The sequence below is a fragment of the Phyllopteryx taeniolatus genome, chromosome 13 (assembly GCF_024500385.1).
Source record: "Phyllopteryx taeniolatus isolate TA_2022b chromosome 13, UOR_Ptae_1.2, whole genome shotgun sequence".
Taxonomy (NCBI): Eukaryota; Metazoa; Chordata; class Actinopteri; order Syngnathiformes; family Syngnathidae; genus Phyllopteryx; species Phyllopteryx taeniolatus.
This window is the reverse complement of record NC_084514.1, coordinates 21,350,952-21,576,633: the sequence shown is the minus strand read 5'-3', so window position 1 is coordinate 21,576,633 and position 225,682 is coordinate 21,350,952. Positions and strand designations below refer to the sequence as shown.

Below are 225,682 nucleotides of genomic sequence, written 5' to 3'. Positions count from 1 at the left end.
TTGCACATTTTGTAATAAGCCTCTGCCTTCTTTTGGTTTCAACACCCTCTTTTAAATGCCAAACTAATAATAATTACATGCGACCAAGGACATGTAAAAACATGCAGAAACATGTACTATAAGTGGAGGCTTATTGCAAAAGGCGCATGAACGTGCAAAACGTGCCAGAACGTGCAAAAACGTGCAGGAACATTAAAAATGTGCAAGAAAACGTTTTTGCTCCAGAAAGTTCTTTGAAAACAGACACACAAACTTTTAGCTTAAGTATGTAGATGACCAACACTGAGATTGTGCAATGCGTGAAGCAACTACAACCAATTCTCCTGCTCAATTGAGAGCCCTTTGCTCTGTAATGCTAACACAAGGCTACATAAGTGATCCTCTTGCACTTTGGCAAAACCATAAAGAAGGAATGACAGAGGACATTTTGAACAGAGAAAGACTGAAGTATCCCTTCAAAGAGATTTCTTACACAGATCAAATGTTTAATGAAGCTTTGACCCTTCTTTCAGAAAAGATTATTGTACTAAGTGATAGGGACCTCTCATACTATGGATTGCCAGTCCCTTCAACACAATCCATAGAGAGGACAAATAAGGATATAATGAGAGAGACATTTGCAAAAAACTGTTGATGAGAATCTTGATAAGTTGGTTCCAGATCAAGCCAATGCCTTCAATAAGATCATGGAATGTGTACATGAAGGACATGGTGCTGTTATATTTCTTGATGCACCTGGTGGAACAGAGAAACCTTTTCTTATGAATCTTATTATGGCTAAAAGAAGATCAACTGGAGATATTGCCCTTGGAGTGGCCTCTTCTGGAATTGCTGCAACATTACTTGAAGGAGGACGGACAGCACATTCCACCTTTAAGCTACCACCTAATCTTACCGAGATGGAGTCACCAGTATGTGATGTAGACAGGCTCAGGATTAGCTCAGGTTCTTCAGCAGGCTAAACTGATTGTTTGGGATGAGTGCACAATGGCCCATAAGCTTGCCTTTCAGGCCCTTGAAGCCACCTTAAGAGATCTTTGTAAAACTGATGATATTTTTGGTGGCATTCTTCTGGTCATGGCAGGAGATTTCTGACAGACACTTCGTGTTGTTAAAAGAGGTACACTAGCGGATGAATTGAATGCATGTATAAAATCATCTTGTTTTTGGAACCGTGTGTCATTGAAAAGTTGTCATTGAAAACAAATATGAGGGTTTATCTCAGAGGAGACCAAAATGCTGGTACCTTTACTGAAAGTCTGCTTCAAATTGGAAATGGATCAGTTCCTTCTGACCCTTCTTGCATCATTGCTATTCCTGAGCAATGTGGAACAGTGGTTGATAACACTGACGACCTTGAACAATTTGTGTATCCAAATATTGAAGCTAATTACACTGTTGTAGAATGGTTATTTGAGAGAGCTATTTTTGCCACAACTAATGAGTATGTGAGAAAAATTAACTGTGTTATGCTGAGTAGAATTCCAGGAGAAGGAAAAACCTATACATCTATTGACACAATGGACAAAGAGGATTTTGCTTTAAAATATCCAACTGAGATTTTAAACTCTCTTACTCCATCTGGACTTCCTCAACATGCATTAGAAGTAAAACTGGTAGTCCCTATCATTCTTTTAAAAACTTAGATCCTCCAAGACTGTGCAACGGTTGTAAAGCAAATGTTGCCTTGAGTGCTTGAAGCTATTATAATCACAGGTCCTTCTAAAGGTGACACAGTATTTCTACCCTGAATACCATTTTATTATGATTTACCAGTTCAATTCAGAAGGCTTCAGTTTCCAATATGAATTTGTTTTGCAATGACAATCAACAAGTCACAAGGTCAGTCTCTGAATGTTGCTGGATTGGATTTGCATTCTCCATGTTTTTCTCATGGTCAGTTTTGTGTTGGCTTCTCAAGGGTTGGCAGATCTAATGATTTGGGTATACTGGCAGAGAATAAGATGACAAAAAATATTGTCTATCCTGAAGCATTGCAATAAAACCTTGAACTGTTTGATGTGTAAAATATTATTGCATTTGAACTATTCATGAGGTTTGGAGAATTGGGCTTTCCGCAGGAACTAGAGGGTTAAGGCGCTACCCTACTAGATCCTCAAGGTGTGTGTGTGTACTTGCTGCTTTTTGGAACTTTTAACATTACTAATCATACCAAATTTAATTTATCAAACTTGGACTAACACACTTGGATGAAACAACTGGAGATGAATGTATCGCAGCGTTTATACAGTAATCCCTGACATATTTCCTTTTCACTATTAAGGAATTCACTTATTTACATTTTTTTTTACCAATTCTCCATTATTCACTGAAAAACTCAGCTGTACTTTGGCACATTCGCATTTCACTATTTGGGAATTAAAGTCTTTGTTTTTTTTGGTTTTTTTTGAGGGGGGAGGGCTATCCTCACTTATTTGCTGAAAAACCCACCAGTGCTGTGGTCATGGCTAAGAAGTGTAAATGTTAAAGTAACAAGTGTAAATGTTAAAGCTGTTCAATATTTATGATCGCAATTCCTTATGGTGCTGTCAACTGTTGCCGCACACAAATAGAGGAGCAAAGGTTGTGATTGTGTCTCGAATGTCATTCACCACAATAAAAATGACAAGAAGAAGTTTGCCACTGCAATGTAGTTACCAGATAAGCTAACAATTAGCCTAGTTTGTTCTATTTCTTGTATTTTCCGGCAGTCTGGATGAACTATGACAGACATCCGGTTTCGAGACTCGTGATTTGTCAGTGGCGATATCATGATGTATGTGGTGTGCTAAACTGGTCATTTTTACATCACACACTATAAGAGCAGTAAGCACTGATTACTGGTTTTGTCCCCTCCACATCAAAGATTCTCACGTTTTAAAAATCTGTATATTTCCCGGCGGCACGATGAACGACTGGTTAGAGGGTCTGCGTCACAGTTCTGTGGACCGGGGTTCAATCCCCAGCCCCGCCTGCATGTCCTCCCGTGCCTGCGTGGGTTTTCTCCGGGCACTCCGGTTTCCTCCCACATCCCAAAAAACATGCGTGGTAGGTTGATTGAAGACTCTAAAATTGGCTGGCAACCAGTTCAGGGTGCGATTGGCTGGCAACCAGTTCAGGGTGTACCCCGCCTCCTGTCCGATGATAGCTGGGATAGGCCCCAGCACTCCTGCGACCCTAGTGAGGATAAGCGGCTCAGAAAATGGATGGATGGATGGATATTTCCCCCACGTAATACAACCAAAACGAAGATGTTCTGTTCACCAGACAAGTGAAACAATGATTAAAACAGCATAAATTGGCATTGTCTACCTTCCCACAACAATAGAAGTGTACAGTACATACTGTACTTAATGTGCAGAACTATAACGCTGTCCAAATCACTCTTCAACGCAGTAGTAGTTTCCCCTAAACTCTGAAATTGTCTGGTGTTGTATAATCATCTAAAACCCCAATTCCAATGAAGATGGGGCGTTGTGTTAAACATAAATAAAAACAGAATACAATGATTTGCAAATCATGTTCGACCTATATGTAATTGAATGCACTACAAAGACAAGATAATTAATGTTCAAACTGATAAACCTTATTGTATTTAGCAAATAATCATTAATTCAGAATTTTATGGCTGAAACACGTTCCAGAAAAGCTGGGATAGGGTCATGTTTACCACTGTGTTACATCATCTTTTCTTTTAACAACATTCAATAAATGTTTGGGAACTGAGGACACTAATTGTTGAAGCTTTGAAGGTGGAATTCCTTCCCATTCTTGCTTGATGTACAGCTTCAGCTGTTCAACAGTCCGGGTTCTCCGTTGTTGTATTTTACGCTTAATGCGCCACACATTTTCACTGGGAGACAGGTCTGGACTGCAGGCAGTCTAGTACCCGCACTCTTTTACTACGAAGCCACGCTGTTGTAACTCATCCAGAATGTGGTTTGGCATTGTCTTGCTGAAATAAGCAGGGGCGTCCATGAAAAAAGACGTTGCTTGGATGGCAGCATATGTTTCTCCAAAACCTATATGTACCTTTCAGCATTAATGATGCCGTCACAGATGTGTAATTTACCCATGACACTGGCACGAACACAGCCCCATACCATCACAGATGCTGGCTTTTGAACTTTGCGTCCATAACAGTCCGGATGGTTCTTTTCCTCTTTGGCCCGGAGGACACGACGTCCACAATTTCCAAACACAATTTGAAAGGTGGACTCGTCGGACCACAGAACACTTTTCCACTTTGCATCAGTCCATCTTAGATGAGCTCGGGCGCAGAAAAGCGTTTCTGGGTGTTGTTGATAAATGGCTTTTGCTTTGCATAGTAGAGTTTCAAGTTGCACTTATGGATGTAGCGCCGAACTGTATTTAGTGACATTGGTTTTCTGAAGTGTTCCTGATCCCATGTGGTGATATCCTTCACACATTGATGTCGGTTTTTGATGCAGTGCCGCCGGAGGGATCGAAGGCCACGGGCATTCAATGTTGGTTTTCGGCCTTGCCGCTTACATGCAGTGATTTCTCCAGATTCTCTGAGCCTTTTGATGATTTATGGACCATAAAATTCAAAGTTCATGATTATTTGCTAAAAACAATCACGTTTATCAGTTTGAACATTAAATATCTTGTCTTTGTAGTGTATTCAATTAAATATAGGTTGAACATGATTTGCAAACCATTGTATTCTGTTTTTATTTATGTTTAACACAACGTCACAACTTCATTGGAATCGGGGTTGTACAAGTTGCAGTCGACAATATTAACAATTATTTTTCAGACTGCTGGGTTCTGTCCACAAGCATTCCAGTGAAAGTAATGATCGAACTTGCAGTGGCCCTCCCAGAGGAAAAGTTTGCCGCATTTCTCATTTATTTCTCTCAGTGGAATCTTGATTCTTTTCTTCGAGATGACTCCATTGAACAAATGAGAATAACAGAACACGCAGATCCTTTGTCCAAAGTGTATTGACTTAAGACAATTAAGATCCAGCTCTTATCCCTCGTGATTTTTTTTCAGACAAGTAAACAGTGAGCAAAACAGAGAGCATTCCAACTACTGCAATTAGAATGGGGCTGAGACAAGAGGACACTATTTCTCAAGAGCTTATGAGGATTGACAAAATGGTTCCAAACTTACTTGTATATTGCTGCTCGGGTGAGTTCAGTTATTGGAGAAATAGGCTGGACAAAGAAGGGATCTTGTTTGGAAAATTCCATGCCCCATGGGAAGTCTTTGTAGGCCTGCAAAAGTTGTGTGGGTATCAAGAATGTTGCTGAAAAGTGATTCAGCTTCTATCTTTCTAATAATGTGTAACTATGTGCTCACAAGACTTTGAAAACTCATCAGACAGAAATCCCCAGTAGACAATAACTGGGCGAGATTTCTTCGAGTTCAGGTCTTCAACTTTCTTGTATTCTCACTGTCTCCAGCATTTATTTTTTTTATTTATGCGCCCCTATTGCCTGATATCTCTCCCTGCATGCCTGTACGTGTGTGATCTGGTTCGGAGTGTTGTGTCAACACAAATACACAACAGTGTATGTAGAATTTCCTATTCATGGGTTAATAAGATCGTGGATACAAGTGGCCGAAATGAGATAGGTGAGAAGCTCGGTCATCCAGGCGGGGGTCAGAGTATAGCCGCTGCTCCACCGCATCAAGAGGAGACTAACGAGGTTGGCTGTTTCAGATGCCCTCTGGACGCCTCCCTGGTGAGGTGTTCTGGGCAAAATCCATCGAGAGAAGGCCCGGGGAAGACCTGGGACACGCCTCTTGATTGGCTTGGGAATGTCTTGGTTATCCTCCTGGAATAGCTGGACGAAGTGGCTGAGGAGAGGGAAGTCTGGGCTTCTCCGCTTAGGTTGCTGCCCCATTGACTGGCTGATTGCAATCAGGGGCATCAGCTGGCAATCGAGACAGAGGAGGATATTAAGGGGACATATTTTGCCAAACCAACTTTTTCTCGTATTTGGGATGTACTATTGTCCCTATTGTGCCTCAGTAAGATGTGAAATAGGAATTAAAATCGTCCACGCATTCCCGACTACCAGATGTTTTTCTGCCGAGAGGCCTGAAATCAGGTCATTTGAATTTCTTGAGTTTATCTATGTCACTAGCAAAGAGCTCCGCCTTCCCTTTCCGCTCCAAGCCAGCGCTGTTAACATAACAAACAGGTGTGCTCTCACAAGTAGTGAGGGTTGGGTCTTCTAAATGGAGGCAACCAATCAGAGGATACGGGGTGGTCTTACCCAAATATGGACAAAGCGGATACAAAATTGGGTCAAACAGAAGTAGCTGTCAGAAGGGCATTTTCTGGAGACAAAGTGCGATTAATCATCCATCCATCCATTTTCTATACCGCTTCTCCTCACAAGGGTCACGGGCGTGCTGGAGCCTATCCCAGCTATCTTTGCGGCGGGAAGCGGGGTACACCCTGAAACGGTCGCCAGCCAATCGCAGGGCGCATAGAAACAAACAACCATTCGCACTCACATTCACACCTGTGATTAATCAGATTACAAAAATGAATAATTGATTGACGAACCTATATATATATATATATATATATAAACACACACACACAATGTGGAAGAAATAATGATCAAATAATTATCAAATAATTAGAGAATTATCAAATAATTATCAAATAATTATCAAATAATTATTTCATCCCTCACTGATTTTGATTTTACCCACTGACAAAGACATGAAGAGTGTATAATTTTAATGATAGGTGTATGTTAAGAGGGTGGACATTTCTTGGAGTTTGCACACATCTCGGGAGGAATTTTGGACCACTCCTCTTTGCAGATCCTCTCCAAAAACTTAAGGCTTCAAGGCTGTGCCTTGGCAACTCCAAGCTCCAGCTCCCCTCACAGATTTTTGATAGGATTTAGGTCTGGAGACTGGCTAGGCCACTCCATGACCTTAATGTGCTTCTTCTTTAGCCACTGTTTGGTTGCCTTGGCTGTGTGCTTTTGGTCATCATTGTGCTTGAAGACCCATCCACAACAAAGTTTTCTGGCTGAGAGAATGAAGTTGTCACCCAGGATTTCACGGTACAAGGCTCCATCCATATTTCCCTCCATGTGGTGAAGTTGAGCTGTGCCCTTCGCAGAGAAACACCCCCAAAGCATAATGCTTCCACTTCCATGCTTGACGGTGGGGATGGTGTTCTTGGGGTCATAGTCTGAATTCCTCTTCCTCAAACCACGGCGAGTCAAATTGATTCCAATGTCATGTGTGTGTGTTCCGGGTTTTGTCTTCCCCCCTGTTTCACACACACCTGCTCCTGTGAGCATCTTCACCACCTGTGCCTCGTTCACCTTAATTACCCCTCGTATTTAACCTCGTGTCTCATTCCCTCTCGTTGCCAGTTCGTTGTACCTTGTCGTCGCGTTCCAGCATTCCTTGTTTCCACGTCACAGACTCACAGTAAGACTTGACCCTGTTCCGATTATCGACCTTGACTCTTTGCCTCATGTTTTTGGATACTGTTGCCTTTCTTGGATTGCCTGCCTGTGTACCGACCTATGCCCGTCTATTAAACCTCTCTTTTTGGAAACTGTCCATTTGTTTTGGAATCGTGCATTTTTGGGTCCTATCCTCTGTTCCGTTCATGACATCCAAACAGCTCAATTATTTTTTTTTGTTTCACCTGACCACATCACCTTCTCCCAATCATTCTCTGAATCATTCAGGTGTTCATTGGCAAATTTCGGATGGGCCTCTACATGTGCCTTCTAGAGCAGTGGGATTTTACAGGCGCTTGCAGGATTTTGAATCCACTACGGCGTGGTGTGTTACCAATGTTTTTCCTGTTGACTATGGTACCAGCTGCCTTGAGATCATGAACGGGCTACTCCCATGTAATTCTGGGTTGATGCCTAACCTTTCTCACAATCATTGATACCCCACGAGGTGAAATGAGAGATTTTTACAGTTCTTCCATTTTCTAATCTTTGCACCAAGTTTGTCTCTTTTTCGCCCAGCCTCTTGCCTTGTACAAGTCTACAATCTTGTCCCTGATGGCCTTAGAAAGTTAGAAACAGCGCCACGGGAGCTGCAGATGGAACTGATTGATCGCCAATGTGATACTGTCTTAAAAGAGAAGTTCACCTCAAAGTGGATGAGTTAATGCTTCATTAAGCGCAGACAAATTTCCAAAAATCCAGAAGATGGCACAGAGGATGCTGGTGGTGTTTGGCTCTTCATACTCTGCGTGTGAACAGACTTTTAATGTGATGAACATCAACAAAACATCCTACAGATCCCAGCTGAACACCTCGGATGCTTTTCTGAGAATTACCACAACAAAACTAACACCAGACTTTGATGCACTTGCAAAAAAAAAAAAAGGTGCTCAACAAAACAACACTGTTCCCATTAAAAGTAAATCTAAGTGTTAACCCTACAATACCTTTTTGTTTGTTAGTTTCTTTCTTTATTTTTTATAAGTCCTGGCTTGGCCCACCTGTCAATTTTTAAGAGTCAATGTGGCCCCTGAGCCAAAAGGTTTGCTTAAATCAAAGACATTCTGATTGCACTTTGCAAAAGTGTCGCAGATTATTTGGATTTCTAGGAAAGTCAATTTGTACATTTGGATACTAGAGTTGCACGAGAGGCTTAGGAGGTTTATTCATGCGAGTATGCTAACTAATTATATTTGTGGCTTGGCAGAGGTTTTTCAAGGATATAATTTTACTGGCAGACACTTCTTGAACATTTAACAAAAGAGAACCACTACAGGTTTGTTGTTTGGAGAAAAAGAAATTCGCGCTCGGCATTCATCATTAATTGGATCCAAACTGAAACTCAGTTGCATTATTAGCTGCTATAACAAATCATTTTATAGTTATAGCTATTATTAATCTACTTGTGTTTTCCAATCAAGACCCTGAGCTCAGTTATTATAAAACAGCACAACCACATAGTAATCTTTTTCTAAACAAAGTGTCAAGCATGGCTGAAGTTATGTCTAATGAAGAAATGGAGAAACCTAAAAACTGTGTGCACATTTCTAAGCCTGTATTGATTGGCAGTAGACCCACAGGAGGCTCTGACCTTTTTGGACCATTTTTAAATTGTAAGACAATATAGAAAATACAGTATGTCTATCATGTTTCTGAATACAATGGCATTTGTAGCGTTAGATGCTGTAGCTACGTGTGAAAAAGTCAGTGTATCATTAATTCTACCTTTTCAAGTATTATAATGCTCACCTGTGCACTGTGTAGAACTGCACTGCAAGCTGTTTCTACCAGTTTGACATTGTCAGGTAGTTAAATATCATACTGTATTGCATTAACTACACTGCGGTGAAAATAAGCTGTTTCTTTATAAGGCAGTGGGAATGCAGATTGCAATTCCTTCCCTGTGACTGCTAAAATAACACTGGTCAACAACACATTTATGGTGTGAGATTATAATTTTTTTTAAACAGATTTAGCACAATTTCGATATGCTAAATCCAAATCACATTGGTTTTGCTCAATCAGGTCAACCTTTTGAACTATGGCCACATGCTTTTGTTTACATGTACAGGCATTCAAATAAATGGAGGTCGTAGCCCTGAATTTGGAACAATGATGACAGAACGTTCAATTTACGGGTACTTATTTTGATCATTTATCAGGACACAAACATGAACTCGTTTTGTCATTTAGGACCTCCATCGCCTTCTGGCCTAAAAACAAGCTGATCACATGTTACTCATGTCTCCCTTCCCCCGTCTGCTTCTCAGAGTAGAAAGTACCGACAACAATTTAATATAAACTTGAAACTTTGGAACAAATTCACCTCCATGTGAACTCTGGGGAAAAAAAAAGAGACGGGTAATGAATTACCAAAAAAAAAAACATAAAAAAAAAAGTTTTTCCTTCATCTTCCATGATTTGATACTTGAAAAAATAAAGTGATACATTAACAGTTAACATTCTTGAATAAAAGTTGACCTTACCTATGATGAGTGGCACGATAGGTGAGTTTGCAAAGTTGGACTCCTCCGGGATATATTTTTATTCTACTTGTGATTCTATTTTTACTGGCTACTTCATAAATTAAGTGCAATAAAACTGCGATGTTGGATTTTTATTATTTGGTTCCTGTGCATTACATACCAATTACCAGCAGAGCAGATTTCTTCTACCAGACATTTTTCGAACCATTCAAATAAAAATGACATGTCGCAGAGGGTGACGTCATGGTGACTGTCATGGGGTGACATTTTTGAATGAAAGGCAAAAAATGTTCAGAAAATATTATCACTCATAAAGTATCCTTTAAAGGTCCCATGTTTTGTCTATTTCGACCTCCATAGAGTGACCCTCTAACTTGTACTTAGAATAAAAGTGTCAATTTCATTTAAAAAACACTGGTTTTGTCATACGAATGTCTGGAAAAGGCCCCTTTGACAGCTACTTCTGTTTGACACAGTTTTGAATCCGCTTGTGAGAGCACACGTGTTTGTTATGTTGATAGCACTGTGAAAGTTTTCCTATTCAATTACTGAATGGGTTATCCAAGACCTTAAATCTCAAAAACATTGTTGTGGGACACTTCACAGAGTGACATTATATGAAGAAAACATTTCTAAGCTTTGTAGCGGCCTGGAAAAATGTTTTTTTGGGGGAAAAAACAAACTTTTGTGGTGTGGGAAGTATAAAGAATGACCAGTGCCATTCAGAAGGGGGGGGGCAAAAGGGGTGGTGGCCCCAGGTATCCAACTAATTGGAGGGCATTAAAACTGTTCGATCAGCAACACACCTTCACACACCACTGCGTATAACTATTATTTAATGCTACATTAACAAAAGTATGTTTTATTTCATAAGAGGTAACTCTTATGGGCCAATAATAAAAAAGAAACACTCCTTTACTTTCTACCTGCTTATACAGGTTACACATTTTTTTTACTGCGGTACACCTCACTGGACCAATAACAATCATCTTGGCACCCTGAGAATTAATAAAATGAGTATGACTCTCACTGGTGAGAGTCATAATCATAGTAATAATTCTAACTGGGGGTGCCATAAAGTGATGAGGATTTTAAGGGCCCATGCTTGATGGAAACCTAGAAAATTGTATTTTCGATATGTGGCGTGAAAGATTGTTTTTCACAGGGAACAGGAGAGTCTTGGAGCAGAGTTACTTTGGTGCGGACGATACTTCGAAGACCTCAATTCCCCATGGCAAGCCCCTCCCTCATTGCTTTTTGCATATGTGATTGTAGCCATTATCTTCAACTTTCACTGGAGCAGTTCGCAACTGAGCGTGAAGCAGCTGGAATGAAAATCAGCACCTCCAAAACTAATATTAGACAGAAAAGTTCCACTATGTTGAGCTCTCTTGAGGGAAGAATGAAGCAGGCGATGAGCAGGCGGATTGATGCAGCATCTGCAGTGGTATGGATCCTGCATTGGTCTCTTGTGAAGACAAACAGAGCATTATTACTTTTGTAAAGGCAGAGGAGTTGATACAAATTTTGAGTCGGATATCATTATTTTGTGCAAGTGCATTTTCAGGATGAATAGACACAGATTCCCACAGACACATACAGTATTTTCTTAGTGAAAGCTATCAAACTTTATTTGAAGATGAGACTAACTATTCCATTTTCACACCCTGTATGTGTAATAGTTCCTAGGCATTGAATATTTTTTTCCCACTTAATCTGCACAGGAGAATATCCAATATCAGTAAAAGGTGAACTATCCCTATGATAAAAAACAAACAAACAAAATGTTTCCATTCCATCTGTAGCTTCCCTGAATCCAACAAAAAAAAAAACGCTCCAAGCACAGGGGAGGACTCGCCACTGGCGACTGTGTTGTAGTTGAAAATTAAGCAGTACGACTTCGAATGTGAGGAGACTCCATTTACTAGTCATTATTCATTACCCTGTTAAGTAGCACGATGACATTAATTCTGTATAGCCTGAACCACTAAATAATTGAGAGACAACTAAAATTCCTCGAAACTGGTACCTTTATTGAGCCATCGGAACAAAACAAAAACAAAACAAAAAAAATCAATTCCCATAAATGACTTTGAATTCATGTAAAAAAATATGTTGCATGCAAGACAAGAATGTGACCTCACCCTGAGCTGTTACGCTGCCGTAAGTTCAGGCGTCGCAGAGGGAAACTCAACTGCTCTGTCTTCTCACAATGTGCTGCTTTGGCTCTCCTGCAACTGCCATCAAAAATTCAAACAAGCATGGCATAAAAGCCAAAAGTGGAACACGGCTGGTGGCGTGTGGGGACCCCACAGTGGAAGAGATGGGAGCTGTCAGACTCCAGTATTAATAAAGCCCTGCGGAAAGCAACAGCGGAGCAAGTATTCTCATAAAAACATGAAATTAGTAGTTGTCAACAATAAATGATAGGATAACACTTGTAGACGTAAACATAAGACACATTAGTGCCAGAAAACAAGGCTTTTATTTATCCGAATAAATGCGAGACATGTCCTAACAAGCTGAGCTGCCATTGAATGGAGTCAGGGGCGTCGCTAGGCCTATTTTACAGGGGCTGTAGACCCCCCAAATTATTTGGTAGTATGTGTTGATGGTGAACTTTTGTCTTAGCCCCCTTGAAACCGATGTTCAGCCCCCGCTAAAATACAATCTGATATCCCAAAATTTCACCAGTCAAAGATCAAATTCGGTGTTCGACTGGCTAGTACATCTGCCTCCAATTTCTGAGGACTTGGCTTCAAATATGGCCTCGCCTGTGTGGAGTTGGCATGTTTTCCCCATTCTTGCGTGGGTTTTTCCGGGTACTCCGGTTTCCTCCCACATTCCAAAAACATGCATCATAGTAATGAATTGAAGACTAAATTTCCAATAGGTGTGAATGTGAGTGTGAATGATTGTTTGTCTATATGTGTCCTGTGATTGGCTGGAGACCAGCTCAGGGTCTACCCCGCCCCTTACCCAGAGTTAGCTGAGGTAGATACCAGCATGCCCGCGACCCTAGTGAGGATAAGCGGTCCACAAAAAGGATAGCAAGCACACTGAATAAAATACCGGTACCACCCTGCAGGTACTGCTTTGTAAATTTCTGTGATATATTTTGGATTGTGTATGCTAGAAGCTTTCATGTCAAACTATCATGTGACCTAAGTGCCTAAGTGTGAGCTGTCTAATATTTCAGTGAATTAATTTGTTCCATGAGAACGTCAACAATATTAAGACAAAGCTCTCAGTCTGATTAATAAATTTCTACATCACTGGAAGCAAACAGTTAACACATTTGTTATTACGCCTCCAATTATGCTCTTTGTAAAGTCAGAGTACTAGTTACAGCTGTTGTATTGGATATCATATAGTGTATCTGGTCATAATGTTGTGGCTCATCGGGGTACTGTAAAAGTAACTAAAAACGGTAGTGGTTAACCACGTCTGAGCATACAGCAATGTAAAACAGCCAACAATGTGTCCAATACTGTCGTTTTGTGACATTAATTTCAATGCTGGCTTTTAAACCTTATGGCACTACAATGTTTCAATTACCAAATTGTATGCCTGGATCTGTGGACGTGAAAAAGTTTTTATTGCTAATCACAGATTTTGTGGACGTTTTACAGCTCAGAAGACAAATCAGTCAGTGCTTTCAATGTGAAGTGGAGGCTTTTTGTCGCCAAATCAAAGATAACCTTGTGGACAACATCAGGCTTTTTCATTGTTTTGTTTACCGGCTGTGACGTCTTTTATTACAAAAAAACAAAAAACAAAACAAAAAACTAATTAAAATTCAGTAACGGTACTAGTTATGGAATTGAGAGTATTTTAAAGATAAATGCAGGACATTTATATAAAATCCAGTGGCATTATTTTATTAAGTTAGGAAATCAACACATTTACGAAATTTCATTATATACACCAACTAAACAAAAACAAGCTTGACCCATCAAGCTAATTCATGTTACAAGATTTCCATTCCACATATCCATAAATAATCATAATAAGAGATTCATGATGTCCTCATGACAGATCATGCCCCAAATCTCCCAGTGTGCATTTGTTCACATCAAGGGGAAAAAAAAAATATATATATCGGAACTATTAAATACATCATAAAATACATAAAGTAAAGCATCATTTACCATGTGTTCCATGGGAAACAAAGAAAAGGCAATGTTTAAGAAATCATTTCTCATTAAATATTGGAAAGCCTTCAAAAAAAAGATTCAAGCGAGGTCATTTACAACATGTAAAAGAGGCAGGGTTGGAACCATTAAAGCAATCAAAGTATACTACGCTAATTGCTACTCTTTTCAAACTATACACATGATATCAATGCAAAAGCCTCAGTCAGAGCTGCTAGCGGTGGCGCACACCGCAGTAAACAGCCATGCTGAAATTCACAAGGCGGGCCAAGTAAAGATCAGTCGGAAAACAGTGTAAAAACAGCGATCCAGTGTTGGCGTTCGACGTTGCCCAGTAGTGTTGTACTGTCCTCAGCGCTAGTGCTCCTCCTTCTCTCTGCCTTTCTTGTCCTTCTCATCTTGTAGGGCGGTGCCCAGCTTCTTGATGAGCATTGACAGCACCTTGTCCAGCGGGTCCATCACGCCCCTCTGGAGCCACTTGGGAATTGTAGTCCTGGCGTGGTGGAAGCCCAGTTTTTGTAAGATGTAGTCCACTCCCACTGGATCAATCTTACGGCCTGTCCACGAAATGAGCCTGAAGACAGTGTTGTCAGTGTTTAGATTAGTAATTGAATACATTTGAATAATGTGCCAAGGTCAATTTTCAATACCATGCGTAAATTCAGTTAAAGAATTTGTTTTGGGAGTCATGCATCTCCACTGATTACAGTACAGTCGCATCCCCCCCCCCCCCTCCCAAAATTTGAATATCATAAAACGCTTAACTTTTGTCACTCACTCGTGTCACTCAGAAAGTGAACCCATATATTATTTTATTTTATACAGCGTGAAAAAATGTCACGCCTTTATTTCTTTCCAAATTGATAACTAGATAACGAAAATTCAATGTCTAAAGGAAAGCAAATTTCACAATAAGGACATTAAAAAAAGTATATTTGAAACAGAAATTTCAGCCTTCTGAAAAGTATGTTCATTTATATGCACTGCCCCCTGCTCCAGTGTGTTCCACTAACATGGGCATGTGTTCACTGTGATGGGTTAAATGCAGAGAACACATTTCGTGTGCATGCATGCATGTTCATGGCAATAAAAGGTGATTCTTCTTCTTCTTCTTCTGACTATTGTGCAGGTCTGATTTGCAACTAGAGGAAACGTTTGGTTGAGGTTATTCCTGCCAAAGGAGGCTCAACCCATTATTAAATTAAAGGTTAACCTACTTTTTACACCCAGCATTGTGACATTTGCATAGTGTGCAATAAAAACAACATGTAATTGCTTGAGTGGCATTAGTTTAAGTGTTTATTGTTGTGACTTGTATGAAGATTAGATCAAATTTTTGTGCGAATTTATTCAGTAATCCAGGTCCTTACAAAGGGTTCACATACCTTTTGTCACAACTGTATGTGACCACCACATGTAAGCAAAAACAGATGAAGCCCAGCTGACCTGAGAGTGGGCTCCAAGTGCCAGGTGTTGCACATGAACTCCCTCCAGTCCACTGTGGTGTAGTTGATGCTGTCGTCTTTGTCCTTGCCTGCGGAGGTGTCATCGTGCACGGCCGTGGGACTCTTCTGGCCTGGCCGAGCCGCAAACATCCGTGGGGCGAAAAGGGCTAAGGGCACAGTGAAGACGACGACAACTGTTCTTTTGCACTTTCACTGACCTAATGTTCTCTTCCAACAAACATTCTCTTTCTATGCTTTGCACGTGAATCGAAAACATTTTGGATGTGGTAAAGCGCCATTTACCGTTTTGCCTCAAAAGGCATGAACAGCTTTTCCACTCACCTTTTTTCTTTTCAGCTACATAATCAACATTCAATGCACATTGAAGTTAATTAATAGTGATGATAATTTGGCCTTGGAGACAAAGACAAACTGATCAAAACGTATACTAAGTTTCTCTTTCTAATGTCCCTGCTGTGTGAGAAAATAACACTTGGCTGCCCCATTTTCACATGTAACACGTGCACACCCCTATTAACGGGGAAATGTGTGCGGTGCTACATGTTGTTACCTAATGACTCGTTTTACTGAGGAGAAGACAACACCTTTTCGGAAACCATCGATAGGCAATTAGCACTCTTGATGAGTTTAATTTAGTTTGTTGACTCATGGATGTTGTGGATTTGACTGAGGAAACAAGAAGACCACAAACCTTTCTCTTTCTCTTTCAGGTAGGCAGACACCATGTCGTGAAGGAACATGATGAGCTCGGCGTCCATGGTCACACAGATGTGGTCTGTGAATTCTGTCACCACGCTACACTCTACCTTTGGTTTGCTGTTGGAATCTGGGAATATAAAAAAAAAAATAAAAAAAAAAAATATATATATATATATATATATCTGAAATTAGTCACATCGTCTTTCTTAGCAATGGATCTGACCTTTAACTTAAGTAGTAACAACACATCAGGTCACAAGAACGAATAGAGGGATCAAAACTGTGAAGCCTCTGTTCCGGCATTCTGGTTCACCTGCGATTTGCTCACATTTCGAAAAAATTATTTATAGTAATCTTGTCTGCCGCACACCAGGATTTGTTTGTGTGCATTCACGCCTGCACAAATGGTCTAGAGTCGAGACCAAGGAGGAAACAAACTCTGGTTCATTAAAAGCAGACCAAACGTGGCAGGTGTGAATACACCCTAAAAATAAGTCAACGACTATTAACATTAAAGGGATACCGCAAACCGTAAATGACATGGCCAGAAATATTGTATGCACACAATTGTTAGTATCAAGCTGTTGCTTTAATAAAAGTGTTCAAATATACCAACATGTGATTGATGGTACTTTTCATCCTTGTACTCGGTGTTCTTATAAACAATCATATAGTGCCTAAAATTCTCTCGAGACCTGAAGGGGTCACGTGTCAGAAAGATTATTTTTCCTGTGTGAAAAACCTTGTTCCCGTGCCACCTGGATGGTATGGTAATAAACACAAACATAAACCCTGCAAGTTTCATACGAAGTGCACGGAACACTTCCTAATTTAAAATTCAAAACAGGTATATATTTTATTGTCTGTGTAGATTCTCAGTCATTCAGGTCATGCACAAAAAAAAAATCAGTTGCGCACAAAATCACGGTTAAAAGAACAAAACCAACAAAACATGAATTTCACAAAAAATAAAAATTCAATTCAATGAAAATTTACGGTAAGTAAACAAAGTGTGTTCCTTTTCTTTATGTTATTTCTACAATCCTCAAAAAGGCTGAATTACTGTTACATGACATTATATTGTAATAGAAAATACTTGGAATACTAGAGTATTTTAAAAGTAAGTACTTTTGTACTTCACTATGCTTACCTGTAGTTGTAGCAGCTCGTGGTTTTGAGTCTCAACATAGACAAGGTCTCGCCACACGCCTGACCCAGGCTAAGGGATCCAATGAGTTCGTTCTGGACTTACTTTTGGGACGAGGCTCTACCTCTCTGAGGCTGAGATGGACAATACTGACAGACTAAAAATAATATGAATGTCTTATAGTAGAATGTAAAATGTACATGCGTATCCTTTTTGTCCGACTACTGAAGAGAGTTAGAAGCCGAGGCGAGAGTACAGGTAAGTCCAGGTCATACAGTGGGTACAGAAAGTATTCAGACCCTTTAGATTCTTCATTCTTTATATATTGCAGCCATTTGCTAAAATCATTTAAGTCCCCCCCCCCCCCCCCCCCCCTCATTAACGTACACACAGCACCCCATGTTGACAGAAAAAATGGAATTTTTGTAGATTTATTAAAAAAGAAAAACTGAAATATCACACAGCCATAAGTATTCAGACACTCATATTTAACTCGGGTGCTGTCCATTTCTTCTGATCATCCTTGAGATGGTTCTACACCTTCAATGGAGTCTAGCTGCGTTTGATTATACTCATTGGACTCGATTAGGAAAGCCACACACCTATCTATATAAGCTCACACTGCATGTCAGGGAGAGAATTGTGGCAAGACGCAGATCTGGCTATGGCTAAGGATACAAAACAATTTCTGCTGCACTTAAGGTTCCTAAGAGCACAGTGGCCTCCATAATCCTTAAATGGAAAACGTTTGGGACGACCAGAATCCTTCCTAGAGCAATCGGGGGAGGACAGCCTTGGTGGGAGAGGTAAAGAAGAACCCAAAGATCACTGTGGCTGAACTCCAGAGATGCAGTCGGGAGATGGGAGAAAGTTCTAGAAAGTCAACCATCACTGCAGCCCTCCAGCAGTCGGGGCTTTATGGCAGAGTGGCCCGACGGAAGCATCTCCTCAGTGCAAGACATGAAACCCACTGTAAGAACTGTAAATTTCAAGTTTAGGATGAAAGTATGTAAGAGTGCATGTGAGTGTGTCTCGGCAGAACAAGAGGTCATGAGATTTTACACATGTGGAGACCATTGTCTGAGCCCTCATACATAAGCTTCCTGAATTCCAAGGCCTGCACCCTTCCCCAACATACACAAGTAACAGCCAATATAAGTCGAAGTTACTTCAAAAACCTGCTAAGGCTACTTATGCCATTAACTATATTTTTAATGCATTATCAGCATCAATAGCATGTAGGTTAATACAGTACTTATAAATAGTCCATTTAGACTTAACCTAAGTGGGGCAGCCAGTCTCAGAACGAGGATAGGGCGATATGGTCAAAAAGTTGTATTATGGTAGGAGGCGAATTTTCCAGATGTTTTCTATGAAAAATAAATAAAATAAAACTCAATCAGTATTTAACAGTTTACCTTTAGTTTTCAACACAGACTGTAAAGCAACAAATGAGTGGTTAAATCCTCATATTTATTAATGCAATTAGTACACATATGCTGACTTACTATCATCCATTATTCGAGGTTTTTTTTTTTTCTCCACACCTGACCATTTAAAATCAGTATTTTATAATTGACAATTGCAAAAATAAGACTTCCATGTTTCCTGCATCTCCGGAGTATTAACAACACATCTGTTACATCACAGGCATTTAACAACAAATGCTAATTTTTTCATTTTAAGAAAAAAGATTTGTGGTATTAGGAATAATGCAATTATTACGCATTTGCTGACTTACTAACATCCACAATTGAAGTTTTTTATATTTCCACCTTGACTTTAAAAACAATATCGGTATTTTCTGCAGTCTATTGTTTATTGTTTTTGACATACATACAACTAATGTACATTGTGGATGTGCATGCTCAGCTGTAAGCCATTTACTGCATTCTTAAGTGTACAACAATGCTCGTAAACATTTAAAATATTAATAAAGTCTTTAGGCATCATAGTTTTCGGTGTATTTTTGGTTTAAGCTATCAATACATTGATGCCTTGAAAGATGAATGTTCTGACTTTGACATACGAACCGTTGTTAGAGCTATTTTACGGAATGACTTATGCCCAAAATTTTTTTTATATGACGACATGATGATGACAGTGATTACAACAACTAGTGGTTCGGCACATACTAAACAATTCTTTATTAAAAAAAAAAAAAAAAAAAGGCTTCAAGATTTTCATTATCACTCAGTTGAAGTTTACTGTGACACTAAACATAAAACAAGACAGAATTACATGAGTACTTAAAACAACTTAACAGCTTTGTCTTACGAAAGACGCTGAGGTTATTGCTGTCATAATAATTAACTTTTGAAGTACTTATTTGTAAAACTACTTTTTACTTCGATTTGAGTCATATTATCTTAAGTATCATCATCATCCTACATCAGTAGCCTACTTTTTTTTTTTTTTTGAATACTCAACCTATCTCTGCACATAGACATTCCATAAATTACGAGAAAACAGACAGGACATTATACACTACAGGCGACAAAGGGTAACTACTCGCGTTAAGGAGTAAAAAATCCAAGTCAGCAACTCAGCATCCCCGCCTATTACAAATCACACCACGAGCCACTATGATGATCCAACAGTTACAGTATTAATGTATAGTTTTATTTATTTATTTTATTTTACCATTTAGTTTATTTGTGAAGTTTAAAGAACCCTATGGTTTGAGTTGAGTTTGTAATTATTGTTGGGTTAATTATCATATACAACCCCCTTCCAGCTTTTATTTCGTGGTCTTTACATCCAGATGTTAAACTACTAAGGACGGAGCACCTTTTGTTTGAAGCCACCCACTTTTCAAGTGAGCAAAGGTATTGGAATGTGACTGATGGGCATTTCTAGTTGTTCAGGTGTTGCCTTTTAGATTGAGTGCTTAAAAATTAGATAGATCTTGTTTTTCGCTTTGGGTTTCACCTGTGAAAACTGTATTTGCTGTTAAGCAAACATGAAGACCAGAGAGCGGTCTATGGGAGAAAAGCAAACCATTTTGAAGCTGAGAGAAGAGGGAAAATTGATCAGTGCTATTGCACAAACATTGGGCATAGCCAATATGATTTAGAATGTCCTGGAAAAAAAAAAGAAATTACTGGTGTACTGAGCAACAGACATAGAACAGGTCGGCCAAGAGTATCAACAGTAGTTGATGACAGATACATTGTGAGAGCTGTGAAGAAACACCCAAAGACAACACACAGTGACATCACTGCCAACCTCCACAGGGCAGGGGTGAAGGTATCACAATCCACTATTCGAAGAAGACTTCAACATAAGAAATTTACAGGCCATACCACAAGATGCAAACCACCCATCAGCAAAAAGAATCGGAAGGCCAGATTGGAATTTGGAAAGTAGTACAGAGATGAGCCATAAAAGTTTTGGAACAAAGTTTTATGGACTGATGAGACCAAGATTAACCTCCACCAAAGTGATGGAAAGGCCAAAGTATGGAGAAAGAAAGGCTCTGTTTATGATACAAAACACACAAGCTCATCTGTGAAACATGGTGGAGGTAATGTCACGGCTTGGTCTTGCATGGCTGCTTCTGGAACAGGCTCACTATTCTTTATTGATGATGTAACTGATGGTAGCAGCAGAATGAATTCTGAAGTCGACAAAACAATTTTGTCTGGCAGTTTACAGAAAAATGCATCCAAACTAATCGGGGAAAAGCTTCATCATGCAACCTGACAATGTCCCAAAACACACTGACAACACAACAAAGGACTTCATCAGGGGGAAAAAGTGGAAGGTCTTAGTCTGGCCAAGTCAATCACTGGACCTTAAACAAAAAGAGCATGCATTTTGCCTCCTGAACAGGAGACTAAAGGGAGAACCCCCTAGAAACAAACAAGAACTGAAAGAGGCTGCAGTAATGGCCTGGAAAAGCATTTCAAATGAACAATGCAACAGTCAGGTGAAGTCAATGGGTCGCAGGCTTGATGCAGTTTTTGCAAGTAAGGGTTATGCCACCAAATATTAAATGTTATTCACTTTAAGGTAATTTAATAATGTCTGTTCCAATTCTTTTGCTCACTTGAAAAGTGGCTTCAAACAAAAGGTGCTCTGTCCTGACTTGTTTAACACATCTAGATGTAAATACCATGAAATAAAAGCTGGAATTCTGAACTTTTGCCTCATATTCATCGTTTGATCTGAAACCCAAATAACTTCAGTATACAACAAAAACAAAGGAATTGACATTGCCGTTCCAATACTTTTGAAGGGGACCGTATGTCAAAGGAAATTCAGAGGAAATATCGGAACTGTATCCTCATCACACAGCGTTGGGATGTTGAGTAAGTGAAAGCAATTCACCCTGCCATCCTGACGTGAGTTGTTGAAGCAATGTATTAGGTATCTTCATTCATCTGTCATGTTGAAATAATGTAGTGTTATATATCGTAATGTAGTGAGCGGAATAATTGCATCAGGAGTAATGTATATGAAATTGTGTAGATACACATTGAAAGTAATGCCTTTGGGGTTTTCCATTGTACTTCTAACAGACAGTCTGCTCTACTAAATTAAACGGCCTGATTAATTACAGTAGTTTTGAAAATGCACCCCACCTGACAGAGAAGGCTCATCAGGATCTTGTACATGGATGGACTTGAAGTCCAGTTGCATTCTGGGAAGGGCAAAGATGGTCTCAGTCTCGTGGTTGTAGCTGGAGTTGCTGCGGAAGCTGCTCAGCAGACTGGAGCTCTTGGCAGCAGCTCCACTTTCTGGGTTGTTGGCTTCCACATTCCTTAGCAAGTTCAACTCTGAAGAGAGTGATATATATATATATATAAAGTCAGAACTCCTTTGAGCTTAAGGTCAAGCTTTTCTAACACGGCTATTTTGCATTAGAGATAGCCTGCTTCAAGGAAGACTGAAAGTCTCTCTTTCTAGGGGGAATCATTACCATCAGCACTGTGTGAAGTAAAGCGTTGCAAAAATGTTAAAAGACTGCACTAAGATGCCGTATCGTTAGGTAATACTTCAGTTAAATTTACGTTCCTCGAATTGTTCAATGAATTCAACAATGTTAATGTTCAGTTACTGAATATACTGTATGTTGCTGTTTTTTTCCCCCATTTTATCACAGATCATTATCAAAAAACAACAAGTCACCTTCATTCCTCATGGCAGTGACATAGTTAAACCATTCTTTAACTGTGGCGACACCATGTGGAGGGTTTTCGTGCCTCCGCCGGGTTATCTTGGTTATGGTGGCCATCGGACTTTCCAGTGCACCACATGGTTTGGTCACCATTGTGTTATGACCGAGATGGAAGTCCAGTGTCTGCACAATGTATGTGGAATCATCCTTGGAACCTGTTTTAGAAAACAGATTATAGCACCACACAGCACTTTGCATAATAGAGGCAGGTGAAATGAATGCTTTCTCTCACCATCCTCCAATATTTTCTGTGCCTCTGTCCAGAAGGCGATATTGGGCTCTTCCAGGTGGAAGAGAGCCCACGACTTGGAGCGGAAGTTGGGCCCGTGGAAGCAGGCCAGGGTCATGTGATTGCCATGGAGGCTCATTGAGCCACCCAACTGCACAGCATCCTCAGGCAGAGGCATCTGGAAGAGGGATATGTGGCAACCTGCAATTACCTTCAGCACCCCGGGCCAGTGACGGTGATGTGCTGCATCCATGTCTGCATGAAAAAGAATTATGGGGCACAAAGTGAAGAGAAAATAGTTGATTATTATTAACACTCTTTTCTAGCCACTCTTTTTTTATTTGCTCTTAATTGAAAAAAGAAAAAAAACCAGACAGCACCTAATTGTATAACCACCTTTGTCAACGATTGTGTCTTCTCTACTACGCAGAACATGCTTGGCTTGGCTCAGTCCTCCTCGCTCCAGGTTATGGCAGTAATTTTTCCATTTCAAAATAGTAACACAGGAAACTGAAAATCATGCCGCATTGAACACCTCAGTCAGAACCCGCTGACAAACTAAGGAGAACACTATGGAATCAGAATTGTGCCAAAAAGATTAATTTTTTTAAATCGCAAACGCGATGACGATTTTGCACTTACGTTTTAGTTTTTTTACGCTTTCGTTGTTTTAGTTTTTTTCGCTGACTTTTGGCACAAACCTCTCAGGTGGGTGGGCTTTATGAGGAATGCGTCCTCATTGGCTAATTTGTTTTGAGTGACAGCTAATGCCTCCGGATGTGATTTTTTGTTTTGTTTGCGTTACACTGAGCAGCAGATTCAACGTTAAGAATGCAAGATTCGATTTTCGATCACCTTAACGAAGTGTATCTATCGTATAGGTTGTCAATGCTGTACTAGGAAGAAGTGATGTAACATTATGCTAGTAACATGTTTTCTAACACGTGCACAGCCACAGTTTATCAACAATTTAGCAGCTAAATATTGTTAGCTATATTGCTAACATCAGCTACCATACTGACTCGTCCGTGCGGTACACTATATGGCCATTGGCCACATTTCTTTATCATCTTATGATGATTACATTACTAAATAAAATTCGACACTTACAATCAGTACGTGTTAAAGACAGAATTAGCCTAAAAGGGAAGCACAAGCACATTGTAGAATTGGTAAATGTAGTGTAGTGTTCAAAAAATATTTTTGATTTGACCTATATCGGGATTAGGGGGTAGGGAACAAGTGCATGTTTCCGAACACAGCCAATGTTATGGTGATGAATGAGAATCTCCTCAACCAATGAATGATCAGCAGTGGTTTATAGCACACCTTATGGTTGCCCTCAGTTCCCTCTGGAATAAAACCTCTCCTTTCGGTTGCCAACAGCCACAAGTTGAAAAGAAAATACAGGCGAGTGTTCGAGTTAAGCTACATCTATCCAACTGTGCTGTGGAAAAGGTGCATATCTAAAAAAGGTTTTAGTGAATAATTGAAATGTGTTACTTATAAAACCCTTCTGGTGACCAGCAGGACTAAGCACGTGCTGAGTGTATAGCTTAGTACAGGCTAAAGGGCATACTTACACAGCTCTGCTGCTCCTTTCTCTACGTTGATGACTGGGGTTTTCGGAGGCAGGTAGGGGCCGGGTCCCCACGTGGAGAGGGCCCGCTTACTGGTGTCGAATTGCTGAGTGAAAAACTCCTGGAGCTTCATGCCGATCTTGATTAGGTCCGGTGTGGTAGACCGTGAAATTATCACTTGGAATATGTCCCACTGCAAGTCTCCATGGACAAAGATCTCACTGAATGGACGGGACGGAGGGAGGGTTTGTTACTACCGTGTTGTATTTAATCAAGTGCATAGCTGATTAGTTGGATTTTTACAATAAAACGTCATACCTTTTCTCAGATATGCTGGAATCAACACTGCACAGGTTGACCTTCCATTCATCTTGGAGCTGCAGGTCAGCATTGCTAAAAATCCCCATCAGGATGCTTGAGCCCATGTAATCAACCCGTGCCTCGGTGGACCCCATGGTGACCTGGATCTTATGACTTGGTTGCTGGTTTGGGTGCTCAGAGATGTGTGCTAGGAAACAATCAACCAATATAAAGTATTTTTTATCTTCCGGTAAAACTGGAAAAAAAATGGAAGTTTTAATTAAGAATATGTAGAGAGGTGCAGAAAAATGCTGAAAAAGAAAGTGTTAGAGTAAAACCTATTTGCTCAAATAGTCGCCCTGGGCTTCATTTGTAATTGCAGAGTGTACCAGGCATAGAGTGTGCTATTTGTACAAATTAATTTTTTATACAGCTGAATTTTTTTATTCCCCACACACTATACTGTACTATTAAAAAATAATGTCACTGTCAAGCGCAAACCTATTATATCAAAATTTTGTGAATTTCATATTTTTTCCACAAATACATACTTTTGGTTAGTCCCCAGATAGGTCTGTTATTTTTGCAAATTGTTGATCAACCTTAAGTGTGCGAAAATAGGTTTCTCTCTTTGACGATGCAATGTTAATGGCTCAACAAATTAGTTTTTTTTTGTTTTCCTGAAAAGTGACAGTTTTTGCCCAACCCTTGTGATATGTACAGTGGGTACGGAAAGTATTCAGACCCCTTAAATTTTTCACTCTTTGTTATATTGTAGCCATTTGCTAAAATAATTTAAGTTCATTTTCTTTCCTCATTAATGTACACACAGCACCCCATATTGACAGAAAAAAACTGAATTGTTGAGATTTTTGCAGATTCATTAAAAAAGAAAAACTGAAATATCACACAGCCATAAGTATTCATATGCTTTGCTGTGGCACTCATTCACTCAGAAGAGCCTTGGTGAAAGAGGTCAAGAAGAACCCAAAGATCACTGTGGCTGAGCTCCAGCGATCCAGTTGGGAGATGGGAGAAAGTTCTAGAAAGTCAGCCATCACTGCAGCCCTCCACCCTCCAACAAGACAATGACCCTAAGCACACAGCGAAAATAACGAACTGGAGAGGATCTGTAAGGGGGAATGGCAGATGATCCCCAAATCCAGGTGTGAAAAACTTGTTGCATCATTCCCCAAAAGACTAATGGCTGTATTAGCTCAAAAGGGGGCTACTACGAAATACTGAGCAAAGGGTCTGAATACTTTTGGCTGTGTGATCTTTCAGTTTTTCTTTTTTTAATAAATCTGCAAAAAATGTCAACAATTCCATTTTTTTCTGTCAATATGGGGTGCTGTGTGTACATTAATCAGGGAAAAAAATTAACTTAAATGATTCTAGCAAATGGCTCCAATATAACAGAGTGAAAAATTTAAGTGGGTCTGAATACTTTCTGTACCCACTGTATATTCGACTATAATATGCGAAGATAGCTGGGATAGGCTCCAGCATGCCCGCGACCCCAGTGAGGATAAGCGGACTGGAAAATGAATGAATATACATTTTAATAAACAGAGGAACACAATGATATATCCATCCATTTTCCATTCCGCTTATCCTCACTAGGGTCGCGGGTGTGCTGGCGTCTATCTCAGCTGACTGGGCGAGAGGCAGACCCTGAACTGGTCGCCAGCCAGTCATAGGGCACACTTAGACAAACAACCATTCGCACTCACATTCACACCTACGGGCAATTTAGAGTGTTCAAACAATTTAGCAGGGATATTTTGAGGATGTGGGCGGCAATCTAAGTACTCGGAGAAAACCAACGCAGGCAAAGGGAGAACATGCAAACGGCATACTGGCGAGGCGGGATTTGAAGCAGATGTGCCCACCGGTCGGCCACCGTGCTGCCCATGATGATCCAAAATATTATACATTGCATCACTGTAACACATACTGATTTAAGGAAATACTAGGATAATAATCGATTCATTGATTGAATTCTATTGATTGTATTGAATTGATTGTAGAGCAATCGTCCCATGAAGCAATTGATGAAAAATGGAGTGGATTAATTTTCTCCATAGACAGTCAAATACAGTACATTTAGTCAAATACCCATCCTTAGAAAAAAAAGTACTGAAGTTGAAATACACGTGTCATTATTTCACAAATGTGTAAATGCATATGAAGTACAACTAATTGCTGCACAACTGCAAAGTCAGTTGTTTTGACTCCTCCGCTACAGTTTATGCTTCAATGGAACAAGAGGTTCCTAATAAACTGTATAAAAAAACAGGAACGTGTTTTTTTGTTTACTTACAGACCATCTCTAGGGTGTTCACGTCTATATTGCCACCCACTACACCACCCTTGGAGTCGAGCTTGGAGCGTCCCAGGCCGACAGACATGCTGATCTCTCGGTCGCGGTTGCTACCCACAGACAGGCGGCCTTGGCTCTTCAGACCACTGGTCGTCCAGCTGCAGTGGGAATAATGCTTCTGAATAATGCACAAGCACTAACTATGAAACATAAATGACTGTCAGAGTGAGGAATGCACAGGTGAGTGAAAAGAAAAACGTCAACGTTGACAGTAACTGACACCTCAACATGTCACCTTGCTTGTCATAGAACAGCTTTGTTGCTATCATTTGTGGTTGTATGTATAGATACCCTTTGAATGTAAAAGTGGTGTGAAAAGGTCTTTGGCCCCTTCCTCCTTTCATATTTGTTTTGCATATTTGTAACACTTAAATGTTTCCCAATATCAGGCAAATGTTGATAAATAGGTAGTCAAAGACAACACAAGTAAACACAAAATGCAGTTTTTAATAAAGGTATTTCTTATTTAGCGAGAAAGAAAATAAAAAACTACATGGCTCTGTGTGAAAAAGTGATTGCCCCCTAAACCTAATAACTGGTTGGGCCACCCTTAGCAGCAACAACTGCAATCAAGCGTTGGCGATAACTTGCAATGCGTCTCTTACAGCGCTGTGGAGAAATTTTGGCCCACTCATCTTTGCAGAATTGTTGTAATTGGAGGGCGTCCGAGCATGAACCGCCTTTTTAAGGTCATGCCACAGCATTTCAAGAGAATTCAGGTCAGGACTTTGACTAGGCTACTACAAAGTCTTCATTTTGTTTTTCTTCCGCCATTCAGAGGTGGACTTGCTGATGTGTTTTGGATCAGTCCTGCTGCAGAACCCAATTTCGTTTCAGCTTGAGGTCACGAACAGCTGGCCGGACATTCTCCAAGATTTTTTGGTAGACAGCAGAATTCATGGTTCCATTTATCACATCGAGTCTTCCAGGTCTTATGGTGGAGTCATAAACATTGACCTTGACTGAGGCAAGTGAGGCCTGCAGTTCTTTAGATGTTCTACTGGGGTCTTTGATGAGTCGTTGCTGCGCTCTTGGGATAATTTTAGTTGGCCGGCCACTCCTGGGAAGGTTCACCATTGTTCTAGGTTTTCGCCATTTGTGGATAATGGCTCTCACTGTGGTTCGCTGGAGTCCCAAAGCTTTCGAAATGGCTTTATAACTTTTTTCACACTGATCGATCCAAATTACTTTCTCATTTGTTCCTCAATTTCTTTAGATCTCGACATGATGTCTAGCTTTTGAGAATCTTTTCAAGCAGGTCCTATTTTAAGTGATATCCTGAACGAGAACAGGTGTGGCAGTATCAGTATTATGTTTTAATCACTTTTTCACAGAGGGCCATGTAGGTTTTGGATTTTCTTTCTTCCTTAATAATAAAAAACATTTTAAAATGCATTTTGTGTTTACTTGTGTTGTCTTTGACGAATATTTAAAATAGTTTGATGATGGGAAACATTTAAGTGTGACAAACATGCAAAAAATAAATCAGGAAGGGGGCATTCACTTTTTCACACCACTGTACATTTAGACTTCTCCTGATGATGGCCTGAGTGGAGCAATCGGTTCAAAAAATAAATAAAACCCCCCAAAAAAATTAAATTTAGAAATTTAACCCTGCTGATCCAGTGTGTTATTCCTGTGACTATTCTGAGGAACTAAATAATTCTCAGGAGCAGGAGAGTTGACTTTGCTGACCTCCCAACTGAGGAACGAGAAGACCTGTATGTTTCTTAATTTTAGGATGACTGCTGAGCTCATCAGTGCTGCCGCAAATAGGAGGGCAGGTTTTTCAGAAATTCTGCCTTAACTCTAAACTTTGCCTCTGGTCAATGTCGCCATTGACTGCATCGTTACACAACCAGACACATTTTGGAACAAAGGCTTCTACAGAGAGTTCTCTTGCCATGTCTTGAACCACATAGTAGTAGTTCTGGCGTCTTTGATTCACTTTGTGGACAACAGGGTTGGGGAGTAACGGAACACAAGTAAAATAATTACTTAATTACAATGGTAAAAACTGTAGTCCGCTACAGATACAGGGAAAAAAAAGTAATGAGAATATACAGTGCCATGACAAAGTATTGGCCCACTTCTCAAATTCTTATATTTTTGCAGAGTTTCCCCACTTTAATCTCTAAGATCATCAAACAAATGTCAATATTAGACAAATATAACACGAATGAATGTGAAATGGTGTATTTAAATGGTGATTTCATTTATTAAGGAAAAAAACCTATTCAAAGTTACCTGGCCCCGTATGAAAAAGAAATGGCCCCCGAAACCTAATAGCTGGTTGGGCCATCCCTCAGCAGCAACAACTTAAATCAAGCATTTTCTATAACTGGTGATGAGTGTTTCACATATATGTGGAGATATTTTGGCTCACTCTTCCCTGCAGAATTGATTGAATTCAGCAAAAATTGAGGGTTTTTTGAGCATGAACGACCTTTTTAGGTCATGCCACTTCATTTCAATTGGATTCAAGTCAGAAGTTTGACGAGGCTATACCAAAACCTTGATTTATTTATATATATTTTTAAAGCCATTCTGAAGTTGACTTGTTGGTGTGTTTTGGATCATTATCCTGCTGCAGAACCATGCCATGGATGGCATTTTTGCCCAGACTCTCCCTTATTGTTGTGTCATTAACACTGACCTTAAGTGAGGCAAGGGAGGTCTGCAGTTCTTTAGAAGTTATCCTGAGTTCCTTTGTGGCCTCTTGGATGACTCATTGCTGCTCTCTTGAGATAATCTTTGTAGGCCGGCCACTCCTCGGAAGTTTCACCACTGTTCCATGTTTTCTCTATTTGAGGATAATGGCTCTCCCTATGGTTTGCTGGAATCCTAAAGCTTTATAAATGGCTTTTGTAACCCTTTCCAGACTGATAGATGTCGATTACTTTATTTCGCGACTGTTGTGGAATTCCGTCGGATCATGTCATTATGTTGCAAGATTTTTAGATCTTTTCGACTCTGTCGGTACAGAGTCTGTTTATGTGATTTCTTGATTGAACAGGTCTGGAGGTAATCGGGCTTGGGTGTGATCAGTGAAAATTAACCAAAAATTGTGATTAACCACAATTAATTCATGATTTAAGAAGGGGGAGTTAATTACTTTTTCACGCAGGGCCAGGTAATTTTGAAGTATTTTCCCCCCCTTAATAAATGAAATTACTATTTAAAAACAGCCTTTTAAGTTCACTTGGGTTATATTTGTCTGTTATTTATATATTTTTGATGATCTTAAAGTGGGAGAAACTATGCAAAATTATAAGAATTTGAGAGGGGGGCAATACGTTTTCACGGCACTGTAGGTACATTTAGTAAAAACTGGAATTACTTTGCAGGACTACAATTTTAATGCATTTTCTGACATATTTTTTTCACTTAGAACAGGAGAGATGGCGAGTGTATGTCAAATACACACATAACATGTGCCACAAGTCACAAGACAGCCCTGTGACTTGCTAGCATGGCCTATCGTGAAAAAAGTAATGCTTTTATTGGGTGGTATATCAAGCAGAAAAGAGGATCAGGTCTTCCACCTGTGAAATTGCTGTCATCATCCAGGCACTTGACTTCTTATTTTAAGAAAAACTACCTCTGAAATATACTGTATTTTGAGACTGTGTGTGGTGGTGATGATGTGTTGGGTTGGGAGGGTTTTGTTAATCATTATCTCTGGTCTGCCAGATTTAAGTTGGTGTCTGTGGACATGGTCAATATTACTACAGTTTAGGGCTGCATGATATTGGGGGAAAAAATGACATTGCAATTTCCCTTAACCGTGCGATACATACAGCGATGTAAATAAAAATACAGGATAACTGTAAATAAATATTCTTCTGACAGAATATTTAAGGAAGCAATCTTGCCTTTGTGCTTTTTTATTACAAAAAAGAAAAATCTTTGCAAAGACAGTAAAAGGTACAAGTCGTGATGAGTTGTTACCCCTTACTGAAGCCCAAGCAAACAATCACCTTCGTTATACAGAAGTGAGAGGGACAGAAATACACCCCTCACATTCCCACAACAGTCTCACACAATTAGCTTCTTCCAGCTGCACTCAAACTTATCTTTATGGGAATGGGTGCATCCAGAGGATGAGAAGAGAAGAGAAAAGAAAAAGAGGGAGTAGTCAAAACAATCTAGGACAGACATAACTACTGTGCTGACGAAGAGCTGTGGAACAACAAAACACGTAAAGGTTATACAAAACTAATATAAATATATATGCAACATAAATTTTCCAAATCACGTGAAAACCAGCAAAAAATTCTCTCTACCAAATGCATCCTCCAGGAATATATGAAGTACAATATTTTTCCGTTTTTATTGGCCAGTTCTGAATTTGAAGTTAGTTCATACTCTGTTGTGACATAATCCTTAACTTTGCTCCATCGCTTATTACATTTAACATTAACATCAGTATACAAATTAGATAATTGTAGCTGTATTTCCTAATTAATACAAGATGTACTAGCGGATCAACTCTTGTCGATGTTACGTGTGCTTCGCGGGTCTGGTCCCACAACCAGGGCCACGACCCGCAGCACCTCAACGCGAAAATACAAAAGACCAGTGCAACAAATACGACACTGGCTGATCTGATGAGCAAAAATGTTGCTTATACGTAAGAATATCAATAGAGGATTTCCGCTCCAGAGGTGGGTAGAGAACCCAAATATTGTACCTAAGAGTACTCTGTAAAAAGTAGTCCTCCAAAAAATTACTTGAGTAAAAAGTACATAGTGAAATAATTACTCAAGTACTCAGTAAATAGTGAGTAACTTCTGATTATTTTTTTTAACCACAGCATGAACATCTATAAAAATCCATCCATCCATCCATTCTCTACCGCTTATCCGGGTCGGGTCGCGGGGGCAGTAGCTTCAGCAGGGACGCCCAGACTACCCTCTCCCCAGCCACTTCATCCAGCTCTTCCGGGGGTATCCCGAGGCGTTCCCAGGCCAGCCGAAGGATGTAGTCTCTCCAGCGCATCCTGGGTCGTCCCCGGGGTCTCCTCCCGGTGGGACATGCCCGGAACACCTCACCAGGGAGGCGTCCAGGAGGCATCCGAATCAGATGCCCCAGCCACCTCATCTGGCTCCTCTCAATGCGGAGGAGTAGCGGCTCTACTCTGAGATCCTCCCGGATGACCGAGCTTCTCACCCTATCTCTAAGGGAGAGCCCGGACACCCTGCGGAGGAAACTCATTTCGGCCGCTTGTATCCGGGATCTTGTTCTTTCGGTCACGACCCACAGCTCATGACCATAGGTGAGGGTAGGAACGAAGATCGACCGGTAAATTGAGAGCTTCGCCTTTCGGCTTAGCTCTTTCTTTACCACAACGGACCGATACAAAGTCCGCATCACTGCAGACGCTGCACCGATCCGCCTGTCGATCTCCCGTTCCATTCTTCCCTCACTCGTGAACAAGACCCCAAGATACTTGAATTCCTCCACTTGGGGCAGGATCTCATCCCCGACCTGGAGATGGCATGCCACCCTTTCCCGACTGAGGACCATGGTCTCAGATTTGGAGGTGCTGATTCTCATCCCAGCCGCTTCACACTCGGCTGCGAACTGCTCCAATGAGAGTTGGAGGTCACGGCTTGATGAAGCCAACAGAACCACATCATCTGCAAAAAGCAGAGATGCAATACTGAGGCCACCAAACCGGACCCCCTCTACGCCTCGGCTGCGCCTAGAAATTCTGTCCATAAAAGTTATGAACAGAATCGGCGACAAAGGGCAGCCTTGGCGGAGTCCAACCCTCACCGGGAACGAGTTCGACTTACTGCCGGATATGCGGACCAAACTCTGACTCCGGTCGTACAGGGACCGAACAGCCCGTATCAGGGGGTTCGGTACCCCATACTCCCGAAGCACTCTCCACAGGACTCCCCGAGGGACACGGTCGAACGCCTTCTCCAAGTCCACAAAACACATGTAGACTGGTTGGGCGAACTCCCATGCACCCTCGAGGACCCTGCCGAGGGTGTAGAGCTGGTCCACTGTTCCACGGCCAGGACGAAAACCACACTGCTCCTCCTGAATCTGAGATTCGACTTCCCGACGGACCCTCCTCTCCAGCACCCCTGAATAGACCTTACCAGGGAGGCTGAGCAGTGTGATCCCCCTGTAGTTGGAACACACCCTCCGGTCCCCCTTCTTGAAAAGGGGGACCACCACCCCAGTCTGCCAATCCAGAGGCACTGTCCCCGATGTCCACGCGATGTTGCAGAGGCGTGTCAACCAGGACAGCCCCACAACATCCAGAGCCTTTAGGAACTCCGGGCGAATCTCATCCACCCCCGGGGCCCTGCCACCGAGGAGCTTTTTAACTACCTCGGTGACCTCAAACGATAGGAGAGCCCGCCTCAGAGAACCCACACTCTGCTTCCCCATGGGAAGGCGTGTCGGTGGAATTGAGGAGGTCTTCGAAGTATTCTCCCCACCGACTCACAACGTCCCGAGTCGAGGTCAGCAGCGCCCCATCCCCACTATACACAGTGTTGGTGGTGCACTGCTCTATAAAAATATTATTTTTTTTTTACAAAATGTGAATATGCAAATTCTGATGTTGCTGTGTGTGCGTGCATGTCAAAAGATTTGCAATTTACTGCACGGTGTTTTCTAAATTTATAAATGAGCTGAAATATCCACGTTTGAGAAGACAGTGCCTGACAAATACTACAATACATGAAAGCTGTTGTTTTCGTTCATCTAAATGTAAATAAGAGTAGCACGCCGTTGAGTTTCATGCTAATGACCACCTTCCCAACATGGCCGCCACGTAGGCACGACAATCAGCCGGGCTGGATTATCTAGTGTTAATACCTATGCCCAGGAAGCCCAATAGAAGATGTTGTGTGAGGTCATGTGACTTTCTTGTGTCGTTAGATTGGTGAACTAGACTTAAACGTCACTAAGCGCTTAAACTGGATTGGCGCAAACAGCGCCTGATGCGGAAGTCGAAGTCGTAGTCTCGCGCACAAAATAGTTGATAAATAAGGAATCATTGATAAATAAGAGTAGCGAGCGAAATTTACATCATTGTAACAAAAAGTAAAAGTACCGTTACTTCTTAGCGGCGGAAGTGTTTTTTCTTGTCTCGTCAACTCCTGTGACAGGCGGAACCTCAGGCCAATGCGCTCCCATTTTAGTCTGGCGTGGAGTAATGGTGACTGTGTGGAACGGATCTACAGTAGCCGCCAGTGTTCAAGGAGTACGAAACAGCCTATGACGTCAGCGTCGGCGACCTCCCCCCAGGGAAAACTCATCGGATCTATACCAGTCACGTAAATGGCCTATTTTGAGTTCAAAACGGCGAATTTCGCCGAAAGGCGACTGATTTGCATTTATGATTTTACCTCCTGAAGAGGACAGTGAAGTGAGAAACCTCCAGAAACAAACAAGAATTGAAAGAGGCTGCAGAAAAGGCCTGGAAAAGCATTTTAAATGAAGAATGCAACAGTCTGGTCAAGTCAATGGGTCGCAGGCTTGATGCAGTTATTGCAAGTAAGGGTTATTATGCAACCGAATATTAAATGTTATTCACTTTAAGTTAATTTAATAATGTCTGTTCCAATGCTTTTGCTCAATTGAAAAGTGGGTGCCTTCAAAAAAAGGTGCTCTGACCTGAGTTGCTAAACACATCTAGATGTAAATACCATGAAATAAAAGCTGAAATTCTGAACTTTTGTCTCATATTCATAATTTGATCTGAAACCCAATGTGTTCATTATACAACAAAAACAAAGGAATTGACCTTGCCGGTCCTTGGAGGGGAATGTATGTATTTAAATGCACTGTAGTATTGAGCAATAGTCCAGCCAGACATGAAGTAAAAATAATTTCTTTTCATGCCCAGTAATATTGTAGTCATGAGCACATATTTCTAATTTCTTTTGAATCAATGTTATTTTACACGTATGTTTTAACATATGCATTTGTATTTCTATATTTTTATGCATTTGTTTAAGAAAACATTGTTGTTTACACCTGAAATGTGTCCCTTAAATAATGTCATGGCTCTCCCCCCAAGTGTAATCTGTTGCGACATGCATTCATTTGTCACATTTTGAAGAGAGATAAAGTAAATGCAGACGTGTAATTGTTTCCCGTCTCATTAATAGTGATCATCCAAAAAAATAAGTACAATGCTGTGAGAAAGTATTGGCACTATTTTCAAATTCTTATATTTTTGCATAGTTTCCGCACTTTAAGATCATCAAACAAATGTAAATATTAGACAAATATAACCCAAGTGAACTTAAAATGCTGTTTTTAAATGGTGATTTTATTTATTAAGGGAAAAAAATTATTCAACATTACCTGGCCCTGTGTGAAAAAGTATTTACCCCTTTTGTTAAATCATTAATTAATTGTGGCTAATCACAACTTTTGGTTAATTTTAACTGCTCACACCGAAGCCTGATTACCTTTAGACCTGTTCAATCAAAAATCACTAAAACGGAACCTGTCTGACAAAATCAAGTCCAACAAAAGATGTAAAACACTGCAACAAAATAACACGATCCAAACAAATTCAAGAACAGTCAAGAAATACAGTAATTGACACAACAATAGGGAAGAGACTGGGCAAAAATGGCATTATGGCAAGGGCAAAACCACTGCTGACCAAAAAGAATAAAGGCTCATCTTACTTTTGCAAAAAAAACATCTGAATGATTCCCAAGACTTTTGGGAGAATATTATATGGACTGACGAGATGAAAGTTGAGCTTTGTGGACGGTGTGTCTCTTTACATCTGGCATAAATGTAGCACAGCATTTCAGAAAAAGATCATCCTACCAACAGTCAAACAGTCATGGTGCTGGTAGTGTGATGGTCTTGGTCTGCCTTGCTCCTTCAGGACCTGGACAACTTGCTGTGATTGATGGAACCATGAATTCTGCTCTTTAATAGAAAATCCTGAAGGAGACTGTTCAGCCATGAGTTTGTAACCTCAAGCTGAAGCCCACTTGGGTTGTGCAGCAGGAAAGATCCAAAACACACCAGCAAGTCAAGTTCTGAATGGCTTAAAAAAACAAAAATGTGATTTTGGAGTGGCCGAGTCAAATTCTGGACTTGAATCTGATTGAAATCCAGCGGCATGACTTTAACAAGGCCCTTCATGCTCGGTAAACCCTCCATTTTTGCTGAATTCAAACAATTCTGCAAGGAAGAGTGGACCAAAATATCTCCAGAGAGATGTGAAAGACTCATTGTCAGTTCTAGAAAATACTTGATTTCAGTTGTTGCTGTTGAGGATGGCCCAACCAGTTATTAGGTTTAGGGGGTGCTACTTTTTCACACAAGGCCAGGTAACTTTGAATACTTTTTTTTTTCCCTTAATAAATGAAATCACCATTTAAAAACAGCATTTTAAGTTAACTTGGGTTATATTCGTCTGCTATTGACATTTGTTTGATGATCTTAGACAAAGTGGGGAAACAATGCAAAAACATAAGAATTTGAAAAGGGACCCAATACTTTTACACAGCACTGTATATACTGGAACACTGGGATGCTCCGTGTGGGGTGTTTGATGGGTTATCATTTACCGTAACATTACCGCTCATCGTCTTAGCATGTCCAACCACATTCCACAGGGCCCTGCGATGTGACTATTGGGCACATGTACATTGCAATGACAATGCTCAAATGATATATTGTGCAGCCCTAGTACAGTTATGTTAATTAGTGTGGCTTTGAGATATATATCCATTAAATGAATAACTTCAAGATATGTGAAAGCATATTTATTGTTGGCTAAAGGATTTAATTAAGCATTTATAAGACAGAAAAGACCAGACAAATATATATCATGATATATTATATTGGTATTTAGTTTCTTCTGACTTTATTAGCATATTTGATATTAGATTAACCAAAAGAAACTGAAAGTAATGAATTTTGTTACTTTAATATTATGCCACTTGGATTACATTACTGACTACATTTTTTAACAGGTAACTAGTAACTGTATTGGAATACATTTTTAAAGTAACCCTCCCAATGATGGTGGAAAACCAAAACCTGCATGACTGATGATCAACGCTGACATATTGTAAGACTAAACTTAATAAGAGAAAGTAGAAGAGAGTGGGAGAGATATGCATCATTTCATGTAGACTTGGAGTACACTAATAATCTCTTCATTAAGAAGTGTAAAGAAACGTTAATATCTTACGTGTTGTTTCCCATGACGTTGCTCATGTTCATTTGGACCGTGAGTTGTTTCAAGTTGATGGCAAACACCACCAGTGTCTCCCACGGCGCCCCCTGCTGCCCTGCTGCTTTACCATTTTTACTAAATGAGGGGGTAGATGTTTTTGTCACTGAATCTGGGTGAGAATGTCAAAAGATAAGTAAGGTTAGTGGAGGATTGAACTATGTTGATGTAAGGCAGGGACTGGCAACTTCAATGGTTGTGAAAGCTGCATGGTTTAGCTATACCCCCAAGTGACTATAACATATTTGCCAGTGCTTGGTAATTTAACGTAATTGTGTCAAAATATTTCCCCGGGAGTGGTGACTTTTTTGGTGGTGGTGTTGACGATTCGCTACTCACAAATTATTCACTTAATCGCTCTTTTTTTTTAACACACCCTTCATTAACTGAAAAATTAACCTGTTTGCTGTTTTTATGCTGAGGATAAAACCGTGTCAAATATAAAAGTATTATTTTGGTGCCATCTTGTGGCATCTATAAGTAATTATAAAACTCTTTTAGGGGAGCGTCAATTACTTGCAGATTTTGGCAGCAGGCTTGGTCCATATTTTGCGAATAGCAGGGGAACACTGTACATGAAGATCAGCGGAAGGTGGCGAGTATGAGAAGCTGCGCCAAGTCTGCACCACACTTCGCCATACTCATACACCAGCGCAATCTGAAGGGGACCATAGCTCGGGAGATTACTTGAAAACAAGCGGGTGCCCCAAATTGGACCTGATTCACATGGCGTCGACCAACTTGGGAGCTGCCCATGCCTGATATAAGAGTTCAACAGTTTTATGGTACATTATATGTGCTCAAAGTCCTTTGGAGTTCCAGTGTGTGAGATCACCTCTTCTCGGTGCAGACGAATCTGACACACTTCTGCTTCGTCCGGGTGCAGGGGACTTAAGGTGGCCAAGGCCACCTGGGCTCATGTTGTTTCCAGGAGTGTGCTCAGAGAAAACGTTGGGGGACTGAGGCATGTGTGTCCCAGTGCTGCCGTCCCAGGTTCTCCAGTAGGCTTTGCGGCTAGACTCGGGGGACAGATGCTGAGTCATGTTTTCAGATGAGTCCGGGGTGGCAGGGCCAGAGGCTGAAGCAAGGTAAAGGTCAAGATGTGTTAAGTATAGAACAGCCTTGGAAATGTCATAATGTGGAAGATAATGTTGGCTGAAGGAAAGTCAGGATGGAATGCATTGTAATCTCATGCTATTCTTCTCAATTTTCAAATTCAGCGATTCACGTTTTTTTTCGCCACTGCAAAAATAGTTCACAAATTGTTTGAATTTCGTATATGGCATTTATTCCTATTGACCAATTTTCTTATGTGAACATAAATACAGATTTTACATAGTTGTTTGAGTCTTTAACAGTGTGCAGTACAGTATCTCCCCATATTTTTGTGCTCTTTCTTTAAGGCCCAAAGCTGTTGCCCAAACGTCATGTTCTTTCTAAGGCAAACCTAGATAAGCTCAAAGAAGGAAAAAATTGCTCTGCATAATGGCATGAACAAGAGTACGGTACAGACATCCATACTATTCTGCAAAGTCTTCAACACTACCATGGAGACGTATAAAAACCTGTTCATCATGACGAAGAAGACGCAGCGAGAGCAGCTGCCTATCACCAATTTCCTCAAGACCCATGAGAAAGCAGAATAAAAATATATGGCTCATCTCGAAGTATCTAAGGAAGAACAGGAGGAGATGTAGCATAATTTCTCGTGTATAATGCGGACCCATGTATAATACGCAGCCCCAAAGTTGACCTCAAAATTCTGGAACACCCTTCTACCCATGTAAAATGCATTTTTACAATGAATGACTTTACTTCTACCCATATGATCAAAACGAAGTATTATCTGTATTTTGTTAGTTTTTAAAAATAATTATTTGGAAGTTAAGCACTTTATTTGAACATGTAATACTTTATTTTTATTTACTTACTCTTATTTTGAAACTTCACAGCCCTACTTTTATTTAGTAAATGAGAAAACATTCAGTTGTGCTCATATGTTTGCCACATACAATTCTTTAAAGAAAAGATGAAAGGCCGGGCGAAACACATTTAATTTTATTTTAATGGGATTCAAATTAAACTTTCAAGCATTTCAGAAAAACATTATCATTAAATAAAACATAACGATAAAGAAATTAATGGTGGTTGTTGTTCAGTCATCAGTCGTATTTAAAAAAAACCAAAAAAACAATATTTCACAAATTGTGGCAGGGTATGTAAACTCATGAGCATGTACATATATGCAGTCATACGTACCCCTGTCATATTGGAATGGAAGTGTATGCTACACCTTTTTCATAACCTCTAGGTGGCGGTGGCATATTAGAATAAAGTTGTACACCTTTCTCATAACCTCTAGGTGGCGGTGGCATATTGGAATGACAGTGTACAGATTTTTGTTCATAACCTCTAGATGGCGGCATACATTTATAATATATATATATAACATTCCCCCCCCCTATACCTATGTATAATGCGCCCTATTGACTTGAACAAAATGTGCATTATACACGAGAAATTATGGTAACTCCTCTGCTTTGCTGCACATTTATGTCTTCATCATCATTCATTGGACTGTACGGCTAAATCATCATCGTTACAGCTGTGTGATATAAAAAATTGCATATCCTGAAGCAGGTAATTTTATATCCTGATAACGATATCTATCCTGATTTAGGTTTTTCTTAAATATTACATGAAATCAATGGCAATTTTTTGTGCTCTTTTTTCAGTTCATTTATAAAATACATACAGCATTTTATATAGACTACACTCCAATAAAATGGAAGAAAGATTAATAAAAATAAAATAAAACCAATATGCAGTGGCCAAAAAGGGTAAATACCATTAAAAATATCTGGTAGTATAACCACTTTTTAAGGAATGCAGTAAAGTGCAAAGAATTTAAATGAATGCAACACAGTGCTTCAAGTAACATTCAAGTATGTTTACCATTTATCCAGTAAAAGTGCTAACAAATGAACTTTTAGGCCTGACTGTGATGTCTAAATCTGAAGATTAGGGACACTAGGGCTGCCACGATCTGTTGACTACTCACGACCAAGTTGACGATCAAAATGGTCGACAATTAATTCAACAGTCGATGATTATTTTTTTTTAAAGCTTTGTTTTTCGATTCATTCTTCCCGCTTGCTCACTTGTTGTGTTCCTCTTCTGGCCGGTGGCATGACGCACATTCACAATATTTGATATCCGTGTCTTTCTAGTGATGCACATGCACAGTAGTAGTCATCTGGTGACGTACCCGCAAAAACCAAGGTTAACCGTTAGCATTAGCAACAGAGGGCTGAAGTTTGAAATATTCACCAAAGATGCGAAGCAAAACCTGCGAGACAGCACGTGCCTTTTATGGTAGCACGACGATGACACACGAGCACCTAAAAAGGAAGTACATTGTGGCTGATTCAATTTCTGATGAAGAAGGACCGTCATTTTGTTAAGCTGTGAGCTGCTATCTGGCTAGTGAGCTGCTAATATTAGCATCAACGGCTGTGAGCTACCTGCTTGAAGCTGTAAACGTTAACACCTTAAGGCTAACGATGAAAATTTGTGTTTGATACAACTTTATCATACTCTGTAGCTGGCCGGCTAGCGATGTGCCGAGCGCGCGGCCACTGGCCGGCAGTATGCCTTAAGATCAGGATGTCTCCTGTGCGTCCATAATATGGCCGAGGCGCTGCTGGAGAGGAGCGTTTCACTGTATTGCAATGCCCTCGCAAGTGGCCAAGGAGGTACCCAGTCGCGAATGTACTTTCAGTCGCTTTACGGAACTCGTGGCAACACAAGAACATCACAAACATCGGAGCTGCTGTCCGCCTAAACATGCGCTAATCTCGTCTTTTCCCCAGCTGACCTTTTGTTGTCGCTCACGTCACACTACTCACCCCTGCTCGCTCTCGTAAAGGCGTACACTCATAATTACATATACCATATGTACATAAAAAATAAATCATAACTTGTTCATTTCTCAATCCAATGTTATGAGGTTTACTTCTTTTTTCAATGTCAAATAATGTGCTATTAATACAGAACATCTGGAAAAAGAGCCCAAAACAATCTTGACAATGAAAGGTTATTTCCAGTTCACACACACACACTGGATCTATGATAGATATTGATATATCACACAGCTCTAATCATCATCATTTTGATCGTAACGGAACTTCTCATTAAAGTAATGCAATTAAGTTGAGAGAAATGTCAGCAATGTGTACATACGCTGCATTGTACGTGCCTAGCCGTAAGCAGTGTATTTTTAAGGGTATAGCAATGTTGTAAGATCTTTGTGTTTGAAATTACATGTATGTGTTTCTGGATCAGTTTGTGGAGTATTTTCAGTTTAAACTATTAATATAGGCAATCAATTAGCCTATCCCAGCTGACTCTGGCCAAGAGGCAGGGTATACCCTGAACTGGTCGCCAGCCAATCGCAGGGCACATATAGACAAAAAACCATTCACACCTACATTGACACCTACGGGCAATTTAGAGTCATCAATTACGATACATGTTTTCAGAATGTGGGAGGAAACCGGAATACCCGGAGAAAACCCACACAAGGACGGGGAGAACATCCAAACTCCACACAGGCGAGGCCGGATTTGAACCCGGGTCCTCAGAACTGTGAGGCACATGTGCTAACCAGTCTGTCATCGTGTAACCCATTACAAATTCACACAAGAAAATCTGTAGTGAATGGTTATTGTTTTATATATTTCAACTTCTAGTATGATTTCCCTAAACAAATTTTACAGCAGTTAAAAGAGTACAAACCTCCAGATGCAACCTCACCTCTCACCAACACGAACTAATCAAGGTACCTGGCAGATTGATGGTCTGGTCTCCAAGGAAGAGGCGTCTGGCAATACTTCGGCGGTACCAGGCTCTTGGGAAGGCCAGAATCTCACTCAATCGTCTCATGTCATACTTAAAGGAAGCGGAGCCAATATCACAAACGGCTGAAGAGAAAATATAACAATTAAAACATGTTTTAGTACAAAAAAACTACTTCCTTCTGGTAGGTGCGATTGAACACTGCATACCAAAACCACAAGACAACGTCTTTCCCCTTTCCATTAACTTTTGACTAGTATGATCAATGTGACAATCAAATTTAGATGATTCTGATCAGCTCTTGTGCAAATGAGCCAACAACGTACCTGAGATATTGATGAGGGTAGTGTCCATTTTACCACCTTTACCAGGAATGAAGCTTTCAATAAATGTCGGGCCTCCTGTACGCCTCATTCTTGATAAACTGACTTTTACGAACTCCAGGTTTATGCTCAAAGAGTCCTTTCTTCCTGTCACAGATGCTGGCTCCTCATCTACTGTACCTTCAGGACAAATAAATGTCGTTATGATGAACAATCAGGTCACAAGGTAATTTCTCCATAAGCTAAATGAATGAGAAAAATTAATGAGAGATAAAATTTGCCTGACACTGCATGCAACTAGTTTACCACATATCTCTCTGACAACATTCGTTTATATAAAAAAAATTTGCACCCTTCCTCCCCTTTCTTTGGTGTTCCTCTGTTCTTAGTCTTATTCTATTCATAATCAAAATCCTCCCTCTAGGCCATTTTTCAATAACACAACATTCATTTTCACGGCTGCACGGATAACACACAATATACTCATGCAAGCACAACACCTCAATCCTCCCATTCTAATGGCACCCATTCCACCCTTTCAAAACTAAATCTTTTCCCCTTCTCCACTATGTTATGGTCAGTGTGTCATTCTCGATAACACTTTCATTCAAGTCAAACAATAATTCCATCATTCTGTGTAGTTTAACCATCGCCTGTCCATTCCTCTCACCAAACAATACTGATATCCTTATTCAAAGACCAGGGTCCAAAATACTAAAAAAAATGTGTATAGCATTTATTATTAAATATATATTTTTTTAAAGCAAGCTGAGATTTGTGTAGCTATTCTTAAAAGCGCTGCTTTGCGCAGCAAGTTGAATAAAAGTTCCACTAAGTACTAAATCGATGCCTAGTTTTATCCTTTTCTACCCTAGATTCATAAAACACTTTACTTCATATACCGAGACATATTTTGACCTATTGAACAAGTAATGTTATGGTATAGAGAGAATTTCTGCCCTGTGGGAGAGCATAAATCATATTGTAGTAACCCTGCATATTGTTCATGAGTCTGTGGTTTCCGTTTGTACAGGGGGCCATTACGGTGGCAGCAAAGCTAATCTATTTATATAGCGCATTTTATACACAAGGTAACGCAATGTACTTTACATGATCAGAAGCATTTTAAATATAAATAGAAAAATAAAAGGAAGATTAAAAAAACATTTAAAAACATTAAAAAAAAATATTAAACAATTTACAGTGCAGGAAAGATCATTTTCAAGTGGTAATGTTCTAAAAAGCATGAGAAAAAAGTTTTTTACCTGGATTTAAAGACATTGACAGTTGGGGCTCACTTCAATTCTATTGGCAACTTATTGTGTACTGCTTGGCACATGCAAGCCTTCACTCTGGATATGTTCTTCAGCTGGTAAAAGGCTGTTTGATTTGATATGACTGTTGAAAGTCAGGTGGGAGTCTATCAATACACCAAGGTTCCAGACTTGGTTGGTGGTCTATACAGAGAGTGACTCCAGATATTTACTAACAACAATCCTCTTTTCTTTACTGCCAAAAACAATTCTCTCAATTGTGTTGTGGTTTAACTGAAGAAAGTTTTGACTCATCCAGTTATTTTTTAGACAGTGACACAACATGTAAATTGTACTATAGTCATCTGGAAACTCTGCTAGATCTGTTTGTCATCCGCATAGCTATGATACTCAATATTGAGGATCTGAAGAATTTGACCTAAGGGTAGCATATGCAGGCTGAACAGAAGGGGTCCAATAACTGACCCTTGAGGGACCCCATATGTCATTGCCATTTGATGAGAGTGAACATTTCCAATGGATGCATGGACGCTTGTATGGGAAACGAAGGAGATGGACATTGGCTACCGTGCTAGTTCTTGTTTTGGCGTGATTACAGCCCACAGTAATCTTTTTGAGCTCATTAAAGAGTTTTTTGATAGCTCCCTGCTTTTTCTGATTGCTTCTGCAATGCTATACTATGTTGGTGCAGAGGTGAAGTCAACAGTTTGATTGAATTGAAACATGCTAAATGTATGAAAAAGGTTTCTTTTTGTGCAATGTACTTCAGATGTCTTGCATTAAATTTATATTATAATATAAATAATAATAATAATAAAATAATAATATATAATTTATATTGTATTTATATTTCATGTATCCACTATTGCTACTGAAACAATGCAAATTTCCCCATCGTGGGACAAACTAAGGTTATCTTATATTACAAATATCAATTAATAATAATCCTTTTATTCTTGTCTTTTAACCTTGCCCTCGTTCTAAAGTGACATGTGCAGTCATGTACTAATTCATTTCCGGTTTAGATGGGATCCTGTGTGGCTGTGTCTTTACATTTTTAACTACAGAGATGGATTAATTTTCCTGTTATTTTGTTGTTCGAAGTTGGTTACTCACCGCGAAAATGTGGTTCCAGCCAGACCTATGTGACAAGTGTACTGTATCACCAGATCGCTTATTTCGGTGTTTGGCGTCTCTGTGTCATGATAGGTTATCAATTAGCACGGCTTTCCTGTCTTCCCCCTCATGATAACGATACTTGTAAGTGTAGTGTATTCGGTGCCATGGAGGAGATGATTAGTGACATATAATGCATTAAGACCGGACGCAAAGAGAACTTTCACCTCAGAGGCTCGGTAGTCAGGAGGTCGTAATAAAATAGCGTGCACTAAGCAGTCACCAGGAAAGCAGGGAGGTTGGGTGACTGTTCAATGTTGATGCATCCTTTTGTTTGTTTGTTTGTTTTTACAATATAGTGTCTATTTCATTGAATTCATTTTAGAAATTCGTACTCATTGTTACGGCCGGAATGAGTCAGTGTTCAGTAATTTCCATAACAAAATTTGGACGTTCCCTAATATTTGAGAGCTCTGCACCAATCAGCGATCGCCTTTCTGTTTACGTCTGCCTGCCACGCAGTTTTAATTTCCATTATCAATGCACGCTCTTTTTGTTGAGTTACAAGAAATAATTGGGTCAATCTTTGTTTTGAGAGCTTTTGACTGCTCAGAAAATTGGTTTTATTTACTGTAAACTTTAAAAACATGCATTACATATTTTAGCGAAGGATATTGAGGAATGTATCGGCAAATACCTCGTTTTACAACGCATTTTGCGATGTCTTGAATACTTGAACTCACTCGTTTACTGGAAAAAAATATCAATCAGAAAATTGCAATTGGTCCAAAACTGTGCCACTTACTTAACCTCAAGATGCCCTCACACCAGTCACATCACCCCTGCCCTACAGCTACTGACTACTTCAATGGGTGAAAATTACACCTTATGTATTAGGATCCTGCTCTTCACCTTCAAAACCATCAATAACCATGCCTCCCAATGTCTCACCAACCTCTTCTATCTTAACACACCCACCAACCTCCTCTGTCTTAACACCCCCCCCAGTTCTCTCAGGCCATACTCTTCAGTTCAATTTATCCTATCCCTACCTGTCTGATCACCATGTGGTCAAGAGTCTTCTGCCGCTCAACTCCGCACCTTTGGAACACTCTCCTTCATCACATTAGAAATTTAGACTCTCTCAATTAAATACACAAAACACAACTTTTTAACTTTTTTGGAGCTGGAGGAGTGGGGACAGTGCTTTGCTCAAGGGCACCTCAACAGTAGCCAGGAAGCAGACTAGCATCTCGCCAAGAACTAGTTGCCAATGTTTACATTTTGTCCGTAGCGGAAAATATAACGTGACCCACCGGTTGCAAAACCAAAGTCCTAACAGATGACCTACTTCCACTCCAAACAGACTTATCTGTTATAATTGGTTTGTTTATACTATAATAGGCGACACGGTGGCCGACTGGTTAGAGCGTCAGCCTCACAGTTCTGAGGTGCGGGGTTCAATCCCCGTCCCCGCCTGTGTGGAGTTTGCATGTTCTCCCCGTGCCTGCGTGGGTTTTCTCCAGGCACTCCGGTTTCCTCCCACATCCCAAAAACATGCATCAATTGGAGACTCTAAAATGCCCGTAGGTGTGAATGTGAGTGTGAATGGTTGTTTGTTTCTATGTGCCCTGCGATTGGCTGGCAACCAGTTCAGGGTGTACCCCGCCTCCTGCCCGATGACAGCTGGGATAGGCTCCAGCATGCCCGCGACCCTAGTGAGGAGAAGCGGCTCAGATAATGGATGGATGGATACTATAATAAATGTTACTTGTATATTGTTTATTTCTATTATTCTGGTTCTTGTGTTGTACACTACTTTGCTGTACTTTTATTCTTCATTTTGTAGTTTTCAAATGTTATATTGCTCTGATAACCCTCTAAGGTGACCTTGAGTGACTTGAGAGGCACCTATAATGAAATGTATCACATTATCATAATCATAATCATCATCATTATTACCTAATGGGCTTGGGCCTGGGGGCAGGCCTGTGACAGCAGATTTCTGTTTTCCGGCGCCATAAGGGTGGAAGACATAGAGCGAGAAGTCAGACATGCAGGCAGTGAAGCTGAGACCCGAAGAGTTACTTGGGCCCCCGGTGAGGTCTGACTGACTACTGCTGTGGCGGCTTCTGCTCAGAGGGCTCCCCAGTAATGGAGAGGCTAGAGGTAGGAAGAGAGCAGAAATAATGAAGATATTTTATATGGTTGCTATATGACACTGTGGTACTTTGACTTACGAATTTGCTCATTACTAGTTTTTGTTTTTCCAATTGAATTGCCATTAATCTGTTGAAGTCCCCATAAATCACCACCATGTTTTGTTGTTTGTTTTTAATTTTTTAAAAAGGAGCCCTGAATTATAGAAATGTCTGAAAGCGTATTGGTGAATGCATTACAGAACCTTAAATGCTCTATTTATTTATTCATTTATTTTTTTTACTTCACTTGTTTGCTTTGCAACACAAAGCAAAAAAGATTACTAAGCGACAGCTCATTACTCGAAAAACAGTTCTAAGTAAAAGTATCACTGTAGTCAAAATGGAATGTGATTAGAGTCTCAGACCTTTGGTAGGAGGTAGTTTGGGGATGTGCTGGCCAGGAGGAGTGGAGGAGGGTGGGTGCGACCCATCATTGGGATGAGCTCCAGTTGGGGTCTCTAATTCACCACGGTTAGAAGAGAAGACCAGGTCCAGTGACGGCAGTTTGAGCATACATTCAACTCTGGACATGGGCAGGCAGCTGAAGCGGATCTGAGAAGGCTGAAAACACAAACATTGAATATTAAATAGGAGAATATATTTTATATTTATTTCGATTTTAAATGTGGGGGGGGGGGAAATCTGTGAGTTCGCCTGTACCTGAACTCTGACATAGACGACCACATCCACAGGAAAAGAAGAATATGCTGATGCCGAAGAAGAAACTAGGGAGGTGGTCGATTCCTCGAGCTGGTCCACTGTTTCAAACTGACCCATGTCCTCTTCTTGGGCAGCCACAGCTGAAGGACCAGAAGAAAGAAGAGCGCAGACATAATGAACCTAATGTGTCCAATATGATCTGTAATGAGAGCACAGTGGCAACCAAATGAGTATGGAATCACACTCGGGGAAACAAACCTGAATAGCTCCGTTCCACTGGAGTGATAGGAATGGTTTCCAGTGCTTTTTCCAAGAAATCAAGAAGACAAGGGCTGATGACCATTTCCTCTGGCAGAGTCTGGAGGGCCACCCAGGCATATAGCTTGGCTGTTTTCACCCCTCCACTGCCTTTACCTTTGGCTGCTGGCACACATTGGAGTTAAATACATTACAAGTCAGTTCATGCATTTAAAGAAGAGAGGTCAACTTAACAGAAGTTGCCTCTTTCTTTCAAAATGCATGAGCCCATTTGATAAAAGGAGAGTGATGGATTAACGCCCTGAATCAAATAACTGCATCCAGCCGACGAAGAGGAACCACATGCAGATCTAAATCATCAAGTACAGAATGGCGTAGCAATTGAGTGTCAGAGGCTAGGGATGGCAGTAGGGCATGCAATTAAGAATGAGGGAACTCTCAATACCTGATGGGATAGGTGGGAGTGGGGGAGGTAAGAGCGAGTTAGTCTGGCTTTGGACAGCATTGGGAGGACCATTATCTTTCATACCATACAGCTTTGAATCTTTGGAAAGAGTACGTGGGAGGGAGGATCCACGCGAGGCGTTAGGGGATTCAGTCTTCAGGGTCTTGGAGTTATAGTGCAACTGGAATAGTGAAAAAGAGAGTTAATAATTCAAAATGTAAAATATTTTACAAACAGAATGAATTTTGAATTGCTGTGGGAGAATCTGACCTTTACGTCTACTCCCGGAATGTAGAAAACTGTGGTCTCAAGGTCATTCGATTTGGTCTGCAGTGAGGAGGGACATTTCTTTCCAGCGAGAAGATGGGTAGTGGATGTGTATGTGGGCTGCAATTTTTTCTTCTTTGGAGGAGACTCCTGGTCTAGACTCCTGACGCTGCGATCACAGCTCCTATAAAACGAAGAGGCTGGTCATATGAAACGTCAATTACTGTACCATATTCATTTTTTAAAATCTTAATTAAAGGAAAAGTTCCAGCGTGATTAATTTCATTGCACCTCCTAAATGAAATTTCTTCATGCTCAGGTTGCTGAGTACTCTGATGAAGAACACACTTCCCGCTGTCTATTTCAACACGCACATCCAGCTCAAAGTCGATGTTTCTTTCTGTTGTTGCGCTGCCGAAGCTCCGACTGGCAGGTGTGCTCGGCCAACGCTCACTGAACAACTGACTCACAGCAGAAAAGCCTGATGACTTCCTGTGAGAACCTTGGCTAAAATGAAAGACCAAATAAATGGTTGAAGAAAGGCAGAAACACGACACGAAAGCAGAAATGAAATTATTATGGCAAAAATGTTAAGCAATTCTGGCAAGTGAAATGCAAGACATTAATGCCAAGTAATGAACAGTAAAAGGGGGGGGACATACAAAGGCCTTCGATAGCTCAGGGGTCTCTCGCGTTCAAACTCATCCTCCTTTTCTGATTCTTCAGAGGAAGACGAGGACAGGTCATCTCGCGGGATGTCATCGTGCTGGAAGGGAATTGTGGGTGAGAGAAGAGCAGGGGTGCAAGGGGCACTGAATACTGAGCACTGGTCTCCGATTATGGATGAAGAATGAAGATGGCGCTGATCATGAGGATGGGATGGCTCATCAATGGTGACTGACAACAGGTCCATCTCTGACTCCTCAGGAAACTTCACAGAAGATCAGAAAGTCAGACTCAGTTGGGGACAGTTTACGTTGCACAAAGCGTTTCTTTCTTGGACACATCAGCTTAACTGCTGTGACGATGTAGTTGATGTCACAACTAGGAAGCAATCCTAGGATTTCGAGTTTTGCATCTATGAATCATTGATTTGCTAACTGAGCTAATACATAATTATACGCAATTTTAGTTAACTGATTAATGAATAGTAGCATGTTTGGATCCACCCTTTTCAAGGTAATGGTAACACTAGGAGTTGCTCCAAGGATATAATGTGGGTGTTGTCCTTTATTTATTTAGTTGTTTATTTTTAGTAGCACAGCAACGTGACAACTGAATTGGTGCTTGCTTGTTTAATAGTTCTTGAAAAGTGCAAAACCTGCTAAAATATTTTATCAAGGGGAGCACCAATATTAAGACTTATCTTCATACATTATCAGTAAGCAATGTTAACATTAGTATGACAGGACTTTACTTATCATTTACTCATATTGTTTAACTATCATTTACTTATTTGTCTTTCTCTCACTCCAAAAATTGACTCATAGCTGAGACATCAGTAATCAATGAGAACAATTGAAATCAGAATTGAAATTGACAAATGATACCCAAATCCTACAAGAAATGCACACCGCAAAGGAGATAGTGTTCTGTTACTTGGATGAACTATCCATCCATCCAGCCATCCATATGAGGCTGAATATTTAATTATTGTAGTTCAATATTTTGTACTTAACAGATGACATCCAAAGGCAGAACACTACCATCCCGCAACTGTTATGAGTGGTCATGTGCTTTCAGTAGAATGGAAGAGCAGAGACAGCATGAGAAAGGAGATGAAGATGGCATGACACCCCAACTGGAGAAGAGTCAAAACAATGGAAACAAGTAAAGTAACTGGTAAACGTGATTTTAATGCATTATGTAGCATGAAGATACCACTATGAACAGACTGAGCAATACTCTGGGCAAATTACTGACGAGAGATAGATCAACTGTTTTTGTCTGAAAATGCTAGATGCAGATGCTAATATTCTAATCAACTTTTAACTGTAAATTGTTTTAAATATCAAGAAAATATACAGCCTTACTGCACAACAGAAGGTAACAGTTAATACATTTAAGGAAGAATGTCAATGAGATACTGCAGCTTTTGCCCCCAGGTAATCACACTTTAGTGTTTTACTGTGATGCTGATGGCACCTATAATTTTTCGTAGGCTGTCTGCCTGAATATTTTTGGGTGTGAGAAAGGAGTAGTAAGTACAGTAATTTCTCATATATAATACGCTTTTGAGTATAATGCACACCCCCAAAATTGACTCCAAAAATCAGGAAAACCCTTCTTCCTATGTATAATGACTTTCTATCATTGATATATTTATATGCAATAAATGTTACTGGTGATCTCCTCCTAATTTGTTTTTCTAATTAGGTCTGATCAGTATTATTATTAATACTAAGGATTGCTTATTTTTTACCAATTCTATATTTCTGTGGCACACTCTAGTATTTCGCTTTAACACTGCGGCTTTACGGAGCTATTTTCCACCTCCTACGTGACCATTGATATGTCAGCTGGCTTTCACAATGTATTGAGAGGTCACGTTCCCAGATAACACATTCACTCCTGGTGCAATGCAATAAAAAAATAGGACAACAAAAGCTGCAGAGGGCGGATAACATGCATGAACTGTAATAACATTCACATTATTACAATTTACAGTATCAGGGGATTAGCTGACATATATAACAGCATTTTAACAACTACACAAGGCTAGGCACGCTGGGAAATCTTCTTATAGCGAGTTTGTATTGTTTGTTTTCACGACGACGACATTGTTGACGTCATCGTGGCGTCCTGGTGTCAAATGATTTCCCAGCATGCCTAGCGCCGTTGTATAGTTGTTAAAATGTTGTTTTAAGTCAGTTAGTTCCATAATCCCATAAATAGCTGTAATAATGTGAGTGTTGATCGAGCTTGTGTGTGTTTATTCCCCCTCTACAGCTTTTGTTGTGTCTTAACTATTTTTTATTATCTTGCACCAGGGGTTAACGTGTTACCTGGGCACATGAATTCTGTAGCTTTCAGTAGATTGTACAAGCCTCCAACTTGACAATGGGCATGTAGGAGTTGTAATATATCTCTATAAAGCCACAGAAATACATACTCTACATTAATACAAATCAAGCAATCAAAACTAAACTACTAAAGAACTAGTAAACTTTAGAAGAGTAATAATACTGCATTGTCAAAACATTACACAAGAGTCCGTTAATATTTACACAGAATAAAGGAATAGATGAATTATAACATTTTAAATGTGAACATAAATATGATTTAAACTGAAAGAAGATTTAAAACTAATTAATGACTTTTTTTAAACATCTACTCATATAGTCACTGTGAAGGAATTTTCTATCTTCTACTATACCTAGGTATAAATGTGCACTATTTATGATTGAAGACTTTTTTTCAGAAAATAAAATGCATTATAAATGGGAAATTACGATAGTAGTGGTTCATGTGCTGACCATGCATAATTATTCTCAGAAATCAGCCATTTATTAGTTTGTAGCAAAGCCAGTTACGATCTTTAAACAGTTCCAAGACAAGATGAAAATACGTTGACTTCATAATCTAAATTTGATCTTGCCTTTATTTTATTTTTTTTATTGTACAAGTATAATAATTTCTGCCTTTTTAAGAGTTTATCCATGTAAAACTAGGGACTAATTGGTATGCTGCACATTGACTGCAGAGCAGGGATTATACTTTGATTCATGAATAAATAAACATATCTCTGTTTGCTGCATGTAGTCACAACTAGCATGATAGCAAGTTATGCAAATCCACTCACACGGTTGTTCAAACATAATGTTTCTTAAATCCATCCTGATTGCTGAAGCCAGTATATCATCCTCAAGTCTGGATTTTAAAAATCCTAACTGCATCAACAAAGCAGTCACAAAGGAGAAGAGGAAACTAAATTATCGTGTTATTCAGTGAGGCTTTGTTATTTTATTTGTAAAAACTTAAATTTCAAAAGTATACCTTGAATACATCTCCTGGACTGACAGGTGCAATTGCAGACTCCAAACCCTGATTATTTAGATTCAATTGAATAGAAAAGTTAAAAAAAAATAAAAAAAAATAAAAAAGAGCTCATCCAAAATGTATAAAGAAAAATGTCTTGTGTGGGCTCAAGGGTTTAAAGGTGAATGTATACCATCATCATCATTATATAAAACCATTACATTATGTAAATTTTATGTGGTACTGACATAAACATGGGATTACATGGATCATGGGCACGCCCCAATGTAATTTACATTAAGTCATTGCTTTGAATGCCTCCTAACGACGGCTTATTGATGTCACTCCATATGCCTGCAGTTTTACAAAATGGCCATGTAATAATTCTGCTGTGAACCCAATGTGTACAATGGAGGCTTTCCTGATTGGCCATGACAAATTAAATAATGTGAATGAATATACAGTGCCACCAGAGAGTATTCACACCCCTTCACTTTTTCCACATTTTGCTATGTTACAGACCTATTCTAAAGCTGATTTGAGTATAGTTTTCCTTTCAAAAAAAAAATCTACATAAAATATCCCATAACGACAAAGTGTAAACATATTTCAGACAGTAGTGCAAATTTATTGAAAATGTAAACATTTAAACATAATAGGTACAAAAGTATTCACACACTTGGCTTAATATTTTGTTGAAGCACCTTTGGCAGCAATCACAAGCCTTCTTGGGTATGTCTCTACGAGCTTGGCACACCTGTTTTATAGCATTTTCTCCCATTCTTCTCTGCAGATCCTCTCAAGGTCAGTCAGGTTGGCTGGGGAGCTTCAGTGGACAGCCATTTTTACGTCTTTCCAGAGACGTTCGATTGGATTCAAGGCCGGGCTCTGGCAGGGCCACTCAAGGACATTCACAGGATGCTTCTGAAGCCACTCCTTTGTTATCTTGGCTGTGAGCTTTGGGTCATTGTCTTGTTGGAAGGTGAATTGACGCCCTAGTCTGAGTTCCAGAGCACTCTGGAGCAAGTTCTCTTGAATAATTTCTCTATATTTGGCAGCTGTCATCTTACCCTCTATGCGGACTAGTCGCACAGTTCCTGCAGCAGAAAACCAGCCCCACAGCATGATGCTGCCACCAACATGCTTCACAGTAGGGATGGTGTTAACCAGGTGATGAGCAGTGCCTCCTCTTCTCCAGATATGACATTTGCAATTCAGGCCAAAACGTTTCTATTTTGGTCTCCTCAGACCAGAGAATTTTCTTTCTGTAGGTCTGAGAATCCTTAAGGTGCCTTTTGGCCAACTCCAAGCGGGCTGCCATGTGCCTTTTAGTGAGAAGTGGCTTCCGTCTGGCCACACTACCATAAAGCCCTGAATGGTGGCGTGTGTTAGCAATGGTTGACCTTCTGGATGGTTCTATCTCCGCAAGGGAACATTGGAGCTCCACCTTAGTGACCATAGGGTTCTTGTTCACCTCTCTGACCAAGGCCCTTCTTCCCCGGTTACTCAGCTTGGTCGGACAGGCAGATCTAGGAAGGGTCCTGGTGGTTCCAAACTTCTTCCATTTCTGAATAATTGAGACAACAGTGCTTTTCAGGACCTTCAATGCTGATTAAATTATTTTGTAACCTTCCCCATATTTGTGCCGTGACACAATCTGGTCTTGGAGGTCTGCAGACAATTCCTTAGACTTCATTGGTTGGTTTCTGCTCTGATATGCACTGCCAACTATGAGACCTTTTATAGTCAGGTGTGTGACATTCCAAATGATGTTCAATCCACTGAATTTACCAGATGTGGACTCCATTCAAGTTGTAGAAGCATCTCAAGGATGATCAGTGTAAATCAGATGCCCTTGATCTTAAGTTTGAGTGTCACAGCAAAGGGTGTGAATACTTATGCACCTATTATGTTTGAATGTTTACATTTTTTTTATAAATTTACACAAATGTCTGAAAATATGTTTTTACTATGTCATTATGGGATATTTTATATATTATTTTATATATATATATTTTAAAGAAAACTATACTCAAATCAGCTTTCAAATAAATCTGTAACAGCAAAATGTGGAAAACATTAAGGGGTGTGAATACTTTCTTGTGGCACTGTACAACCTTAATGCACAGCCGAATAGATTTAACTAGAAAAAACAACACTTTGCTTTCACATTTTTAAATCACGTACTGTATAAGTACAAAATATATCTGACAAACCTACAGAATACTGAGGGTGTATAAAGGATGCAGCTTTGTTCTGTTTTGGGTATAGTATGGGCATAATGTAATGTTACCGGATCCTGGATGTTGAAAGTGACCCGTGGTCCAGGAGAGGATGCATCCACACGCACATCAGGGAAGTCCTCCACATCTCCTATTCTGGAACTGCAAACAGTAAAGCGGCATAAAAAGTTGATAATCCAGTATTATGCAACACTACAATATTTTTTCACAATACACTTTGGGCCTGATTTGCTAAAGTTTTGCACATGCAAAAACGGGTGCGATGTAGAAGCTGATCTACTAACTGGGAGAACCGAGGATTACGTCAAACGGGTATTTATTGCCACACACTTAATTTTATGTGTTATGGGAGAGGTGCAGTGGCCGTCTGGCCTGTCCAAATTAAGAAGTCGATCACTTCCTACATAAAAACTTAAGCGACCCTGTTAAAGAGCAATATCTAGGAAACCTCATAGCCCTGCCAGGAATTCCATCACCCACTGTTGATATTAACACCAAGGAGCGCACCTGGAAGGAAGTCTAGGAAGTGGTTGCCGCAGCTAGAACCAGATGAGCGCCAGGACCCAGACACAAAGCTCCTGAGAACCCTCTGAAAATTTCTGCATATGATTTGGTGCAGAGGAACTGTTGCTGACCAGTGGAGGAAGGCAGATGGGTTTTGGACACCCAGGGAAGATAATTCAACCACACTTGAGCAGTTCGGATCTATTTCACTTCTCAGTGTTAAGATACAGTGAGATTCTATACAGTGTTGTATCCAGAAGGTTGACAAGATTTTCTCCTTAATAACACCATCACACCTCGCTTCAAAAAGCTTGAGTCCCCAGGATACCTGGATGCCTAGAACACACCGGAGTTGTGCCACAACTGATGAGGCAAGCATGCGAGGAAAAGGGAGACCTTGTCGTGCTGTGGCTTGACCTTGCCAATGCATAAGGTCGATTCCCCACAAGTTGGTCGTGACAAGCTTGGCCAGACACCACGTACCGAGAAAGATCATGGCTCTCATCTTGAATTAGAATGGGAACTTCATGCTTAGAGTCACTTCTGGGGATGTTACATCAGATTGGCACTGGCTCGAGAAGGGGATCATAACTGGGTGTACTATCTCAGGGAGCCTCTTTGCCCTTGCCATGAATATGGTTGTTCAGAAAGTGGCATGCAGAGGCCCTGTGTTCAAGTCAGGCATACGGCAGCCCACAATCAGAGCCTTTATGGATGACCTCACTGTTACCACCACATCAGTGCCAGGTGGAAGATGTTTACTCACATGGTCTTGGAAGAGATCCATCCCTTGGGCAAGAATGGGCTTCAAACCAGCGAAATCCAGGGCCATGGTCCTGAAGAAGGGAAAGGTGGCAGAGAAGTTCCAGTTCCTGCTGGATGGCGCAGTAACCCCATCCATCACCAAGAAGCAAGTCAAGAGCCTTGGCAAGGTCTTTGACTGCATCCTCAGGGACACTGCAGCAATTCAAACCATGAAGGAGCTGGAAAGGTGGCTCTCAGATGTCAAGGCATGGATTTACCAATATGGTGTCTTACCTCTGCTGGTATACAAGGTAACCCTGTCAACAGTCAAGTCTCTGGAGAGGAAGATAACCAGCTGCCTTTGTAGATGGCTGGGGCTGACACAGAGCAGTGTAGCACATTATGGGAAGACCAACAAGCTGCAGCTCCCCTCCAGTAGCCCTGATGAAGATACCCTTCTCTCCCGGGACTCTAAAGTGGGATCAGCTGGCATCATGGTGCGAACAGGCAGGAGGTAGAGGGCTCAGGAAGGCCTGGAATTGGTGTAGTCTAGGCTGAGACACACAACTCTGGTAGACACAGTTGCAACAGGACCGGCTGGATTGGGATTCTCCCACCCAACCTAGTTACGCCGAAGGTTCAGGGTAAGGACAAACGCCAGCTAGTTCTTAAAGATGTGCGGGCAGGGGTTGAGGCTGAGCGAACCAGCAAGATGGTCGGCATGCCACAGCAAGGAGCATGGGCTCAGTGGGAGGGGTGCTGGACAGGAAAATGTTTTGGTCTGACATCTGGCAGGCAGAATCCCAGTGCATCAAGTTCTTGGTCCAAGTTATGTATGATGTTTTACCAAGCCAAGCTAACATCCACCTCTGGGGCATGAATGACTCTCCAACCCCCTCTGTGCTAGGAAATGCTCTCTTGAGCACATTCTGAGCAGCTGCCCGAAAGCCCTTGCAGAGGGCCGCAACAGGTGGAGGCATGACCATGTGCTGAAGCCAATTACCGAAGCCATCAATGCTGTGGCCAAGAACAACAACAAAGGTAACAGCAGAGCAAGAGGAACATGGCCTTTGTCAGGGCTGGAGAGAAGCTGCATTTACACCCAAAACCAATAGCCAGCTTCCTCACCTCAGCATTGTACTGGGAGTGGACATAGGAAGCCAACTCAAGTTTACAGACTATATAACATCAACATCATTGAGGCCGGATGTAGTGTTGTCATCATTTCTCTTTAAACATTTACATACATTTTTTGTGTAAATTTTATGTGCAATTCATTTCAGTATAATAATTATTTAAGTAATTTTGTATTTTCCCATATTTAAGCTGTCTAAGTACGATTAACGATTTCAGATACAAACAAGATCAGGATTACAGAATCTAGATTTGAAGTCTTTAAAAAGGCCGACAACCAGGATTCATCCCACTTGTATTTTTACCCATTCACGTGTTTAATTTTTATTCAGCTATTCTCCAAATTACCTTCAGCACGAGATTATGTTCTTAGTCACTTCTTTTGAACAAAATGCACTTGTGAGTTTATTTTAAAAGCAATGCAATTTAGCTTGGATTAAAGTGTCTGCTGAATGACTAATGAAGAAATGTTTCTGTAGCTCAAAATAACTTTCGGTCAGTCGGTCTGATTCGTCTGTCCGGTCCATCTGTCCATCCATCGATTTTGAGGCCCGACAAGGAACGGTCGGTCCAGTCCGTCCATCAATCCAATGATTTCGAAGCCCGACTAGGAACAGCTAATATCAATAGGCAGTTGGTGCTCAAAATGTCAGCACACTTTAAAAATGTATATGTACGGTAATATGTATAATAATATTCTAGACATGATTTATGTAAATGTTTATTAAATAGTAGTATGTTAATGTGTATATTTTATTTTACTGACTGCTTATAATCTTGTTTAAAATGTTTAATTCCTAATTATAACAATATACCATATCTAAACAAGTAGAAGCTTATAAAAATAAGACAATTATTTACTTTTAATAAATAGATTAAATTAATATGGAACACACTTGATGGACGCATGTAGAAGTAGTCCTCAACAACTCTTCCAGTTTCTCGTGAACCATTTGGAAAATTAATTGGAAAAAATCAGATAACTCCAGATCTTCTAACAGCAGATAAATGCACTGAATTGGATTATTTTAGTGAAAAAATACAATCCATCATTAAATATCAGCACAAATCAGCAAAATGATAAAATGTCCAGGAAAAACTCTTATTACCATGAATTTTATACAGTTGACCAAAAAACTGTTGAGAAAATGGTTCAGCAACTCAAACCATCAATGAGCTGAGCTTGACTTAATACAATCTGACTTTTTAAAAAGTAGTGCAAAGTCTGTGCTAGTTGATTTGGAGCAAATAATCAACTCCTTACTCCATCCAGTAAGGCGAGTTTCCTAAAGCTATTAAAGTAGCTGCCATTAAACCTCTTCTAAAACATAGAACGCTGGATGCTGCCATGTAAGCAAGCTATAGACCCATCTCAAATCAAGGGCAGCCTTGGCGGAGTCCAACCCTCACCCGAAACTAGTCCGACTTACTGCCGGCAATGCTGCCCAAACTCTAACACTGGTCGTACAGGGACCGAACAGCCCATATCAGGGGGTCCGGTACACCATACTCCCGAAGCACTCCCCACAGGACTCCCGGAGGGACACGGTCAAACGCCTTCTCCAAGTCCACAAAACACACGTAGATTGGTTGGGTGAACTCCAACGCACCCTCGAGGACCCTGCTGAGGGTGTAGAGCTGGTCCACTGTTCCACGGCCAGGACAAAAACCACACTGCTCCTCCGGAATCTCATCCACCCCCAGGGCCAGAGGAGCTTTTTAACCACCTCGTTGACTGCAACCCAAGAGATCGGAGAGCCCGCCTCAAAGTTTTTTGTGTTTTTAAATGCTTTTAATCATGTTATCTTGTTATTGGAGTTATCTTGTGTATGAAATACACTATGTAAATGAATTTGCTTTGCTTTATATGGTGGTTCACTTATTGCAGATCCAGTGCATTGCAGATATTTTTTTTGATGAGCAGTAAAGTGCAGTTAATCTTCTATAGATCTTTGGTTAAGTTTGCATTGCTGCCTATTTCACTATATTGTGGCAGCGATGACTCACATATGGACAAATAGGCTCTTTACTTTGCAGGAAAATAAACCTTACTGAGCAATCTCAACTCACACATTTGGTTGCTTAGTAATGTAGGAACATGCATGCCACTGGTTAACACACATGCCAAAGTGAGAGTTTCATGAAATAAATTCCACAAATACTAAACTAGCGTGATGTACAGTACAGCTAATGCACACACTAATAACAATATGGAACTGGTTGGGCCAACAATATGGAACAAATGCAAGTAAAGACCAATGTTTTGCTTGATTTTCTACAACCTGCAGTTAAAAAGAGCACCGCAAGGAATTTTGCAGCAGCAAGTAGCATGAAGCTTTGCGCTGCCTACAACGCCGAGGCAACCACTTTGAGGCACAGCAAATGCCCCGTCCTTGCTAAGTCCATATGGGTTGACTCAAGCAGAGCACTCCTGCCTTTTAAAGGCATGTGCTTGTGTAGTGTGGCTGGCGACCTCAAGTGGACAAATAAATAACTGCACCTCTAAAATATCACATTGACATTGAACTGCATATATGAAACTGTAAACATGCAGTAAATAATTGGTTGCTACTTGGCGGACTTCGTCTATTGTGAGGGTATTGTGGAACTTAACCCCCGTGATAAACGAGGGATTACTGTACATTGATTAATTATGCCCATCCCGTCTCATTTTATAATAATTTGATTGAAGACTTCTCTTGCTCTTCATTACCTCTGTCTGTCCATCCTTTTGAGAGGTGGTCGACCTGCTGCTGCAGAGATGCTTTTGGAACGGTTGTTGCTTGGTTTGTAGCCAAGACCCCACTTATCTTTTAGAGAGGCCGCCTGAAGGGGTGGGGGGTTAGAGGTGGGGTAATAAAGTCAGAAATACTTCTATCAAGGTATAAATGAGACATACACAATGTCATTCTTGAGGGGTGAATTTTTTATTAGTGAGGTGAGAGCTGCGGACAGAGTGTGGGTACAGATGAAAACTCACCCTCATACTGGAGCGACGCAGCTTCTTTCTGACATCTCTCCTGATGTCATTGACAGCCACAGACTCTAGCTGTTGATAACGCTGAATCTCCTGATTGATAGTGCCCTCACTTGCTCCCAATTTCCTAAGAATGCAGAGATTTCACTAAATTAAAGCTTTTGGAAGGGCATCTTTTACACATATAGTTTGTTCTGGTTGACTCACAAACTAAGTTTATGTCACACACGCCCTTTATCATTCTACCCAATGCTCAGATGTACAGTGTCTAGGGTGTGATCTTGATAAAGTGTAGAAGAACGACTCCTACTTGAGGTCGTCGATGACTTTGGCCTGTTCGTTTAACTCTCTGATGTCCACCACCCTCTTGGTAAACTTTCTGCCGCGCGCGTCAATCACCTGGTTCCCCATGACGAGCTGCCTTCTGGGATCAACTGCCTCCTGTTGGGACAATGGAATTTTACAAATGATAATGGCAGCAATTCAAACTGCAAACTCCCTTTGAATAAAAGTCCAGTCTGTGCCCAGTAGGTGCTTTAAATATGTGATTAAGGTATGTTATTAGTCTAGCTAAAATTTAATCAGGATTGAGTATATTTTGTGTTATATAATAAAGGTACCGCCACCATCACCACTCTACTCAAGGTAAAAGAGGGTGAAAAGTGAAGGATGATTTTCCCATGATTGATTTCCCAAGATTCTTACAAAGATTTATTTAATTTCACCCAGAATGAAATCTTAATAGAGGATGTCAGTAAGTGCAAATGCTAAGCAATGATACTTTGAAGCATGTTATACTACATTGCTCAGTATTTTCAGAATCCACAAGCCTCATTGGTCGACAGCAGGTGGCAGAAAGGTTGGCCATCTTGGAAGCGCTTTATTCAGCCCAAAGAAGAGTAAAACTATGGCTGGCTACATACACAAGCCCAGGAGAAAGGTCTTTGGGCCCTGGCACTGTCCGCTCGAAGGTGGGGAGAGGGACAGTTTAGGTAGTCGGCTGGAACAGATACACTCTGGGGTCTGGGACTGAGGCCCAGGATGTGGTTTACCAGGCGTTTCTTTAAAGTCAGCCGTGGGCTGAACTGGCTCTCTGGACTCTGCAGGGACATGGCAGGGACAAATGGATGGACAGGAAGAAGATTTGCCAAATAAGCTATGTTTAAGTTAATTGTGGTTATTTTTCTACAATGGTCCACATAAATAATGATATTTGGGAACTGTTTAGCAAAATTTTGATATTTTTCCATGTACTGTATGGCAACACCATACATCCAGTGCAAGTTATTTCTAGTAGGCAAGCATGGCCAATACAGTCATCACTATTCAGTTTTTTGGCATGGGCAAGGACACGTCAAAATCCATTAACCAATATTTTTCCAGAGTTCAATCGTTGTTACTTTGCCTTCATAAACCAAATGACGACAACCTTGTATAATGAGTGAAGCTTTGAGCTTATGATGGAATACCAAAGGCAAATATTTTGTAAACCAATTTTGATCGATACACCCAGGTCAAAATTGGGTGGCTAAATGTACCATTAAACTATTGAAAAGTAGGGCTGTCAAAATTAACTCGTTAACGTAAATGATCATTCACAAAAAATTATCGCATTAATCATATATTCACACTGATTAATCACACAATTTATTTTGACCGCACACCCTCCTTTACTTAGCTGCGGATGGAAACCTGAAAGGTTGCTATTAGGTCAGTGATCAGGTCAATGCTTACGCCAGCGCAAAGTTGAGTGACTCCAACTGGTGTGCTCGGGAGCAAATTTCGCTTCAAAAGTCACCCCGATGGCACTTAAGATAAAACAAAGGTCATTTGCATGTACTGCAGCACTGAAATTACATTTCATCGAAGCACATCAAGTTTGAAATACCATCTCTGTGTCTGAGACACACCCCCACCCCGCTAATTGCTCTACGGATTTTACTTTTTCCACTTCACACCCCAGACAACAGGACATCTGGAAAACATTCTACACCTGTGTGTACCAAAATCTCCCACAAGATGAAGCCAGAGTGAAGGTCAACAGATCATGCTGACATACAGTCTGTTTTCTACCCAGACATGCCAATACAGTCTTATGGCCTTTTGCTTGGAGAATGAATATTAGCGAGCATATGTGCACTAACAGCTTTCAGCAGCAATTTACATATATATTCAATTTATAACTAAATGTAACCAAGAGTTAGGACCCACAATCGTTAGTGCCCACAGGGTGAGATTGGATGATGAAGTGATGGGACCTTTTCATTGTACAGTGGGAGTCTACAATGAAATGTTGATTATTATACAGGTTGTTTCATGCTATATGTTTTCAATGTTATTTGATATCATGATAAGCTATGATATGTTATACATGTGCACTATTTTGTGAAGTTATTAGAGGCATGTGTTTTACGGGATGTTGTAGGAATTGATCACAATTGAGTTATCCTCCGGAGTTGAAGGAGTAAAATGAGAAGAACGGAGCAGTTGTCACTATGGCTGTATGCCCTGGAACAGATAGATATAGGGGGCAACTGTAGTCAAAACTGTAAGTCGTCTCCATGGCGACACAGGAAGATGTATCTATGAATAGCCTCCTAGAAAAGTTGGTGGAAGTCCAACAAAAATTAGCTTTACCAGGAAACTTCACCAACTTTACCAAAAGGACAAAACAGAGGTGAGCTGGCCCCACCCAGCCCTGTAACGCCTCTGCATCAGCTGTCCTATGAATTCAGAATTCACAAGTTTTTGGGGCTCTTTCGTTCCTGTCTGTTAGCAGCAACAGGATGCCGAGTAGAAGTATTGGCATTCTCATTCTATCGGTGTAAAACGCAAGCTGAAGAGTAGATGCAGCTTCTGAAGACAGCTTAAAAAACTTCTGAAAGGTTTAGCTCAATTCAAACAAATGATTACTGCAAAGCCTCAAGGATAAAGCCCAACAGCATCCATCCTTTAACCCTTTTATAATCCATGAATACATTTTTTAAAAAGAAGCTCGTCGAGGGGCTGGCCGATCTGATCAATCGAATATTTAATTTTAATTAGACTTATTTTTCTATGTTTTGGATTTTTCACAACTTGGGACTGTTTTTATGTCATCGAATGAGACTTTGAATGGAGCAGACTTTTTCCTTGGACTGATATTGTTTGGTTCATTTTGGTTTTCATCTCAAAGGATTGGAAATATTTTATCTCATTTATGAGTAGGCTTTACACAATCAGGATTTTTGGGGCCGATCACCGATCAGCAAGTTTAAAAAAAACGATAACCGATCACCGATCCGATCACAAGATGGAGCAATGTGTCTATTTACATGACTTGTTCATTTATTGTATATACTTGTGTACTGTATACTGAGTACTGTATCTTCAAATATATTCTCTAGCATTTTAGACAAAAGTTAAAACATCAATGACCTCTAGGGGGCATTCAAGGATTGGCCACTGACACAAGTTTAGGTCAAATCAGCATTACAACATGACAGAAATAATGCATGCTAACTTACTGTAATTACATTACTTTAACAAATACTGTTAATGACATGCTTACTCTAACTTTCTCACTGTCCCGGGTATATGGACGGGTGTTGCGTCCGTTTGACTTTTCCTTTGTTTCTTTCCCCCCCACGCTGCGTTGCTTGAATGCGGCATGCTCCTCCTGCAGCCGTGGCCCAAAGGTTAAGATCATCGCCTACCACCGTGGGGGACCTAGATTCAAGACCCCGACTGGACCTTCCACGGCGTACTTCAGTTGTGCACAGACTGCAAACAACTTACATGTTGTTTGAAAGCCGATCAGCATAAAATGCTAATAATCAGATCGGCGTAAAAGTCTACTTATGAGTGAGTAGATATTTCACAGGCAGTTCCTTTTTGTGATCTTTATTGTTTTTATTTTTATCATTTGAAGATTGTAAGCCCTTGCTATATTCTATTCACTAAAGCCTTTTTCTAATTATCGAAAAATGTCCCTTCCTTTTATTTTAAGAATAACAGTGCCGATGTTGGCAGACATAATAACACTCTACCAATGAAGCCTATAATCATTTTACTCCTATTCTTGAAAGGTTATTGCGGCTATAACATAAATAACGGGTCCTGGCTGTCGTATATTGACCGTCGAATCATCCATCCATTTTCTGAGCCGCTTCTCCTCACTAGGGTTGCGGGCGTGCTGGAGCCTACCCCAGCTATCATCAGGCAGGAGGCGGGGTACACCCTGAACTGGTTGCCAGCCAATCGCAGGGCACATAGGAACAAACAACCATTCGCACTCACAGTCACACCTACGGGCAATTTAGAGTCTCCAATTAATGCATGTTTTTGGGATTTGGGAGGAAACCGGAGTGCCCGGAGAAAACCCACGCAGGCACGGGGAGAACATGCAAACTCCACACAGGCGGGGCCAGGGATTGAACCCGGGTCCTCAGAACTGTGAGGCTGACGCTCTAACCAGTCGTCCACCGTGCCGCCACCGTCGAATCATCTTAGGTCAATACCAAGAGCAGCGTTTCAATAAGGAGTAGCTGTAAAGGAACGCGGTTGGAACGTCATCTGCAAAGATTACCCTGTCGAGGCGTGGGCTAATTTATGTGGGGCTGGCGTTTCATAGGAGGCTGTTAGAACCTAGGCAAATCTGTTGTCGTTATGAATTGTCAAAAATGTATAGTATTTTGTTTATTTTTTCCACTTTTGCTTAGATATGGAATCACGCATGCCACCAGCATGAATCCTCACTCCAATCGCTCTGCTTTCCTGCTCTGCTTGTTTCCACACACACTAAACGCACAAGTCGCTCAAAACCCTAACCCTAACCACCACCACACACCATATTATCGCCTTGTCACTGTTTGTTTCCTATGTTCAGTGTTTGCTCGTTACCCTTCTACGTACCCTGGCTTTGCAGGACTTAAATATAGCATCTCTATCACCCTCTCTAAATAACATTCGTCAACACAATACCAAAAAATCTCCCGAAAACTGTCAAAAAAACAAAGAATGCACAGTACCAAATCTATTTAAAATTATGATACACACTGTTCGACTGATCAAGTCTGATTCTCAATAAACCTCAATTATAATACTAAGAAACCAGAGCGGAATCTTAAAAACTCCACTGTGACACAGTAAAACTGTTCCGGCATAAAAGGGATACAGATTTTCCATTCTGCTCAACCTAACAGCCGATCAGGACAAAAAAACAACAACAAAAACAAACAAAACAAAAAAAAAGAACCTTGGCAAATCTTTCGCAACACCGGCTTAAGCAACCTCCCCTCACTGTTTATGGTCCATTGTGTAATATGCAAGGATTACGGGGATCTTTAACCTTATAAAACAGAGAGCGGGTCAGGACTCTCTTAGTACCATAGGTGCAGGGGAGCCTGGGGTAAAGGAGCTCTGACACACTTTAAATGCTCCATCTTTCTCTCTCTCGCTCTCCTCTTGCTAGACCCCCACCACCCCCTCTCTCTGCTACACCTGGAGCAGGAAGGCGGTATGTGTCTCGTCAGCAGCGATGTTGTTTTATAGTTAATTATCAAGTAAACTCCAACTGGGAGTGACAATGTAGAGCTTGACACCTCTTTTTTGAAGAATATTTACTAATTACATTAGCCAAAGTGCTGCTTTTTGTCAAGTGAGTGGAACCTCCTGCTGCTATACAGCACTCGTCTCTCAAGATTGGGCTTGGGGGTCAAAGCAAAAATTTGGCCAATCTAGGGCTCGTATCTCGAAAAACTCCTAAGTCGGGTCACTCGTATCTCGAGGCACCGGTGTATTTACATTTCATGTATCAAATTTGTGTTGTGCTTCGCAGTAAATCAGTTATATTTCTGCAAAAATATAACTTTTAAAAAATGTAATCAGTGATTCTATTAAAACATTTTGACGGAAGTGTGCTTTTGAATGAAATTAATTTCTTCATGTTTGTGTATGTCTGATAGCTAAGACAATTTTTACCATTTTTACCTTCTTCACTCACATCTATGATGTATTATAGATTTTCCTGCCATATTGTGATATTATTGTTGTCAAAATATTGCCATAATGTCCTACATTGAGATACAAGATTGGCTAGATTTAGCGGTGGGAATGGTAGAGCGACCGCTGCAGGGGGACACAAAAAGCAGACATTGACTCACCATGTGGATGGTTGGTGACATGGTGTCGACTTCATCTTCATCTGAAAGGTCCACCATGTTGACAGAGTTGAGGTCGGTGATATCTTCTACGTCTTCCTCTCCCGTCATAGATGTCAGCGTATTACCCAGGGCGTTGAGGCGCTTGCCAATGTTGGGGTCCATGTGAACGTCAATGCCACACATTTTCCAAAGCACATTCAGGGTCCAGGTACCAGCACTACTGCTCTCTAATTTGTCGAAAAGAAAATATGTGGGCAAGGACAAAATTAATAAAAAAAACTCAGGAACTTCTGTTCAGTCTTATTCTTATTGAAGAATTCTGCTGTCTGATCCATATTTCATTGACTACAACTTGCCAGCAGATGGTTGTCCCGTGGTCCTGGAACACACTTCATATGTGCCATCTGGGACTATACCTGAGTATACATTAAAGACAAATCATTATCCAGGCAAATATTTCAGAAAAGAACAGTTTGTATCATTTCTAGACAGCCACGTTTCTCAGCCACAGGAAATCAATCTTATCACTTACAAGCATTCATGACCAGGTCGCCTCGGATCTCAGGCTTCCAGTCATCCCAAGAGGTCTCAAAGCCCTCTGCAAACCGGATGCAGAAATTCTTGAAGTGGCCTTTACTAACCAAGGACTCAGAGGAGCAGGCGGTGATCAGTGTACTCTCAATAGTCAAGACCAGAGCTGAGCTGGTGTCAAAATCTATGCTGTGGTTTGCCTGGTAGTGTACCAAAGAGAGGGAAATGTGTTACACTTGGGCCTTAAAATTATAAACAAAAATATGTATATAGTGTACTTCCATATGTTAGGCAAATGAGTAGCCGAGAGTAGCAACTGTAACTGTAGGTAACACTTCACTCGCTTTATATCAGTCCTTTTGACTTAATTATTTTGAAAAGCTAGGGTGGAATGTTACCAAGATTTTTGTTTTTGACGTTTCTGTATATTTTGATGAAAAAAAATCCTATGCCCACATTACCTGAATTCCTGAATATATAATAAATATAGATATATGGATCATGATATTAATCTCTTTCTTTTCCTTTTATTCATCATAAGGGACAAATATATAAATAATCATTGGACAACTTGAGGAATCAATTGCAGGAATTCAGATAATTTCTCATATTTAACATGCAGTACATAAAAATCACATTCCATGTCAAAATGATTGGACTGGAAAGCAATCTAACATTGTAAGTATCTAAGCATTAAGTATTCTTAATTTGCATAACCTCTTCTTATTTAAGTACTGAGACCCACACTAATAACCATTCAGATTCCACCACCACTGTAATTAGTTATGCACAGCTTTCTGTATTTTACATATTTGAAATCACCAGCATTTTTTATCTGGTTAATTTTAACCAGAGAATAGCACTGCAAAGAATTGTTACTGTAATAAATTTTATCACAGTTTGTTGATCACAGTCACCACTGTATCCCAGCAACCCAGCAGAAGTGATGTACATATTGCAGGTTACTTTTCGTGCATTTTTATCCTGGGTTTTTGATGTGCATGGCCCAGATTCAGCGTTTGTGCCCTCCACAGCAGTTGCATGTCCTTTCTATGGAAACAAGTCACGAGATAATGACTATAGCTGCATCTCTCTCTCTCTCATATATATATATGTGTGTGTGTGTGTGTGTGTTAGTCCCCTCCACAAGTATTGGCAAGGGCAATTCTTTTGTTTTTGTTGCAGACTGAAGACATTTGGGTTTCAGATCAAAAGATGAATATAAGACAAAAGTTCAGAATTCCAGCTTTTATTTCATGGTGTTTACATCTATAAGTGTTAAACAACGAAGGACAGAGCACCTTTTGTTTGAAGCCACCTATTTTTCAAGTGAGAAAAATTATTGGTACATGACTGATGGGTGTTACAGGTTGCTTAGGTGTTGTCTAATGTTTAAGCAATCAATCTAAAAGGTAACACCTAAGCAACTAGAAACACCCATCAGTCCCGTTCCAATAATTTTTCTGACTTGAAAAATAGGTGGCTTCAAACAAAAGGTGCTCTGTCCCGAGGTGTTTAACAAATTTAGATCTTTACAACAAAAACAAAGGAATTGACTTGTGTTAAGCATAAATAAAAACATAATACAATGATTTGTAAATCATGTTCAACCTATATTTAATTGAATACACTACAAAGACAAGATATTTAATGTTCAAACTGATTAACTTGATTGTTTTTAGCAAATAATTATTAACTTTGAATTTTATGGATGCAACACGTTCCAAAAAAGCTGGGACAGGGTCATGTTTACCACTGTGTTACATCACCTTTTCTTTTAAAAACATTCAATAAACGTTTGGGAACTGAGGACACTAATTGTTGAAGCTTTGTAGGTGGAATTCTTTCCCATTCTTGCTTGATGTACAGCTTCAGCTGTTCAGCAGTCCGGGGTCTCCGTTGTCATATTTTACGCTTCATAATGCGCCACACATTTTTAATGGGAGACAGGTCTGGACTGCAGGCAGGCCAGTCGAGTACCCGCACTCTTTTACTACGAAGCCACGCTGTTGTAACACGTGCGGAATGTGGTTTGGCATTGTCTTGCTGAAATAAGCATGGGCTTCCATGAAAAAGACATTGCTTGGATGGCAGCACATGTTTCTCCAAAACCTTTATGTACCTTTCAGCATTAATGGTGCTTTCAAAGATGTGTAAGTTACCCATGCTATTGGCACTAACAGCCTCATACCATCACAGATGCTGGCTTTTGAACTTTGCATCCATAACAGTCCGGATGGTTCTTTTCCTCTTTGGCCCGGAGGACACGACTTCCACAATTTCCAAAAACAATTTGAAATGTGGACTCGTCGGACCACAGAACACTTTTCCACTCTGCATCAGTCCATCTTAGATGAGCTCGGGCCCAGAGAAGCCGGCGGCGTTTCTGGGTGTTGTTGATAAATGGCTTTTGCTTTGCATAGTTTCAAGTTGCACTTACGGATGTACCACCTCACTGTATTTACTGACATTGGTTTTCTGAAGTGTTCAGTGGTTATATCCTTTAGACATTAATGTTGGTTTTTGATGCAGTGCCGCCTGAGGGATCGAAGGTCACGGGCATTCAATGTTGGTTTTCGGCTTTGCGGCTTACATGCTGTGATTTCTCCAGATTCACTGAACACATATTATGGACTGTAGATGATGAAATCCCTAAATTCCTTGCAATTGTACGCTGAGGAACATTGTCCTTAAACTGTTAGACTATTTTATCACGCACTTGTTCACAAAGAGGTGAACCTCGCCCCATCTTTGCTTGTGAATGCCTGAGCAATTCAGGGAAGCTCCTTTTATACCCAATCATGGCACCTACCTGTTCCAATTAGCCTGTTCACCTGTGGGATGTTCCAAACAGGTGTTTGATTAGCATTCCTTAGCATTCCAGTCTTTTTTGGAACGTGTTGCTGCCATAAAATTCAATTTTAATGATTATTTATTGATTACAATTACAATAAAGTTTATCAGTTTCAACATTAACTATAGGTTGAACATGTTTTGCAAATCATTGTACTCTGTTTTTATTTATGTTTAACACACCGTCCCTACTTCATTGGAATTGGGGTTGTATATATATACACACACACACACACACACACATATATATATATATACACACACACACACACACACACATATATATATATATACACACACACACACACACATACATACATATATATGTATATATATATATAAACATAGATATATATACATATATATACAGTGGGTACGGAAAGTATTCAGACCCCCTTAAATTTTTCACTCTTTTTTATATTGCAGCCATTTGCTGAAATCATTTAAGTTAATTTTTTTCTTCATTAATGTATACAGAGCACCCCGTATTGACAGAAAAAAAAAACTGAATTGCTGGAAGATTTTTGCAGATTTATTAAAGAAAAACTAAAATATTACACAGCCAAAAGTATTCAGACCCATTGCTCAGTATTTAGTAGAAGCACCCTTTTGAGCTAATACAGCCATGAGTCTTTTTGGGAATGATGCAACAAGTTTTTCACACCTGGATTTGGGGATCCTCTGCCATTCCTCCTTGCAGATCCTCTCCAGTTCTGTCAGGTTGGATGGTGAATGTTGGTGGGCAGCCATTTTCAGGTCTTTCCAGAGAATCTCAATTGGGTTTAAGTCAGGGCTCTGGCTTTGCCATTCAAGAACAGTCACGGAGTTGTTCTGAAGCCACTCCTTCGGTATTTTAGCTGTGTGCTTAGCGTCATTGTCTTGTTGGAAGGTGAACCTTCGGCTCAGTCTGAGGTTATGAGCACTCTGGAGAAGGTTTTCGTCCAGGATATCCCTGTACTTGGCCACATTCATCTTTCCTTCGATGGCAACCAGTCTCCCTGTCCCTGCAGCTGAAAAACACCCCCTCAGCATGATGCTACCACCGCCATGCTTCACTGTTGGACTGTATTGGACAAGTGATGAGCAGTGCCTGGTTTTCTCCACACATGCCACTTAGAATTAAGGCCAACAATTTCTATCTTGGTCTAATCAGACCAGAGAATCTTATTTCTCACCATCTTGGAGACCTTCAGGTGTTTTTTTTAGCAAACTCCATGCGTGCTTTCATGTGTCTTGCACTGAGGAGAGGCTTCGGTCGGGCCACTCTGCCATAAAGCCCCAACTGGTGGATGGCTGCAGTGATGGTGTACTTTCTCGAACCTTCTCCCATCTCCCGACTGTATCCCTGGAGCTCCTTTGGGTTCTTCTTTACCTCTCTCACCAAGGCTATTCTCCCCTAATTGCTCAGTTTGGCCGGACTGCCAGCTCAGTATGTGTGGAGTAAACCAGGCACTGCTCATCACCTGTCCAATACAGTCCCAACAGTGAAGCGTGGTGGTGGAAGAATCATGCTGTGGGGGTGTTTTTCAGCTGCAGGGACAGGACGACTGGTTGCAATCGAAGGAAAGATGAATGCGGCCAAGTACAGCAATATACTGGACGAAAAACTTCTCCAGAATGCTCTGGACCTCAGAGTGGGCCGAAGTTTCACCTTCCAACAAGACAATGACGCTAAGCACACAGCGGCTTCAGAACAACTTCGCGACTGTTCTTGAATGGCCCAGCCAGAGCTCCGACTTAAACCCAATTGAGCATCCCTGGAAAGACCTGAAAATGGCTGTCCACCAATGTTCACCATCACACATGACAGAACTCGAGAAGATCTGTAAGGGGGTATGACAGATGATCCCCAAATCCAGGTGTAAAAAACTTGTTGCATCATTCCCAAAAAGACTCATGGCAGTATTAGCTCAAAAGGGTGCTTCTACTAAATACTGAGCAAAGGGTCTGAATACTTATGGTTGTGTGAGATTTCAGTATTTATTTTTTAATAAATCTGCAAACGTTTCAACAATTCCGTTTATTTCTGTCAATATGGGATGCTGTGTGTACATTAATGATTGTACAACTTAAATGATTGTACAACTTAAATGATTGTAGCAAATGGCTGCAATATAACAAAGAGTGAAAAAATGTAAGGTGGTCTGAATACTTTCCGTACCCACTGTATACACACAGTATATACTGTATCTTGTCTACAGGTATAGCAAAAACTGCTTGATACTTGAACAGCCAGTGTTTCCCGTAAAAAGCGCAGTAAAAATCAATTGTCATGACACTTTCCTCTACAAGTGAATAGACCTACTGATGCACAAATAAATTGCATATTTTTAAACAAAGAAAGCATTTCTCCTGATATAGTCCACATTTTGTGGATTAAAATTAATCCACACGATCCACAATCTTGGAGTTTCTTGGGGGTTATAACAGGCAATTTTGAATGGTATGTTTTAAAAGGAATCAGGATTTTTGTTGGTGAGTTTTGTCCAAATTACACATTTGGATGGAATTGAGATAAAATATGTGAGAAGTTGATGGTCTGGAGTTAAATCTTAAAAGTTTTTGCAACACACTAATGAACTGTAAATATGCTTGAATAGGTTTCGTTAGAGAACAAAGTTTCTCTTTAGATTTTGTTGAATGAAACCAGTTAAATACAGTATGTGTGGATATACTGTATGCAGAGCATACATGTATACATTTATGCGCATATTTTGTGTTTACTTTTGGCAGAGCTGTAAAATGAATATGGTATTAAAAAAGTTAACTTAAAGTCCTACAATTTACATCTGATTACCTGGGATGTGTTGGTGATGGGCAGGCATATACCCAGGTCATTGACGGTTAGTTGAAGAAAGAGTGTGCTGAAGGCCTGGGCTGATGTCTGTTGGATACCTGGTAGCTTGTCCACCACCTCTTTTGTGGCCACATGGATGTCCTTGTTGAGTGCCAAACGCTGTTCATTCCAGTTGTCATATGCTGCTTTGTAATTCAGCCAGAATAGCACAGCTGCAGGAGGACCCCAAATGGATAAACCCTTAAGCAATCTCCATCGATAGATGAAACAAAAGCGAAGAGATCAAATACATGGCAGAAGTTATTACTGAGCTCTATAAAATGTCAATAACATAGATAATTTTATACTTGAGACTATGTGAGTCCTGGGATGCACATCATAGAAACAATGAGTCCCAGCCCTGGAACAATGAGTCCCTACAACCTATCATCATGGAATACAGATACAGTAATCCTCCACTATATCACGGTTCTTGCATCGCGGTCCTGCTATAGGGCAGATTTTTATTACAGTTGTTACTCTATCTTTACTGTTTGTACAATATTTTTGTGTTATCCATTGATCTTGCTCTCTCTTAATATATTATGTGTTTATGCCTGCCAAGATAGCAATTTCTTTAAACAATATAATTTTTTAACAAGGGCTCCCAGTGGGAACTTCCTACTGAGAAGTACAAACAAAAATTACTCTGCCCATTCCATTTTAAGCACAATTTGTTCTGTGTGTAGTCAGTGATTACTGCCTGAGATGCGTATGTGATTGGCTGAAAGGGTGGCGGAACTCATGTGATTGGTCGGTACAGTTCATCACTACCGTAAAACCTGTAATATGCTGCGCCGCTTGAAATAGAAGCACCCTGTATGTCTTCAAACACAACCTTTATTTTTTGGCGATGGTGTGGATCCGTTTGGGACTGCTTCTGGGTCCGGATGCGGACCATGACTTTGTGACCTCTGCTTTAAACGATGTCGCCACAATCAAGCGAGCCAGAGCGAGCTGTTTAGCTCCTTAGAACCCTAGCTAGCTAGCTTGCGGGCTAGCGAATGGAATAAATTGGTAACATTCCCTAAAACGTCTCAGTTGTTTGCATGTACTGAGCCAAAACCGTTCCGCCAGTGGCTCGCTGCGCCGGGAGCGACATGCCAGGTGTTACCACAACAATGAAAATTTAACGAGTCTGCAAAAAAAGTTGTGTCCATTGTATTTATGGAACGATAACCCCCCCTACTGTTCTTCTGTTTGGCTAGCACCAAGACAGGACAACAGCAACAAACACACGCACACACACACAAGGCTCGAAATATTTTTTTTTCTTTGAGGAGCAGTTTTGCTACTCATTTCTTCATTTGAGGAGCAAGTTTATAATTTAGAGAAGCAATTTTTTGCACCTCAATTGGACAGGGACTCAAACCAAGGATTTTATGAAACAATCAAAACACTATGACACTATATTGGGGGTGTTGAATGTAGGGCTGCAGGAAATTAATATTTTAGTACTCGAATATCCTACTGAAAATTCTATCAAACAATCGATTATTTGGATAAACTATATTTTTGCTTGATTAAAGAGCAATTTTGTATACAAAATATAAATTAAGACCTTTCACCTAATAACGTACGACTAATTGGTTTCTTTTTTTATATAATCAACAGTTTTTATTTATTGAATTCACAATGTACAAAAGATAAGGCATCATTTATTTTTTTTTAAACGCATTTCAAGGCATTCTTTTTTATTTATTTTAAACGCATTAATAGCCTTTGTGCATCTTCATTTAAGCAGCTATTATTTTAACATTTTGTGACATATTAATACATTAGGTTCATGGCTGTGTATTTATCAGCTCAGACCAGCTGACTAGGAATAAGACAAATATTCTTCGTACTACTCCAAGTTTTAGAAGTGTTCAATTTGTTCAAATTAAAATTTGAGAGAAAAATATTTGCTTCATCTCCCTTCATCAAAACCCTTCTGTGTTTGAGTACATGACGATGATCCATTTTATTCTCATTCCTCTCTGGCCACATTTGCCACGTTTTGCACCTACTTGACTCAAAGGGTTTGCCACTTACAGATCATCAGATTGGCCATATGTCACACAGTGACTACACTGAGCAAAAAGGACACAATATGTACAGCTATGCTTGCCTTATACTGTTTTTGTCATGGTAAAATAAAACAAACAAGACATCCGACGGTACTCATAATTAAAAGAGACACTACGCAGCCCGCAGGGCTAACCTTATGCTAGTAAAGTAGACTGATGTTAAGCTCACTGATTTGCGCTATGTTAACTTCACCTCTGTTTCTCGGGTCTCGCGACGCAGCATCATACTCGGCAGAGAGAAAGGTCCGTGTTACAATGAACTGGTGCTCGCCTTGCATTTCACTATGAAATACTGCCACACTGTGGTCATTTGCCTTTTTTCTCTCTCTTATCAATTCGGCGTACTGTTGTGTTCCCGCTACTCAACTGAATAGCTTAATTTCCACGTTCACGCATCTGTGATGTAAGCGCGTTGTGTCACATACGACGCTGCCTGCTTCCGTCTTTGCGACCGTCTCCGAGGTAAAAATGATTTGCAGTTTTGCTTTTCAATGTGATTTTTGATGCACAAAATGCTAATTTTGACCCACAAACTGTGATGAGGGATCGCTTAATTTGAGCCTTGCACACATACGTATGTAACCAATGTTGTGTGATTGTGGATGCAGATTCACCATGTTTTACGTGTCCCTGATCATTTTTGTGCATCTGAGACGCAGGACGCACATCAAAGGTGATCCCTAACAACTCGAAGTTCACTAGAGTAAACCTAAATCATCTTATCCCATCTACTGAGACACACAAACATGATGTCATGAAGAGAAAAAGCAAGCAAGCAGACCTCTGTCAAATGCTACTGGCTGGGCGAAAACAATTGGCCTGTTGAGTGTGATGAGAACAGCCTCCTTGTCCGACGAGCCACTGATCTCCTCCTGGAGTGCATTACGCAGACCAATTCGGGTCCGAAAATATGCTACCTGGTGGAAGTCTGAGCCAGCCTCTTCATACACCTGTCACAGGAAAACGGGGTTAACCACTGCATCTCTTTAAAAAAATTCCTTGAGCAAATGGGACATTGATGGACCTATTCGTACCTGGTGCTTGACTATTTGACCAAGGGCCAGGTGGAGGTCAACTTGACATTTGCCAAAGAGTTTCAGGTAACTGCTGCTGCCACCAGGCTGAGTCTTACACTGGATCCTGTTGGATAGCTCTAGCTCAATCAAGCCAGTCTCAAAGCGCACTGCTCTCATTGATGGTGTGGTGGCGGTCATCTGGATTCCCTTTAAATTGGAATGTTTTGTTTAAAATTGGTTTTATGATTTTAGTATTTTGAATCATAATGTTTGGACTGTCATCATATAGACATACAATGAGTGGAAAGTACCTTGAACATGAGGCTTAGTGAATAAAGCAGGATTTTGGGCTTGTCTGCGTCTGTTGAGGTGTCATGCTCATTCCACAGTGGGATGGGTTGTTCAACCCCTGCAGCAATGAACACATGCAAGTCAAGATAAGTTTAGAATAATGACCACTGTAAAATATTGGGAAAGCCACCTGTATGTGACATTCAATATTTTATGATCAGAATACACTCTACTTCTTAAATGCTACAACAAAATCCAAGGTTGTGGAGGGAAAGACAAGATTTGTGACACCTTATATTTTGTGAAAATTATGATTACAGGGTGTGAAGCAGCAGCTGGAGGTCACTACTGTCAGAAGTTTAATAATGTAAAACAGACTGACTTCACTACTCTTAGAGGTAGGTGAGGCTTTACAGAAATTATTACAAACTAGTTACATTTACATCAGTTGAACAAATTCAAGTACTGTATGTGCGTGTCTATTTTACATTACCTGACACCTTCTGGATGACTTCATTGACCTCCTTCATAAAAACCTTCTGCAGGAAAACCAGGTGGTTTAGCAGATCAGTTGTCAGGTTATGTTCAAAAGAGCCAATCTACACAAGAGAGGAGAAAAGTGAGTGTTTGTTTGAGTTTCAGATGTGGTAAAGTCACCAACTACTCCATCTTAATTCCTTAATCCCTATGCTGGCACATAAAGATAATAATTGCATTAGAAATCATATCCCACCTCAGCCACACAGCGCAGGTAGTTGCCTTGGAGATAGTTCCCTTGCTTTGCAGGGAAGTCATCAGCACCCCAACCCTGGTCTGAGTGACTCTCATGGTCCTCCATGATGTACTCTCCAGACATAGTGACTGGAGGCAGGGTGAGGCTCGCTGATGGTGGCATGGTGGACATGTCCACTGGAGATACTTTTGATTGAAAGCATAGCTTGTGGTTTGGCAATTCAAAGGTGAAGCTGGTTTGAGCTCCTAAAGCAGGCACCAGGAAGGCACGTTACTTTGTGTTTTAAGTATTCTTAAAACCAATTAGCACTTGTAAAATTATCTAAATTTAATACACTTGGACCAAATGCCGGTTTGTGATGTTTTTCTACAAACCTGTCATGCCATGGCTTTTCATACGACCCATTTTGTACTCAGCTTTCAGCGAGGGCAGCAGGGCAGCACCGATGGTGATGCCATCCATCATGGCGCTGAACTTGAGGACGATGGGCTTCTTTTCAAGGCCTTCGGGAAGCTGGGGGAACTCATTGGCTTCAACAGGTGTCTGATTGATGCTGGATCCTTTGTCAGAGGGTTGTGGGGTGGGAGTGTCCTCCCTATTAGGAGCTTGACTGTAGAGGAAGAAACAACGTTGACTCAATCCATCAGTGTCTCAGTGAACTGAGTAAATATAATTAATGTCACATGAATGGATTGCATTAAAAATGAACATGCTGGAAAAACAATACTGCTTCTATACTATTGATTTAGTGCAGGTAAATGCAGTGTGATATTTTCATATTTCTCTAGATGTCAATCATCACTCCATAGAAGTTTAATAAGGACAGACACTTCACAAAATGCTGTTTTGATTTAGGAGTTTACTCTACTTTACTTAACACAACTGTATTGTTACTATACTTGATAAAGAAAGATATTTAATGAAACACAGATGCAGGAGAAAAATTTAACTGAACTGAACTTAATCCTGGCTGATGTGTTTCCTCTGCTTCAATTGTATATTTCCTACTGGAGACTACGCTACAACTTTTGCAGATTATTCCTGTTATTTGTATAATTTCCCATGAATCAACTCCCAACTCCCCAAATTTTGCAAATTAATAGACTTGAAAAAAGTCATGAGTTGACTAAGTAAGAGTCATTTGCCGTTCCTTTTGACCAGTGCCAATGTGCCCTGGGACAAGGACCTGACACCCATTATAGATTGTGTTTGCAGGTCATTTAATAAAATGATAAACTACTAGTACTTTGAAAACAGACCACACACTGGCAGCGGGAGAAGAAAGAGGCAACACAGTGTACACAATAATGAGCACTTCAAACAAATAAACATGAACATACACTATGTGTTGCATTTAGGACTGATGAAGGATCTTCTATATGGTTCCTAGTAAACATAATTTTTAATCGAGCAAGGCCCAATGGCAGACGTACACATTAGATGGCTGTCGGATGAGGTCAGCGATCTGTTTGGAAAGCTGATGGGAACTGCGGACCATCATGCTGTGTAAAGTGGCTGGGTGTTGTGGGATGTTGATCATGATGGCTCCCACTTTGAAGACAGCTGCATTATTAGTTTTCAGTCCACGCTGGGCGCTGTACAAGGCCTGAGACTTGGCGATGTTGCATTTAACCACGGTTCTGCAACGCAGAGAGAGAACTTTGATGATTAACAAGGCGGGTATGTAACCTGCTGCAGGTGACATGGAGATATGAGTGTAAGAACAACTAGAAGGCTTACTGAAGGACCATGCAGATTTAGGACATTGAGATATTGAGAATAATTATCAATTGTCACACTTTCACAGTTTCTACTTAATTATCATCTAACACAGAGAATCAACAGGTTATATTTATTTTCTATGATAGTTATTACCTACCCGCAATCCTAGTGAGGATAAGCGGCACGGAAAATGGTTGGATGGATGGGTTATTACAGTGGGGCAAAAAAGTATTTAGTCAGCCACCAATTGTGCAAGTTCTCCCACTTAAAAAGATGAGGAAGGCCTGTAATTTTCATCACAGGTATACCTCACCTATGAGAGACAAAATGAGAAGAAAAGAAAATCCAGAAAATAACATTGTCTGATTTAAAAAAAATTATGAGCAATTATGGTGGAAAATAAGTATTTCGTCACCTACAAACAAGCAAGATTTCTGGATCTCATAGACCTGTAACTTCTATAAGAGGCTCCTCTGTCCTCCACTTGTTACCTGTATTAATGGCACCTGTTTGAACTTGTTATCAGTATAAAAGACACATGTCCACAACCTCAAACAGTCACACTCCAAACTCCACTATGGCCAAGACCAAAGAGCTGTCAAAGGACACCAGAAACAAAATTGTAGACATGCACCAGTCTGGGAAAAATGAATGTGCAATAGTTAAGCAGCTTGGTGTGAAGAAATCAACTGTGGGAGCAATTATTAGAAAATGGAAGACATACAAGACCACTGATAATCTCCCTCGATCTGGTGCTCCACGCAAGATCTCACCCTGTGGGGTCTAAATGATCACAAGAACGGTGAGCTGGGACCAAAGTAACAAAGGCTACCATCAGTAACACACTACGCCGCCAGGGACTCAAATCCTGCAATGCCAGACGTGTCCCCCTGCTTAAGCCAGTACATGTCCAGGCCCGTCTGATGTTTGCTAGAGAGCATTTGGATGATCCAGAAGAGGAGTGGGAGAATGTCATTTGGTCAGATGAAACCAAAATAGAACTTTTTGGTAAAAACTCAACTTGTCGTGTTTGGAGGAGAATGCTGAGTTGCATCCAAAAAGCACCATACCTATTGGAGACATCATGCGTTGGGGCTGATTTTCTGCAAAGGGACCAGGACAATTGAGCCGTGTAAAGGAAAGAATGAATGGGGCCTTGTATCATGAGATTTTGAGTGAAAACCTCCTTCTATCAGCAAGGGAATTGAAGATGAAACGTGGCTGGGTCTTTCAGCATGACAGTGATTACAAACACACCGTCCGGGCAGCGAAGGAGTGGCTTCGTAAGAAGTATTTCTAGGTCCTGGAGTGGCCCAGCCAGTCTCCAGATCTCAACCCCTTAGAAAATCTTTGGACGAAGTTGAAAGTCTGTGTTGCCCAGCGATAGCCCCAAAACATCACTGCTCTCGAGGAGCTCTGCATGGAGGAATGGGCCAAAATATCAGCAAGTGTGTGTGAAAACCTTGTAATGCAGCCCTATGGGGGACACAAGTCAGTGCAAACTGTAGGCCGGTCCCAAGCCCGGATAAATGCAGAGGGTTGCGTCAGGAAGGGCATCCGGCTTAAAATCTTGCCAAACAAATATGAGCGTTCATCCAAAGTCGTGGCCCGGGTTAACAACGCCCGCCACCGGCGTCGTCAACCTGCGGGGCGCCGTTGGAAATTCAGCTACTGTGGGTCGAAGTCAAAGAAGAAGAAGAGGTGGAAAGCGGGTTCTTCAGCAGAAAGAGAAGAGGAAAGCACAGAGCCTAGAACTGAATGTGGGGACTTTGAATGTTGGGCCTATGACAGGAAAATCTCGGGAGTTGGTTGACATGATGATCAGGAGAAAGGTTGACATATTGTGTGTCCAGGAGACCAGGTGGAAAGGCAGTAAGGCTAGAAGTTTAGGGGCAGGGTTTAAATTATTTTACCATGGTGTAGATGGGAAGAGAAATGGAGTCGGGGTTATTTTAAAAGAAGAGTTGGCTAAGAATGTCTTGGAGGTGAAAAGAGTATCAGATCGAGTGATGAGGCTGAAATTTGAAATTGAGGGTGTTATGTGTAATGTGATTAGTGGCTATGCCCCACAGGTAGGATGTGACCTAGAGGTGAAAGAGAAATTCTGGAAGGAGCTAGACGAAGTAGTTCTGAGCATCCCAGACAGAGAGAGAGTCGTAATTGATTGTAATGGACATGTTGATGAATGTAATAGGGGTGATGAAGAAGTGATGGGTAAGTACGGCATCCAGGAAAGGAACTTGGAGGGACAGATGGTGGTAGACTTTGCAACAAGGATGCAAATGGCTGTAGTGAACACTTTTTTCCAGAAGAGGCACGAACATAGGGTGACCTACAAGAGCGGAGGTAGAAGCACGCAGGTGGATTACATCTTGTACAGACGATGTAATCTGAAGGAGGTTACCGACTGTAAGGTACTGGTAGGGGAGAGTGTGGCTAGACAGCATAGGATGGTGGTGTGTAAAATGACTCTGGTGGTGGGGAGGAAGATTAGCAAGACAAAGGCAGAGAAGAGAACCATGTGGTGGAAGCTGAGACAGGACGAGTGTTGTGCAGCTTTTCGGGAAGAGGTGAGACAGGCTCTCGGTGGACGGGAGGAGCTTCCAGAAGACTGGACCACTGCAGCCAAGGTAATCAGAGAGGCAGGCAGGAGAGTACTTGGTGTATCTTCTGGCAGGAAAGGAGAGAAGGAGACTTGGTGGTGGAACCTCACAGTACAGGAAATCATACAATGAAAATGGTTAGCTAAGAAGAAGTGGGACACTGAGAGGACCGAGGAGAGGCAAAAGGAATACATTGAGATGTGACACAGGGCAAAGGTAGAGGTGGCAAAGGCCAAACAAGAGGCATATGACGACATGTATGTCAGGTTGGACACTAAAGAAGGAGAAAAGGATCAATACAGCCTGGCCAGACAGAGGGATAGAGATGGGAAGGATGTGCAACAGGTTAGGGTGATTAAGGATAGAGATGAAAATATGTTGACTGGTGCCAGCAGTGTGCCAGCTAGATGGAAAGAATACTTCGAGGAGTTGATGAATGAGGAAAATGAGAGAGAAGGGAGAGTAGAAGAGGCAAGTGTGGTGGACCAGGAAGTGGCAATGATTAGTAAGGGGGAAGTTAGAAAGGCGTTAAAGAGGATGAAAAATGGAAAGGCAGTTGGTCCTGATGACATTCCTGTGGAGGTATGGAAGCATCGAGGAGAGGTGGCTGTGGAGTTTTTGACGAGCTTGTTCACTAGAATTCTTGTGCGTGAGAAGATGCCTGAGGATTGGAGGAAACGTGTACTGGTGGCCATTTTTAAGAACAAAGGTGATGTGCAGAGCCATGGCAACTATAGAGGAATAAAGTTGATGAGCCACACAATGAAGTTATGGGAAAGAGTAGTGGAGGCTAGACTCAGGACAGAAGTGAGTATTTGCGAGCAACAGTATGGTTTCATGCCTAGAAAGAGTACCACAGATGCATTATTTGCCTTGAGGATATTGATGGAAAAGTACAGAGAAGGTCAGAAGGAGCTACATTGTGTCTTTGTAGATCTAGAGAAAGATCCATGACAGAGTACCCAGAGAGGAACTGTGGTACTGCATGCGGAAGTCTGGAGTGCCAGAGAAGTATATTAGAATAGTACAGGGCATGTACGAGGGCAGCAGAACAGTGGTGAGGTGTGCTGTAGGTGTAACAGACAAATTTAAGGTGGAGGTGGGATGGCATCAGGGATCAGCCCTGAGCCCCTTCCTGTTTGCAGTGGTGATGGATAGGCTGACAGATGAGGTTAGACTGGAATCCCTGTGGACCATGATGTTTGGAGTTGAAATTGTGATCTACAGTGAAAGCAGGGAGCAGGTGGAGGAACAGTTAGAAAGATGGAGGCATGCACTGGAAAGCAGAGGAATGAAGATTAGCCGAAGTAAGACAGAATACATGTGCATGGATGAGAGGGGATGTGGGGGAAGAGTGAGGCTACAGGGAGGAGAGATAGCAAGGGTGGAGGACTTTAAATACTTGGGGTCAACTGTCCAGGGCAATGGTGAGTGTGGTCAGGAAGTGAAGAAATGGGTCCAAGCAGGTTGGAACGGGTGGGGGAAGGTGTCAGGTGTGTTATGTGACAGAAGAGTTTCTGCTAGGATGAAGGGCAAAGTTTATAAAACAGTGGTGAGGCCAGCCATGATGTACGGATTAGAGACAGTGGCACTGAAGAGACAACAGGAAGCAGAGCTGGAGGTGGCGGAAATGAAAATGTTGAGGTTCCCTTTCGGAGTGACCAGGTTGGATAAAATTAGAAATGAGCTCATCAGAGGGACAGCCATGATTCTATGTTTTGGAGTTTGGACACGTCCAGAGGAGAAATAGTGAGTATATTGGTAGAAGGATGATGAGGATGGAGCTGCCAGGCAAGAGAGCTAGAGGAAGACCAAAGAGAAGGTTGATGGATGTCGTGAGGGAAGACATGAGGGCAGTTGGTGTTCGAGAGGAGGATGCAGGAGATGGAAAAGGATGATGCGCTGTGACGACCCCTAAAGGGACAAGCCGAAACGAAAAGAAGAAGTTATTTTCCAACATAATTTGCTAATAAATTCTTTAAAAATCAGACAATGTGTTTTTCTGGATTTTTTTCTCTTCTCATTTTGTCTCTCATAGGTGAGGTTTACCTGTGATGAAAATTACAGGCCTCTCTCATCTTTTTAAGCAGGAGAACTTGCACAATTGGTGGCTGACTAAATATTGTTTTGTCCCACTGTTGCTAAAGTATTAAAGAGACATAAAAAAATTAGATTTGCATTGACATCTGACAGCAACTATTACATAATTTAGTTGGGTGGCAATTGTGAGAATGCACCGCCATCAATGGAAAACCTTTTTCCATTCAACACCAAATGTTTGGTCAATTATGAAGAGATAAATATTCTGCTGCTGACTCAATACCACGTTGCACCACTTTATTCTGTCTTCAAATGAAATGCATGATTATCAGCATATGGTCAGACAAAAAAAGGAACAAGATGGCAACAGGCCACTACCTTCAATGTCTAAAACCACTGGAAATGGCTTCATGCACGCACACGCACGCACACACACACACACACACGGAATAGACATGACAAACAAATGATGGAAATGCTTTTGGATTTGGAATAAAACAATGCAGGTGAACCCTAAAAAGCAGCAACAACATACAGAAACTCTTGTTTTGCTGTGCTGGTGGGAGATGTTGGGAAATCCTCCAGTCTATGCATGTAGTTGTAGGAGAAAGCAACAGAACAAAAACAAGAAAAGGGAGAGCAGAGGATAATGTAAAACAATTCTACACAATTAAGAGTATAATGCTTCAAATAGCTTCATTTTGGTTTTTTTTTTTACAAGCAAGTGCATGTGGCCGTATGACAGTTCAGTAGTTTAAGTAAAATGCGTAGGTCAACTGAGTCATCACATATGTTTAAGTTGTGACTTCAGTAAATCACTTAAAAAGAGTTTCCTACATACTGAAGTATATACTTCCATGGTATATATTAAATAAAAGACGCAACAATACTTGCATGATGTCTAGTGGTTTTGAAAAACACTGTACCATCTTCTCAGGCAATATTCCCACTATACTGAAACTATACTATGCCATATGATTGTATTAGCCTCTAATAATTACATTTATCACAGATATTCTAACGTATTTTATGTTCGATAGCAGTAATTGAAATCAAGAAAAAAAGACAGAATACCCTCTCCTGATTACCTAATTATGTGAATTATCAAAAGACTACAAAAATTCTCTGTTTGAGACATAATGACATTCAACTCAAAAAGACATTTCTTTGTGCAACGATGTGAGTGAAGGAACTTTTTACGTACTGAATGTCTGGTGTTATGCCCTCCAGCAGTACAATGTTTACTCCGCCTATATGAGCTGATGCACAGGTCTCAGTCATTTTCTGATGTAGGATATCTGCAAGAAAAAAAAAGGTTAGACGTAAACAGGAGGGGAAAAAAAACATATTGCATACCACCAGAAACAAACATTCGCCAGTCGAGAATAATTTTTCTTCTCTGCATCAAAATATGAACCAATCTTTCAGCACCGAATGTGCATGCACCAAACACTTAAGAGTGATTAAATGTGAACATTGATATTCGGAACAAATCTGATCATTCGCATTATGCGGAGGTGTATGCATTTCTTCTGAATGTTGTTTACTATTATCTCCTGCTTGAGACGTTATCTTCAGTTAAAACCTTAATTATACAATTAATTATTGTATTTGAAATGCGTTTAATGTCAGACTTTTTTTTATAACATTAGAATAGAAAACGTTTGCAAGAGATCTGGAATTTAAAAAAAAAAAAAGTAACTTTTTTTTATTCAGAGAATCACCTTTCATCTTCTCCTTGAGGGTAAAACTTCCATGTATCTTCTTGAGTTCTGCCTCCATGGTAAGTCCCCCAATGTCAGCCTCCAGGTGGGTGCGGTTAACCATGCCGATGCCAAACACTATGAGGGTGACATGCTGGGCCTCAGAATTCACCAGACTACGCCGCCTGCAGCCTGCAGCAGGGGGCCTGGTGGGTGTGGGTTCCTGCTGTTCGTTCTCAAAGATGACGTTACATTGGGGCTCTGATGGCCGACGCCCAGCTTCTGTGGAAAAGATGAGGGGTAGAAAACTAGTATTCCATCCGCAATTACAATGTACCACACCGGGTATCCTCTAATTGTTTGATACTATGTTTGTACTACAGAAGTTACTTGACAAAACAGCATGATTCCAGTAGTAAGGTCAGCCCTAATAATATCTATGATTTGGGGGGAAAAGATCAATTTCTTCAAGGACATGCCATTTTGGCCTACACTGAGCAATAGCTTTTTTATGATCCATATACAACTGTAATCTGTTCTCCAAATTTATTGTATTCCCTAAACTACCTTTCATGGATAACAATTAACAAGAGTCAAGTGATACTGGTTTATTAACTCATTAATCATGACGATATGAAAACAAACACAATAAACAACAATTAACTGGTACATGTAATTGTAAGCAAGTAGAACTGAATGAACTCTAGAGAACTAAAATAACATGATCATGTCTTAACTGAGATGGATTACAAAAACTGTCACAGCTGGAAGTTTAAGATTGTTTGAATAAAGTGAAGCATTGACATAGATATGACATATGACCTCAACTACCCGTAACATCATGGATATGTCACATACAGTATGTTTAAAATATATTTGGTACATGCGCTGCTTAAGATGCACAAAATACAATATTTTGTAGAAAAATCATGGGATGACAAAGACAAAATAATACACTGAGGTATTGGAAGTGTTAACAAACAAACAATTTCTTAACTTTTATAATATTATTATGACACTTAAGAATCATTAAGAGACCACAAATAGCAAAGCAAGATTCAGGAGGCATGTGAGGGAAAAAGTACTCTAAAACAAAGACTGAATCCAACAATGTGAATAATTGGTCAAGTAAGAGAGAAAAAATGCTGACTGACGATTCCCACCTGACAAGCAGTTCTCTGCAGAATTTTTCTCCAAGATTCCTGTGGGATCTGAGATGAGCGAGTAGAAGTTGAGCAACTTGTACATGTTCTGCCAACATTCTGCAGACGGCTCGCTCTGCTCTGACACTGTGATGGAGTCAGAGTCATCCATCTGGATTGCCGTGTGGTCCGCCACATCACGTGAGCCCTTTCTTGACACCTAAAAAGTAACAAAGAGATTCCACAAGATTAAACATATAATGATTTCACAATCTGCAGCTGCAAACAAAAACTTTGGCTGGTCTTCTTATTATTTAACTTATAACCCATTAACATACAGTGGATGTATGTATGTAAATGTTTTTTTTTTTTTAATTGCAAGACCTTCAAAAAGTGCATGGGCCTCTGATGACACTAAATTAGAGCGCCTGTGAAACGTGTGCATGATCTTTGATGCTTTATTAATCTACTAGCTCCCCCTTGTGTTTGTGTGCATACTTTAAACTCCATTTCTGTTCTCCATGTTCTCAACGAAAATGCAAGAAAATAAAAATAAATATTGAACTAGTTTAGCATAAATGCAGACATTTATGCAAGTATTGTATAACAAAATCATAATATATATTTTTTTTACATTTCTAAACATAAAACATAAATATAAAAAATAATAACTAACTTCACCACAGCATTAACACTGTACAGTATAGTTCAACGATTCGAAGAAGATACTAAGGCTCAAGTGTGACGTTGTCAGTGAGGTAGTCATTGAATAATATCTTTATTATTGTAGCTATAGTTTAGAATAGTATAGAACTGCACTGCATCATACTAAGAGCTGTCGTGTCTAATATTTTGGTACTAAATACATGTGGGGCCAACATAATACATCTCAGACAGTGTTAATCAAAATAAAAAAAATAGCTTTGCAAGTGTACCCAGTTTTGTGAGCGATGTGTCTTTAGCCCCTAAACACACAAAATCACAACACTTCTGTAGGGTGTAATAGCAGAAAAGGTTATCTACATGTGTATTTGGAATGAACATGAACTGCTTCTATAGATTACTCTGTCTTTTCAAAAGCCTATTCAAATCTTGACGAATTGTTACCTTTGAGGTGCGACGCTCTGAACGTCCAAGCGAACCACGTCCTCTGTGCTCCCTTCTTCCTAGTGTGTCCATGGCTGAGGGTGGTCCATTGAGTGGCAAACCCCCAGCAATCCCTGCCCCTCCACCACCTAACCCTCCAACCAAACCTCTTTTGCTCTTCAGGGTTTGTGTGGCACTGCGTGCCGTTCCATTGATGCTGCCCCGTGAGCTCCGACTAAAGTCGGACGACCTGAAGTGGCGGTATGGTCGGGTCTTGAATGTTGGGGTTGGTGAAGCAGAGCCTGCTGTGTAGCGGTTTAGCTTGATGTCTGTCTGAGTGGCTTTGATATCGTCGATCATGGTGCTAAACTGGTGAATAAGGCGCACTAGAGCCATGTCGACACGTTGGCTAATGGACTGGCAGGCTGTTGTGAAGTCACAGTGGAATGTGTTGTAGTGGCGGCGGGTGAGGTCGTGGAAGGACAGTGGGACTGCAGTGGAGCCTTGTGGCGCACTGGTTGACTTCTCCATCACGACTGCATTCAAGCTGAAAGTCTCAATAAGAAGCGCTGGCTTGAAATCAAGCGGTGGCAGGTTCACCAGGCCTTGTCTGGAGGTAGGAAGAATTGACAAGTTTTATATTAATTTCAGATATGCTGGAGCCTTGTGGCGCACTGGTTGACTTCTCCATCACGACTGCATTCAAGCTGAAAGTCTTAATAAGAACCGCTGGCTTCAACCCAAGCGGTGGCAGGTTCACCGTGCCTTGTCTAGAGGTCGGAAGAATTGACAAGTTTTATATTAATATCAGATATGCTGCACACCTTTGTCTGGATGTTGCTGCGTTTTTCAAGAGAATGACCGACTTACGGGTTTTTCGAAATGCGAGCCGTTGATCAGCCAAGCTTTTGCTTTGACTTGCGACCCCAAACTTGAAATATGAGTGCTCTACGGCGCAGGTGTCTCCACTCCACAAAAAGTTGTGGTTTGGCTGACATAATTAGTAAATATTCTTCAACAAGAAGCTTCAAGCTGTACATTGCTATTACCAGTTGGAATTTACTGTGAAACTAAACATAAAACAAACATAATTATATGTTGTATATTTTAAACAACAATTTTAATGGGATTCAAATTAAACGGTCAAGCATGTAAAGGGTATGAGCATAACTGTACATATATGCAGTCATATGTACCCCCCTGTCATATTGGAATGAAAGTGTAAGCTACCCTTTTTTTATAACCACTAGGTGGCGGTGGCAATTTGGAATGAAAGTGTACAGCTTTTTCATAACCACTAGATGGCGTCACACATTTATAAAATGTGAAGGTTTTTTCCATTTCCCCCTATATCCATCTATGATGTGCACTATTAACTTTTGACAATTTTTGGGAGGAAAAATGCGCATTATACACGGGAGATTACGGTACATATCTGTATGTGAAATACCTATGTATAAAGTGGAACGTGAACGTTGGTTCACGGCGTTTAAGTGAAAGCACGACTGAGTGTTCTGTGTGGATGCTGTGAGAGTTTACCAACTAAAGCATAGTTATTGAACCAAAGAAATATTTGACTGAAATGTTTGTACATAAAACTATTTATTTGTGAACAGAGGTTCCACTGTACTACTTCAGAAAATTTCTATATTAATTAGTAAATCAGATGGACTTTACCTCCTGGACCTTTTAGTTTTGCGCTCTTTGGAGGTGTCAGAGTCCACAATGTCTGCTCTCAGACACTCCAGGTTGCCAGAAAAAGACAGATGTTCTCCAAAATACATCTTGTAGCTCAGAGGAGCAGTGTCTTGGGCTTGGATGCCAGTGTAGTTCAGCAATGGCTTGAAAACAACCTAAGATGTAAAACATGCCAAGGAACTGAAATAAGCTATTGCCATTACAAAATACATGTATGAAATTATGTTCAACACTAATTCAATTTTGAACATTTTATATACACAAGGACAAAATTGTTGGTTACGCTGTTAATAAAAGAAAAAAAACCCACAATGGTGAATCAAATAATTTATAACTGATAAAAGTAATCCATCCATACATTTTCTGAGCCGCTTCTCCTCACTAGGGTCGCGGGCGTGCTGGAGCCTATCCCAGCTGTCATCGGGCAGGAGGTAGGGTACACCCTGAACTGGTTGCCAGCCAATCGCAGGGCACATACAAACAAACAACCATTCGCACTCACATTCACACCTACGGGCAATTTAGAGTCTCCAATTAATGCATGTTTTTGGGATGTGGGAGGAAACCGGAGTGCCCGGAGAAAACCCACACAGGCACGGGGAGAACATGCAAACTCCACACAGGCGGGACCGAGGGATTGAACCCGGGTCCTCAGAACTGTAATATTTTTTTAAATTACTGAAAATTGACCAAAGAAAATCAGACACTGCTTTTGGATATGTGGTTCAACAGAAACATTTTAAAGGCAGCACATTTATCTCCAGAATGCCTTGACACTGATAGTTTGGAGATTTCATTGTAAACCTGCACAGATTCAAGACATCCTGTGCCAGAAAAAGCAAAGTAGCCGCAGAACTTATCCGAGCATTCTCCGTGTTTCACAGTAGCAACAGTGTTCTTTTCTTGTTATGTGCCATTTTTTTGCGTCTGTAAGCAGTGTTGAAGTGCCTTGCCAAAAAGCTCCAGTTTTTTCTCATCTGTGTAAAGGGCACTCTCCCAGAAGCTTTGCGAGCAGTCAATATGCGTTTTTTTTAATGGTTTGCTTTCAAAGAGGTGTCCGCCTTGGTCGGCTCCCATGAAGTCCACTCAGCTCAAAGCCGGATGGTGGGATCTGATGTACCTTGATCTTGGAGTTCACCTTTAATTTCTGTAGAGTTTGTTCTGGGGTCTTTGGCTATGATTTGTTTTATCCGTCTCATTATATCACCTATTATCCTCTTGTGGCCACTTTCAGGGAGGTTGGCTATAGACCTGCGGACTTTAAACTTCTGAATAATATATACAACTGCACTCACAGGAACATGAAGTTGCTTGGAGATAGTCTTATGGCCTTTACCTTTAACATCCTTGTCTATAATTTCCTCTCTTATTTCCTAACAACTCTATCCTTTGCTTTATGTGGTTCATGTTCAGTGTGGTACACACCAAACGCACAGTGAGTACTTGTCACCCTTTAAATAGGCAAACTGACTGATTCCAAGTTTGAAGACACCTGTGATGCTAAGCAACGGACACAGCTTAGTTTAGCATGTCCCTATGGTCAAACAGTTTCCAATCCTTTCTAGGAGTACTATCACTTTTGTTTATTTTTTTAATGATTCAGTTGAACCACAATTCAAAAGCAATGTATGACTTTTATTGGTTAATTATGACTATTTTTTTCCATTATTATTATAACCTTTGATAGTTTCTAGTTATTTCAGTGACCATTGTGGGATTTTCCTTCTCTGACAGATTCAATGTGTGTATATGACTGAGCGAATGAATAAAACAGATAAATAAATCACCTGAGCATCAGCCAGTTGAACAGCAGCAGGACACAGGTTTCCCTCTTCAATATCAGCAATGTCATCCTGGCTGGTGCTATGCTGGGAATGCTGTGAGTGGGTCCCATCCAAGGTATTCTGATCACTGGACAACACTGTGTTGAAGTCCGATGCAGAAGGGATAGTTGGTAGGTTACACATGCCACCTAAAAATGTTGAGATTTATAGAATAGAACTAGGGAAATATTTTTTTTCTCACCAGTGTATACAGTATGAATAGAGCTAAAGATCAGTACTTATAATGTACTGTATAAGCATGTGGATAAAAACTACATATTGAAATAATGTTTGTTGTAACTGTATTACTCAAATGTCATTAAAACAACAATCAACCCTCCTTACATGTTTCCCATGTGGAAGTAAAAAAAAAAAAAAAATCTCTAGATTGGTCATCCAAACAATGCCCATTAATTTTCACAGTTGAACCTCCCTCACTGTTGATTTTCAAGCAAACAATGACCACATTTAAGATTCATCAAGTCCCCCCAAAGTCATGCCTGAACAAACTCAACTAATATTCAAATCAGAAATAGTTTTTTGTGGTTTACATACAATCGAACTGACCACTCATTTACTTCACAGGTTTTCTTGTGTTCTTTCTTTCTTTGTATCTATAATGGCTCATGGGTCAGCCCTCAGCAACATAAGGATCATGAGCCAAGGACCCTCAGAAAGGGTATGTGCTGTTTTTTTCCTATTACCAGCTCAAGACTAGCAATAAGTGCTTTGATGGCCAGGGTCCCGCAGCTCTGGAACACCTTGATTAAAGGTCTTGTCAGATAACAAAATCCTTAACTCACTTCTTAAAACCTAACATTGTATGTTATTATTAAATTAATAATCATATTTAAATGATAGATAAATAGTACGTAAATTGTATGACTCTGGCAACCATGTTACCTTATTTTTGGTCAAATTGTGTAAATTGCTCTGTTGACTGAGATCTGTCTTGGCAGAAAGTCCAGCCACTGCATGTATATACTAAATGCACCAAATTAGCCATACATCCATGCATTAATTTTCTATACCGCTTGTCCTCATTAGGCTTACAGGTAAGATGAGGTCTATCCCAGCGGATGATTGACAAGAGGTGGGGTACACCCCGGGGCTGGTTGCCAGCCAATCGCATGGCATGTATAGATAATTGTAAGAAGCATGTTTTTGTGATGTGGGAGGAAGTTGGAGTACCCAGCGAAAACCCACACAAGCAAGGGGAAAACAGTCAACTCCACAAAGGAGGGCCTGAGTGAAGATTCAAACAGAGAACCTCTCAACTGTGAGGCAGATGTGGTAACCACCATATACCCTACACCATGTTAACCAACCATCCATCCATTTTCTGAGCCGCTTCTCCTCACTAGGGTCGCGGGCGTGCTGGAGCCTATCCCAGCTGTCATCGGGCAGGAGGTGGGGTACACCCTGAACTGGTTGTCAGCCAATCGCAGGGCACATAGAAACAAATAACCATCCGCACTCACATTCACACCTACGGGCAATTTAGAGTCACCAATTAATGCATGTTTTTGGGATGTGGGAGGAAACCGGAGTGCCCGGAGAAAACCCCCGCAGGCACGGGGAGAACATGCAAACTCCACACAGGCGGCGCCGGGGATTGAACCTGGGTCCTCAGAACTGTGAGGCTGACGCTCTAACCAGTAGTCCACCGTGCCGCCTGTTAACCAACCATATTAAATAAAATGTGAGCAAGATTACATCAGTCATGGAAGCCACATACAGATTAAAAATGGTGCCAACATAAACTGGGAGTGGCAAATAATTGTGATACAGAATGCACAGTATTGTTGCTTATCTTCATTAAAACAGTTATTGCTGTTTTGCCTTTCTGAATGAAAAAAGTGTGACATCATTTGAACCTTGGCCATTTTCAAGAGCTTTCTGTCCAAATTTTGATCATTACTTATTGAATTCCTCATTCAGCTTGCATATTTTAATGCTTGAATTCCTCACCAATGTTTGTCTTACATGTGGGTGGTTGGATGTCTGTCTCTATGTGTAAACTATTGATTGACTGGTGGTCTGTCCAGGGTGAAGGTATGGAAGCTCTTATACGCCATATCTTTCTCGTTCTCCTAATGAAATAAAAAACTAGTTCTACGTTAAAGATCATCAATACTACCAATGCTAATAGGAACATGATGTACAGTATAACAGCTATAGCCTGTCTTGATGAATGACCACACAAGGGAATTTAAGTATTACCGTATTTTCACGACCATAAGGCGCACTTAAGTCTTAAATCTTCTCCAAAATGGACGGGGCGCCTTATAATCTGGTGCGCCTTATGTGTGCACCGAGTTGCAACATCTATAAATGTTGTTGTGTGATGAGCGCTCCGCTCGACTTTTATTTATTTATTTATTTATTTAGCATTTCCTGCCGACACGCTGCTTACGTAGAGGAAAAGCGGACGTGGCTGAGGACAGGGGAAGGACGCTAAAGCCACGCCTCCAGTAGGGATATAGCGCCGCGGTTTTTTATTTGATTTAATTATTTATTTTTTACCGCTTTACCGACTGGGAGCATTTCCAGGGTGTGCATTGTGCAAAACAACATCGGTTTGGCTAAGGACCCCCGAGCAGCCGCGAGAGAATTCAAGATCAACGAATCCATGGTTCGCAAGTGGAGGAAGCAGGAAAACGAGCTTCGCCAAGTTAAGAAGACGAAGCTGAGTTTCCGTGGAAAAAAAAGAAAGACAAAATGCGGAAACAAGGTGAGGTGGATGGATTAATGAGCAAAGAATAACTCGGGGCTTGCCATCATTCCGGGAGGCTTGACGAACCGCTGGTCATCGGTGTAAACAGGGCGTTCAAAGTGAACTTGCAAGCCGCGTGGAAGCGATGGATGACAGATGGCGGACACAGCTTTACTAAGACTGGGAGGCAGCGCCGGGCGAGTTACGCCACAATTTGTGAACGGATTGTGGATGCTTTGCTTAACATGTCTGCTTGCACTGTTGTTCGAGCTTTCGCACGGCAACGAGACTGACTCAAACCTGGCGTGTTTGATGGGAGAACTGGCCCAGCTGTTCATTTCGGATACAGAACATGAGGACTTTGATGGATTTGTGGATGAGGATTGATCAAAAAATTACGTGAGTACATTGTTAAATACTTCAATAAAGTAAAACTGAACTCAGTTTTGCTTCCACTGCCTTTTTAAAAACATTGTTTTAGCGTGCATGCATGCATGCTACCTTATGTTTTAAGCTAGCGTATGTTTTACCATGCCTGCGCCCAATAATACGGTGCGCCTTATGTGTGTTAAATGCAGAAATAGACCCCATAACTGAGACTGCACCTTTTAATACCTTATGGTTTAATACCTTATGCGCCTTATGGTTGTGAAAATACGGTACATGTATTTAAATTCCCATGAGTGGTGGCTACGTGACAAGATTTCTCAAAAATGACAGTCTGTAAAAATACAGAATCTGGTTGGACGGCCACTTCAACCTTTGTACAATGCATCAAGAATTTTTAAAATTACGTTTTTGTGTGGGGGGAAAAAACAAATTCTTTTTGGGGAACATTGGCTGACAACTTTTCAGTTAAAAATATTAATGGATAGCTCCTACAGGCCGAAATACCAAGGGGTTTCGCAAGTCAACGCATTAAAATTATCATAAGATTTCAATCGGTGTCTCTTGCCCTAGAATCTCGACTGAAGTACCGCAAATGGAAAAACTTTTTCATGAGAAGAGCAGTGTGAGGAGTAGTATTATGTCATGTACCTTAGTAATCAGTTGCTTTTTTCATCAATTTATTTGTGATGGAGAACTTTAGTCATTTGTCACCTTTTTTGTGATCCCAACCAGATATATAGTTAAATTTAAGCCACCTAACTTTGAAAACCAGCTTTAAGTTGCATGTGAACTAGACAAACTATGACTGTGCATGTGTTAAATCAGTTTTCATTGTTGGTACTGTACTTTGAGATAAGTCTCCTCCATACAGTAATCATAAAGGTAACAATGGCAACTATTTATTTAAGTTGTCACACAGGGATAATAATACTAACTTCTAGATAACTTATACACGGATTTAACTATTGTACCCAGGTCTCAAAACACAACTAGTTCACCAATGTCACCACAACACTGAGGGACAACCCCTAACCTCCTTCAGGACTGTTAACTCTTTGTAGTGGCTGGTACTGGTAGTGAACGGCTGGAGAATCCAGTGGGTCTAGAAAAACTGAAACATTTACATAAGGTTTAATTGAATTATTGTTTGAAATGCTCGGCATAATTTGTTAGTATTCCCTTTTTCCTATTCAAAGACAAAAAGATATGATTTCCCATTGAAAAGGAGGCAAGATTTGTGAGCATCTTATCTTACCTGTCTGGAGGCTATTGTGCTGGGAGCGGTTAACTGGGGAGTCCTGGACTGCAGCCCCACTCCTGTTACCCACAGCATTGGACATCCAGTTGTAAAAGCTAACGGAGGACGGCTCAGACAGTAGTGGGTGCTCTGTCAGCATCTCTGTCCCTGAAGCCCACAAAGAGGGTAGTTTGTCAAACCATATTTGATTATTCAAACATTTACATTAAATTGGCATACACCAACAATTAGAGTTTCTAATTTTGATATTTGTGACAAAGGGGTCTCTGTGGTGAAATATTATCTACATAGTAATTGTGCATCCTTTCTTTTACTTATCTACCATAACAACCTAAATAGTTCCTAATATGCCAACTATTTGACTATTTATGCATGGGTTAAGTATGCCTTTATTTTAATACCAAATACTGAATATTAAAACTTTCAATCAGACACCTGTACGAGTAAGGGAACCACTCTTGGCTGTTGTTGCAAAAGATGGTTCATTCCTCTGGGGCGTCCCCTCCAGCAGGTTGTGCAGACTGCGAAAGCTTCCTGTTAAATTGCTCAGGAGACTCTCTTTCCTGGGGCTGTCCTTGACTGGCAGGCCTCCACGGCTCACATGGGCTGGTGAGTCAGCGGCTGTGTCACCACTGGTGTAACTCAGAGACTGATATGGATGGGAGCCCTGGGCATGACAAATGTACATGTCGGGTTCACACTCAACCCATATATTAGTTGCATTTGATTTCCATCATGGGACAAAGGGATCAGGAGGGACCTTGATTTGAAACGGTCTTTCCCTCACTGTTCCCATAAAATTGAGTGATTGAATGGTCCTAAAACAATTTAGGGGGACGTAGGGGTTATTCACAAATCCCAATTTATTGATTAAATAACCAATGAAGAGATTTCTCTCAATACTTGTGTCCAATGTGTATTAACAATACAGACCGAATATGTTAATTTCTGAAATGATTTAAAAGTCTGTTATGATAAGTTACGACAAATCAAGAGCTGGTTTCCAAAACACTACAAACAAATTTTGATTATGCTGGGAAAATTGACATTTACCCAGACCAGCAAATTTTCAAACCATTAATTTTATCCTGGAAAAAAAATAATTGGCTCATTTTGAATATGTTCAATAAAAGATTATAGAGTTTGTGCAGAATGGCATACCAAGATATATATTATATTTTTTTTGGGTGGCCCCCCCGTTTTGGAAAACAGCCCTTTGTATGTGTTGTGATTCATCAAGATTTATCACGCTGGAGATACAGTACAGCACATAAGCAAACACAATAGCTGGATGTCACATGGTTGATTTTTACCTTTATTCGTAGTGCAGACTCGCTGTGCGTATGGGACTTGGAGAGTTTCCTCATGATCTCCACTCCACTGACAGGACCAGAGTTTCCCTCTTTTGGTGGCGGACGACTGCACGCTCCCTCTAGTAGCATGGTGTGTTCACTCACTGTGGCTTCACAAGGAGGACATCAAATAAGGAGGACTCCAAATGACTGATAGTAATAAAACCTGAGTTATCATTCAACTTTACATCAGGTCTTAAGTTATTACCGGCAATCAATTTTCTAGCAATAACTGAGCACTCACAGTTTGAGTTGATTTTTGATGATTAATGGGCTGGTGAAACAAAATATAATTGGCCTTTGGGAATTGATTTTTTTAGGTAATAAGAAAGCCCCCCCCCACCTGCATCATATTCAAATTCAGCTCCATCACCACTAGTGTCGCTTTGCAGTGCTGCACCATTGTCCAAACCTAGGATTGTCTCAGCCAGATTCTGATGAGGTTCCTTTGGTTTAGTAAGCTGATTGGGCCTAATCAGACCAATAGCTTTGAAGCCCTGAGTAACCACAATGAATTTCATCCACTGTCGGGCCAAAGCCACGAGACCCTTTTTAAGAGTCACTAAGGCTGGGACTCCGTCATTCTGCAATAAGAAGGAAGAGGAAAAAGATTGACACAAGAAATACAACGTTTGTTAGCAATAAAGGGCACTAAAAAGGAACTGTCGTTACCGAATAGTAAATAGTAACGTTTCTTATTGGAGCTGGCAAAGAAATGCATAGACCTTGTACTAACCATGGTAGCCTCCTCTATGACAGAATAATCTGCTTGTTGCAGATATCGGTGAAGGATGTTACAAAGCATGCATGAGGGATTCTCATGCAGGTAGTGGGCTCGCTTAGTCACTCGATTGTACTTGCTTCGGATCGGGATGTGGATGCTCTTTTTCTGCAATATGACAGAATTTAGTCGTTCAATGAAATGGATGTGACCTAATAGGCTTTGTGAGTCAATGATTAAACTACGGACCTCAAGAGCCTCTGTCATGATGCAGCCCATGACTGCACACACCCGAAGTGTACCCTCCATGTCCAGTTTGCGAAGAGAAGATTTGAGTTGGTCAATGGGAACCAACCAGGCTCCGATGGCTGGAGTGGCAGTGCTGAGCAGATTCAACTGCCTATAAACATGAACAAAGCAGTAGTATTTCTTGGTTTAATTTGGCGTGAATCAAAGACATGTAATGACAATTCAGAAGACATTGTCTTTGATCAAGTACGTATATTGGAAATTCCCATCAAAAAAGAAGTATGACCAGAGGGGAATGCCACAAAATGTTTGCTCATCGGTATTCTTGAAACATCAACAAACAACAACACAAGTATAATGCTCAACATTGAGAAGTTTTCTCATACAGTGGTTTAAAATTGATTAATGTTCCAGACTCTGCCAATGTAATAACTTCGTAGTAGCACTAAGAATGGTGCCAAACCTGCTGCAGATCATTGTAATAGTAATGCAACACATTTGGCTAATAGCCTCATTAAACAGTCTATGTCCACACTGCAGGGCTAAATGCGCAAATCCTTTTTGCTGATACTGTATCCGTTTTTTTGTGTGGTTGTAAACTATTATTTTAAGTATTGAAGAATATTAAGTAAGTACAACATTTGTGGGGCATTGCAAGAAAGCGATGTGATCATAATTAAGAGATGCAAGCTGAATTCAAACTGCGGACAAGTAAAAATATGTGCCACGTGTTACCCACAAGAACCATATCTGTGTTTTAGCAAGCCATTAATGAAATTCTGAAAAACTGTGAATGCATTGAGTCTAAATGTGGCTACTTGTGACATCATTACCTAGAGATGGCCTGTGAAGGTGATCGCACATTGGTGGGAGCAGCAAAACTAAACCAAATCTCGCAAATGGTCAGTTTCATGCTGCTGGAGTCAGGTGGTGGAGGCATTAGGGGAAGATCTTTCTTTAGGTCGTCTGACTCAACCCCTTCATCCTGCACATGAAGTTACAGCACATCATCAAGCAAATCTTCAATTACTCATTTCTGTGGCATTAGTATGGATTTCAGAGTCAAATGAAAGGCATTTCGACACGATCAATCAACAAATAATTCAATTGGGATAAAGGCTGTAGAACTGTATCTCAACATTTGACTCTAAAACTTTATTGTTTTGACATTGCAGGCATATGCAGGGGATATGTTTGACTGCATTTGCCAGCAACAATTTTGTATAACAGGACGTGTCACATGAATAAACTGCAGTTGGAAAAAAGGTTGCCTCATTTACTCACTCAAACAGCCACCATATGTCTTCTATATCTTGTTTGCAAAGCATATTAATGGGGACATTCTCCACTGTATAGATACTTAATGCATAGTGCTTAGAAAAAAAATTCAACATAAAAACAACCTTACAACCACATTGACAGTGACCATGATAAAACAACCCATAATTTCTGTATTTAACATACAGTCCCATGAGAAAGTATTCATCAGAATCAGAATCATCTTTATTTGCCAAGTATCTCCAAAAAACACACAAGGAATTTGTCTCCGGTAATTGGAGCCGCTCTAGTACGACAACAGACAGTCAATTGACAGAGAATACGTTTGAGACATAAAGACATTGAGAAAAACAGTCACTGAGCAATAAAGGGTTGCTAGTTATCTGGTAATGCCGGTACATTTTATATTTTTTGGAACAATTGTGCAAAAAGATGCAGAGTCCTCTAGCACTTAGAGCAGTTCGAATGACTAATATTGCAATAGTCCGGTGCAATGACCATTGTGCAAAGGCCGCCAAGACTTCAAGCGAGTAGGACGATAATGTGGGACAATGTTGATTGTGCAAATGTTGCAGATACTCCTCAGTCAGTGTGCAAATGGAGCAGATGCTACTCTGGCATGACTGGCCAGTATTGGTCAACAACAGATATGCAAATAGTGCAGCGTGGTGAGACTACTACAGTGAGTGCACGAGTAATATATAATTAGCCCGACAGAAATGTGACAACAAACTCAAGACAAAAAGACAAAAAATTGCCAGCCTGTTGCAATGGAATTGTAGGTTAGGTGTTTAAGAAGTTGATCGCAAGAGGGAAGAAGCTGTTGCAATGTCTGCTAGTTCTAGTTTGCATTGATCGGTAGCGCCTATCTGAGGGAAGGAGCTGGAAGAGGTGGTGACCGGGATGTGGAGGCTCCGAGAGGATTTTGCACGCACTTGTCTTAGTTCTGGCAGCGTGCAAGTCCTCAAGGGTGGGTAGGGGGGTACCGACAGTCCTTTCAGCAATTTTGATTGTCCGTTGCTGTCGGAGTTTGTCCTTTTTTGTAGCAGCACCAAACCAGACTCTGATGGAAGAACACAGAACTGATTCGATGACTGCTGTGTAGAACTGCCTCAGCAGCTCCTGTGGCAGGCCGTGCTTTCTCAGAAGCCGCAGGAAATACATCCTCTGCTGGGCCTTTTTGAGGACGGAGTGGGTGTTGATCGTCCACTTCAGGTCCTGAGAGACTGTAATTCCCAGGAACTTGAAGGTCTTGACGGTTGACACAAGGCAGCTGGACAGCGTGAGGGGCAGCTGTGGTGAAGGATGCCTCCTGAAGTCTACGATCATCTCTACAGTCTTGAGCGTGTTCAGCTCCAGGTTGTGTCGGCCGCACCACAGCTCCAGCCGCTCCACTTCCTGTCGATATGCAGACTCGTCACCGTCCTTGATGAGGCCAATGACAGTGGTGTCATCTGCAAACTTCAGGAGTTTGACAGGCGGGTGCGTTGAGGTGCAGTTGTTTGTGTAGAGAGAGAAGAGCAGCGGAGAGAGGACACAACCTTGGGGCGCCCCAGTGCTGATGCGGCATGTGGATGAGGTGGCCTCCCCCAGCCCAGGTGAGACACTGAGTTGGAGAAGTTTGGAGGAAAGCAGTTCAGGGATGATGGTGTTGAACGCTGAGCTGAAGTCCACGAACGAATTTGCACCGTTCTCAAATTCTAATACAACCCCAATTCCAATAAAATTGGGACATTGTGTTAAACAAATACAAACAGAATACAATGATTTGCAAATCATGTTCAACCTATATTTAATTGAATACACGACAAAGACAAGATATTTCATGTTCGAACTGATACATTTTATTGTTTTTTAGCAAATAATCATTAACTTTATGGCTGAAACACGTTCCAAAAAAGCTGGGACAGCGTCATGTTTACCACTGTGTTACATCACCTTTTATTTAAGCAACATTCAATAAACGTTTGGGAATTGAGGACACTAATTGTTGAAGCTTAGAAGGTGGAATTCTTTCCCATTATTGCTTGATGTACAGCTTCAGTTTATGACTCTGCTGTGCGTTCTCTCACCCTGGGAAAGTCACTCACTTCCTCATCACATGTTAAATGGACGCCTGAGACTCCCACTGCCTTAGAACACCTGAAGTGTGCTTTTCAGTCCTACCCCACTTTGGGCTTCCAGATTCATCCAAGCCATTTGTTCAGTTTGTGGACGAACGCCATGGCAACATGTGATTGGTGTTACTTCAGCGCCATGGTGACCGTCTCCGCCCAGTGGGATATTTCTCTCATTAACTTGATCTGGTGGCACGGGATCTATCTGCGTGCCTCCGCGCGGTGGAAGCCTGTGAACAGGCTGTACTTGGTACACGTGACTATGTGGGGTACGCCCCACTGACTTTGTATGTTCCCCACTGTGTAAATTCTCATTTTGCAGGAGCAACGCTCTTCACACTTGTCTGCTTCACGCTGGCTCCGATGCAGCACGGTGTTGTTGGGACTTCCTCACATAACGGTACAACGTTGCAGAACTCTCAACCCCGCCACTCTCATGCCACTCCCTAGTGAGGGGGAGCCACATTCTTGCATTTCCGAGTTACAATATTTATGTACACCTCGTGTTGACCTCTCTGACACGCCCTTGCAAAACCCAGATTTGGTCTCTTATGCAGATGGCTCTTCTTCACGTGACCCTGATACGGGTTCCTTCCTCACCACTCCCTTTTTATTATTCGTCGCAAGCGGCTGAGTTAGTTGGCACTCATAGAGGCTTGTTGTTTAGCGAAAGGAAAATCTGTTACAATCTACAGACTCCCGTTATGCCTTTGGCGTGGCCCATTACTTTGGCGCCCTCTGGCACCACCGCAAATTTTTTAAATCTGACGGCAACACTATTCTTCACCACGACAAGGTTGCAGCTCTTCTATGCCATTCTTCTACCTTCTGCCATCGCGGTCTGCAAATGTACAGCACACACCAACATGTCTGACCCTGTCTCTCAAGGGAATGCACGTGCAGATGCCGCCGCCAAGGCTGCATCGCGCCTAACTCCTCCATCATTCCACCTCTCCTCTTCCCTTTCCACTGCTCACTCACCCCCCTCCCTTACTCTCGTTGATCTTCACTCACTGTCAACTCCCGCTGAGCAGACTTTGTGGCGGCAGTGTGGGGCGACCTTTGATGACGGCATGTGGATGGGCCCTGATGGTAAGCCTTGTCTCCCTTAGTGTCTATTCTTTTGTTATGCTAAAATGACACATGGCTTAGATCATGTTTCAAAAGGGGGGATGGTTTCTGCAGTGCAAATTCAATGGTTTACGAAAGGGTTTTCCGCTTTTGCACCCAACCTTTGTAAATCTGCCTCATGTGCTCGTTTCAATTCTGGTAGACCACGCCCAATCACCCAACAGGCAGCGCACCCACCACCTACACGACCATTCCAACATGTAATGATGGACTTCATAGAATGAATACCCTGTGAAGGCAAGAAATACTGTCTAGTTATGGTAGACATGTTTTCAAAATTGATTGAAGTATTTCCAGCAAAACATGCATCTGCATCTACGGTGGCAAAATCATTATTGACTGAAATTATTCCCAGGGAATTCCTAAAAAAAATTCTTATGACAACGGCACGCACTTTGCAAACGAAGTTTTGACACAGCTTTCTGACAGGCTACAATTTGACCTCAAAACACATTGTCGTTACCATCCCCAGCCTGGCAGTGCAGAAGAAAAAGAAAATGGGATTCTAAAAGCTATATTAAATAAATGTTGTGAAGAGACAAAATTAAATTGGATTGTCTACCAATCATGTTGATGCATATGAGGATACATGTGCGTCCTAGGCACAATTTGTCCCCTTTTGAGATCCTCTTTGCAGGCCCTCCGAATGTTGGACTGCATCCTCTAGGCTTGCCAATGGACACACACCTTTGCGAGAACAACATGATCAGGTATTCCACGTCTTTGACTAACTTTCTCTCTGATGTCAGGAAACAAGTTCATTCAGCACTGCCAAGGGCGGCCGACGGACCCCTGCATGTCATCAAACCAAGTGATTTCGTGCTGATTAAAAACTTCCAGTGGAAAACGTGGAGACATCAGCGCTGGCTGGGGCCTTTCCAAGTAATTCTCGTAACCAACACTGCAGTGAAGGTCGCTGAATGAGCTACGCGGATTCACGCGTCACACTGCAAGAAGGTCCCGGTGCCTCCTATGGTTCCGACTCCTCCACTTCCCTCACCTTCTACGACGGATGACTGTAAAGGTCGGCCTAATGAGGCTAAGTAACCACCTCTAAGAAAGAGGATTCACTGTTAGCATACACTTTTAGCTACAATCAGTGCTAGTAACTGATTGCATGTTGATAAGTCATAGAGGAGCAGAAGATAGGTCATAAAAGCCGAGCAACTACCACTCATCTGTCTGAACTGACGCACACACCACACATACACACACGCGCACTTGCGTAACTCTGTAGAAGAAAAGACGACAACGATGACATCTTCTGGGGTTCTCCTTGGTGGATTGGCATTATTCGCCATGGTTATTGTGATTAAATTGTGCATTGATGCGCTCACTTTGACAGTTGACATAATTTTGTACCTTACGAGACGTGACAACTATGACGAGCTTCTTTAGTTACATACGATTGCACTACTTATGCTAATTTCACCTCCTACAGCATGAATGTCATATATATATATATATATATATATATATATATATATATGTCATATTTTGTTGGAGGTTATGGAACATATTTATGTCGCTAGATGGACAGAAGAGGCAGTTGAAGTGCATAAGTGTCACTGCAAGAATCACAGGTCTAATTCATCTTTCTAGACAATGTTGTTGTGACACCTCACAGAACACCACAACATGATATTAAAAATGAAATCCTGCTGGCTTACCTGATCGTCTGAGTCGGAATGTCCATTGACTTCAGAGGTGGGGCTAACAGTGTCTCGTGGTAAGTTGTCATCAGATACATCAGTGCTGTAACCACTCCCTGTCTGAGAACCTAGTGATCCATTAGACTTGGGGATTCCTGCTTTTCCACCAGTGTCAGAGGGGCCCATCATGCCAAATGCATTGTAAAGAATGGCTCCTGACTGGCGACCCCCTACAACAAGTGTTATATACAGTAAGTTACACACGCAATTGGAATTTTTTTTTAAATAAAATCTTTGGGGAGTTATGTTCCAAGAGGCTGTTTACCTTTGACTGTAAGGTTCTCAATACCACATTCAAACATGATCCAGCCCCATTTTTCAAGAGATGCAGCAGAATGGCTGAGGTCACCTGAGCTACCATGGATGTCTGTCTCATCTACTAGAGAAAAGTCGTCAATTTCCTCCAGGCCAAATAGCACTTTGGACTTCTCAATAGGTATGGCTGTGATGGCACAAGTGCCAATGTCTATGGGTGTGGAAAAAAATGAAGAGAACACAACAATCCATAGAAGAGCAATCTACCATTAAATACATTTAAAACAAAAGAACCAACCTGTGGAGTCAAGGCCTCTGAGCTGGCTGTGGATACGGTGGATGTTGAGCCTTGCTGCTATTTCTTTGCCTTTCTCAATGCCAGCGTTAGAACGTAATGAGCCAGATGACTGGGGCTGCATCTTAGTGGCAGCGGCGTACTTCTCTAACATAACAGAGGGTCGCCCATGTTCTGTGGTATTGGGGGTTTCTTCGACTATACCCCTGAAAAACAAATACAAAGTAATTTCTACCTTTACCAGGATAATAATGAAATGTTCAGGTGACACTGTCAGAGAGGTACTAATTTAACAGGTATTCATGTTTTTCATGATTGTAGTTGTGGTGTTGCGTAGAACTGTATTGCATCAAACTGAGAGCTGTTCTTCCATTTTTGACTCGTGACGAATTGAGGAAATATAAGTCATTATGATACATGTCTTATATTCACTGTTCATAACTTTTATTAATTTAATTAATCTGAGATTACAATGTCCCATCAACATTAATTTACAAACAATAGATACATTTTAACCTTACCTGAAGAAGTATTTTGCCTATCATTTGCATTATCATAATCTGTTGTGGAGTCTAATCTTCAGCCCCCAGAAGAGGGTAGACTAGTGACACACGCAGACATGTAAGGACACCTACTGACACGTGCACGCACGCACACACATTGAATAGTTAAGGCCTCACCTATTCATCTTGAACTGGGTGGCAATCCTGTCAAAGCACAGTGCCACAAGAGACACATGTGTGACACACTTACTGGAGCAGGATGGAAAACCCTCCTCTACAGAGGCCTGTAGGAGACAAAGGTTCACCTACAAGGAAAAATTAAGGATAAAACACTAAATATCAACAAACATGATATTGCACGCTGCTTGACAATCAATAAAATAGCTTACAGCATTTTAATCTACTAATTGACAAACACAAAGTTGGAAGAAAAAATGTGAACCCATTGTAATATCTGCATAAATTGGTCATAAAATTGGATGTAATCTTTATCTAAATAACAACAACAGACAAACACAGTCCACTTAAACTAATATCACACAAAAAAATTATATGTTATGTTTTTATTGAACACACCATGTAAATGTACAGGGTGGAAAAAGTAAGTGAACTGACTAATGACTTTCCCAAGAGCCAATCAGAGTCTGGAGTCCTCACATTACATACAATTAAGAACTGTTGAAAAAGAAAAAAAAAGTAACCTAAAAGCTTTGAAATTCACCAGTCCATGGGAAGACAGATTGCGAAAAACATTGCGACAGGTTCGAAGTTTGCGAGAGGATGTTCCACAGCTCACTGGGAAACTATTATTTGAATGGACACACAACACTATGGGCCGAATTTACTAAGATCCCAAATACTGCATATTGTATAGTGTTGTATAAATTGTGTGGTCACTCACTCTAATACAGTGATTCCCAAAAACGGTGCTGTAGCTGTGCCATGAGAGATCATCAGGGGAGGGGCAGGAAATGATCCGATTACATTGAATTTGTCAGATTTTTTAAAATGTTTTTAAGTACAAATAAATCTTTGTTCTTCTACTGATGCCAGTGGCCTATAATGAAAAGGCAATGCCTTTCTTTACATGAGATTTCAAAAGGTACAATAAACCTGTGTATCGCCCTATTGCCAGTCATACAACAGAATAATTCATAGCGTCCTGTGTGTATATCAGAATCAGAATCAGAATCAGAATCATCTTTATTTGCCAAGTATGTCCAAAACACACAAGGAATTTGTCTCCGGTAGTTGGAGCCTCTCTAGTACAACAGACAAGTCAATTTACAGAACACTTTGGAGACAAAGACATTGACAAAAAACAATTGTGCAAAAAGATGCAGCGTCCTCTAGCACTTAGAGCAGTTCGAATGACTAATATTGCAATAGTCCGGTGCAATGACCATTGTGCAAGGGGCGCTGAGACTTCAAGGAGTGTATGCGGTTTAAAGTGACGAGTAGTGCGATAATCTGGGACAATGTTGGTTGTGCAAATGTTACAGATACTCCTCAATCAGTGTGCAAATGGAGCAGATGCTACTCTGGCATGAGTGGCCAGTATATGCAAATACTGCAGCATGGCGAGACAACTACAGTGAGTGTACGAGTAATACATAATTGGCCCCACAGAAATGTGACAACGAACTCAAGTCAAAAAATTCCCAGCTTGTTGTAATGGAATTATATGTTAGGTGTTTAAGAAGTTGATCGCAAGAGGGAAGAAGCTGTTGGAATGTCTACTAGTTCTAGTTTGCATTGATCGGTAGCGCCTACCTGAGGGAAGGAGCTGGAAGAGCTGGTGACCGGGATGCGGAGGGTCCGAGAGGATTTTGCACGCCCTTGTCTTAGTTCTGGCAGCGTGCAAGTCCTCAAGGGTGGGTAGGGGGGTGCCGACAATCCTTTCAGCAGTTTTGATTGTCTGTTGCAGTCGGAGTTTGTCCTTTTTTGTAGCAGCACCAAACCAGACTGTGATGGAAGAACACAGGACTGATTCGATGACCGCTGTGTAGAACTGTCTCAGCAGCTCCGGTGGCAGGCCGTGCTTTCTCAGAAGCCGCAGGAAGTACATCCTCTGCTGGGCCTTTTTGAGGACGGAGTTGATGTTGGTCGCCCACTTCAGGTCCTGAGAGATTGTAATTCCCAGGAACTTGAAGGTCTCGACGGTTGACACAAGGCAGCTGGACAACGTGAGGGGCAGCTGTGGCGAAGGATGCCTCCTGAAGTCCACGATCATCTCTACAGTCTTGAGCGTGTTCAGCTCCAGGTTGTGTCGGCCACACCACAGCTCCAGCCGCTCCACTTCCTGTCGAAATGCAGACTCGTCACCGTCCTTGATGAGGCCGATGACAGTGGTGTCATCTGCAAACTTCAGGAGTTTGACAGTCAGGTTCGCTGAGGTGCAGTCGTTCGTGTAGAGAGAGAAGAGCAGCGGAGAGAGGACACAACCTTGGGGCGCCCCAGTGCTGATGCTGCGTGTGGATGAGGTGGCCTCCCCCAGCCTGACCTGCTGTGTCCTGCCCGTCAGAATGCTGTAAATCCACTGGCAGATGGCAGGTGAGATGCTGAGCTGGAGAAGCTTGGATGAAAGGAGTTCAGGGATGATAGTGTTGAACGCTGAACTGAAGTCCACGAACAGGATCCTCGCGCATGTCCCTGCACTGTCGAGGTGTTCTAGGATGAAGTGCAGTCCCATGTTGACTGCATTATCCGCAGACCTGTTCGCTTGGTAGGCAAACTGCAGGGGGTCCAGCAGGGGACCTGTGACACTCCTGAGGTGGTCCAGCACGAGACGTTCAAAGGACTTCATGACCACAGATGTCAAAGCGACAGGCCTGTAGTCATTCAGACCTGAGATTGCAGGTTTCTTGGGGACTGGAATGATGGTGGAGCGTTTGAAACAGGATGGAACTTTGCACAGTTCCAGAGATCTATTGAAGATCTCAGTGAAGACTGGAGCGAGCTGGTCCGCGCAGACTTTGAGGCAGGATGGGGACACATGGTCCGGGCCTGCCGCTTTGTTAATCTTTTGTTGTTTGAAGATGCGTCTCACATCCTGTTCATGGATGGTTAACGCAGAAGTCAGAGGTGTGGTTGTGGTCGCGGGTGCGGCCGGGTGGGTGTGTGGTGTGAAAGTGTCCTTTTCAAATCTGCAGTAGAATGTATTCAAGTCGTTGGCTAGTGTGCTACTGTTCTCAGCTTGGGGGCATCGTCGCTTGTAATTAGTCAGCGATTGGAATGCATGCCAGACTGATTTAGCGTCGTTTGCGCTAAACTGTTTTTCCAACTTTGCTACAGAGTTTCTCTTTGCAATGTTAATTTCTTTAGTCAGCTGGTTTCTAGCTCGATTATACAGGGCCCTGTCCCCGCTCTGATATGCGTCCTCCTTAGCTTGGCGAGGCTGCTTAAGTTTAGCAGTGAACCACGGCTTGTTGTTGTTGAATGTGCGAAATTATTTTGTTGGTACACAAACCTCTTCACAGAAACTGATATAGGATGTAACCGTGTCCGTATATTCATCCAGGCTGCCAGCTGAATTTTCAAAGACACTCCAGTCTGTGCAGTCTAAACAGCTTTGAAGTTCCATCTTGGCTTCATTTGTCCACTTTTTCACTGTTTTCACTGTAGGCTTCGCGCATTTAAGTTCTTGCCTGTACGTCGGTATTAAGTGAATTAAGCAGTGTGTTCAATTAAACGTTCTTGGATTTCACACAGAGTAAGGCAATTTGTGATTAAATAAAAACGAGATCATTTGTGTGTGTGTGTGTGTGTGTATCTATATATCTATAAATAGATAGACAGACAGACAGACAGACAGATAGATACACACACACACACACACGCGCGCAAAAACTGTGAACAGCCAGCCTCCTTAGCTATGAACTTTTGTGGCTTACCCATCCTATGGAGGGTATCAATGATGGTCTTCTGGTCAGTTGTCAAGTCTCCAGTCTTCCCCAAATTGAACCCAACTGAGACAATTTAACCAAACTGAAGCAATTTAATGACACCTGGGAAAACCTGTGCAGGTGCTTTGTGTTTAGTAGATGATTAGCGTGTGACACTCCGTTTATAGACTGCAAAAATTGGGCTGACTTCTTCATAGTATTCTAATTATCATGTATCCTGATTTTTTGGGTTTTATGAACTGGAAGCCCAAATTATGTAAAATAAACAAATACATACTTGAAATTGTTTAAATCGTGAGCCCTGTCTTTAATTTATGAACGTTTAACTTTTTGAATGGAATTATGGAAATAAATAAACTTTACATGGTATTCTATTTTTTTGGGTAGTCACACACACACACACACGTACAGTATACACATTCATGCATAAACATAAATATTAATTACTATGCTGATGGTTGCTGTTGATCAGATGATATTTTCCAAAATATTGTACCGTTCATAATTTTGGGTCATGAGGCTTACCTTAGGGATTGAGACATTTGCTTGGAGTCCCTTGATTTTCACATTATCTGGTTTGACAGACAGGTCAGTCTGGCCATGGGAGCTATTGAGGGAGCCATGGGTCGTGCCCTCTGTCTTGGAAAGCTTGTGCTCCTGTTTGATTGCTTGGCTCTGTGTAGATCCAAATTCACTACAATGATACTGCAGCCACTGGGCAGAACACTACATTCAATTTTGAAATTCAGCAGATGATAGAACCATATTTAAAGTACAGTAATTAGAAAAATCTTGATTTCTCTTTGTAGGCCTACAACCCCAATTCCAATGAAGTTGGGACGTTGTGTTAAACATAAATAAAAACAGAATACTATGATTTGCAAATCATATTCAACCTATATTTAATTGAATACACTATAAAGACAAGACATTTAATGTTCAAACTGATAAACTTGATTGTTTTTAGCAAATAATCATTAACTTAGAATTTTATGGCTGCAACACGTTCCAAAAAAGCTGGGACAGGTGGAGAAAAAAGACTGAGAAAGTTGAGGAATGCTAATCAAACACCTGTTTGGAACATCCCACAGGTAAACAGGCTAATTGGGAACAGGTGGGTGCCATGATTGGGTATAAAAGGAGCTTCGCTGAATTGAATTCACAAGCAAAGATGGGGCGAGGTTCACCTCTTTGTGAACAAGTGCGTGAGAAAATAGTCGAACAGTTTAAGGACAAGGTTCCTCAACGTACAATTGCAAGAAATTTAGGGATTTTATCATCTAGGGTCCATAATATTATCAAAAGGTTCAGAGAATCTGGAGAAATCACTGCATGTAAGCAGTAGTAGTGTAGTTTATCTGTTTGAACATTAAATATCTTGTCTTTGTAGTGTATTCAATTAAATATAGGTTGAACATAATTTGCAAATCATTGTATTCTGTTTTTATTTATGTTTAACACAATGTCCCAATTAGAGCTTCTGCCTCACAGTTCTGAGGAACGGGGTTCAATCCCCGGCCCCGCTTGTGTGGAGTTTGCATGTTCTCCCTGTGCCTGCGTGGGTTTTCTCTGGGCACTCTGGTTTCCTCCCACATCCCAAAAACACGCATGGTAGGTTAATTGAAGTCTATAAATTGCCCCTAGGTGTGAATGTGAGTGTGAATGGTTGTTTGTTTATGTGTGCCCTGCGATTGGCTGGCAACCAGTTCAGGGTGTACCCCGCCTCCTGCCCGATGATAGCTGGGATAGGGCTCCAGCACTCCCGCGACCCTTGTGAGGATAAGAGGCTCAGAAAATGGACGGATGGATGGATGGACAATGTCCCAACTTCATTGGAATTGGGGTTGCACTTTGTTTTACTTACAGATTCAGTAACTGTAGATTTACTGATCTGATAAGCCTCATTGAGAACCTTCCCATGCAGGTCATCTAGAATGGCTGCAGGATGACGGATACTGGCAAAGTGGACCATAGACTCTATGTACCTGAAACCAACAAAATACAAGAATGGGCTGTAGGATAGTAAGTCATTTCAAAAGAATTTCATTTTACAGCAGTAGTTCATAGCAATAAATACCTCGTCAGTAGCGATAGTGGCAACACCCCAAGCAATCTCAAGACGTCATCACAACTCACGGACCAATTGTTAAGTGGTTTTCAGAGGTAATGAGCAATGAAATATTGCCACTGGCGTGCACCGATGTCTTTTTGATCAGTTCCATTTTATTGAGACGATTTTCAAAACCATTATGAAAGACTGTTTGCTACCTGTCCAGGGATTCAGCTACGAGGGGTGTAAGCACGACATTGATGGCCCCCTTCACCTCCACTATGGCTGTGGTCCTGGTCTGAGCTAAAGGGTGCTCAAGAGACCAGTCATCCGTCGTTGCATCCTCATCAGTATTCTCCATAGCTCTCTTATCCAGGGGAGTATATGGCGTACTGGAGAAAAACAAAATATAAATTTTATTTTTTGGTACAAATAAAATCAGTGGATGTTACTGACGACACAAAGAGAAGGCTGCAGAATATTATATATACAAAACAAATATTAGTGGCTTAAATACCTGTTGTTATCACCCATGCGCTGAAGTCCTCTATCTAACAGTGAAGTGGCTGAGAGGCCGTGTTTTATCACCTGAAATAGTTTTCTCAGTATTAATATACTGGTGTATAGTGGTTGCACAAAGTACATTTTAATTACATTGAATTGACTATCCTGATAGGATAAAAAACAAAAACCTTAAAGCTTGGAACAGAGAGCTGGTCAAAGGAGGCTGAGCTTTCTTCACTTGTGGGCGTGTCAAGATCTAAGGGACGGTGTAGAGAAGATTTGGAGGTCCTCTTATTGGTGGGCTGCTTGACAGACCAATTGGACACCTTACAGAAAATAGAATGCACAGCACACATACACAACAGTTGGATCTTATTCCTTATATATCGATAATATGACATCACTTTTGTTGCTACAATGGGGAACCTTACATTGTAAACTAAACTAAACAGTCATTTAAATATGCATGATCATTTTACTTGCTTTGGTGAAAATGAAAGCCACAATGGAATGTTTTCACAGCGGACAGAACAGCAAAACAAGCCACAACACAATAAAGCAGGTAGTAGATGCTCAACATTAACACTCATTTAAAATAATTTATTTTTAATTAATCTTTTATTTGACTAGTTGTTTTAGAGGCAGGTTTTCAGTATTTTTATTTATTTATCTTTTGCTGCTCATCTATAGTTTATCAGAGGGACACCAAAGGTTAGATGTTTTGGAGGCAAAGTTAGAGAGAGCAGACTTCGATGGTTTGGACATGTCCAGAGGAGGGAGAGATAGTATTTTGGTAGAAGGATGATGAGGATGGGGCTGCCAGGCAAGAGAGCTCGAGCCAGACCTGAGAGAAGGTTAACAGATGTAGTGAGGAAAGACATGAGGGCGATTTGTGTGAGAGCGTAGGATGCAGAAGAAAGGCTTAACATGGAAAAGGATGACGCGCTGTGGTGACCCCTAACGAGACAAGCCGAAAGGAAAAGAAGATGATTTATCCATAGCAGGGGTACTAAAGAGTCAGACCCCGGCCCTATTTGTGTCCCCCATACTGGAGACTGGGCGTTCTCGTTGTATGGCCGCAAGCCACGCTTCATAGCTCAGTGCACAGACGAGCAGCCGATTGGTTGTGTATGTAAGGTCGAAGTGGCTGAGGGAGGCAGAACGTGCAACTCAGTTTTCAACTTGTATGTACCAGATTATAAATTCCATTCGGATGTGCAAAAATGACAGTTTTACATGACATTGATGAGTCAAAGTTACACGTATCGATTGTGAAGTAAGATATTTCCAGAGGTAGTATGCTTTGTCTTTCAGAATATTAACTGTGCAAATGTTGTGAACTTAACATTCATAGCGTTCTTGATGTCATTTGATTGTTGTTATTATTGGTTATTCTTTCTCACACTCGAAGTGTGATACCCCAATGTATAATTCCTTCTTTATTGTAGTTCTTTGTGTTTATATCTAAAAAGAAACTTGTTCTTGTCCCCCTCTTAATATACTTGTTTTGATTCATAACAGTTTTATTCAACTATTTATTTTAACTTGTGTAAAACTCAAACCGCCTGTGTGGAGTTTGCATGTTCTCCCCATGCCTGCGTGGTTTACTCCAGTTTCTGCCGACATCCCCAAAACATGCATGGCAGGTTAATTGAAGACTAAATTGTCCATAAGTGTGCATGTGAGTGCGAATGATTGTTTGTTTGTATGTGCCCTGCAATTGGCTGGTTACCAGATCAGGGTGTACCCTATCTCTTGCCCAGAGTCAGCTGGGATAGGGTCCAGCCCGCCCGCGATCCTACTGGGGATAAGCGTTACGGAAAATGGATGGATGGATAAAAATCTAAACTATATATATTTTTTTATTTCAGATCTTTGTTGTTTTAGGTGAAAATTATATGTTTTGAATATTACAGCACTATCGCCTGTGGCGTGACCAAACTCGATAAATGGACCTTCAACTCATTGAAAAAATTATTTGCAGACCTTGGAGATGTATATTTCAGTACCCCTGATTTATCGCAACTTTCCAGCCTCTTCTATGACCTTTTTATTAGGTGTTTGTTAAGGCTGAATGTGTACTTGGACCTGGAAGCTGAAAATAAATTCCCTGCACTGGGCACCATAAAGTTGTCCAAATCAGAATCTTAATGCGCAGTATAATCAGGATTTTGAGGAGGCATGACACAATTATGGGTGATGAACATTTCACCTGATAGTGGGCCAGGTAGTTCTGGTAGCATGCCATCACGTGGGGTTGTCTTGTTACTGGGCCAGGTTCTGCCGTCTTTTCGGCCTCCACCGAGCTCTCGTCCTCCATGGCCAGAGCAGATACAAAGGAGGCCTGGGATATGTGGCTTGGCAGAGGCTGGGAAGGCAGTGGGGGCAGCATTGGCGGCAGAGGCAGAGGACGGGGTTCAGTAATGATCTCCCCATTGAGGACATAAGTGAGAGGACCTTCAACACTGTGGTAGATGGAGCTCCGGCTAAGCAAGATGAAAAATATTTAAGCATAAAGTTAAGTTACAATGGTAAAACGTTTTATTTATTAAGTTGCATTACTGCCAAATTGTTATCAAGATTTCAATCTAATTAACTACAAATTTAATCAACTAATTAATGTGTGCTGTCATCACAGTCTCATCACATATGTAGCAGATAACACTTTGACTTTATCAATTTAAATGAAAGGCAAGCAGTCAAGTAGACTGAAAATGTGACAGGTGGAGCAACAGGTTGGCGGTTCTCCCTTCAGTTTCCTCTTCAGAAGGTAAAATGCATGTTCTATTGGGTTAAGGTCTGGTGATCGAGTTGGCCAGTCTTCCACTTTCCTTCCACCGTCCACTTTTTCCCCCTGATGAAGTCCTTTGTTATGTTGGCAGTCTGTTTTGGGTCGTCTTGTTGCATGATGAAGTGTTTCGTGATTAGTTTGGATGCATTTTTCTGTAAATTGCCGGACAAAATGGTTTTGTAGACTACATAATTCATTCTGCTGCTACCATCATGAGTTACATTATCAATAATGACTAGTGAGCCCATTCCAGAAGCAGCCATGCAAGCCCAGGCCACGACATTACCTCCACCATGTTTCACAGATGAGCTCGTGTGTTTTGGTTCATAAGCAGATCCTTTCTTTCTCCATAACTTGGCCTTTCCATCACTTTGGTAGAGGTTAATCTTGGTCTCATCAGTCCAGAAAACTTTGCTCCAAAACTTTTGTGGCTCATCTCTGTACTTCTATGCAAAATCCAAACTGGCCTTCCGATTCATTTTGCTGCTGAGTGGTTTGCATCTTGTGGTATGGCTTAGATATTTCTTCTCTCAAAGTCTCCTTCTAACCATGGATTGTGATATATTCACCCCTGCCTTGTGGAGGTTGGCTAACCCTTTTGTCTGGCAATTTACAGAAAAAGGCATCCAAACTAATCGGGAGAAGCTTCATCATGCAACAAGATAATAACCCAAAACAACAAAGGACTTCATCAGGGTGAAAAAGTGGAAGGTCTGAGACTGGCCAAGTCAATCACCGGACCTTAACCCAATAGAGCATGCATTTTACCTCCTGAAGAGGAGACTGAAGGGAGAAACCCCCAGAAACAAACAAGAACTGAATGAGGCTGCAGTAAAGGCCTGGAAATGCATTTCAAATGAAGAATGCAACAGTCTGGTGAAGTCAATGGGTCGCAGGCTTGATACAGTTATTGCAAGTAAGCGTTATTCCATCAAATATTAAATGTTATTCACTTTAAGTTCATTTAATCATTTCTGTTCCAATACCTTTGCTCACTTGGAAAGCGGGTGGTTTCAAACAAAAGGTGCTCTGTCCTGAGTTGTTTAACACACCTACATGTAAATACCATGAAATGAAAGCTGGAATTCTGAACGTTTGTCTCACATTCATCTTTTGATCTGAAACCCAAATGTCTTCACTATACAACAAAAACAAAGGAATTGACCTTGCCGTTCCAATAAATTTGGATTGAACTGGATGCAGTTTGGCGATTGAATGCAAAAGTAAATAAACGGCATATGGCTTGCAAAACGGGTGGATTTCAAATCGCTGGCAGTGTGATGTAGTTTTGTCAATTAGTATCCAAGTACCTGCCCACTTAGTGGTTGGTACCCATCAACTCCACTCAGCTGAACGTCAACACGGCATTTCCGCAACAGTCGATGAAATGGCAAACCTTGCATTCATTGTCACCAGCGATGATCATCATGGTACCGAACATAACCTCAAAAGATCTCTCTTTTATTTTGCACCCATGTCCCCTTTCAGATCACATTCCCTTTTAGTGGGCCAGCAATCCAACACTTGGTGAATTGTGCTTCAGAATCATAGTAATACATCAACGGACGCGACGTCCCATGAACACTTGGCTGGCTCGAGCTTTTCGGTAGGTTCAGTTCCAATGAATGGGAGCGGAGGACCTTTTAGTGGGCCAGCAATCCAACACTTGGTGAATTGTGCTTCACAATCATAGTAATACATCAACGGACGCGACGTCCCATGAACACTTGGCTGGCTCGAGCTTTTCGGTAGGTTCAGTTCCAATGAATGGGAGCGGAGGACCTGTCTAACATCAAAATGTCCCTCACTTTTAATTTTGACCCACATCCCCTTTCAGCTCACGTTCCCTATTAGCGGGCCAACAATCCAATGCTTGGTGAATTGTGCTTCACAACGACTGTAACGAGGGACTGGTTTCCCGCTGGCCACTGTGGGCACTCGTCACGGGCTGCCAGAGTTGCGCGACTAGAATGGTAAGTAGAACTGAGAAGAAAAAACAAAACAATGGAACCTGCCAGGGTGAATTGACGCACTAGCCGTGGCCTACAGCACATAAGCGCCGGATGCGAGCAAGCAGACGACCAGCTGAAGGGGACTGAAGTGGGAGGAGCATATCAATGTGGTGCAAATGAAACCACAATGTGTTACAATGCGATCAAACTCTTGCGAAGGGCCCGAGGCTGAACGTTGCATAAATGCTCAGCCGCCCCAACCTTCTTTGCAAAGCAGACGTCATGATATGGACCAATCAGAGGCAAGCTGTTTTCCATGTCTAAATTGGGGAAGACGAGCGATCCAATCCGCACAAAGCTCATTTGCAAGTCTTATAATAATGAGAAATCCGATCATCTCAAATGCCAGACGGAAAAGACCAATTAGCTTGAAAAAGGATATTTTGGGTAATTGCAACTAAAAATATCATGCAAACAAGATAAAAAGGACAACAAAGGTTACAAAAATTAAATTTAAAAAAAATTATTGAAGGGGACCTTGAAATATGTAATTTTAAGTGTCATCAATTCACATAAATTGCATTATTACCTCATTTCCCTGACAGCCTGTCACATCGATTTTGTCTGTACAATTGGCATCAATTAGCAATACAGCCGTAATATTAAATTCCCGTGTGAGCCCTTTTATTTATTTCTAATATTTTATGCTTTTTCACAACCAACATTGTCCCAGATTATCGCGCTACTCGTCACTTTAAACCGCATACACTCCTTGAAGTCTCGGCGCCCTTTACACAATGGTCATTGCACCGGACTATTGCAATATTAGTCATTCGAAATGCTCTAAGTGCTAGAGGACTCTGCATCTTTTGCACAATTGTCAAAAAAATAAATAAAAATGTACTGGCATTACCACATAACTATTAACCCTTTATTGCTCAGTGACTTTTTTTTGTCAAGGTCTTTATGTCTCAAAACTGTTCTCTGTCAATTGACTGTCTGTTGTCGTACTAGAGCGGCTCCAACTACCGGAGACAAATTCCTTGTGTGTTTTTTGGACATACTTGGCAAATAAAGATGATTCTGATTACACAGACTGCTGCAACAGCAGAAACATTGCTGCGTTGAATTGGTTATACTTACGATTACCGTACACTGATCAAAATATGAATAACTTTGTTTACACTGGAGGTAATAGAAAATGACAACATGTTCGGAAAAGAAAAGTGATGTCCAATTTTCACGGCCAACCTGCAGTTCATGTTGTGGCAGCTAATGGGTCATACATATTTACGCTCCAATCCGACATCCCTTCTCTCCAGATTGATCGACTCAAAGTAATGAATAACAGCTGTTAAGCAATGGACGGTTCAAAGTCTGCACTAAAAGGGGATTAAAACATAAAAGTGTCACTATCATGATTACAAAATAGACCAGCCAACAATTTATGTATGCTGTGAATTGTGTATTCAATATATTTAACAAGTATTATTGTCATGCAGATGGCACGGTGAGGACTGGTTAGCACATCTGCCTCACAGTTCTGAGTACCGGGATTCAAATCCCGGCCTCGCCTGTCTGGAGTTTGCATGTTCTCTCTGTGCCTCTGTGGCTTTTCTCCGGGCACTCCGGTTTCCTCCCACATCCCAAAAACATGCGTGGTAGGTTGATTGAAGACTCGAAAATTTAGAGTCTAAATTGCCCGTAGGTGTGAATGTGAGTGTGAATGGTTGTTTGCTTATGTGCCCTGCGATTGGCTGGCGACCAGTTCAGGGTGTACCCCGCCTCTCGCCACAAGATAGCTGGGATAGGGTCCAGCATGCCTGTGACCCAAGTGAGGATAAGCGGTCCAGAAAATGGATGGATGGATTATTGTCATGCAAGTAAGGATTGCTTGCCATTACGCAATGTTTTCCAATTTGAAGGTACTCAAACTGTGAGTTTATAAACTATAAAATCTGGGAATGTTTTTTACAGTCAAATGAAATTTAATAATTCAACTGCTCTGACAGGTGAAAATCTTTCTCATGTTACAATATGCTGTTTAGACACGATCAATATCCTGGCTCAATACTTAACCTTACTTTAAGTCTTTCCCTCTGTTCTAATGTCGTAATTGTCTAGGCTTCCTGAAAAGCACCACTGAAGCAAGTAGTCGAGTAGCTTGCATTACTTTTAATTATAGGATCGAGCTGACCTGTAGTTGTCCATGTAATAAGGAGGCTGTGGTGGTTGCTGCATCTGTTGCCTTCTCCTCTTTTTCCGCCCCGGGTACGTCCCTGGACCCTCATCAGCACTGCTGATCGGTTCAAACTCTTCAGCGGCAGAGAAGTAGGCTTCGCTGTCAGCAACCGACATGCTGGAGTCTGCGGATCGGTACTGATGGAAGGTGTTGGAGTCAGCTGAGGGTGTAAAGGGGAAGGAGCCATAGCTTCGACGTTGACGTGGTGAATCCAGGACGTTCTCGTCACTGCGGGAAACATCAACGCTGAACTGGACACCTCCAGACAGTACTGGGGGAGGCCTGTCATTGAAAACAGCAGCTGACAAGCTCTTGGTGCTGCCTAATCGACTAGAGTGTACTGAGGACTGGCGCTTGATGGGAGAGCAAAGGGGTGAGCGCACGGAGGTGCGTTCCTGGGAGTTGTTGGGTGAAATGGGTGAGCCCTCCGGAATATCACTGAACGTACTGTAAGAGTCACAGGCACAAGTGGCACATTTAAAGAAAACCAAAATAAATGTGTAAATCTGGAAATCACACTGCAGTGCTAAAATTGATCAAATATTATACCTTCTTTAAACACATATCACAATCAAAAGCATTCTCCATGCTACTCACTCAACAGGACTTTTGCCATTCACAAGAAACATGCGTTGTTCAACGCTTGGCGAGGGGGTTTCCCTTTCTCCAGCCAGCAGGGGCAAGGCCGCACTGCAGGAACTATTCTCCTCAGAGGAGGAGGCAGAGCTGTGAGACCGTTGGGGTACCTGGAGACTAAGGTGCTGCTGACCACGCCTCTCAGGCACTTCAGGAGGGAGGCAGGGTGAGTGTGTATCCGTTTTCAGCCCAACAACCCTTCCTGAAAAAAAAAAAACATTGATTTGCACGTAACTAGAAAACAAGGCCTATTACATATAGTGCTGATAAAAGGTTTACAGTATTTCTGAACGTATGGGAGCAGACATGAGTCTTCACGTATCACATTTAATGTTATCAATTCCTACCATCCACTTTGGGTGTTTCCTTGGTCATAATCCACTCTCCAGGCTGAAGCAAAGACTGCCCATAGCACATATCTGACTCAGTGCTAGAGGAAGAGAATGCAGACGAGGAGGAGGGTGTCATCTCTTCCAATTTGAAGAAGTCCAAACCCATATTGGTTCCTCCAAAAAACCTGCAGCCTCCAAGGCAGCCGCAGCGATTCCTGCTGCGCTTGTTTCGAATGCCAGCTTCTTCGGGCCACAGGAACCAGAGTCTTGAAAGAAGGATGAGGAAAACACATCAACTGCTAATCCATCTCAAAATAACAATAGCAATACTGCAATGTTGAAAGGCTGCAGTTGGCAGGCAAGCAGCAAATGACAGATTGTGTTTATGTACCTTTTGGTCTGTGTGTCATGTAGTTCCAGAAATTGCCTCTGGACTTCACATTTGGCTGAGTGGTCAGCAGCCAGGGCAATGTCTGCGGTGATGAGGTTCAGGTTGACTGAACCTGCCTCCAGCCAGACAGAGCGTCTCATCACTAGGGGCTGGCAGAGACTGAGTGGCTGACCTGGACCTTGCCCCTGCCCAGCTGGCAGCAGCCTGCTCGTCTCACTGTGCTGCTGTTGCTGCTCGATGTACTGTTGGATGTTTAGGTCTTGCACCACAGCGCTGATGCCCTCTCCCACTGCCTGGTTATGTAGGTTGCAGTTGGCCACACGTAAAATACCCGTCTGGGAAAAAGTAGGATATTTTACAATGACAGATGTTTGTAGTGGGTGGGTTATAAAAAAATATTGGGACACTACAACTTCTTCAAAATATAGTTTGTTCTTTCTATGCAAAGTAAATGGACAACTAATTTTAAAAATGTGTGACAGTGGAGAGCGCTCTGTGGTATATTTCAAATTTAATAGAATAATAAGTGAGGGGCTAAATACTTTGATGTTAGCAGCGCAGCCATGTTCAACAATAAACAGGTCCACTCCGTCCATGGCCAGTCGCGTCATGGTGTACTTGATCTCCTCCGAAGTTCGACAGTGACCCGGCAAGCAAGTTAGCTAAAACACAACAATATAATTTATGGTTTACAGTGGTTGTGGCAAAGACATACTAACTTTAAGGGTTAACACGCACAAGGAACTAGATAATTTGTTTGGGTGTATTACTATCATTGTTAAGCAGAATTCATCAAGCGTTGGATTATACGCCCACTACTCACAGGTCACAACCTCACAGAGGAGGGGACATGTCAAGTGGGTGAAGTAAAAGACAGGAGGATATTTTGTTGAGCTAAGAACGAGTGAGTGGTGTTTTGGATTCACTCACAAGTCCGCTTGAACAAAACAAATCCCGAATCATATATTGCGCAATCGACTCAAAACGAATCAAAGAATAACACAGCACGTATTTTATACTGACGAGCGGCAATGCTGTGAAGCCACATAACTTCCTTTGTTTAAGTCCTCCGCCATCTTGACTTAGCACGCATGTGCATATGTGCAGTTGTACAGTTAGTAACTGAAGTCGATCTCTCCCCCGAGATGATAATCTCCGTAGAACGAGGCATTCAACGGCCGTGCCCGAGGAGCTGCATGAACGTTCTTGGCAGACTGCGACTGGATAATTGGATAAAGTTATGTACGACTCATTCAACACATCGTGGCAGATGGACGAGAGCTAGCCAGCTACTGCTAACTAGCAGCTAAGCTAACTCCCTGGCATTTAAATAGGACCTGCATGACAAAGTGAAGTAGACCAAAAGATCCTCAAAAGCTAGACATCATACTGAGATCTAAAGAAATTCAGGAACAAATGAGAAAGAAAGTAATTGAGATCTATCAGTGTGGAAAAAGGTTATAAAGCCATTTCTAAAGCTTTGAGACTCCAGCCACAGAACCATTATCCACAAATTGCAAAACCATAGAACAATGGTGAACCTTCCAAGGAGTGGACGGCCGACCAAAATGACCCCAAGAGTACAGCGATGACTCATCCAAGAGGTCACAAACGACCCCACAACAACATTCAAAGAACTGCAGGCGTCACTTGCATCTGTTAAAGTCAGTGTTCCAAAACACAGTGATCCAAAACACATCAGCTTGTACAACACTGATCAGCTGAAGAACAACAAAATGAAGACTTTGGAGTGGCCTAGTCAAAGTTCTGACCTGAATCCTATTAAGATGCGTGACATGACCTTAAAAAGGCAGTTCATGCTTGAAAACCCTCCAATGTGGCTGAACTACAACAATTCTACAAAGATGAGTGGGCCACAATTCCTCCACAGCGCAGTAAGAGACGCATTGCAAGTTATCGCCAACGCTTGACTGCAGTTGTTGCTACTAAGGTTGGCCCAACCAGTTATTAGGTTTAGGGGCCAATCGCTTTTTCACACAGGGCCATATAGGTTTGGACTTTTTTTCTCCCTTAATAATTTAAAAGAAAAACATTTAAAAACTGCATTTTGTGTTTACTTGAGTTGTCTTTGACTAATATTTACATTTGTTTGATGACGAGGAAACGATAGGGGTCGCCACAGCGTGTCATCCTTTTCCATGTAAGCCTATCTCCTGCATCCTCCTCTCTAACAGCAACTGCCCTCATGTCTTCCCTCACTACATCCATCAACCTTCTCTTTGGTCTTCCTCTTATTCTCTTGCCTTGCAGCGCCATCCTCATCATCCATCTACAATATACTCACTCTCTCTCCTCTGGACGTGTCCAAACCATCGAAGTCTGCTCTCCCTAACTTTGTCTCCAAAACATCGAACCTTGGCTGTCCCTCTGATGAGCTTATTTAAACTTTTATCCAACCTGGTCACTCCTAGAGCGAACCTCAACATCTTAATTTCCGCCACCTCCAGCTCTGCTTCCTCCAATGTCTCTTCAGTGTCTCTAATCCGTACATTATGGCTGGCCTCACCACTGTTTTATAAACTTTGCCCTTCATCCTTGCAGAGATTCTTCTGTCACATAACACACCTGACACCTTCCTCCACCCTTTCTAACCTGCTTGGACCCATTTCTTCATTTCCTGACCACACTCACCATTGCTCTGGACTTTTGACCCCAAATATTTAAAGTCCTCCACCCTATCTCTTCTCCCTGTAGCCTCACTCATGCACATATATTCTGTCTTACTTCGGCTAATCTTCATTCCTCTCGTTTCCAGTGCACGCCTCCATCTTTCTAACTTCCTCCACCTGCTCCCTGCTTTCACTGCAGATCACAATGTCTGCGAACATCATGGTCCACGGGGATTCCAGTCTAACTTCATCTGTCAGCCTATCCATTACCACTGCAAACAGGAAGGGGCTCAGGGCTGTTCCCTGATGCAGTCCCACCTCCACCTCAAACTCCTCTATCACATGTACAGCACACCTCACCACTTTTCTGCTGCCCTCGTACATGTCCTGTATTATTCTAATATACTTCTCTGCCACTCCAGACTTCCGCATGCCGTACCACAGTTCCTCTCTGCGTACTCTGTTGTAGGCTTTCTCTAGATCCACAAAAACACAGTGTAGCTCCTTCTGACCTTCTCTGTAATTTTCCATCAACATCCTTAAGGCAAATAATGCATCTGTGGTACTCTTTCTAGGCATGAAACCATACTGTTGAGGAAACGACGAGGAAACAAGTGTGACAAACATTCAAAAAATTTTGAAATCAGGAATGGTGAGGGAAAATACTTTTTCACACCTCTGTAGATGTAAAAAACAAGGGCACAGACTAATTTTGACCTATGTTATGTATATAGAATTTTATTTTTATTCTGTTGGCACCTTTAAAAAAATATTACATCTGCACAAAAAGTATCATCCATATGACACAACTAGCTAATGTATAGAGTAAAGCTGGACAGGTGGAGAAGGACTGAGAAGAAAAAAAAAAAAAAAACACTAAATAGTCCACAAATTTTATGGAAAGCAAAATACCTTCGCGTCACAGATGCGCCGATCAACGCCGTGCTGGCAGATGATCGAGGGCTTTGGATGTTCGAGCTGGAACTCACGGGACATCACATGGAAAACGAAATACTCCCCCCACTCTATCAGACTGGCCACCTAAAAAAACAGAAAATGACAGATCACAATTACAAATTACATAAAATATTAACTCCAAGAACAAAAGTTTTTTTTTTTTTTTTTTTTTAAGAGTTGGAACTGACATCATATGTAACGCTTTTATAACACACAAGCCATCAGTCCACCATAGAAGAACTGGGTGGTGTTTTCTACTGCTGTGTGCTAATCTGCTCGTTACACACTTCAGTCTTCTTCTTCTTTTCCTTTCGGCTTGTCCCGTTAGGGGTCGCCATAGCGCGTCATCCTTTTCCATGAGAGCCTATCTCCTGCATCCTCCTCTCGAACACCAACTGCCATCATGTCTTCCCTCACGACATCCATCAACCTTCTCTTTGGTCTTCCTCTAGCTCTCTTGCCTGGCAGCTCCATCCTCATCATCCTTCTACCAATATACTCACTCTCTCTCCTCTGGACGTGTCGTTACACACTTCAGTAACAATTCAAAATAAAATCTGACTTAAATCATTATCTGTAAAGTTGAGAATGGTTTTCAGGGCTGGAAGTTAACTTTTCAGGCTAGTGCCCTAAAATGTTTGCTTGCCCGTGGCAAACTTGAGCTTGCTCTTTTCAGTCAAGTGCACCTAAATGTTTGATATAGCTCAAGCTTTGGTTTTATCACGGTATTAATTTCACAGCACGATAATTATTGCGGTATTGTGGGAAAGCTCACGGTATTGCAGGTAGCTTGACAGAACAGGTAGGACAAAGAGGTGAAAGCAGGAATACCGAAAAACCTCTCTTTTTCTTGCTCGCCGAGTCCTTCTCAATAGGCTTCAGTAGTTTCTGTGCGTTTCCCCACAGGTGAAAAAGACATCTTCACATCATATATTACTGGGCAATTCTATCCTCGTCCATCCAATGTTTACATTGATATACAGTACCCCGAAAACGCGAAAACTGTCCATTGAGATATTGTCTGTTCACTAATTTAACAGATTTCTTTGTCATTTTTTTGTTTGTTATAACATTAAAAATTGCTGCTATTCTAACTTACATTAAAAATAACTGCCAACTAACACTGATTTTTTTGCTTGAGTCCAAATATTCAAGTCAATTCAGAAAGGCAGTACCAATCTTAAAGACAACACAGGTTAAACAGCCAAGTAACAAATAAAATAATCATGGGACTCATACACATTTTCTTTTCCTCCGCTTAGTGATATTGTAAAATGATTTATTTTTCTGAAAAGCCTCTGTGATATGTTTCTATTTGAAATGTACTGTAGACATTATATTTTAAGAGAGGGAAGTATGTAAGATGATTTATTTTTGCAGTGATATGGAGTGGACCCCGGGTACTCCGGTTTAATTAAAAACTCTAATTTGCACGTAGGTGTGAATGTGAGTGTGAATGGTTGTTTGTTTAAATGTCCCCTGCGATTGGCTAGCGACCAGTTCAGGGTGTAACCCGCCTCTCACCCAGAGTCAGCTGGGATAGGCTCCAGCATGCCTGCGACCCTAGTGAGGATAAGCGGAACGGAAGATGGATGGATGGATGGATGCAGTGCCCCCATTTTATTATTTCATTTTTTAAACTAATGGAATGTAATCACAGAGGTATATATTTTAATGGGAGTTAGAATAATTTTTCCCTTACCCTTTCGACGCACTAGTACATCACTAAAGAGTGATACTGTTATAATATGCTAATATACTCGGCGGAGGAGAAGGTGCGGCTGCGGCGGCGACATGGCGATCTGAGTCACGGGGTTTCCCGGTGGCGGCACGACCCCAGACACCGGCTTCATGAAGCAAAGGTCCATGGCAACCAATCCCGGCCCATGGGTCTGTGTTTGCTGGGACAGAGGCTGGCATGAACAACAAGGCACCTCTATCTCATCCAGTCAATTGTGAAGCAACGCTCTGACGGAGTAGTCGTATGCCGGAGCAACTTGCAACACAAAAGGCTTCTTTATACTCGCACGGGCGGTGACCGCGCTGACGTCACTGCGGCTATCCTGGGCGCAGTTTGCCTTTATGGTCGAGCGCAACCCACGCGCGCAGTTTTGAAAACGTACTGCAGTTCACCTCCAAGTTGGGGGTGTCACTACGGCTGGTATTGGCTAGGATGCCACAGGGTGGAGTTTCCTCTGCATTTTTTGGCCATTTCCGGTAGCCGTTTTTACTTTCCTTTCCGTAACAAAGCAACAACAATAGCGACCGTGGAACAGTGTCTGCTAGAACAAATGGACCTAGATGACCAGATGATATGTTTAATTATGCTGCAAAATCGATCAAGAAGGCGGCGGCATAGGTGGTATGTGGAACCGAGAGGAACGCTGAGTACGTCATCACAGCATGTGACTAAAACAGACCAATCACGAGAGACGATGTCCGTAGCATTCTACGCGCAGCCACATTTTTTGCCATGTGCGTGTCAAGCTACGCAGTGGGGCCACGCGGTTCAATGTGTTGGTCACGTGATGCAATGCGGGCGCTGTCGGCCGCTCGAGCGCGGGAGTATAAAGAGGTCTTAACGCACTCCTTTCAAGTCGGCGGTCATGCAGGCCTGTCAGCCAATCAGTGTATTTCTTTAGACGTACACACATGGTCACATGGGTTACGCGTCCAATCGGGTGAGTTTACACTCAAATGAGGAAGTGAACCGCTCTAGCAGCCTGGCTAAGAGGCTTGGCTTGGTATAGATGGCACAAAACTACATTTTAAGCACAATGGCTCATTATTTTATGCTGAGACAAGGCCAGGGCGATAGAGGCACTAATTTTGCGATATTGTGAATATTGTATGTTTTGCTAGCTTGCCCGTGACTATTTCTGACTTGCCCCGGGTCAATCGGTAAACTTCGAGCCCTGGTTTTATGATGGCGACAGTTTGGAATGTGATATGAATTATTCCAAAACCACCACCTTCACAAAACGGATTATGGTCCAACTTCGAGGTACCACTGTATTTACAATATTGCCATTTGATTATCTAGGCAAGGCAACACAAGCCAGCTTTATTTATATAGCGTACTTCAAACACAATGTACCTTAATGTGGTTTAGATGATTAAAAATACAACAGCATTTAAAAATAAAGAACAATTAAAAACAAAGTACAGAGAGACAGTTAATTTATAATAGAACATACAGTGCAAATAAAAGATAAATAAACTCATTTTAAAGTGCTTTAATTGAGCTCAATATAAGCATGAGAAAAAAAATTTTTTTAACATGGATTTTAAAACACTCACACTTGAACAGAACATCTCCAGAACATCATATAAGAACACATACACACCTGTGGAACAGTCACTCTGCCAGTGAGACCCCCTGCCTGCATATCGATGAGCCAGGCGTATTCAAGGGTGTCACTTCCTACTGGCAGCCCCTGTGCAGAGAACATGGCATGTGCCCTCATCTGCAGGCCCGACAGGCTAAGGTGGCCATCCCTCAACACCCCGTCCACTATGGGACGCTGTGACGCAAGGAAGAAAAAAAAAAAAGACAAATAGTAATTTTCATCGATACAAGGTTAATCATATACAGAACATTATATTTAAAATGACATTCATCGGTGCTTTCCTAATAGTGAACCCTTAGTAACAGTGAAGACCTGCAACAAATGCCACAAGATGGTGGCAAAGCACTACTTTTGTTCCTCAACCCACTTCAACATAGTTCCTTGGCACCAAGATGCCACAAAATGGCGACAAAGCAATTGTTCAAAAGTCCACATTGTTGGTCCAATCTCAGCAAAAAATGAGTATTGGATTGGACTGGATCTAAAATCTCAGATTTTACCAGTCTTATATAAGCAGTCCATTCCATGCCAGGGTTAGCATTGCCTATTCACCACCTCGCCAATGGCTAATTGAAACAGGATGTGGCGAACCAAATATTGCCAGCGTTCGCCATGCTCCCAAGTCAAAATTGCCTGCGTCAAAAGCACTTTCTGATAAAAGTTAAACGTGAGCACGCTCATTCTACCGTGTGTGAACGGTTTTAGCGGTTTATTTTTTTCCACTTCGTGAAATGCGTCAATCGGCCATCCAGCCACTGCGGGCCAAGCAGTCAGGCTCACAATGCATGATTTTGCTTCTATTCATATGATCAATCATGAAGTATTATCAGTATTTAAGTAGGTATTAAGTAATAAGTATGTTGTTAGCTTTTTCAAATAATTATTCTGAAGTTAATTTTATTTGAACATTTAATACTTTATTTTTATTTACTTGCTCTTATTTTGAAATTCACAGCCCTACTTTTATTTAGTAAATGAGAACACACACACAGGTGAGCTCATATGTTTGATTACCCGGGGATAATTTGTAAGATGGGTACCATTCTTTAAAGAAAACATGAAGGGCCAGGCGAAACACAGTTTTATTTTAATGGGATTCAAATTGAACTGTCAAGCATTTCAGAAAAGCATTATTATCAAACAAAACATAACCATAAAGAAATTAACGATGGTTGTTGTTGTTCAGTCATCAGTCGTATTTTAAAAAAAAAAAAATATTTAAAAAATCTGCCAGGGTATGTAAACTTATGAGCACAACTGTACATATTATGCAGTCATACCCCTGTCATATTGGAATGAAAGTGTAGGCTACACCTTTTTCATAGCTTCTTGGTGGCGCTGGCATATTAGAATGAAAATGTACACCTTTCTCATAACCACTCGGTGGTGGTGGCATATTGAAATTAATGTGTACCGTTTTTTCATAACCTCAAGATGGCGGGATACATTTATAAAATGGAAACGTTTTTTTTCTTTTCCCCCTATACCTATGTATAATGCGCGATTTATGACTTTTTGGGGGCGGTACGCATTATACACGAGAAATTACAGTAGTTTTAATTGGGCCGATATTGTTGAAGCTTTTCGGCTTCCCTTGTCACCACATGAACATGTGATGTTGTGGCTAACTATACACAAGTGTGGCAAGGAGATTTTTATACTGTTTAGCCACATTAGCAGAGAGGTGTCATGACCCAGCACCAACCCTGCATGCTCTGCTCCAGCACTTCTATCCAGCAGTGCCCGGACGGCATGCAGAGCCCACGTGATCGCAACAAGTTGCTCAGGTGCTAGCATAGTACAACCCCAATTCCAATGAAGATGGGACGTTGTGTTAAACATAAATAAAGACAGAATACATCCATCCATCCATTTTCTGAGCCGCTTCTCCTCACTAGGGTCGCGGGTGTGCTGGAGCCTATCCCAGCTATCATCGGGCAGGAGGCGGGGTACACCCTGAACTGGTTGCCAGCCAATTGCAGGACACATAGGAACAAACAACCATTCGCACTCACAGTCATGCCTACGGGCAATTTAGAGTCTCCAATTCATGCATATTTTTGGGATGTGGGAGGAAACCGGAGTGCCCGGAGAAACCCCACGCAGGCACGGGGAGAACATGCAAACTCCACACAGGCGGGGCCGGGGATTGAACCCGGGTCCTCAGAACTGTGAGGCTGACGCTCTAACCAGTCGGCCACCGTGCCACAGAATACAATGATTTGCAAATCATGTTCAACCTATATCTAATTGAATACACTACAAAGACAAGATATTTAATGTTAAAACTGATAAACTTCATTGTTTTTAGCAAATTATCATTAACTTTTATGGCTGCGACACGTTCCAAAAAAGCTGGGACAGGGTCATGTTTACCACTGTATTTTCCTTTTGTTTTAACAACATTCAATAAATGTTTAGGAAGTGAGGACACTAATTGTTGAAGCTTTGTAGGTGGAATTCTTTCCCATTCTTGCTTGATGTACAGCTTTACCTGTTCAACAGTCCGGGGTCTCCGTTGTCGTATTTTATGCTTCATAATGCGCCACACGTTTTCAATGGAAGACAGGTCTGGACTGCAAGCAGGCCAGTCTAGTACCCGCACTCTTTACTACGAAGCCACGCTGTTGTAACACGTGCAGAATGTGGGTTGGCATTGTCTTGCTGAAATAAGCAGCGGCGTCCATGAAAAAGACGTGGCTTGGATGGCAGCATATGTTTCTCCAAAACCTGTATGTACCTTTCAGCATTTATTGTGCCTTCACAGCTGTGTAAGTTACCCATGCCATTGGCACTAACACAGCCCCATACCATCACAGATGCTGGCTTTTGAACTTTGCGTCTATAACAGTCCGGATGGTTCTTTTCCTCTTTGGCCCGGAGGACACGACACCCACAATTTACAAAAACAATTTGAAATGAGAACTCGTCGGACCACAGAACACTTTTCCACTTTGCATCAGTCCATTTTAGATGACCTCGGGCCCAGAGAAGCCGGCGGCGTTTCTGGGTGTTGTTGATAAATGGCTTTTGCTTTGCATAGTAGAGTTTCAAGTTGCACTTACGGATGTAGGGCCGATCTGTATTTACTGATATTGATTTTTTGAAGTGTTCCTGAGCCCATGTGGTGATATCGTTTACACATTGATGTCGGTTTTTGATACAGTGCCGCCTGAGGGATCGAAGGTCATGGGCATTCAATGTTGGTTTTCGGCCTTGCCGCTTACATGCAGTGATTTCTCCAGATTCTCTGAACGTTTTGATGATATTATGGACCATAGATGATGAGATCCCTAAATTCCTTGCAATTGTATGTTGAGGAACATTGTCCTTAATCTGTTCGACTATTTTCTCACGCACTTGTTCACAAAGAGGTGAACCTCGCTCCATCTTTGCTTGTGAATGACTGAGCAATTCATGGAAGCTCCTTTTATACCCAATCATGGAACCCACCTGTTCCCAATTAGCCTGTTCACCTGTGGGATGTTCCACGGGCATTCCTCAACTTTCTCAGTCTTTTTTGCCACCTGTCCCAGCTTTTTAGGAACATGTTGCAGCCATAAAATTCCAAGTTAATGATTATTTGCTAAAAACAATAAAGTTTAACAGTTTGAACATTAAATATATTGTATTTGTACTTTATTCAATTAAATATTGGTTGAACATGATTTTCAAATCATTGTACTCTGTTTTTATTTCTGTTTAACACAACGTCCAAATTTCATTTGAATTGGGGTTGTAGTAAGGAGTAAGAGTGAATGCTGCTTACTTAGTTTATTGAAACTCCAGTTGAAGTTCAGTGGAAAACAAAACTCACATAACAAAAAAATTCAACCTGTTAAATGTTCAAATACATCACAAACTTAATTTCTTTGTTTGTTTTTGTTCACAAAACTCGCTAGCTGAAAGCTAAAACACAATGAATAAAAGACACCATTGATGAACTAAGGACAAATTTAGCATCAAACTAAATTGAACTCGCGACACTGACAGTATATCTCAAAATAATGAATATTGGTACACAAACGCTGTATAAACACATACAAATGGGCATTATAACAATACTCTGGCATATACAGTGCCACCAGAAAGTATTCACACCCGTTCACTTTTTCCCCATTTTGCTATGTTACAGACTTATTCTAAAGCTGAATTGAGTATAGTTTTCTTTTCTTTTTTTTTTATCTATATAAAATAACCCAAAATGACAAAGTAAAAACATATTTTCAGACAGCTGTGCAAATTTATTGAAAATGTAAACATTTAAACATAATAGGTACAGAAGTATTCACAACCTTAATATTTTGTTGAAGCACCTTTGGCAGCAATCACAGCCTCAAGTCTTGACGAGCTTGGCACACCTGTTTTGAGGCATTTCTCTTCTCTGCAGATCCTCTCAAGGTCAGTCAGGTTGGATAAAGAGCTTCGGTGGACAGCCATTGTTAGGTCTTTCCAGAGATGTTCGATTGGATTCAAGTCCGGGCTCTGGCTGGGCCACTTAAGGACATCCCACAGGTTGCTCCTGAAGCCAGTTTTTATATTGGCTGTGAGCTTTGGGTCATTGTCGTGTTGGAAGGTGAATTGATGCCCGAGTCTGAATTCCAGAGCACTCTGGAGCAAGTTCTCGAAGAATTTCTCTCTATATCTGTCATCTTACCCTCTATCCGGACTTTCTGACTTGTCACCCAGTTCCTGCAGCAGAAAAACAGCCCCACAGCATGATGCTGCCACCACCATGCTTCAGGGTGGGGATGGTGTTAGCCAGGTGATGCCTCTTCTTCTCCAGATATGACGCTTGCAATTCAGGCCAAAAGGTTTTATTTTGGTTGCATAAGACCAGAGAATTTTGTTTCTGCAGGTCTGAGAGAAGTTTCCTTTTGGCAAACTCCAAGCGGGCTGCCATGTGCCTTTTCGTGAGAAGTGGTTTCTGTCTGGCCAATCGACCATAAAGGCCTGATTTGTGGAGTGCTTTAGCAAGGTTTGACCTTCTGGATGGTTCTCCTATCTCAGCAAGGGAACACTGGAGTTGACCTCAAAATTCTGAAAAACCCTTCAACATAATGCATGATTTTGCTTCTACCCATATGATCAAAACATTAACCATTATCTGTATTTTGTTAGGTTTTTCAAAGAATTATACTTAAGTTGTTTTCTCCGGGGACTCCGGTTTCGTCCCACATCCCAAAAACATGCATGGTAGGTTAATTGAAGACCCTAAATTGCCCGTAGTGAGTGCGACTGGTTGTTTGTTACTAGGTAACCTGCGATTGGCTGGCAACCAGTTCAGGGTGTACCCCGCCTCCTGCAGATGATGGCTGGGATAGGCTCCAGCACTCCCGCGACCCTTGTGAGGATATGCGGGTCAGAAAATGGATGGATGGATGGATGGATATACTCAAGTTAAGCACTTTATTTGAACACATAATTCTTTTTTATTTACTTGCTCTTATTTTGAAATTCACAGCCCTACTTTTATTCAGTAAATGAGAAAACACACAGTTGTGCACATATGTTAGATTACCCAGGTAGAATTTTTAAGATATGTACAACTCTTTAAAGAAAACATGCAGGACCAGGCGAAACACATTTATTTTTATTTTAATTGGATTCAAATTAATCTGTCAAGCATTTCAGAAAAGCATTATCATTAAATAAAACAAAATAAATTAATGATGGTTATATATAAATATTTAAATATTTTCTGAGCCGCTTCTCCTCACTAGGGTCGCAGGCGTTCTGGTGCCTATCCCAGCTATCATCGGGTAGGAGGCGGGGTACACCCTGAACTGGTTGCCAGCCAATCGCAGGGCACATCCAAGCAAACAACCATTCGCACTCACATTCACACCAACGGCAATTTATAGTCTCCAATTCATGCATGTTTTTTTGGGATGTGGGAGGAAACCGGAGTGTCCGGAGAAAACCCACGCAGGCACCGGGAGAACATGCAAACTCCACACAGGCGGGGCCGGGGATTATACCCCGGTCCTCAGAACTGTGAGGCTGACGCTCTGCCACCGTGCCGCCCCATATATATATATATATATAGACAAATTCTGCCTGGGTATGTAAACTTATGAGCACAACTGTACATATATGCAGTCATATGTACCCCTGTTATATTGGAATGAAAGTGTAGGCTACACCTTTTTCATTACCACTAGGTGCCATACTAGAATGAAAGTGTCCAACTTTTTCATAACCTCTAAGGGGCGGTGGCATATTGGAATGAAAGTGTACAGCTTTTTCATAACCTCTAGATGGCAGCATACATTTATAAAATGTGAAAGTCTTTTTCATTTTCTCCTATACCTATGTAAAATGCGCACTATTGACTGAAAATTCTTTGGGGGGAAAAATGTGCATTATACACGAGAAATTAGGGTACCGTATTCTCACAACCATTAGGCGCACTTAAAAGTCTTACATTTTCTCCAAAATGGACGGGGGCACCTTATAATGCGGCGCGCCTTATGTCTGCACCAAATTCCAACATCTATAAATGTTGTTGTGTGATGAGCGCTCCGCTTGACTTTTTTTTTTTTTAAGCATTTCCTGCCGACACGCTGCTTACACAGAGGAAAAGCGGGCGTGGCTGAGGACAGGGGAAGGGTGCGTGAAGTAGGACGCTAGAGCCACGCCCGCAGTAGATATATAGCGCCGGGGTGTTTTTTTTTTTTTTTTTTAACCGCTTGACTGACTGTGAGCCTTTCCGGGGTGTGCATTGTGCAAAACAACATCGGTTTGGCTAAGGACCCTGAAAATGTCACCTCCGAAGAGACACGCTTATGAAGCACAGTTTAAACTGCAAGCTATCAGTTACGCGGAGGAACATGAGAATCGAGCAGCCGCGAGAGAATTCAAGATCCACAAATCCATGGTTCGCAAGTGGAGGAAGCAGGAAAACGAGCTTCGCCAAGTCAAGAAGACTGAGACTGCGCCTTTTAATGCGGTGTGCCCTATGGTCGTGAAAATACGGTACTTTGATTTCTTACCTGGTAGTTGTCGCTGATAAAGATGTGAACAGGTGACAGCAGTAGCTGAAGCATAGTCTCCTTGTAACCTTTTTTCATTTCGAAACATAGCCGCTCCAAGAAGCCAGATGGACCTTCTGGCCCCTCATTGCTACAGTGCTGACGAAACCCATGAAGACAAACATAAGAAAGATTCTTAGATTTCCACTACAGATCGATCCAAAAAAAGACCTGTCTGAATAAAATGTTAAGCAAAACAAAAACGATACAAGGATGGCTTTACATTCTGGACAATTCCATCCATTATCACACGCTGTTCCTCTTATAGCATATATATTTTTTTAAATGTTGCTCTATCCTCTATTCTTTACTAAACTATTACATGTATAAATGACAGTCAATCTTACCATAGGCAGTCGACCATGGACTTTGTAGAGATTGATGAGTACAGTTATGTCCCAGGGCCGCAGGTCCAAGGGATGCATGTCTGACGTTTCCTTATGTCCATTATCTTCCATTCCCAGAGGGGACCAACCAAGGCCAGATGAGGAAGTGGACAAAACTGGACTTGAAACTGTCTCTTCAAAGTCTGTGTACATGTCATCTTCACCAAAATAATTTTCCTGAGAACACAGTAGAAGATTGGACCTTAGAAGGTTATTTGATAAGACTATGGGTTTTACTTCAGATTCTATGACACTGTTTTACACAGAATCTCGATAAAACGCAACAACAAAACATTTTTAACAAAGTCAAACTCCCAGACAATATAAAGGTATTTATACCTTGATGGAAATCAAAGCCCGAAGTAAAGGCCCATAGAGGATAATTTGAGAATCAGGAGACATTTCCATCTCCACATGAAGTCTGTCAGGGGGAAGCTCTGAGGGGTCGATTGGTATCCGGCCGTGGGCGTCTGAGGAAGAAGTGTAGTATGGGTGGGTGTGGTGTCCTGAAGTGTGTTCTGGAGGCCGTAAAGCTGACAGCATTGATTCCTCCATTTCAGACACTTCAGTTAGAAGATATATTAATAAATCACATAGGTTTTCAAAAGAATAAGAAATGTGTGGGACCATGCCAGAAAGCTTACATGACTGTTTGAGTTGCTCATCCGCTTTTTGGGGATAAATGGGATGCCATGTGTAATCAATGATGAGCAAGATGTTTGGTACACTCCAGCAGTCAACCCAACCAGCTCTGATGATGAGGAAACATATTCAGAACACTTCACAATGCCATGTTTAAAATTTGAAACATATGCTATGTTAAATCGTCAGATGACATAATTGATGAAAGCAGACCAGTTTAGCTATCACATAATAGTAATCTGAAAGTAGAAAGATGGTCTCTGATATTGTAACTCCTGTAAAAGTCTGAGCAGCTCTTTCAACTTGAAAACTTGAAATAGTGCAAAAACGTGAACATTTGTCATTGCAATTTATATCCCGATTTGCATAACCATAGCTGCATTTAATCTAATTCTAAAGAGTGGCTTTATTTATAAAACATTATTTTAAATGATTATTCTTTTCTGTTTTTTTTCGACATTTATCGACAATTGGGATTCCCAGACTTGGTTGCTTAAAAAAATAGGCCTCAGGCCTGAACTAAAAAGAATTAGCAGGTTCAATGTACCAACCCTGGCAGCTAGTTAGTGAGTCACACAAGAACAAATCGACAACAGATCTAAAACTGCAGTATTATGCAAATAACTAATGGCCATGGGGCACTTCTTTAAGAAAAAGACAGTACTAAAATAGATTGTAATTTAATTGAAAAAAATAATAATTTTAATAAAATCCAAAAGGGAGTATTTCAAATGCCCTCTGTTCCCTTTATATATATTTCCACTGCGATTGCCGTGAGTCAAGTAACTAGCCCTTTTCTTTGCAAGCATTTACACTTCTTTCCTACAACTCACTCTGCGTGGGTGATATTCCTCCATCGGGGCTTGGTGGGCTTAGGCGGCGGGGCACTTTGAGTTTCCCCTGGCATGAACATGTCTGGGGGCAGCTTGACATTCTGGTAATCTTTGGCAAGGGTGAGGAGGGGGTAGCGGCTGGGGTGGCACTCAGGCAGAGACAGTCGCATGTCTGTATCCTCCGCCTTGAAAGGTCAAGATGTACATGTACTTAGATCCACACAGTTGAAGCCAATCTCTTGGACATAAAATACATCTGAATCTAAAAATATTTTATGAATACTACAGGCTGTATTTTTACTGCCAGCGAAGATGAAAACTCCTTGCAATCGCTCACAAATTAAATTTTAGCAGACATACATTTAAATCATACCTTAAAAGAAGACTGACCTTTAAGCTGAAGCGGGTATGGCAGGTAGCTGGAACATACTCATTGAAAGGCAAAGTAAAGTCTATATTGAGCGTCTCACCACATGCTGCCAGATACACTGCAAAAAATAGATATTGTAAGGATTGGAGCAGTCTTACAGTACAACGTATCTTGACTGAAGAGTCAAAAGCACTGCCATGGTCCTTCATTCCAGTACAAAAGAGGATTCATGTCATAGATGGCGGTAGTGCAAATATTAAAGAAAAGATACAGCTAGTTACAACATTGCAATACCCCACACATAATTTTGCCACACTGGCACAATATAGTATGGTCACTATCAGGCAGTGAAGTTCAACACACTGGTCCTCTACCAATTAACGTTTTATTAATCATTAATTAATCTACCCGCATTTTGTTTTTTGAAACCATTTCTCAGCTATTTGCTGAAAAACTGAAAACTGAAAATTATTGGGCTTCTGGCATATGTTTAGATGCCTAAAGCCCTGACTAATGGGAAAGCAGAAATTGAAAGACGTGTGATCAAGAGATACATCTCGACTGTTCTGAGATCATTGTATGTTGGGGATAAGCTAAATTCAGCCTGGGTTGTTAAGCCATACAGTTATGGAGATTTTTTGGCACATGTGTATGCGTTTGCTCTACTGAGTGGCAATTAAAAAGCTCAAGCTTTGGGCGCCTGTGGTTCAGTTGGTGGAGCAGGTCGGTTTGAAACCCGGCTCAGACTGTCCGCTGTCCAAGTGTCCTTGGGCATATAATACACTGAACCCTAAATTGCCTCTAGGTTAGTATTGTAAATGAGAAATAGTTCTCAATTGCCTTACCTGGTAAAACAAAGGAATAAGCTTCGAAACACAGGAGGTCTAGTCATCGCTTGACAATTGCCATTTTCATGGTTTGCGAAGGCGAGATCCAGATGCACTTCTGCGGCAGTTTTTCAAAATCAAATCCTTTCTGAGCCATTTATTTTTAACGGTAATGCTGTAAGATATATATGTCAAACTCAGGCCCGCGGGCCGAATCCAACCCGCGATGTAATTATATTTGGCAAGCGAGACAATATCAAATGTGTATTAAAGCTGGCCCCCCGGTATATAGTGCATGCACCGCTAATACCACAAATCCAAGAATGCTTTGCTAGTGTGTTCCTTTTTAATAAATCTGCAAAAATTTCAACAATTACACTTTTTTTCTGTTAATATGGGGTGCTGTGTTCAATTTAATGAGGGAAAAAAATAAACTTAAATGATTTTAGCAAATGGCTGCAATATAAAAAAAGTTTAAGGGGGTCTGAATACATTCTGTGCCCACTGTATATACTTTGTGTGGCACACAACACACATAGAATCAAATCAAGTATGCAGGCATGCAAGGAGACATATCAGAGTGAGAGGGCATGCAAACATTGCTGCACCTACTTACTTACACACTTGAGCCTATTGTCATTGTGGGTGATTTCCTTCATGTTGGTTATCTTTGTTCCTTCCTTCTCGGCTAGCTGTAGATCATTAGTGCAATCCCTGAGAACGCTTACGAACTCAGCTCTCCCGATCATTCCCAGTTTCTTCGTCCCATTAGTTTAATGTCACTTTTTGTGTTTGGTTTTGCACTTACACTGCACTCACCGTTTTTACGCATCCAACATCACCCATATTGATAGCGCTGTTCAGCACACTCCAGTGCAGTGCTTTTTGTTTTGTACTTATTTTTTTTAGTAAAGAGTAGTTTTTGTAAACCAATCATTCTTTCCTGTTTTTTGTCACGACTCAGGAGCCAGGAGGTGACAAAATTGAGGGCCCATGTATGAATTATGAAAAATATAAATCTTTCTTACCATTCTCTTGTTGCTTGGTGGAACAGTCAATCCAGTTGTGCTGGTTTGCTGCCCAGATCATCTCAAATTGGTGAAAAAGCATCTTGAACGTCCAAGAATAAGGGACAAAGGAGTAGATGTCTGGGGCACTGTCACTCGCCCAGTCCTGAATCAAATCTGTTAAGTCAACAAAAAAATTGTTGCATAAATCCTCTCACATTTTTCACAATTTTAGGGCCCCTGCTTCTGATAAGACGCTGCTTTGTTTTTCTAACTTACCAGTGAAAAATATTTTCTGGGCATAGATGAAGTGGTAGGTGGCCTTGTACACCTCAATCTCACACTGCCAAGACTGGGGCATATTCCATACCCGGGGGTAGCTGGCAATCACATGGAACTGAAATTTCAGACGAAAAAGACATTTTATCTTTTCATATATGTTTAAATCGCATGTGTTTAACACCAAACTGGACATAAACATCTTTGAAGTAACTATTTTTCCCCAAAGAATTGCTGGAACTCCAGGTGCAGCAGCACTTGTGTAATTAGCTGCTACTTACAGCTAACATCTCAGCCTCAAGCAGAGTCCTGTACTGCATGCTGCTGGTGGTGTCAACATGAAGCAGCTGCCCTTTGATGGTGGGCGAGTAGCCTGAGGGAAGAGGCAAAAAGCAGTACCATCAGTTCTTTAAAATGATTGATGTGCTAACAGTTAACTACAGTTTTGCATAGTCTAATGCAACTAAACACATCTAAAATGCATAATTTACCTACAAAAATAAAGTCCTGAAACCTCTAAAGCTTAATGTACCTGAAGTAGAGCTGTAACAACGATACTGTATATCGTAGTGTGATATAAAAATGCGTACCATACGATCAAAAGAAATTGGGTTAGCTCTGTTTCTAGAATAATGCAATGCAGTGTCCGAGACGGTAACGCAAGAACAGTTGCTTTTCTCTCATTTCAAGTATGACATCGATTTACACTCAGTCCAACAGTTACGTAACGTAACAGTTGGATTAAGCGTGGGTTGATTGGTCATGCCTGAGACGCAAGGATGACGTCCTAAAGAGGTGACTATTATGTTACGCTGGTCAGTGGTCGGAGCATGAATGTATTGTACATTACACTACATTACAATGTACACAACAACAGTACTTATTCCTGAAAAACTGCTTGCACTACTGGATATTTTTAACTTTATTTTTCACTGAATATTTGGGCTTTATTGTACTTCTATTGTCACACTGATGGTGTAGCGGTACATTCGTCTGACTTTGGTGCAGGCAGTGTGGGTTCAGTTCCCACTCAGTGATGTTTGAATGTGAGTGTGAATAAAATAATGTCCGTGTCTATATGTGCCCCGTAACTGACTGGCGACCAGTTGTGGAGTCAGTCTTTCGCTTGAAGCCAGCTGGGATAGGCTCCAGCACCCCGTGGCCCTGAACAGGATGAGCAGTATTGAGAATGGATGGATGTATTTGCATTTATTAATTTTATTGTGTTTTCTATATAAAATGTTTTATAAATAAATTGAGAAAAGATACGAGAAATTGCCATGAAGTTCAAGTAATTTTTCAGGAAAAATACTATATCAGGATAAAGACCGTAATGGGGGATATAAAATTACCTACACATATCGGGATATAACATTTTGTCAATATCGCAGACACGCAACGGCGTGTGCGTCCGCGAGACTAATTTTTAACGCTTTTCCCTCATCTACTTTCATGTTTACGTTTTACTTTTACCTTGGTTTTATTTTACATTTTTGAGAGCGGAGTAACCACGTTTTCGAGGCTAATTGCTTTACACGCACCACTGTCAATCCCCGGCCCCGCCTGTGTGGAGTTTGCATGTTCTCCCCATGCCTGCGTGCGTTTTCTCCGGGCACTCCGGTTTCCTCCCACATCCCCAAAAAATGCCTGGTAGGTTAATTGACAACTCTAAATTGCTCGTAGGTGTGAATGTGAGTGCAGATGGTTGTTTGTTTGTATGTGCCCTGCAAATGGCTGGCGACCAGTTCAGGTGTACCCCGCCTCCTGCCCGATGATAGCTGGGATAGGCTCCAGCATGCCCGCGACCCTAGTGAGGAGAAGCGGCTTGGAAAATGGATGGATGGATGATTGATCTATTATGGACAGTACTTTGCTACAGCTGTGGTTATTTTCTTAAAATGCTCAATAAATAAAGGTGAGACAAGTTGAGTTGATGACAAGCCTCTACTCAGACAATTCATTGTTTTATTGATTTTCTTTTTTTTAACGTCTTTTTCCATTTTTGTAATGCGCTGTGAATTACCATCTATGAATTGTGTTTTCAAATAAATCTGCCTTGCTTTGCCATGAATTTGCTAAGAATGTCTTGGAGGTGAAAAGAGTATCAGATCGAGTGATGAGGCTGAAATTTGAAATTGAGGGTGTTATGTGTAATGTGATTAGTGGCTATGCCCCACAGGTAGGATGTGACCTAGAGGTGAAAGAGAAATTCTGGAAGGAGCTAGATGATGTAGTTCTGAGCATCCCAGACAGAGAGAGAGTCGTAATTGGTGCAGATTGTAATGGACATGTTGGTGAAGGTAATAAGGGTGATGAAGAAGTGATGGGTAAGTACGGTATCCAGGAAAGGAACTTGGAGGGACAGATGGTGGTAGACTTTGCAACAAGGATGCAAATGGCTGTAGTGAACACTTTTTTCCAGAAGAGGCACGAACATAGGGTGACCTACAAGAGCGGAGGTAGAAGCACACAGGTGGATTACATCTTGTGCAGACGATGTAATCTGAAGGAGGTTACCAACTGTAAGGTAGTGGTAGGGGAGAGTGTGGCTAGACAGCATAGGATGGTGGTGTGTAAGATGACTCTGGTGGTGGGGAGGAAAATTAGGAAGACAAAGGCAGAGAAGAGAACCATGTGGTGGAAGCTGAGACAGGACAAGTGTTGTGCAGCTTTTCGGGAAGAGGTGATACAGGCTCTCGGTGGACGGAAAGAGCTTCCAGAAGACTGGACCACTGCAGCCAAGGTGATCAGAGAAGCAGGCAGGAGAGTACTTGGTGTATCTTCTGGCAGAAAAGGAGAGAAGGAGACTTGGTGGTGGAACCTCACAGTACAGGAAATCATACAAGGAAAACGGTTAGCTAAGAAGAAGTGGGACACTGAGAGGACCGAGGAGAGGCGAAAGGAATACATTGAGATGCGACACAGGGCAAAGGTAGAGGTGGCAAAGGCAAAACAAGAGGCATATGATGACATGTATGGCAGGTTGGACACTAAAGAAGGAGAAAAGGATCTATACAGGCTGGCCAGACAGAGGGATAGAGATGGGAAGGATGTGCAGCAGGTTAGGGTGATTAAGGATAGAGATGGAAATATGTTGACTGGTGCCAGCAGTGTGCTAGGTAGATGGAAAGAATACTTCGAGGAGTTGATGAATGAGGAAAATGATAGAGAAGGGAGAGTAGAAGAGGCAAGTGTGGTGGACCAGGAAGTGGCAATGATTAGTAAGGGGGAAGTTAGAAAGGCATTAAAGAGAATGAAAAATGGAAAGGCAGTTGGTCCTGATGACATTCCTGTGGAGGTATGGAAGCATCTAGGAGAGGTGGCTGTGGAGTTTTTGACCAGCTTGTTCAATAGAATTCTAGTGCGTGAGAAGATGCCTGAGGAATGGAGGAAAAGTGTACTGGTGCCCATTTTTAAGAACAAAGGTGATGTGCAGAGCTGTGGCAACTATAGAGGAATAAAGTTGATGAGCCACACAATGAAGTTATGGGAAAGAGTAGTGGAGGCTAGACTCAGGACAGAAGTGAGTATTTGCGAGCAACAGTATGGTTTCATGCCTAGAAAGAGTACCACAGATGCATTATTTGCCTTGAGGATGTTGATGGAAAAGTACAGAGAAGGTCAGAAGGAGCTACATTGTGTCTTTGTAGATCTAGAGAAAGCCTATGACAGAGTACCCAGAGAGGAACTGTGGTACTGCATGCGGAAGTCTGGAGTGGCAGAGAAGTATGTTAGAATAATACAGGACATGTACGAGGGCAGCAGAACAGCGGTGAGGTGTGCTGTAGGTGTGACAGAAGAATTTAAGGTGGACGTGGGACTGCATCAGGGATCAGCCCTGAGCCCCTTCCTTTTTGCAGTGGTGATGGATAGGCTGACAGATGAGGTTAGACTGGAATCCCCGTGGACCATGATGTTTGCAGATGACATTGTGATCTGCAGTGAAAGCAGGGAGCAGCTGGAGGAACAGTTAGAAAGATGGAGGCATGCACTGGAAAGAAGAGGAATGAAGATTAGCCGAAGTAAAACAGAATATATGTGCATGAATGAGAGGGGTGGTGGGGGAAGAATGAGGCTACAGGGAGAAGAGATGGCAAAGGTAGAGGACTTTAAATACTTGGGGTCAACCGTCCAGAGCAATGGTGAGTGTGGTCAGGAAGTGAAGAAACGGGTCCAAGCAGGTTGGAACGGGTGGAGGAAGGTGTCAGGTGTGTTATGTGACAGAAGAGTCTCTGCTAGGATGAAGGGCAAAGTTTATAAAACAGTGGTGAGGCCAGCCATGATGTATGGATTAGAGACAGTGGCACTGAAGAGAAAACAGGAAGCAGAGCTGGAGGTGGCGGAAATGAAGATGTTGAGGTTCGCTCTCGGAGTGACCAGGTTGGATAAAATTAGAAATGAGCTCATCAGAGGGACAGCCAAGGTTCGATGTTTTGGAGACAAAGTTAGAGAGAGCAGACTTCAATGGTTTGGACACGTCCAGAGGAGAGAGAGTGAGTATATTGGTAGAAGGATGATGATGATGGAGCTGCCAGGCAAGAGAGCTAGAGGAAGACCAAAGAGAAGGTTGATGGATGTCGTGAGGGAAGACATGATGGCAGTTGGTGTTCGAGAGGAGGATGCAGGAGATAGGCTCTCATGGAAAAGGATGACGCGCTGTGGCGACCCCTAACGGGACAAGCCGAAAGGAAAAGAAGAAGCTTTGCCATGAATTTGACTCGCCATCAGCAATCCTCCCTTTCCAATTTCACAATACAAATCCCTCATATGAATCTTCAAATTGTGATAGTAGTTTTATTTGAGTTTACTTTAATCTAGTTTTAGACGGTGGACAACTGGTTAGCACATCTGCTTCACAGTTCTGAGGACCCGAGTTCAAATCCGGCCTCGCCTGTGTGGAGTTTGCATGTTCTCCCAGTGCCTGTGTGGGTTTTCTTTGGGTACTCCGGTTTGTCCCACATCCCAAAAACATGCATGGTAGGTTAATTGAAGACTTTAAATTGCCTGTAGGTGTGAATGATTGTATGTTTATATGTGCCCTGCGATAGGCGGGAAACCGGTGCCTCTCGCCCGCAGTTAGCGGGAAAGGTCCTGCATACCCGCGACCCTAGTGTGGATAAAAGGTGAAGAAAATTGATGGCTGGATGGTCTTATTTAAAAAACAACAACAAACATCTCTCTAGTATCACAGTTAATAATGTTAAAATTATATTTATTGTCTGATAATATGAGATAATAATAGGATAAAATATGACCTGCCCAATGTTGTACAGACTTGATATCATGGGCTATAGTATATCTTATATACACGAGCCCAGTCATGGTTCAGGCATTTTGGTAAAAAAGTCGTACCAGTCTCTGTGACGGTCATGGGGATGTTGACTTCCAGGTAAGAACCTGCACCTACATTCACATGGATGGCATTGGTTTCCTAGTAACAGGAAAGAAGACAGAATCAAACAGTGAGAGACATATACAGAGAACCAAATAATACATTTAATAAAGTGCTACAACATTAATATAAAAAATTATAGCACAGTTGCCCTGCGATTGGCTGGAGACCAGTTTAGGGGGTACCCCGCCTCTCGCCCAGAGTTAGGTACCAGCACAGCTGCGACCCTAGTGAGGATGAGCGGTATGGAAAATGGATGGCTGGATAGCACAGTGACACATAAAAGCCACGTTTCCACCAATCTTTATACTTTAGGTTGACGGGTATGATTCAAAACCGTAAAACCTACCAGTACTCTATTCCCACAGTGGCTGTTTGGTCAATGGAGGAAGCTGTGTCAGCCACAGAAATACTATGTCATCATAACAATAAAACAGCATGTGAGTCGTCAATTATTTCACAAGATCATCAAAATTCACAACCTACTGTCGATAAGGAACACAACACGGTGCAGTGCTCCATGCTAATATTTTTTTATGAACCAGAATAAAAGCTTGGAATGATGGAGGAAGATCAGGGGAAAAAGCAAGTACAAAGAAAGAACTCAAGAAAGTAGTATACCCTGTTTTTGGTAAAAAGCAGGTCAATTGTGGCATCAGCAATGATGTTCATACGGAGCTCGAAGGCCTGGATCTGCCTGGGTTGTCCTGGCAGGGCCATTTCAGTCACCTTCATGTCCTGATAGTCCGCTGGCAAAAAGAATTTCCATAGACAATCCCTGTAAAGTAAGTTTGAATGTGTTTACATACAAACCTGAACATGTCAAGCACACACCTTTTTTCAAAAGTTATAAGAAAGCTAAATGCTAAGTATGACTTCACAACATCATATTCTATTTTTCTAAAGTCTGTGTCGGGGTTTTCATGCATGCTCTTGTTCGTGCACCTCTGGCGATCTGCCCAGGGGCCGTAGTTGAAGTCAGTTCCTTTTCCACAGACTATGTCAAGACCCCAGCATGGAGGAAGGTCCTGTAGCTTATCATCCTCACTGGGTGTCTTAGCTTCCTCCCCACTCCCTTGTTCCACTGGTACCACACCTGCAGATACGGACACAAAAGTGGTTTATTAGCACCCTGAAAGAATGTATTTTAACAACCTGTAAACTATTCTACAGTATTCAGCTACCATGAAGAAAAACATAGCAAACAATGTTGAGAATGAAAAGAAGCTTTCCCATTGGTGCCTTCTACTGTGTAGCTTTCCTTTTGCTTAGTTTGCTAGTTATCATCGCTCTCTCAAGTTAATGTTGACAATATTCAGTATTGTGTGTGTATGTGCATTTCATACCAGGCTCATCTTGGTAGTAGTAGATGTCTACATCATTGGACTGCATGACCACAAAACCTTCGCCCATCAGTCTAGGGGGTCTACAAATAAATTCCAAAGACATTCCTAAATGTTTGTGACAAGTTTTTTCATATTGTTTCCATTTCCACAATGGTTTGAGTAAGTTTACCAAATACAGAGTAAGAGTAGCTAAATGTTGGCACAAAAACACTTCAAGAGTGTTTAAGGGCAATGACTTTATCTCACCTTATTGGACGCATTAAGCTTAAAAAATTCTGCAATTATAATAACTAAAATAACACTTTCTCTGGGTAACATGCCCTTACTCATCAGTCTGCATGCCAACATAACGTGGGCTAGGAACCAGCATGACTCGCACGTTCTCCAGTGAGCCTTTTACAATGTGCATGTACTGGTCCAGGTGGCTAGATGGAGGCTTGGTGGCATAGGTCAGGAAGGCATCCTCAAAGTTCAAGCACAGAGTCTGTGGGAGGTGATGATTCCCAAACGCCAGTCGACCCTTCAAAAGGAGGAAGCAAATATAGAAACACACATTAAGGGTCTTGCGAACCACACTTTTTTAACACACGAAAATGACTTTGTAATATCTGTCCATAACTGTATGAAAGTGATTTTCCAAGGGGGCTAATTTGTAAGGAACTCACCGTACTGATGTTAACTTTGACAACAGGAATGAGGGAGCGCCATGACGACGTGGGGTCTGTATTCTCTGCTTGAATGTTCACACTGCCAAAGAGCCATAAAAGACATTCAGTCCGGACTCTTGCCAGTCTTCCCAGTGCCTACATTCCTGGGAAGACTGCAATTTTCCTAATACGTGAAAATTATGTTCTTGCTTTCCTCACTCGAAACAGTACTTCACAGCGAGACAAAAGGGACTTTCGATCTCATAGGTTTGAAGAATTAATGACACTCCTAAAGCCAACCAATTCTTTCAAAAGATCATAATTAATTAATTATTTATCTAATTAACTAATTAAAGCAGCAGCTAGGTATAATTTGGGTTTGGTATGTTTTTTGCTCATTGCTCTAACAGTTTAAAATAATTCGACAGCGGTAAAAGGTAATTTCTTAAGTATTTTCAGAAAATTTTGGTCATGGATAAATACAGCACAAGCCATTGATAGTGTAGTGGTACAAAACCAGGGTTTGTTTGAATAAATATAACCTCTCTGGCGATACGCTATACTGCCGAAAGTATTTGCTCACCTGCCTTGTCTCACATACACTATATTGCCAAAAAGTAATTGCTCACCTGCCTTGACTCACATATTGTATGAACTTAAGTGACATCCCATTTCTAATCCATCGGGTTCCATATGACGCCGGTCCACCCTTTGCAGTTACAACAGCTTCAACTCTTCCGTGAACACTGTCCACAAGGTTTAGGAATGTGTTTTTGGGAATTTTTGACAATTCTTCCAGAAGTGCATTTGTGAGGTCACACACAGATGTTGGACAAGAAGGCCTAGCTCTCAGTTGCTGCTCTAATTCATCCCAAAGGTGTTCTATCGGGTTGAGGTCAGGACTCTGTGCAGGCCAGTCAAGTTCATCCACCACAGACTCTTGTCAGCCATGTCTTTATGGACCTTGCTTTGGGCACTGGGGCACAGTCATGTTGGAAGAGGAAGGGGCCAGTTCCAAACTGTTGGGAACATGGAATTGTCCAAAATATCTTGATCTGCAGAAGCATTCAGAGTTCCTTTCACTGGAACCAGCTCTTGAAAAACAACCCCACACCATAATCCCCCCTCCACCAAACTTTACACTTGGCACAATGCAGTCAGACAAGTACCTTTCGCCTGGCAACCGCCAAACCCAGACTCGTCCATCAGATTGCAAGATGGAGAAGCGGGATTCGTCACTCCAGAGAACGCATCTGGACTGCTCTACAATCCAGTGGCACAATTTACACCACTGCATCTGACACGTTGCATTGCACTTGGTGATGCATGGTTTGGATGCAGCTGCTTCGCCATGGAAACGCATTCCATGAAGCTCTCTACGCACTGTTCTTGAGCAAATCTGAAGGCCACATGAAGTTTGGAGGTCTGAAGCGATTGACTCGGCAGAAGGTTGGCGACCTCTTCGCACTAATATGTGGCACAGTATCTGCTGACCTCGCTCCGTCAGTTTTTGCGGCCTACTACATCATGGGTGAGTTGCTGTTGTTCCCAAACGCTTCCACATTAAGTCAACTGTGATATATACAGTGGGGCAAAAAAGTATTTAGTCACCCACCAATTTAGAAAATCACATTGATTTTTAAATAATTTAATTTGAAAATTGTGGTGGAAAATATAATTATTTGGTGACATACAAACAAGCAAGATTTCTGGCTCTCACAGACCTGTAACTTCTTCTTTAAGAGGCTCCTCTGTCTTCCACTCGTTACCTGTATTAATGGCACCTGTTTGAACTCATCAGCATACAAGACACGTGTCCACAATCTCACTGTGGCCAAGACCAAAGAGCTATCAAAGGAAACCAGAAACAAAATTGTAGACTTGCAACAGGCTATCTGCAATAGATAAGCAGCTTAGTATGAAGAAATCAACTATGGGAGCAATTATTAGAAAATGGAAGACATACAAGACCACTGATAATCTTGCTCGATCTGGGGCTCCATGAAAGATCTCCCCCCGTGGGGTCAAAATGATCACAAGAACAGTGAGCTAAAAATCCCAGAACTACACAGAGGGACCAAGGGAATCACCTGCAGAGAGCTGGGACCAAAGTAACAAACGCTACCATCAGTAACACACTATGCCGCCAGGGACTCAAATCTTGCAGTGCGAGACGTGTCCTCCTGTTTATGCCAGTACATGTCCAGGTCCGTTTGCTAGAGAGCATTTGGATGATCCAGAATAGGATTGGGAGAATGTCATGTCTCATAAAACCCCGACTGGCGGAGGGCTGCAGTGATGGTTGACTTTCTAGAACTTTCTCCCATCTGCCGACTGCATCTCCGGAGATCAGCCACAGTGAACTTTGGGTTCTTCTTTACCTCTCTCACCAAGGCTCTTCTCCCCCGATTGTTCAGTTTGGCCAGCTCTAGGAAGGGTTCTGGTTGTCTCAAACGTCTTCCATTTAAGGATTATGGAGGTCACTGTGCTATTAGGAACCTTAAGTGCAGCAGAATCTTTTTTGTAACTTTGGCCAGATCTGTGCCTTGCCACAATTCTGTCTCTGAGCTCTTCAGGCGTTTCCTTTGACCTCATGATTCTCATTTGCTCTGACATGCACTGTGAGCTGTAAGGTCTTATATAGACAGGTGTGTGACTTTCCTAATCAAGTCCAAACAGTATAGTTAAACACAGGTGGACTCCAAAGAAGGTGTAAAACCATCCCAAGGATGATAAGAAATGGACAGCACCTGAATTAAATATATGAGTGTCACAGCAAAGGGTCTGAATACTTATGGCTGTGTGATTTCAGTTTTATTTTTTAAATAAATCAGCAACAATTTCAACAATTCTGTCAATATGGGGTGCTGTGTGTACATTAATGAGGATAAAATGAACTTTAATGATTTCACAAATGGCTGAATATTAACTATGAGTGGAAATTTTAAGGAGGTCTGAATACTTTCCATACCCCCTGTATGATGTTGGTCTACCCTTTGCTGTAACAGCTTAAAATTTTGTGGAAAGGCTTTCAACAAGGTTTAGGAGTGAGTTTATGGGAATTTTTGAAGAAGCATATTTGTGAGGTCACACACTGATGTTGAAAGAGAAGCCCTGGGTCACTGTCCACTCGAAATCAACCCAATCGCGTTGAGGCCAGGACTCTGTGCAGGCCAGTCAAGTTCATCCATACCAAATTCTCATGTTCACTTCTTCAGGGATCTTGTTTTGTGCATAGGTGCACAGACATGTTGGAACAGGAAGGGGTAATCCCCAAACTGTTTGACTGTCCGAAATCTCTTGGTATGCTGAAGTATTCAGTAGTTCCTTTCACTGGGGCTCATTGGCTAATATTTTGGACAACTTTGTGGGGACAGTTTGGAGATGGTCCCTTCCTTTTCCAACATGACTGTGCATCAGTGCACAAATCAAGGTTCATAAAGACATGGATGAGAGAGTTTAATGTGGATTAACTTGACGGTCTTGTACAATCGTGACCTCAACCCTGTAAAAACCCTTTGCATTAATTTGAGCGGAGACTGAGAGTCAGGCCTTCTCGCCAGTATGTCCTCTAATGCGTTTCTTGAAATATGGCCATTAATTACCATAAAAACAATCCTAAACCTAGTAGAAAACTTTCCCTGAAGAGTTTAAGCTGCTACAACTGCAGAGGGTGGACCGGTGTGGTATTAAAGTCTATGGATTAAGAATGGGATGCAAGAATGGGATGTCACTTTTATTCAAGTCAAGGCGAGTGAATACGTTTGGCAATATAGTGGATGCAGAAGCATGCAAACTCTGTTGATTTATTAAGAACCAACTGGGTAAAAGTGATTGCACACGGCTTGGGCTCCGGTACCAGTCTTCTCAAGAGGGGGTGGACTCTCTTCCACTCTGGAGCCGAGCAGGTGTGGGCGTACTAATTGGACCCCCAACTCGGTGCCTGTACGTTGGGGTTCACACCCCAGTAGACGAGAGGGCAGCCTCCCTCAGCCTTTGGGTGTGGGGACAAAAATGACTTGACGGCTTCGAGGAAATTCTGGTCCACCATCTTCGTCTCAGGAGAGGGGAAGCAGTGCACCATCAACACTGTGTATAGTGAGCTGACCTCAACTCGGAACCCAGAGTTCTTAAAAGCTCTGGATGTTGTAGGGCTTACCTGGTTGACACCCATCTGTAACATCTCGGGGACAGTACCTCTGGATTGGTAGACTAGGGTGGTGGTCCCCTTTTTAAGAAGGGGGACCGCAGGGTGTGTTACAACTATGGGGGGAATCACACTCCTCAGCCTCCCTGGTAAGGTCTATTTAGGGGTTCTGGAGAGGAGGATCTGTAGAATTTGAATCTCAGATTCAGAAGGAGCAGTGTGGTTTTCGTTCTGTCTGTGGAACAGTAGACCAGCTCGACACCTCAGCAGGGTCCTCGAGGGTGCATGGGAATTCACCAAACTACTCTACATGTGTGCCTTAAAGAAGGCGTTTAACCATGACCCTTGGGGATTCCTATGGATGGCCCTCTGTGAGCATGGGGTACAGGGATTTTTCAGCTATCTGTTCTTGAGTATTTCTTTTTCTGCCACTTTTTACTTTTACTCCTTACGTTTTGAAAACAAATATCTGTACTTTCTCCTCACATTTTTAAAATGAGCTTGTTACTTTTAAAACGATTTAAAGTTAGCGACGATGCTAAGTAAAAAAAAATGCAGAACCTCAACCTTAAATTCGTCTGTCACACCTACAGCCCACCTCTCCACTGTTCTGCTGCCCTCGTACATGCCCTGTATTATTCTAACATACTTCTCTGCCACACTAGACTTCCGCATGCAGTACCAAAGTTCCTCTCTGGGTACTCTGTCATAGGCTTTCTCTAGATCTACAAAGACACAATGTAACTCCTTCTGACCTTTTCTGTACTTTTCCATCAACATCCTCAAGGCAAATAATGCATCTGTGGTACTGTTTCTAGGCATGAAACCATAATGTTGCTCGCAAATACTCACTTCTGTCCTGAGTCTAGCCTCAACTACTCTTTCCCATAACTTCATTGTGTGGCTCATCAACTTTATTCCTCTATAGTTCCCACAGCTCTGCAAATCACCCTTGTTCTTAAAAATGGGCACCAGCACACTTTTCCTCCATTCCTCAGGCATCTTCTCCCGCGCTAGAATTCTCTTGAACAAGCTGGTCAAAAACTCCAAAGGCACCTCTCCTAGATGCTTCCATGGAAGCTCCTCCTGTTCACCGAGAGCCTATCTCACCTCTTCCCGAAAAGCTGCACAACACTAGTCCTGTCTCAGCTTCCACCACATGGTTCTCTGCTCTGCCTTTATCTTCCTAATCTTCCTCCCCACCACCAGAGTCATCTTACACACCACCATCCTATGCTGTCTAGCCACACTCTCCCCTATCACAACCTTACAGTCGCTAACCTTCTTCAGATTGCATCGTCTGCACAAGATGCAATTCACCTGCATGCTTCTACCTCCGTTCCTGCCTCTTCTGGAAAAAAGTGTTCACTACAGCCATTTGCATCTTTTTTGCAAAGTCTACCACCAGCTGTCCCTCCAAGTTCCTTTCCTGGATGCCGTAGTTACCTTCTTCATCACCCCCGTTTCCTTCACCAACATGTCCATTAAAATCTGCACCAATCATGACTCTCTCTCTGTCTGGGATGCTCAGAACTACTTCGTCCAGCTCCTTCCAGAATTTCTCTTTCACCTCTGGGTCACATCCTACTTGTGGGGCATAGCCACTAATCACATTATACATAACATCCTCAATTTCAAGTTTCAGCCTAATCACTCGATCTGATACTCTTTTCACCTCCAAGACATTCTTAGCCAACTCTTCTTTTAAAATAACCCTGACTCCATTTCTCTCCCTATCTACACCATGGTAAAATAATTTAAACCCTGCCCCTAAACTTCTAACCTTACTGCCTTTCCACCTGGTCTCCTGGACACACAATATATCAACCTTTCTCCTAATCATCATGTCAACCAACTCCCGAGATTTTCCTGTCATAGTGCCAACATTCAAAGTCCCCACATTCAGTTCTAGGCTCTGTGCTTTCCTCTTCTCTTTCTGCCAAAGAACCCGCTTTCCACCTCTTCTTCTTCTTCGACTTTGACCCACAGTAGTTGAATTTCCAACGGCGCCATGCAGGTTGACGGCGCCGGTGGCGGACGTTGTTAACCCGGTTCACGACCGATCCGGTATGGAATTCTTTGGATGAACGCTCATATTTGTTTGGCAAAGTTTTAAGCCGGAGGCCCTTCCTGACGCAACCCTCTGCGTTTATCCGGGCTTGGGACCGGCCTTACAGTTTGCACTGGCTTCTGACCCCCATCGGGTTGCATTTTATTGACAATACAAAAGGTGCCAATTAATGGAACTGTTGCTGACTTGCTGCTCACACAATGATTGTGCATTGATTATAGAATACTGATTATGTTATGCGATGGAACAGTATGCAGAATTTCTTTCATGCTATTACGTGCTAAACACATGTTTTATCATCGACGTAAAAGGGCACTGGGCCTGTCCAGCAATTGTTAGTATATAATAAAGCCCTCTTGTGTATGGGAGCCAGATTTGCTATTGTCCTTACTTACAAACAAATTTATAATAAAAAAAACATTTAAGCTGTCATTATACAATTTGAAAATATTCGTGCTCAAATTATTATATTTTTTAATGAAAAAATTAATTTGTGAATTTTTTTCATAACTTCATCATAACTGAAGAAAGATGCCAAATAAAACCGTGACCTGTACACAAAAAATCTTGGTCAAGGCAGCAGACAGACATTAAAAAAAACTCTACCTTTATCCACAGGAAATTAGAGAGGGAAAACTCACACACTCACTCAGACATTGAACATTTAACGGCACTCTTTGGACAATTTTTGTGCAACAGACCGCTACCGCTTCGGGTCAACTCCAGTTCATTGTGTATGTGTTTTTTTGACATTATTGTCTTTATTTTATTATTCCTTTTATATTCATTATTTATAACATGTTTCTTTTTCTTATGCACGTTGCACTTTATGTCTCAAATTGCATTGTTTGCTTGTTTGTTAATTTGTTACTACTGACTCCGGGACATGCACAAGAATTCCAGTGTACCTATTTTAACTTGGACAAATAGCAATAAATGCTATTTTATTCTATTTAAAATAAAAATCTACCAAAAATAAAACATGCAATGCTATAATAGCACATCTTACCGTTCAAGCGTCTTGCTTCTTCCCTCCCCTCCACGGTCGTCATCTTTCTTGGGTGTGCTAAGTGTTGGGTCCAGGCCGAAAGTCTCTTGTAGACAAGCATAGAGGTCTGTCCGATTGTAGACATGAAACTCGAAACCGTTAACTGTCACGTAAAGCCTGGTCTCCGCCTTGGGGTCTGATGACACAACAGAGCTAAACATCAATACATAAAATCAGAAATGGTTTTGAATCTCAGTTTGGACCAAAATCTAAACTTAGGTCTTTCCTTGTGGAGTTTGCATGTTCTCCCCGTGCTTGCATGCAGTCTATCTTGGTTGCCCATCTTCCTTCCACAGTTCAAATACATGTATTGTATGTATTGTATGTTCGAGGTTCACTGAAGACTTTACCGTATTGTAGGTTTTAATGTGAATGTCAATGGTTCTCTGTCTCAGTGTGTAAGCCCTTTAATAGACTGGTCATCTTTCATAGTATACCCCACTTCTCTTAATTAGTAGGCTTTACACGATCAGGATTTTTGGGGCCGATCACCACCTTCCAAAAATCGATCACCGATCCGATCACAAGATGGAGCAATGTCTATTTAAATGACTTGTTCATTTACTGTATATACTTGTGTACTGTATATTGAGTATCTTGAAGTATTCTCTATTCAGGTCATGTATTCTAATCAGTCAGGTCAAACCAACATTACAACATGAGAGAAATAATAGCCGCTAACTTACTGGAATTAAATTACTCGAATGTAATTAAATTACTTCATACACACCAAAATTTTAGAGCATGATTCGACAGAACGCAGGCATGTTCACGTACAACCGTTAGTGTTAGCACTAGCTTGCTAGGCTACATAACGTTGTGTTGCCTGCTTGCGAGCGGTATCGTATTAAAAGTATGTGAATATACCGCAAGCAATCCTTGAATTAAAGTCCTCTCCCGAGCACCAGTGACCACCAGCACATGTTTTTCGCCATTTTGTTCTTATAATATACACGACGCGAGCCATTGTTGTTGTCGTCGCGTCGGGTGTAGCCGTTCGCGTTTGAGTTGATGAGATAAAGCCCAGTGATTGTAAAAGACGGGATGCTGCGGTATCGGAATACAAGATTTTATTGCTGTAGTATGACTTCGTGAAAGACCAAATTTGTCTGATCAGGGCATTTACGTGTTGTCTGTCCCACACCACCGACGTGTTTTTTTTTTTTTTTTTTTTTTTTTTTTTTTAAATCACTTTATTGGCGGTCAGATATTTACAGTACTACGTCAAAAGACATGCGACAAGGCTAAAAATAAACTAGCTTTTGGATTCAAATATACTGTACACGGACGCGGAGTAAACGTCTTTTGCGGAGCCGATCAATGACGTCATTGATTGCATCGGCGAATTATGACGTAAAAGCCCATCATCATAAAATGCTAATTATCGGTCGATACCAATCAAGCCGATCAGATCGGTGTAAAGTCTATTAATTAGTAATCAGGATTTGACCCCAGCTTCCCGGTGACCCTAAAAAGAGTAAGCGCTATAACAAAGGGTGGATTGCTGTAGTTTCATACCCCTTATAGCAACTGAAATAAAAAAATAAATTAAAAAAGTACATTGTCGATGACAACCACCACAGCTGGAATCAACCAAGGAAGCCTTTTCTTTACTTTCAAATAAGGAAAGACGGACATGAAAGTGATGAGCAATGTGTCAATTTCTTTCAAAGGCAAAATCCCAACCAAATGTGTGTGAATCATAGGAGGATCAATACACTTTGCTCACCATGCTGTTTTTGCTTGGGGTTATACATTTTCCACCAACGGAATATGAGGAACCCATCTTGTATCCTATCAAAGGAAAAAATAAAAAATGGATCACAGAAGATTATATTTAAAGATTACAGTGATCAGAGCATCACGGCAAGAGGCCGGATTTACCTGATAGACATGTCTTGGTTGATAAAGTAAACATCTCTGAACATGACCTTTCCTGACAGCACAGAGAAGGAGAAGGAGCCTATGGAGGAAGACGAGACAATTTCCGTGTTAGACACGGTGTTTAAGTAAGATTGTAAATTTTTATAACCACAAAAGAATAACACAGTTGATGACACTGAGCCCAAACACCAAATTTACCACTACAACTAATTAAACACTGAAAGATCATTAAGGAAAACTGTGGCTGTGAGATTTAAAACCTCTGTTATTGCAGATTTTCTTTATCTTAAATCTTTTTAACTTTTTAGATGTGAGGTCAGATAACTTTTTCATGCCAGAGAGGCAAAAGCTGCAAACTAAAACTACTACAAAATGGGATCATAAGCACAATGTGCGATGTTACTGATGTTTTTCCCTCATGTAGACAGGGCAAATCTGAGTGGAAGAGATTCCACGTCCAAATATTTGGCTCCTAAATTTGTACCTCAAACTGTACAATAACTAAGTGACACTGGAAAAGATGTACTATTGTGTTATATAAGAAAGCTTTATTTAATTGCATTTATGTTGAAAAACAGAAGTGGGTGAGCGTTACACAAGAGTAGCTTCAAACATTTAAACTGACAGTCAACAAAATATGCTCAACTCTAGCATGATTATCTCATTAGAAGACTTGTTTAGGTTAGAAATTATTTTTGGGATTTAAAAATCGTACAATTGTTTTAGTAGGTTTATCAAAGGAAACTATCTATGAGTGTAAAACGCAGGTTTATGATTTGCAGCAAACCCTTCACAATGTGGAGCAAAGCCCCTTTGGTATTTACAGCCTAATCATACACAAAGACAAAATAGTCAAACAAACATGTCTTATGACAAAGTCTCAAAACTAATAATGGCCATGATAAGCAAATTTATAAATAACAAATATAACATCTATGTTGCAAATTTAGAATTTGGTCAAGCTTAATATTATATGAATGACGCCATATTGTGTAGTTGCAACATGTTAAAGAATTTGATTCACAATTTCATAGAACTCTGCAGAAGGCAAACGTGATTCAAGCCCAACTAGCTGTCTGAACAGGCCTTTGTGAAAACAATAACCTCAAACTGGTTGTAGACATTTGCCAGAATGTGAAAAGGCTGCATTTGTATGTTTGTGTTGTTGCAAAAATATTTCTTATTAACTTTCACAATTTATAAATTCAGGACTTTTTTAATTGCCCCTGCTGACTTAAGAGTATATACAGCACTTTAATTGGTTTTAAGTTGTGTAGCAAAAAAGTAAAGGCTAAGGAAGGCATACAAAAAAATATTTATTCTATGTAAAGACACTCGAGCTGATTGTAGTTAACTATTGTCACTGAGAGAACCTGGCATGTCATTAATTATTTAGCAGACCAAGTAAATGCCTTGATCTCAAAGCGTGACAGCGATACTCCGCTGTATTTATCGCTACGTGACGCAGCTCCTGATAAACTCACCAATATGAATGTAGCCATCCTTGTAGAGTCTGTTGATGATCTGGGTGAGGATGAGGCCAATGTTTCGGGAGTTGTAATAAGTTAAATAGATGATCCATCCACAGGACAGAATGGTGGCTTAATGGCAAAACATAAGCAACTTACTGATTAGTTTAAAAGATATCATTAGTTTATAAAAATAAAAATATATGTACACATGTATGATATATAACAGTATCAGTTCAACCAATTTAAGCAATTGTTTAATAATACAGACAAAATGTAAACAAAAAGTAATAAAAGACTTAACTGAAATGTTAAATTCAGAGGCGTTTTACTACTTTACAACAAATATATATACAGTGGCTCGCAATGGATAGGAATCAAGTCGGACCACGAATAGAACATTTCTGCAATTAATTGACACTCCCCTAAAAGCGATTATATATGCATAATAATAATATAATAATAGTAATATAATATAATAATAGCTTAACCCTAAATATATTGCAGATTATGAGCCTGGGGTGGCCGGCGGGGTCTCTCCAATGGCCAATCAGTCAGTGTGAAGCCGGAGTGCGGCCATATAAGGAAAGTAAGGGGAGAAAGGGGGGGGGGATAATTGTGAGCCAGCACACTGACTGGCGAGGCCACTTTGAAGGCATCTCATTCTTGGGTATAATTCTGCCACACATGCCACACAGAAAAAAGAAAGGAGAAGGAGGAGGAAGAAGGTGGGAAAAAAAGGCATTAAGAGCCAGTGCGCGGACCCAGCTTTCGCCAGTGGTTCTGGATATGCCATGGAGAAAAAGAAGGGAGAGAAAGCAAGAGTAGATTAAACAAAAAGCGTTGAGACCCAGTGAATTGAGTGAGCTTTTGGCAAGTTCTCGCTTGTCTCTCCAATCCCGCTGACTGTCAAACACAGCTGCTGTTATATTTGTGATTGGATTAGCAAATATGTGTAAGATGAACAGCATTTTGCATTTCCGCCGCAGAAGTTTGGTTGAGCTGGCAACTAGTTTGTTTTTTGATGCGTTTACGGCCGATGTCTCAGTAAAAGAGACGCTACTATACAATTAGAGGTGGAACAATTAATCGATTAATCAACAACTAATTGATTATCAAATGACTCGACAACTATTTTGATAATCAATTAATAATTTACAGACAGTTTGACTTAAAATTGGCCAAATCTTTATGATTTCAGCCTCTCAACAATATACTCAATATTCTCCAATTTCTGTAGCCCTCCATGAAAGCAGACAGCAGAAATTTTACATTTGCAAGCATCTGCTTTTAGTTTGGAAAACAATGATCAATGAGCTAACATTTTATGGACCAAACTGAATCATAATCAATTTAGGTTATTTTCTACACTGCCAATTTGAAATAATGTCCGTTTTTTTTTTTTTTATTCAAGGGATGGAACGATCGATTAAAATAAATTATAATCGAGATATTAATCTATTCAATAATCGTTAGTTGCAACCTTAAATACGATAAATATCCAATACTGTAAACAAATGTTTTACCACAAAAACAAAAAAATAATCCATCCATCCATCCATTTTCTGAGCCGCTTCTCCTCACTAGGGTCGCGGGCATGCTGGAGCCTATCCCAGCTATCATCGGCCAGGAGGCAGGGTACACCCTGAACTGGTTGCCAGCCAATCGCAGGGCACATACAAACAAACAACCATTCACACTCACATGCACACCAGCGGGTAATTTAGAGTCGTCAATTAACCTAGCATGCATGTTTTTGGGATGTGGGAGGAAACCGGAGTGCCCGGAGAAAACCCACGCAGGCACGGGGAGAACATGCAAACTCCACATAGGCGGGGCCGGGGCTCGAACGCCGCTCCTCAGAACTGTGAGGCTGACGCTCTAACCAGTCGTTCACCGTGCCGCCATCAAAAAAATAATAATGTTCTGACTTTTTTGCTGTTACATAAAATCGCAAATAAGTGAGTTTTTCCATGAATAACGTGGGATACACCGTATATTAAATATATATATATATATATATCCACGAACAGGCGAAGCTGCACTGTAAACACAGTCCCCTCAAAAAGTATGAGAATGGCAAGGTCAATTTGCTTGTTTTTGTTGTATACTGAAGACATTTGGGTTTCAGATCAAAAGATGGTTATGAGACAAAAGTTCAGAATTCCAGCTTCTATTTCATGGTATTTACTTTGAGATGACTCAGGACAGAGCACAAAAACAAAGCCTTGCCGTTCCAATACTTTTGGAGGGGACTGTATGTGGGATATGCTGGATAGTTTTTCAAAGACTAAAAATAAACAATTACATTGCTAGTGACTCTAAACACAACATTCTGACTGAATATTCATATACAATGCATGCCCCCTCATCTATTCGCTAATAAACGTAACTATTTCCAAATCTCAGCGTGTTGTTGTGTCTTTTCTATAATGCTCTAAGATGCCACAAGAAGAGTTTTGTGATCATAGTTTGTTGTATATTTACAGCTTAAACTCATAACATAGGCAATTATAAACATTTTGGGAGGGGCATCAATTACTTGCGGTTTTTCCACTATTTGCGACAAGGCTCAGGCTTTTTTTAATTTATATTAGCCTTTCACCTAACATTAAAAGACAACTAATTCGTAAAATTTATATATATATATATATATATATATATAATTTTTTTATTTATTTTTAATCATCTGATTTTTACAGAGTGGTTGACTGGTTAGAGCGTCAGCCTCACAGTTCTGAGGACCGGGTTCAATCCCCGGTCCCGCCTGTGTGGAGTTTGCATGTTCTCCCACGTGCCTGCGTGGGTTTTCTCCGGGCACTCCGGTCTCCTCCCACATCCCAAAAACATGCATTAATTGGAGACTCTAAATTGCCCATAGGTGTGAATGTGAGTGTGAATGGTTGTTTGTTTGTATGTGCCCTGCAATTGGCTGGCAACCAGTTCAGGGTGTACCCCGCCTCCTGCCCGATGATAGCTGGGATAGGCTCCAGCACGCCCGCGACCTTAGTGAGGAGAAGCGGCTCAGAAAATGGATGGATGGATGGATGGATGGATGTTTACAGAATATAGGTCACAGAACAGAAATCACTTACCAACGAGGAGCCATATGAAGTTAGAGTTGTGCTTGGTGAGAAAGTCATCCAAATCCCCGAGGCTGGGGAAGGTACTTTCGTTGTTTTTGGAACCAAGCACATCCATGGCTACTGGCTGTTTCTTTGATGTCGACAACTATAAGAAAAGAAAAAACTGATACTCATAAAAAATAATAATAAATAAATAAATGAATAAAAATTCGTATTAACGTACAGATCAAGTGCAATACAGCTGTTGAGTTTTGCAATTGTGGATTTATTATTCAAATCATAACTAGTGTGAGGAAAAGGAATTAGAAATATAAATACTGGGGTAATTTACCAATGGGATTGTAAAATACACAAAACATAATTCACTTGTTAAATGCTGATTAGATGAAAGTAAGTATTTTTTACAATTATATACGTGCCCTGCGATTGGCTGGCGACCGGTTAAGGGTGTACCCCGCCTCCTGCCCGAAGATAGCTGGATGGGAAAAATAAAATTCTTTCCAGCAATTGGTACTTGGCTCTCTTCCCGTCCTGCTGTACTTGGTATCTGATTGGTCAGCTCTGACTAACGTCCGGGTGGGAAACTCTGTGGGCTCATCTAATTTCTCTTAACTGTAACGATCCCAGCTCCTCGAAACATTGAAAGCGATCTGGAAGTTGTTCTTATGCCGCCATATTAAGGAGCGTCTCAATTGCCTTAAAGGCACATCAGGGTGCAAGGGTCGAGCATCAAGGAAGTTCCAAGGGCTAGCATAAATCGAGGGACCGTTGATGTATCCTGAGGTCGAAAGTACCTCCTCGATGGTGACGTAAACGGAGCAAGACTTAAAATGAAATAGGTTAGCTTCTGTTTTTGTCAGACCTTGATTATTTTTGTTTGAATATATATATATACAGTATTTTGCTGAGTTCTATTTGGGGCAGTACTTGATCCCAAAATGACTTAATTACACTAGCTCATTCGTGGTTACTACAGCGAATAAACTAGGCTTTACACGATCAGCGAGTTTAAAAAAATTATAACCGATCACAAGATGGAGCAATGTGTCCATTTAAATGACTTCTTCATATACTTGTGTGCTGTATACTGAGTATCTTCAAAGTATTCGGGTCCAGTGATTCCCAACCAGTGTGCCATGGCAGATTAGTGTAACATGAGCTATCTTCAGGTGTGCCATGGGAAATTATAACATTTTACTTAACTGCTCAAAAAATTATTCATTTACAAGAAATAATGAATCTTTGTTCCTCTATTTATGCCAGTGAGGCATAGTGACAGACAGAACAAATAAATGCTCTTCTATTAGATGGCAGGAAGTACATACAGTAATTACTGTGTATCTACTTTTCGTGAAATTTTTTGTTTGTTGGTGTGGCGTCAGATTTTCCAAATGTATAATACGTGCCTTCGCTCCATAAAGGTTGGAAATCACTGCTCTGGTAAGGTCATGTATTCTTATCAGTCAGGTGAAACCAACATTACAACATGACAGAAATAATGGTTACTAACTTACTGTAATTGAATTACTTTATTGGAATGAAATTACTTCACACACACCGAAACCTTAGAGCATGATACGACATAACGCTGCATGTTTACGTACAACCGTTAGTGCTAGCACTAGCTTGCTAGGCTACATAACGTTTTGTTGCCTGCTCGCGAGCCGTATCGTATTAAAAGTATGTGAACATACCTCAAGCAATCCTTAAATAAACGTAATCTCCTGAGCACCGGTGACCACCACGTTTTTCCGCATTTTGTTCTTATAATACACGTCACGATGTCATCGCCATGGTAACGACTGTATCCGGTCACGTTTGAGTTGACAAGATAAAGCCCTGTAAAAGACAGGATGCGAAGATTATATTGCAGTAGTCTGACATAGTCCAATCGTGAAAGACAAAATTTGTCTTGTAGTCTGATCCAGGCATTACGTGTTGTCTCTCCCACACCGCTGACATGTTTTTGTTAAAAATAAGTTTATTGGCTGTCAGATATTTACAGTAGTACGCCAAAAGACATGCAACAAGGGTAATAATAAACTAGCTTTTGGATTCAAATATACTGTACACGATGGCGACATGGAGTAAATGTCTTTTGCGGAGCGGATCAGCGAATTATGACATTAAAGCCGATCAGCATAAAGCGCTAATTATCTGCTGATACCGATCAGATCGGTGTAAAGTCCAGAAGCAACCACTTATTTCTGTCATGTGTGTGTGTGTGTGTGTGTGTGTTCCGGGTTTTGTCTTCCCCCGTTTCACACACACCTGCTCCTGTGAGCATCTTCACCACCTGTGCCTCGTTCACCCTAATTACCCCTTGTATTTAACCTCGTGTCTCATTCCCTCTCGTTGCCAGTTCGTTGTACCTTGTCGTCGCGTTCCAGCATTCCTTGTTTCCACGTCATAGACTCACAGTAAGACTTGACCCTGTTCCGATTATCGACCTTGCCTCTTTGCCTCATGTTTTTGGATACTGTTGCCTTTCTTGGATTGCCTGCCTGTGTACCGACCTATGCCCGTCTATTAAACCTCTCTTTTTGGAAACTGTTTTGGAGTCGTGCATTTTTGGGTCCTATCCTCTGTTCCGTTCATGACAGAACGAACTGGCCATAACATGGACCCAGCAGACTCAGACCCGGTGCGCAAAGCCCTTCAAGCGCAGGGTCAAAGCAGGATGAGCAGATTGCTGCCCTCCACCTTCATCTAGAGCAGGGGTGGCCAACTAGTCAGAGACTAAGAGCCACTTTTTTTTCCTGTGTTACTGCAAAGAGCCACATACACGGGTACACATGAACATCATCTTTTAATCATGTATGCACGCATACACAGACCTCTGCTCAGCCAGATCTAATGAAAATAACCACACCAACATGATAATATCAGTAATTTTCAACAGTTAACATTGTGTGCACTGTCTCACACACACAAACTCTCAGTTCAAGCAAGTCCACAAACAATAATACAATAATTTTCAATAACATCTTTCTCTTACTATGCTGCTTAGTGAGACTTCTGGCATTCCTTATCTTGAACAATCCTCTTCAAATCTGGCTTGTATTCTGTTGTTGCCACTCTAAGCAATTCTTTCAAATGAGTGTCAGTCAGAAGAGATCGATGCTTTGATTTCACATGTTTCAGGGTAGAAAACACAGACTCGCAGACGTACGTTGACCCAAACATGGACAGTATCTTAAGCGCAGCTCGTTTGATGTTGGGGTATTTTTCAATTGGCACACTTTTCCAGAACTCAACGGTCCTTTCCCTTAAAACAGCTTTCAGTTGATCCTCCTCACAAAGGTCGATCATCTCCAACTCAGCCGCAGCCTCATCTGTGACGAGCGGGGCTTTCAAACAGTCTGGCTTCCAAGCCAGCTGATATGATGCAAGCGTTACGGTCTCTGAGTGTTGTAAAATTGCACCTGCTTTTCTGCCTTGCTTTTCAAAGCGACCAACTTGTTCTTGCGAAGTTCAGTCCCTTTTGGAAATTCCTGTTCGATGTTAGGGTGGAGTGAGCTGAAGTGACGCTGAAGATTTGAAGCTTTGAAATGCGCTAATGCTGCGTGACATATAAGGCAGATCGGCTTGCCATTACGTTTAACAAAAAAATCTAAACTCTCCCACTCTGGCAAAAACGTCCTGTGTTCTTCTTCATATTTTCGTTTGGCTGTGCTTTTTTTCCCTGCCATTTCAAGAGGTAACTTGACGGAAATTGTTTACAACACAAATGATGTCACACCAAAGATTCTCTCATCGCTCGTTTGACGTCACTCAAACAGGCTTACATGGTCAGTGTGCCATCTAGCTGTAGGGGGAGTGAATGACAGCGCCAGCCAAGCATTTTTGACGCATGTCATGTGACAGCTCCTGAAGAGCCGCATGAAACTAGTTAAAGAGCCGCATGAGGCTCGCGAGCCGCGGGTTGGCCAGGCCAGATCTAGAGAGACTGTCAAGGCATCAGGACAATATGATGAGACAGGTGGCCTCGCAGTTTGAACTTCTTATGAAATTTTTTCAAGAGGAGGAACCAGTTGGCACCACACCCAGTACCGCCACGGTATTTCCATGTGAAGTAGTCACCATGCAGCCACCTGCCACCTCCGCTGCTGTCTGCCCACAGCTCTCTCGACCGGAGAGGTTCTCTGGAAATTCTGGGAACATTAAGCCATTCATCACGCAGTGCGAACTCCACTTTGAACTGCAGGCAGCTGCCTTCCCCACCGAGCGGGCAAAAATCGCATTCGTCATTTCCCACCTGACTGGTCGTGCGGAGGCGTGGGCTACTGCTGAATGGAGCCGCGATTCCGCCGCGTGTCATTCATGGGCTTTTTTCGTAAAGACTATGGAGCAAATTTTTCAATTTTCCACTCCTGATCGTGAGGCAGCTCGCTCCCTTGTCACCATACAACAAGGCAAGCGCAGGGTGTCAGATTGCGCGATTGAGTTTCGCATTCTAGCAGCTGAGAGTCATTGGAATAATCGGGCGCTACTCGATGCCTTTTTTCAAGGACTATCCCTCGCCGTCAAGGATCATTTAGTCCCGCTAGACCTGCCGACCGACTTGGACACTCTCATTGCTCTCGCCGTAAAAATCGACAAGAGGCTTTTGGATCGCGAGCTAGATGGAGATCGGCGGAGGGCTGCGTCAACGCGCACTTGGAGGACGAGCCTCGGTGACTAGCCAAACCAAGGCAGATCCCCTGGTTCCGGTCTCAACCCACTGGCTAGCATCCCCACGGATGAACCCATGCAACTGGGAAGGTTCCGTCTCTCCCCTGAGGAACGTCAACGCCGGCTGAGGGAAGGGCAGTGCTTCTACTGCGGTCAGTTGGGTCATTCCGTGAGCAACTGTCACGTCAAAGTTGCCGGTGCCGGTAGCCAGGGCACGGGAGAGGTGAGTCTGAATTTCATTAAGGAAGACCCTACGCTTCTTCCTAAAGTGACACTATGCTCTCCTGATCAAGAAATTCATACACCTGTATTAATTGACTCTGGTTCTGATGCAAACTTACTCAACTCCATCCTTGTTAGACGTATGCACCTTAGAACCTTTGGAATAAAACGCCACCGCAACACCTATGCTGCAGACGGCAGTTTTATGGGCAAGATCACTCACCGCACCCAAACACTCACATTGACATTCCCTGATTCTCACTCGGAACGCATTAGTTTTCATGTTTTTGACGCCATGAATCATGACCTTATTTTAGGGAACCTATGGTTGAAATTACATAACCCCCACATTGACTGGTCCTCTGGGCAGGTTATGTCATGGGGCAGCAATTGCGCCCGGAACTGTTTCAAGCCGCCATGTGATGTTCAGGGTCATGTTTCTAAGGACAATCCACAGACCCCATCTGGGGATCCTGATTTATCTCAAGTGCCCACCTGTTATCAGGATATTAAAGATGTTTTTTCCAAGTCCAAGGCCAAATCCCTTCCACCCCACAGACCTTATGACTGTGCTGTTGACTTGCTGCCTGGAACCACACCCCCACGAGGGAGGTTGTTCTCTCTTTCAGGGCCGGAACACAAGGCCATGAAGGAGTACGTAGAAGAATCACTGGCAGCCGTGATCATTCGCCCATCTTCATCCCCTGCGGGAGCAGGATTTTTTTTTGTGGACAAGAAAGACAAGACCCTGCGACCCTGTATCGATTACCGGGGTCTCAACGAGATCACGGTAAAAAACAGGTACCCTCTTCCTCTCATCTCCACCGCCTTTGAGTTCCTGGAGGGAGCCAAGATTTTCACCAAACTGGACTTAAGAAATGCATATCATCTCGTCAGGATAAGGGAGGGGGATGAATGGAAAACAGCATTCAACACACCAACGGGACATTATGAATATTTGGTAATGCCTTTTGGGCTTACTAACGCTCCAGCTGTTTTCCAGAACCTTGTCAATGATGTCCTGCGTGACATGTTGAATGTTTATGTTTTTGTTTATTGAGATGACATTTTGATATTCTCCCCGGATGAGGAGACTCACATTATTCATGTCCGCTCTGTTTTGCAGCAGTTACTGCAGAATCAACTCTATGTCAAGGCAGAGAAATGTGAGTTCCACAAGGCGTCCGTTTCTTTTCTGGGTTTCGTCCTGCCTCAAGGTGAAGTCAAGATGGAAACCTTGCAAAGTCGATGCAGTTATTAATTGGCCTACTCACACGTCACGCAAAGATGTACAAAGGTTCTTAGGGTTCGCAAACTTCTACAGAAAATTCATCAGAAATTTCAGTTCTATAGCCTCTCCTTTGCATGATCTTACCTCGCCACACAAACCTTTTGTATGGAACCTGCTTTGTCAGGCAGCTTTTCAAAAACTTAAGTCGAGCTTTACCTCCGCTCCCATCCTTACTTTGCCAGATCTCAAACAGCAGTTTGTGGTAGAAGTCGATGCGTCTGATGCCGGAATAGGAGCAGTGCTCTCCCAGAAATCTCTCAAGGATGATAAGTTACATCCTTGTGCGTTTCTCTCCAAACAATTGACCCCAGCTGAGAAAAATTATGACATTGGTGACCGTGAACTGTTGGCAGTCAAGGTGGCTTTGATGGAGTGGAGGCACTGGCTAGAGGGGGCACAGACTCCGTTTTTAGTATGGACAGATCACAAGAACCTTGAATATATTAAAACTGCCAAAAGATTAAATGCGAGGCAGGCTAGATGGGCTCTGTTCTTCACTAGATTTAATTTTACGTTATCCTACCGACCTGGTTCTAAAAATGGTAAGCCAGATGCTTTGTCACGCATTTTCTCCGAAGAGAATTCTTTGTCCGACCCTAAGACTATTTTTCCTAAATCATGTTTCATTTCCGCTTTTGTTTGGGACATTGAAACTGCGGTTAAAGGGGCTCTGAAAGACACTCCTAGCCCTGAAGATTGCCCTGAGAACAGGCTTTATGTGGTTCCGACCTTAAGGGGAAGAGTCATCCACTGGGCTCACACGAACCGAACTGTATGTCACCAAGGCATTGCCAAGACGCAATCAGTGGTCGAACAGCGCTTTTGGTGGCCTAATGTTAGGAGGGATGTTATCGATTACGTCAATGCTTGCCAGGTATGTGCTGCTAACAAGCCCTCTCATCAACGTCCTTCTGGGGAGTTGCGACCCCTGCCAATACCACAACGTCCTTGGTCAGACATTTCCGTAGACTTTGTGACAGGATTACCGCCCTCTAAAGGCAATACCACCATTCTTACAGTTGTTGACAGGTTCTCTAAGATGGCACACTTCCTTGCACTTCCAAAACTCCCCTCAGCTAAAGACACTGGCGAGCTAATGATTAATCAGGTTTTTAAGTTCCATGGTTTCCCCAAGAATGTGGTGTCTGATAGGGGTCCCCAATTCATTTCGCAATTTTGGAAGAGTTTTGCAATCTCATAGGTGCTACCGTCAGTCTGTCATCTGGGTTTCATCCTGAAACCAACGGGCAAACCGAGAGGCTGAACCAGGACCTGGAGACGGGGCTCCGATGTCTCGCTTCACAGGAGCCGCGATCCTGGTCTCAGAAACTGGTTTGGGTCGAATTCTCCCACAATTCCCTCCCCTCTGCATCCACTGGTCTATCGCCTTTTCACGTTGTGCATGGTTACCAACCATCTCTGTTTCCTGCCATAGCCCCAGAATCCACAGTTCCAGCGGCATTAACCTTGGTGAGACGCTGCAGGAGGACCTGGGACCGAGCCCGCCAGATGCTGCTGCGCCAGGTACGGTCCTACAAAGCCGCTGCTGACCGTCGGAGGACACCGGCCCCGAACTACAAAGTGGGTCAGCGAGTTTGGCTCTCGACCAAACATATTCCACTCCGGGTAGAGTCCAAGAAGCTCGCTCCCAGGTTCGTTGGGCCCTTCCCCATCACAAAAATCATCAACCCTGTCACCGTGAAGCTGAGGCTCCCAAGGTCGATGCGGGTCCACCCTACTTTTCACGTCAGCCTACTCAAGCCAGCCCGGGAGTCCCCTCTGGTCCCCCCCCGGTTTGTGGATGGGGGCCCTGTCTTCTCTGTGAAGCGGCTGTTGTCGTCTCATCGGAGGGGCAGGGGGTTTCAAAATCTGGTGGACTGGGAGGGCTATGGGCCTGAGGAGCGTTCATGGGTACCGTCTGCGTTTATCGTGGATGATTCGCTCATTCGGGACTTCCACGTTGCGCATCTAGGGGCCCCAGGGCCGTCTGGGGCCGGCCGTTAAGGGGGGGGGGTACTGTCATGTGTGTGTGTGTGTGTTTGTGTTCCGGGTTTTGTCTTCCCCCCTGTTTCACACACACCTGCTCCTCTGAGCATCTTCACCACCTGTGCCTCGTTCACCCTAATTACCCCTTGTATTTAACCTCGTGTCTCATTCCCTCTCGTTGCCAGTTCGTTGTACCTTGTCGTCGCGTTCCAGCATTCCTTGTTTCCACGTCATAGACTCACAGTAAGACTTGACCCTGTTCCAATTATCGACCTTGCCTCTTTGCCTCATGTTTTTGGATACTGTTGCCTTTCTTGGATTGCCTGCCTGTGTACCGACCTATGCCTGTCTATTAAACCTCTCTTTTTGGAAACTTTCCAATTGTTTTGGAGTCGTGCATTTTTGGGTCCTATCCTCTGTTCCGTTCATGACAATTTCAAAGGATTGTATAGTAAATAGGCTGTCAATTTGTCAAATAAATTTGGGCGCATCAAGAAAATTCTGTTGGTTCTATACTTTTTTGCATTCAACGTAATACATGACCATCAAGTCAACATTTTATACATATTTACGAGTCACTACAAATATGTGCTGCACGTGAGAGGCGGGAGATGGGCTTGGGAAAGACCAATCACAATCCTCTTTGTATCTGCAAAGTTGTGAAGAGTAAAGGCCTTTTCACATTGCACTTGGCAAGGTGTGTGACGCCCTCAACATTCATTCTGTATGTGCTGAGAGGAGAGCAGCATGTTTTGAAGCGATGCACCGCTGAGCGTCAGACGCCCTATGCACGGACGCGAAGCATCCTCGGATAGAAAACTATTCTGAGGCAGTGACGTGGTGACGTCAGAAAGCACCTCCAATAGGAGAGGGGCTGGCGAAGTGATTTCTGAATGCTAGTTTGGCAGATCTGTACTGTAAATGGCAAGGGGGAAATGGAGGAAGGCATAATAATTGCGGTGTCCCACTATTCCGAACTTTGGGCCAACGGAAAAATTATATATTGAGACGTCTCTGCGGGAGGCTTTCAAACTCCATTTCAAAGCTCCCTGCTCAGCCTGAAATTGCCTCAAAGTGCTCTACCTGGAACTATAAAGCCCATGACAGTTTCAACTCAAAGATCCTGCCGTGAAATTAGTATGGGATATTTACATTTTTTTCTGCTGCGTCACCTCGTTCTCTCTAAAATAAAGTTAGGGCTTTGTTTTCCAACAATGACAAATACAGGTTGCAGTCCACTCAGTGAGGAAAGCCTCCCGACTTCCTTCTCGGCTGTTACGTCACCACTCCCAAATATGTGATGGCCGGACACCCGTTGCTGTCAATGTTGCGCTTTGATGCGGGGGCCTTCCACACTGGGCAAGTGCAGTGTGAAAAGTAGGCATGTCCCGATCCAACTTTTTTCACCTCCTATCCGGTACAGATATTGCACCCTTGAATTTTGGCTGATACAGATATCGGTCCGATCCGATATCAGCAATACTCCAATATACTTCACTTATTTTGTAGTATGGAATATTTGAAAAGGGTGGTTGACGTGATATTATTCAAACAGTAAACAATATTCAGCAACAGTAAGTACAAATATTACTACTGCTTTTGCGAAGGTTAGTGATAGAATTCAGGTTATATTGCCACCATAGAAAAGGAACATCTTTGTAGATTGTGGATCCCCTGTAATGTGTTTGACTTTTAAACATAGTATGTAAAACATTGGTTGTACAGTTAATAAAGGTTTTATGATTTAGACAGCTTGATTCGGATTATTCCAATTTTAACATTTTAATTGTTTTCTGTAGAAAAGATTGATTCAACGTATGAACATATCGGAGGTTGACAGAACAGATTGTGTTCGACCTTAAAGGTTCCATTGTATTGAAAAATGCATAGCGAATCTTATCACGTCGTCATAAAACAAACCTACAATAAGTCAGGTTAAACTAATTTGACCACATGTGAGTCACCACACAGGCTGTTTTAGGTTTTGTGTTTGTGGTTATTTTTGTTCCTACAAGAGGGATTAATTCACTTGTGACAAGGTATTGCTGGAGGGAGTTTACACATGTGCGTGCAAGCAAAACATTTTTGAAGTGAGTTCATTCAGCCATGCTTAGCGGTCAAAAGCTTGAGAACTGTTGCACACCAACACAAATCCCCAACTAATCCACCACACATTGTTTGGGGAAAAAAACAAAAATACCACCATTCGCTATTTTATGAGGAGGAAAATAGACATATCACTCAAATTTTTTTGATATGTGAGCAAAAAACAACTGTTCTTGAAAGCATCAAGTGTTATATACAGTAAAATGCTATCACGAGACAAAAAGTTGCCCGCCCCTAGTATAAATAGCGTAGAAAATAGCCTGTAGAAAAAGTGTCATAATATGCAACGTAAAACTGCATGATGACAGTTGCCCATTACATAAGCTACTACTTCTGAGTCTAATTAAAACTTAAGAGTTGTGATTCTCAAAGTGCGCCACACTTTTACGTGCATTACAGTTGAATCATTATTTGAGTACAGTTTTTATTTTTCGGGATTGTGTTAAAATAAAAGCTGCATTATGTTACAGTGGCTAAATATGAAACACACTTTTCAGAAATAAAACCTCTGCCTCGTTTTTTTTTTTATAAACACTTGGGTCTACTACGCTATTGTACTGTACTTTAATGTTGGTCAATGATTCTGGTGGTACTTGGACACCGAAGAATTTGTAATTTTTTTTTTTTAACGGTACTTGGTGTCAAAACTTTGAGAATCACTGCATGAGAGCACTGACTTGATAACTGAAATACGTCATTTTTATCTCAAAAAAATAACGGCGACTGCCTTGAAATGTGCTCAAGCAAGGTAATGAACAGTAACTTCCACACTGTTTACATCGTGAACATAAAGCCAGTCGAAACGCAAGACTGTATTCTAGTCAGACAGCTAATGCATTCTGCAAATGTTATTATGCGTTAACAGCGGTGTACTAAGCAATGCCTGGAACCAGGCTAAACTAATCCTAAATCTTGAGTAATTTCATCAGTACAGTGTTACTTTTAGGAGAGCTAGCTTGTAATGTTGGTCTACTTAAAATGAAACATTCTTCCAAAAGGCTGCTCAGAGTGACGTTTCCGGCCACCTGACGACTGGCATTTACAATTTAAGGATTATGTTCATAATAATAAAGCTAAAGCTAAAATTATAAAGTTAGCAATGTGGATAGCTAGTGCAAGCTAATGACAGCGGGCCGCACCCTGCAACTTCACCCAAAATAACAGATGAAAACTAGCCGCTTCACGACATTACAGTACCTCGATGCCCTCGGTAAAGGCTGTCGTTTCATGTTTGCTCCGGTCATCCAATGGTTTTTGTCATTTTCTTGTGTCAGCCATGGGGAGATTTTGCATCCTGTGTTGAATATTTACCTGGCTTACGGCCAGTCGACATGTCTTCCGGTTCTGACGACAGCAGCTACGAAAACGACCAATAGAAAAAAAAAATGACATGTCCCATTTTGACCAATGAAAGACCGACCTTGTCTACATAGTTGACGTACAGATTTTAGTACCAATCAAAACCAATGTCGTCTTGATCGCGGCGAGACTTTTGTTAAAACCGTCGGAAAAAAAAAAAACTTTTTTAAAGGGCATATGACAGTGTGAATACAGATTTGATCATTAATAAAAGTAAATAATTAAAATAATCGATTATTCACATATTTAAAACATGCCGTAAATGCAGATGCAAGTCAAATATTGACTTGACTATAAGGTTTAGATTTTTGTTTTAACAAAACATTCAATAATAAAATTTTCAAAATATGTTTTATGAACTATTGTTACATTAATTTTAATACGGTATGCAGAAACAATACCATGAGTGCATAACTCTTTGCATTACATACAAAGTATTGGTTTATTATGCACCCATCCATTTTCTGAACCACTTATGCTCATTAGACACATTAATAATTTTATATTAAATATAAACATTAAAATAGTGTACCAAATACTGTATTTAGGTAATAGAATATGTGCTGAAAAAGTCATCCATATCACGGGGCAGGAGTAGCGCAGTCTGTTAAAAACTGGAGCTTTGGTGTCAGAGGACATGGGTTCAAGTCCCACCATGGACAACAACAAAATGTGAGAAGTGGCAATTAGTTGTTGGAGAGATGCTTGCTGAGTATGGCATTGTCCCCTCTGCTCTTTGACTTTGAATCTCTCCTTGCATGCCTGCATGTGGGTGATCTGTTTCTCTGTGTGGTGTGCAACACAAAGTATACATTGGAGTGGGAACCCTTGAGGGACAAAAAATTATTCTAATTAAACAAAAATATATATATTCAACATAATAATATTTATACAGCATCACAGATTAAAGAAAGTGATCCACAGTTTGCCATAAGATGAACCTCTTGGGTGCATGTCTGTGTATTATAATAATTAAATGTGTATTTTTTTTTTTCAAGTAAAATTATCACAGTTTATTGACATTTGTGCTAATTAACTAACAATGGTTGGTCTCTATCTTCCGCTGGGTCAGAGATGTACTACACTTTGTCAGAATCAAAATCTCAGAAAAACTTTAAAACTGAGTTTCCAACCTTGAAAAGAAAAAAAAACTCATCAACCATTAACGTCTTGATATTTTCAAAGCCACGCTTGAAGAAAAAGATTAACTTCTTTATTACCATAACTTTATCACTCCTCTGGTTGTACAAACTAATCCTTCTTATGAGAAACGGGTTGTATCTGTGCAGAGGTACAAAACATCCCACGTAAACAAGGATTCTTATTATACTAAAAGCACTGTAACTTTTGGATTGTTCTCCCTTTGCTTATATTAAGAACTGCAAAGATATATTATTATTTAATTTCCCCTTATTGGATTAAAAAAAGCATCTATCTATTGAATATGAGATACAAAAATGTAGTCAAATTACCTTGTTCTGAACTTTAATGCAAACACGTTTTGATCCATCAACATAAATAATTAAGATATTGAAATCCGGTATTAACAAGAAAATGTGAGCATTTTGACCATGTACTTACAACACACATAAAGCAGATTTTACTGTATTGCAACTAATCACACCTTTATGATTCTTTTTAATAGATGTTTCTACTTGCATTAAAATAGCTAGCAATCAAGCCAACGTACTGCCAGTTCAGTGTTTTCCGAACTTTGAGTCAAGGCACATACAGTATTTTAAATTAGAGCAAATTTCATGGCCCACCACAAACTGCTATATTTGTAGAGCACCACAGCTATAACAAAGTGTTGATCATTAAGATCGGTCCTAAAATATAAAAGATCCTCCACTTTTATTCTGATAATAATAATAATCATCATCAGATACTCCCCTTGCCCAGTGTGAAAGGTCCCCGCGTCAAAGCGCAACGACGGCAACGAGGTAGAAGCCATCCCATAATGACGTACCAGCTTCGAAGGAAGTCAGGAGGCTTTCCCCCTTGAATGGACCGCCACTCGGCAATATGTATTTGTCATTGTTGGAAATGAAAGCCCTACTTTGCTTATTTTAGGGAGGTGGAGGAGGTGACGCAGGAGCAAAAAAAAAAAAAAAAAAAGGAATGGGAATATCCCATACTAATTTTACGGTAGCATCTCGGAATTAAACTCATTCGTGAGCTTTCTATTTTCCAGAAGAGCGCATTGAGGTGTATTTCAGGCTGAGCTAGGAGCTCTGAAATGGAGTTTGAAAGCCTCCTGCAGAGACATCTCGGTATAATATTTTAGTATTGGCCCAAAGTTCGGGATAGTGGGACACCACAATTATGGCGTGCTCCATTTCCCCCTTGCCGTTTACAGTACAACTCCATCAAAATAGCGCTCAGAAATCACTCCCCCAGCCTCTCTCCCATGGAGGAGCTTTTTGACGTAACCAAGTCAAAGCTCCAGAATAGGTTTTTCTAAAAAAAAAAAAAAATAATTATAATAAATAAATAAAGGGTGGAAAGTACAAGTAAAGCAGAAAGTTAAGATGCAGACACAAAAACAACAGCTGATATTCTCTCCCCAAAAATGTCACAGCTAAAATGCTGTAAATGCTAAAAAAGGGTGGGAAAGTACAAATAATGGAGAAAGTTAGCTGAGCTGTTCTAATAAAATGTCTTACTCACAGGTGCCTCTACCAAGTCCTACATCAAAAACCAAAACAACACAAAAATGTGGATACACAGGTTAATTATGTACCTTTGGCTATCTAGAGTAAGTGCATTTAATTGTTCTGCCCGTTACTATACATCGCTGGCATAGATAGTTAAACAAAGACTATTTGTTCTTAATAAATATTTTTCAGGCCAATGAAATGAAATTGGATAATTTTCTAAGGTACAGGTGATGATCTCTCATGGCACTCTAAGGTGAACTCATTGGCAATTTCTGGCCTGTGCATTATGTGCGGCTGCCCAAAAAAAACAAAATTGCTATGTGAAATGATTGTCTATTGTGTAATAGTGTCAATCATTGCCGTTTGTATGGGGAATTTGCACCCTCTTGTGAAGTTACCCACTGTAGAAGAGAGATAGATATCATACAAGGGCATCATAGTGATTTAGCATCAAGACAAGGCAATACTTGAAATATTTAACAATGTCATCCTTAACATAAGAATAGGATTTTAAAAAAGCCCCAATTATTGCAATAACGATCTCGTTTTTTTTCTGCATTTGTGCTTGCAAGATTTGTGTATTTAAAATGTTCTGCTTGTTTCCGAATTCTAAATACTCTTTGCTGTTGCTGTACTCTTGTCCATCCATCCATTTTCTACACCGCTTATCCTCACTAGGGTCGCGGGCGTGCTGGAACCTATCCCAGCTATCTTCAGGCGAGAGGCGGGGTACGCCACAGAGTGCCATTCAAGTTTTGTCACTGGTTGGGAATCATTGCTGTAGATAATAATACTGTTCTGTATGAGTCTTAGTGCCATGCCAGTGGCGCGCAAAGGGGGGAGGGGTGAACAGATCAGTGACCCCGGGCATCCAAACAGGTCAGAGTGGGCATTGTTGCCTGACGATTGTTTTTTATTAAGGGTGGGGTGGGGGGAACCTTTGGAAAAAAAAACACTGTATATATATTGTTCTTAATTAAAGCAACAATACATTAGATTCCTCAGATTATCTTTGAAAAAGGGGTTTAATTAGGTCTTGTAAAATGACACTGACTAGGAGCTTCTGTTATCACCTCATATACCCTTCCGTCACCACTAAAAATTACCCTCTCTGAGACATGCTGTGAAACAGTACAAACTCTAAGTCAATATGCATTACATGTACCCTACATATTCTTAATAATTGTGTTAACTGTGGAAATACAATGAAACTTATCAACACATATCTGAAAGAATGTTTGTTAGGGTGATTCAAACCACAAAGTAAATAAGGTTTATCCTAATAACAAATAGTTGCATTCTTGCTGAGAAAAAGAATAATGAGAGCAAATCCATGTCATGCACATTGAAGAGGGATTGTGACCAGTTCCATTTAGTGTTTTTGCCTTTATCTTTGATTAAATCGCCAGGCTTTGGGATTACACTAAACACTTTAATAATGTCAATGGATTTGTAACATCCACATTCAACGGACAGTCATTAATCATTTTAAACAAAAACATCTAATCTGTACACCAAAATTCGTTAAAGGCCAACTTTGATATTTGCTTCACACAGGGAATAAAATAGCAGATACTTTTAATAAATAGCATTTTAAATACACTTGCAACATCCTGGTTGGCAGCAAACTATTTCAACACCATAATCAAATACATGCATATTATCCATAGCCTATATAACAACATTTGTCTTTTCAAAACACATTATAAAATCAGATTAGGGAAATAAAATAAAAAGGCTCACAGAAACAGTTATGATTTGAAGTGAGTCCCTGTACAGAAGAGGACGCAAATGAAGGCTGAATGGGAACTGTTAGAATGGAAAGAAAGCATGCATGTATTCCTGTAACCCCCCCGAAAAACAGAACTTTCAAGACATTAAATGCAGAACGGAATCAAAAGTTCATGAGAACATCTCTTTCCTGCATGCTGGTATAGAATGGCTTTCCAAACACAAATGAGTGTAGTCCTGCTCTCAACTTCTCAGCAAAGGCCATGACAATGTTCAGATCTCCTTCCACCGTCAGATCTAGGTCGGTCTTTAAATTGCGCAAGGACCGGAAAGGCTTCTTCCCCTTTTGACTGTAAGGGGAGAAGTGGCAATGGTTAGAAACTTGTCACACACCGGTATTAAGCATATACTGTAGCTGGGCAGCAGGTGTACATGAGTTGCTATGTCACAATGACTTATGCATGCTGCCTCACAATGCAGTTAACATAAACAATCTTGCCACCTGTAAAATGACTTGACCTTACATTTCAGGCTCATGAACATGCTGCAAAAAAATGAAAATATCAATAAAAATGGTGCTTTTCAGTAAAAGTTAAAATAACAGTTCCGATAGAAATCCTAAGTTAAAATTGTCTTTGCTTTTAGGCCATTTTGTCATTTTGGGATATTTTCTTAGATTCTCAGGATAGACTGCAGGTGTTCATCAGTATTCATCACAGAAAACAGCTGCATTGATATGTGCTACCAGAGATACCGTTCAGGCCACATGAGCTCTGCGGGTAGCCTATCGTTCAAGGCAGCTGTTGTAATGCAGTTTGCGTGTTGTCGGTGCTTCATATCACGTCATTAAAAACTGCGGTGTGTGGGGGAATGTTTCCCAGCATCATTTGCTGTAGTTACAATGATCATGTTTGGCTGATATCATCGCTCTTTAACAGGGTTTGGAGGGTTACTTTAAAAATGTATTCCGATACAGTTAATAGTTAACTGTTTAAAAATGTAGTAATGTAATCCAAGTTCCACAATATTAAAATAATGTAACTTGATTACTTTTAATTACTTTTAGATTACTCTACCATCTTCTTCTTTTCCTTTCGGCTTGTCCCGTTAGGGGTCGCCACAGCGTGTCATCCTTTTCCATGAGAGCCTATCTCCTGCATCCTCCTCTCGAACACCAACTGCCATCATGTCTTCCCTCACGACATCCATCAACCTTCTCTTTGGTCTTCCTCTAGCTCTCTTGCCTGGCAGCTCCATCCTCATCATCCTTCTACCAATATACTCACTCTCTCTCCTCTGGACGTGTCCAAACCATTGAAGTCTGCTCTCTCTAACTTTGTCTCCAAAACATCGAACCTTGGCTGTCCCTCTGATGAGCTCATTTCTAATTTTATCCAACCTGGTCACTCCGAGAGCGAACCTCAACATCTTCATTTCCGCCACCTCCAGCTCTGCTTCCTGTTTTCTCTTCAGTGCCACTGTCTCTAATCCGTACATCATGGCTGGCCTCACCACTGTTTTATAAACTTTGCCCTTCATCCTAGCAGAGACTCTTCTGTCACATAACACACCTGACACCTTCCTCCACCCGTTCCAACCTGCTTGGACCCGTTTCTTCACTTCCTGACCACACTCACCATTGCTCTGGACGGTTGACCCCAAGTATTTAAAGTCCTCTACCCTTGCCATCTCTTCTCCCTGTAGCCTCATTCTTCCCCCACCACCCCTCTCATTCATGCACATATATTCTGTTTTACTTCGGCTAATCTTCATTCCTCTTCTTTCCAGTGCATGCCTCCATCTTTCTAACTGTTCCTCCAGCTGCTCCCTGCTTTCACTGCAGATCACAATGTCATCTGCAAACATCATGGTCCACGGGGATTCCAGTCTAACCTCATCTGTCAGCCTATCCATCACCACTGCAAAAAGGAAGGGGCTCAGGGCTGATCCCTGATGCAGTCCCACGTCCACCTTAAATTCTTCTGTCACACCGACAGCACACCTCACCGCTGTTCTGCTGCCCTCGTACATGTCCTGTATTATTCTAACATACTTCTCTGCCACTCCAGACTTCCGCATGCAGTACCACAGTTCCTCTCTTGGTACTCTGTCATAGGCTTTTTCTAGATCTACAAAGACACAATGTAGCTCCTTCTGACCTTCTCTGTACTTTTCCATCAACATCCTCAAGGCAAATAATGCATCTGTGGTACTCTTTCTAGGGATGAAACCATACTGTTGCTCGCAAATACTCACTTCTGTCCTGAGTCTAGCCTCCACTACTCTTTCTCATAACTTCATTGTGTGGCTCATCAACTTTATTCCTCTATAGTTGCCACAGCTCTGCACATCACCTTTGTTCTTAAAAATGGGCACCAGTACACTTTTCCTCCATTCCTCAGGCATCTTCTCACGCACTAGAATTCTATTGAACAAGCTGGTCAAAAACTCCACAGCCACCTCTCCTAGATGCTTCCATACCTCCACAGGAATGTCATCAGGACCAACTGCCTTTCCATTTTTCATTCTCTTTAATGCCTTTCTAACTTCCCCCTTACTAATCATTGCCACTTCCTGGTCCACCACACTTGCCTCTTCTACTCTCCCTTCTCTCTCATTTTCCTCATTCATCAACTCCTCGAAGTATTCTTTCCATCTACCTAGCACACTGCTGGCACCAGTCAACATATTTCCATCTCTATCCTTAATCACCCTAACCTGCTGCACATCCTTCCCATCTCTATCCCTCTGTCTGGCCAGCCTGTATAGATCCTTTTCTCCTTCTTTAGTGTCCAGCCTGCCATACATGTCATCATATGCCTCTTGTTTTGCCTTTGCCACCTCTACCTTTGCCCTGTGTCGCATCTCAATGTATTCCTTTCGCCTCTCCTCGGTCCTCTCAGTGTCCCACTTCTTCTTAGCTAACCGTTTTCCTTGTATGATTTCCTGTACTGTGAGGTTCCACCACCAAGTCTCCTTCTCCCCTTTCCTGCCAGAAGATACACCAAGTACTCTCCTGCCTGCTTCTCTGATCACCTTGGCTGCAGTGGTCCAGTCTTCTGGAAGCTCTTCCCGTCCACCGAGAGCCTGTATCACCTCTTCCCGAAAAGCTGCACAAAACTCGTCCTGTCTCAGCTTCCACCACATGGTTCTCTTCTCTGCCTTTGTCTTCCTAATTTTCCTCCCCACCACCAGAGTCATCTTACACACCACCATCCTATGCTGTCTAGCCACACTCTCCCCTACCACTACCTTACAGTTGGTAACCTCCGTCAGATTACATCGTCTGCACAAGATGTAATCCACCTGTGTGCTTCTACCTCCGCTCTTGTAGGTCACCCTATGTTCGTGCCTCTTCTGGAAAAAAGTGTTCACTACAGCCATTTGCATCCTTGTTGCAAAGTCTACCACCATCTGTCCCTCCAAGTTCCTTTCCTGGATACCGTACTTACCCATCACTTCTTCATCACCCTTATTACCTTCACCAACATGTCCATTACAATCTGCACCAATTACGACTCTCTCTCTGTCTGGGATGCTCAGAACTACATCATCTAGCTCCTTCCAGAATTTCTCTTTCACCTCTAGGTCACATCCTACCTGTGGGGCATAGCCACTAATCACATTACACATAACACCCTCAATTTCAAATTTCAGCCTCATCACTCGATCTGATACTCTTTTCACCTCCAAGACATTCTTAGCCAACTCTTCTTTTAAAATAACCCCGACTCCATTTCTCTTCCCATCTACACCATGGTAAAATAATTTAAACCCTGCCCCTAAACTTCTAGCCTTACTGCCTTTCCACCTGGTCTCCTGGACACACAATATATCAACCTTTCTCCTAATCATCATGTCAACCAACTCCCGAGATTTTCCTGTCATAGTCCCAACATTCAAAGTCCCCACATTCAGTTCTAGGCTCTGTGTTTTCCTCTTCTCTTTCTGCCGAAGAACCCGCTTTCCACCTCTTCTTCTTCTTCTCCTTTGACTTTGACTTCGACCCACAGTAGCTGGATTTCCAACAGCGCCCTGCAGGTTGACGGCGCCGGTGGCGGACGTTATTAACCCGGGCCACGACCGATCCGGTATGGAATTTAGATTACTCTACCATCAAATTTGCTAAAACAAAATAACGAAAGAAAATGGCAGCCATGTTTGGGACATCATGACGGTGAATGCATCTATAAGTACATTATTGACCACGGCTCTAGACGTGCCTACGTGGCGGCCATGTTTGGGAGGTCATGACGTTGAGTGCGCCTGCAACAACTGTCCGTGCAGAAACCTGGACAGTAAACAAATATGGTTCCAGGGAGTGCAAATATGCTTTTAATCATAATTATTATTGCTTCGAGGCAGAATTTTTGCGTTGACCAATTTTTGGGGTTGACGTAGCCGATTTTTTCCCCCCAGCACTAGTACACACCAGTGAAAGGCTAGCAAACTAAAAATATTTCAAATAATGCACATTGGATCACCACTATTCACAGGGATATGGACGGCGCAGGACTGCGGATTAGCGAAAATCCCAAGGATAATTGACACCCATTATAATTTTCCTTTTCTTTTTTTTAAACCCCTAAAAATGAAAAAAGAGGGGATAAACCGCTAATTAGCGTTTTGGGAAAAAATTTTGAAAAAAAAAATCCACAAACAGGTGAATGTCTGGGTGCCGAACTACGAGTAATCAGGGGTCCACTGTAATTCCCACTAATTCAACCAAAGGTGTATCTCATCATCAGAAATATGAAAATTGTTCTTGTGTTCACTTTTAACTGGATTTAAAGATTTTTTTTAAAGGGGTTGTACTCATTCATGTCAAGCACCGTAGATAGTTGCTTTTCCTGTCTCATAAAACAGTTTCAAATTTGTGGTTCAGAAAGTAATCATGGTAAGCAGAAGACCAAACATATTTTGTCCTTTACATGGAATACACTAATATTAAACTGGCTATTTTTCCTGCATTTAATCAAAAATGTATGACAGTATTCCCACTAAACTAAAGACCTAACTTCAACCTATGAGCCTTGGAGCCCTTAATCTTTGATTAAAGGGAGGTTCTATCTTACCACCTAAAGATTTATTTACTATTTGTTCACTTTTAAGTCAAGCAAAAACAGTTGCATAATCAGTAACAAATGAGCTAGATGAAAAGCGTGAAGCCGTGGGATCCAAAACAATCAGCAACGCCAGCATCAAAAGGATGATTTGAATTTAGTGAATTTAGCCTTTTATTTGGATTTTTGTGTTTTAGTGACACCATCTGCCACCACAAAAAAGTATCACTGATGGAGAAGAGGAGAAATATGATAAATTGCAAAGAATCAGAATGAACATGCAAAGCCTAGCAACTCAATACAATATCGTTATTATGAAAAGAAGAACAGACTGGACACTGGACAAGTGAGTTGTCTCCGTCAAATTACTGTAGCCACATCTCTCTTCAGTCTGCTCAGTAGAGTATGGGTAACTCAACTATAAGTTAAAAGTCGATATTGTTCATCTTGTCCTCCTCTATTTTTTATTTTTTTTTTTAGATTTATTTTTCTCAGACAAATGATTTTGCCAGTAAAAGAGAAAACTGAACAAAAGTAATCTCCAACCCTAAAAATTGACAATAATAAGAAAAAAAATTGAAAAATAGAATATACTGGAAATGTCAAATTCTGTGAAGAAGTGACTTTCATTCTCACTCCTACTGCATGTAATTAAATATATTAGTGAGTATATTGTTTTAAGATGTTATTAGTAACAGTGGTTAACTTCTAAAATAATGGTGAAAGTTGGACTCAAGAGCAGATTACTGTTGATTGGTGGCGCTGCTTGAAAAAAGTAACAATTCAATGAGTAACAAATAGAATTAGAATCTTCATTGTAATTGCATTGGTGCTAAAGTACACAAAGGTGATTCAGCTTCTTTATTTAGTCCAATGACTTCAACAACCAGAGGGAAAATTTAATGAACCAGAAGTGATTGCTGGCCTGTGGGAAGATCAGCCTTTGGTTGGAGAACACACAGGAGGGTGAGTTAAGCACAGATGGAGAGATGACTAGGGCACAATAGGGAGGGCAGTGTCAAACCACTGAGGAAAGTTCAACTAAAGAGATGGAAGACGGCGCCTCCTTTTCCCCAAAGGAACACCAATGTGATGAGAAATAGAAGCTCTTCGATTGCTTTGGAAGGCAGCGACTTGAAGGGTTTCACAGTTTGGATCTGGAGCAATCAAAAGTCAGCAGGTGACCTTATGATCAGGCATGAGGGTGTTTCAGTGATGATTGTAATCAATGAAAGCATTGCTCTTGGACTTTAAACAGCTTTGACACACTTTATTAAATTTTGCGTTAATACCACACCAAATACCCTGTAGAAAAAAAACCTCACTCAGTCATAAATCAACTCACTTCTAACTAACATTATTTACTGAATAAAATGTCCACAAGCGGGACTAGATTTTCACAAGTATACAGTGGAAAAAACAATTATTTGATCCTTCTTCGATTTTGTAATTTCACCCACTGACAAAGACATCAGGGGTCTATAATTATAATTGTAGGTTTATGTTAACAGTAAAAGAAAGAATATCTAAAACAAAATCCAGAAAATCACATTTAAAAAAAGATTAAAATGTCTTTGTATTTCATTGCGTGAAATAAATATTTGATCACCTACCAACAATAAAGAATTCTGGCTCTAATAGGCTAGTCCTCTCACTTTAAAAAAAGTAGTTGTTCCTCTTGTTTGGAGGAAGAGGAATTCAGACTAGGGATGTCCCGCTCCAACTTTTTCACTTCCGATCCGATACCGACATTGCCGCCTTGAGTTTTAGCCAATACTGATATCGGTCCGATCCGATTTCAGCAATAATCATACATAATTTTGTAGTATGGAATGTTAGGAAAGGCTTAATCAAGTGGTTTTACTCAAACAGAGAACAATAATTAGCAACAGTATGAGGAAAAACTGACCCATTTATTATTCACCAATGGGTTACATAAAGTAACTGCTGGACACGTCTTGACCTCTGAGGGGCAGTGTGGTGCATCCAATGAGATACACACTTACAGTAACAAAGGAAGTAGAAGAAACGATCGAATATTGTTAGTCGAACTCATTTTTCACAGAGCTTCAGGAATATATGCCAGAGAGTAGGGGCGTCCCAATCCAATCTTTGAGATTGGAAATCGATACGATGGCAGCAAACAAATCGCTAGCTCAACGCTAACACACAATGAATGAAAATCACCATTGACGAGCTAACGAAAATTACTATTGCACTTGAAGCATTTATATCTCTCAAAATAAATAATAATATAGGTACAGAAACACTGTATAACCACATGCAAACAGGCAATATAACAATACCGTATTTTCACGACCATAAGGCGCACTTAAAAGTCTTAAATTTTCTCCAAAATGGACGGGGCGCCTTATAATGCGGCGCGCCTTATGTGTGCGCCAAGTTCCAACATCTATAAATGTGTGATGAGCGCTCCGCTTGACTGACTAGGAGCATTTCCTGCCGACACGCTGTTTATACAGAGGAAAAGCGGACGTGGCTGAGGACAGCATGCAGATTTAAAGGGGGAAGGGCGCGCGTGAAGGAGGTATATAGCCACGCCCCCAGTAGGTATATAGCACCGGGGTGTGCATTGTGCAAAACAACATCGGTTTGGCTAAGGACCCCCGAAAATGGCATCTATGAAGAGCCACGCTTACGAAGCACAGTTTAAACTGCAAGCTGTCAATTGCGCGGAGGAATATGGGAATCGAGCAGCCGCGAGAGTATTCAAGATCAACGAATCCATATCACAGCCACTGTGAAAAAACAAATGCAGCAAATGAACTCGGAGCTTGCCATCATTCCGGGAGGCTTGACGAAGGAACTCCAACCGCTGGACATCGGTGTAAACAGGGCGTTCAAAGTAAAGTTGCGAGCGGCGTGGGAGCGATGGATGACAGATGGCAAACACAGCTTTACTAAGACTGGGAGGCAACGCCGGGTGAGTTACGCCACCATATGTGAATGGATTGTGGATGCCTGGGCTAAGGTATCTGCTGACTGTTGTCCGAGCTTTCGCGAAAGCCGGCATCATTGCTGAACAGCCCCCTGGCAACGAGACTGACTCTGACAATGACGAGAGGGAACCCAGCGTGTTTGTTGGAGAACTTGGCCAGCTGTTCATTTCGGATACAGAAGATGAGGACTTTGATGGATTTGTGGATGAGGATCGATAAAAAAAAAAACGTGAGTATATTGTTAAATTGGCGGCACGGTGGTCGACTGGTTAGAGCGTCTGCCTCACAGTTCTGAGGACCCGGGTTCAATCCCCGGCCCCGCCTGTGTGGAGTTTGCATGTTCTCCCCGTGCCTGCGTGGGTTTTCTCCGGGCACTCCGGTTTCCTCCCACATCCTCAAAAACATGCATTAATTGGGGACTCTAAATTGCCCGTAGGCATGACTGTGAGTGCGAATGGTTGTTTGGTTCTATGTGCCCTGCGATTGGCTGGCAACCAGTTCAGGGTGTACCCCGTCTCCTGCCCGATGACAGCTGGGATAGGCTCCAGCACGCCCGTGACCCTAGTGAGGAGAAGCGGCTCAGAAAATGGATGGATGGATATTGTTAAATACTTCAATAAAGTCCAACCAAACTCAGTTTTGCTCCCGCTACCTTTTTAAAAACCAGTTTTAGCATGCATGCATGGTACCGTATGTTTTAGCATGCCTGCGCCCAATAATACGGTGCACCTTATGTATGTGTTAAATACAGAAACAGACCCCGTAACTGAGACTGTGCCTTTTAATAAATATTAGGCTAACTTTAGCGGTTTGTAACAGATTTCAAAAGCAGGAAAAAGTGGTCTAAATTACACAGGAGGGGCGGAGGGGCCGTAACTACAGCAGCTGAAAAAGTATTTAACACGTCACGATTTTCCTCACCAAATATATTTCCAAAGGTCCTATTGACATAAACTTTTCACCAGATGCTGGGAAAAACCCAAGCAATCCATACATACAAAGAAAGTAGAACAAATAAGATCAGATATTGAGTTGTGTGTAATAATGCGATATGACACATGGAAAAATATTGAACACATGAGAAAGGGAGGTGCAAAAAGGCATGGAAAGTCATGACAATACTTAAAATCTGTCACTAATCAAACAGCAATCCAGCCCCTTGTCAGTGCAAATGAATATCAGCTGGTTCAGTCCTAATTGATGGCCTACAACAAGGTCTCATTGCTTAGGTGAGAATCAAGACACATCTCATGATAGGTAAGAGCAAAGAGCTGTCTCAAGACCATCGCAAACTAATTGTTGCAAAACATAACGATGGCATTGGTTACAGGCGCATACTTAAGCTTCTGAACGTTCCAGTGAGCACGGTTGGGACCATAACACGTAAGTGGAAAGCCAACCATACCACCATAAATTTGCCTCGATCAAGTGCTCATCGCAAGATTTCTGATAGAGGAGTGCAAAGAATAATTGAAGAATTGTCCAAGGGCCAAGGACCACCTTTGGAGAGCTTCAAAAAGACCTGGAATTAGCAGGTATTGTTGTCACAAGGAAAACAGTGAGTAATGCACTCCACCGCCATGGACTGTATGCACACTGATCACGCAAGACCCCAATTGCTGAAAAAGCATGTCAAAGCTTGTTTAAAGTTTGCTGAACAACATTTGGACAAGCCAGTTAAATACTGGGAAAACAGTCTGTTCTGATGAGAGCAAAACTGAACACTTTGGATGCCATAATGCACACCACGTTTTGAGGAGAAATGGCACTGCACATCACCCTAAAAACACCATACCAACAGTGAAGTTGGTGTGGGGCTGCTTTTCAGCAAATAGTACTGGTAAATTTCACATTATTGAAGGAAGGATGAATGGGCAAATGTACCAAAACATTCTTGACAAAAATCTGCTGCCATCTATGAGGATGATGAAAATGAAACGAGGGTGGATATTTCATCAGGATAATGATCCAAAACATATTGCCAAGGAAACTCGCAATTGGTTTCAAAGAAAAAAAAAGAAAAGCTGCAAGAATGGCGCAGCCAATCACCTGACTTGAATCCAATCGAAACTCAAGGTCCATAAAAGAAGCCTACGGAATCTTCAAGATTTGAAGACTGCTTGTGTGGAGGAACGGGCCAAAACCACACCGAGCAATGCATGCGACAAGTTTCTCCATACAGGAGGAGTCTTGAAGCTGTCATTGCAAACAAAGGCTATTATACAACATATTAAACAAATACCAGTTGACGTGTTCAATACCTTTTCCCTGTGTCATGTCACATTATTACACACAACTTAATTTCTGAGTTTATTTGTTCTACTTTCTTTGTATGTATGGATTACTTGGGTTGTTCCGAACATCTGATTAAATTTTCATGTCAATAGCACCTTTGGAAATATATTTTGTGAGAAAAATGGTGATGTGTTCAATACTTATTTCAGCCGCTGTATGTTTGCCTTCGGCCCCCAAATGACTAGCTAGCTACATCCAGTCCGGGTTCGAGCAAGTGTCGTCGAGCTCGGCATGACAACCAAGCTGTGATTAGCGGCTCATGGAATGATGAAGAAGGCAGCTAGTTAGCTACGAGAACTAATGTGAATTACAGAACACATTGACCATCGTACAGTATTGAGGTTATAAATATGAAGCTTCAATTCGGCGGCATCGGGTCTTGTCTTCCCCGCAACGTGCAAGGTGGCCGTTTGCCATTATGTGCCACGAGCTGAAAAGTGTTCAACTGAAGAGCGGCATCGCGGTGAAATCAGAAGGCGCATCCAATAAGAGAAGGGCTGGCGACCTGCCCCGCGGTGAAAACCAACTGCAGTGGGAAAAGGCCTTTACTTGTGTACATTGCTTACGTAATACAAGAACACTCAGTCGGGCACAGACCTTCGCCACGCCTGTGATTTGTAGGAGGTGCTAAAGTCCGTCATGGTCTTTCCATTATAATTCAGCCATTCGTTTTCTGTCCCGCTTATCCTCACTAGTGTTGCAGGTGAACTGAAGTCTATCCCAGCTAACTTTGGGCAAGCGGGGGTGTAAACCCTGAAATGGTTGCCCGTCGAGCTCAGAAATTCCTGGATATGGCATCAAAAGTTTTCTTCTTTGAAATGTGAAAGTTTTGCCTTAGTTTTACTGGTAACATAAATTCAAAAGGGTCCTCTGTCACATGTATGCACACAAATATTACTGAAAAACATACATGAGAATAAGGGCTTAAAATAAAGCGAGGCTGTGTTGTGAACTGTGGTGAATTGGAATATTATTGTTTATTGTGCTTTCAAAGTAAGGTCAGTGAAAAGTCAAATTCGAATCCTGCTATAGTGGTATAATTTTGGAAACTGGAAATTCGTAAATAACTCTTACGTTTCATCCTCGATGTACTTAAGCAGTGTGAGGGCCTTCCTGTGGAGAAGCAACAGGAACTGAGCCAAATAGGCACTCCGCAGGGAAAGGCCAGGCTTCAGCATGAATACCTAGGTATGACAGAATATCAAATTAAGCTTTTGTGGAGGAAACAGAAAAATCCACTTGCGGCAAGCATAATAAAGAAAAAGTATTTCAATTGTCAAAAAAAAAAAAGCATTTCATCATGGTGCAGAAGATGCGTTGTCAGACTTTGGAATGGATCTTCCTGTTTTGTATGTGTTTTGTATGGTTGAGCTCATACAAAGAACACCCTCTCAAATATGTCTACAGATGGATCCTTTCCACTTGAATGCAGTGTTATAAAATCAGATTCCTATTGAAACACAAAATAGGTCTTGCATGTGTTGGATGGTTTGAATTGTTGTGCGCTCTCTCTCATTTTATGGCTATGGAAGTAACTTGTTTTATATGAAAATGAAAAGCATAACTGTTTGGAAGAGGAAAGAGATGCAGCTTACACTGTGTCACACTGGTATGATCGTATTATTAACATAGTCAACCCACAAATTAGCATCCTGTTTACGTACCAGCCAAAACTGTGGTTTACTTTTTCAAGGCACACAGTGAAAAGGTGAACTGAATGTACTATATGCATGCAGCACTTTTGCGTTTGTATTAAGGTGGCACGTTAACCTCCGGTCGACATTTAAACGCGTTGTGACAACATAGGAAAACGTGTTAAACTCAAAGCCGAGTTGAAACTGAACACAGCGGCATCCCATTGTGTTGGCTGGAGGAGCTACATTATCTCGTCTTCGAAAAGTAAAAATTAGTGATGCCATATTGACCTCGAACCTAATGTCACACATTTATTATTTTTCAGATGGCGTCCCATTACCTTGTAAAATATTGACAGCGGAAACTGTTATGCCAGCTGACATTTCCACTGGAAATGCTTAACGTGTTGCCGTGCACCATGGTCCATTGTATAGCTTAGTATTTCTGTATTTACAATGTCGCTTACCTACATTTAGATTTACATCATGAGAAGATATACTTAGGAATGAAAAAAAATACACTCTCTCAGCTTGTGTGGGCTCTTCTCTGTCAAGTCTTTCTTTCCATAGTCTAAAAACATATATACAGTAAGTTAATTGAAGACTAAATTGCCTTCATGATGACATGGTGTTTGGTTCAAAGAGGCGCCTCTGAGACGGCAGCCTGTGACAAGAGCGCCGCTTCCTCCTTATATTTGTACTTCCTCCTCTTTTTTATCTTTTGCTTGTTTTGCTTAGTGCTGAACTGTTTTGAACTATTTACAGTGTTCAGTTGTGATATTTAGCAAAGAATATCAGCGCTTGCTGTTGTTGTGAATCCATAGGCCGTTTACAAAAGCGCCATTAACTTTCTCCTTTATTTAAACTTTCCAACCTGTCTTTTTGCATCGTGATAAAACTGTTTGCACTACGACAGCGTTTTAGCATTGATATGATTTATATACTGTGTTTTTAGCTTAGAATATCGTTTGTCTACCATGCTACAATCGCAAGCAGCTTCGCACCGACATGGAGCCGAGGAATGCATCTCAGAGGAGATTATGGAGAGGGATGAGAGCCGACGATGAATATAAGAGAAGCAAGACATGTGACATGGGACACGAGATTTGAACCATTCCTTGTGTATAGTGGAACCTTGATTTAACGGACCCAGAACCAACGGACTTAAGATTAAACTGACCGAATGTCAGTGTCTGGTTGAAACTAAAAACATTCCCTTGTAGCAGACAAAGTCTGTTAGTTCCAGAATTGGCCGCTGTTGTTTACTGGTGCAATCAATAGGCAGACTGGTAGTTCTGGCTTCCGGGAAAAGCTGCTGGTTGTCACAGATAAAGTGCTGCGAAAAAGTATTGGCTCCATTCTCAAATTCTTATATTTTTGCAGTTTCCCCACTTTAATGTTTAAGATCATCAAACAAATGTAAATATCAGACAAATATAACCCAAGTGAACTTAAAATGCTGTTTTTAAATGGAGATTTCATTTATTAAGGAAAATAATCTATTAAAAGTTACCTGGCCCTGTGTGAAAAGGTAATGGCCCCCTAAACCTAATAACTGGTAGGGCCATCCTCAGCAGCAACAACTGAAATCAAGCGTTTTCTATAACTGGTCATTAGTCTCTCACATCTCTGTTGAGATATTTTGACCCACTCTTCCGTGCAGAATTGTTTGAATTCAGCAAAAATGGACGGTTTTTGAGCTTGAACGACCTTTTTAAGGGGATGCCACTGCATTTCAATCCGATTCAAGTCTGGACCTTGTTTTTTTTGTTTTTTTTAAGCCATTCAGAAGTTGACTTGCTGGTGTGTTTTGGATCTTTGTCCTGCTGCACAATCCAAGTGGGCTTCAGCTTGAGGTTACAAACTGATGGCTGAACGACGACACTTTCACAGCAGTATTAGACCATGACAACAATGTTTAAAGGTAAGTTTACATTAACATTAACATCCGTTAACATTTTCAAGCTTTTTTATTTTTTTACATTTATTTACAATCATTTTGTACCGTACTGGGTGCTTTTAGGCCACGAAAATGGTGCTTCAAATTAACGGACAAACGGCTTTAACAGACAACCCCGCCCCCCTATTAGTCCGTTAAATCGAGATTTCACTGCGTGTATTAGTCACTAAGGGACGAACTAACAGCTGTCAGAAAACTGCAGTTGTTTGTTTAGCACTCTTGTTTTATAAACAAAAGTTCAGTTGTGAGATGAGCAACATCAGGCCAGTGTATACCCCACCACTGTATGAACAGAACAGGTTTATTAAGCAGTTCAGAAAATGGATGGGTGAACCTAATATTAAGATCAAAAGCTTAAAAGAAACTTACCTCATCTATAAATGACTTCACCAAAGTATCTTTATGCATAACATCTTGAAATATATTCCTATGAACAAAGAGGTATACTGTATTGCTGTTTTGTCATGACAGACAAATGTTTCTCAAACACTATAGCATAAATCAGATTAAAGACGCAGATAAATGACGAACTTACAGGTCAGGTGTAAAAGTGTCATCGGTTGGGATGACAGTGTCAGGAGGTATGTCCTCTTCGGTGTCAGTCTTCCAAAGTGTATTAAGCTCAGACCGCATATAGCCACGTTGGTTGTAAGTATGCTCGTGACACGGCGGCATTTGCTTGACTGTGTTGATGTCGACGTCGATGTGTGTGGTCGGATAAGGCGAGTAGAGAACCTGGCGGAAGGGCAGTACAAAGCTACCAGTGGAGTCCTGGAAAAAGGAAAGGAATGACTGGCGACACACCCACACTGATTTGCCAACGTTATTTTACTTAAACTCGTAAGTCAAAAAAAAAAAAGTAAATGAACAGTTGAACACATTACAGTTTAATCAGAATAATACCATACATCCATCCATTTTCCATATCGCTTATCTTCACTACTAGGGTCGCGGGCGTGCTGGAGCCTATCCCAGCTATCTTCGGGCGAGATGCGGGATACACCCTGAACTGGTCACCAGCCAATTGCAGGGCACATAAACAGAGAACCATTCGCGCTCACATTCGCACCTACAGGCAATTTAGAGTCTTCAATCAACCTACCATGCATGTTACTGGGATGTGGGAGGAAACCGGAGTACCCGGAGAAAACCCATGCAGGCACGGGGAGAACATGCAAACTCCAAACGCCGGATTTGAACCCGGATCCTCAGAACTGTGAGGCAAATGTGATAACCAATTGTGTCGTTCCGCCAGAATAATACCAACAGATTAAACAAATATTTCAAAGAATTGATTGGGTCTCGCGTAAACAAAACCAAAATAAACAGTAAAACAGGGGGCAAAAATATGTCTGCAAAATAAGATTAAAATTGTTTTTTGCTGTTATCAGCCCCGCCGGGGAAAACGTACATGACTGTGCCGCCTTGGGTATGACAGTGAGCCCTAAGTTTCGCCCAGTGGGCAGTGCCTTGCATGGCTGCCCATGGGTGTGTGAATGGGTGAATATGAGGCTTTGTAAAGCGCTGTGGACGACTGGTTAGAGCGTCAGCCTCACAGTTCTGAGGACCGGGGTTCATCCCCGGCCCCGCCTGTGTGGAGTTTGCATTTTCTCCCCGTGCCTGTGTGGGTTTTCTCGGGGCACTCCGGTTTCCTCCCACATCCCAAAAACATGCATTAATTGGAGACTCTAAATTGCCCATAGGTGTGAATGTGAGTGCGAATGGTTGTTTGTTTGTATGTATGTGCCCTGCGATTGGCTGGCAACGAGTTCAGGGTGTACCGCGCCTCCTGCCCGATGATAGCTTGGATAGGCTCCAGCACACCCGCGACCCTAGTGAGGAGAAGCGGCTCAGAAAATGGATGGATGGATAAAGCGCTCTGGGCACTGTGATGGTGTAGATAAACCACTATATAGAAGGTACAAGGTGTTATTGTCAATTCTTCAATATGTGTAACACATACAGAGGATTAAAACGGTACTCAAAGACCCGTAGTGCTACAAAATACAGTACAAATAATAACAATATAAAAAGCTCAATAAAACTATGGTCTATACAGTATAAAAAGTATTAATTGAATGTGCAACTATCAAACATCAATTTTACAATGCATGATTTTGCTTCTATCCATATGATCAAAACGAAGTATTATCTGTATTTTGTTAGTTTTTTCAAATATTTATTCGGAAGTAATAATTGTAGAATGAAAGTATTAATTGAATGTGCAACTATCGAAGATCAGGTGACCTGTGCAACATAGTCAAGGTCAGAGAACCAAGGCAAATAAGGCGTGTATAATGCGCATCCATGAATAATAATGCAATTTTACAGTGCATGATTTTGCTTCTATTCATATGATCAAAACATGAAGTATTATCTGTATTTTGTTAGTTTTTTTAAATGATTATTCGGATGTTAAGCACTTTATTTGAACAGGTAATACTTTCTTTTTATTTACGTGCTCTTATTTTGAAATTCACAGCCTTACTTTTATTTAGTAAATGAGAAAACACACAGGTGTGCTCATTCTGTACCCAGGCAGAATTTGAAAGATGTGTTCAATTCTTTGATGAAAATATGTAGGGCAAGGCGAAACATTTAATTTTATTTTAATGGATACAAATTACAACCCCAATTCCAATGAAGCTGGGACATTGTGTTAGACATAAATAAAAAACAGATTACAATGATTTGCAAATCATGTTCGACCTATATTTAATTGAATACACTATAGATATATATATATAAGATATTTAATGTTCAAACTGATGAACGTGATTGTTTTTAGCAAATAATCATTAACTTAGAATTTTATGGTTACAACACGTTCCAAAAAAGCTGGGACAGGTGGCAAAAAAGACTGAGAAAGTTGAGGAATGCTCATCAAACACCTATTTGGAATATCCAACAGGTGAACAGGCTAATTGGGAACAGGTGGGTGCCATGATTGGGTATAAAAGGAGCTTCCCTGAATTGCTCAGTCATTCACAAGCAAAGAGTTTCACCTCTTTGTGAACAAGTGAGTGAGAAAATAGTCGAACAGTTTAAGGACAATGTCCCTCAACATACAATTGAAAGGAATTTAGGGATTTCATAATCTACGGTCCATAATATGATCAAAAGGTTCAGAGAATCTGGAGAAATCACTGCATGTAAGCGGCTAGGCCGAAAACCAACATTGAATGCCTGTGACCTTCGATCCCTCAGGCGGCACTGCATCAAAAACCGACATCAATGTGTAAAGGATATCACCACATGGACTTAGGGACACTTCAGAAAACCAATGTCAGTAAATACAGTTCGGTGCTACATCCATAAGTGCAACTTGAAACTCTACTATGCAAAGCAAAAGACATGTTTCAACAACACCCAGAAACGCCGCCGGCTTCTTTATCTAACATGGACTGATGAAAAGTGGAAAAGTGTTCTGTGGTCCAACGAGTCCACATTTCAAGTTGTTTCTGGAAATTGTGGACATTGTGTCCTCCGGGGGAAGAGGAAAAGAACCATTCGGACTGTTATGGATGCAAAGTTCAAAAGCCAGCATCTGTGATGGTATGGGGCTGTGTTAGTGCCAATGGCATGGGTAACGTACACATCTGTGTAGGCACCATTAATGCTGAAAGGTACATACAGGTTTTGGAGAAACATATGCTACCATCCAAGCAATGTCTTTTTCATGGACGCCCCTGCTTATTTCAGCAACACAATGCCAAACCACATTCTGCACGTGTTACAACAGCGTGGCTTCGTAGTAAAAGAGTGCGGGTACTAGACTGCCTGCAGTCCAGACCTGTCTCCCAGTGAAAATGTGTGGCGTATTATGAAGCGTAAAATACGACAACGGAGACCCCGGACTGTTGAACAGCTGAAGCTGTAGATCAAGCAAGAATGGGAAAGAATTCCACCTACAAAGCTTCAACAATTAGTATCCTCAGTTCCCAAACGTTTATTGAATGTTGTTAAAAGAAAAGGTGACGTAAGACAGTGGTAAACATGACCTTGTCCCAGCTTTTTTGGAACGTGTCGCAGCCATAAAATTCTCAGTTAATGATTATTTGCCAAAAACAATAAAGTTGATCAGTTTCAACATTAAATATCTTGTCTTTGTAGTGTATTCAAATAAATATAGGTCAAACATGATTTGCAAATCATTGTATTCTGTTTTTATTTATGTTTAACACAACGTCCCAACTTCATTGGAATGGGGGTTGTAAACTGTCAAGCATTTCGGAAAAGCATGATCATCAAACAAAACATAACGATAAAGAAATGAATGATGGTTGTTGTTCCGTCATCAGTCGTATTAAAAAAAACAATATTTCACAAATTCTACCACGGTATGTAAACTTATAAGCACAACTGTACATACTGTATATGCAGTCATACGTACCCCTGTTATATTGCAATGAAAGTGTAGGCTACACCTTTTTCCTAACCTCTAGGTGGCGGTGGCATATTGGAATGAAAGTGTACAGCATTTTCATAACCTCTAGATGGCGGTATACATTTATAAAATGTGAAAGTTTTTTCTATTTTCCCCTATACCTATGTATAATGCACACTATTGACTTGATAATTTTTGGGGGGAAAAAATGCGCATTATACACGATAAATTACGCTATATAAATTAGATGACAAAACCCCAATGCTGCTAAAGTGGCTGGTGCGATCCTGAGTCTAGTGTATGTGTGTGTGTGTGTGAGTGAGTGAGTGAGTGAGTGTGTGTGCATGTGCGTGGGGCGTCAGAGTTCGGAGTTCAGGTGGGCAGAGGACAGAAGAGGTCGAGGGGGCAAAACGGGCAGAGAGTCCAGATTCCTGACAGCCTGATGAACAAAGCTGTCTGAGTCAACTCGTCCTGGCCTGCAGATTCTGCAGTCTACTCCCTGATGGCAACAGACTAAAGAGGCTGTGTGACGGATAGGTAGCATCCCCCGCTATGCGGAGGGCTTTGTGGGTGAGGCGGGTGATGTAAATGTCCTGCAGGGAGGGAAGAGAGGTTCCACTGATCTTCTCAGCTGCCCTCACTACCCCATGGATTCTTGTGGCAGGATATGGTGCCGGCTCCGTACCACACAGTGATGCAATTGGTCAAGATGCTCTTTATGGTCCCTCTGTAAAACGAGCACATGATGAGGGTAGAGGCTCTGACCCTTCTCAGCTTGCGCAGGACGTAGACACACTGGTTAGCTTTTTTGGCCAGTGATGAGGTGTTGCTGGTCCAGATGAGGTCCTCGGTGATGTGCACTCCCAGGAACTTGGTGCTGCGCACTCTCTCCACTGCAACACCATAAATGCTCAGGGGATCATGCTGGGAGTGTGCTCTCCTGAAGTCCACAACAATCTCCTTGGTTTTCTCCACATTTAGGGGGAGATTGTTGTCCGTGCACCACCCGGCCAGGCGGCTCACCTCACTCCTGCAGTTTGTCTTGTCCCCGTTGCTGATGAAACCCACCACAGTTGTGTCGTCTGGAAACTTGATGAAGAGGTTGGGACTGTATGCCGGTGTGCAGTCATAGGTCAGCGGTGTGAAGAAGAGGTGGCTCAACACACAACCTTGAGGGGCCACCGTGTTCAGAGTGATGGTGCTGGATGTGTTTGCTGCCAAACCGTACTGCCTGCGGTCTCCCTGTCAGAAAGTCAAGCAGCCAGTTGCACATCGAAGTGTTGAGCCCCAGCTGGTCCAGTTTGCAGTCCATTTACCATGTACATAGTATTTTAAATCGGACAACTATATGCAATGTGATCGTCAAAAAAAACAATAAACTAGAGCTGCGAGCAGCTATAAGTGAGACCTTGCAGCCCAGCCCCTGTTGGGGTACTGGCAGTTTAGTTTAGGGAGCTGGCAGGTTGAAAAAAAAAATGCCTTTGACAACTTTTAATGTCCCAGGTGTTGAGATGGTACTGACCAATTTTGAAGGCAATTGGGTGAAACCTGCACGATGGAGTGTGCATTGTGAAGGTAATAGGTCACTTCCTGTTGGGTTTGGAATATGGGTTGTCATTAAGTTATTGTTCATGTCAGGGTGCTCCACCAGTGTTTGAATTTTCGTAGGCCTGGGTATAACGTAGCGCACTAGGGCTTTGATTCACTGTTAGCATGTCTTGTTTTGTGGCGACATCAGAAAAGTTTGATGCTCATCGGATGAAAGCTGTGGGATGAGTTTGCAAAAGTATTAACCCTGCAAAAATGCGAAAACTTCACACTTTTTTCCTTCAAAAGGTCATAGGTCACTTCCTGTTGGTTTATGATATAGCTTGTACTGACTTTTTTTGTGCGTCTGGGTCTGCTTTATAGTTTTCGGAGCCGTAGGTCAAATGTATTACCAAGTTGTCCTTTGATGTAGTTAGGAATGGTTCTAGGGGGCGATGTCGAGCCATTTTTTGGTAATCGCGCCAAAAAACGTGAAATTATAAAATTTTTCACCAGGCCCGATGTACATGCAAAACTTCAGAATTTTTGTGCATATTTTGGGCCTCAAAATGGCCTTGTTTGTGGTGACTAAAATAATAAGACAGAAACAACAGGGACCTTAATTAAGGAATACACCAACAATGGTGTGGCCAACACAGAGTTGGCACTGACCTCAAACATAAGTAACAGGCCACAGAAGTCTAATCAGGTACAAGTTTTGGAAGTTGCTTACCTTTAGCAGACCCTGAACAAAAAGGCCTGTATCATATTTGAAGGATGAGTCTGCCTTGCAAAGGCGTGAACATTTCTTCTCAGCAGCAGTGAGAAAGAGGCAAAGTGTTCGCACGATCTGCCAAAATATAGTTTCAGAAATAATAAACCAAAAAGCTAAGACTTGAAACCATCATAGACAAAATATTGCTTATTTCCACTATGAATACAAAATAGTCCAAAAATCAGAAATGCTTTGACTTGATAGGTGAACTAAAGGTTGTCAATTTCTGTACACCATAAACACATTCAGCAAATATAGTACTACGGGGTTCAGGTCTGCCCTCCACAAAATCAAATAAAAATACTGCAGATGTTTTTTTTGTAGTACTGTTCTTATTAAAATACATGGAACTGCATGTAAGGCACAACACACTTAAATAAAATGGATCTTTAAAAAAAAGTCTACAACAATGCCAGGTTTATATTATATAAAAATATGTGACCATGACGATTTTCCGCTATTAATATGACCTTCAACCTGTACAACTCTAACTCCAACTTTAATCCAACATGTCGTAACATGTTTTTTGAGCCGGCAGAAGATAGATCAAACACAGAGCACACAAGGCACACTGATCGACTCTTACCCAAAAAGATTGAGTCAAATAAAGATGATTCTGATTCGGATTCTGATCTAATGAAAGCCAAAAGGTGCTGTGACAAAGTACTAGTTTGAGAGTGCGTATTTTTGCAACCAGGTTATTGTACTTTTTTTTTTCCTCCTTAAAAGATTTGAGTTTGTTTTTTAATTGAGTTGTACAGATTATAGGTCACATCAAGGTTTTTACATGCTTGCCATTTTAATAGGGGTGTGTAGACTTTTTGATTAACTATGTAGCAAAACATACACACGACTGTCTGTGTGTAGCCACTCTTCTGGTGAATTTACCTTGTTTACTTTCTCTGGGTTGCTTCCAACCACTATTGAACAACCACAAGTCTGGAGATGAGAGCTGATGGCCCTGAATCACAGAAACAAGGTGTGCAAATTGCAGACAATCAGCGCCATTAGAATCAATTCACCCGTGGTTATCTTTTCGAATTTGTGTTTGATACCATTGAGCTGTGTCTTAAGAACATTAATAGAGAAGGCAAATGAGTAGGTAACAGGCTATGGGCCTGATATACTAAAGGTCTGCACATACAAAAATGGGTATAATATGGTTATTGCTCATGCAAACAGATGAAGCTGATCAACAAACTGGCCGCATCCAGGAATACGCCTGCCAAACGCACAAAATTTCTGTGCAATAAATTTTGCGCATTCTGGGAGGAGTAAATGCAAACTGATTATTTAGCACATGCAATGTATTTCATCAAACCTGAGACAAATTGCGATGGCTGTTTTTGCATATTTAAATAAAGCATCTGAAAGGCAGGTGCAAACGGCACTGCTGTGCATAACCTTGACGAGGAGCTACAGGCAAAGTTAGAGGCGACCGGGAGAATGGATCTGTGTTTCTGATGCCAGAAACAAAAATTATGACAACATACAGCCTATTCAGCGATGGAACTTTGGGCTACTGAATGATCTAAGCCGCAGGGGTCACCAACCTTGTGCCAACATTAGTCCCCTACGGGCCGATTCTAAAGATAGCTCACGAGTGATGGGACATTGTAATTTCCTAGGAATGTTGTAGAAGTGATCATTTAAAAAAAGTTAAGACTTGCAGGGTTTTATAGAAATAAAGTGTTGTATATTAATATTAATCTGCTTCTTATCTTTTAAATCATTGTTGATAATTGTGAGATGATATTAACATGATCGTTGTCTTCACACATCATGAATTATTAATAACATAATTCAAGGTAATTTGAGCAAAGGTGTTATTTAAGAAGTGTGTATCAAACTGGTAGTAGCCATTCACATGAATCAGCGCGGAAGAAGTACCTCTCAGTTTTGAAAAAGATTGGTGAAAATGAATGGAGCCAGTCACGTCTGACAACACTTCTTTCAACTCTGCATATCCTTACATCTGGTGCATTCTAGCGTACTGTGACAATAGTCTGGTGCTGGCCTCTCCCAGAGTAGATTTTTGGGTGTGCTGTCAAGTTTTTAACACAATGTGATGCAGGATGGGCACGCGCGTTAAATGTCAGGTATTCTGCCTGACGAACATCCTTGAGCCCCTCCCCTTTTTCATCCATATGTGTGTCTGTGCGCAGGTTTGGAGATTGACGGGTTGGAGCAGAGACCCAGATGCAAGCAATCATCATCAGTTGCATTCTTAAAATAATCCTGAACTCCACCTCGTTGCTAGATCGATTTACGAATTCACTTTGTCAGTCGCATTCAGCTCACGTTTATGCTCTTGTTGCCAATACCTAATCCATCTTTGTTTCCTTTTCAAGAGTTCCTGTACATTCATCCTCGCCTGTACTCCTGCATCTGTGGACCTCTCGCTACCCCGTCCATATTTAACCCCCTTGGTATATTCCTTAAACCGGCAATAAACAGTCCTCATATTAATCTGCCTCTAACCAGTGTCTGCTCTTGGGTCATCTTCTCTGCACCGACCCCTTACATTAAATCAAACAAAATATGACTTTTATGTAGTTGCTGTCTTCACTAAAATTAGCAGAGTGATGTATTTATTTTCTGTAACTCTGTAATATACAGTATTTGTTAGTGATGCACCAAAATAAAAATTTTTGGCTGAAACCGAAAAGAAGGGGGAGGGAACCTATGCCGAAAACCGAAATAGCGAAATAAATTATTATGCCAATTGTTGGTTAAATTGCATTTATGGCTATGACTTGGTATTGGATTTTTTTTTCATATCAGTCGATATCGATATACTGTATAATCTCGATATAAAACAAATCCCTATTTTTTTCTATGCTTAAATATTCCCCATTACGCTTAACCTTTTGATTTAAATATTTATTTTCTGTCAAAGGTTGAACATGAAATGGAACATTATACCACTGTAAAACAAATAACATTTATATATTCATAAACAAGTATAATCTGACCATGCAAAAGATTTCAAGTTTTCCAATTTATGCCCAGTGAGCTGGTAATGCAAGATATATTTCTATGCTGCTGCTTACAGGACACTAGGACACACACACTAGCTTTTGTTTGTTAAAACTGACCACACTATGTAATGAACACAGACATGCACACACACACACACACACACACACACAGGCACGCACGCACCACAGACATACTGATAATGTTCAGGCCGAGAACAGGCGAGAACCGGTTTGGTTAGGAGACGCTGAGGGAACTGACTGTTATCTGAAAAGAGGAGCCACTCGGCTTCCAGATCCCACGAGAGAGGGAAGAGAGTCTTGCGCTCTGTATGCTTCCACCCGATCATAGCCTTGTAAACCATAGCCTTGTAAATTTGTATTCTTGATTTTGTTGTCATAAATACTTAAAAGACAAGTTTAATGCTTCCGGATTCTTATTTGGAAACAATATCAACACCAAAGAAGGAATTCCATCAGGACAAGCCCACAAACATGCCAACTCGTTGTTGGTGGCCCCTCGAGCTGCGGTTTTTTCTTGCGTCATCACAAAATCCTTTGTTTCTGCCATTTCTATTTCAGAAAAAAAAAGTTGACATTTTTTGGCCGAAAATAGCCCAAAATATATTTTCGGGCTATTCCGCTACCTAAAGTGCAAAAACCTTTTTTAAATATGGTGGTCTACACTACTTTAACACCTGCTAACAGCGCACGCAATCTGCTAAAGTGAGTGAACTCGCAATTTATCACCCACTATTTGAAATTTTAGGAAAAGGTTGCAATCTTAGTAAATCACATGCAACATGTCCACCAAGAGCGCGTGCAGGCTATTAGAGTGAACACATAATTTAGCTTTTGCTATTTGGGATCTTAGTAAATCAGGCCCAAAGAATTAATGCCAACTGATATCAGCCTCGCGAGCCAAGAAATGTAATATATCCTCCTCTTTGTAGTTTATGGCTTTTAGCGTGATAATCTGACTGGGCAAAAATGATCTACACTGACTAAACATTAAATCATCTCAGCTGTTTGTATTCTTAAACTCTCTTCAGCTATAAATGTCCTTTAACCTGAAAATAAATTAGTTTTGATTACACATAATTTTGCATCTCAGCAAGATGCTGCAATAAACATCTGAAACTCTGAGCAAAAGCAATTTAGCCTGGTCTTTGGCTAGAGGAAACCTCAGCTACCTTCAGCCCCTTTACTCATTGGAGGACTGATGAGTGTTAATCTGGCACTTCTGATCATCTGTCACCATTTGCCGGGACTGGAGCGCTTACTTGTGGAGGAAATCTTCGTGGCAGCTGTCCCCAATGTCATCATCATTTAGCACGGTGTATTTTATCTAGTCACACATAGGAAAACAAGTGAGACACTTAAGCAAGAGGTTTAGGTGGGGAAAAAGGCATAATAGGGTGAGACAAATGTGCAGGATCACAATGGGTGTTAATATTCCTGGATAAATAAAATTCCAATAAAAACTTGGGAAGTATCAAACTGGTGGCCCGGGGGCCAGATCCGGCCCGCCACATCATTTTATGTAGCCCGCGAAAGCAAATCAAAATTGCTCATTGTGTTCTGGTGTAATACCATTGAGATATTTCCAAGCATTTTTTTCTGTTACCAATCCCCCTTTGAAAATAAATGTAATAGTTGAACAACATGTTTTTATAGGTTTCTGATTTTAAAACTGGCTATTCATCAATGTGTTGTGTATAGTGTCTGTAATTACAGTATAGGAGGTAATCTTTCATTTATATGGGTTCACAGTTGTAGCGGCCCTCCGAGGGAAGCCATAACGACGATGTGGCCCGTGACAAAAAAAGAGTTTGACACCCCTGCTCTATAGACTTCATGTTCAGGCATAGTAATCGGTTAGTTGAGAGTTAAGAATTATGTGAAATTTATTTTTAATTAGCTGCGATTGGCTGGCAACCAATTCAGGGTGTACCCCGCCTCCTGCCCGATGATAGCTGGGATAGGCTCCAGCACGCCCGCGACCCTCGTGAGGAGAAGCGGCTCAGAAAATGGATGGATGGATGGATTATTAATTAGTTGTCCAGCAACCAGGAGAGAAGCTGTTATCAGTCTCTACTAGTTCGTGGTCTACAGAACAACAACATGACAGCTATAGGAAGTAAAGCTTAACATGCATGAAGACCTCTGCTATGGCAGAACTCCTGGGAAATGATTAGTCTGCTCAATGTAACGCTGGCAGTGAAACAGGATTTCGAAAGGATTTTCAAAATTCACCCCTTGCTTTAAAATCTGACTATTTTAAAGCAATAACAATCAATAATAATAAAGAGTTTTGTTTTTATTTGTCTTTACCCTTCCAAGTATTACCAAATTATTTATTTTAAATGACTGCTATTCAAATGGTGCAATTATGGTGTAATGATCACAATTTGGTGATGGCTTGGAAATATACTAAATGAACTAGAATGTTACACAAATACAGTGCATAACATTTTTGTGCTATCACAATGTATTTATCCCGTCCATTTTTTGTACTGCTTATCCTCTCTCGGGTCACGGACGGATAACCTGGAGCCTTTCCCAGCTGACTCTGGGCAAGAAGCGGGGTAGACCCTGAGCTGGTCACCAGCCAATCACAGGGCACAGATATACAAACAACCATTCACACTCACATTTACCCCTGTGGACAATTTACTTCAATTACCCAATTAGCTAGTTTTTGAAATGTAGGAGGAAGCCGAAGCATCTGGAGAAAATTCCAATGCGAGCACAGGGAGAAAATAGAAACTCCATACAGGAAGGTGGGAACCCAGATTCAAACCCCTCATTTTAGAAGTGTAAATTGGCTGTGCTAACCACTCGCCCACCATGCCATGTATTTATTTTACAGGTTATTATCAAGAAATTGCTATCTTGTGTAAATACTAGGACTTATCAAAAAGTGATTAAAAAAAACAAAACAAAAAAAAAACATTGTAGGTGGAGTCTGTGGGGGAAATTACATCTGTGTGTGGATGGTGGATGTGTGGAATGGATCTTGCTGCCAGCATTCAAGGAGTACGAAACAGCCTATGACGACAGCGACGGCGAACCACCTATTCACAATTCACGTAAATGTAAATATTTTGAGTTCAAAACGGAAAACTTCCCCAAAAGGCAACTGATTTGCATGAATGAAAATGACGATGGATAACTTTTCAGATTCAGTTAATCAGTTAGCTTTGTTTTGATGACAGAAACCAAGTGTTCATAATGATTACTCATTATTAAACTGTGCAAAACTGCACTTGGAGTGTTGTGGTACGTTCTGCAACCAGAAGGCACTTGTTTGATTCCAGGAAATTGTCCCAAAACCCAGCTGCGGCCGGTCCCATGGCCGGATAAAAACAAAACAAACAAAAACATTTTTTTATTTAATTTAATTTATTTTAAATTGGTGGATTGTGTCAGACGGGCAGCCTTGCTGTGGCAACTCCTGACAAAACAAGTCAAAGGTCACATCAACGACAATGTTGTGCATTGAGTTGAAGTTAATCTTACTGATAAATTAGATTTTTTTTTAAATTGGTGACTTATTTTATTAATTCCTTCTTTATTTATTTTTTACACGAGGTGAATACGGTTACTCACATCTATGTCTTCAGGCACACTGTGTGTCTTCATGGAAGCAAGCAGCTCCATAATAGAAACAATCTCCAAGCTCAGCACTGCGATGATGTTGTAGCCCTAAAATAAACAAAACATTGCATACATAAATAACCAAATCAGTCAAATAATAATTTCTATTTTTCACACCTTATTTTAGAATCTAGTTCAGTGTTTACTCAAATGAAATAAGGCCATCAATTTTCCACTTGCCTCTACACCATTGAAATTATGATGACCATCAATTTTCCACAGATTTTCACTATTCGCGGTCCCTTTCTTCCCCAGCGAATAATGGGGGTCCAATGTGTTCATATTTTTTGTGTAATTTAACCTGACCATCCTAACAATGCATTGTTAGTTGATAGATTTATACTGTCATGAGGGAACCAGCATGGGTCAAAAACCGTGTGCATCTATTGGTCAATACGCTAACATTTACCCTGATAACAGTGTCTTATGTTACCTCCCTGACAAGGTTCCTGTGTAAAGAATACACTCAGTCTCAAAAACACAGAAGAGTATGTTTGCACTTGTTTTCACATGATTACACTTACAATTATAGTCAGTAAGTAATTAAAATTTACTTTCCACGATGCGCCCACTCGATATCACATAATTAGTCCTTAATAGTGCCCTGCAATTCACTGGCAACTGCTTCGGGGTGGGTGAACCCTGCCTCTCACCCATAGTTAGCTGGGTTCCATCTTTCCTGCGACCATGGGCAGGATAAGTGGCAGAAAATTCATGAATAAACAAGGCAGAGGCCAATATCAGATTCTGACGAAATGCTAACCTTGAGCAAAAATATCACGGTTTCTTTGTATTGCAGTATTTTAATTACATCTCTAAAATGTATTGTTTTGAAAAGTGTGGGAAATTAACAACAACTTGGGTTATGACAATTTTTTTTCTTTTTTTTTCTGTATTCAATTTTTTCTTATTTTCAAACTATTTTATTTTTACACAACATAGAGAATTTGTTAAATTAGTAAATGTCTAGCATATTAAGTTAAAATAAAACATTTTTTTCTAAATAAAATCCAAATAAATTTACTGTAGTACCTTAAGTGAGCAAAAACCGGTTGGCGCAGAGGTGTCAAACTCATTTTTATTGTGGCCCACATTGTAGTTATAGTTTCTCTCAGATGGCCATTAAAGCATATAAATGTTTTATTGCTTCCACATATTATTACATAGACACCACAAATTGATGGATAACTAGTTTTGAAATCAGAACTCAAGGATAATACTTTATTCAGCTATTGTTTAAGTTGCTGTAAAGAGGGGTTTGGTAGGCAAAAAGTGCTTGAATTTTTGGTGAAGCTTTTAGCAAGAATCATGGAAGTTGCACCTAATTTGCTTTCGCGGGCCACATAAAAAGATGCGGCGCGCTGGATTTGGCCCACGGGCCTTGAGTTCGACGTGTTATAGCACAACAATAATAACAAAGACGAACTCTTTCCGTCAAAAACACTTATTTAAATTTTAATACGTACAGTCTGTTTTAAATGAGTATACCTATTAGTGTAAAATTACTTTCCTGTTTTACCGGAGATGTTTGCTAATTTATGTAGTAAAAGTGTGTGGGGGGGGGGGGGGGGGGAATCGGAGTCAGCATTTATTTCACCAATGCAAGACACACTGATACACGTAGCTGGTTAAAAATGATAATTTCAAGACAGCGTTCTGGAAAACAAAACAAAAAAAAATACAACAGCGACGGTATGATAGAAAATTTCATCAGTTTTGAAATGGGTAACTGGCCCCTGCCTAGATCAAACCAATGACTCCTCAATAGTTGGGAGGTTGCGACTTTAATAATCTGTTCATTTTGTTGCAATCTCGAATGAAGTGAGCAGTTGTACATATTATTTTAAAGAAGTTGAGTATGATCTGACCAGAGCATTGTTAAAGGAATGAGTGAACAGCCTGGTGATCATTTGAAGTGTCAAAGGTACCTTTTGCAGCCAAATGCGTCCCTTGCGGATAGCATGCTTTAGCCTCTCCACACAGATGGTGTGCAAAGGCAGGTAGAAGGCCAGCTCCGTCTGCGGCAGAATAATGGACAAGGCGTAGGTGTTTTTGTCCCCCTTCAGCTCACCATCGAAGATGAGTGACACAATGATGACGCCCTTCTCTGCCAGGACAAAAAACTTCACGTCCACTGCGCCACACTCTGCACTGCGCAGAATCTCTCCATTTAATGTGTGATTGGCCAGGAAGGTCACATCTCCATCGCTGAGGAACATCACATGATCACCCTTTGGTGCCCAAATGTGATGGACACGTGGACCTAAGATATTGTCCCAGTACGCAAAGGTGGCAGCCAGCAGTGGGCATTCTCCCTCTATTGCTACTTCAGATTTTGCCACAGCTGGTGACTGGGGTGGACACCCAGAAGACATTGAAGTACGAATATTACAATCTTCTGAAAGGCCAGATAACGGTAAATCTGAAATAAATAAAAAACAAACATAAATAAATCATATAATTCTCTGTACATTTGAAACTAGTTAAACGTTACAACCAAAGTCATGCAGAATTTACAAAAAAAAAAAAAAAAAAAGTGCAAATGGTATGGTTTCTGCACTTATATCCTGGTTCTAAAGAAGTCACATCTTTCCTTGGCTCATTTTTGTCTAGGAATTTCAACAAATGATAAAATAATTATATACCACTACTAACAGAAATACAGTACAAGTAAATTAGAATATGGTAGAAAAGTCCATTTATTTATGTACTAATTCATAAATAACTTAGATTCATTAAACACCTGGGAAAACACTTTTCAGAGGGGCAATTTCTGTATAATGTCAACACTAAAAATCAGTTTGTTATGTAATATTCTAGTTTGCAGAGACGCTGAATTTGGGGTTTTTGATTGCTGTAAGCTATAATCATCAAAATGATACATATTCCTGTATATTTGAAAAATCATGAAACATTTTAATCTGAGTGTGTGTAGTACGTCTCCATAATAAGAGTTTGACTTTCTGTATTGAACTACCTAACTAAATTAAGCATTTGACACTATTCTAGTTAATGGAGATGTACCTGTATTTATGCAGTTTCGCTTATTTGGTGCATTTAGTAACAGCACTGTCATTTTGCTTGACAAAAGTACTTAAAACTGTTCCAGTGGCTCGGTTCCACTTAATGATGGAATAATAGAAAGCACTACCTACGGAATGTGCGCGAACGTGATGCCGCAATAAAATAATAATAATAATAATAAATAAATAAATAAAGACTGACAAAAATCATTGGTTTACTTTTGTAATACTAGCTAATGTAGCCGTGCTAACATGATAACTTGGGCCGAAAACATAGACACCCTGTCATAACTTACCCCTTTCGTCGCTTAATCACAACCCTCCGGTTCCAGCGTAGTAGCGTAAGCTTTACTGTTTCACGACTTCCATTGCGTTTTTTTCCGTTACTTGTCATATGATAGATAGCTGAAGAGCTCAGACAGCTGCAGTTTGGTTGTCGTCAAGATACTTCCTGCTACGTACAGATGACGTTTTTGAGAGAGGCACCCTCTAGTGAACGACCGTGGGACGTTGAATGTTTTGCTGTTTTTTTGGGACGTTTTTTTTCTTCCACCCCTCCCCATCACGTACACAACACACTTTCGTGTATATATATATATATATATATATATATATATATATATATATATATATATATATATATATATATATATATATATATATATATTATATATTATATATATACAAATTTAAATAATTTATAATAATAATAACACACATTACACATTCCTATGTTTAAAGCCAACAAATAGCAGTGGAGAGGAAAACACATTTCAGCAACACAGTAGGCCTATATGGGAGCATTCGCCAAACGTCATCGTGACGTAATTTATTAATTTAATTTAATTTATTATAAAGTTATTACCTAACGTGAGATTTCTCTTTTGTTTGTTTGTGCCAAATATCATTCAATATGAACAATATGATATCTAATATCATAATATTATATTGCAAAACAAGTTCCTATGAAGTTAAGTCTCTTACCCTTACTATATAAAGTGCCAAAAGCACAGTATGGTCGGTCAGTACGGTTCCAGTTGTGTCACGTAAGGTGGCTGCACGTAATCTTTCAGTGAGCTTCATGTGTCTTTGGGATGCCATAAAAGCTCTAAGAATTTTTCATTGACAATCTGTATGTACAGCCCATGACGCAAAACGACACTACCGTTTTAATAATTAACGGAAATAAGAATTTTCTCCGGGCACTCCGGTTTCCTCCCACATCCCAAACACATGCATTAATTGGAGACTCTAAATTGCTCGTAGGTGTGACTGTGAGTGCGAATGGTTGTTTGTTTGTATGTGCCCTGCGATTGGCTGGCAACCAGTTCAGGGTGTACCCCGCCTCCTGCCCGATGACAGCTGGGATAGGCTCCAGCACGCCTGCGACCCTAGTGAGGAGAAGCGGCTCAGAAAATGGATGGATGGAAGAATGAATAACCCAGTCACTCATGGTTGGCTATTGACTTTACAGTACATAATGTAGCACTGGGAGAAGTGGATGCAGACTTCCTGGCATGCCTCGCAGCATGTTGTGCGTGCAGTAATTTTGTGTCAATCGTAATGTTAGATGTTTTATGTGTTTACACATAATAATAGTTGTATCTGTTTTGCTCACCAGCTGTTTTTTTATTTTGTTTTTGTGTTGTTTTACCGTAAGTGTAGGTTGTGCTCTGTGTTGTGACTCCTTGCTCGTTTTCACTGTGCAGCTTTTCAGTGTGTCGTTATTGTGCATGATCTGCGATGCTGATGTCTTACTACAGTACTGCATAGTAACTGTAGAGCCACAGGGGAGTCCAGGCAAAGTGTTTGGGCACTGCCCCCCCCCGCTCCTCCTAGAACCGCCACTGCTCTTAAGTTTATATTGTATACAAAATGTATACAATTCACGATGGATTTAATTTAAGTAGGGCGAGGAGAGTGTCCAATGGTTTCTCACCGGGTAGAGTGGGGAAGCAAGTATTTCTGCCATGGAGAACTGCGGATTTGAAAGAACCTGAAGAAGTTAAAGAGGGTTGTCAAATTCAGGAAGAATTGTTTAAATGTAGCAAATATGTTATCTCTATAGAGGTCCTTGAGTCTACTGATTTCTTGGTCGGGCGTGTTCGTGAGTCCAAAAGGCATGACCAAATACTCAAAATGACCTTCTTCCACTCATCTCCCTCCTTTATCCTCACCAGGTGATAAGCGTTGCGCAGATCTAATTTTGTGAACACGTTTGCCGATTGCAAAGGACCAAATGCCGAGTCCAATGGTGGGAGAGGATACTTATTCTTTATTGTGATGTCATAGAGACCCCAGAAATCGAGACAGGGTTGCAGGGTCTTGTCTTTTTTATCGATGAAGAAAAATCCAGCTCCAAGTGGCGAAGACGATGGACAAATAAACCCGGCAGCTAGTAAAGTCAAAATATAATTCTTTAATGCATCTCGATCCGCCTTGGAAACCTGATACAATCTAGCACTCGGTAGCGGAGCGTCAAGAATCAACTCTATGGAACAGTCGTATGGGCGATGTGGAGGTAGAGACTGGGCGCGATCCTTACTGAATGCCAATTGCAAATCGTGGTACTCTGCAGGTACATTGGCCAAATCAATGTGCTCATCTTCTTTAACACGGGGAGAAGTAATTAACATGGCACATTGCAGACAATGAGAATGCCAAATTAGGCTCCAATTCTCAATCTGTAGTTTATCCCAATTAATATCCGGATTATGAAGTTTTCACCACGTTAACCCTAACACAATCGGAGCCGACAGACAGGGCATTACGAAAAACCGACGTGATTCGATGTAGTTACCCGAAAGTCTTAAACATAGTGGAGCCGTAATATTGTTGTTACGGCCAGGAGTCGCCCATCCAAATCAAGTACTTTTCTAGGTTTACCAAGTCTATACAGTGGGCAATTAAGAGTCTCTACCACACAGGAGTCTACAAAACAAACATAGGCTCCGGAGTCAATTAACGCAGAAATCTTTACACTACCACCAAATCCAGAGACTTCGCCCGGTGATTGAAGTCTCTTGTTGTTAGAACCAGTTCTCAATTCACTGGGTACCAAGTCTTTATCAAAGTACTTACATGATGAGACATTCTTTCCGGAGGCAGAAGGCGCTGTTACCACCACCTCATACCACATCACTGGAAGACAATCTGCGTAGGTGGAGCACTCAAGAGCCCAGTCAGGGAAAGGTGGGAGGGATTGTGTGGAGCAAACCAATTTGGAGGCACTTTTCTAGGTTGCTTAAAAACGATTGAAAAAAATCTATCTCACAAATTTTAAGGGGTGCTCAGCACCCCCAAAATTGGGCTAAAGATCTCCTATGCTCCATGCCTAAAGTAAGCTGGGATAGTTTTCCAGTTAGAACAAGTGGTATAGAAAATGAATGAATGGAGAAATACAAAGCTTTGAAGTGGATGGAGGAGCAGTGTTGTGTTTTTAAGACTGAGATTTCAGAGTCTGGGATTCTTCATTTGAGTGAGTGTTTTTACTCAGGGGATATGTGATTGAGTCAAGCGACAGTGCAGCATTTCTTTTCGTTTGACATGAGACAGACAGGCGTCTGTTTCTGCTCAGTAGCTTGATGCCCACAGCATCATCCATTAAGATTGTTTTAACTGCTTCATTCCCCACTCGCCTACATGGCCATAAGAATTGGGGCAAAATCCTTTCAGTGGCCTGCAGGGCCGCCGTGCTTTCTTCCAGTTTGTCATCCAAAACCACTCACTTCAAATTTCCTTTTTTATCAGTGCGGTTTATGTTCACTATCCGGGATTGGAGTCTCTGATATATAATAAGTGACAACCCAACACAAACAAAGTCTGATTCAGAGCAAAAATAATGAATCATATATTATCACAAAGGTCCAGATTTTGTAATGGTAATGACTGGATTCTTGCAGAAGTCTATTCCAATTATGTTCTAGCGTTGAAAAGGACAAAGTTACTAAAGCGTACTGGGCAGTATGAGGCGTCATTTCAGCATGGCACAATAACAAAATGATTTGCTGTCGTTCGAAGATGGACCTCAAGGAAAGTAATTTTAGTGATCATTATAGTAGATTGCTGCGAATAGGTGGCGACCAGTTCCGGGTGTACAACGCGCCTTGCCCGAAGATAGGTGGGATAGGCTACAGCACGTCCGTGATCCTAGTGAGGGTAAGTGGTATGGAAAATGAATAAATGAATTACAGTAGATTGATAACAATACAGTATTCCTTTCAAACACCACAATGCTGGCATGTGCCAGTGATTTCTGTAAGTCTTGAGCTGACTACGGTAGTGTTCTTTTTTTTTTTTTACCTAATTGAGCATTCTGTGCTGTTTTCTTTTAGTCATAGTTACAGGATGGCGATTCCTTGAAAGAATAACAACATTGCTGAGCTTTCTCCATTTATAGAACTTTTGTGGACTGGTGAACATCACGCCTTTTAGACATTCTTTCGTAAACCTTTCCAGCTTTATACAATTTTAGATATAAAGTCCTGACATCAACCCGATTGGGTTGCTGTGTTAGGACCTCAATTCTCAATGCCCTCTATTCACAGCAGACATCCCAGGAATCTTGATGAACAGCAACAACTTTGTAAAGAGGAATGGTCCAAAATTCATCCTGATTGTTGTGCACGTGTGATCTGCAATTAAAGGAAACGTTTGGTTGAGGTTATCAATGCCAAAGGAGGCTCAATTACTAATTAAATCCAAGATTTCACTTACTTCTTCCTCCCTGTCATGTTAATTACATGTAACTGTTTGTATGATGTGCAATGACTTAGAGATCTCAGAATCTGTCTGCCTGTGCCCCAATCAAATTTACCAAAACAGCGTGAGACCAGAGGTCTACCTTGCACCAAAAGTTAGACGTGGTCGAGCATGCGCAGCGAGCCTTGCCTTTGCACAAAAATCCAGATGTGCCAGTTTATATGCTCCACCACAGTTGCGGCGTCTAAGCAAATAGAGCCCCAAGACCCACCAATTCAATTCTTGTTTGGTGTAAAGCAAATGATAAATTAAGTCAGCAAGCAAATAAAACAAATGACACTAGGCACAAACAACAGTCAGGACTCGTCCCCCCACCCGAAGGCGGAGGGAGGCTACCCTCTCGTCCACCTGGGTGAACCCCAATGTACAGGCGCCGAGCCGGGGGGCAATGTGTATACCCACACCTGCTCGGCGCCTCTCAACTTGGGAAACTCCACAGTGGAAGAGAGTCCAACCCCTCTCAAGAGGACTGGTACCAGAGCCCAAGCCGTGTGTGGAGGCGAGCCCGACCATATCTCGTCGAAACTTCTCAAGCTCACACACCAGCTCAGGGTCCTTCCCTGCCAGAGAGGTGACATTCCACATCCCTAGAGCCAGTTTCTGTAGCCGGGGATCGGATCGCCAAGGTCCCTGCCTTCAGCCACCGCCCAGCTCACACTGCACCCGACCCCTATGGCCCCTCCCACAGTTAGTGAGCCCATGGGAATGGGGATCCACGTTACCCTTTTGGTATGTGCCCAGCCGGGCCCCATGGGTGCAGGTCCAGCCACCAGGCCTTGCTCCAGAAGGGGGCCCCGGTGACCCGCGTCCGGGCAAGGGAAACCTATGTTCATTTATTTTATTCGTCATAGGGTATTTTGGAGCCGTGCTTTGTCTGGTCCCTCACCTGGGACCTGTTTCCCAAGGGTCACCCTACCAGGGGCGTGAAGCCCCAGACAACTTAGCTCCTAGGATGATTGGGAGACACAAACCTCTCCACCACGATAAGGTGACAGCTCAAGGAGAGGGAATAATAAAGTTTGGTTTTAATAAAACAAAAACAATTGCACGCCAGACATGTCGATTTAGGTAAATGTAGGAGAGGGCAGATTGCTGATATTGACTTTATGCCAGAAAAGGTGACAAATGTGTGCCTTTCAGATCTTTTTTTTTAAATTAGTTTTTATTGTTGTTGTTGACTTAGGGTCACCTGAGCCATAATGCAGTTTTAACCATTTTGCAAGAACCAGAAAGTTCTGTTGCGGATATAGTACTTCCCATTTGCTATCGGCTCTCCAATCAATGGTTAAATGCATACAGTTATGTAACACTGTTGATCAAAACTAGGTTGTAATAATTCTGCCACGAAGAAAGCCATATGTGACATTTCATCTTTATTTGACATCTCCATGAAATGATAACATCGAGGAGAGAATGTCTCATTCCTCTTAACATTTCTCCCTCCTTGCTCCTTGGTAGGAGGAGCTAATACTGTGTATAACTAGAGGAGTGAGAATGAAGGACAGTGGAGGTTGCATTAAAGAATGACATAGTGGAAATTGAATTACCCCATTCCAGGGTGAAACTATCATCATAATAAAACATACAGTAGGGTAAAGCGAGGTAAAATGCCCATCACAATGTGTATTTTCTTTGAAAATATAAATAATTTGAATATCAACATACAGTAATATGTACACAAGCAGAATGCCTAAATAAGGCAAACTAAACAAACTAAAATGGCGCCTACCCGTGTGGTCGCCTCGGTTACGCGCTCTCGAGTATTGTTTTTGTTTTTGTGTTTTTTGTTCGTCTTTGTTGACATTACACGACTCACTTACACAAGGGGAGACTTGCTAAACATCAGGAGGCTACTCCAGACTTTCTTTAACCAACTTTTACAAATCCGCTCAGTTTTTTCTCTGAGTTACTCACCGGCGCAGCGACCGCAGTCTTTGGCGCATGGAGGCGGAGGCGGCGCCACAGAGGGAAGCGAGCCGGCATCCAGGTGAAACTCTGCAAGAAATGATACAGACTGGTGTTTCCGTCCATCCATCTACACTCCCTACCCAACAAAATGGACGAGCTTCATCTTCTGTAAAAGACCAGTAAAGACTTTGGATGTTTTGCCGCCATGTGCTTTACGGAGACTTGGCTTTGTGAGGCTGTACCCGATGGCTCCGTCATGCTTCCCGGCTTCCATCTTCACCTGGCAGACCGCGACATGGAATCATCGGGGGAAACAAAAGGCGGCGGGATATACTTCTATATCAAAGAAAATGGTGTACTGACGTCACGAAGCTCAGCACACACTGCGGCCCGCATTAAGAGTCGCTGTTTTTGAACTGTAAGCCATTCTACTCGCCGCGTGAGTTCGCATTCATTGTTGCCGGTGTATACATTCCGCTTCAAGCTAACACGAACGCCGCACTGCTCATGCTCGCCGAACAAGTAAACGAAATTGAAAAAAAACACCCGGACTCACCCCTCATTCTTCTCAGGGACTTTAACAAAGCTAAACTCAACCACGACCTCCCTAAATACAAGCAGCACATCGACTGTCCTACCATGGAAAATACATTTTAGACCACTGCTATACTACACTAAATAACGTATACCGTGCCAAACATCGTGCAGCACTGGGCTCGTCTGATCACTACTTAATTCACTTAATACCGACATACAGACAAAAACTTAAATGCGCGAAGCCTACAGTGAAAACAGTGAAAAAGTGGACCAATGAAGCAAAGATAGAACTTCAAAGCTGTTTAGACTGCACAGACTGAAGTGTCTTTGAAAATTCAGCTGTCAACCTGGATGAATATACGGACACTGTCACATCCTATATTAGTTTCTGTGAAGAGGTTTGTGTACCAACAAAGTCATTTCGCACATTCAATAACAACAAGCCGTGGTTCACTGCCAACCTTAAGCAACTTCGCCAAGCTAAGGAGGACGCATATCAAAGTGGAGACAGGGCCCTTTATAATCCAGCTAGAAACCAGCTGACTAAAGAAATTAACATTGCAAAGAGGAACTTTGCAGCAAAGTAGGAAAAACAGTTTAGCGCTAACGACTCTAAATCAGTCTAGCATGCATTCCAATCGCTGACGATTCCCCCAAGCTGAGAACAATAGCACACTAGCCAACAACTTGAACACCTTCTACTGCAGATTTGAAAAGGACACTTTCACACCCCACACCCACCCAGCCACACCACCGTCCACAATCACACCTCTGACTTCTGCGTTAACCATCCACGAACAGGATCTGAGACGCATCTTCAAACAACAAAAGATTAACAAAGCGGCACGCCCAGACCATGTGCCCCCATCCTGCCTCAAAGTCTGCGCAAACCAGCTCGCTCCAGTCTTCATACAGATCTTCAATAGATCTCTGGAACTGTGCGAAGTACCATCCTGTTTCAAACGCTCCACCATCATTCCAGTCCCCAAGAAACCTACAATCTCGGGTCTAAATGACTACAGGCTTGTCGCCTTAACATCTGTGGTCATGAAGTCCTTTGAACGTCTCGTGCTGGACCACCTCAAGAGCGTCAGTTCACTGAACGAATCACTCAGTTCACTTAAGTCCCTCCCCTGAACCAATCACTCTTCTGTTCCTCAGTACACCAATTCACTGAACGAATCACTCAGTTCACTTAAGTCCCTCCCCTGAATGAATCAGTCTTCAGTTCTTCAGTTCACCAGTTCACTGAACGAATCACTCAGTTCACTTAATTCCCTCCCCTGAAAGAATCACTCTTCAGTTCTTTAGTTCACCAGTTCACTGAACGAATCACTCAGTTCAATTAAGTCCCTCCCCCGCCTGCATGGTGCTGCCTGACGCTGGTTGATCATTGATCATTCGCCGAAGGGAGTGACAATGCTGGCGAATCGCAAATCACATGACAGTACATTTAATGAAGTCACCCCCTCCCCCATTCGCCGAAGATTCAGAAGTGAGTGACAGAACGCTTCCACGGTTCCGTTTCCGCTCCCAGCTAACTCACTCGCCTCACTGAGACGGGCGGCCAGGCAAAAAGAACAAATCATTTCATAAACTGATTCGGTTCAGTTCGTTCACTAAAAAGATTCGTTCTTCTGAACGAAACAATAATCATTGTAGCTCGTGGAGAGAAGCTAGCAGGTACAACGACACTGAGATGACTTAACCCCCCAAAACATGGTACACAAAAGAACAAAAACATATAACTTTCACAGTGAATGGGAGGATGAGTTATTTTTCTTTTTTTTCACGAGATTGGTGAAAAACGCCCAAAAAGTAATGGAAGCCTCATTTAAAGTGACACAATTCTTGATGAAGAAAAAGAAGGCACTTTCAGATGGGGAGGTTTTCAAAAAAGCAATGATGATAACTGCAAAAACAGTACCTAAAGACAAGAAATATGGAACCGATGTCCAATTGGTGGAAACTACAATGGTTGGAAGAGTGTCCGCTATGTCTGGGAACTTGGCCAATTAGCTGTACCGGTGTCTGGAAAAAGGCAGGTGTTCCGTGTCCGTGGACGCAGCAGTACAGCGCAACTAATGGTGTTTATCCCGATGGTGTTTGATGATTTATCCACAAAAGAACTTTTGACACTACTGCCTTTAAAGAAACCAACAAGGGGAGTTAATATCTGTAACACAGTGAAGGAATGTTTCACAGAGAAAAAGGTACCATTTGAAAAACTGGTACCGGTGATGACAGACGGGGCTCCTGCTATGATCGGCCGACATACAGGATGAATTGATCACTGGAAAGGTGACACACAGTTCCAAAAGTTTCTGCATTACCACTGCATCATTCACCAGCAGGCGTTATGTGCAAAAGTTATCGGGTTTGAGCATGTGAGGACTCCCGTCGTCAAGATCATAAAACCGCATCCGCTCCAGAGCTAAACAGCATAGAACATTCAAGGTGCTTTTGGAAGAGCTGTCACCTGAATATAGTGACTGTTTATTACGCACAGAAATCTGATGCTTCAGCAGGGGATGAATTATTATTATTATAATTTTTTTTTATCAACTCCACTTTTGAGAGAAATAAAATAATATATGAAGTCCCAAGGCGAAAACACTTTGCTGCTGGAGGACACTGAGTGGACACTTGACCTCACGTTTTTAACAGATATTACTGTGAAACTGAACCATTTGAACTGTGAGGTGCAAGGCAAAGGTAAGACTGTTGCTGATATGATAAGTGCTCAAAAATGCCTTCAAAGCTAATTGTTAACACGATTAATGTCTTCAATAATAATGGATATGAATAATTGTTCATAATCAGTGACGTGCGGTCAGGCAGGCAAGTGAGGCAGAGCCTCAGGTCTTTCCTCTCCACTGCATGTGAATAGTAAAAAAACCCCCTTATGATTACGTTAAATTGTTCCATTTTAGTTCTATGGTCCATGCTTTACATTGATTTTCTTTTTCAATCCAATCATTTCAATGATTTGATCATTAAAATAGCAGAATTTTCATATTTCCTGTTCAAATGCATAGGAAGCGCAGTGACGAGTCACTTTGAGTCATCGCTCCCATGATGCGTCAAGAGACCACGCACACATCCATTCAGGCAGGCTGTGATTGGTCCGTGGCTTCACACAAGAGACATTGGTGTTTCCTCATTACATCGCCTATAATATACTTTTTATCACACATGTACTTCACTTACTGACGTTTAACAGACTGTCTAATATATTTAATGAAAGTGTGTGACATTTAGTCTTTCTTATCGACCAGAAAAGCCACTAAATGTGCACAGTGGAGTCTGGTATGTACTGTGCCACAACCAGCATGTGCCAGTGTTGAGTTGAGCTTCATAGAGCTCCAGACGTCACGTAACTGAGTAGTCAGTGCCTCACCAATCATAAACCTCACCACACGTCACTGTTAATAATAACATATATACTTAAAGGTAATTTGACCAAATTTGTCATTTCAGAAGAATATATCAAACTCTTAGCCATTCGCAATAAGTACCTCGAATTAGCTCTCGGTAGCAAAAAGGATGGTGAACCCTGGTCTCAGGAAAGAGCTGAAATTAAAATTAGCTCCATCAAAGGCCAGGAAGGGAATTGTGGATGGGCTCGTGTGGGTGTGGTGGTGGGGGGTGTTTTACTCCAATCTACCCTAGTAAAATATTTACTGTAAAGGCAATATTAAGAATAGCATTTGAACATTCTTTAATGTCATACAAGTTAAAAAATGAGTTAACTGAAAAATTAAGCTTTGTTTTTAAAACAAATATTTTTGACACGTTCTGTGCAGCCATGACAATTTGAAACACTTTTCTCCAAGTAGAAAGCTCCGTTTAGAATTCTTGGAGAAGCCCATTTCCCATTGACTCTTCTATAAACGATAAAATGCCCACACTTTGGGAGCGTAACAGTGTTGATAAAATTTTCGGTTTAATTTAATTCCACTTGAAAATTAAGCATTAAGTAGGCATGTTTTGGGATTGTAATAATTCAACTGTGGAGACAATTATGTGACACACGTCATCTTTAATTGACATCTCCATCGAGGAGAGAATGCTTCATTCCTCCAAACATTTCTGCTTCCTCCCTCCTTTGGGGAGCTACTTGACACCTTGTTGGGATCTCTCGTGGGAGGAGTTGATATATAAATAGAGGCATGAGGAGGTTGAAATGAAAGAAATGAGATGTACTCCTCGGGTCTCCACCTATCAGCTCTCCCCATCTACTAGTGACTTGTCCAGGTATGCCTTCTCGTCTCTTTATGCTACATTTACATTATGTTCCCAGTGGCCACGGCAATCACGTTTCAGGCCACATAGAATGAAACGGGATGGACGTGACACAACGCGATGGGATGGGATGGTCACCTTTGACCCAGGTCTATATTGACGTGGATGCCTGGCCAAATTTTTTAATTGTCCAAAAATTTGCATTGCAGATTAAAATCTTGTCTGCCTTAGTAAAACAGGGTGAATGCAATAAAACGTAACAGTATGTAATAGGAAGTAAAAAAAGAAAATGTTCTCTTTCAAGTTTTGTCATATTCTGCCGCATGTTTTGTCTTGTTTTTTCCCCACATTTTGTTACGGTTCTCAATGCAAGGTGTATGGTAGCCAGTTAGTTGCCAGTTAGTCTGTGTTAATTTAGTTTTCAGTTTTCTGTTCAGTTTTTATCTGGTCATCGTCAATTAGTGTAAGTCGTTCCCTGGTGATCTTTGTATTCTGCTTGCTCCTCTAGTTTTAGTTGTTTTGTCCTGTACTACCTGCCTTTGGCACAACACCACAAACCCTGACATCTACTTTTTTTTTAAATTCAGGATAAACAAATATGACTACAGGATTATAAAACATTTGGTATGATTTTCATGCTTACATCACTCATTCTGATCATAACAGCCTATTGTTATTCGGAGTACTTCTCTCAGACATGCTTGAAGCAACATTATTGCTGCCTAAAGGCTAAGGCCATTCCACCAAGGACCTACTGAGACAAGGCTGTGCAGAAATATCCCATCCTTGTAACTTTGGCAAATAAAACTTCAGAGGATTAATTTAATCAGCAAGCATTGTGTTCATTTATTTACTGAACTTAGTGAACTGTCATGTTAACCATATATGGTAATAATAGTAACAGTTCCAATACTTCTTTTGAGAAAAACGGAATTGGAACTATCTGTGACATTGGGAAATTGTTTGACAGTTGAGAATACTGGAAAGCACCTTCTTTTGGAATATTATCAAATCCAAGGTTGACCAGCATCCCAAAACATATTACTTTGGAGGTTTCTCTGTACAATACATGTTTGGGATTTTAAATTAAAAGGTACAGAATGCAGTTTTCAAACTGGTAACAACATTTGAATGCAGCCTCACACACTCCCTACCCCTGTTCCCTCACGTCACTGTCCAAAGAAATATCCCCAGTTCACTAATGCGTGTGCCAAACATGAAATATTAAGTTTCATGTTGTATTTTTTGGGATAAACAAGTTATTAAAAATATAAGCGAGGTGATCTACCCACCAGATGACCCGGTGAGAACGGTGACGTCACTGTTCGTTTGTACGTCGGCGCAGGTGGTTTTCCAAGCTCAGCAATATGTAGCCGTCCGCACATTGGACAACACAGTGAAATATCTTTATCCTTGATTTGAAGTAAGGAGCTGTCCACTTCCTTCCTTTGAACTTGCTGCTAACCAGAGTCAAATAACTGAAACAGAAACTATAATAGTCTCCTTTGGATTCTTGGATTGGCTATTCTAGTTGTGCCGTGCTCAGTTGTAAAATACATCCATTGCTTATCCTCACTAGGGTTGTGGGTGTGCTGGCACTAATCTCAGCTGACTTCGGGGGAAAGACGCGGTACACCCAGAACTGGTCTGCAGCCAATCGCAGAGCACATATAAACTAACAATTATTCACACTCACATTCACACGTACGGTCAATTTAGAGTCTTCAACAAACATACCATGCATGTTTTTGGAATGTGGGAGGCTAACTGGAGTACCCAGACAAAATCCACGGAGGCACGGTAAGAACTCCACACAGAAAGACCGGATTTGAACCTCAGAACTGTGAGGTGGATGTGTTAACCAGTCGTCCACCGTGCCGCACCAATTGTAAAATACAAATTAAAATCAAATTAGAGTCATTAGATGGGACCAGAGAGGGATGATTTTTCAAAAGATCATTTTAATAATTTTTTACTGTCAAGTCATACAAATGGTTTTAACAAATGACAAAAAAAAACTCTCCCTTGTTGTTACTTATTAGAAAAAAAACCCCATAGACGGATGGATATATAATACTGTGAAGCTACTTGCAATTCAACCCATACTCATTATTACAGTGGTTTATCGCCTCTACTTATACCTTTTATTCTCTGGGTAATTGCATTTAAACTTTCGGGATTCTCTCATTGTTTTTCTGTCATATTAGCCCTGCTGAATCTCTAAGCCAGGTGGTGACTGTTTCATGTGGCAAAACCTGTGGCTCCTGTTTCTCACTTAGTCTCGGAAGACATGAAGCAACCACCAAATACTGTAGAGCAGTGATTTCCAACCTTTATGGCGCCAAGGCACATATTTTACAATTGAGTAATCTCACGGCACACCCACAAACACAAATGTGACAAAAAGTGGATACATTAATTCCTGTATGTACTTCCTGCCATCGAATAGAAGAGCATTTATTTGTTAAGTCTGTCACGATGCCTCACTGGCATAAATAGATGAATAAATAATAATAAATAAAACAATAATTTCTTGAGCAATTAAGTAAAATTTGATAATTTCCCACGGCACATCTGAAGAGCGCTCACGGCACACTAATGTGCCCCGGCACACAGATTGGGAATCACTGCTGTAGAGGATTGCCCTTAATAGGCCAGTAGATACTATTAGAAAAAGTTATTTGTTGCACTTTCCATGGGATTTTAATTAGTGTGGAAAGCTATTATCATATTTCTCCATTATGTCCAAGTATGCTGCATGTGGGTCACAGTTGCGTGTTTAAACAGAATTATAATGCAAGTTAATATTAAACATAACTGCCACTCCCACAGGCTAGCCCAACCGAACACCCAAAAATTACCTAATAGTTATAAATAGTAACCATTTCCACATGTTCATTGCACAAAAAAAGAAAAGACAGATTTCAGATGAGCAGTGGTGTCATATACTGCCTTGCAGTTCCATTATAGTAGCCTGGAGTGCTCTTTGCGTCCTCTCTCTCTCCCCCTTCCCCTCTCTGTTTTCAGCACTTGTCTCCAACCAGCCACATCACCACCGGTGTATATAAGCCTGCCTGTTCCAGGAAATCCTCGCCAAAGTATTGCAGCCTCTCCTAGCGGTACCATGGCCCACCTTATGTCAAGAAAGCTATACTGTTCCTCGCTTCCCTTGTTAACTCTTGTGTCTCCTCTTTCCCAGTGCTCTCCCGTGTTCCTGACCCACATCATTCCTGCCACCAAGCCAGCCGCCTGTCCGCGCCGCTGCCTGCCAACACATCCAGGACCACCTCCATAACCTTTGCTCAATAAACTGTTCATCATTTTACATCTGCCTCCGCCTGCTCTTGGGTCCAGCCACTCCCCACACGTGACAAGTGGCTCCATTTAAAGCTAGCTGGGAGGCTTGTTGTAAGGAGCATTAATGTTTGAATTAATCTACACCTTGCTTTATTTTTCTGCCTCTGTGATTTAAAGTCTGTGGGAGACAACAGCCATAACTCACAGGTTAATAATTAAAAATCATTCATCTTACTTTTTATTGTACTGCAGCAACAGCAAAATGAGCAATTAACGTGAGGTGTTATGAATCAGTCATACTGTATGTGAATGACATGCTTCGCTCCCTCATATCTTCAGTATCCAGTTAGTTACAGGATTTTACATTGAATACTGCATTAATTCTAGTTTTACATTGTCCACTGGGAGAAATGTTCAGAAAAAAATCCAAAGGGTCTCAGCAAACTTACATGCCTGGAGGTCTCACACATTATTTTTTGATACATAAGACATCCAAGTGCCAAGGGCACAGGTTTATTAGCTCCTAGCTGAGGCTGATGTACTGTCACTGAAGGGGGAACTGCGTAAAATGACGTCAGACTGAACCTTTTTTTTTTTTTACCCCTACAGGCTCACATGACGTAAAGTATCAACTCACATCACACCCCGGAGGCCCACTTGTGATGCTGTGTGATATGTTCCTTTTTCTGTTATTGCTCTCATCTTTCATACAGCGGTGCACGCTGACACTTGCCACAAGCCGAGTTTTAATGGGGCAGTTCCTCTGGGACGAGCTGAGTGCTGCTCGGCTTTGACCAGGACACGGTTAAATGCTGAGATAATGCACTGGAGAGGTTTCGCCCTCACTAAAGTCATAATAAAATGTGTGGCATCATTACATTTCCATTTGAAAGGAAGCAGTTGCTCTAAAGTCACAGACCAGCTCTGTAATTGCCCACACACAGTGCACTCTTATCACACTGACGGCACGGGACGTTCCGTCTATGTTGCCTTTAATAACAGACCATAATCAATTCCATTACCTCACACGTATAGTAAAAAAAATTCAAATCAGCAGGGTTGATGCAATATAAATGAAATGGTTGGGTGCCTTTTACGGCATCACTGTGGTTAGCTCGTCTGCGTCACAGTTGGAGTTCTTCCACCACCCGCTTTGGTTTCTCCAGGTACTCTTGCTTCCTCCCACATTCCCAAATCATGAATGTTAGGTAATTGAAGATTCTGCAATGCCCATATGCGTGAGTGTGAATGGTGGTCTTTATGGGTTTTGTGAACGGCTGGCAACCAGACCAATATGTACCTTGCCTCTCGGCCAATGTCAGCTTGGATAGCCTCCACAATTAGCACAAGCGGTATCGATAGTTTTATCGTCACCCGCAGCTACGTTGGAGGTCGATGCATTGTTTTGTTCCGATGATTAGTAATTATTATTAACATCAAAAAATGGTGAATTACAGGGAGATGGGAGGAACAAAGTCTCCTTTCACCATTTACTGTGCCAATTTTTTAATCAGGGCAAATAGAGGAAAAGATTGTGGCTTTCACGAATCAGCAGAGTTCATCTCATGCCAGGCAGATACCCAGTCCACACATTCTTGTTTGTTCTGGACACTTCATTGAAGGTAAGCTTTAACCCTTAGCATTGTTAGAAAACGCATGTTACATACTGTACATACCTGTGCCAGGCAGTGAGTTTGGGAACTGGGCCTTCAGTGACCTACTCCACATCTTAATAACACCATCACGTCACAAAAATAATTTACACATGTATGTATGTATGTGTATGCATGTGTGGCATTAAAGAAGAAACAGAGAATTTCCCCATATTTGAGAATGAATGCCATTATTACTGAAGCACAGAAACACAGTTACCTTTATCTTATAATACATTACCTCCAAAAAAAACTCCAAACCTCTATAGTGATTGTAGTGTATAAACTACAACATAGCAGTTCACATTAAATATTTATCTAATAACATGACAAAAACGTCAAAGCTTTAAATCAAATACATCATACACACCAGTGATGCTGATGGAAGCACAGCAGATCTCCTTTGTTTTCTCCTGGCTGGCTGCGTAACCGAGCTCATACATGCTGCTCTGAGAGTGCCCCAAAATCCTTTTCCAGGATGACAACAAACTAGAAAGTAATGTTGTGTGTTGGTTGACCTAGCCCAACAAAGTTGAGTTTTAAAAAAAAAAGAAAATAAAAAAGTGGCCTTGAAAATGAATTTTTAATCATGTCCAAAATTGTCCTCTTCAGTAAATAAATTCTCAGGGTCAACCAGTCAGAGGACTATTTATCTGAACCAATCAGAGGACGGGAAAAATACCGTGACTCAGCAGAGTGGTGAATCAAAAACAGGGGTGTCAAACTCAAATTCACGGTGGGCCAAAATAAAAAATTGGGACAAACTCAATATTTCATGAAAAATAACTGCGATGTGCATGTTTCCCTTCGCTCCAGAAATGTAGCGTTAAGGTTTATCATATGACAACAAACTGAAACACTGAATCTGGAATAAAAATATTAATTATTAATATTATAAACACGAGAAATAACATTTGCAATAAAAGATATTAGTGGTATTTGTTTGTTGCTTTGTATTTAAATAGATAACATGAATTCTTATGTATATATTTAATAATTTAATTAAATTGTAATAGTAGGTCAGTGCTTTTGATAGTGTTTAGGCCAGCAGAGAAGGCTCTGAAGGCCCTCACGGCACACAACCGGTACGTACGGTAGGCTACCTATCTCCATTTTCAGTGTTAACCCCCACCACCATGTTAACTGCTATCTAGCCTTGAATCTAATGTTAGGCAAAGTCAATGCTGTTTCAGCTACAGTCAGCCAAGCTGTCAACTATTCATTAAAGGACCTCTCTAATGCTGTGAACATGATCACTTATACCATAGCTCTGGACTAAAAAATGCATTGAAAAAAATCTACCAAAATATACTCAGCAGTAATTTTAGGTTTGTTTTCTGATGACATATTTGATTTTTAGCCAGATTTTGGCTTGCTCACTTAGGTCGAAACCTGCGTAAGCTTTTTGACATCCGAAATAGAAGACAGGCACATTTCCTTATTAAACTATTAGATATTTTGCGACGTAATTGTTGCCTATATTGAAAGTTTGGATTTTTTTTTAGACAACAACCAGTGAAAATAGTGCAGTTAGATATCCATCCATCCATCCATTTTCTGAGCCGCTTTTCCTCACTAGGGTCGCAGGCGTGCTGGAGCCTATCCCAGCTGTCATCGGGCAGGAGGCGGGGTACACCCTGAACTGGTTGCCAGCCAATCGCAGGGCACCTACAAACAAACAACCATTCAAACTCACATGCACACCTACGGGCAATTTAGAGTCTCCAATTCATGCATGTTTTTGGGATGTGGGAGGAAACCAGAGTGCCCGGAGAAAACCCACGCAGGCACGGGGAGAACATGCAAACTCCACACAGGCGGGGCCGGGGATTGAACCCAGGTCCTCAGAACTGTGAGGCTGACGCTCTAACCAGTCGTCCACCGTGCCGCTTGCAGTTAGATAGATTATGTTAAAATCAATCACTGTAATGCTTTGTTGCAGAAGGAAGTCAGCGGAATAAGGTAAGTGCGTGCAGATTCATTTCCGCCTAAAGACAGTAAACGGGCTTAGTTCATTGATTTGATTGCATTGATCACTTTTCCAAAAATGTCTTAGCACAGGCATATACATTTGTGAAGTGCTGGCGCCCGGCGTCGTGTTCGTACCAGCTTTTTGCATATTAAATTAGCAATAAAACATAATTTTGGGGTGCTGCTCTGTTGATATGAGTCTGCAACGGTATATGATAGCAATTATTGCTACAAACGAATGAGTGGGGTTTGATGAGAGAATCACAATGACAAAAAGGATCCTGAATCATAAATTTTGCTTTCAAAGTACGTATTTTATTCTGAAAAACCATGCAATGCTTTCTTTACTTCCATCGCCACTTTGACTTACTACGCATGCGCATGTGCAGTATTAGCCACTTGAACTGGTGTTACGGTTCAACTTGCTTCCATATTAACTGGCTCCCTATTCCAGCTGTGGCTGTTGGGGCAATGTCAGACCAGGAATTTTGTTCTTCCTGCCGCAGATTTGTCATTGCTACGTGTGGGTTCGAGTATTGCTATTGTTGGGGCAATGTCAGACCAGGAATTTTGTTCTTCCTGCCGCAGATTTGTCATTGCTACGTGTGGGTTCGAGTATTGCTATTTACATTTTACCTTTCATTTTTATTTTTTTTTGTCATGTTCACAATTTCTTGTAGCCAATGGGTAGTAGAAAACAAGATGTCTTTCATGTGTTTATTGAAAACTTTAACATATACAGTTGGACCATATCGACGCAGCAATGTGGTTAAAACTGCGCAGTAAGATGGATGATAAACTAAGCATTGCGGCACTTTTCAGAATAAAATATGTACTCTAATTAGTTAATATGGGAGCCAATTGAACCGTAGGACCGGATCACATGCACCACGGCGACATACTCTCCCATGAGACAATTATCTCCCCGGAACAAGGCGGGCGATGAATTGCTGTGAGGACCTGCACTGATGTTCATGGCGGACTGCGACCACGGCAGATGACACTGATTCAGTCAACACATCGTGGCAGAGGATTGACGAGAGCTAACCAGCTACTGCTAACAAGCAGCTAAGCTAACTAGCTGGTTTAGTAAAAGCAGATGTTTACACATTTTATGGTTTTGGCGCAAAACAGACCATGGTCACAATGTGTTGAGGGATCCTGGTTAAAGTAAGCCATTTTAAACTAAAAAGAAGCATTTAACAACAGCTTTTTCCAGAGGCCCCCCTTAGGGAGTGAAATCAGTGTCACGCTCAGATTTTCAAGGTGCTCGAGGCAAGGAAGTGGAGGACCCAAGTGCAGGGAAGCAGGGAGGTAAGGCAGGAGTGCAGGAGTCTCAAAAATGATATTTAACTCCAGAAACAAAGGTAAACAAGGATCATGGAAAAATCGAAATACTAAATTAACAAAGTCCAAAATCTAAACACAAAGTAACAAAGAAGAGGAACATGACAGGACTAAGGAGACAAGATGACACTCAACCTATGACAGTCGACAATGAACCCAGAAGCACTGACAGAAACCAGGGAACTAAATACAAACAAATTGATGAGACAACAAGGAACACCTGGACAAGACCAGTGGCTGGAGGAAGCTGATTGGTTGACACAAGGTAGAGGGTTGACGAGAACAGGTGGACACAACAACTAAACACATGACATGAACAACATGGGACACAGGAAAACATGAAACAAAACCAAATAAGGGCCAAGAAAACGAATAGTTCATTTGTCCCAAACAAGCTGGACATTTTTGCTTTGTTTGAGTTTGAATCTGTCGCGGAATACAGCTGTTATTAAGCCTAATAATAACAAACGGAAGAAGATATGTCTTTAGTGCATCAGTGTCAATACTTGATTCTCATTCAGCGAAGAATTTCTGAATTTATTTCCTATTTCTGTGTTACGTTGTAGATCAATAAATGAAACTTGGAAGCTGATGGGTTAACAATGGGTAGAGGAACCAATATTCCACCAAAATGGATGTAGTACAGGAAGTCCTCGATTTATGAACGAGTTCCGTTCCTACGCTGGCGACGTAACCCGAATTTCCGCGTAAGTCGGATTTCACCGTTAAAGTCGAAATTTACATCGAAATACTTCTGTTACGGGTATTGTCCCACGTGATTGTGACAGCAAGCTCAGTATGTGTGGGCGTGTGCGTCGATGTGTGAGTGAGACGAAACTGTGAAGGAGGAAGGAGTGCGCGCAGGTGCGAGTGT

General features: G+C 41.3%; 2 protein-coding genes across 4 annotated transcripts; both read right to left on the bottom strand.

The window, feature by feature from the left end:
* Positions 1–13,826: 13,826 nt before the first annotated feature.
* On the bottom strand, positions 13,827–170,419 carry kiaa1109 (KIAA1109 ortholog). Its single transcript, XM_061795581.1, has 91 exons — positions 170,276–170,419; positions 158,809–158,944; positions 155,729–155,845; positions 154,245–154,323; positions 154,090–154,154; positions 152,322–152,496; positions 145,113–145,194; positions 144,774–144,967; positions 144,448–144,527; positions 144,047–144,197; positions 143,723–143,879; positions 143,062–143,140; positions 137,991–138,082; positions 137,710–137,827; positions 137,452–137,607; positions 135,617–135,714; positions 135,227–135,411; positions 134,396–134,502; positions 134,091–134,314; positions 133,713–133,928; positions 133,327–133,464; positions 126,329–126,505; positions 122,937–123,065; positions 119,937–120,056; positions 119,395–119,729; positions 119,019–119,269; positions 118,633–118,873; positions 117,991–118,482; positions 113,263–113,536; positions 111,239–111,376; positions 111,064–111,134; positions 110,765–110,938; positions 110,361–110,481; positions 109,022–109,171; positions 104,769–104,896; positions 104,092–104,294; positions 103,804–104,004; positions 103,497–103,708; positions 98,134–98,285; positions 97,301–97,451; positions 97,067–97,219; positions 96,674–96,914; positions 96,292–96,440; positions 95,414–95,645; positions 94,976–95,125; positions 90,579–90,763; positions 88,771–88,946; positions 87,115–87,703; positions 86,029–86,227; positions 84,887–85,147; positions 84,367–84,460; positions 83,698–83,748; positions 78,231–78,437; positions 77,172–77,407; positions 76,798–77,042; positions 76,558–76,663; positions 76,085–76,182; positions 75,792–75,980; positions 75,539–75,707; positions 72,650–72,861; positions 67,966–68,049; positions 67,001–67,199; positions 66,825–66,884; positions 66,469–66,695; positions 61,249–61,425; positions 60,636–60,766; positions 60,329–60,452; positions 60,062–60,174; positions 55,017–55,107; positions 52,742–52,789; positions 49,408–49,676; positions 49,037–49,252; positions 48,749–48,929; positions 48,479–48,659; positions 48,034–48,195; positions 47,776–47,915; positions 47,481–47,676; positions 46,877–47,077; positions 42,528–42,704; positions 42,189–42,326; positions 38,180–38,422; positions 37,303–37,456; positions 27,042–27,199; positions 24,737–24,926; positions 24,422–24,639; positions 22,842–23,093; positions 22,561–22,764; positions 22,014–22,208; positions 16,273–16,407; positions 15,562–15,727; positions 13,827–14,689 (listed from the first exon to the last, which is right to left on the bottom strand). Exons 2-91 carry the CDS (start codon positions 158,912–158,914, stop codon positions 14,473–14,475), a joined length of 15,528 nt encoding a protein of 5,175 aa, XP_061651565.1. The 5' UTR covers positions 158,915–158,944; positions 170,276–170,419; the 3' UTR covers positions 13,827–14,472.
* A 4,096-nt stretch (positions 170,420–174,515) lies between these two features.
* On the bottom strand, positions 174,516–205,590 carry c9orf72 (C9orf72-SMCR8 complex subunit). Of its 3 annotated transcripts, XM_061795012.1 has the most exons (10): positions 205,387–205,572; positions 203,996–204,489; positions 202,020–202,115; positions 199,691–199,755; positions 196,318–196,390; positions 195,388–195,504; positions 189,276–189,511; positions 189,110–189,167; positions 186,221–186,330; positions 174,516–175,178 (listed from the first exon to the last, which is right to left on the bottom strand). In XM_061795012.1, the coding sequence occupies exons 2-10, from the start codon at positions 204,440–204,442 to the stop codon at positions 174,992–174,994; spliced, it is 1,389 nt and encodes a 462-aa protein (XP_061650996.1). In that variant the 5' UTR covers positions 204,443–204,489; positions 205,387–205,572; the 3' UTR covers positions 174,516–174,991. The 3 variants fall into 3 exon arrangements, with proteins under 3 accessions (XP_061650996.1, XP_061650997.1, XP_061650995.1); XM_061795013.1 differs by lacking the exons at positions 195,388–195,504; positions 196,318–196,390; positions 199,691–199,755 and having other exon boundaries at positions 205,387–205,573; XM_061795011.1 differs by lacking the exons at positions 174,516–175,178; positions 186,221–186,330; positions 189,110–189,167; positions 189,276–189,511 and adding an exon at positions 190,529–194,369 and having other exon boundaries at positions 205,387–205,590.
* Between the last annotated feature and the right edge of the window lie 20,092 nt (positions 205,591–225,682).

Bases quoted from the DNA above. Each gene is read 5' to 3' on its own strand.
- kiaa1109 (XM_061795581.1), bottom strand. From the start codon at position 158,914: ATGGATGTGCTTGGTTCCAAAAACAACGAAAGTACCTTCCCCAGCCTC. The intron at 144,198-144,447 runs GTATGAAATGCA...CCGTATCTGCAG, and splicing joins CTACTACCAAGATGAGCCTG to GTGTGGTACCAGTGGAACAA. The intron at 16,408-22,013 runs GTGGGGTGCATT...TTATATTCCCAG, and splicing joins TGATGAGCCTTCTCTGTCAG to ATTCCAACAGCAAACCAAAG.
- c9orf72 (XM_061795011.1), bottom strand. From the start codon at position 204,442: ATGTCTTCTGGGTGTCCACCCCAGTCACCAGCTGTGGCAAAATCTGAA. The intron at 195,505-196,317 runs GTAAATTCACCA...ATATTTTGGCAG, and splicing joins ACCCAGAGAAAGTAAACAAG to ATCGTGCGAACACTTTGCCT. The intron at 194,370-195,387 runs GTAAGCAACTTC...ACTTTCTGACAG, and splicing joins TTGTTCAGGGTCTGCTAAAG to GGAGACCGCAGGCAGTACGG.